Source organism: Venturia canescens, chromosome 10 (assembly GCF_019457755.1).
Source record: "Venturia canescens isolate UGA chromosome 10, ASM1945775v1, whole genome shotgun sequence".
Classification (NCBI taxonomy): Eukaryota; Metazoa; Arthropoda; class Insecta; order Hymenoptera; family Ichneumonidae; genus Venturia; species Venturia canescens.
In genome coordinates, this window is record NC_057430.1 from 7,593,190 (window position 1) to 7,816,902 (window position 223,713).

The 223,713-nt window shown below is 34.9% G+C and overlaps 16 protein-coding genes, 2 long non-coding RNA genes and 1 pseudogene across 34 annotated transcripts in view; 10 read left to right on the forward strand and 9 right to left on the reverse strand.

Moving 5' to 3' along the window:
* LOC122416815 (phosphatidylserine lipase ABHD16A) overlaps window positions 1–6,038 on the forward strand; it is a 6,324-nt gene extending 286 nt beyond the window's left edge. The window contains exons 2-9 of the mRNA XM_043429861.1: window positions 22–75; window positions 600–907; window positions 1,616–1,758; window positions 2,423–2,673; window positions 3,815–3,979; window positions 4,530–4,878; window positions 5,069–5,205; window positions 5,463–6,038. Of these exons, the coding sequence (XP_043285796.1) occupies window positions 22–75; window positions 600–907; window positions 1,616–1,758; window positions 2,423–2,673; window positions 3,815–3,979; window positions 4,530–4,878; window positions 5,069–5,205; window positions 5,463–5,579 (1,524 nt within the window). The 3' untranslated portion in view covers window positions 5,580–6,038. The remainder of the gene's footprint in view (window positions 1–21; window positions 76–599; window positions 908–1,615; window positions 1,759–2,422; window positions 2,674–3,814; window positions 3,980–4,529; window positions 4,879–5,068; window positions 5,206–5,462) is intronic.
* On the reverse strand, window positions 5,796–11,266 carry RanGAP (Ran GTPase activating protein). Its single transcript, XM_043429860.1, has 5 exons — window positions 10,900–11,266; window positions 9,792–10,208; window positions 7,918–8,735; window positions 6,991–7,218; window positions 5,796–6,315 (listed from the first exon to the last, which is right to left on the reverse strand). Exons 1-5 carry the CDS (start codon window positions 11,012–11,014, stop codon window positions 6,091–6,093), a joined length of 1,803 nt encoding a protein of 600 aa, XP_043285795.1. The 5' UTR covers window positions 11,015–11,266; the 3' UTR covers window positions 5,796–6,090.
* Window positions 11,267–24,023: 12,757 nt separating this feature from the next.
* Window positions 24,024–26,714, reverse strand: LOC122416764 (bifunctional 3'-phosphoadenosine 5'-phosphosulfate synthase-like; annotated as a pseudogene).
* A 1,735-nt stretch (window positions 26,715–28,449) lies between these two features.
* LOC122417545 (alpha-tubulin N-acetyltransferase-like) lies at window positions 28,450–53,669 on the reverse strand. Of its 3 annotated transcripts, none has more exons than XM_043431108.1 (8): window positions 53,301–53,669; window positions 52,356–52,970; window positions 45,725–45,874; window positions 38,282–38,453; window positions 36,991–37,132; window positions 36,278–36,480; window positions 31,136–31,182; window positions 28,450–30,198 (listed from the first exon to the last, which is right to left on the reverse strand). In XM_043431108.1, the coding sequence occupies exons 2-8, from the start codon at window positions 52,457–52,459 to the stop codon at window positions 29,580–29,582; spliced, it is 1,437 nt and encodes a 478-aa protein (XP_043287043.1). In that variant the 5' UTR covers window positions 52,460–52,970; window positions 53,301–53,669; the 3' UTR covers window positions 28,450–29,579. The 3 variants fall into 3 exon arrangements, with proteins under 3 accessions (XP_043287043.1, XP_043287041.1, XP_043287042.1); XM_043431106.1 differs by having other exon boundaries at window positions 52,356–52,972; window positions 53,296–53,669; XM_043431107.1 differs by having other exon boundaries at window positions 52,356–52,972; window positions 53,221–53,669.
* Window positions 53,670–57,556: 3,887 nt separating this feature from the next.
* Cyp4aa1 (Probable cytochrome P450 4aa1) lies at window positions 57,557–69,273 on the forward strand. Of its 2 annotated transcripts, XM_043431105.1 has the most exons (8): window positions 57,557–57,701; window positions 57,784–57,926; window positions 61,418–61,568; window positions 61,823–62,203; window positions 62,741–62,810; window positions 62,901–63,424; window positions 68,729–68,908; window positions 68,976–69,273. In XM_043431105.1, the coding sequence occupies exons 2-8, from the start codon at window positions 57,915–57,917 to the stop codon at window positions 69,164–69,166; spliced, it is 1,509 nt and encodes a 502-aa protein (XP_043287040.1). In that variant the 5' UTR covers window positions 57,557–57,701; window positions 57,784–57,914; the 3' UTR covers window positions 69,167–69,273. The 2 variants fall into 2 exon arrangements, with proteins under 2 accessions (XP_043287040.1, XP_043287039.1); XM_043431104.1 differs by lacking the exons at window positions 57,557–57,701; window positions 57,784–57,926 and adding an exon at window positions 58,033–58,280.
* A 5,538-nt stretch (window positions 69,274–74,811) lies between these two features.
* Window positions 74,812–76,799, forward strand: Pgls (6-phosphogluconolactonase). Its single transcript, XM_043430124.1, has 4 exons — window positions 74,812–75,144; window positions 75,562–75,762; window positions 75,915–76,198; window positions 76,276–76,799. The coding sequence occupies exons 1-4, from the start codon at window positions 75,021–75,023 to the stop codon at window positions 76,384–76,386; spliced, it is 720 nt and encodes a 239-aa protein (XP_043286059.1). The 5' UTR covers window positions 74,812–75,020; the 3' UTR covers window positions 76,387–76,799.
* SCaMC (Short Calcium-binding Mitochondrial Carrier) lies at window positions 76,524–116,526 on the reverse strand. Its single transcript, XM_043430115.1, has 9 exons — window positions 115,639–116,526; window positions 114,008–114,134; window positions 113,648–113,735; window positions 113,410–113,521; window positions 86,300–86,458; window positions 82,682–82,939; window positions 81,023–81,190; window positions 79,283–79,537; window positions 76,524–78,868 (listed from the first exon to the last, which is right to left on the reverse strand). The coding sequence occupies exons 1-9, from the start codon at window positions 115,828–115,830 to the stop codon at window positions 78,794–78,796; spliced, it is 1,434 nt and encodes a 477-aa protein (XP_043286050.1). The 5' UTR covers window positions 115,831–116,526; the 3' UTR covers window positions 76,524–78,793.
* On the forward strand, window positions 89,745–115,156 carry LOC122416952 (uncharacterized). Its single transcript, XR_006262196.1, has 2 exons — window positions 89,745–90,141; window positions 114,928–115,156. It is a non-coding gene; the product is annotated as an uncharacterized lncRNA (long non-coding RNA).
* Window positions 116,527–117,478: 952 nt separating the features above from the next.
* Window positions 117,479–121,422, forward strand: LOC122416948 (TD and POZ domain-containing protein 1-like). Of its 3 annotated transcripts, none has more exons than XM_043430116.1 (3): window positions 117,479–117,635; window positions 119,656–119,779; window positions 119,919–121,422. In XM_043430116.1, exon 3 carries the CDS (start codon window positions 119,919–119,921, stop codon window positions 120,957–120,959), a length of 1,041 nt encoding a protein of 346 aa, XP_043286051.1. In that variant the 5' UTR covers window positions 117,479–117,635; window positions 119,656–119,779; the 3' UTR covers window positions 120,960–121,422. The 3 variants fall into 3 exon arrangements, with proteins under 3 accessions (XP_043286051.1, XP_043286053.1, XP_043286052.1); XM_043430117.1 differs by having other exon boundaries at window positions 117,511–117,625; XM_043430118.1 differs by lacking the exon at window positions 119,656–119,779 and having other exon boundaries at window positions 117,501–117,635.
* Window positions 121,423–123,694: 2,272 nt separating this feature from the next.
* roq (roquin) lies at window positions 123,695–135,702 on the reverse strand. Of its 4 annotated transcripts, none has more exons than XM_043430104.1 (14): window positions 135,550–135,702; window positions 134,838–135,000; window positions 134,469–134,673; window positions 133,925–134,143; window positions 132,736–133,245; window positions 132,002–132,421; window positions 130,807–131,072; window positions 130,572–130,679; window positions 130,082–130,284; window positions 129,862–129,980; window positions 129,609–129,753; window positions 129,439–129,508; window positions 128,780–128,971; window positions 123,695–127,409 (listed from the first exon to the last, which is right to left on the reverse strand). In XM_043430104.1, the coding sequence occupies exons 2-14, from the start codon at window positions 134,997–134,999 to the stop codon at window positions 127,290–127,292; spliced, it is 2,739 nt and encodes a 912-aa protein (XP_043286039.1). In that variant the 5' UTR covers window position 135,000; window positions 135,550–135,702; the 3' UTR covers window positions 123,695–127,289. The 4 variants fall into 4 exon arrangements, with proteins under 4 accessions (XP_043286039.1, XP_043286042.1, XP_043286038.1 ...); XM_043430107.1 differs by having other exon boundaries at window positions 135,583–135,695; XM_043430103.1 differs by having other exon boundaries at window positions 135,535–135,673.
* On the forward strand, window positions 135,597–145,248 carry LOC122416944 (zinc finger protein 853-like). The gene is made up of 4 exons (XM_043430109.1): window positions 135,597–135,657; window positions 136,328–136,856; window positions 137,697–138,083; window positions 139,394–145,248. The coding sequence occupies exons 2-4, from the start codon at window positions 136,716–136,718 to the stop codon at window positions 141,092–141,094; spliced, it is 2,229 nt and encodes a 742-aa protein (XP_043286044.1). The 5' UTR covers window positions 135,597–135,657; window positions 136,328–136,715; the 3' UTR covers window positions 141,095–145,248.
* LOC122416946 (cytochrome b-c1 complex subunit 1, mitochondrial-like) lies at window positions 145,163–151,836 on the reverse strand. Its single transcript, XM_043430114.1, has 9 exons — window positions 151,680–151,836; window positions 151,377–151,613; window positions 150,919–151,090; window positions 150,628–150,784; window positions 149,328–149,536; window positions 148,754–148,897; window positions 145,972–146,114; window positions 145,635–145,838; window positions 145,163–145,435 (listed from the first exon to the last, which is right to left on the reverse strand). The coding sequence occupies exons 1-9, from the start codon at window positions 151,740–151,742 to the stop codon at window positions 145,295–145,297; spliced, it is 1,470 nt and encodes a 489-aa protein (XP_043286049.1). The 5' UTR covers window positions 151,743–151,836; the 3' UTR covers window positions 145,163–145,294.
* A 179-nt stretch (window positions 151,837–152,015) lies between these two features.
* LOC122416945 (uncharacterized) lies at window positions 152,016–158,128 on the reverse strand. 3 transcript variants are annotated; one of them, XM_043430112.1, is made up of 8 exons: window positions 157,627–158,128; window positions 156,322–156,534; window positions 155,572–155,827; window positions 155,009–155,131; window positions 154,758–154,919; window positions 153,878–154,075; window positions 153,378–153,583; window positions 152,016–152,908 (listed from the first exon to the last, which is right to left on the reverse strand). In XM_043430112.1, exons 2-8 carry the CDS (start codon window positions 156,519–156,521, stop codon window positions 152,743–152,745), a joined length of 1,311 nt encoding a protein of 436 aa, XP_043286047.1. In that variant the 5' UTR covers window positions 156,522–156,534; window positions 157,627–158,128; the 3' UTR covers window positions 152,016–152,742. The 3 variants fall into 3 exon arrangements, with proteins under 3 accessions (XP_043286047.1, XP_043286048.1, XP_043286045.1); XM_043430113.1 differs by lacking the exon at window positions 157,627–158,128 and adding an exon at window positions 157,088–157,279; XM_043430110.1 differs by lacking the exon at window positions 157,627–158,128 and adding an exon at window positions 156,769–157,020.
* Window positions 158,129–164,559: 6,431 nt separating this feature from the next.
* LOC122416765 (ninjurin-A-like) lies at window positions 164,560–171,339 on the forward strand. The gene is made up of 2 exons (XM_043429811.1): window positions 164,560–164,952; window positions 171,133–171,339. Exons 1-2 carry the CDS (start codon window positions 164,560–164,562, stop codon window positions 171,337–171,339), a joined length of 600 nt encoding a protein of 199 aa, XP_043285746.1.
* Window positions 171,340–171,388: 49 nt separating this feature from the next.
* Window positions 171,389–173,246, forward strand: LOC122416951 (uncharacterized). Of its 2 annotated transcripts, XR_006262195.1 has the most exons (5): window positions 171,389–171,980; window positions 172,088–172,158; window positions 172,381–172,403; window positions 172,725–172,815; window positions 173,056–173,246. It is a non-coding gene; the product is annotated as an uncharacterized lncRNA (long non-coding RNA). The 2 variants fall into 2 exon arrangements; XR_006262194.1 differs by lacking the exon at window positions 171,389–171,980 and having other exon boundaries at window positions 171,987–172,158.
* A 5,282-nt stretch (window positions 173,247–178,528) lies between these two features.
* Window positions 178,529–185,766, reverse strand: LOC122416949 (ninjurin-1-like). Of its 4 annotated transcripts, none has more exons than XM_043430122.1 (4): window positions 181,297–182,231; window positions 181,066–181,176; window positions 180,269–180,334; window positions 178,529–178,925 (listed from the first exon to the last, which is right to left on the reverse strand). In XM_043430122.1, the coding sequence occupies exons 1-4, from the start codon at window positions 181,786–181,788 to the stop codon at window positions 178,758–178,760; spliced, it is 837 nt and encodes a 278-aa protein (XP_043286057.1). In that variant the 5' UTR covers window positions 181,789–182,231; the 3' UTR covers window positions 178,529–178,757. The 4 variants fall into 4 exon arrangements, with proteins under 4 accessions (XP_043286057.1, XP_043286056.1, XP_043286058.1 ...); XM_043430121.1 differs by having other exon boundaries at window positions 178,808–179,577; window positions 181,297–182,241; XM_043430123.1 differs by lacking the exons at window positions 178,529–178,925; window positions 181,297–182,231 and adding exons at window positions 179,584–179,896; window positions 185,498–185,766.
* A 118-nt stretch (window positions 185,767–185,884) lies between these two features.
* LOC122416943 (LEM domain-containing inner nuclear membrane protein MAN1) lies at window positions 185,885–194,337 on the reverse strand. Its single transcript, XM_043430108.1, has 11 exons — window positions 193,647–194,337; window positions 191,740–192,425; window positions 191,395–191,494; window positions 190,951–191,162; window positions 189,846–190,057; window positions 189,510–189,638; window positions 189,153–189,282; window positions 188,533–188,806; window positions 188,213–188,434; window positions 187,854–188,038; window positions 185,885–187,190 (listed from the first exon to the last, which is right to left on the reverse strand). Exons 1-11 carry the CDS (start codon window positions 193,811–193,813, stop codon window positions 187,039–187,041), a joined length of 2,469 nt encoding a protein of 822 aa, XP_043286043.1. The 5' UTR covers window positions 193,814–194,337; the 3' UTR covers window positions 185,885–187,038.
* A 1,199-nt stretch (window positions 194,338–195,536) lies between these two features.
* On the forward strand, window positions 195,537–203,694 carry wts (serine/threonine-protein kinase warts). Of its 3 annotated transcripts, none has more exons than XM_043430508.1 (5): window positions 195,537–195,834; window positions 197,025–197,360; window positions 198,389–200,825; window positions 201,165–201,442; window positions 201,870–203,694. In XM_043430508.1, the coding sequence occupies exons 2-5, from the start codon at window positions 197,085–197,087 to the stop codon at window positions 202,299–202,301; spliced, it is 3,423 nt and encodes a 1,140-aa protein (XP_043286443.1). In that variant the 5' UTR covers window positions 195,537–195,834; window positions 197,025–197,084; the 3' UTR covers window positions 202,302–203,694. The 3 variants fall into 3 exon arrangements, with proteins under 3 accessions (XP_043286443.1, XP_043286444.1, XP_043286442.1); XM_043430509.1 differs by having other exon boundaries at window positions 195,537–195,786; XM_043430507.1 differs by having other exon boundaries at window positions 195,538–196,209.
* Window positions 203,695–212,947: 9,253 nt separating this feature from the next.
* On the forward strand, window positions 212,948–214,408 carry Mpc1 (mitochondrial pyruvate carrier). The gene is made up of 3 exons (XM_043429944.1): window positions 212,948–213,219; window positions 213,321–213,421; window positions 214,063–214,408. Exons 1-3 carry the CDS (start codon window positions 213,164–213,166, stop codon window positions 214,230–214,232), a joined length of 327 nt encoding a protein of 108 aa, XP_043285879.1. The 5' UTR covers window positions 212,948–213,163; the 3' UTR covers window positions 214,233–214,408.
* The last annotated feature ends 9,305 nt before the right edge of the window (window positions 214,409–223,713 follow it).

Below are 223,713 nucleotides of genomic sequence, written 5' to 3' on the forward strand. Positions count from 1 at the left end.
ACGATTCGTTTCGCTTTGCAGCTCACTTATAAACCGGGAAATTTGGAAAGATGGAGCGACAATTTGATCACGTCGGTAAGCCGTTTTTCAACCAGAAAAAAAAAATATCTCCTAAAATGTACCATGAATTAATTGATTAATAATTATTGAATATATAAGTTTGGATTCGGCGCCGCACCAATTTGAGTTGAATTAGGATTTTGCCGATTATTACGACGCTGAAGTTTGCAACGTTGGAGTTCAACGAAATGAACGAAAAAAAGATTTATAATTCATTATTTTTTTTATTTCACGAATTATTGATGTGGCTTGAAAAATTATGAATTGGAAATTCGGCAGGGACCAAAATTGAAGATTTACTGGAACTATTTGAGAGTTTTTTTAGATCATTTCGTTGGACTCCAACGTTGGAAACTTCAGCGTCATCGATTATTTTCAATTTTCGATCTCTAAGAGATTTGTCAAAACTGAAAAAAAAAACATTCTGAAAAACTAATGTCTAGTTTGGTTCAAACATAAATTGTAAAAACCTCCAACATTTCTTTAGTTTTTAACCTTACGCTCATATGAACTTTATTCGAAATTTTTTTTTTTCACAGCTTGCAGCAATTTGGTCGATCAGTTTTTATGTTTTTCCCTTCATCCTCGTTCACAGGCGAAGTTATTCGCTTGCCGAAAACGCTCAGTCGCTGGTTAAACTAGCTGCCAGTGCCGGTGCGATTTTAATCACTTCACTTGTCTTGCGTGGATACGCACGAGCCAATAATCCTAATTACGTTAGATTTATGCAGAGCATCGCCAATTTGAGTACAAAAGGAGAAACTGATAAAAGAAGGGAACTTCTGCGATATGATTTTGACTTTAAAGCCTGGCCAGTTGATTGGGAACACTCGGCTTCACCACCACGGTAAGCTCGCAATCTTAATATCACCAAACTACTTTTTTCCAGTTTCTCTGGTTTTTTCAAATAATCTTCAACACAAGCTTCGCCGATCCAATTTAAACATTGTCATTTTTCTGGTCACAGTAGTTAGAAAAATATTGTTAGTCACACAGAATCATGATTTCTACACAAAATTCGTTGGAACTTTTTCCTAAAACTTGTTGTCAGAAACCCTTGGGGGAAAGTCTACAAGTGTTTAAAAAGTCTTGCAAAATGGCAAAAACAAATTGAAACATCATGACATTTTTCTAAGGAAAATTTCAGATCAATTTTCGTATGGAGTCACAATTCATTGTATTTACCAGTTCCTTTTCTTTCTAGAAACGAGTTTGATCTTTTCTATTTTTGGAAGCACTTTATTTTTTTATCTTGCTCGCCCCTTACTTTCTACCATTGAAACCCATTTTTGGTGTTATACGTTTATAAAATAACTCGAGTAAAATTGAAAATCACATCACCTCTGGTATTTCAACTCGTACTTTTTTACTTTAATTACCACAAGAGTTATAGTTTACTGCTTAGTGACGAATCATGAAATTAATAATATACTCCATTATCATCAAATAGCTATTGTTTCTGTAAGTTTTGTATATCTAATGTGAAAAATTTTCAGATAAATTCATTGTTATTTGAGAAATTCTAGATGTCTAAGGAATATGTATGTTCGGACAGGAAGTTAGCCAGTCTAGATTGGACTTACAAGCGAGATGGGATAACGCTGCTCTTCTGCAAACTGATAGCTTACGCTATAGCTCATACCGTCGCTCTCAAGCTTATGTATCCTGGAAGCATGTCATCTCTCAACTGGGCAATGAGTAAATCCTTTTTGTTCTTATAAACAATTTTTGAAAAACGTACGAAATTCTTTGTTTTTTTTTTACCATGAAATCGATCGCATACAAATCGAAATGGAAATGAGGAATTGAATTGAGTATTCGAGCAAAAATGTAAACAAGAATGGAAAATGGGTCATTTCTGCTACAAGTGTGAGAGACATCGAATTACCATTCGCCGCGTTGACTATTCGATTGCGCGTAGAGTTGCTGCTATTTATGTGTAACTTATTAATTCGATTCTTTACACTTATCGCATAAATGGTTCTTCCATTACGTTGTCTCGAAAATGCGATTTGAGGTTCAACGACCCAATCAATATTGAACGACGAACTGCATAAAGCCCGAAAACATTCACACTTGCGTATATGAGAGTGCGGCAAAGCTCGTACACGCTTTTTTCTCCAATCTTTGGCGTCGAGCCACTACCACGACACTTGATAACGGTTGAGTCGAAGAATTGTACGAATTTTGATTCATTCACATTTGTTAGCCGTAAATATAGTCATTTTCGCTCTAGAGCGGAAGATTTATTGAGGAATCAACTATTCCCATGCTTCACATTGACTCATGCACACTTTCAAAATATTGTCAAAAGCTTAATGCAGCAAAAGCAAATTCATCACACGTCAACTTCTTTTTACAGGAACCACGCTACTCGATAGCAGGATAGGGCTGCTCGAAATGAATGGCAAACGTTACAAATTATTGTCATCAGACAAAAACGAAATCGACACGATGTTCATCGACGCTCGCAACAAATCAGGAAACGGCGACATTCTTGTTATTACTTGTGAGGGCAATTGCGGCTTTTATGAAATTGGAATTGTTTGGACACCCCTCCAAAAAGGGTATTCGGTACTTGGATGGAACCATCCTGGTTTTGGTGGAAGCACTGTGAGTTCTTCTCTGCGGTATTCCAATTTGTTCGGATTTGTGTGTGTGTGTGTGTGTGTGTTTTTTGTTTTATCAACTCAAGCATATGATAAAAAATGTATTTGTTAATTATGATTCAACTGAGAATTTATTCGAGAAGTATACATTAGAAGGTTTAGTTTAAAAGTAGTAAGAAAAGCTCAAAAAGAAAATTTGTCGAGCGTAAAAGCAATTTAGTAGTATAAATACGGATCAGTAGTATCTCACTACCGCGAATGTGAGAATAATAGCTGCAAATTTCGAAAGAGAAATTTTTTAACACCGTTTTATTGGTCACAAAAAAACACATTTCTGCTAGCGTTCTGCCGTAGAGTGAAGGTTTTTTTCGAATGAAGCCATGATTCGAAATATTCACCCTTTTTTATAATCGATCAAACTTCATCTAAAAATTTCGACTTCAAAAATAAGAGGTAGGGTTGTTAGGCGGCTGAGCCATACCTTTAGCATTTTAAAGGACGATTGTATTTTTTGTATTGAATACAAATGTTATACAGGACTTTGTAGAAAAACTACTGTTTTTGTAGATTCATATAATATCAAACGGATATCGAATGATTTTTATATGATTCAGTATCTTTATTATTCCATTTATTACGAAATTTCAGTAATTCTAAAATAGTATTTTATTTCAAGTAGTATTTACATGCATTTAAAAATTTGATTTGGAAAAAAAACAAAAGTCTGAATATTCGAGTACATAAGAGTGATCAATCTAGACGGTGATTGAAAAGTGACTAATAAAATATTTCGGATAAATATTCTTTCATCAAAAAGAATGAGGTTTGAGCGCGTATAAACGCGTTTATTCCATTGTGGTTATTTTGAACATGGTCATTTTCTATGCTAGTCATTTTTTTGCCGATTTTGGTTTCGAATATTATGCAGTTGACTAAATAGTGCAGACCGCTTTTTATGCATGAAAAACCGACATTTAATTATTCCAATCATTTTCTATAAAAAACTTTCTTTTGATCCTTCATATTTTGCGTTCTTCGCTGCTTTTCATTTAAGTAAGTTAATTTCGACTGTTGAAATGATGAACTTTTCGATTGGATATTCATCTATTGATTTACCGATTTTATTAATTCCATATATTTTTCAGGGTCAACCACTTCCGATGCAAGAACAAGCTGCGATTGATTGCGTTATAAATTTTGCAATAGAAAAGCTTAATTTTCCTGTGGAGAAAATAATACTTTATGGATGGAGCATTGGCGGATACACTGCGACCTGGGCAGCTGCTAATTATCCAGAAATTAAAAGCCTGGTAGTGGACAAAACAATAAAAAAAAACCTTTACAATGCTTTTCAACTTGTGTTGATGTCTTTTCGAATATCTGCCCGAGAATTTATTATAAAATTATTTTGATAGTGATCAATTAGTTGTTGAATTGTTCCATCCTAAATCTATTTGTTCGAAAAAATTCGGAATCGATGCGAAAACCGACATGGTCAATTTTAAATCATAAAATTGAGAAAAAAAATCCATATCTTCCCAACTATTTTGAAAAAAGTTTACCTTTCCGCATTCATTGCATGGTATCAATTGAAAGAAGGTGTAATACAATCAGTAATTAACTGTAGTATTTGTTGGGTTCATTAAAACAGGAAACCATTCCATCGTTCACGATTTTCGGTAAATATTTACAATACTTTTTAGCAAAAGTAAGTATTGTAAATATTTAGCCGATTTTCTACTTCAATAGATATTAGATACATAGATTAGGCAAACCTTTGGATGAATACATTTTTAGTATTTCGACCTTCTGAACTCTTACTACCATTGAAAATTCTAATTTTTTCTGAAATTTTGACAGGTTCTTGATGCGACCTTCGATGACGTTTTGCCACTTGCGATCGAGCGAATGCCAAAATGGATCGAATGTATTGTCAGAATCGCCGTGAGGGAACATCTGAATCTCAACATTGGCGAATTGTTGAATAAATATGACGGCCCAGTGTTAGTTGTAAGACGCACTGATGACGAAATAATGGCCGGTCCAAATTCTTCAATTCTCTCTAATCAAGGGAATCCGCTTGTCGTTAAATTATTGAAACGACGGTATCCCGAACTTTTTGTCGACTGTGACGAGTCTCATATTGCTCTCACGCAATTTCTTGCACAGCCTCACGATACGGAAAATTCCAGCGTTCTAGCGATTCCAAGTAAATAATTTTGTCCTTTTTATTATATTCTAATTATATCCAACTCCACGTGTGTACTATGTGTAATACTTCAAGTATTTTTACTTGAGAGTACTTAACAAATAATCTCGAAGTATTTTAATCATTTTGATTGGTGCTCTGTATTTTTGAATTCAGTTGTAACAAAATTCAATGTTATTGCTTTCTATAGGTCCTCTCGATGACGATTGTATTGAGGAATTGAAATTGGCTTTGGAAAACGCTACTACAGATAAGATTCCTTTGTATCCGTCACGCGTAGGTCTTAATTTAAACAATAGAAAAAAAATCAACCTTGTCAAATTCTTGGTGAGCTACTGCTGTTTTTTTCCTTGCAAATACATCTACATGTCAGAAGAATTTTTTTGATGAATTCGTATTGAATGAAAACTTTTGTAACCAGGGCAGATAAAAAAACTCTGGTCAAAAAAAATTATTATTTTATCAAAATGTTTTTGTCTTATATTTAAGTCCCGCAAAATGAAAATTTGAAATCGTATTTTATTATGAGGAAACCATTTGTTTCGAACATTGAATGTAAAAAAACTATTTTTTCATTTTTCTAGGTACGTAAATATATGGAGGATCAAGCATCTCAGCATTGTCAGCCCCTCGCCGCAGAATTATTTCACCACGGCTGGAATTTAAAATCTATATTAGAATTCCGACCTCAATCAACATAATGGAGCTCGAATAAATGATAAAAAAAAAACCAACATTAGGTGATAAAATGGAATATTTCTCGAAAGATTTCTTTTTTAAGAAAACAAATCTTGAGACGCGCGAAAAGGAAAAGATGGAGTTAAAGCTAACGAGGACACATCAGATCCTCGAGCCAAAATAAATAAATTATAAAAAAAAAGGAACACGACAGTTTAAAAAATAAATGTATGCGATCATTTTCGTTGGTAAAAGTATGTATTTTATATAATGCATAGCAAAAAAATAATCTTTCAATATCGCAACATACGCATACACATACACACACAAAAGAATGGACACCGTAGCTCTGAAATTTCAACAGAATTTATCCTTTTCGCGAAAATTGTAAATGGAACTTGTTGTTCATCCGAATTTTTTCAAATTTGACGTTGGGATCATAAATAAATATATATGTTTATGTACATATATTTGGAATGGAATCAGCCGATGTTTGGGGACACAAATATGGGGTACGAATATAATTTCGGCATGTTACGTATTTTGCATTCGATCGAGAACTGCTTTGAGTGAGTTTTTTGCCTCGAGATGTGGATCTACGAATTTGGTTGTTTTTCCTGGCTTTACTGGCTTGTCGATAAAGACCTTCAAAGTATTCTTTGTTTTCGTGGGGAAATAATCTTGTTGAGTAACTCGTTCCAAAGCCTTGAAGCACCCATCCAAGTTCCAGTCTATTTTATTCGCTCTCTTGTCCTCACTCTGAAATTCCAAACAATTTTGTTCATCACTACAAAATTATCAGATCTCACTAGAGGCATTTTTTCTGATAAAAATCAGTCGAGAATTTATAGGATGATAGGGTACTATGGCGTTAAATTTAAATAGGTGTTTGGATGTTTGCATTTATTTTAAAAAGCTGTAAGAAAAAATATAAGAAGCATCGTATATTTAGAGTAACGCCGTTATGTTTGAACAATAAGAAAAATAATAATTTTTTACTTTAGGCAGATATTTCTAAATATAAGATACGGCAGGGACTTGCCACTCTGCCAAATAGTATCAACCGAATAGATAATGGTAAGATTTTTGTGAAAAACATTCATCCGAAACGAGAAAAAATTTGGCATACGTATGTATTGATTGCGGATGCAGATAATTTTTTTTTTTAATTGAAACACAACATAGTAAACTTTTCAATTGATTAACCAAACGTTTAGAAAAATAAATAATGTGCTAAATAAAATTCTATTAAACAACTGAATAAATTATTTTAATTGATGTAAAAAATGTCCACCCATTGATTTTTATTTTACTCTCGATGAATAAATAAAATGATAAAATTCTATCCAGTATTGAAACACACGTACAACTTATCAGGGGAAACAATGATTTTTTCATGTTATTCGTATTCAAATTATAGAAGCATCGACTGACCTTCAAAAGCCCAAGATTAACAAGCAAAGTGTTGTCAATAGTGGAAGCTTGATTGGTTTTTGTAGCGTGCGCGAACAAATCGGCGTATAAAAGATCAGTCAATTTTTCGGCTTCGATTCTAACATCACCGTAACCACTGCCACAAAGAGCTGAGACTTTCATAACAACGCGTGATAATTCCTCGGTATACTTAGCGGCTTGTTGAGAATTATCGTCCTCAGAAATGCTCTGTAATAAATATAAATAATATTAACAAAAATGATCAATAGTTCACGAAATAGAGAAAAGATTCATTGTATAAAAGTAGCACATTTTTCCACACGTCAACGTTTTTTCAAAATTGACACACGTCAATTTTGATTCTTTTGATTTTGATTTGATGATGATGATTTTGATTGAATTGACGTCTCAACATCAATGACAGTTGAGAGTCAATAATTCTTCACAATCGAATGAAAAAATTTACAAGTAGCCATTACACTGCGATGCAGAAAAACAATATGTTGCTGCATCTTCAATTATAAACTAGCAGTGTAATGTTACCTTAAAACATTGATTGCTACCTAAACATCGACACCCGATTGAAATTTGGTTCAAAATTTTTTTAAATATATGTGAAACCCTAAAAAGACACAACCTCGTACATAATTGCGATAAAGAAACATCTTTTGTATTTCTGTACACAACTTGTGTAGTAGAGTAAAAGAAATCGTTAAAAAGAAGCCATTTCCTGTACCAACACGAACCAAAAATCGAACTTTCGAGGCAAATATCACAAATAGTTTTTTTTTTTGTCACTGTGAAAACATAATGCAAGCATGAGTAAAAATCATTTTGTAATTTGGTCCCGAATTCTTATAGGCGTTTTTAATAAATACCGATCGAAAAATTCTCCGTTTACCTGGTTAAAAAAAGTAGAAATTTTACCTTGACGTGTTCACGGAAAGCCTTGATTTTGTCACCTTGAATGAGAAGTAAATTTTCGCCAGTGGGTGCTTCGAGAAATTCAGCAGCATTTACTATTTTTTTCTGTACGCGTTCGACGATAACCGGCTCTTCGTCATCTGGCTCGTGTCCGTTGTTGGTATTATTACCGACTTCATTTTCGGATTGGGAATCAGTATTTTCTTCATCCTCATCCTCGGCATCTTCGTCATCGCTTTTGTCGTCTTCGTCAGCACTCTCATCTTCTTCCAAAGTGCCAAGAGCTTCGATTCTGTCGGAGCCCATGAGCAATTCTTTGAGGGTTTCAATTCCTTCGTTGCCGAAAGCATTCCCATCGAGTTGTAGACTCATGAGCTGCGTCTTTTCCGAAACTGCACGAGCCAGCGAATCAACCGCTGGAGTACGAATCTCGTTGTGCGAGAGAATCAATTCTGTGAGCGCTGTATGTGACCCGTCGATCCCAAGGGCATCGGCTAAAACCAGAGCTCCTTTTGTTTTTATTAAACAGTCACCAAGATTGAGACTCTCCAGATTTTGGAAATTTGACAACGCTACCGCCAAAGCCCGCGCTCCTTTTAAACCCACTGTATTGTCATTTAAATTCAATATTCTCAGTCTCGAATTTGCTGACAATCCGTTCGCCAAGGCAGCTATTCCAGCGTGATAAATTCCATTCTGTGGCATTACGACCTCTTCCAATGTTCCTAGCTTCATGAAAACTGAGGCAAGAGCTGTTGCACCTTCGTTCTCCAGACGGTTCCTACCCGCAATGAATACCTTAAGCGCCAAGGGTTTTGCTTCTGGAATTCATTTTTGAAAGTGAGTACTCTGATACGTCTCGTTAATATATTGTTTTTATTATTTTTACATTTTAACGAGTTGTTATTCGTTTGGATGTTTCTCTTTGTAGATTTGTTTTGTCCATAAATTATGTGCGTGCATGATAAGACCATTTCCATAACTAAATCTTACGTGACATTTTTTAATACAAATAAAATTAACGAGAGTAACCACGTGCGCGGAATAGAACATCCCAATAAAAATACAGTGACGTGCAAAAGTTGTGGGCCACTTTTCAATGGTAAGTTGATTGATAAGTGTCCTGAAACTTTGGCACGCCGCTATATAAGTTACTATAGCAACATGATTCCATAGCGCATTATTTGAATACTGTTGAAAACTATTTTCAACTGATAACTATTAAATTTATCAAAGTTTTTTCGAGCTTAATCCTTTCCAAGTCCTTCTAAACACTGGAAACTGAGGACCTCGATCCCAAAAATTAGACAATTTACATGTTTATTCACAGAGTGCATGAAGAAAAATCATGGACTCTATTGATCATTAATTGACAAAAATGAATCATTTTTCCTTAAAATAAGTAACACTGCGTAAGCGGTTCGCACATGCAACCAATAATTTTCCAAAATAATCAAGCTCGAGCGACATCACCCATTATGTAAATTTATTAAAAACAATGAGAAGTTGCTTTTTTTGAAATATATGGGAGTGTGGCAGGCTCACGCAAGCTTACTCATTCAAAGTATTGTCATTATGATTGTCTCTTGGTACAGTAATCCATCAGAAAAAAGTATCTGCTAGACATTTAAAGTTCATCCAGAATATTGAAATGTTAGAAACTAGAAGTTGACAAAGTCAGGTGCTATTTAGGGAATTAATTCATGACAACCCATGGGGATACATGCAAGAACAATAAAACAGTTATAAAATAAATAGAAACGAACTTGAGCCAGCAGACAACGGGCTGTCAATATTTGATCAAAATTTTTGATGCAGGATGTAGCTCATGAGAAAAGACGTTTATCATTTTCCAAAAAAAAAACCAATATCTTTACCTTTGGAACTTTTAGCATGACAATTGAGCAACGCCTCTGCAAGCATTTTCCCTCCTGATATTCCAAGTCCATTGTTGTTTAGTCGCAGTTCTTGGAGTGTGTAACATGTCGGTGAGCTAAGAAACGCAGCAAGACTCCGAACTCCTATTGGGCCAAAGGCATTGTCACTAAGATCGAGTTCAACCAGTCTTGTCCCAGCACTGCACAATCCATTGCCGAGAAACTCAAGAGCTTTTGGGATTTCAGTTTTCATACGACCAGTAAACATATCTTTCCAGAGGGCTCGTTTAAGATCTGTCCCATGAGTCTCAAGTGCTTTGGCAATCGCTTCTGCCGCTTCAATACCCAGTGTATTTCCCTCAAGATCCAGAAATGATAGATTCTGGCATTGCTCAATGGCTTCCACAATTGCTTTTGCTGTCAAAGTTTTTAAAACAGAATTTTCAAACGATATTGGAATGGAATCTTCAAGAAATATGAAAGAATCTTTAAAAACTATGAGCAATAAGTTAGGGAATAGATTCATCGCAGTTGAACATCTTCGACTGAAACTGCCAGCCTAAATGAGATAAATGACTGCTCGGCTTCCTGATACTTTGATCATGCAGAATGATGCAGTTTTTATGACTTCTGTTCATTTTTTTCAATGTTTATGCATTTATGTGCAAACATAACAAGATTTCTGCTTTTAGAACTCGTACTCCAAGCGTTGATGGATCAAAAATTCAGTCGAAACATTATGCGCTGTTTTGCTTAAGCAAAACTGCTTATTAGGCAGTTCAAAAAGGCATGAAATTAACCATTGAAAACGCAAAGATCGCATATACAAAAACAATAGAAAAAATAATAATTCTCAGGAGAAATCGGAATACAGTTCTGTCTCAAACACATACAGAGTTCATGCATAATCCGATGAAACCAGACGAATACGTGCACGGAAAAGAACTTAAAAAGTTGAAAAATTCATACAGATGAAACCAATGTCTAACCTCAACAGTAGGTAGGACTATATAGATTAAAAAAATCGCGCTTCGATAGATCAGGTTCCGATTTGAAGGTTAATTTATTACAATATTAGAAAATCTCATTGAAATGAGCAATTCCTTACCATCTTCCGCCTTATCTAATTTAAGAGATTTTCCAGCGAAAGAAACACCACTTTCTGCGTTTTTCGTGGTTGCTTCGTTCAGTGAATCGCCAATATCTTTGAAACTGAATGACATTTTTTAAACGAGTGCTTGTTATTTTTCAACTGACCAAAAATTTGTTTACGCACGTGCTTAAGGGATATTTACTATACAAATTAATAAGAAATGCTTATTCCCGATGGAGAAATTGGAAATTGTGAAGAGCAATTTTCGTCGTTAACACAAAAAATATCCAGAGTCCCTGTGGAGAATAACACGCGACGCAACTTTTTGAAACGGCCAAACAGCCAGCCAAACCGTAAAACCGGCGCCCGGCGCACGGGGGCACGGGCGCACGAGTCCCGCCTTTTTCTTTTGTATATCAATTCTACCAACTGTTAAACGTTTTTTGTGTAGTAAAAAAAAACTAGACGATATAGGGACCGTGCGTGAGCTATAGAGAGCAGCACTACAGTCGATGAGCGCGCTCTCTCGTGTCTGAATATGCAATTTTTCTGATGATATTTTGACTGTATATCATTGAAAATAATTAATTTTTCGGAAAAAAATAATGATTAAAGTAATCAAATACGGTTTTTGTCCGATCAACAATGATCGCATTCAAAATCAAAATGACGTAAAAGGAAAAAAACTGTTTGAATCGAATGACGTTTTAAATGTCGTCGAAACAGAAAGTTTAGTGGATGAGTTGACAGTGTTTAACCTTTTGATCCACTTGGTTCGTTTCTCACTTTTCCATGGAGAATGGACTGTGCCCTCTGGGAAATAATAAAATTTTACTGATAATTCAACGTCTCGGCGTCGAAATTGTGCATTAGAGCACTCTCTCGAATGCAACAATATTTTCTCGATCGAGACGTGATAAAAAATAATAATTTTATTTTGTTAAATAATGCGAAAAGTAATAATTCCCATATGCGCCTGTTTCAAATTTCATCTAAAAAGTTATGAAATTGGCCGCATAGTGACACTGTAGACGCTGCGCACGGTCCCTATTTACCTCCATAAACTTGGCCGAACGACTTGCGCTTTTCTAATTTTTTATTAATCATATCTTTAAGTGGTCGTTCAGTAGTCATCAGTACTGTAATTAAAAAGTTTAGTAGTAATTAATTATTTTATAATCGAATAAACAAAATTTGGGTGCAAGTTAGCCGAAATTTTTTTATTTTTTGTTCAAATCGATTAAATCAATGCCTAAATCAATAGAGAATCGTTGAGTGGTCACGAATAATCGAGTTGAATCGTTTAGTAGTCATTAGATTATTGAAAAACTCGAAAAATTTATTTCCCAATCACCGGCTACGTCTAGCCTATTGAAGTAGTTATCATCCAGCCGATTGTATTCTAATAAGTCTCAATGGAAAGAGAATTGTAAAGTGGTAACTAGTAGTATGCTTGAAATATTTAGTAGTAATTAATTACTTCATAATCGAATAAACAAAATTAAACAAAACTTGGGTGCAAGTTAGCCGAAATTTTTTTATTTTTTGTTCAAATCGATTAAATCAATGTCTAAATTAATAGAGAATCGTTGAGTGGTCACGAATAATCGAGTTGAATCGTTTAGTAGTCATTAGATTATTAAAAAACTTGAAAAATTTATTTCCCAATCACCGGCTACGTCTAGCCTATTGAAGTAGGTATCATCCAACCGATTGTATTCTAATAAGTCTCAATCGAAAGAGAATAGTCAAGTGGTAATTAGTAGTATGCTTGAAATCTTTAGTAGTAATTAATTACTTCATAATCGAATAAACAAAATTAAACAAAACTTGGGTGCAAGTTAGCCGAAATTTTTTTATTTTTTGTTCAAATCGATTAAATCAATGTCTAAATTAATAGAGAATCGTTGAGTGGTCACGAATAATCGAGTTGAATCGTTTAGTAGTCATTAGATTATTAAAAAACTTGAAAAATTTATTTCCCAATCACCGGCTACGTCTAGCCTATTGAAGTAGTTATTACCCAACCGATTATATTCTAATAAGTCTCAATCGAAAGAGAATTGTAAAGTGGTAATTAGTAGTATGCTTGAAATGTTTAGTGGTAATTAATTACTTCATAATCGAATAAACAAATTGTGGGTGCAAGTTAGCCGAAATTTTTCTATTCTTTGTTCAAATCGATTAAATCAATGGCTAAATCAATAGAGAATCGTTCAGTGGTCGCGAATAATCAAGTTGTATCGTTTAGTAGTCATTAAATTATCAAATAACTTTAAAGAACTATTTTTGGACAGTCAGCTATATATCTAGCCAGTCGATAATAGCAGAGTACGTCTGGATGGTCTGGATTCTAAGCCTCCCATTGGCCGATACGGAATCCAGAGGCCAGGTGAGACCGGCCATCTCCATTGAAGCCGCAAAGAAGGAAAGGAGAGAAGATGCAGAGTGAGCAGGTGAACAGCATGCGGTATGGTGAGCTCGGAGCATATTGAAGAAATTAAAGAAGTGTTTGGAAGCGAAAGGTAATAACCAAGTTAAAAAATATATATTTTTAGAGAATTACGTTGATTATTCTATTATTTTCACCTTTGCGGTGAGTGAAAGGGTTATTGAAAAACACAATTTTCAAACCACATACATACTCCGAAAATATAAATGGAGCATCGTCGTCATTTTGTTGACATTATTAAGCATAGGAATTAATATACCGATAAATATAGCTACGTTATACTTATTGAATGCAAAGACTAAAATAACAAATTTGATTCTGGGATTTTTTCATAAAAAGAATCGACTTCGTAACTTAAATTCTATTCATGCATACGAATATACTAATTATATTCGACTTTTCCTCTACTTGTGGTATCAATTTCAGAATGAACTTTATCAGTTATATGAAATAGTCGTTAGCTAATGTTTAATAAAAAAATTTTCTTGTAGTCTTTTGCAATCGAATACTTTTACGTTACACAGTATGAATCTTTAGTAATTAATTGCGACAAATACCCAATTAGAATGAAAAATTATAAAAAACCCTCGTAAAGGAAAAGATGTAAACACAGCGGCTCTCACTTTTTATTCATCTTTTGTTACACAGGTTAATTTGAAGATTTCTCCGATCAAGGGGTCCATTCTCTGACAATTCTGGTGAGTATTTACAGCGAGCGAATCCTAACCTCAAAATTTACAATAATTCGATCTCATTAAGTTATTTCATAATTGATGCACTTTGTAACTGATTGTGAATCTTTAGATAAGTTAAAAAATACATTTCAAATATATACTTCATAATTCGAAGTAGTTTCTAATTGAAATCTCTGCTTTCTCATTAAGGTTACAAAAAAGTAATGAAAAACAAATATGTATATCACTCGTTAGTTAAGGTCGATTTTGATGATAAAATTCAATATGAATTTAATGTTTCTATCTTTATGATTCACTGGTGTAGCGTGAAATAGGAAATTTTTCTGAATAAAATCCTTTGAAGATCTGTGATTGACGCTATTACTGGATTTCAATAAATATTCCAATTTGTTAATGGTGACTCTTTTGAAATTATTTTTCAGATCATCCATTTACACCTACTGAAAAAACTGGATCGATATTGTCAAATATGAATGAAAAGTTACAGTGCATGGAATCAACAATGGGCTCAACAAATCCAAAATCACACATGAAGACCAGTTATGCCGAATGGAATCAGTGGGATTTAAAATATCATACCCATGTTAGATACAAAGGTAAGAATAATTATTTCATGAACTTGCTGATTAATAATGGTCATCTTTAAGGAATAATGCTCCATTGAAATGCATACTACTTATTTATTTTTTAAATTATATCATCATTTTTGTTATGAACAAATAAGTTTTCAATATGGTAGAATTGGGATTAACGATGAAGTGTAATTTTGAATAAAGATAATATGCCGTTTTAAAAAAGAACGAATGATATAACTGATATCTCTTGGATGCTCAAATCCATTAGAGGCAGTTAAATTTCAGAATTACTTATGAATGATGCGTATTATGGTCTGGAATTATTTTATTATAACACCAAAGTCAAATATTTTGGTGAATAATGTACGTATAATTCAGCATCGCGGCATTTAACTGATGCTTGTTTTAATGCACAATAGAATGTATAAATTGTGACTATAGACCTTCTATAGACTTATAAACAGTAGAGCGCATGTCACTTTTTTCAGCTTTTTCAATCTGCTCTGGCGAGATATCTAATAGTTTTCGTTATTATTTAATCCTATTTTTTCAATAACTCACGTTTACCTAGATGAGAGTGATTTTTATGGAAGCTAAGCGTTATTTCAAGATAATGTGCAAAAGTTACACGAGCTAGCACAAAATTTTAGCTTTAGCTTGCTTATTAATCAAATATGAGCAATTTTAAAGATAAGCACACTAGTGGATTTTTCTGTTTTTTTTTTGGAAAATAAAAAAATATATAGAACATTTTGTCTCACATCTCCATCATACCGGTTGCATGCATTGAAATTTCACGCGTGTTGCAAGGTGTTATGTTTGCTTCATGAAAAAAAATGCTCAGAGTTTTTTGAGCAAGTATTCGAATTTTCGTAATTTGTCTTTTCATTAATAAATATTCTCATTTTGATGAAAAAAATAAAATACTTTTATAACGTTCGTTTGTGTAGTAGTGTATTAAGAATAGAAATAAAAAAAAAAGGTATAGCCACCAAAACAAACGTGGCCACAGCGTGAACCAGCAGTAGAGACATTGATAAACAATAAAGGCACAACGCTCCCGCGCTTTCGACTCCTTACAATGTATTGACTCGGTTGCAGCGCGAATCAGTAGTAGAGACATTTATGAACAATAGAGTCATAACTGTTGTGTTTTGATTCCTTACACTTACAATCAACTAAATTTTCGTTCATTTCGTGGATAATTATTATTCAAAGTGTATAACCCTTGTGAATTACTTGAAATTTTTTTTTTTTTTTCAAGACACATGTTTTCACACGGATGTTAAAAAACAATTTCACATTGTTACTTCGGATTGAGTCTGATGAACAATCGAAATGTAGCAACAGTTGTGAGTTGATCACCAATTCGGCATCTGGCATTAGTTTTTTGAGGTATGCGTGATTGAAATACATAAAATTGTAAAATCTATATGACGTCATAAATTTGTTCAATTTTATTCAGATATAATTTTTGATATTCAATTATTCATTCTTTTCTTGGAAGATTTGTGTTGCTTCATGGATATTAAAACGATTTCACGTCATTTTCCAAAATTGAGCTTGCAGCACATCCCAGCCACAACAATTGCAATCTGCCATTATTCGCTTTACATATGCAAGAACATAATTGAAAAAACTAACTTATCGATATTGCCTAATGAAAGCTTGTCTCTCTTGAATTGGAATCTATTTTCATTCTCAAGGTTTTTTTTCACATGAAGGTCAAAACATCTTGACATCTTTTTGCAATGTTAAGTCCGATGCGTGTCTCAACTATGGTGACGATTAAAAGTTGTTATCAAGAAAACGATTCGTACCATTGATTTGAGGTATCTGATATTTCAGTTTAACAAATTAACGTCACTTTTTAGAATTGAGCTTACAGCACATTCCAGCCCCAACCAATTACAGAGTGTTTTATCAAGCAGCTTTGAAATCTGACATTTTTCGCTTTGAATATGCAAGGACATAATAGAAAAAACTAACTTATCAATGTTGCCTAATGAAAGCTTGTCTCACTTGAACTGCAATCTATTTTCTTTCTCAGGTATTATTTCACATGGAGGTCAAAACACCTTGACGCATTTGTTCAAAGTCAGGTCCGTTGAGTGTCTCAACTGTGGTGACGATTAAAAGTTATCAAGAAAACGCTTTGCAATCTAACAACATTGACTTGAGGTAATTTTAGTTGAACAAATTAACCAATTATCATTGTGTCATTAAAATATTTTTGCTGATCTTCAAGTATATTGAATATTTTTCAAAATTAGTATAACAACATTGGGTCGCATTCCCACTTCTCAAAAAATGATTTTAAAAATAATTATTATTTGCTATTCATGATCGTTTTCATTTCAAATACTTAAACAGCATTTTGCAAATCGTATGGCAAAATTCTAAGTCATTAAAGTTTATAGCCTGCCAGCTGAAAAAAGTACTGCTTCTGCGATTGCTCATAATTGACTATTTGAAAACGAAATCACTGCAACTGGTTAGAGATATTTTACACATACGTTCCAAATGGTCATACTGATAAAATTTCAATTCTATATTCAAATTTATCTTAGTTTATAAAAGCTCTTATTTTAAATATGTATTCTACACGAAAAATCAGTTCATACCACAAACGATAAATAAACATCATGTACTTGAAAATTCATTAAAGATTTGAAAAGTATAACCAACGCAATAAAATGAAGCTTTATGACCACCAACTAAAAACTAATGCAATTTTTTTCGTTGAAAAAGTTTATGACAATTTTTAGGAAATTATAACTTTTTGTTCGAGGGAAGCACTTGCAAGGGTTACAATTCCTAAGTGTAACTGTTACGATTTTTTCCTATGATGTAATTATAAATTTTGCAGTTTCGTAAAGAGAAGAAATGAATATCATTGTAATTACATATGCAACTTAAACGTTGAACTTTTTGACTTTTCAGTTTCATGTGTTGAGAAATGAGTTTGTTCATTCGTAAGGTAATTAATAATATTGGTAATGTTTCGAAAATTGTTACAGATTATGGAACGATTATGGATCACTACCTCTAGACGCGGCTCATAAATGTCGTATCAACGATATATATATATATATACCTCGACACTGATGTTTTAAAATTGATCGAACCTTCTTGCCATTGACGTAAAGTATGTATTGAAAACAACAGATTAAATATTTTACTAGAAACTTAGAATAAGCTCACGACAGCGAAACCGTAAATGAAAATAAAAGGGGCTTTTTGGGGTACATTGATGTGTAAATCAATACATTTTTCAATGAGGCCCATCCGAAATGAAATGATTACTCTCTGTGTTAAGGCGTAAATCGTGTTGAACAGATTTCCACGAATTTGAAATTCTATAATTTCCACAACATAATTGTCAAAATTGAAATCAAATGATTACTCTATAAACACTTCAAAACAAAACAAAATAGAGAAAATTGCCGTAGATCGGATTATTTTCGACAACATTAACATCTGATTTATTCGTTTGAACGAAAAATTTGTTATCACCTCTATTTTTATTGTCGCAGGGAAATCATGCCTCGCCCTCCGAAAGTTGCTAAAGACGATGCTATAAACGTGGTTAAAAATTTCATCCAATATTTTACAACCGACCAGCTCCCAAAATATACTTCGCAAGTATGGAAGGATATGAGTGCAGAACTCAAAGGTGTATGGACTCCCCATGAAGTTTACACGGCCGTTCGAGAAGACCGACGAGAAATTTTGAGTACGGCGAGAGAAATAATGGGCATCATCGTCGTCAAAAATGATTCGAAAAAAATTGTTGAATCAGAATCAGATCGCGAAGAAGATTCAGTTGACTTGAATAATACTTGTTCAGCATCATTCAAAAAATTTGATCTATATCTAAATGAGGAAGATTGGGATGCAATTAAGCCACATGGGAAAGTTCAGTACAAGGGCCAAGCCAAATATATTTTAACCCCGTGGGTATGGTCGAATACAATAAGTACAGCTCTGTGGCAGCAGCTCAAGATTCCATGTGCTTTCTCGTTTAAACGAGCAGACGTTTCCTTGTCTTCCGACGAAAGTACCTTTACAATATCGATACCTGGATCGTGCCTAAGTAAAAGATGTGGTAATACCATCACTTTAACGGGCGAAAAACGTTCTGCTCAAGATGGTCTAACACTTTGTGTAGAAACTCATGACACTCGCGGAAAAATTCACGAAAATAAAAAAAGACCATTGAATGGAAAACGGAGAAGAGAAGTGCAACAGGAATTAAAAGCAGAAGGCTGCAAAAGATGGCAAAATAAACAAGCACGCCTACTCATGAACGAGGGTGACCCTGAACCTCCGATCCTCCCGAAACAAAGTACTCTGAGAAACGCGAATAAGGATAGAATCAACGCCGAGCTCAATGTGAAGCCAGAAGATGGAAGAGATCTTGTACGGACAATCGAAGATTTATCTCTAACAGAAGAATTCAAAGGGCTCATACACAATACCGGTTCGAAACCCTTTTACGTTTTTTACAGCTCGCCTGCCCAAATGCATGCATACAAAAAGTTTTGTCGTTTGAACCGAAAAAAAGCTACAATCATTCTAGATGCAACGGGAGGCATTGTAAAAAAATTGTTACGTTCTGATGATCAGTTCAGCGGGCATATATTTCTATATTCGATAGTCATAAATTTTGAAAATACGACATTGGCTGTCCATCAGATGTTGTCCGAAACGCATGAAACAGACATCATAATTTACTGGCTGCTGCAGTGGAATCGTAGAGGTGCCCCTGTACCGAATGAAACAATTACAGATTACTCCCGAGCTCTGATTGCTGCCTTGTGTCACGTGTATAATAATATCTCGATAAAGGTATATGTTGAAGTGTTGTTCACAATGGCTGCTAATCCCAACCAACCTCACTTCATCAAAATAGTAACGTTTATCAGAATCGACGTTGCACACTTGATTCACATGGTTTGTCGTTGGAAATGTTTCCAATCACTCCGGCAAAGGTGTATCAAAGAGTTTTTTGTTCGCTGTGTTTCCCTCATGATTGAGGCACAGTCGATTGCTGAATTTGGACAGGTTTTTTATCTCACATGTGTAGTAGGTCTCCAGCCATATGAAGATTCTGAAATCGATATTGACAGCATAGAAAACACTAAAAACGCCAGAGAAACATTGGAAACGTTCATTGCTGATCGTAAAATCGCGGTTGACTTTGAAGTCGCTGAAATGCAAAACGGAGACGAGGAAATCGAAAGCACGTTTTCTGATGGTTCCGGTCCAAGTGAAAAAATCGACGATCCAGACCACGTCAATGAATCGAATACTCTCGTGGAATGGTTGACGCAGCATTTGGAACGCGCAAAAATCATAACTCGTGAGGGGAAGAATCTGAACCCATTTTACTTACCCGATTTCATTGATCAACTATTTTTATTGGCAAAAGAATTTCCAGTATGGTCAAATGCGGCTATCCCGAACAACGTTGGACGAGCCAGCTCAGCGTATGCAGAAGGGCATTTCAACGATGTCAAAACAAGAGTTTTTAAAAATACATCTTTACCGATTCGAGCCGATAAATTTATCAAAATTCATCTTCGAGACATCATCGGCGAAACTCTGCTCTTCTCTTCGAAGCTTATTCACTTTGATCAAAAACAGCATCTTTCAGCTAATTTACAATTACAGAAGATGATTAATGTGGGAAATACTAATAGCGCTGAATCGACTTACAATCAACGAAAAAAAGAAAAAAGAATGATTTTGAACACGATCGATCCGGACTTGATGGCCCAAGAAAACTGGCGAGCAAAAGCCTCGAATGAAAATGTTGACAATCATATTTCGAGTGAGGATTCAGTTGACGACTGTACAGAGTCTTCAGAATTACCAATATTGGAGATTTCTCAAATTCTCTCTGTACTTGAAAACAGTGACATCAATCCTCCAGCAGAATTAACATCAAATTACAACACATCGATGTACAATGGGGAACTTTCTGATCATTCATACTGCAGAAATCCGGAATCAGAAATATCGCACGATGAAATAAATTCTATGGACAAGACGTGTGACATCGTAAGCGCATCGAAAACTACGATAGAAGACTCATTGTTGGAAACTGATTCCATTCCGCAAGCAAACGATCATGGTCAAACACCTCAAGTCGATCTGAATTATTGCACCAACGAAATACAATCGAAATCTGAATCAAGCAAATATTTCAAGCCGTATCCGGAAATTCGGCAAATGAATCTTCTTACTTCTACGACGAGAAAACCCGTTCTGTTACCGAACGGCTCGCTGAGTAAAACACCATTGACCATCAAAAGTAAAGAAGTTTTCATAAAATCAACATGTGCTTTCGATTCGCTCGTGCATGCTCTCATGATTGGTGCTCTGGATGACTGCAACTACGCAGCTATGATTGAAACTTGTACGAACGAAATATTGAGGTTTGCCCAGAAGCTAATGATCACAGGAGTCACGAAGGAAGTTCTTAAAGACAGAGGAGTGCTTCTGGATCTATTGGGATACTCGTGCAAGTCCGAAATTACTACAGAAAGACGAATCCTTTCGTATTCCATGGATGCTACAGACAGCATCTCAAATCTCGTGAAAAAAACTCTCGAGACATGTCCGAGTGTGTACGTGGAAGAGGATTGCTCCAAATGCGGTGTTCAAACTTCTTCATTGCCATTTCTGTCTCCGAATCATCGAAAAATTAGAAACAACATCGCAAATCTGCAGGATGCATTAGATTTTTTTCCGGAGATTTACAATGTCCATTGCAAGAGATGCGAAGGAGGGGCGACTTTACATAACAAGCTGAATTTTCATTTACTGATTGACATGGACATTCGTAGGATCACAGCTTCGGGCGTTTCCAAGGAAGGGCTGCGGTGCAAGTTAGCGAACGTTCCAACAACCCTATCTCTTCGAATCTCAAACGAATTACGAGTTATATATAGGTTAGTTCATTTGTCTTTCGATGTAAAAAAAAAAATAAATTATATATAAGATCCTATTATTACCAATTGTAGGTGTGTCGATATCGTGACAAAATATAAGACTAGGATTTTCATTTGAAAGGAAAAAAATTACCATAAAACACAGTTGCAATCTAGAACTTGAATCTTTAAAAATTTGTAATCCAAAATTGAATATGTATTTATTATTTGTTGCTAATCGATAAATACTCCTTTTCAGGCTAATCGCAGTAGTATCATTTTCTTCTAACCACTTCGTTGCACATTGTCGACGTGCGAGTGGGACGTGGCAACAATTTAACGATCTCGTTAAAGAAATAACAAACTCCAAAATGAATGAAGAAATTGAACCGCATCTAGCTGTTTACATAAAACAGCATTAACAGCAATCTATTTAAGGTGAGTTTTGATAGAAAAAAAATTACAGTTTTGTTAAATTCAAATCGTCTTTAAATGCTTGCTAATATTGTGCTGCGTCGTAGTTTTTTAAATGTCAAAAAAATATAGATTCTGTTTAAAGAGCTCTCAAATTCGATGTTCTCGAAATATACGGTAAATTTTTGCTCATTTTTCCACATTATTTTGCATTTGTTTGAATAAACTCAATCTCCACAACTGTATATCCTTGAAAAATCTCTACAACTGCCGTCTTTGAAAAATAGATGTTTCACAGTTGGCAGTTTTTGTTAATTACGAAAAAGTAGGGGAAAAAAAATTAAAAAATTGTCTCAAAACATAAAATATTGGTGATTTTCGTATTTTCCTCTTAAATATTTTTTCTTCTGTTATACAGTGTTCTTATTAAAACATGGAATCTGTAGGAAGGTACGGGGAGCTGGTTTCTTATGCTGTACGTTTTACTCTTTCTTTATCTGGACGTGACCGTCCCCCTCAGGATACATCGCTCCATTGACGACAACTCTGAAAAAGCAATGCAATTGCAGTTCAAACGAAGATAACTTCTAGAGTTCCAAGCACTTATATTGATATTCGCTGTCGTACTGCAACGAACGCTGCCTCATTTTTGAAAGAGCTTTTTTACGATACTTTTATCTTTCCGGTATCATTCTATCAAAGGCATCCTTTCAGCGAGTTTTTTTTTATAGTCAATCTATGTCAATTCCCTTATTTCCGCGATCGAATGAGTGCACATATATTGTGCATATGCAAAATTCTTCAGATCAGAATATACAGAACTATAGCAAGATGATTCTAGTAAAATTCAAGTTATACTGGTAATGCTATCACGTCCTGATCTCTGTGACTCGAGCGCCGAGGTAAATTTAGCGACTGCGTTGATAATGTACGATAATTAAATTTGTACTAGTTTTATTCGTGCTGTAAATGGTTAAAAAAAAAAAAGAAAAAAACATAAAACGAGGTTCGTAGCGAAAACCTCGTTCGAATTTCGAAAGAAGTGTAAGCATATAATTTGCTTATTGGAAAAATTTTTCCAAACAGTTTAAAAAGCAAATGAAAAAAAAAATCATCGTGAAACACTTTTTTTCATTGTTTACGAGGATCTATTGATATGACCACGCTTCAAACGTTATAACCTAAATCGACATGAGAACTTGAGATTCACTTCAATTCAAATTGGAATTTGTAAAGGTATAGATTTCTTACGAATTGTATGAATCTTTAGAGAGAAAACACCATCTTTATAACAATACTGAATATATATGTATGTATATATGTATATACTGAAGTTGATTTTTGCTTGAAATGATATTCGAAAAATATTTGGATTTAAAAAATACAAATTATTTTGTTTTTTCTTTCACACAATCGCAGGTACAAAATTTGTGTGCGGTTAGTAGACATTATTGAATATCGGTGAAAAAAAATTTATAAAGCATTCAATGTTTTCTTCGTGGTACAAAATAAAGCCTGAGCGAATTCACAAGAAAGAATATATGGAATAGCTCGAAAAATTACTGTGAAATAATATTCGCCAAAATTTCGATCCTGGTCGCACTCGAAACTTTGAAGACGAATACTTTCTACAGTAACTGTGTAAAAAAGGGTTTTTATCCAATTCTTTTTTCAATGTAATGTAACTTTAATACGATAATAAAAATATTTTAAATATCAAACAAGTTTACATTTTTTTCCTAATTTTTTAAAGAAAAGAATGAATGAAGGAAAAGAGTATTTTCCTTTTCAAGATTCACGTAATAACGATTCTCACCCTTCCAAGTTGTCATCCTTTGATGTTATATCAATTATTTCATTACTTTTCATTCTTAATTCGTGATATCACCTAGGAAAGTTATTTATAAAAGTCTTTAGATTGATTTATCTCAACAACGGTGGCTCTGAATAAAAATGCCCCAGGAGTTTTTACTGCAAAAACTCAGTGCATCATTTTTTCAAGATGTCAGTAAAATTTACACTCGTGGTTGACCTCCACAAATGATAAACGTAAAGGCTAAGCGAATCGTGTATGTAAGTTTGGTTTAATATTATAAGAGATAGACATATTTCTACACAGTACATTTATACTTTTTCTAATACTTTGATTTGAGTATGTGCATATATGAGAATTAAGCTATCTTTGTACAAGATACATTAGTCACGTGCTAGAGTATTTGCAAAAATCATAAATAACATATGAATATGATAAAATTTTTATCATAACATCATTAATCGTCATTAAACATCATTAATAACATTTTGCACATGTAATAACGATAAGAATAAAATATGGGGTAGAAGAATGTAAAATAGTTGATTGCGTGATAAACATATTCGACGAAGCAGCCACTCGTTGCTTCCTCGTTTTTATACAATTCAATAAATCATTTTTTCTTCTCCTGCGTCAATTTTTGTCCACATTCTGGTAATATTCTGCAAGGACCTGCCAAGCTTTGGGAGCCACAAAACCGTCCGGAGGAACTTCGCCGGACCTTGCCAAACCTAAAAAATGTTTTATTTTTTAGACATTTTAATGCAAACAATAAATATGATTGATTGTATCCGCTCTTTAAGAATGTTTTGATATTTCGAACAATTCTTCTCATTTTTCGTTTTTGTCTGCTTATCTAGTTGATTTCCAAAAGTTCAAACTCACCGCACATCCTCGTGCCAGATATGAAATCAAAATCTCGCCGACGCTCGAGCCCGAAAAACGATATTCGCTTGTTTTTTGTGTCATAGGATGCTACTTTGAATGGAATTATTTCTAGTGTTTAAATTCCACGAGCCATTGACAATACTCTTGCAGTGTGCGACGGATCGTACAGATTTCCATCGGGTGTCATATTATTATCGGGATGAGAAATTCCAGCCGAATCTCGATGAAAAAATGTGCTCCTGCGTTCATTCGAACTTTCGCGTGCCATTGAACCTGCGAATAGAGGTGAAAAATCTGTATTTAATTGAAATTTGATATTCTTTTGATTTTTTTACTACAATTTCGATATATTTTCTTCATTTTTTATCCATCAGATGAACATGGAATGGTTTTTTTTTTTCAATTTTACCTCCACAAGACCCGCGTACATTATTGGACTTGTAAAAATGGCCAAAAGTGTTGATTTGGCGTCCAATATTCTTTCTTCGAGAACAGCTTTATTGTGTTGACGAATTTTCGTCAGCAGAGGCAAGTCGTCGTCTTTTGTTCAACCACCGAGTGGATGCAAAAGCAAAATTGGGTTTTTGAAGCCACGATCGCTCAGCAAACGTTCTCGAGTATCCTTAATAATGAAAATAGTGACGGAACAAAAAATAATGTAATGAATATTCACACATTTATTAATGGTAATAATTTTTGTTCTATACGAGCTGCAGCGTTCCGAGAAAAATGTTGAATAAAATATCAAAATCAAAGATTCTTTTGAGTACAATTCTTGTTTAAAAATTCTTTTTTTCTCTCTTTATGGACTGTCGAAAAACATTTTGTGAAAAACGAAAATGATCGATAGATTTGAAAGTTAAAATTTTTCAGATTCTCGTTCAATTGTGCAGTTATGGAATACAATTGAAATGCTTGTAGCAACGTTACAAAATAATTTACTTGCGTTCATCAGCAAAACGTGTTCATTATGAATAGGATTTCTAAGCTGGAAGGCAAAGACCGCGTCGGCTTTCATTTCCTTGAATTTCAATCGCATTTGACGTATTTCGTTGGGAGTGAGTCTGTACTCGTCAACTTCATCGTGCCATTTGATTTTCTCGAGTACTTCGACGTCACCATCGACTAGCCAATCGCTAGATTTGCAGATAATTTTGACGTACGGATGCCGCTGATCGATTGTGTCAAATTGGCGAGCGCATCTTTCCTCTTTCCGATGATCGTAAAATTCTGGTTTTCTCAAAATAGCTAAAGATTTACCAGCGTATCAAAGGGTTATAGCAGAAAACTTTCCAAACAATTTTTATTCGCAGTGCTTATCGCCAATACTATTGGCACAGATTGGTTCACTTCTGTTCCTTTGTTGCTCAAATATCTCAAATGTTGAGTTCACAGGAATTGGTCTTCTCACATGAAAACAGTCAAGAGAGCTGCCCAACCTGAAAAAAAATTTCAAACCCCAAAAATCATTGAATTTTTGCTATTTTCGTTGCAAATAAACGTTTAGAATTTTGACTCAACAAAAATAATGAATTGAAGGAGAAATAAAAAGAACAAACCTTCTTTCAAAATTTGTAGCCATTGTACATTGGTTTTTGTAGTGCTCTATCAGATCGCTCAAACTATCAAATATCTCACCCCCACCAACGCCGTATTTCAGATGCTGAACTTACTGATCTTCCCACGTGCGATGAGATGGTCAATTGAGGAAATCGTCGTTTATGAAATATTCAAAACAGCGATAGAATGCTTTCGAACTTGAGATCATATAACATGAGTAACAAGATCATCAGTCCTGACCGATAAAACAACGTCTCCTGGTTAGCTCTTCGATTCGCACGAGAAACGATCCGTTTTTTCCTCGCTCGAACATCAAACTTTCGGCTTCTTAGGCGGATGAATGTCCATGGCACCACCTTTCGGTTGTTGGATCCGCACAATCAAGAGGATACTTTAATTCAATAACTTGACCGTTTTTTTATTCTCTCAATTGTCTACCATTTTCCATGTAAAACTGGGCGAGCTCCGAGAGTGTGGCAAATTTTTCACCTCCATAATAAAGATCGTAAAATAATCATCAGCGTTCTGAATCTTAATATGAGTCACTTCACTGTTTCACCTGTAAATAACGCGAATCTTATTATTTCACTTTTTTATTCACCCCAACAAACATATTATCCGTGCTTAAAATATTTTTCTTAACTAACGAACAGTGTAAAGTCACCGGGATTCAAAGAGCTTGGACGTCCCAGAAAGGAACTGTCGTAACCACGTGTTCCATCAAAAGTCGCCACGTTGGGATGAAACAATGTGTATGACTGGCTAAACTCCGCCGACTGGTCACAAATAGTTTTTCGCAGTTATTAAATAATCTATTGACTACTAAACATTACAACGCAATTATTTGTGACCACCTAACGATTCTACATCGATTTAGCTTCAGGTTTAAATGATTGAATGGAAAATGAAAATTGTTCGGCCAACTTTGCTTTAATTCTATTTATTTAATTAAGAATGAGGAGTGACCACTAAATATTTAAATTATGCCACTAATCACCACCTAAAGATTATCTTTAGTTTAAAATTAATTAGAATGCGATTGGTTAATTAAAAACTTATTTGCCCGGCTAAATCCCACCGACTGGTCGACTTTGTCCCTGCCAACTGGTCTCTAGTTTTTTCAAATTATCAAATAATTCAATGACTACTCAACGATAAAACTTGATTATTCATGACCACTGAACGATTTTCTATCAATTTAGCCATTGATTATAATCGATTTGAACAAAAAATAAAAAAATTTCGGCTAACTTGCACCCAAATTTTGTTTAATTTTGTTTATTCGATTATGAAGTAATTAATTACTACTAAACATTTCAAGCATACTACTAATTACCACTTGACAATTCTCTTTCGATTGAGATTTATTAGAATACAATCGGTTGGATGATACCTACTTCAATAGGCTAGACGTAGCCGGTGATTGGGAAATAAATTTTTCAAGTTTTTTAATAATCTAATGACTACTAAACGATTCAACTCGATTATTCGTGACCACTCAACGATTCTCTATTAATTTAGACATTGATTTAATCGATTTGAACAAAAAATAAAAAAATTTCGGCTAACTTGCACCCAAGTTTTGTTTAATTTTGTTTATTCGATTATGAAGTAATTAATTACTACTAAAGATTTCAAGCATACTACTAATTACCACTTTACAATTCTCTTTCGATTGAGACTTATTAGAATATAATCGGTTGGGTAATAACTACTTCAATAGGCTAGACGTAGCCGGTGATTGGGAAATAAATTTTTCGAGTTTTTCAATAATCTAATGACTACTAAACGATTCAACTCGATTATTCGTGACCACTCAACGATTCTCTATTGATTTAGGCATTGATTTAATCGATTTGAACAAAAAATAAAAAAATTTCGGCTAACTTGCACCCAAATTTTGTTTATGCGATTATAAAATAATTAATTACTACTAAACTTTTTAATTACAGTACTGATGACTACTAAACGACCACTTAAAGATATGATTAATAAAAAATTAGAAAAGCGCAAATCATTCGGCCAAGTTTATGGAGGTTCCCTATTTGTTCTTTTCCGAATTTGATTTTAGTACTAGGACTAGGCGCTAGGGGAGGCGATGGACGATTCTGCGTGCGTTGCCTGCCTGTACCAACAGCGGATTTATACAATAAAAAAAAAAAAGAATAAGTTTTAAACATTTATAATTTCGTTGTAATTTATGCAGTAATAGTCATTAATTAAGCGGCGGTTATCAAGAATGATTGGATTCATTTATTCATTCAACTTCGTACATATGCGATGTGTTTTTTCGAAAAAATGGCATTGGAATTTCTCGAAAAATGTCATTTACTCCAATTTCTAAAAAAATGTATTAAAGTTCGGACGATCTGATTTTAGTTCTGTACATTTAGCTGTCAATAGCTTTTCCGGCGTCGATTTGCATCCAATCAGCGAATTTTCATCGTGCCTTTTAAAATGTTTCTTGGGTGTTTCTCGTTAATTACGTGCATATTTCCAAATATAATATAACATAGCATATACAATCAGTATCTCATTGTGTGCGTTCCTGTACCATAATACATCAAAATTATCAATCAATTCTACATTAATCATATATAGAGCTATAGTGATCGACAGTAAATTTGGTGTACCATCTTTACTCGTCAAATGTTCATCGAACTACAGTGTGTATTACATATTATTTTATCAACTATATCAAAATGACGGAATTTTCATACACTTTCCACCTATTGTGACCAATTTCATGTGTGCTTTTTGTTTATGAATTGCCAGTTACAAAAATCACTGGAATTGGCAAAAAAATTTCACATTTCATACATTTGCTGAGTGAGTTTTGTTACTGTATAGATAATGGACAATTACATTTTGATCCCCTGATAATACCTATCAAATACAAGTTTCTCTTCAATTGACTCGACAATTAATTGAATTCGTAGAATTGAAACAATAATAAATCTAACAAAGTTCAACTGATTAATTGGGTGAACATAATAAATAAATAATCCACGTTGAATTAAAATTCAAAGCTAAACAATTCAATTCAGTTTCTATGTTCAATATAAATTACAACTAACCAAACAATGGTTATGAAATTAAATAAACGTAAATATGATGGAATGAAATTCAGATCAAACATATTCTATTCCTAATGGACATAAATCACAGAAAATTACTTCATTGAGGCATTGATGGAAATAATAAAACCTTATCTTATTCTGGGGTGACAATAATATTATATTTTCATCGTCAGTAATTACTAAAATTTTGGAAACACTCAAAAACAATATCATTGTGTAAAATCCAGAACAAAGAAAAAGATAAAAGTTGAGTATGAATGAATCCTACTGAATATTTTCTCTACCACAAGGGTGAATGATAGAATTTCAGATCCAAATGAGTAGATTGATTGCCCCCGACTTCTTGGGCGCAAGAAGGCGAAGCTTTGACGCCGCCAGAGCTCCCAGAAGTTGGAGTTTTCATGCTGTTTGGAGTGGAATGTTTATTGCCTGATGAAGTCAAAGGTTTTATATCCTCCGAAGTTGTGGTTTTTTCTGAATGAGGATCCTCTCGATGCGTTGAAGAAAATGGGGTTTGAGCTCGTTTAATATTTTCATGAGAAGCAGATTGCGGTGGTTTGACACTTTCGACAATGTTCACAGACTTCTCTACTTCTGGCTCAGCTTCCAAGCTCATCGCAGAAAAAGCTTGCGTTGTTTCATGATTCACGATTGGACCAAATGCTGCTGAAGTCGCTCGTTTTCCATCTGTTTCTGTTGTACCAATTCTAACAGATGCATTTCGGCTGCGAGCTTCATCCATCCTCATCCTCTCTGAAGGCACAGCGGATCTACTCTCTGGCACCACCGGTGTCTCGAACCCAGAAACACTCATTCGCTGCTTTTGGTCATCCCCTGAATACAGACTCAGCGAACGTGGACGCTCCAGTTTACTCGTTGCCCTTGCTCTTTCCATCTCTCTGTAAATTCAAGCTTTTTTGCTAGACCATATTCAGGACTCTGACTGCGAATTATTTTGATTCGTGGTCAGAACTTTTTGTGCTAAGCAGCAGGTTACCAACATTCAAGAAATATTTCGTTTCATTTGTAAGATGCAAATGATTTCTTTCTTTTAGCAACTCATTTGAATTCCAAATCGAACAAATTCGTTTATAAAATACGAGACATTCTCTCCTTTTTTCTACAAGTTTTGTATTTTCTTAAGAAAAAATTGTTTCTCTTTTTAGTGAAAATTGTTCGTACATTTTTTTTTTCACGGAGCGAAAATGTTTTATTTTCTTTAAAGTCATTTTTATATCTTATTCAATCATTTCATGCACCGTAACGTAAATAAAATATACTAACGAACGACATCACTTTTATTTTGGAAAAAGGATCCGGGTAAGAAACCATACGAGGAAAATCTTGGGAAAACGCATGAATTCAATGACAATCGATATAAAAAATGAATAATAACGCGTACTCTCAATTCGTGAGAAAAAAAATATTGTTATAGCCGATGATTTTAAAATTAGTATGCAGTAAGGAGAGGATTTCGAGGTGCTGATTGGTGAAAAATAAAAATAAAAACCATCGAAAACCATAAACGTAGTTTAATAAATATGTGTAACGACGGTACAAACATAAATTTGGTGACAAAAAATAAATAGATTTAATAATTAACGTTTAAAAAACGCGAGGCAAGGAACAAATAGTGGCATTGTGGCTGCCAAAAAGTACGTAGAAAATTGAATAAAAAAAGAAATAAATCTAAACCATCCAAAAAGGTGGTGAGTGCTTAAAAAGTCTAACATGATTATCGGCGACGTTCGAAAATAGTTTCTCAGCCTCTTATTGCGTGTGTAGTGTCACAGACACAGCTGGACGATTTATTTTTCCTTCTTTTTTTCTACTTACCCTGTACGCTCGGTCGTTTGACCAAGTACTGCGGAATTATGGATTATCTGAAATCAATATTTTCCCAAATTACTCATCAGTTCAGTGATTCTTCAAATTTAATTTTATACTCAAATTTTTTGTAATGGAGTTGCGAAATTCAAAAAATCCGATTTTCTACTATATTCAACCACTCAATTTATTCCATAAATTATGTGTAAAGTATCGTTTCTCTTTTTAATATCGTTTTTTCTTCTAGAGAGTTACAAAGTCGTGAAAAAACGTTTTTTTTTTATTACGGAATTCGAATTTCGGAACCACGAATATTCAGAAACTGTTTCCTGAACCAACGTTATTTGCTTGATATGTTTCACAATTATCTATAAATAATGTGATAATGATGGTACTCAAAAATTTCCATAACGTGGAATAAATAACAAATGATAGCAATGAGAGACTAAATAATGTGTAAAGGTAAAAAAGAAAGTAAAAATCGTTATTTTCTTGTTGAAAATTATTGTATGCTTTGTGCGTGATGAAAATTGGTTCTCGTAATGAATTTCGTAGCAAATGAACCTGCTGTGGCTCGATTGAAAGAAACAAAAGAACTGAACTATTCGCGTACAGTTATCCAATAGAGTCAATTAATTCACACAATTTATTGTAAAGATAGTTCAATTGAACGACGTTATTTGAAAAAATTCAAGTTACTTATTGTTAGCTCAGATGATTGCTTTAGCTTAGCGAATTCTTTGGGACACGATTATACAGAGTTCGAATAGGTCGCAATCGAAAGAAAAAAAAATAAAAAATACGTCAACTTATAATATTCTCTGAAATACTATAATTAATTGATTTTAAAGAAACAAATTTTGAAAATTTTCGGAAACGCTATCGCTCCGGTAAAGAGTCTCTGGCAGCAACTCGTCATAACATAAATGTACTTTTCTCAGAGTCGCTGCGGCGACTCTAGATGTTATTGATTAGGAAATTCCAAGCGAGTATTAGGCGTTTCATATTTGAAATGCCGAAAAGCGTAACTTGCACAGCTTTACGTGTGCTCTTATCAAAAAGACATTTTACGCGATAATTTCTAAAAATTTTCCAAGTTTTTTAAAAATTTTATTATTTTTACTATATAGAGTAGCCGAGAACAAGAGATTTCGTCGTCCCTCTTCGATGGTTGAAATAATGACTATTACGCTTGAAAAGGTGTTGTGCAAAACCGAGACCAATCTCCTTTTCGATTTTATCTTAAGGAGGGTGGCTACATTCGTCAAAATGATAAGAAATTGATGAAATTTGGTGATAATGTTCTTCAACATCAAGTGCGAAGACACAATTTTTTTCAAAATTTTCTTCTGCTTAGTTATCGAGTAATTACGCATTAAAGCAGATTTCTTATGCCCGGAATGTATTTGGAAACACGTGAACTTTAGTGATCAATTACTCGACAACTGTACAGAAGAAAAATCTTAAAAAATTTGTATTGTCAAATTTGGCACTAAAGAATATCTTCACCAAATTTTATAAAATTCTTATAATTTTGAAATTTTTAGTGTATTTAACATGGTTTAGCATGGCAACATTGTATCGTCGCTATCCACCCTCCTTAACTGCCCTTCTTATCATCTCCTCCCCTCCTTCCATTTTTCTTCCCCCTCGCCTTCTTTTCACACCTCAATCTTATCGAGATTTTCGGGGTGGGGATCAAATGTTGGAATGACTAAAATTTCGAACAGCTAAAATCTCGAATTTATAAACTTCGAATGATAATATGGAGACGGATAGATTCGACTAGAGCTTTGAATGCCGAAAATAAATAAAGGAGAAACTGCAAGGTTCGAAGAACGTTTACATCGAGAATAGAATGTAACAATCGCCCATAGGACGATGACTAAAATATCGATTTTTCGAAAATTCGACTATCACTCTTTCGATTCATAAATTACTACAATCAGCGATACTGTGAAAATTCACAATTTTAAAAATATAATAACGAAAGACCAAATATTACTGAGGTCGAAATACTGAAACACCAAAAAGTCGAACAGTCAAAATAGCGAAACGTTAGAAAGTCGATCGATCAAAATAAAGAAATGCAGTGGAGCTCCAAATACACGCGTCTCACTCCCTCACTTACTCAGACCGGTGATCTCCAATTTTAAACATCGCCATTTTGACTTTCGCCTTTTCGAGCTATCGCTATTCCGTATATCTAAGTTTTATAGGCTCGAAAAATTTACTTTCGATTTTTTGCTACTCTATATTCTGGTCTGTCTGTAAAACAATTACTCTCCATTTTGAATTCGAATATATGAACTTTTGACATTCGGATGGTCTGTTAAAATTGCATTCGAAATGAAAACTATTGAAATATATATTTTCGGGTAAATATGAATTCAAAGAAGGAATTTTTGATTAAACGCGCAATCTGCTGAATAGTCGATCGGGAATAAGAATTTCGAATAACTTATTTTTCTCCAAACTGATATCACAACTTTAAAAATTTCGAAATATCGACCGTTCTACAATTCAGTTATTCGACATATTGAACCCCACCCGATTTTCGTTATCCTAATAGTCAATTGTAATCATTAACCCAGTGAGGCCTTGCTTTAGTTCGGGAGTTTTTAGTTCACAAGTACAATGTAATATCGCCATTCACAATCGAGTTAAAAGCCTCGCACAGCTCCCTATTCATTAGGACTTGATTGTTTGTATGATTAAAATAATGATAATGCAAAACCTTCATATTTTAAGCAATGCCACCCTCAATTTTATTGCAGCTTGCAGACTGAACATGCCATCATCGGATCGAAGAGTAAACGAAATTAGTTTTACTAACATTTCATTATTTCATATAAAACAATGAGTATTCACTATCATAACCGAGTGAGGGCCAGCAAATACTCAGAAAAACTGTCTCCCTCTGAATCAGGGATCGATGTGCGAGCCCGTGAACGCAGCTTAGTGATCACCCATCCAAGTATTGACTTCGCCGGAAACTGTTCAACTCAAGGACGGGGTAACGTCAATTTGGTGAAAAAAATTTTAAGAATTTTTTTAGACGCCACAGATAATATACAAATTTTATTTATCGATTGTGACATCATAATACAATATATGAACAAGATTTCCTGAATTTTTAAAACTCGAATATCAATAATTAACTCGATGGTAGCAGAGGCACTTTGGAAAAAAATTGTCCACCAGTGAACAGTGTAAATCGAAATCTACTCGGTCGATCCGCTTGAAACTTCGCTTGGTACTTTCTTACACAATCGACCATACGAGAGCTTTTTTCCAATTTTTCATAATTATTCATTTTACAATAACAAATAGGCTCATTTATTAAGCAAAAATCAATGTTTTCATTTTTAAGTGTCACAAAAATGCAAAAAATCGAAAAAAAATCCTCTCGCAGATACCTGGTCAATAGGGTATTTTACACCATGTAAAAAAATATATAAAAATGCATGATTATGATAGATTTCGTAAAAAGTAAACGAGAAACGTCAATATTTATTCATAAAAATGCAATGTTAATTTTATAATTCTATTTTAAAAATCGTCTTTTTTCATCTGTTTTTCAAACTTCTAAAACGCCATCCGCCATATTGGATTCCAACGTGACGTCACTCCGATAGTAAACAATCTAGATTTATTGTGCACTCTGTGTTATTTTGAAATTTTACAAGTCATTATGCACGTTTGCGGGCTTCTATCATTCATTTGATTAAAATCGCATTATGGAAAACGGTTTTGTGAAAGCAGAAAGTATAAATCTACCAAAATGATAAATATGTTGATGGTGGCGATGAATCCACAATTTTTGTTGCATTTTTACACTTGTATTATTGCATTCAGACACGAGACACCAATGATATACCACTATAACTCATTATTTTCACAAATCTTATTACTTGGTCTTTCGCAATTGTATTGTTTACTAACGGAGTGACGTCACAAACCAAAACAACATGGCGGCTAGCGTTTCCGCGCGAAAATTGAAAATCATAAATAAAAAATAGTTTTCAAGACAGAGTTTTCGGTCTTATAAAATTGAAATAAAAATTCTACTGGCTTATTACGATCTCAGGATTATTTTAAAACAGTTTTCAAAAAAAGGTGTAATACCCTATTGTGTAAGGAAGTACCATGCTAAATTTCAAAAGGATCTGTCGAGTAGATTTCGATTTATACCGTTCACCGATGAACAACGTTTTTTCTGAAGTGCCTCTGAAGATTTGCTACCATCGAGTTAATTATCGATGGCTGGGTGTTGAAAATTCCGGAAATATCGTTCATATATTGTAATACGATGTCACAATCAATAAAATTGATTCGCGTGTAAAAAAATTCTTAAAATTGGGCTTTCTTCCACCGAATAGACGTTACCCTGCCCTTAAAAGTTCCTTGAAGCCATTCAGCAGCCAAAACACGCCCGCGGCGCTGTCCGTGCTTTCATTTTTCGTTATTCTTTACTGAGAATGCGAATCTAAGAATCGATTACTAACCGACCAATAATCGATTTTTCAAATCGATTCTCTTCCACTGATTAATTATATTATCCGAATCAATCTTTCAATTGTAAGATCGATTTTCATAATACTGTTCTATAAATTGATAAAAAAATTTTATAAAATACAATCCACATTCACACCTTTTCGTGAATTTCGACTATGAGTCGTCCAGTGAATTGAAGTGTCTAGCCAAATGGAAAAAGAGAAAGAAGAAGTTACATTGACACGATGCTTTTAACTTCCCTACCTCTATAGAAGAAGTTGGCTCGTTTTTCAATTTCTCTGTTTTTTTAAAATCATTGTCATTACTTATTATTTTTCATTGAAATTCACAGAATCGATTCTCAGTGGATCGATTTCTGGGTGCTCAATTTATCACGAAATTGATTTGTTCTGCCTCAATTCGATTCGATTCAATGAATCCACCTTTTTGAACGCAACCAGACATCCCCATTCTTTACATTTTAATTTATATTTGGGCTATGAAATTTGTTCAATCGATTGTAAACAAGTTTTCAAACACTAGCTTGACGAGAGTGGCGAATTACTAGCTTGAGAAACTGATCGAAAACAGAATATTGCAAAGAGATGATGAAATATTGGAAATTTTGATAAAAACTTGTCGAAAAGCACTCACGTTGGCCATAGAGCAAGGCGGTCGAGCCGCAGCATATCTTCCGTAAGCGCTACGAGATACGCCCGAAAATGGAGCACCATTGTTGCTGGAGGCGCTCTTGCAATTATTCATCCCAGAATTGTGATTGTTATTATTATTTCCTTGAGAATCGTCGTCGACCATTCCTCCCGGTCCATATCGACTGGACTTGGCGTCCTGGCACTCTAGAAGGGAGACAAAAAGAAACGTGAATTAATGCACAAATCATTGCAAAAGAATATTTTCAGTGTATATTTTCGGATATTCTGTTTCGGTGCTCGTTCCCCTCGAGAGTCTCTCTTTAGCGACGGAGATGTACGTTTGCATAATCCCGAGGATGGGAAAAAGAGAGAAAGAAAAAGAAGCAAACAGTTCTCAGGGAGGAGATGGCATTGACCGAGATCCGTAAAACTCGATTCGTGAGTTTCGACCTTCGATCGACTTGTAGGGCCGTCAGTCTCATTAATTCCTCATTCGTTCTTTCTTCTCCTTTTTTACGCTATCGATCGAGTCACCTTCCAACTACTTTTTTATCAATTTTGAAAAGCTTCGTGACAGAAGAAATACAGAGCGATATTCCTCATGGGAAATGATTTGTTTCGTTTATTTATGTCTTCAAAATGACTCACTTTTTTAGGGTTTCCTGTTTTTTTTACAGGAAAAATGATTTTTCAACGTTTTTTTCGTTTATTTACCATCGTCGAAGAATCCTTGAAATACGACGAACTTGTTGTTCTGCGGTATGACCCTGTCGAGGCCATAATGTTTTCGAAGGAACTGTAGAAATTTTTCCGACGGTCGATCTATGGCCAATTTCACCGGTTTGATTTTTTCCTCCTTCAAAAAAAAATCCAAATATTAACCCTACACCTCATGTGCCTTTTTTCATATCCTCAACCTCATGACCGGGGTTTGAACGCACCCCACTCTTTTTCTGCTTATAAATCCGGTCCTACGATGCTAAACTGACTTTATCCTACACCATTTTCTTCGTTTTTTTATAACGAAAAGAATGATGTACGATAAAACTAATTTCAATTGAATTTATATATAAAAAAATCCGTCGATAATCAGTCGATAATGTCGCTTGTTAGGACGGGAGCGTAGTTTGAAGTTCGTGTGGGGTGTGCTCACACCCCAGTCATGCGTTCTAGGGTTAACGTCATTTCCATAATTATAGTTATTTAAGGGAAAAACTCGTATTCGACTCGACCATTATCTTCGCTTTGTTTCTCCGTATACACGTTTTGTTTATTTTTTTCATTGGAAATACTCGCGTGCAAAGTCGACCAGCAGTTCAGTCAACCGTGCTCAAAGTTTCTTTTTCAACCCGCGCATAATTCCACACCCTCGCGATCTTGATCACCTTCTCGCGGGTCAACGTTATGGGAATTCTTACGAGCAAGCCGATAACGAAATCCCACAACGGCTATTTTTCTTCCATTTCCCCGAATTCCCCCGCACTCTTTTCTCTCGAAATAAAAACTCAAAATTATTCCACATGTTTTTCTACGTGAAAAATCGTTTTTAAGTAGTTTTTTTTAGTTTTATTAGTTCCCATTAAGATTTAAATATTTATGGCGGCGAATACTTGAATAAATTGGCTAAAAAATGAAATTGAAATTGTAACACACAAATCTGCGTAATCATTCTCCTCTTTTCTTTCAGATCTTTTTTTAGAAAAGGGAAGTAGACGTTTGCGGCTGCTGACTGGAAGAGTATCCACCACGTCTGTTCAATTTAAAATCGTGAACTTGTCCATTATCGCGAGTCATTAATCTCACTCACTCATAGCCAACGGAATTTCATCGTTAAAACGAACGCGAAACGTTCTCTTTTGAAATTCCTTCCGCAACTTTAAAATCCATAAAATTTTTCATCTGACAGTACACGACTGAATACGCGAACGTGCCGATGAACAATAATATGCGCGTATGGAAATAAACATGCGAATATAAGAGAAAATAATAATTGGGAAACTGTTACCGCGAGCATATGCTGATAAAGGACATTCCCAAGTCCCATACGCTGTCGCGACTCGTGGATGTAGAAGTCGAGGATACATCTCGGCTGGAGCTGATAGTGAAGCCCGTTCTCATCGAATATGAAAAGATTCTTTGAGCCTGTTTTCAAGAGTCCCACTACGGTGCCCAGACCACTGGTGAGAGAAAAAACATAAAAATAACATTGTTGAGAAACATACGCGTGACTCAATGTTGATGCCACTCGAGTGTCCAAATCGACACAAAAATAATGTGGGGAGAGGAGAGCAAGAGAGTGTTTATTAAGGAAGTTGAGGCTGTACAGTCATTTTTTTTATCCAAAAGTTATGACCTGTACCTTTCAAAAGTTAGGCCAGTTTACAGTTTGGCAATGTTGCATACACTTTAAAGAAAAGTTGGGGGAAAAAGACGAAAAACTGGTGAAAGCTCAGTCGAAAACACGAACGGTGACGATGATCCTAGCCTCAAAAAACTGCACGGGAAACAGATTATTATTAATATAATCTCAGCAAATCTCCTAATAATTTGAAAAAATTGACATTATTCAGCAAGCCTTGCTCATGTTGCCCAAAAAATTTCATATTTTTAGCATCATTTTTAACGGAGATATCACTGAACGTGTCTTGACTTCCATAAGATTACATGTTATTTGGCCCAAATTGTTATTGATTTTTCTCAGCAACTACGCTCCTAAATCTGAAAATTTAACTGATTTTTTTTTACACTTCACTTTATAAGATGCAATCGGTTTAAAAGCGATGACATCATTTTCATTCTAATGCCTCAACTTCCTTAAGGAAGTTCAAACGATATATCAATATAGGATATCATACGAAAAATACATTAGATTTTATTATTGCATGTTTACGAATTGAAAATTTGTGTGAACCTTGTTGAACAGCGCTTAAATATGTGTGAAAAATTTGGGGAGGTTTCATCGCCTGATATAATCGAGATATTCATTATTGAAAAATGACAGGTTAAACATGGGCAAGCATATGAAAGCTTTCAAAAAATTGCGAATCTCAACAAGAAATATCTCAATTTCCAGACCGTGAATCATCGGCATATTCTGCCAGAAGTTTAATACTGTCTTAAGGAGTTTCGATACCTGTTAACAAATGTTAAGAAATTGATAAAACTTGGTGATAATGTTCTTCAACATAACGTGCAAAAGCTCAATTTTTTTCGAAATTTTCTTCTACATAGTTATCGAGTAATCAAGCATTAAGGTATAACTGGATGGATAGCTCGACCAAAAATTATATCTGATTGGAATTTCCGTACTTCGTGATGCAATAAAAATCGTAAAAAATTCAACAACATTTGGAAAGCTATGAACAACAATTATCAATAATAATATTGCCCAAAAGTTAATAACAAATTGTTTAAACAATTAATTATTCAATAATTTTGCGGTGACCTATTGTTTTTTTTTACGAATCAAATGTGTGTATTTTTCCGAATGCTCATGAATTTTTTCAGAATTTTCGTGGATTTTTGGAATTTATTGAAAAAATTTTGAAAAATATTTTAAAAAATTTGAATTGCGGATATGTTTTAGAAGACATATTTACCAACAATTTTGAAAAGTCCCAAGGTTACTGGATCAAAAATGTAAAAATAGAGCCACTTAAAAAATTTAAAAAAAGGAATTTCAAAAATTCACGAAAATTCTGGAAAAAATCATGAGCATTTAGAAAAATGCGCACATTCGATTCGTAAAAAAAACAAGGGTTTACTATAAAACTGTTAAAAAATTACTTATTTAAACAATTTATTAATCACTTTTGGGCAATATTATTGTTGATAATTGTAGCTCATAACTTTCCAAATGTTGCTGAATTTTTTCAGATTTTTATTGCATCACGAAGTACGGAAATTCCGATCAGGTACAATTTATCGGCTGGGCCATCTATCCAGTAATACCTTAAAGCAAAGTTCTTATGCCCGGAATGTATACTTATATATATTGATACGCTATGCTTATACACGTGATCTTTCGAGTTCAGTTACTCGATAACGGTGTAGAAGAAAAATCTAAAAAAAAATATGGATTGTCGAATTTGGTACTAAAGAATATGTTCACCAAATTTTATAAAATTCTGAACTTTTTGAATTTTTTTATGTTCTTAACATGGCTTAGCATGACAACATTGTATCGACTGTACCGAAACTCCGAAAAATTTTGATTGTGCAAAGTTGGAAAATAATTTTTCCATAAAATACGCTTAAACTTCCTTAAAAATTGTGATTTTTTTTTCTTCATTCTTTCGATTCCACTTTTCCATTATACGTGAAAAGAAGTAAAAAATTAAGCTCCGACTTGAGACGATATTTCGTTGGCTACATTTAAAAACCATATTTTAAGGGCAAGCTTTTCAATCTTCTGAAATAAGTACAATCATTGTACATAGCCCGTTTCACCCCGGTCTGGGTGTGTGGATTTTTTAAGGTAGATCATGCGCGTAGGATCGTAATTTATGGGTGTCTAAATTGGCTCGATTTTTACTTCCTAATTGAAGATATTATCACTCTAAATTAATGTCAGAGTTATTAATTCGAAATTGTAAATAAATTTGTTCAAATTTTCTTCTGGCGAATGAAATAGCAAGCGGCATTTATTAAACGGGGATCCATCACTGACCGAACCCGAAATTTCACTCGTCCCTGGCGAAAATACTAGTTTTTTATGTCTGCTTTAGAGAACGCAAAGGGAAATGGATAAAGAAAAAAGTATTAAAAAAGACAGAAGGCTGCGACAGGAATGGCCCAAGTCAAGAAGAAATAAAATGCCGAAATACAAGTGCTCATTACCAATTTCGTTCAATCTTCAACGTAATATATCTTTATTACTAGTAAGACAATAGTCTCGAATTTTTTCCCAAACCTTATGACGCTGAAATTTCCAACGTTGGAGTCCAACGAAATGATCTAAAAAAACTCTCAAATAGTTCCAGTAAATCTCCAATTTTGCTCCCTGCCGAATTTCCAATTCGTAATTTTTCAAGCCACATCAACAATTCGTGAAATAAAAAAATAATGAATTATAAATATTTTTTTCGTTCATTTCGTTCAACTCCAACGTTGCAAACTTCAGCGTCGTCAAACCTTCATTATATACTTCATTGTTATTGGGTCCTTTTTCGTAAACTTCGTAAGAAGAGTTCATTCGTTATATGGAAAGCTAGCTAGCTTATATGGAAGCTTTAAACATGTTTATCTAGATAACCAATAAGACGAATCCTTTAACCCTTTGAGGGGCAGTGGTACATATGTGTACCACCCTTTTTCATGCAGTTTTTTTATTATCGCCGTTATATTTTGCAATACCTTTATACTGCTATGTTGTTTTTAGTAATTTAAAGGTTCAAGCTACAAGATACTCATGGAAAAAGTGTATATTTGTTTATTTATTATTATTATTATTATTATTATACATAATTGAAACCGCAAAAACTCGTTTTTTTTTCGAATTTTCGACAGGCTAGAATTAAAAAAAAATGTTCAAATTTTGAAAAATTGAATTCTAAAAAAAATGTATTATTTTTAAATTGTTTTCAAATATTACATTTGTTGTTTAGAAACAAATTTTCAAGCAAAATTCTTTTCCCGAGCAGTAGTTGCTAGTCGTAGTGCATATAAAAAATAGCAAAAAAATTGTTTCCTATCGCTAGGTACGTAATGCTATGAAAAGTTACGCGTTCGGAAGTGAAATTGGTAGAGCGTAAAAATAGGTAGGATTATTTTTCTTTTAAAAAAATTAATCAAAATTCTAAAAAATGTTTAAAAATTAAAAAAAAAATAATAAAAAAAAAGGAACTAGTTTTTCTCCACGTCCACGTCGTTAGTTCTGGATCATGCTGAGAGGGAGAAGAATATATTCACGAATTTTTAGTGTTTACAACACTCAATGAGATCTATGTATAATTTTATACTCATTGCGGTCACCATATTGGATCCGCCATCTTCAACTTTGGAATTCTGATGCCAGAATCATAATCAGCGATCCCAAAAACCTCTCCATACCAAATTTCGTGCAAATCGAATGAAAAAAAGCGAACTTAATTAAAAACAGTCGCCATGTTGGATCCGCCATCTTTAATTTTTCAATGCTAAGACCAAAGTCGTAATCAGCGATCCCAAAAACCTCTCCATACCAAATTTCGTGCAAATTAAATGAAAAAAAGCGAAATTAATCAAAAATAGTCGCCATTTCGGATCCGCCATCTTTAATTTCCCAATTTTTACGCCAGAATCAAAGGGTTAAAATTTGATATGCGTGTGTCAGTCGAGAACCTATTGAAACTCTGTGTAAATTCAAAGGCTTTTTTTAGAAAATCGTTTCGTGTATGAACTACCTTAAACGCATGTTACCAGTACTTGGTGAATACCAATTGTAGCAACTATGTAATTTAATGATGTAATTTTAATTTTTTTCGTTTATTCTCATTATTCAGTGACGTTAAATATTTCTTCTTTCATTAATATCCTAATATTTCTATTTTTTACGCTCGTCCAATTAATTCTCACAGTCTTAACGGTAAAATGTAAAATAAAAATGACCCGACTTTCGTATAGTTGAGCAGACGCGATTTTCAACATTCCTGTTGCATTTATTTAAAAACGACATTAGCAGCGTGTAACGACTGTCATAGCTACAAGACATGTAAAAAAAATAAATGAATAAAAAAATGAAAAAGAAGCTTATAAATAAAATTAGTAGAGGTCGTCGCCACAAAACATTTTTCAAAAGCAGGAGGTGTGCAACGAATTCTAGATTATTCGGCGGTGTACACAGCAATTCTGGAAGATCATCGGATCAATTGAAGAAAGAAAAAGTATCGAGACTTGGAGGATTTATTTTTGGAAGCGTATAGAGACAAAAAGACATTGAACTATTTGGAAAACTTCGTAATTCTTGAAACTGTCAACTTAATAGAAGGCACTGTTAATGGTGGTAGTTGTTGATGAGTTTGTACTTTTTTATACGAAACACAAACGAAGTTTATCGATACATTATGCGAGTAGCATTGAGAATGATAAATGTTTGAATCAGCCAACGAAGCCTATTGGAGCGTTTCTTCGCGTAGAGTATGACAGTCGATTTTTAATATCCGTGCTTAGTTTTAACTTTATAGGTTGCAACCCCCGCCCAGTGAAGTCGTGAGTGCATAATTCAAGCAATCGTGTGCAATCGAGGGTGAGAAAGTGGGTCGGTACGTAAGGCGAGCAATACGTGGCCACTTGCTCGAGGGAATAAACGAACAATCGAATACGTAATTCCGGTTTGCAAACCGGAAGCTCGTTCTTGGCCCAAAGTTTCAGCAAACATCGGCCCTTGGACGAATTCCAGCGAAAACGAATTTTCGTACCCAAATTTTTATTCGCACACCATTTTTTTCTAGTTCATTATTTTTTTTTTTTTTTTTTTTTTTTTATGTTCTGGACTGGCTCAGTTGGATAAAATTGTTTTTTTCATTCGTCTGGCTCAGTTGGGTTGTCAAGTTACGAGGCGACGTATGGTCTAGTCGAGACCCTCACGAGCTTGGATGCTCGTCATCGATCCAACGAGACTCGTAACACGTTTTTCTCACTCTGTAACCCTAAAAATAATTCTGACTGTAGAACCAACTGCATAAGTTACTTTTTATGTTACTGATCAAATGTTAATGCGCGTTTGGCACATTTTTCGAACGCTTCTATACCATCGCAATTTTCTTAATCGAGAGAGCCTTTTTTATGTACGTCAGCACTGTGAGAGTAGAACGCGGTGAAATACATTCGATCCGTACCATTGTTTCGACCAAAGTTTTTCTTTCACGGATCATATTTCGTGCACAAAACATCGCATATTATTTTTTCAAGTGCAATGGAAAAAATTTTTTTTTTTGATAAAAAGGTCCATTATTCAGTTGAATATGGAGGACTAAATGTTTTGCAATAACGAACAAATTTCTTTCATTTCTACAACTTTTCTGTTTATTAAGTAAAATGTACTGTTGAAATGACAAAACTATTGTCACTATTGCAAAATATTATTGCACTACTGAATTTTTCATTTGGAATACAATCGAAATTTCTATTTTTAAGCCAAGTTACAGAGATTGGAGTGATCATTTTGTGAAAAAAGTGTTATTAGAAAACCAGTTGTTGCGTCATCTGAAGAATAGTTTTCTATGATATAGAGACCCGTTTTTCACTCGAGATTTTTTATTTATAGCTTTGCTGTTAACAATTTTATGCAACAAATTGATGTTTTTTAATTTTTTGCTTATAAAATAGAAACTATCGGGGTGATCGCTGTGGTGTCAATGGAAAAATTGTAGAGAATTGAAATACAAAGAAAATGAGAGGTCAAACAACTCGATCGGACTATTAGTTCAGGAGAAAATCGCTGAAAACCAGCGAAAATGAAGCTTTTTCAAAAATTCGTAACTCCGTTATTTTTTGAGCTCCAGCGTAGATCCTCCGGCCAGTATTAATAATTAACACAAACTTTATTTGTGCGAAAAGCAGTCCGAGGCATAGTTTTCGATCTGTGTCCATTTGAATTTTTTACTATGCAATTTTCCAGCAGGCCTGGATGCGACAGGTGTCGTCCGATTTCAATTTACCAAAACGATTTCGAAAGAGAAATTCTTATGCTTCAAAACGTTAATCTTGGTTTTTTATTAAAACGTTGAAAAATATGCTAAAAATGAAGCTGAACAAATCCTGATTTTACAAATTGTAGTTATTGCAATTCTTTGAATAAGTTATTGAACCAAAGAATACATTTGTGAGAATGTTGGTATAGCATTGAATCACAACCAAAGCATTTATTGCTCTAAAAAAGAAAGAACGAACTTTGTCTAATATCGGCATTATGAACTTTCTCCAAGATGAAATTCGCTTGAAAAACGAAACTAAAAGAGCTCGAATCTAATTGGTGGTTGTCATTATGAATTAGGAACAACGAGCGTTCCTCTGAGGGAAGCGCCAGGGAAGATCGTTTCTCGAAAGTGTCGAGGCTCGAGGCTCGATTGTAAAAATTGATTTTTCAATTTTTTCTGCGGCTCATGCTCATCGTTACATTTAATGAGCGCTCTCGTGAGATTTAATTATAATCGTTATGGGGTTTTCCACACTGGGCGATTCAATGGGAAAGTGTAATGGCCGAAGTGAAACGCGCGTACTCGGTTACGCCTATTTCTCACGAAATAAGCTTAATCGTATCTCAGCCGATCTCACAGAAGCTTAAGCACCGTCTTTGTATTCCTCGAATACGAGGGTCGGCTTGAAAATCCAATTTCTCACGTCGCGCATCGATACCGAGAAAAAAAAACTTTGCGGAACGACCTCGGTGAACGATACGGTTGGACAAACGATGATAAATTCTGGAAAAATGGAGAAGAACAAGTGCGATGAGAAAATGAATAATTACTTGTTTCCTTGGCTGTCGACCAAGAGATAAACCAGGTGATCGGTATCCCGGAGTTTGTAAGCGCTCGTTATCGGCTTGCTGAGTCCTTGAGCGATCGCCGAGGCCTCGCCCATTTCGTCCAGTACTCGGGACAGCAATCTTTGGCATTCCCTGCAAAAGAGAGCATGCATGAGAGTACAAGAGTACGAATAAATAAAAGCCCCCGAAAGAATAAGCAGGAAAATATTAAATCGTTGACCTAAAAATTGCTTCGAATCTTTATTCATTGATTTTTCAAGAAAGGTAATAGAATCAGGTTGAAATGAGGGATGTGATGCCATTAAGGGAATTGCTACTGAATTTCTACGATCTCAGAGCACCGACGACGACGAAAATGCGATTTAATTTTTGTAATAAAAAAAAGGGGAAATGGAAAAATCTGGCTACCGGAATATCGCGGGTCACGCGACGTCCGCTCTGCTCAAGACTCTTGTATTTTGTCGTTTCGCCTTACTTTGCTTAATCGATTTCATCGTCAGACATAATTGAACGTTGCCCACGATTCGGAAAACGATTCCTCAATTTTCAACGCGACTCTGCTTCCTGTTTTATTCCCATAATCACTCTCATAGCATGCTTTTCGAAAATTAGTTAGTTAGTTTCTACAATGTTTTATTCATTTGCATCAGAAATCATTGATTTTTTCATTAAGGTCGATCCCCTACGACAGCCCCAACCAAAAGTTATGTACCGTCTGCATATTAAAAGGGTTGATAATTCGTTCGGATCGTAATCAATAACTTTGTAAAGACCCTACCTAACTATGCAAATGATATTTGTAATAGTACAAATATCATTTGCTGTCGTAAAATTTATTCTAAAAGTATTTTTGATCTGACATCGAGAGTAAATTTTTTGACGGAACTATCCGGACCAACACACAGAAAAGGTTGCCTATACAGACGACATTCGCTTGTTCGCTTGCAAAATATATCGTATGCAGCCTAAACCTTCGTACTTCTCGAGACTATATCTGTCAAACTAGATGGTCAATCACCTTGATTTTTTTTCACAGTATCTGTGATATCCTGCTCTAGATCCTCCTCGTTTTTTATAAACTTCCTAATTTTAGTACTAGCGGTAGAATTAATAATGTGCTGTTTGCATATGCATGGTCCATATGTTACGTGTTAATTGAGTCAACTTAAGGAGTTTCGGTACAGGTGATACAATGTTGCCACGCTAAACTATGCTAAAAACATAAAAAATTTCAAAAAGTTGAGAATTTTATAAATCTTGGTGAACATATTCTTTAGTGCCACATTTGACAATACAATTTTTTAAAGATTTTTCTTCTACACAGTTATCGAGTAATTGATCACTAAAGTTCACGTGTATAAGCATAGCGTTTCCATATATATAGGTATACATTCCGGGCATGAGAAATCTGCTTTAATGCGTAATTACTCGATAACTAAGTAGAAGAAAATTATGAAAAAATTTGTGTTTTCGCACTCGATGTTGAAGAACATTATCACCAAATTTCATCAATTTCTTAATATTTAGACTTCTGTACCGAAACTCCTTAAATTACATATATCTCGGGTTCGGGATGGCGAAACTTGTTAAAATTTTATAGAGGTGTTGTTCATATGTTAAACAATACGTATGCCAAATTTAAATAATTTCCTAATTTAACTGTCTCGTGGAGGAACCACCTTAATGATGGCAGAATAAATGGAGCTCTCTTGGTGCACGCATTTTGCTACTTCGTTCCGTTGTTTTTCAATTCGATTGTGCGCGACGAGTCGTCGGCGTCGTTTTCGGACGTGCGAATCCAAACATCCCAATTTTTAAAATCAAATCGTATAGTTGCAAGAACTTTCTGTGGAACTACAAAATTGGGTGGAGGTCAAAACAGCGAACGATCAAAATAGCGAACAGGCATTCTGTATATCTATATATGCATATATAGATATACTGAATGCCCTGTTCGCTATTTTGTCGTTCGTTGTTTTGACCCCCACCCCACAAAATTTGACCGGGACGAGGTTGCATTTTCTTATGGACTCTCATCTTGTCATACTTTTCATTTATATTTGTATTGCTCATGACCATCGTGCACTATTGCGTATTCCAATGGCGGAGGGGTCAAAGGGAACTGTCAAAAAACTGGTCGATACCGGCGGTTATATTTTTACTGAGTTTCCGTTGGTTGGGCCAAGTGGAAACTCATTTTATTTATATTTATATTCTTGATTAGATTCATATTTTTAGGTCAGCTACACTTGAAATTTTCGCAGAGACAAACAAGTTTTTCACTTTTTTTTCCCGCGAACAAGATGCTCAAAAAAAGTTTCCCAATTTGTTAAACTTTTTGTATTTTAAGTAAATTTTTTTTAACTTTTCTGTGCAAAACAAGTGCCACCGCTCATTTTCTATATTTCCAAATTACTTTGGATTGGTCATTTATTTTCTGTTCATCAATATTTTTATATAGAAACTGATGTTTTATGAAAAATGTCTCAAGTTTTAAATCGAATGGAACATTTTTTCCACATTTTCGTTTAGAACAAAATATCGGAGAAATGTAAAAGAAACGTTGAAGGATTTCGTTGAATGTTTGAATTCACGACCCCGCGTCAGCGTTATTCAAATCAGCAGTCTAGCTCTTCCTGCTAATCCAAATCCGTTATTCACGCAGTTCTCCCTACTTTTGTGAATAAATTTTAAACGATAATTATGGAAAATGGTAATAAAACTAAATAAAAAAGGGAGAAATAATGAAATTCGAGCAAAAAAAATTTGATTTAAAAATCAAAAATCAGATCTTCGATTCGATTCGATTAATCAAAAGTTCATAATATTTTTCAATTGGGAAAACCATTAATAAACAACGGGATACTTAAGAAAAAATTAAAATCGGTAATCATTCGAAAAATTTCAATTTAAAAAAAAAATCAGAAAACATTTAAAAAGCCATCAATATCTGTTATATTTTTCTAAACTACATTTGAAAACAAAGAAAATAGAACAAAATTTATGATTTGGCCAAACTATAAGCATTAAAAAATTTCGAAGTAGGTTAATCGGGATGAAATTCATTTCAATTTTTCCCTTTTAGACTGTACGCTTTTTTTTATGTACTTATAGATTCTGTAGTTAAAATTATTTAATAAACCATGTTTTTTTGGATATGAAAAAAATAATAGAAAATAATCAGAAAATATCCAGGACTGTCTTTAATTTTTTCTGTTTTTTTTTCGAAAAAATTGAAATGATTATTTGAAATAGAAAAAAAAATAGAAAGAGATTTTTATCATTCCACTTTGGAAATTTCAGAGAACTCGTAAAAAATGTCAAGGTTTCTTATGGAAAAAAGAAAAAAAAATAAAAAATGACGATCATCCAAAAATTTTTCTTTTTCATCTAAATTGTCAAAAAAAAACGTTAAAGATGGATTTGTATGAGCTTTTGATATTTTTTTCTCAAAAGTACGTTTCTCAAGTATGTTACATTGAACAAAAATAACGCCACTTTTTTTTCATTTATAACTATTTTTGGGTCGGGAAAAAAATTTAAAACGTTCTGAAAAATTTCTTTGACACAGTAGAAAAAAATAAAAAACGTTTCCGCGAATCGAAAGAGTCAACTTCAAAAGTGGTCAATTTGGTATGGAATGCCCCATATATACAAACGGAAAGATAAAAATGTAAACAAAAGGAATATTGCGAGAAAAATTTAAAAAAAGTGCTGGGAATTGAAATTTGCAAATTGCTTCCTCAAGATGGTCAAGATGAACGGTGCTCAAAGCTTACTCTATTTTTCATTTTGGCTTCCTCATAGAGGAAGCTTTAAGCATTGTTCTAGAAGCTTGAGAAAGCAGTTTGTTACTTTTCATTTTTTTTTTTAAATAAAATTTCAACTTATTTATCGACTTTTAACTATTCCAAATTAATTTCCAAAAATTAAGGCGGATTTTTCGAAAAACTCATATTTTCGTAAAATTCAAAAAATCATAAAATTTAAACCGCTCAACCGATATTTCCCAAATTCAATACCAACCTCCCTATTATTATAATCTATTTATAAAAAAAAAATTAGCAATAAATCTTAAAATTTCCGAAAGTTAGAGCGTCGACACCCTTTTTTTTAAAATTTCATAACGTCGTAGGATTCGTACTTTTTTTCAAATTCTGACAAAATTATCAGAGAATGAAGAGCTTGTTCAGATTAACATCTATGCAAAACGGTAGCCCTGTACCTCAAATCGTTTTCGAGTTACAAGCATTTGAATTTTGCACCGCCATACCATACACACACACACACATCCGGACATTTTTTCTACATATGAATTTTTGATGTTTTTGGACATTTTGAGCACATTGACATTGAAACCTGGAAAACAAAAAATTTCATCTTCACATAGTTTCCTTCTCCATGAGAAAGCAAAAAATAAAAAAGTTTCCGCCAAATCGAAAGGGCTTGGCTTCAAAAGTGGTCGATTTGGTCTGGAATGCCCCATATACACAAACGGAAATAAGATAAATATGTGAACAAAATGAAAATTGCGAGAAAAATAAATAAAAAAAAGAGAGAAGAAATTTGAAAAGAATCGTATCTTTTCGTTCGGAAACACAATATAAAATAAATTTAAATGAAAAAAAAAAAAAAAAAAAAAAAAAAACTTCCCGTAATTTCTGTAATACCGGCGTTTTGCCCCGATCTCCCCTACAGAAATAGAAATTCCATTAGAGTTTCGTTGCAATTAAGCATAATTATCGTTATTCGATATTTATTTAACACGAAGAACGAAATTGTAATGAGAAGGAAGCGCATATTACAGAGATGCATAAAAAGAAAGGCCTCAACATCGTTTCTCTTTCGTATATTCACGCTTGAGAAAGGATACAAGATCGGGACATAAATCTTTCTTGCACATCGTTCCGACCGAAAAGTACACATATACAGGAGCATTTCTATATTTTCTACGTCTATAGACATATAAATTTCTTTGTGGTTTGTCGACCGCGAGAAGACACCTGCGGAAGTTTAACCGCGCGAGTGTAGCAAAGTGTACAAAGTTTTGTGCCGAGGATAGATATAGAACAAGTCGCAAGACGAAACGCGGAGCAGCAGGAGGCTCGGAAAAGCACTCGAATAAAAAAAAATCTACGTTTACGTATACATGTATACGCGCACGGAAAGAGTTGCACGATCACGCTCCAGCGAACTCGAGAGACGTTCTTTTCGGTACTTATCCCGCTACCTCGCGCGTGTCAAGACGCAACAACCTGCACACCGAACCGGAAGACGGAATCTCTGCTACTCACCCAACCTCGCTACAATTACCGATTCGAATGCTACCTACATTTTTTATTATTTTTCTTCTTCCCAATTACTATTTTTTCGGTGCTTTCCTCGCTGATTCATCGCCCGCGGTTATTTTTACGAGAAACCTGCGACCCCGCGCGGCTTCCGCGATTGGCGCGTTCGAACTAAAAAGTATTGACACTTCAGAGACTCAAATACGACGCGGTTTTTGTCAAATCGTTTCGAGGCCACCGGAAGCGTAGAATCCCGTTTTTTCTCATTCCATCACCTTTTTCAACCGCTTTTATCATTTTTTATCCTGACATTGCTTTCCCCCTTTTGTTTCTAGCTGCTCTTTCCTTTTTTCGTCTGCTCGTTCACGTTTCTCATTTTTTTTTTGTTTCGTATTGTTTTGTTTTTTTCCTTTCGTTTTGTCTTCCATTCCTTTTTTCCTACCCACCAAGGCGACTCGACTCTCTCGTCCGCCCACCTCTTATGAATATATTTTGTACGATTCACGACGTCGTCAGATAAGAGTACCGAGAAAAGATGCTGCGTTTTTTCGTACCAATTACGAGGAACGAAGCTCTCGCGTCAAAATCAATCTCGGATCGTCATTAAACGCTTTTGTTCAGCTCACACGAGGAAAACGATTTTATGTACCGGCGAAAGTGCTGCTTCGCATTGATTAACGTCCTTTGGAAAAAATGTTACCGCGGAGTTTCGAGTAGCGAGCAGCAGTGAAAGTACGAAAGCAATTGCGGCAAACGCAAATTAGAGTTCGTTCCGTCTTTTTCTCCGTTTTTCCCCTCCTTCATTATGGTTCATTGTGTTTTTTGTGTTTAGGGCCCGCTTGTTTTGGGACTCTTCATTGTTTCCCATTGGGATTCGTCGTCTCAATGCTTTTCAATTCTTTCCCCACGATTTTTTTCGTTTCCTTTCAAATCATCGATTTGGATCGAATTTGGTCAATGTTTTCACTTTCTCGACCCGAATATCCGAGTAAAATTGATCCAAATAATTTTACTCGTCGAATTACAGTTTTCAACAATCCTGTTTGATTTTAGGTTATCGTTGAAACTGTGAAATTTTATTTTTTCAATATTTGAATGAATTTTTACTCGAAGAAAAAAAAACTCGCGAATTCGAACGAGCTTTTCGAGCACGATTGCACGATTCTTCGATTTGTTTTATCTCTTACATTCATCATCGCGAAATTAAACGATATCGAATAATGGGCCAACTGTATACGCAGAATGTTGATTCACAGAGGGGATAAAATGATTGAATTTGATGAATAATATGAAGGATACGAGGGATTGGCGGATTTTTCACTCACTTAAATTCAGTCCGATTGCCACGAAAGTCTTCGGGAACAAGAGTGTGGCTGATCTTGTTAATTTTCCTCGGCAGAAGCCGATTGACGTTGAATCTAAATTCCATCTCGGGAAAGTAGTGAAAAAATGGTCAAATCACAGAATAATAAAAGAGTCGTATATTCGTGAGCGGAAAATGAGAGATTTGAATAAAAATGCGTAGTCGATGTGGGAGCGTGCGTCGTTTACAGAAACACGCGACTTCGTGCCTTCGAGAATTTCACAAATGTTTTGACGTTTGAGGGGCAAAAGAACGAGAGCCTCAAATTGGCCACGAGTTTTGCGAACCGCTCGCCATTTGTTTCCCCCACTCAATTGTATGAACAAAGAAGAAAAATTAGTGGAAAAATAATACGTTCTTTCCGCGATGTTGCTCGTCGCTTCGAAGAATTACGGATAAACCGGACAGCTCGCGAGCTATCTCAGCACTGAGGAGTGAGGAGTCACAGCTCACAGCGTTTGTATACGAGAATCACGTGTACTCGACGTCCTCGTGACCCCCTCCACCTTTCTTGACTCTTACGGACACGCACACCTTCGTAACGCCTCCGTACGACGATACCTTCCGCCTTCGTTCTCTCTGCCAACACAATTACACCACATCAAACATTTGTAATCCTATTTCATGATTTTTTTATGATCTCTCTATTTTTCGTATATTCTTATTATCTGAGCGTCGGACGATTCGCAAACGAAAGTGTTATTAGCAACTGTCAAATCTCAAATCAATTTCACTTTATTCGATTGGGATGTTTTTTTTTTTTTTTAATTTTTTTTTAATTGTTTTTCGCGAGAGTTTTTTATTTGTTTTAATTCTCAAAACTTTACCACGATAAGTGAATTCGTTTCTTTCTGAATGGAAATATAATTTTTCTAATTTTTGCCCAGCTATATTTTCTTCACCTCACTTTGTCACTTTTTATAAAATTATTGTTGCGCAGGAATTCTCGTGGTTACGCAGCGCGATGAGCAATAATTTTTTTCACGCAGATGACGAGACTTTTGAGACGAGAAGGAAAGCCGAGATGCGAAACGCTGGACCAATCGATACGACCAGGATCTCGGCTTTTTGTTTTTTACGATAATTGCGCGTTTATGTAACCGCGATCGTAGCGGTTTTTTTCTTCCCGAAATTCCTCAGCATCCCCGATGATGCTTCAAGTATTCAATTCTTTTAAAGGGACCTGTTCATGGCACTCGGAGTGTCGCGTTTGTTTCAAGGGCGTTTAAGGGGCTGGGACAGGGCAACGACGAATTCTCGCGACTGCGCTCGGTGCAACCCTCCTCTCACGACTTTCCACAAACAACCCTTCGACGGCTTCCTACCCCTTCTCCTCGCCGCTTATCTTCGCTGCCAGAAACCAAACTTATCTTCACGAACACTTCACGAGCAATAGCGAGAAACTTTGTAATCCGCCGTCTCGATTTTTAACACAGAGGGCGGCAAATCCCGGATTTCTTCGACACGCGCCGGTAAAATAGAAATCGCAGCTTCAACACCGCTCACTCGTTACTATAATAATAATAAAAATATAGCACCTCGTAGAGTAAGCTTTGGGCATCGTGCATAATGACCGTCTTGAGGAAGCAATTTGCAAATGTTAATTTGCAGCATTTTTTTGTATACAAGGAAACAATGTATTTTCTCTAGCTTCTTTTACGAACTTTAATTTATCTCTTTGTTTAAATTCATACAAAAAAACTAAATGACGAGCCATCAGAAAAAACAGTTTGCAACTTTCAATTTTCATCGTTTTTTCTATTTACGTTGAAATTAAATAATGCCGACAACTTTGCTGGAAAGTATAGAGGAAGTACAGACTTATACACAATATCTTACAAAATTTCCAAAAATTGAAGCGGTTAGACGATTTTTTAAAAAACTCATTTTTTCGTAAAATTCAAAAAATTTAAATTATATAAAATTTAAACCGCTCAACCGATATTTCCCCAAATTTAATACCAACCTTTCTATTATGATAGTCTATTTATAAAAAAAAAAATTATTAATAAATCTCAGAATTTTCGAAAGTTAGAGGTCGACACCATTTTTATAAAAATTCTGTGCAAAACGGTAGCCCTGTATCTCAAATCGTTTTAGAGTTATAAGTGTTTGAATTTTGCAGTGCCATTAACATACACACACACACGCACGCACACATCCGGACATTTTTTCTAGATATGATTTTTTGATGTTTTTGGACATTTTGAGCACATTGACATTAAAACCTGGAAAAAAAATCATCGTCATATAGTTTTCTGTATGAGGAAGCAAAAAAGTAAAAAGAATAATTCAAAAACAGTAATTTTCTCAAAATTTCATATTGAAAAAAATTTTTTAGATAGTGCTCAAGCCACTTTTCGATATTTTCCTTTTTTTTTTTCAAAAATCACCAAGCAATAATTTTTTTTGCTCTTATAGCAGAAAGTGTTAGTGCTCCATGAAATCATAAAATCTAATAAAATTTTGTGACTCTCAAAAAAGTTTAAAGGTAGCCTCGCATAATTTATTTTTTTTTCTCTATATTTAGCTTTAAATTATGGGATTGAAAAACGCGTGGCTACAAATGGCAATTTTTGTCGTCCTTCCAAAAGAAGGAGCAAAAGTATTTTGCAAAAACAGTTTTCCAAAATTTAGTCGAACCCAAATTCTTGTACAATAGACCAATTTCGATCTTGGTAATTTAATTTTGTTTTATATCCTCAAAAATGACGAGACCAATTTTGAAAGTTTGATAAAAAATATTTTCGATTTTGCATTCATTAGTTTCTATTTTTCTCCAACAGAATGCGGTCAAAATATTATTCACCTATTTTTATAACGCATGAAGAAACTAGAAAATTCCCAAATTTTAACGTTTTCTGCTACGGTAAAATATCAGACTTCGAAATAAAGAATTCCAATTCGGCAAAACACAGCTTTATTCGGCATGTCATTTTTGTACGATGCCCTAGCAAATTTTCGTGCATAAAAAAATATATATTTAAGAAAAATACAGGAAAAGTGAAATCAATCGCTTGAGAAAACGCAAAAATATTTATTACAACATGTAATTTTGAAAAACTATGTTTTTATGAAGTACATTCACCCCTTCTTTTGGAAAGACGACAAAAATTGTCATTTTTAGTCACACGTTTTTTAATCTCATAATTTATAGCTAAATAGACAGGAAAAAAAGAAAAAATTTATGCAAAGGAGCCGTCAAATTTTTTTGAGAGTAACAAAATTTCATTAGATTTGTGATTCTACGGAGCACTCACACTTTCTACTATGAGAGCGAAAAAAAAGCTTTTGCTTCGCGATTTTTGAGAAAAAAAAACAGGGGAATATCGAAAAGTGGCTTGAGCATTGTCTGAATAATTTTTAAAAAATCTCAAATATTCGGAAAATTACTTTTTTTTGATGTACCAACGATTTCCGTTGGAGCGTCGAGAGAAAAAACATCAATTTTTTTGCATCACCTTACTATATTCTTTTAAAAAATCTTTTTGTCATTATTTTTTTTACTCGTTTTCAGTTTTTGTAAAAATTTCTTTCTCCATACTTTCGTAGAACGTACCGTGTGCTTGGTGATTTTCTTAAAGGAAGCAGTCAAGCAAATTAGCATTGGATTGAAATTGCAGTAAAAAAATGTGCAAATTTTCAAGAAATTTTTGCCCCAAAAAAAATTTTTTTTTCTTAAGGAGGGTGGATAGCGACGATTCAATGTTGCCATGTTAAACCATGTTAAATACATTAAAAATTTCAAAATGATAAAAATTTAATAAAATTTGATGAGCATATTCTTTAGTACCAAATTTGACAATACAATTTTTTTAAGATTTTTCTTCTGTACAGTTATCGAGTAATTAATCACTAGAGTCCACGTGTACAAGCATCGCGTTTCCATTATAAGTATACATTCCGTGCATAAGAAATCTGCATTAATGCATAATTACTCGATAACTATTAAGCAGAAGAAAATTTTGAAAAAAATTGTATTTTCGCACTTGATGTTGAACAACATTATCACCAAATTTGATCAATTTCTAATTATTTAGACTTTTGTACCCAACTTCCTTAATTCCAAAAAATTACCAGCCATTCCTTGGTTTTTGAGGGTAAGAAACTGACAAAACTTCTCAACTTCCTAAAAAGAGCAACATATCCTTAAGTATCTACCCCGGTTTGTCCCCAGAAAGAACGTGTTTGAATTCCAAGTGTGACGTTTCGGATTTTCCTCATTCACATCTCTCCAATCAGTTGAATGATTTGCAACTGCTACTGACGTACTGTCAAAAACTGTTCTCTGGACCCACTCGTCAGCGTAATGATTTAAAAATTTTTTTTCAATTTTTTCAATTTTTTTTTTAATTTTTTTCCAATTTTTTTTTTTTTTTTTTTTGCAAAAAACCACTCAAATTGCACTGAAAAAGCTCTTTGCTACCACTCGAAATTGGAATTATCATATCTATAACTGGCACACGATATTTCAGGTCGAACCAGCACGTAGAAAATAGGTGTCCAAGATTTTTCTACAGAACAACGTACAACAAGGAATTACTGCATTGACAATTTAGTATAAACGAATAGAAAACTGATTTTCGATACTTTTCTCCGCGGCAGCGTATTCTCTGTCACAAAGAGAAGTCCGGAAATAATGGCTCGAATGAAAAATGACGAACCGCATGAGAAGCGTAAATTTGAGCGAATCCGTGACTGATTTTCTTGCACTGGGAAATGAGCTTGTGCGTAATGATTATTCTGGTGATAATCGCTTGGGACAAGGATACAAATCATCCGAACCATCGTAGAATCTTGTTGCGGAATAAAAGGATCATTATTTGTAATGATGTTGATAATTATGTAGACAGAGGACGAAGTCTCGCAGCCCCCAGCAGGAAGAAACGAGGCTTTTCTCTTTTGAGTTGGGAGTCGTTGGTACGGGTGCTGCTGGGAACGTGATCGGTGTGTGAACGACCATTTAATCGGGGATCGATTATACAAATGGATTTTTCACCTGCAGACACAAATATATGCATTTGAAAATACATGGATAAGCGAGCTATTTAATGTGTGTTGTATTTATTTATATACAGCTAAGGCGAATGTATATAGACGTGGACTATATTTATAGTGTCCTGAGGAGGCGCGAAAGATTTTAGTATCCAACGTTCTCTCCTCGGAGAGCGAGCGTCTCGAGCTTCTGCAACTTATTTATGTGCTAAAATGAATAATAATATATCGGGAAGAAGAATAAAATAAAAAAAAAAAAAACAAAGAAAAAGGTAGTCGGTACGAAAGGGAAAAAATAGTGATAAAAATTCCGGTAACGTCATCCTCTTTTTCCATGTCATCGTGGTAAAGAAATAAAAATATGCGTTCGATATATAGTGATGCAATGATTGCAGATTCTGAGTGAACCTCGAGAAGTAAAGTACACAAAAAGGCTCATGCCGGACAAGTGGATCCGATCACGAGAACGCCGAGTTCGAGTCAAGAGAACGAGTCCCATTTACGTGGAACACCAAAGTGTCAAACGATGTTCCACGAGGTGCGGGGATCCTCGTGGAGGGAGAATTTTTCATATTCTTTTCTCGCTCTCCCGTTCCACTCTTTTCTCTCTCTCTCCTTCGATTTTCTTCTTTTTTTCTCCTTTTCCCCCGATCGCGCCTCCTTTTTTGCTATGCCTTCGAGAAAATCGTATATAAAAGCAAGTGGAAATACGAATCTCTTCTCTTTATTGAGAGCTTATTTGAGAAAATACGCACTTTCCGGAGACGAGCGCGCCAATTTAGTTCTCGTTTTTATTCACGCACACTTCTGTTACTTTGATCTTCGACACTGTATCGAGAATTTGATCAATCGATTCTGAAACTATCCTGACATGCTTAAAAGTATCCAAATCGTGAGTTTCGTTTTTTCTTCCATCGTATTTCCTATTTTACTGTACTCGTCTCATATAATTTATCCATTTTTTTACTTTTTTTTTTTTTTTTTTTTTAACCATTCATTCGTGCCAAATTTATCTCCTTGTCACGCGGGCTCTAATTTTCCATTCATTGTTTTTAACTCTTTTTTATATTTTCCAATTCGTTCGGAATTTTACTGTTTTTCATCCACCAACGAAGTCGCCTGACTTTCCACGTGTTAGTAGGCTCAATTCCAGCATGCCTGATAACTTATTCTATTAAAATTTCATTGCCACGGGAAGGGAACACTTCGTAACAACTCGCACTGCGTTACCCAGATTCCGCCCGAGACTACACACCTTCAACTACGAGATAAATTATTGCAATGTCATATTTTATAAAGAGATTGTTCGCTGTCATTTTTCATTATGCAAATACCAAAATTTCAAACTATATACTCGACTCTCCGGTGTCTCGAGTCAATATATGCGTTCGTGAATTGAATCTCTTCGATGAAAAACGTCACGTGAAACATCCGAAAAGCGTATTAAGGTAGATCATGCCCGAAATATCGTATTTTAAAGGTGTCTAAATTGGATCGATTAAAAATATAATCGCTTTAAGTTGATGACAGAGTTATTAATTCGAAATTGTAAGTAATTTTTTTCAACTTATCTTTTTTGGCTAGTGATACTACGAGTCATTTATTAAGGAGGGTGGATCGCGACGATACTACGTTGGCATGCTAAACCATGTTAAAAATATGAAGAATTTCAAAATTATAAGAATTTCATAAAATTTGGTAAATGTATTCTTCAAAAATATATAAGGCAATAGAAATTTTTTTAGATTTTTTTACCATATAGCTTCTCGTGCATACATCTCGTGCATAAGAACTTCGATTTAACGCTCAATTATTCGATAACCATGTGGTAAACAAAATTTGAAAAAAAATTGTATTTGTATACTTGATGCCAAAGAATGTCATCACCAAATTTGATCAAATTCTGATTATTTTGATTTCGTGATCCACCCTCCTTAATCAGAGATCCGTCATTTACTGAACCCGAAATTTCATTCGTCCCTGGCGAAAATACTGTAATTTTTTATGTCAAAAATCGCATTAGAGAGCGCAAAGGGAAATGGATCAAGGAAAAAGTGTTAATAAAGAGGCTGTGACAGGAATGGCCCAAGTTGAGAAGAAACAAAATGCCGAAATACAAGTGCTCATTACCAATTTCGTCCAATCTTCAAGAGGATGGATCAGTCGGTATATCGCAAGCATGAGTCCGAGAGAGATAGAAGCAAATTTCGAAATCGAAATTCTTTGACACAGTTTGACCGATTAAAAAAAGGCTCTGTCAGTCGATTTTTGCCATCGTTCTGCGTAGGCTGACAGAGCCTTTTTTAAATCGATCAAACTGTGTCGAAGAATTTCGATTTCGAAAATTCCAAGTGAGGTTAGTCGACTGATCCATACTCTTAAAGTAATAAATTTTATTACAATTTCGAATTTTTTCCAAATTATATATACTCAATTTTGATTGTGTGCTTTTTCATAAATTCGTAAGAAGCGCTCATTCGTAATATGGAAAGATAAACGATTTTTAACGCATGGTCCTTAAGGAGTTTCGGTACAAAAGTCTAAATATTAAGAAATTGATCAAATTTGGTGATAATGTTGTTCAACATCAAGTGCAAAAACAAAAATTCTTTCAAAATTTTCTTCTACTTAGTTATCGAGTAATTACGCATTAAAGCAGATTTCTTATGCCCGGAATGTATACCTATATATGTGGAAACGCTATGCTTATACACGTCAACTTTAGTGATCAATTACTCGATAATTGTGTAGAAGAAAAATCTTAAAAAATTTGTATTGCCAAATTTGGCACTAAAGAATATGTTCACCAAATTTTATAAAATTCTGAACTTTTTGAAATTTTTTATGTTTTTAGCATGGCAACATTGTATCGCCTGTACCGAAACTCCTTAAAACCCTCTGTATTTTTCTTCATATTTAAGGAGTTTCGGTACAGAAGTCTAAACATTAAGAAATTGATGAAATTTGGTGATAATGTTCTTTAACATCAAGTATGAAAACACAAATTTTTTCAAAATTTTCTTCTACTTAGTTATCGAGTAATTACGCATTAAAGCAGATTTCTTATGCCCGGAATGTATACCTATATATATGGAAACGCTATGCTTATACCCGTGAACTTTAGTGATCAATTACTCGATAACCGTGTAGAAGAAAAATCTTAAAAAATTTGTGTTGTCAAATTTGGCACCAAAGAATATGTTCACCAAATTTTATAAAATTCTGAAATTTTTGAATTTTTAAATTTTTTTAGCATGGATTAGCATGGCAACATCGTATCGCTTGTACCGAAACTCCTTAAACACGGTCAGTCGAGAACCCATTGAAGCTCTGTGTAAATTTCAAGACCTTCTTGAGAAAATCGTTTGGTGCATGAACTACCTTAATTTCATGATTTACAATGAATCTCGTATCTTTATTGCTACAATCTTTAGACGCAAGGTGTAACTATTTTTCATTACGTACGAATGGAATACAACTCATTGCACAACCAATAAGTTAACTGGGACACTTAATTATTTTTTTATTTCTCGTATTCAATGTGCAGCATGAGAAAATTCGTAAAAGTTGACGCGACGGAATAAGTCTCGAGACATTTGTATTCACTTTAAAAGCCACAAACGTGAAAACCACTCGTTATTCGTCACCTCGCGGTTTGGTATTGATGAAAATCGATCATGCTGGTCGCTCTGCTCGCAAGATCGGCTGAAAGACTCGATGACCTTGGCTTAAGGGCTTTTCCTCTCTCGCGTTTGACACGCGTAACGCGGTTCCTCGATTATCGCTTCGTTCACTTAACGCGCTCTTGATAAATTGTTCTAATTCAATTTTGAAGCTGCTCGAGGACATTTCAATATCGACGATGCGGAAACAATCACGGGACTCGAGGATCTCTTTTGTGTATCACGAAAAATACATTTTTTTCCCTCTCCTTTACAAAGGAAGCAGAACATTTTTCTGCAATTTCCGTTCAAGGAAAACACAATTTTGAACTTTTCTTTTATTTACTCTGTTTGCTTCTATTTGCAGTGGATTTTTTTACTCGTTATCAGTATTTTCGGAATTTATCTTCTGTACAATTTGCGAGACCGTCTGAAAATTCTGCGCTTCATTCTTTCCCTCGATGGCCCGCCAGCCATTCCAATTTTGGGCAACGCAGCATTCGTCTACGATGAAGATGGTGCGAATATTTTCCAGCTCATCACCATTCGTTGAATTCATTGAGAAAGATAAAAACTGATTAATTTTATCCAAAGGTTTTTTTTTTTTTTACAAATTTATGACAAATCTTTCGTTAAATTTATAATTCTATTCAAAGTAACTGTTCAATTACTTTATTGGCACACCATTGTGAAATGCGAAAACGGCTCCATCAACGTTTTTTAAGGACTAAAGCGACTATTGACTAATTTATTGCTTCTCTATTTGGTCCAGTTCTTCGGAAAATGTCTCACGACGCTTACGAGTTATACGGGCCGGTATTCCGAATTTGGTTGACCCTTTTACCGTGCGTTGTGCTTCTCGAGCCAAAAGATATACAGCAAGTCCTCGGGAACAGCAAAAATACCGGTAAAATAATGTTCTACAAAATGCTCGACAACTTCCTCGGCAAAGGGCTGATCACGAGCAACGTCGAGACGTGGACGAAGCACCGTAAGATTCTACAGCCAGCTTTTCATCGGCAGAATCTTGAAAAATTCGTCGAAAGTTTCACCCGCTGTTCGGAGCGTTTGGCGAACAAAATTTCACCTCTTGGTCAACGCGATATCAATGTTACGTCTTTTGTCAACGATTCTGTCTACGAAATACTCAATGGTGAGCTGCGTCAAAGTGCTTCGAGTTTCAAAAATCAGATTTTTATTTTTTTTCAAACCGTGCTGGCATTAAAATTCTACCGAGAAAACATCAATCATTTTTATCCATTGTTGTAATTTTATTTACCAACAGCTCGTTGAGATTTTTTGGTAGAGGAAATTCGGGCAAAAACGAGCTGTGTAAGGAAATATTGTACTTTTCGGAAGTTTCAATTTTCAGTTGCTTTGTCTACTACTTGCTCTCAAATGTGCTGAAAAAAGTGTGAAAGTATAAAGAAAGAAAGGAAATTTTTTTTAAAGAATCCCATTTTTTATCATCTTTGGAAAAATATTAAAAATTGAATAAAATGAAAAGGAAAATTCCTCAATTTTCGACCTGAAGCATAAAACACATAACGAACAATTTGTGATTCATTTTTTTAAAGAAAAATAATGTTAGGAAATTGAAGAGGTGGTTCTAATAATTTGATAAAGGTTCGCGATGAATCGATGCTTTTTTCCTCCTGATTTATGAAAGAATTTTACAACGCATTTTCAGAGACCGTTTTGGGTGTGAGGATTGGCAAGGAGAATGGAATAACGAACACAGAAGAATTGCCGTTCAGGAAGTATTGAAAAAAACATTAGATCGATGGAAGTTAATATTTTAGTCGTTCGACGAAATGACAGAAAATATTTATTTATTTTTGTTTATCCAGGGGCAAAGTTTTGGTTCCATATCGTTTGATGAAGCCATGGCTATTGATAGATTGGATTTACAGATTTACGAGGAGCGGGAAAAACGAGGAAAAGCATCGAAACGATTTGGCGAACGCCTGTAGAAAAATAGTGATGGAAAAGCGTGAGAAAATGGGGCGGGGCGGAGGAAAATTTGGTGAAGATACTCTGATGGATTTCATGATGGAAAAGAGCGAAGCGAGCGGCTGCTTAACGGACGAAGAAATAGTCAACGAGTGCTGCACTTTCATGCTCGCCGGACAAGATTCCGTTGGCACTGCCACCGCCATAACGCTCTTTCTACTCGCCAATAATTCAGTGTGGCTCGACAAATGTGTCAACGAGATTGACCACATTTTTGGCAAACTTCCCGACGAATCTTCCTCCCCCAAAATCGAAGATTTTCGAGAGATGAAATATTTGGATTGGTGCATCAAAGAGACTCTCAGATTGTATCCAAGCGTTCCTCTCTTCGCGAGAACCCTCGGCGAGGACCTCACGATCGGTATTAAAAAAAAAAAAAAAAAAAAAAAAACAAATTTATTTAAACAATATATGTCATTCACAATCTTTCTTTCGAGTGATCGTAGGGCCATTTCAAATTTATAAATAGTACATTGTGTACCAAAAGGAACTAAAGTCGAACTTTTTACCATTTCCAAGATCAAATTTTTCGCATCCGAAGTGCTTTTTTGATAGTTCCATAAGGCGCCTGAAGTAGGCGCTTTCGGAGCTATCGAAAAGAACTCCTCGGAGTTAAAAGTTTTGAAATGAAGTCTCATTAAAGACTTAAGGAGGGTGGCTAGCAACGATACAATGTTGCCATGCTAAACCATGTTAAATACATTAAAAATTTCAAAATGATAAGAATTTAATAAAATTTAGTGAACATATTCTTTAGTGCCAAATTTGACAATACAAATTTTTTAAGATTTTTCTTCTGTACAGTTATCGAGTAATTAATCACTAGAGTTCACGTGTATAAGCATTGCATTTCCATATATATAGGTATACATTCCGGGCATAAGAAATCTGCTTTAATGCGTAATTACTCGATAACTAAGCAGAAGAAAATTTTGAAAAAAATTGTGTCTTCGCACTTGATGTTGAAGAACATTATCACCAAATTTGATCAATTTCTTATCATTTTGACGAACGTAGCCATCCTCCTTAAAGGTAGTTCTGAACTTTTGTTGAAATCTTAAGGAAGTTGAGGCATTAGAATGAAAATGATGTCATCGCTTTTAAACCGAGTGCATCTTATAAAGTGAAGTGTAAAAAAATCAGTTAAATTTTCAGACAATTTAAGAGCGTTGTTGCTGAGAAAAATCAATAACAATTTGAGCCAAATAACATGTAATCTTATGAAAGTCAAGACACATTCAGTGATATCTCCGTTAAAAATGATGCTAAAAATATGAAATTTTTTGGGCAACATGAACGAGGCTTGCTGAATAATGTCAATTTTTTTCAGATTTATTAGGAGATTTGCTGAGATTATATTAATAATAATCTGTTTCCCGTGCAGTTTTTTGAGGCTAGGATCGTCACCGTTCGTGTTTTCGACTGAGCTTTCACCAGTTTTTCGTCTTTTTTCCCCCAACTTTTCTTTAAAGTGTATGCAACATTGCCGAACTGTAAACTGGCCTAACTTTTGAAAGGTACAGGTCATAACTTTTGGATAAAAAAAATGACTGTACAGCCTCAACTTCCTTAAGAACCGGCTGGAATTTAAATATCGTGTAATAATAGCCTTCATGGAATGACTGTTCGAATTTCAAATCGATTCACCATTTAGTTTTCGAGATATTCGCCATTAAAAATAAGTCATTTTGTACGCAATGCCTTTACCTAACACGTCACTGGATAGCACTTTGTTTACATTTTTTATTACCAACGCTAAACGGATCTTACGACTTTAAAGTAAAACCAGTCGTGTATTCAGTACTATTGTGGGATTAATATTCCAAATAATGGGAATTTTTGACCATCTAGTTTCGGAGATATCGACTGATGAACTGTGTTAATTTTACGAGACGCTGAACGGGCGTACGCGATCAGCTGTGACGACGTATACGGTGCAGCAAACTGATGAGTGCAATACAAAACAACACGAAAGCTTTTTTCTCAAATGTTTGACTACTTTTATCGATTGAATTGCCATTTGAACACTTTTTAAATTCTTTCGCAACGAATAAATAAGATTTCGGGAAACACTGACATTTTGACGCTCGTCGCTGTTGGCTATGGTAATATCGGAGAATGATGGCGTTTTGTTGCCGCGATTACAGCGCCACTTTCTATATGTGAAGAGAACTTATTCGTGCAAGAGACTTGATTGTGTAGGACAGGCAGAGTGTACAAGCTTTGACAAAACCGTGTAGCCGGCAGCACCAGCTACATGCAGAACTACCTTAATCATTTGAAAAATGAGTTATTCTTCACATTATTTCCTCGGCCGATAATAATGATTTTGGCCTGGGTCCGGGCGACCCAGTATAGTTGTAACCCAGAGTCAAAGGCCCATGACAGATTCATTCAAAACAACGGCAATTTTCATGAACCAAAAATATCGAAGAAATTCCACTACCATCAAGTTTTATTTTATTCCTATCAAAAACACTGATCAAGTAAAATGTTTTTTTTTTCGTCAGGCACCGACAGAGAATATTGAAAGATAAACGAAATTAAAAATGCTGAAAATTAAAATTAGATGCTCAAAGTTTACTCTAGGAGATGCTATATTTTTCATTTTGGCTTCCTCATAGAGTAAGCTTTCAGCATTGTTATAAAAGCTTGAGAGAACAATTTGTTACTTTTTTAGGCTTATATACTGCTCCTAAAACTGAATGACAAACCATCAGAAAAAACAGGGTTACGTGACAAAAGGTCCCAGGACAAAATATCCGGGTCAAAATATCCCGGTCAAAATATCCTGAGACACAATATCCCCGGGACGAAATATCCCAAGACACAATATCCGGGAGTCAAAATATCCCCGGAACATCAAGGTATTGTATCATGAGACACAATACCCTCCATAATTTGCGGGCACGCAGGGAAGTAGAACACACACACACACACACACACACACACACACACACACACGCACGCACGCACGCACGCACGCACGCACGCACGCACGCACGCACGCACGCACGCACGCACGCACGCACGCACGCACGCACGCACGCACGCACGCACGCACGGAGGGTTCAATATCCAAGAAATTCGGTGTTACAAGTGTAGGATATTTCCAAATCGAGAATATTACGTCATTAGGATATTTTGACTCCTGGATATTTTGTCCCAGTATATTTTATACCAATTTATTTTGACCCGAGGATTATTTATTATGTCTCAGGATATTTTATACCAGGATATTTTGACCCGAGGATATTTTTCCTTAGGATATTTTGGCACGGGATATTTTGTCTCAGGGTCTTTTGACCTGTCACCAAAAATTAAAGCGGTTAGACGATTTCTCGAAAAACTCATATTTTCATAAAATTCCGAAAATCATAAAATTTAAACCGCTCAACCGATATTTCCCAAATTCAATACCAACCTTTCTATTATGATAGTCTATTTATAAAAAAAAAAATTATTAATAAATCTTAAAATTTTCGAAAGTTAGAGCGTCAACACCTTTTTTATGAAAATTTCAAAACGTCGTAGGATTCGTATTTTTTTACAAATTCCGAAAAAATTATCAGAGAATGAAGAGCTTGTATAGATTAACATCTGTGATATTTTTTCTAGATATGATGTTTCGATGTTTTGCGACATTTTGAGCATATTGACATTGAAAACTGGGAAAAACAATTTCATCATCACATAGCTTCCTCTATGAGGAAGCGAAATGTAAAAATAATTTCCATTCGAAAAAAAAAGCTTCGATTATAAAGAAAAATCGAGATTCAAAAATCAATAAAAAATTTGGGCGATAATAATTTACACAAAAATCAGTTCAATTAATATCACTCAAACGATTTCACTCTTCCGCGTTGAAGATTTTGATTACGATTATGCCGAGCGTTTGGACACTGAAACCCTTCAATGAAAATCATGCTTCCAAGCGTAGAAATGGGACTAAAATAATTGGCTTGTAGGTTTCAGAGAACTTGAATTCCTTGCAATTATTATTAAATAATTTTGCCCCAAATGATTCCCAGCACTCAACCTTTTGTGTCGTACATTCTGCAAGCACACACACACACACACACACGATCATTCGTGTGCATATAGATTTCAAATCTTCTCCAAGGAAAACATAAACGATCGTTTCGTTTTCTTAGCACGCAATCAACGTTTTTACATGCCACGTGGAATATTTTTTTCTGTCATTGTTTCTCTTAATCTTTTGGAAATTCAGCACATACCTCATTCAATTCAAGGAGCGATTCTAAAGTTTCATTCAACGATTTCAGGTGTCGTTACATGGATAAGAAATTTACTTATTGAAGTCTTAATCGCGGGGTTTAGCAAAAATTCTGTGAAGCCATGCCAATTGATCGACTAATAACTTTTCAACCGTCCATCTAAAATTTATAAAATTTTGCTGGAACTTTATTCTCTATGTAATGATCTGTTGCTTGCAAAGTTTCATTGAAACCTTTATATTTTTATGTATACAACGATGATTTAGGCGATACTAAAGAAAGTCAAAAGAAAACCATCCCAAAAAGTCGTCAAATTTCGCGAGTATTTTTTCTCCGTAACATTTCGTTGCGTTTCAATGAAATCCTCCTTTTGCTTCCTCATAGAGGAAGCTATGTGATGATGAAAATTTTTTTTTCCAGTTTTCAATGTCAATGTGCTCAATATGTCCCAAAAAATCGAAAAATTATATGTAGAAAAAATGTCCGGATGTGTGCGCGCGTGCGTGCGTGAGGGCGTGTATGTGTGTAATGGCACTGTAAAATTAAAACGCTTATAACTCGGAAACGGTTTGAGATGCAGGGCTACCGTTTTGCACAGATGCTAATTTATACAAATTCTCTGATAATTTTGTCAGAATTTGAAAAAAAATACGAATCCTACGACGTTTTGAAATTTTCATAAAAAGGGTGTCGACGCTCTAACTTTCAAAAATTTTAAGATTTATTAATAATTTTTTTTATAAATAGATTATCATAATAGGAAGGTTGGTATTGAATTTGGGGAATATCGGTTGAACGGTTTAAATTTTATGATTTTTTGAATTTTACGAAAATATGAGTTTTTCAAAAAATCGTCTAACCACTTGAATTTTTGGAAATTTTGTAAGATATTGTGTATAAGTCTGTACTTTATACTTACCAGCAAAGTTGTCGGATATATTTAATTTCAATGTAAATAGAAAAACGATGAAAATTGAAAGCTGCAAACTATTTTTTCTGATGGCTCGTCATTTAGTTTTTTTTATGAATTTAAACAAAGAGATAAATTAAAGTTCGTAAAAATGTAGCACCTCATAGAGTAAGCTTTGAGCATCGTGCATCTTGAGCACCGTGCATCTTTACCATCTTGAGGAAACAATTTGCAAATTTTAAATTGCAGCATTTTTTTATTCAATGAACAAAACCCCTTAAAAAAAAGCGACTTAGCGAAGCCGAGAAATTTTCAAAAACAGTGGGACCCTCGCTGAAATGAGTCAATAAATGCACCGTAATCCTTGATATTAGAATTTCCAGCCGAACTTTTTTTCGAATGCAACGAAACAAAAAAAAAAGAAAATAATGTTCAAAATTTCTTGTGTGCTGTTGAATTTTGTTCAAATGACAAGATATATAAATGTTGGATCGAAAACATAAATTTCTATCAACAGGAAAACACGTTTTGCCGGCCGGTTGCGGAGTAATAATCATGCCATACAGCACTCATAGATTGGCGCATCATTTTTCGGATCCTCACGCCTTCAAGCCGGAACGCTTCAACCCCGAAAACTCGGCAAATCGTCATCCGTATGCTTACGTCCCGTTCAGCGCGGGCCCACGCAATTGTATAGGTAAATAACTCACTTAACGAATCATCGATTCAAGAGAAACACGCATTTTCACTCGATTTTACCGCAGGCAACAAATTCGCAATCTTGGAGATAAAATCAATGATAAGCATGCTTTTGAGGAAATTCGTGCTCGCACCCGTCCCTGGGAAAGACCAAATTCAGCCCAAATTTCGACTGACTGTAAGAGCCAAAGGTGGACTTTGGATTCGAATAACTCCACGGAATGATCGAACTGCTGGTGCGCGAACGAACGATTGATTTTTCAACGGCTATTTTTGTCGCGATTTAAAACTGTAAATATATGATTTTGTATAAACATTAGCTAGTCGCTAGTCTCATTTGAAATAAAATATCATTTCTCCGGATCAACACCTACCGTATTTACGTACAATCGTGTGACGACTTGGTCGAGCTCACGTGACCAACTCAAAATGAGCGGTGGCGCCTGTGGCGCCTAGCGTAGTAAAGTATAACTATATGTACACTCCCGTCCAAAAGTTTGGGTTCACCGGTAGAAATTTTTACCGACACTAAAAGTTCGATAGCTCAAAAAGGGAATGAAATTTCATAAACGTCATTTTGAAGGCGATAAATTAAGCTGCAATTTGCCGTCTCTTTAATTTGTTTACGATTTTTTTTAGCTGCCACGCGCTTTAGAACAGTGCTCTTTTTTGACAAATTTTTGCGGCCTTCGTAAAAACCGACTGCCAATGTAGTAGAAATTTTTTTAGCTACTTTTCTCCATGAGAGCTTTGTAGGGAATATAAAAAGCTTCATTTTTGTTTTTTAAAAAATATCATACGATTTTTTTCGCACGGTTATCTTAATTTTAACTAAAAATGAGGAGTTTCAGAAATTGTGGCGTACTTCGAAAACTTTGGGAGTTTCGAGGAAATGTCCAGAGGGTAAAAAATTGTGTCGGTTTATAATAAACCCGTTCTAATTATTTTAGATTTATTTATCTAATTTTTTTTATTTTTTATTATGGCTTGATCCAAACTCGTCCAAGCGTCTTCAAGCTTTCGCCACAAATCGCTGGCAGAAGAAGGACAGGTTGTTCTAACGTTCCGATCAGGCTCCTCCTACAAAAGCTCGATCGGATTCAAGTTAGGATGAGATCGTGCTGGCTAAGCCGTATTTTAAGGTGATGGAGCAATCGCTATCTCGCCACCGTGAGTGCGAGAGAGATAGCTGCAATTTTCGAAATTGAATATGTTCGACACGGTTCGATCAATAAAAAAAAGCCCCTGTCAGCGTATTTTTGCCATCTTTCCGCGTCCGCTGACAGATGGCAAAAATACGGTGACAAGGGCTTTTTTTTATTGATCAAACCTGTCAGCGTATTTTTGCCATCTTTCCGCATCCGCTGACAGAGCCTTTTTTTGATTAGTCAAACGACAGCGGAGAATTTTCATTTCGAAAATTCGAGGTGAGGTTAGGTAACTGATCCTTTACCTTAAGGTGATCTATCACTTGCGCGAATGCGAGAGAGATAACTGCAAAATGGTTGCACGGTTTACTCGGACACCCTTGATTTTTTGAGAAAAATAAAGGTTACACCTTGTTCTCTAATAAAATGAGAATAGCGTGTAACTCATATTTTCTTTCAAATATCAACCTACTCGGAATAAAACGTGCAGCAGAATTTTTACCGACTGAACAAGTGACAGAGCACCTTAAGATAACTCCTGTACTGCATGCTAGTCAAATGAGTGCTAAATTTTCAAAACGCTTTTAGACCAAGTTCGACGTACCGATTAAACTTATTGTTAATAGATATGTATGCAAGCATATTATATTAACGTGAAAAAATATTTTAAATGATAGTTTTGCAAAACTATCAACTGACAGATGCAAATTTCCATGATGACACATTTTCACAGGTATTTTTCAAAGAATCATCTGTATTTTTTAACCGATTTTATTGCACCAAGTCTCATTTTGTTCCTCAGCTGATCCTCTACGAATTCGCCACGTAGATTTTCCTTATTTAAAGTCATTCCTTCAGAAATTATGAATGAAAAAGTTTTTCACTTAATGAACAATTAGCTGAAACAGTGAAACGATCAAGTTTAAAAAAACAACTACACGGTGGATTCACAGAGGACCAGTTGACGAAAAAAATGAGACTTGTTGCAATAAAATCGATCAAAAAATGCAGAAACTCTTTGAAAAATACCAGTGAAAATGTGTCATCATGAAAATTTGCATTTATCAGTTGATGGTTTTACAAAACTATCCTTTTTTATATTTTTACATTTTAATGAGATATGCTGTAATACAAATCCACTAAGAATACATTTAATCGGTAGGTTTGTTTAAAATCGTTTTGAAAATTTAGCACTCATTTGACTAGCATGCAGTACAGGAGTTACCTTAACGTGTGATTTATCGTTCAGTCGGTAAAAATTTTGCTGCACGTTTTATTCCGAGTAGGTTGATATTTGAAAGAAAATATGAGTTACACGCTATTCTCATTTTATTAGAGAACAAGGTGTAACGTTTATTTTTCTCAAAAAATCAAGAATGTCCGAGTAAAACGTGTAACCATTTTGCAGCTATCTCGCTCGCACTCACGCAAGCACCACGCAAGTGATAGATTAACTTAAGGAAGTTGAGGCTGTACAGTCATTTTTTTTACCCAAAAGTTATGACATGTACCTTTCAAAAGTTAGGCCAGTTTACAGTTTGACAATATGTTGCATACACTGTGCATACACTTTAAAGAAGAGTTGGGGGAAAAAAAGACGAAAAACTGGTGAAAGCTCAGTCGAAAACACGGACGCGATGACGATCCTAGCCTCAAAATACTGCACGGTAAACAGGTTATTATTAATATAATCTCAGCAAATCTCCTAATAAATCTGAAAAAATTGACATTATTCAGCAAGCCTTGCTCATGTTGCCCAAAAAATTTCATATTTTTAGCATCATTTTTAACGGAGATATCACTGAATGTGTCTTGACTTCCATAAGGTGATTCAAAAAAATCGACTATTTTTATTTCTTCAAAGCCCGGGTTTCAATTATTGCAGTGAGGTGAAAAAAGATGCCTGACAAAATTTGAGCTCTTAAAAAAATTTTTTAGAGGTCGCTCATCGCGATTTTCTATTGTCCATTTAAATAACACAGGGAAGACGTTACTAGCTGTTTTTGAATTTTATTCCTCGGCAACGGGTGAGGGTACGACAACGCCCAAGATGGTTTTTTTTAGGGATTTGAACGCTCTATAAAAAAAGTCTCTTGGCGTTTTACGCTAAACTTACACCTACAAAAGTTATTCAATGTCAAAATTGGCTTTGAAGAAAATTTCGACATTTTTTCACTTTTCCGGCGAAACTATTGACCTTGTCACAAAACGCTGTGGAAACTTTTTCGGAAATCATGTGATTTAGTATAATATCGTGTTCTTAGTTTATTAAAAAATTGAATAATTTATAATACTACATTACGAGGTTATTCTTAGAGGAAACTGCAATTTCCGTCGAGTGAATCGTTATATTAACAAAAAAAGTTCCAAGTTTCATTGTGTCATTAGATAATGCCTCAGAAAGAAATTGTTGGTGAAAATTCCAAAATGCATCGCATTTCTCCACCTTCCATTTATAATTTCTTTTGGGGCATTAATTTTTTTTTCCTGAGGAATATAAATTCAGATTAACGTCTAATATTAATTGAGTGGAAATGATGTTTGGAATAATGGATAGCTCTACAGTAAGGGTAACATCCTATGATACCGGCAGAACGGAAAAGGAGGTTACCCTTACTGTAGGGCTATGATCCATTATTCCAAACATCATTTCCACTCAATTTTTGCAACTCAATTACATTAGACGCATCAATTTATACTTAATTCGAATAACTTTGAATCTGTATTTATATTGCATTCCCAAAAAAAAAAATATTAATGCCCCAAAAGAAATTATAAATGGAAGGTGGAAAAATCCGATGCATTTTGGAATTTTCATCAACAAATAAGCATTACCTAATGACTCGATGAAACTTGGAACTTTTTTTGTTAATATAACAATTCACTCGACGGAAATTGCAGTTTTTCTCTAAGAATAACCTCGTAATGTAGTATTATTATAAATTATTCAAATTTATAATAATAATCTAACGATATTATATACTAAATCACATGATTTCCGAAAAAGTTTCCACAGCGTTTTGTGACAGGGTCGATAGTTTCGCCGGAAAAGTGAAAAAATGTCGAAATTTTCTTCAAAGCCAATTTTGACATTGAATAACTTTTGTAGGTGTAAGTTTAGCGTAAAACGCCAAGAGACTTTTTTTATAGAGCGTTCAAATCCCTAAAAAAAACCACCTTGGGCGTTGTCGTACCCTCATCCGTTGCCGAGGAATAAAATTCAAAAGCAGCTAGTAACGTCTTCCCCGTGTTATTTAAATGGACAATAGAAAATCGCGATGAACGACCTCTAAGAAATTTTTTTAAGGGCTCAAATTTTGTCAGGCATCTTTTTTCACCTCACTGCAATAATTGAAACCCGGGCTTTGAAGAAATAAAAATAATCGATTTTTTTGAACCACCCTATTATACATGTTATTTGGCCCAAATTGATATTGATTTTTCTCAGCAACGACGCTCCTAAACTGTCTGGAAATTTAACTGATTTTTTTTTATACTTCACTTTATAAGATGCAATCGGTTTAAAAGCGATGACATCATTTTCATTCTAATGCCTCAACTTCCTTAACGATTGTTCCATGTTCCACGATTGTTTATGAAAAATAGAGATAATACGTTACATTTTTCGAGAAGTATGCTTAATTAACGATGTCAAAAAGCAAATCGCAGTTTAACGATGTCAAATCTAAAAAAAAGTACCTCGCTTGTTTTGAATAAATTCGACAAAAAAAAATTGAAAAAATGTCAGTGAACTCAAAATTATAAATTGAAACTTTCTTCCCTCTTAAAATTTTATCCGAAGCCCCATATTTCTCGAGTTACTATCAGTCAAAACCTGACCAAAAAGATAAAAAAAAAATTTTAGATAACTCTAAAATAATTAGAACAGATTTATTATAAACCGACACAATTTTTTACCCTCTTCACATTTCCTCGAAACCCCCAAAGTTTTCGAAGTACGCCACAATTTCTGAAACTCCTCATTTTTAGTTCAAATTAAGGGTGAATGATACAAAAGTCGAAATAATTAGAAATTGATGAAATTTGGTGATAATGTTCTTCAACATCAAGTGCGAAAACACAAATTTTTTCAAAATTTTCTTCTGTTTAGTTATCGAGTAATTACGCATTAAAGCAGATTTCTTATGCCTGGAATGTATACTTATATATATGGAAACGCTATGCTTATACACGTGAACTTTAGTGTTCAATTACTCGATAACTGTACAGAAGAAAAATCTTAAAAAATTTGTATTGTCAAATTTGGCACTAAAGAATATGTTCACCAAATTTTATAAAATTCTGATCATTTTGAATTTTTTTATGTTTTTAGCATGGTTTAGCATGGCAACATTGTATCGCCTGTGCAATATATCCTTAAGCTAACCGTGCGAAAAAAAATCGTATAATATTTTTTAAAAAACAAAATGAAGCTTTTTCTATTCCCTACAAAGCTGTCATGGAGAAAAGTAGCGAAAAAAAAATATGGCTGTTGCATAGAGCCAACAAAAGGTGATTGTTTTTATATATTATGAAAAGTTTTATAATTATTGATCAAAAATCAAAAATCAATCAACAGTTTGAAAAATAATAAGAACTCATCATTGAATATATGCATCCGAAAATGAAGGAAATTCCTGCATATTCTGTCATCTTCGTAGTAGAAGAGACAGCAGCACGATTTCCCCCACTCTTGGTGAGGAATTCCTTCCTTCAATGTTCAGTATTTCATGGCCAAGAACGATGATCGACTCCGCATCGTCCCATATATACGCGCGTACGTATCAAGTACGTATGTTGGTGTAGTGATATCGTTCGGCGTCGTACATCACGAACGCGAACTGCGTACAAAGTCCCCTTTGTCATTGACACGTGCATTTAATTAAATATATTAAAAAAACGTACAGTTCCATATCTATATATGATTACGTACGCGGAATCGAGATCGATTATTTTGTAAAAATGAGTGCAGAGATTTTAGTAGAGCCGGATGTGAGTGGTGTTGTTAAAAAATTGGCAAGTGTTGTCGAGGAAAGTGCTAATGAGGCGATAGAACGCTATGGAATCTTCAAAATTGGTTTGTCAGGTTGTGTTCGATTGTTTTTATTTTTCATTATTCTTTAGATGCAAGGAAAAACTGCTATTTTTTTGTTAAACAAAACAAATCGATTCCGTTCCGCTGGTCGTCGGATTATTCAGATTTTTTCGCCAATTAGAAATCTATTTTCTTTTAAAATCCTATTTTTACAACATTCGTTCATTAGATGTTAATTTACTTTGGAGCTCATGAAGAAAATTATGTTAATTGTTTTTCTTATCGTGTGTGAATGTCATGAATTTTTGTGCTATGGTTCTGTTGGCATTGGAAAAATCACTTTGCATTAAAAAATAATAATATATTTAGTTACAAAAAGGAAGTATAATATTTTTGGTTCAAATGCATGTACGATTTTTAAGTCTAGCTGAAAATTGCAACGAGTGATAACAATTTATGAATTCATAGGTGGTTCTTTAGTTCAATTTCTTTGCGAAGGACTACCGACGCTAAAGACTGACTGGACGAAATGGCGTTTTTTTTTCTGTGACGAAAGAATTGTTCCTTTCGACAGTCAAGATTCAACTTTCGGGGTCTACCGAGCTAACCTGATTGGAAAAATTCCGATTGAAGAGAATCAATTTGTTACCATTGACTCGGAGCTTCCTGGTATTTTCAAAACTTTACAATCGGATTGTAGTAATAATAATGATTGACAGCATAAAAGTTTCAGTGTTTATCGTATAACTAAGAACTATATTAAGAAATGTAATAATAATTATGGTTTCCAAAATCCGAATAAACAATCAAAATGATTTCAGCCGATGAGGCGGCCAAAGATTACATCAAAAAAATGTCTGCATATTTTGCACCGCACAGTCTGCCAAGGTTTGATGTTTTGTTACTGGGAATGGGACCGGATGGTCATACTTGTTCATTATTTCCTGGACACAAACTTTTGGATGAGAGCCTTTCATGGGTTTGTCCAATAAATGATTCTCCGAAGCCTCCACCTTCAAGAATCACCTTGACCTTTCCTGTCATCAATAATGCAGTAAAGTGCGTTTTTGCCATTTCTGGAGCTGGGAAAGCCGAAATGGTTAAGGTATTTAGCCATTCGATCATCGAATGTTCTGTATTGACTATGAAACAAGCGCAGTAAGAGTAAACAAACAATTGCAGCGCATCTGGGAATTGGAAGAAAAATTACCAGCATCTATGGTGCGACCCACAGACGGGAGGTTAATTGTGATATTGGACGAAGGTGCAGCTGGAAAATTGTCCCATCGTTGAAGATTTTTTTTCGTACAAAAACATTATCCCCGTTAAAAAATATTTTTTTATTATAAAGAATCTAGTTTCATAATTTGCTATGATAATTATAAATTAAATTAAAAGAAAAAATATATTGGAAATGATAATATCACGAATTGATGTTTGAATATTGAAATGTTTTTTTATTGGATCCGGGAAATGGAGAATACAGTTTTTCACGATCACGGAATGTATTTACACATTTGAATAAGTTTGTTAAATTTCCAAGTTAATGATTATAATTTCAAGTCGAAATTGGAGGGATAGCGCTAATTTATGATCTTGAGCCGCTAAATTGGGAGAACATGCAGCTCTTTTGACAAAAAAAAACATAGATAATCGGGAGATGAGATATTATTGATTAGAAAGATTAAATTCTGTATGGAAATCGACTAAGTTTCCCAATCATTGCAATTTGTCCTTATTTCTAGAAATCACAGACACTATTTGAATACAGAATAAAAATAGAACAATAAGTTATACGAATTATCAAGCATTTTTCAGAATTTACGAACGTGGGAAAATAAAAATAGATTATCGCTGTATGACGAAGAATGATTTTACATCCCATTGCAAGTAAATTGGGATCGTTGAGGGACGAGGATGAATCGATAAGCACAGATAGGTGGCAAAACGAGACGGAGAGAGAAAGAGAGAAGATACGGTAATTATTGCATTCGGATGGATTTTTTCGAAAAATCCTTCTCACCCGTACAATAGATTCAATTTTATTATCATAAAAACATTGAAGTACGTTCTGCTTTGCAGAGAAACTCTGTTTAAACATTACCATTTCTCATTACTGATTCGTAGCAAACAACAAAAAATTTCCTCTCTAAATCCAGCATCGAGAAAAAATAATAGATTAGTCCCGATGAAAAAAAATATTGTCTATATCATCGCAATAAATTAAACTCATTCACAAATTAAATCTACTCATTCATTCATGGGCGCGGCATGAAAAAAAAAGAAATTCACTGGTTGTCAAAGCGTTTCTTTCTTTTCTCCATCGGTAGTCATGTTTTATCAGTCCTATACAGTTTAAAAATATCTTTTGTAGTATATAAACGTATTAGACTCGCGTAAAAAATTCTTCCGAGTCCAATTGGAGTGAATATTGAAAGAGAAGGAAAATATAAATATATTTTTTATGTTTCGACAATAATTGATTCCTTTTACTCGATCATTTTTGTTTTCCCCCTTTTCATTCAGTACCAATTTGACTCGATCGCACATTATCATTTTACTAAACAGGACCATGCACTTTATAAATTATTTTTCCTACGGTCGAATTGGATACTTTTTTTTTTTTTTAATACAATACAAAAGTCCGTGCGTCCACAGATTTTTGCAATCCATAGATTGGGAATGAAGTTTCAAACGCTTTCGATTCTTCCTCTCTCTTTTTTTGACTGTATTTGTTTCGTCGTCGAAACGACGGGAGTTAACACGACGAAGCTTGAGAAACACAGGATCATTAATCGAAAAAATTATGAGGACGTGTGTCTTACTTTTCAACCAAAAAATTCCAAATCAGTACAATTTGATTTATATTCCTGATGTTTGATATTTTTTTCATTCGTTTTTCGTATCTAGCTGCATTGATCAATAAATATACTGATAGTGACGTTTCATCGTTGATTCAACACTGAATATATACATGTTTAAAGAAGAAAATTTGATAGAAAAATTTCTAATAAAAACGGGCGGAAAAAGTCGCACAAAAAACGTCCGTCTCGAAAATCGTTTCAACACAAAAAAAACCTTACAATCATACTTATCACAGTGTAAGTATGTAAAACATGCCCCTCTGGCCTTGCCTGATTTCATCGTTTTGATACACACTCCTCTAGTACTTTCATGTATGAAACATTTTGTTAGTCTCTATTTAAGGAGTAAATCAATATTTTTTCGTTGACTACGATCAGTCGCATATTCAGTCAAGGCGTCCCGGGACTCGTTCCATTACTTCCTAATATTAAATCGTGAATTAAGAAACTCCTTAAATTTTTCCCCAATTTTGTTCTGTGTTTCCTTGAAGCTTCGTCAATCGGAGCTCCATGAATCCCGAAGGCTTTTTTGGGTCTAGCTCTCTCCTCAGTTTAGCGGATAAATAGCGATGCTCTTTTAAGTATTCGGAGCGTAGAAAGCTCAGCAATAAATAAAAATTGCATTTACCATAGTGGCTTCGAAAAAACGGAAAATATAAAAGAAACGTAAAAAAAAAAACGAGATTCACCCTCGCGTTTCTCGTCTTTTTTCTCGTTTCTCTTATTCTTTTTCGTTTATTCGTTTAGGCTCGCAATTTTCATAACTTCTTATCCAATATGGTTTACAATAATAATTTAATTAAATTAATTGCTTTTTTTCCTAGTCGATATTTTCATCACGTCATGTTGACTCCTAACGCTTGTCGGAAGTGCTCGTATACTACGTAACTTATCGACACGGCTGGCGCAACCTGTAAATAGAGAATCAGTCATTTAGTTCATTTTTTTTCAATTTATTTTTCGTCTGCACCGAATTTTAAATACAGAACGGGAAATTATCAATCTTTGGTCGTGAATTTGATGTAAATAAATAAAAGTCATAAGCGTCGATAAAAAGTCTCAAACAGAAAATATAATTCGAGTCCGTGAAAATTGAAAACAAAAAGGATCGTTGGATTTACCAATGCCCATTTATAATAATCTATAATTATCCATTTAAAACTTAAAAAAGCACGATTGCTGAGCACACAAAAACTGACATTTAAAAAAATTTTTAGTACCTTTTTTAAATATTGTAATATAATATGTACTACTTTCAGTTTTATTCATATTTCGACAACTTCGGAATATTAAAAATGAAAATAAATATGCAATGAATGAATTACCTTTAGGAAATTAGGTGTTAAGCCTCGATACAAGCCTCGGATTCCTTCCCTGTGCAATATATCCTGAAAAACACCGACCATCGTATTGGGCAGTTTACCGGGGGATATTTGAGCCTGCAATCGCGTTCTGACTAGAGCTAATGGATACGAGCACACTTGGCCCGCTGTGCTCGATGCTGTTCCACACAACAAAAGCACCCAAAATGCCGGTTGCTCGTTTTCCGTATGCGAACGTAAATATCTATTCTTCAGCGTCTGTAACAAACATGTTTTTCTAATGATTTTTTCGTTTTCTATTTGATTGTAATTTATTTTTTTTTTTTTACAAAAGTTATTCGTGTTTTTATTAAATTAGTGGAACGAAAATAAAATAACAATAAAAGGAAATAGCTGACGTTTGAATTACCGTTTCATTAAGTACAAAGATTTTTAAACATGACCCAAAACAACGTAATAATTGTTTCTTGATTTTCAGATGAAAAGTAATATGAAACAATGAAAAAATACCCTGACCTTCGAAATAAAAAAAAAAATGCTGCAAATTAAAATTTGCAAATCGCTTCCTCAAGATGGTAAAGATGCACGATGCTCAAAGCTTACTCTATGAGGTGCTATATTTTTCATTTTGGCTTCCTCATAGAGTAAGCTTTGAGCATCGTGCATCTTGACCATCTTGAGGAAGCAATTTGCAGCATTTTTTTTGTATACAAGGAAATAATGTATTTTCTCTAGCTTCTTTTAGGAACTTTAATTTATCTCTTTGTTTAAAACCATAAAAAACAATTGAATGACGAGTCATCAGAAAAAACAGTTTGCAACTTTCAATTTTCATCGTTTTTCTATTTACATTGAAATTAAATAATTCCGACAACTTTGCTGAAAAGTATAGAGGAAGTACAGACTTATACACAATATCTTATAAAATTTTCAAAAATTGAAAAGGGGTTAGATGATTTTTTGAATAACTCATATTTTCGTAAAATTCAAAATATCATAAAATTTAAACCGCTCAACCGATATTCCCCAAATTCAATACCAACCTTCCTATCATAATAGTCTATTTATAGAAAAAAAATTATTAATAAATCTCTAAATTATCGAAAGTTAGAGCATCGACACCATTTTTATGAAAATTTCAAAACGTCGTCATATTCGTATTTTTTTTTAAATTCTGATAAAATTATCAGAGAATGAAAAGCTTGTATAGATTAACATCTGTGCAAAACGCTAGCCCTGTATCTCAAACCGTTTCCGAGTTATAAACGTTTTGAGCACATTGACATGAAAAACTGGAAAAAAAAAAATTTCATCGTCAAAGCTTCCTCTATGAGGAAGCAAAAATGGGTGAAATACTAGTTCATTATTAGTGCGCCCGAAAATAAAAATAAATATATCCAACAGATATTCGATGCGAAGAATTGAATGATTTCATGGAATTTTCATGTCGTGTACATGTAAATTGGACGTACAATTGTGATTGTGAGATCTAGCTCGGTCTTGTCGAATGCTAAGAAATATTGTGTGAGCGAACGTGTTCATCGAGCTAGACTTGAGGGGAGGATTACTTGTAAATATTTCGCATATGTTTATTCATATTTCGAGTATTCAGAATGAAAGAGGATGCCTGGTGGATCCTTTTAATAAACATGAATCCATAAATTTACTTCTATAAAAAGATGTCAATTTTTCGTTAAACATTATCAACTTTTGCCTGTTTTATTTATAGGAGAGAATAGTTACCTCGTACACAGCCAAATCGATACCAGCATAAGGAAGAATTCCAATGAGATTAGGAATGTAGCCTCGATAAAAATTCTTAAGACCTCCCTGATTGTAAATCTTTGCAGCAGCGTCTAAAATACCCGTAAATTCTCCCGTTTTACGTAACGCCAATCGTGTTTTCAGTACCTGTAAGATTTAAAAAAATTGAATTACTCCTTATTACGAAATGGATAATAGAATTTTGCTATTTTGCTTGATGTCGAGCCAAATAGAAACGAGAAATGTTAAAGTCTTTCTAAGTATTTTCATAGCATTTTACAAAAATAAATTCACAGTTAGAAAGCACAAAATATATTTTTGTAAAGCTCAGAGAAATAACAAAAATGAAAAAAAAAAATCGCAATATAATGTCGAATTTCAAATCAGATTGAATCGTTGGGAACTTATTTGAAAGTTAAGGAGAAAAACCAGTGTAGATTTTTCGAGAAATATACTTCCAATCCTCTAAAATATACGGCAGAATGATTTACACCTTAAAAAAAATGATCAAAAATCCAGGCCTTTCCGCGAGTGCGTCGGCCAACCACTTTTCAAAACTTTAAACGTGTTTTTCTCGAAACTCGAATTTCCAAAACACCACGCAGCATAACTTCAACAATTTAGATTCTTTTCATTTGAATTTCTAACAATAGCTAAAAAATAACCTAAAATTATCGACATTTAATTTGACTCCTTTTCCCTGTAAAAAATTGATATTGATTCAAACACTTGTCAAGAATAGAAAAAGGAGATTTTCAAAATTCCCTCCGTACTTTCCTAGTATGAATATTCAGATTTTTTTTCTCCATTTCCGATAAAAAATTGCACCCGTTACACTGCATGCCGCAGAGAGCCTCGAATTCAACGAGCTTCGAGGGAATGGCTCCATGACACCCCATTTTTGAATCATAATTTCATATCGTACTGTTGAATATAAGCTTGATAGCTCTCCCAAATATTATTTTATTCTTTCCTTTCTTTCCACACGAAAAAAAATATTTCAAACATCGGCATTTTTGGAGGCCGTTACAGTGGTTTTATCCCTTAATAGAAAAAACGAAAGGAAAATTAGTGTGATACAGGAAATTTTTCACACTATCGCTTTTTTTTTAAGGATATTTGGTACAGGCGATACAATGTTGCCATGCTAAACCATGCTAAAAACATAAAAAATTTCAAAATGATAAGAATTTTATAAAATTTGGTGAACATATTCTTTAGTGACAAATTAGACAATACAAATTTTTAAAGATTTTTCTTCTGTACAGTTATCGAGTAATTGATCACTAAAGTTCATGTTTACAAGCATAACGTTTCCATATATATAGGTATACATTCCGGGCATAAGAAATCTGCTTTAATGCGTAATTACTCGATAACTAAGCAGAAGAAAATTTTGAAAAAAATTGCGTTTACGCACTTGATGTTGAAGAACATTATCACCAAATTTGATCAATTTCTAATTATTTAGACTTTTGTACCAAACATCCTTAACAAAAAGAGAAAACATTTTTCGAGGATTACTAGACATGACGAATTCATAAAATTAACCGATAAGAAAAACGACTATATGTGGTAAAAAATTCCAATTTGCACCGTTGGTAAAAATGAGAAAAAATTGAATTGTTAAAAGTTTACCTCCAGGGGATAGATGGCCGATTGACTGATGCCACCGGCAAGAGATCCCGCGATAAATCTCTCGTCTATCCGGAGCTCGCGGGAATCCGTGCCTTTAATGGCCCTTTTAACTTGCTCGTAGGCCATAAATTTCAAGGCCGTTTCCGGGCCAATTTTAAGTACATTTATACCGTTACCACGCCAGAGGCTCATTATTCCACCTTCGCGTAGCATGTACCTGAAGCAACTTGTGATGTTGCACTGACGAGTTCCATGAACCTGGTGGAGAATGAAAAGGGAATTAAAATACCGAATTGAATATTTGTCAAGAAAAGAGAAAAATTTTTAAGTGTAATCTATTTGTCTACGAACAACGCATTGTTATACGAATAATTGGTATCTTAAACTAGTTGCTCGTGTCCTGGACCAGGCTGAGGTCATGAACGTTTTGATAAATTGTATAAAATATAGAAGTAAATAAAGTGAAGACGAACTGATAACAGAATAGGGTATTACACGTTTTTTTGAAAACTGTTTTAAAATAATCCTGTGATCGTAATAAACCAGTAGAATTTTTATTTCAATTTTATAAGACCGAAAACTGTCTTGAAAACTATTTTTTATTTATGATTTTCAATTTTCGCGCGGAAACGCTAGCCGCCATGTTTTTTCGGTTTGTGCCGTCACTCTGTTAGTAAACAATACAATTGCGAAAGACCAAGTAATAAGATTTGTAAAAATAATGAGTTATAGTGGTATATCATTGATGTCTCGTGCCTGAATGCAATAATACAAGTGTAAAAATGCCACAAAAATTGTGGATTCATCGCCACCATCAACATATTTATCATTTTGGTAGATTTATACTTTCTGCTTTCACAAAACCGTTTTCCATAATGCGATTTTAATCAAATGAATGATAAAAGTCCACAAACGTGCATAATAACTTGTAAAATTTCAAAATAACACAGAGCGCACAATAAGAATCTAGATTGTTTACTATCGGAGTGACGTCACGTTGAAATCCAATATGGCGGATGGCGTTTTCGACATTTGAAAAACAGTTGAAAAAAGACGATTTTTAAAATTGAATTATAAAATTTACATTGCATTTTTATGAATAAATATTGACGTTTCTCGTTTACTTTTTACGAAATCTATCATAATCATGCATTTTTATATATTTTTTTACATGGTGTAAAATACCCTATTCTTTCGTTATTTGAATTTAAGTAAATTTACGTCACCACTGTGTCGATCCATTCTTCGACGACTCTCACACTTACTTAGTAAAAGGTTTAGATAATTGCTTTATTCAAACTGCCTCAATTTCATTCCACTGTCTATAATAATCTCTCTAATAATCCAATGCAGAGTGTTTTTCATTATTATAATTTTTTTTTCACCTATGATAATAATAAGAAAACTTCAAAAGCAGTACATATTATACAGTGCATGAAACGAGATGCGTTATTGAGGTGTGTGGTGAAAAACTTGGGAGCTAAATATGCATTAGGTTGATGCTTTTTTTCTCGGAGCTCCAATGAAAATCGTTAGTATATCAAAAAAAAAAAAATTATAATTTTCTCAATATTTCAGATTGAAAAAGAAATGTTTAGATAGCGTTGGAGCCACTTTTCGATATTTTCCTGTTTTTCTCCAAAATCGCGAAGCAAAAATTTTTTTTGTTCTCGTAGCAGAAAGTGTTAGTGCTCCATGGAATAATAAATCTAATAAAATTTTGTCGCTCACAAAAAAATTTAAAGGCTACCACACATAATTTATTTCTTTTTTTCTATATATTTAGCTAGATTGAAAAACGTGTAGCTACAAATGGCAATTTTTGTCGTCCTTCCAAAGGAAGGGATGAAAGTATTTTGCAAAAATTTGTCGAATCCAAATTCTTTATTTCAAAGTCTAGTATTTTACTGCAGAAGACGTTATAATTTGGAGATTTTCTAGTTTTCCCATTTGTTAGAAAAATTAGTAAAATATTTTCATTGAATTCCGATGGAAAATAAATGTAGTAAATGTTCCGATGAATGCGAAATCGCAAAAATTTTTAGCTCCAAACTGTTTGTTTACAATCAAACTATTTGAGTTTGTACTACAGTATGGCAACTTTGTACAATAGACCAATTTCGATCTTGTTAATTTAATTTTGTGTTATATCCTCAAAAATGACGAGACCAATTTTGAAAGTTTGATAACAAATATTTGCGATTTTGCATTCATTAGTTTCCATTTTTTTCCAACAGAATTTGGTCAAAATTCTTTACTAATTATTTTAACGCATGAGGAAACTAGAAAATTCCCAAATTTTAACGTTTTCTGCGGTGAAATATCAGACTTTAAAATAAAGAATTCGAATTCGGCAAAATACAGCTTTATTTGGCACGTTGTCATTTTTGTACGATGTCCTAGCAAATTTTCGTGCATACAAATATTTATCTCTATGAAAAATACAGGAAAATTGAAATCAATCGTTTGAGAAAACGCAAAAATCATCGTTATAACATGTAATTTTGAAAAACTATGTTTTCCCAAAGTACATTCACCCCTTCTTTAGGAAGGACGACAAAAATTGTCATTTGTAGCCACACGTTTTTGAATCTCATAATTAATATAGCTAAATCAGGGTGTCTAATTTTGACCAGAACAGAAATTTCATGACTTTTAAGGCTTTTTAAGTCAAGGAACAGGAATTTTTCATGACTTTTCTTATGGTTCTGATACTTTTTATTCATCTTTTAATTATAAAAAAATTCAATAAAAATAACAAAGAAATGATATTTTATTTTAAAATAAAGAATCTTTTTTTTCTTACAAACTATTCATTTGATATTCGGTTTATATCGATGATGAGTATTGACGAACCAGACATTGTCGCCACCCCGCGAATTTTGAAATCATGTTGAAGAAAACCAAAAAATCGACAATGACAATGAGCGTTGCAGAGATCTTAAAAAATCAGGTTGTTTGGTAATTTTTCATGACATTTAATGATTTTTTCAGGTCCGAGTGTAATTTCATGACATTTAAGAATTTTCATGACTTTTCAGGTCGTTAGACACCCTGTAAATATACAGAAAAAAAGAAATAAATTATGCGAGGTAGCTTTTAAATATTTTCGAGAGCGACAAAATTTTATTAGATTTATGATTCCACGGAGCACTTGCTGCTATGAGAGCATTAAAAAAATGTTTGCTTAGCGATTTTTAAGAAAAAAAAAACAAGAAAATATCGAAAAATGGCTTGAACATTATCTAAACATTTTTTTAAAAAACTGAAATTTTGGGAAAATTACTTTTCATGTACTAACGATTTCCGTTGGAGCTCCGAGAAAAAAATATCGATTTTTTTGCATCATCCTAATATGTAAACATGATTATCGTGTTTCTTATTAATGATAATTAACAGCGGAACACAGTTATCTCCTTGGTACACAGTTGAACGAAACGAGCCAAAAAATCCAATAAAAAAATCTTTCGTGCATCGAATCAAATTTGGTTTCGTCCTCGATATAAAATTGCATTTCGTGACATGATGCTTATCAGTGCATGCATTAAAATCAAATTCTTTTAAATAATCTAAAGAATTTTCGATAACGATGATAACCGAATGTTTGAACTTTTTTACCTGGAGATAAACTTTGATTCTGTCCAATGGTGCCGTGCACGTGCGAGAAACAGCACCAGCGATTCCACCGGCGAGTAAATGCCGCCACCACATCCCCGATACCATTTCACTGTTTGTGAAATCATCGGGCACTCCCATGTCCTCCCCAATGTCCATGTACTAAAATGACAATTTTCAATGTTTACACATTAACGACAATATTTCATTCCCTGCATTAAAAAACGTAAAGCGAATTATAATAATTAACCAAAAATAAATTCATCCTTTTCTTCAGGAATAACGTCAGAGTTTCATTGACTCTGACCCCAATAATTGTTCTCCCCTTAATTTTTCAGGATAGCAAAAAAAACTGTGCGAAAATATAAAAATGACTGGAATTTTGTGATGAAAAATCAACAGCGCGTCAATTAGAAATATCGCACACAAAAAGAGTATAAAAATTCTCATAATTGTAAATTTTCGTACGAAATAATAACTCAGTAATTTCTCGTACCCGGGGGAAATTAGAGCCAGCATTTTGGACTTGAAACTCATCGCAGTACATCGCGTTAATGAAGTACATTTTGAGGTTACGACGCGTAACCATCTCCACGTGCGTCCTCCTGTCAAAGTTATATTTCTTGCCGCCATATTGAGTCGACTAACTTTTTTTTCTCTTCTTTTATCTAACTTTTGTTTCAGCATATCGTTTGACTCGTAATGCAACAAAAACATGAGTGGCAAGAAGCTTCACCCTTCGCGTTCATCATTGTTCGGATTATTATGATTATTAACGATAACCACTCGGGGTGCTGCGAAATTTAATGATTTATGAAAAAATCTTTTAGGGCTCCATATTGGGACTGTGCGGACTCGCGATTGTTGAAATTCATGTATGTAGAAAATAATGCAACCTGGTTCGGTAAAAATAAACGAAGAATAAAGTTCATACGATGAAAAGAACGAGAGACAATCGTGTGAAACCGTATGAGAGTTGATTAATTAGTTTTAGGACATGATTGATTTCTCAGGGGAGCAGGGAAAGCAGGGCGATCCACCAATGGGTGTTTATTTTCCAACGTAGATGTACTTAACTTGACGTAAATCTCGAGGAAAACATCGCTGTCGATGTTGTCAAGGCTATCCATGCTGAGGCAATCGGATTTGCAGGCGAAGACTAATTTTCGGAAGTATTTTTAGAGCAACTTTGTACTTTTGGTGATTCGTAGATATTTTTGCGTTTTTTCGGTTTCCCGTGAGCATAAAACGAAGCATTTGATTTAGAAAAAATTCTTTAGTTTTTTTAGCAACGACGATCGAAAGGTACGTCGAGAGTGTTTCGAGAGACGAGAAATAAGACTGACGATGATTGGAGGACACAGAGAATAGAAGGCTTTTCCGCCTGCCGATAATTCGAACGACGTTTGTACTCTCCGGTCGTCGGCAGTTTGCCAAAACATCGTTTGGTACGCTGCCCAATGTCAGTTCTAAATATTTTATTTTCTTCTCTCTCTCCCCTCCAGGAAAAACTCGCGCGCGGCAGCTGCTTCGTTTTTATCGTGGTAAGAATTCGCAGCGCTCTCTCGCGGCATCTTTAGAAAGTTCGCCCAAAATTCGCAACGGTCAAAAACCCCGGTTGTCGTTATCGAGTCTAATAAATATTTGTTATTTGTCACTGTTCACGCGGAAAACGTCTCGACGAACTCAAGATTTTCACAACACTTTTACTTTCTGCGACAATGCAGAACCAGCAACGAACTCGAGCTCGCATTTTGATCGATATCGTCTCAACATGCCGCAAGTGTTCCCTTTCAGATAACAATTTCCTCGTCAGTTATCAAATATCAATTTACACTTCAATGGACACATATTTACGCGCATCCAAGTGTGGCAGTGGAATATCGTTCCGAGTGTCCTCAAATTTTCACTTTCAAATGCCCTTTTTCTTTTGTAGCCTAACGATTAACATTTCTGGACGTACTTCAGGTCACAAAAAAAGCTATCGGACCGAGAAGTTTGAATTTTCTGTGTCTCCAATTATCTTGAGACTCGAATATCATCCATCGAGTAAAAACCGTTATCAGAACTGAATTTGAAAAAAACTGAACTACGCTCGAACCACGTCAGAGGCTAGACGCACGGCGTGGCAGTCAAAAAAGTATCTCCGTTTGGTCTCCAGGCTGACGACAAGGAATTAGCATTTCTGTTTGGAAAAATCCTCGCTAAAACGTTTTCAACGTCTGCAACTCGGATATTAATAGTTTTTTTTTCGGTAGTGCAATTTCCGAAAATATTCTAGATATTTTATCAGCCACTGTGTCTCAGGTTTCGGACGCCATTGTGAGTTTTTGTGCTCAATGAATTTAGAGTGTACTTATTTTCAGAAGGATTATTTTAACATTGTGGAATCGGATTTCGAGTAGTAAAAAAATGCAAACGCAGATAAATTGTTTCCACATTTCCGCATGAAACAATCCTTCCAAGTATTTCAGCGGCAAACTTGTAACGCTTGCAACGTTGCCATTCTGTTTACATAACCTAAAGAGCGTTTCGAAAATTGGCGAATTCGATTTGAATAACGGAATAGTAAATGAGGAATATCATTTTCGAGATTGTTTGAGAAAAAGCCAAAGGCCTGACGAAACATGGTTAGATAATCCAGAGCGATGACGTTTTCGAGCAAACGAAAAAGACGCGTGCGTATCTTGCACGTAAATCGAGTTACGAAGAATTAATAAAGCATAGAAACGAAAACAAATTCTCATTGTGTCTGAGCGATCACGAATGAATGGTGAATCAGCATCTAGCAGGAAAACACGCAATTACTAATTAAGATAGATAACGACACAAAATTCCGATGGCAGCTTGTACTTTGAGATTTGACGCTTACGAGCGAGAAACGTCTGGCAGTCTGGCAGATTTTTACACGATTGGAAAGACGGGAGGGGGAGGGGCGGAAGTGATCGCAGCGCTGCACACGACGAATCGTAGGCGAACTTTCTTGCGCTCGAGTTGGTGCCATTTTAAAATAAAAATTCAAACACACGATTGCGAAAGTAGATTTGTAAACCAATTGTTTATTTTTTCATTCGAGAAAGTCGAAAATGAATCGTGCCAGGGAATACAAAGGGAAAACTGTCACCAATTTTAGTACAAAATTCCTAAAAGTAAATTTCCACAACACCAATGAAAAGTGAAGAAAAAATGACGCTCACCCTCTGAAGGAGTTCATGATAAACTTGTAAAAAATCGGTGCAGACTTGACAGCCATTGTCAACGCGCTCTTGTTCCATCATGACGGATTTCGACGTTTTAAACATTCACGAACCACCGTAAACGATTCCTCAAAACTTGAGACAAACAATTGAAAGGGGAAGTAACCGATGATTTGGATTTTTATAAAATTATTGACGCTCGCTTTTCGAGATTTTTTTTCATCGCAACGTGCTGCACGAGAGAGCTCGTCGGTCAGGTGCCGATTCCCGAACACTGAAGTCACTCGTTTCGCTTTCACACACCAGTACACGCGACATCCCCACTTCGGTGTGCCTCCACTCTCGGTCACGGGACGAAAACGTAAATGGAGATAGGCTAAGATTCGCCGGAGACACGGGGAACCCCGCCACGCTCATCTCCGACGTCATATACAGTATAACGGACGCACACACGACGTTTTCAACAGCGAGTGCGGTTTTTATCTTTTTACTTTCCCCCTAACCGGTGGATTACGCATTCATACGCAATGTTTTTGGGACTTCAAACATTTCGTTGACTAATTTATGTAGGGAAATTTCCTGATTGAAAAACACAGAATTTTGTGTTCGATTAGTCATTGTGGGAAAACTTCATGGTCCAGTTTTTAGGTAAGTGGAAAAAGTAGAAGAACGAATGGGCGACGTCTCGTCTAGAGTCGCGGTAGCGACTCGGAGACAAGTTCATTTATGTTATGACGAGTCTTTACAGAAGCAATAGTGTTTCTCAGCTGTTTTCGATAACTTTCGAAATTTATTTATTTAAGAAGATGGATCAGTCGGTATATCGCAACCGTGAGTGCGAGAGAGATAGCTGCAAATTTCGAAATCGAAATTCTTTGACACAGTTTGACCGATTAAAAAAAGGCTCTGTCAGTCGATTTTTGCCATCGTCCTGCGTAGGCTGATAGAGCTTTTTTTTAATCGGTCAAACTGTATCAAAGAATTTCGATTTCGAAAATTTCAAGTGAGGTTAGTCGACTGATCCATGCTCTTAAGGGTGTATGATACAAAAGTCGAAATAATTAGAAATTGATCAAATTTGGTGATAATGATCTTCAACATCAAGTGCGAAAACACAATTTTTTTCAAAATTTTCTTCTGTTTAGTTATCAAGTAATTACGCATTAAAGCAGATTTCTTATGCCCGGAATGTATACCTATATATATGGAAACGCTATGCTTATACACGTGAACTTTAGTGATCAATTACTCGATAACTGTACAGAAGAAAAATCTTAAAAAATTTGTATTGTCAAATTTGGCACTAAAGAATATGTTCACCAAATTTTATAAAATTCTGATCATTTTGAATTTTTTTATGTTTTTAGCATGGTTTAGCATGGCAACATTGTATCGCCTGTGCAATATATCCTTAAGAGTATGGATCAGTCGACTAACCTCACTTGAAATTTTCGAAATCGAAATTCTTTGACACAGTTTGACCGCTCAGCAATGATTCACCATCATCGCAAATCTATTTATTGAATAAAGAACAAAAACCTATTGCATCAATTCTATCAAAAATAATATTCAATACATAAACAGGAAATTTAAAAAAAAATGAAAATGGGATTTAGAGGATGTTGAGAGACATTTCCAAGACATGCAGGTCTCCCAACATTCCCGAAATTCCGATTCGGCTGTCACAATTACCCTTCCACGAATTCTTCCAAATCGAAAAAACGAAGTCCTGAGAAAATTGTTTTATTCCAATTTTTTTTCCCATTAAATTTTATTTCCTATCAATGTTTTTCAAGTTTTTCATTTCTATTAAACTGTGCGATTCCTCGTTTGGGGGTTCATGTTTTTAAACTTTCAAAGCTTAAAGACTTTCAAGATTTTTTGTTTCTGACCTGAAAAGATTCATCAATTGACCGATAATCATGTTATGATGATCGGAGGTTTGACTAGTGACGGGGTTTGTTTCATATGGTTACTTTTCTATTCCGTTCCATAAACAGCAACGATCGTTTATTTCCTCATCGGTGTTTACTTATCGCGATAACTATCTACCGGAGACGCATTGACGTCATTATTTTCTTGACCCTGTAAACTGTCTTATCTCTGTATTAAACGACAAACTTGTAGACGAGCCTCCCGGAAAGATGTTGGTTCTTTCTCAGTGTCAGTGTTTCCAAGTTTAAATTCCAAGGTTGTTCAATGTCTAGCTCATTTACTCGTGGAAATTCTTCAGTGCTTTTTGGTATGACATAGGTTCTGTATTATCTTTCTGGTGGATTCAGCGACGCTAAGTTAGATTGAGACGAAAGAAAGTTGTCCTAAAAAATTCGGTTAAATTAGAAAGAGCGAGGAGCTTGTAAATATCGGGGTTTAAGGCGATCCATCAGTTGCGTAAGTGCGAGAGATGGCTCTAAAGTAATTGCACGATTTATTCGGACATCCTTGATTTTTTGGAAAAAATAAGAGTTACACCTTGTTCTCCGATAAAATGAGAATAGCCTGTAGCCTGCAACTCATATTTACTTTGAAATATCAAACCACTCGGTTTTTTGCCAACCAAACAATTGATGGGTGACCTTAAGGATGTATAAGCACTAGGCTTCATTTCAGATGGCACTCTAATTTTTTTTGTATATTATAGTCCAAGTTTAAAACTCAATCTCTGTGAAATTTCAAGGTCTCTTAACGACTGTTTAATCGAAATTTTTTTAGTCAAAAAACACAGTTTTACGTGTCATATATAGCCACAATGACTTCGAAGCCTGTATAACTCAAAATTCCATGTATTTTTATATCAGATGTTGATCATAAAAAACATCTATTATATGCATTGAACCCTGAGGATTTTAACAGTTCGTTAAAAAAAGGGGATCAACGGACATCTGAATTAGAAATATAAAGTTAAGGCCTTAGGCCACTCTAGAGGCCGAAAAAAATAGGCTTTTTGTTATTAACAATTATCTGACAATTCTTCAGTTCTCAAGTTTCTCAAGATCTTCACTTTCCACTTTAGAAGGGCGCCATTTGGCCAAAAATCAATATATCGCAAAAATCCTACGTACTTCCATAGACAATGTATTTTTCAAGATATTTTGAAAATTTCAAGTTAATCGGTTGAAAATTGCCTGAGTTATGAGTCCGGCCAACTTGAAAAGTTGAGCCATCGCAAAAACGCTGCACAGCCGCCATTTTGCACTAAATCGTTTCAAAAAAATTATTGTAAGCAGTCACTGATATGAATAATAAAATCACGTTTCTGTTATCTCGATTTAATTTGTAGTATTTCTGAAAAAAAATTCCCAAAAAGCCTATTTTTTTCGGCCTCTATAGAGTGGCCTAAGGCCTTAAAGACGATAAATGCTCACGAAACCTCAGGATTTCATAACCCCGTGAAGTTGTGGCAACGTCGCATAATCTATAAATGTAAACATCTGCACAATGCTCTATGGAACTTTTTTGTCGTTATGTTAAATTCTAACCCCAGCTGTCAACTGACTATGTCCGATGTTGTCAGACGTAAACTTTTCACACTGCACTACCGAGTCGTGTTAAGGAAGTTGAAGCGATATATGTAGGACATCATACGAAAAATACATTAGATTTTATTATTCCAAATTAATGAATTGAAAATTTACGTGAATCTTCTTGAATAGCGCTTAAGAATGTGTGAAAAACTTGGAGGTTTCATCGCCTACTAATCGAGATATTCATTGTTGAAAATGACAAGGTTTCTTATGGAAGCTTTCAAAAAATTGCAAACTTCAACAATAAATATCTCAATTTCACGACGGTGAATCATCGGCATATCCCGCCAGAAGTTTAATACTGTCTTAAGCTTTCTGTTTAAAAAATTTTAATGTGCAAAGTTGGAAAATAGTTTTAACATAAGATACGCTTCAAACTCCTTAATAACTCTGCATTAAATCCTTTTCGTAATGAAATGAATTTAAATATTATTTACCATCAAAAAATCATTACAAAATTTCTTAGTAATATTGTGCTATATATGATTGCCCGTGGTAATATCTTTGAAAAAAGATGGTTAAAGACTGTCCATTGACCTTTTTCTGGTTTTTAGACGAAAACTGGTATAACCGAATTTTAAATTGAAGAACAAACACATTCGATGCTATGAAAATTTTCGAGGTTACGGATTGACAAAAAACCAGTTTTGTATGCCAATTTTAGTGAAAGTTATTAAAAATTCAAATTTGTATAAGAAACGCGATAGCGATTCAATGCGACATATCTAAAGAAAAAGCCAAAGAAATGCGATTGAATTAGATGGGGAAAATTCCAAAAATCGGCACATTTAATCATTTTCATTCAAACTTGACGACTTCCTCCCCTCCACCGTCCCTTGAATTTGAGTTGCTTTCCCTCCTTTTCATAACTATGTTTACACTGTTTGTACCAATTTTATAAAAAATTTAGATCAAGGAATGATTTTGGTAGCGTTGAGTTAAGAAATCGAATTATCAACTGTACCGAAAGAGAATGAATTACAAAATGAATTCATTGGTTTTTTAAATACTGAGGATATCTTAAAAGTGGACGAAGTGCAAGGAATTTACAAATTTTTTTAAAATACGTGTGAAATACTTCGCCGAGTGCCGAAAAATGCAAAAACCTCAAAAATTCCCGTTGATGAAAAAAGGTTGGGACAAGTACATTGACGGTCTCTTGTTTCTTGATCATATCACGAAAAATGTGAAAAACTTCCATAAAAAAATGATGAAATAATGTCATAATTCGCAACAATTCGAAAAAACTTTCACAACTCATGAAAAAACATTATATTAAAAAAATACAAATCTGTAATTATTTTGTTAAGTGAAAAAAAAAAAATCAAATAAAACGTGAGAAATAAAAAACCGAAAAATCGCGCTTGACAACATTTTGGAAACCGATGCCTCGTTCTTATCTTATTATAGCAATTACATAAATTGAAAAAAATCTCCATTCAAGTTACGTGCAGCATTATTTTTCGTTTGTTTGGCCGAGTGCCGAAAAATGAAAATTGGTGAGATGTCGTAACGGCGAGTGGAATGCAACGAGGTTTAGAAACTTTCGCACTATCGCGTGAAACCGAATCGAAATATAGATTCGAGGGGAGAATTTCTAGGTTCGCCAAATGAATCATCTATGGTGTAGTTTGCAGAATAATGAACGCCAAACCGTTGCACACAGCCTGCCAAACGTCTCAAGACTAAAGAAAAAATAACAAGATAGAGCGAAAGAATGAGAGAGAGGAGAGAACGAACATATTCCGAGAACGTGTGACGTCACGTCTATCCGTATGAGCTGATGAAACGAACGAGAAGAATTTCAACATAATAATGTGCTGGAAACGTGCCGTTTTATCATGCGAATGCAGTAGAGCGGCTTCAATTATCAATTGACACGAAAATGGCGGCAAGCCTGATGACTTATCGGTGCGTTTACAGGGTACGAAAATTTACAAATAATTTTACCAAGCCAATTTGAATTAGCATTTAGGGGGTGGTTTTGAATGGAACAACTTTAATAGAAGATCGATTGATGCAAGTTGAACATTGCTAGAGCTTTTCAGCTCGTAACATCATCGTTTATAGGTTCGCCACTCGCGAGATTATTGCTTTTGATTATACGAGGCTTACTTTCAGAAAGTTTATTAATTATTCTTTGATTCGAGGCTTCCTCAAGTCAAAAAAAATATACGTTATTCTATTACCGTTGGAAAAAATAATTTCCGTTTTTTCAATTATTATCAAAATGAATTCCAAAATATAAATGTTGTAAATTGAAAAATTATTATCAGATATTAACTCTGGAATGAGTCTAAATTTTACACTCTAAAAATGATTGTTTTTATTCGTTGAGCAAATTACAACGAGTGTTCTCGCTCATTCGGACAATTCAGTGCTGTGTTTAAATTCCAAAGTGAAATCATTTTCGAATTAAGATTAGAGCTGTTTTTCGTATGCAAATTACCAATAAAGGTCGTCCCCTCGATGACCGAAACTGGATCAGGTCAGTTATGGTTAAAAACCAGGTTCTCATACTTTATTCCCGACCCATCAGCTCTCGTGCAGATTTAACAAGTTCCCGAGCGTGTGAATGTAAATTTTCTTCGCGTGATCCAGTCGAATCTGGAGACAAGCGCAACACGCTTTTTTCTCTTTTACGTTTTTTTCTTTCTCTTTCCGAAATATTCCGCATTTTCGAATGCGTCACACCTTTGTGGCTCAATTGTATATTTTTTGCTCTTCTTGTTTACAAACTCGTATCAGCAGGAAAAGGGGATCCGCATTTGTGTGACGTAAGCGCTGAAATATTTCCGCTCGAAAGTGTCACGGTATACGAACACATGTAATTTGCCCAATTGATCCATACAATTGAACAAATACGTGATCGTTTTTTTTCGTGATTAGGCTCCCTGTGAGGGAGACACTTTTTCCAATGAGAATAATGAAATAAAAATAAAAGAGAGCGATAAGAATTTCGTAACGGATTTCAAGTTTATATCATGTTTGGTTAACAAACTGCAAGGATTTATAAATCCGTTTGTTTTATTCGGCTTATTTTGAGCTCCGTCTGGCACTTTTAATTATCCGTTATCAGAGGACAGATGGACACAGTTTTGATTAATAATGTCCAGTATTTTTCTTTTCTCGATCGAACAGTGGAGCCATGACTCGAAGAGAAAATACTATTTTTCAAGATGAATCTCATTAAGTGGGCCTTTTACTTCCTTGGGAAATAATTTTACTAATTTTTTCGATTATTTTAAGTCGTCAAGCCATGGCACGGAATTTTCGAACTTTGACATCACTCGATTCCGTTTATTAAAAACACAAAACAATATTTCAACAAGTGTTTGTCGCTCATTAATTCAAACTATTTTTCTCATTATTAAAGCGATTCACAAGGCAATTCGCCTTACTGTACCCCCACAACCTGGTACATTTTGTAGTTCACATCAAAGTATAAACCCTCACAAAAAATTTGCTGCCCATTCGCATATTTAAGGGGTGAAATGAATTCTTAAAAATTAGTGGTTTTCTCGTTTTTCACTTATATCTTCGAAAATAAAATATATACGATAAAAGTTTAAACGGCAAATTTATACATTTTTCAGTGCTCTGCAATAATATGTATCCGAAAACTGTATAGCTCTTTTTATTCATTTTATTTTAATAAAAAAACGTGTGTTTTTGTACATTTTTCTTCATCTTATCGTCAAATAAGTTTTTATTTTACCTGAAAATAAAGCAAAATTAAAAAATTTGTCAAACAAAAAATGTTTACGTACACAAACAAGTTTAGTATATCCAGGTATGACGTCCTACCCTCGTCTTAAGGAGTTTCGATAAAGAAGTCTAAATATTAAGAAATTTATCAAATTTGGTGACAATTTTCTTCAACATCAAGTGCGAAAACACAAATTTTTTCAAAATTTTCTTCTACCTAGTTATCGAGTAATTACGCATTAAAGCAGATTTCTTATGCCCGGAATGTATACCTATATATATGGAAACGTTATGCTTGTAAACGTGAACTTTAGTGATCAATTACTCGATAACTGTACAGAAGAAAAATCTTAAAAAATTTGTATTGTCAAATTTAACTCTAAAGAATATGTTCACCAAATTTTATAAAATTCTGAACTTTTTGAAATTTTTCATGTTGTTAGCATGGTTTAGCATGGCAACATTTTATCGCCTGTACCGAAACTCCTTAAGGAGGGTGGATCGCGACGATACAATGTTACCATGCTAAACCATGTTAAAAATATAAAAAATTTCAAAATCATAAGAATTTCATAAAATTTGGTAAATGTATTTTTTTTAAAATACATAAGACAATATACATTTTCTAAGATTTTTTTATCACATAGTTCTCGAGTAATTGAACACTAAAGTTCACGTATATAAGCATAGAGTTTACATATATACAGATATACATCTCGTGCATAAGAACTTCGATTTAACGTTCAATTATTCGATAATCATGTAGTCAAAAAAATTGAAAAAAATAGATTTGTATACTTGATGCTAAAGGATGTTGTCACCAAATTTTATCAAATTCTGATTATTTTGATTTCGTGATCCACCCTCCTTAAAATACTCATAAAGCATTTATTTCTAGTTTAGTTTTGTGCACTTATTGTCGTACGAGCGAATAACTATCAGATGATTTTTTCCATTTTCTATAAAACTTTATTCAATATGCAAATCTCTATTTCATTTACTGGGAGCCTTGAATTTATGTATGATAGTTATTAAGGTATTCCTTTCATAAACCCGAAATCCCTACAAAAAATTGATTTTAATTTACAGTAAAGTGCAACTGCATCCAAATAGATTGGCGAAATTTCAGGTGAGGTTATCGATCATTTAATGAAGAATTAAAATGTTAAAAATCATAAAATTTCTACGGGAGCTTATGGAGAATCCGTCATCACCACATTTCTATTCAATAATTCGTACACTGAATAACTCCAAATTCCTGATACAAACTGTCTCAAGAATAAAAAAAAATGTAAGGAATCCATAGCAACGATAAAAATAAAGCGTTATCGAATGTTTAAAAAAGATATCAACGATAGAAGTTGGAAAAATGGTAGAAGCAGAAGCTTTTCCCATATAACAGCGACTTCTCAGAGGTTAGGAATTAGTCCAAATTTCGAGTGCCCTAGTTTGCGACACCAAAAAATACGGCCCTGCGAAAGGAATACCTTAAGATGCTAGTACTCATGACAAGCATAATGGAGATACTCCTCAAAGAAATATTTGAGACCCAAAAATTTTGCACCATGTTATAACAGCTAAATCACCACAAATGTGACATCATGGTTCCGAATTATCCCCAAAACCAAACGTCACAGGATATTTTATGAAGCCTCATAGTTTGATAAAGACATGTTATAAGTTAAAATCTATAAAATTTTTTGGGTTTGAAATAATTCACTCTCCTTAAGGTGGTTGCGCTCACAGGGCGGATCGAGACCGTTAAGTGGCTATCATATAAGTGCCCAAAAAATACAAGTAGAATATCCTAATTGTTGGTTTTGGTGTCGTCGAATAGACCAGGGTGAGGGGAACCAGTGAAAGTGTTATCTCTGAAAGATATAAGCTAATTGCATTGTTTTCTTTGATTTATATTCCCGCAATAAAAGTGAGGTTAAGAAATGGTCAAGGGTGTTAATACGCGCCAAGGCGCTGCTAGCGCTAGTGGCGGTAAAATTACCAACCATCTGATAAAAAGTGCCACGACAACAATAGATAAAGCAGATCAGTCGTTGAGAGTGAAAGCCACGGCAATAACCTCAAAATGTCCAACGAACAACGCAGATAGAGAGAATGGGAATGCGAATCCACAAAACTCTACCGAAATGGGGGAAGTGTTACGTTTATTGCATAATCTCACAATTGACGTCCAAGAAATTAAACAGGATTACAATGCATTCAAAGAAACACTGGATGGAGTCTTTGCGAGCAATGAATTGTGTAGAACAAAATTAACGCAATTAGAAGATGAGAATGAAATACTAAAGGATAGACTTTCCCAGCTGGAGAGACGGGAGGAACTCAGAGATAAACAAATCAGAAAAAATAATGTGGTTATCAGAGGGCTGGAGATCGTAGGAGATTCGCCTGAAAATACAGTGAAGGATTTTCTTAGTGCTGAAATGGACATGAGAGATTGTGTAAAAGAAGTGACTCCCATAAGAAAAGCAGGAAAAATTATAATGCTAGCAGTGAAAATGAGTAATTCGGAGGCGAAAAAGCATTTGATGATGAAGAAAAAGAACGTCAACCTCCAAAATATCACCGTAAAGCATGATTCAACATTTGCCGAAAGAGAAATGCAGAGAGAAATCCATAGAATCGCGAAGAAGGAAGAGTCAAAAGGACATGCCATAAAAATTGGGTTCGGAAGACTGTGGATCAACGACACGGCTTACATTTGGCAAGAAGGCGTGGGGTTAACGGAGAATTTTCGTCGGAATCAAGCGGATAACCCATAAGCGATACGTTAAGTTCAAAAACAAGTTCAAAAACAAGCCGAATGTAAAAAAATCACAATGGATTGAAGACGCAGTAGAGGCATCGAATATCACAAATGTCGAGGAAAATATTAATACTCAAAATTTCGTTAAGCAGAGCATCATCTTCTGGAATGTACATGGGATACAAAATTTTGTTGATACTATTACAAATCCATCCGAGGTAATTTGGCAAGAGTCGGCAATAATTTGTTTAAATGAAACGTGGAGCACAGAGGACAAACTGAGGTTACCAAAGGTAATGGATAATTTTGAACTTATCACAAGCAAGGCTACTCGAGACCATGCAGTAGGTAGGGCAAGTGGAGGTTCATGCATGCTAATTAATAAAGAGCAAGTGCCATTTTTCACCATAATTGACACAAGTGATATCTGGATTGCGGGGTTATTCAATATAGGGAATCACAAAGTGCTATTGCTAAACGTATACCTGAGGAATAATTTTTATGTGGATAGGCTGCGAATGTTAACAGATTTTATTTACGAGCTCTATGAAAGATACGATACAGCCATTATAATAGGAGGAGATTTCAATGGTCGGATTGGTGATCTCAACCAACTAGATGAAGCAATTATTGAGGGCACAAGTTTCTCACATGCGAGAAAAGCAATTGATACGCAAATAAACAGAAATGGTTCATTGTTGCTAAACGAATTCGAGGCACTTGGTTTATTCGTCTTAAATGGACGATCACAATCAGATGAAGAGGGGGGTTTAACATTTTTCGGAAAAAGTAACACTACAATTGATTACGTCTGGACGAATATTGCAGCATCGTATATCTGCAATGACTTTACAATATTGAATGAGGGAACATCGGATCATTTGCCAGTAAAAGTAGACCTAGATACTACTGTGCAATGCCAGATAAATGAAGAATCCGAGAATAAATTGCGTGTACCGATATTGAAATGGGATCAAACAAAGCACGAAGAGTATTGGAATGAAATGAACTCCATAACGGCAGCAGAAGAATGCGACTTAGACGTAGATGCAGCGAGTAAAAATCTTATGGACATAATTTGGGCAGTCGCTTATAAGCTAGACATGATTATTGTAACTAAAAATACGTACAATAATAAAAAGAAACCGTGGTTTGATAGGGGTTGCGTAGAAGCAAAAAAAGCAAAAAGCAGAACATATCGTAGATGGGTAAAAAATAGAGAACTTGATTGGGAAAAAAAGTATGTAATAGCAAAAAATGTCTACACCAAGCTGATCAAACTGAAAAAGAAAAATCATATGCTACAAATCCAGTATGAACTCTCAAACTCAAAAGACGCAAGAACTTTTTGGACTACATATAGGAAACTAAAAAGAAAAACATACAAACAATGTCCTATTGCGATAGAAATATGGGAAAATTTTTACAAACAGCTGATGCCACCAAGAGAGGCGGTAGAAAGATTATATGTAGGGCAAGTGAACACGTCGTTGGATGAGGACTTTTCGGTCGAAGAAATTAGGAGTATCCTCAGGAGAACTAAATCAAACAAAGCACCGGGTCCGGATGGGGTCTCGTCGGAGTTTTTGCAAGCACTTCCACCTAATTGGCTAAATAATGTAACAGCACTATTTAATAGAGTCTTTTCTACAGGTCTAGTACCGACAAATTGGAGCAAGTCCGAAATAATACTCTTCTATAAAAAAGGAGATGCGGACGACCCGCTTAACTACAGGGGCATTGCTCTCGCCAACACAATCTCCAAATTATTTACAATGCTTATCGCTAAAAGATTGCAAGATTGGTCTGAAATGTATAATATATTACCAGAAGCACAGGCGGGCTTTCGAAAAAATAGATCTTGCGAAGATAATATATTCACACTAAATGCAAAAATTGGCTTAGCACTATCGCACCCTAAAGGCAAACTATTTGCAGTGTTCGTGGACTTCCGGCGTGCTTTCGACTCAGTTAGGCATGGTATACTATGGGACAAACTCTATAAAGTAGGAGTAAGCACCAAAATAATTAAAGTGCTACAGAATTTGTACAACAAGGCCACGTTTAAAATAAGAGTAAATCAATTCGAAAAAACAGACGATATAGATATCACGCAGGGTGTTTTGCAGGGCGACCCGGCGAGCCCAATCCTTTTTTCTCTACTATTGGCAGATATTTGCGAGTTCTTTATAAACAACGGACATACACGCATTGTAGAAAAAATGGAAATCTTGCTCTTTGCTGATGATCTCATTCTTCTGGCCAGCGACGTAATTGAACTGCAAAACAAACTCAGCACACTAGAGCTTTATTGTCACGTAAATCAACTGGAAGTCAATACGAATAAAACAAAAGTAATGGTCTTTCAAAAAGCAGGTAGATGCAAAAAAATCAAATCAATAAAATATAAGGATGCACCACTTGAAATCGTAAAAGAATACGTATACCTTGGAGTACCTTTTGCTAGATCTGGACTCTTTAATTTAGCGTGTAAACACTTTGTCTCAAAGGCGAAAATTGCGTTGGGTACTATCTGGGGTCCTATGTTAGTTGCTAAAGTAAATGATTGGAATGCAAGGGTCAAGCTATTGGACGCAGTAGTTAAATCGACCCTCCTATATTCTGCGAATGTTTGGGGACTGCGCCATTTAGATGAAATAGATAAAATACAACTCCGCTTCTACAAAAGCGTGCTTGCAGTCCCGGAGTGCACACCAAATTACATGATTAGACTGGAAACAGGCTTGTCTGTGACTGCAATCCAAGTAATCAAAAAAACATTGTCGTACGTTAAAAAACTCTTGGAAATGGGTCCTACTCGCTATCCAAAAATTGCTTTTGACCAGCTTGTAGCACTAGATACGGCAAATAACGGCCAAACTAAATACAATTGGTACTCTAACTTGAAAGAAGCCTTGAACAAAATAGGTACCGCGGATATCTTAGACAATATTTCACCAAGCACCATAAATACGCAAATTAAACCATTACTGGCAAATATCAAGGACAAGCAATTCAGAACAGATGTAATCCGATCCCTGCTGTCAAGGTATAGCCCATTGTACAAAAATGTGAAACAGTTGAACGAACTGAAATGTGAAGAGTATCTTAAGGCATCAATGCCGTTAACACTCATAAGGTTGGCAGCGCAACTCCGCCTAGCAGGACGTGACCTTTTAATGATCCGTTTCAAAAAAGTAGGTTACAAAATTGACGGTAACCTTACTTGCTCTTTATGTAACAGATTTCAATATGAGACTATTGAGCACATTTTGTGCGATTGCCCGATTTATGCACCATTAAGAGAAAAATATCTTCCTATTGCACATCCAATAATAGCATTGGATAACCTTGATGAATCTTCCACGAAAAATCTTGCATTTTTTATACTCGAAGTTTGTAAAATTCGGGCTTTTATGATAGGAAACGGATAAACCAAAATACGGAGCTAGTCATACCGATGACATATGAAGTTTAAAACTACGATGTATGTAAAATTACATAAACATGCGTTTAATCATATAGTAAAGAAATAGTAATCAGAGGTATAAGCTCTAGATAATATGCAAATGTACGAATAAGAGATAAGTTTTTTGTTAAAATAGCGCTGTATCGGACGCACAATTAGATGTTTAAGCACACCGTGATACGGAAATCCTTAGGATACCAAATATTTTTGTAAACATAATGTATTACCACTTAAAACGTTCTCCTTTGTAAAAGGCGCAAGCCTATGTGCAAATAAATATTACTACTACTACTACTACTACACTCTCCTTAATGAGCATCTGAGACGGGAAAAAACCAATGTAGATTGATGTGATTGAATTTTGAATCGGAATAATAAGGTTTCATTTAGAGAAAGATGTACAAAAAAGCACGTTTTTTTATGAAAATAAAATAAATTAAAAAAGCTATACTATTTCCGATTACACATTATTGCTGAGCACTGAAAAATGAATAAATTTACCATTCAAACTTTTATCGTATCTATTTTAGTTTCGAAGATATAAGTGAAAAACGAGAAAACCACTAATTTTTAGGAATTTATTTCACCCCTTAAATACGCGAATGTGCGGCAAATTTTTTGTGAGGGTTTATACTTTGATGTGAACTACAAAATGTAATTTTTCCGACGCGGTTGTGGGAGGACACTGAGGTGACTTTCCTTATTAGGAAAATTGATGCCTCGGTGAGCGTGGTTACTTTGTGAATAATATCTAAAATCTCAACATTGAAAAGTTTTTCTTTATTTTTTTCATTTCAATTTTTCTCTCCAATTGGTTCTTGTTGCGAGTCAACCCGCTCACGCGATCCTTAGATAACGTAATTTTATCGATTGAAATTTGATTATGTACTTGGAATTCTTTTATTATTTGAAGTCAGAAATTCGTAAGTCACACCGATTTATATTGGACATACGCCCGATTTCTGAATAGTATTCACAATAAGCTCGTGTAGAACGTACGTATATACGAACGTTTCTTGGTTACACTGAAAAATTATCATTTTGATTTTTTTTTCATTCCAAGATAAGAAAACAAATGTAAATTTACCAGTGCAGCAGCGGATTTTTCAGACTCAGCATGACTACTCGTTTTTACTTTTTTACAGACTGCTCCATTTTTCGATAATGTATTTGAAAAAATGGTAGTGTACCAATTTTAGTTTACGATTCAGGATTTGTCAATCAATTTCAATTGATCGGCAAATGTTAAAATAACTTATAAAGTAATTCAATTTAACTGGAATAAATATTGTCATTTGGCTAATTCGTACATGAGTAGATGAAAAAACTCTGATTTTGAAGGAAGCTCCAAACGAATAGACTCTTTGTGTTCCTGTACAAGATTGTGGAAGTTGCGAAAAATTTGATTCTTCAATTTCCATCGATAAAAAGTTCAATTCCATCTGAATGATTTGTTTTTTTTTTGTTCAGTGATAAGCTACGTCAATGAATAATTGTGTTTCGATTCATTGATCAACTGACGGTGAACGATCGAGATTTATCGATCGATAAGAAAATATTGATAAAGAGCATGACGAATTTTTCGGGCACGAAAATTACATAGAATGTTTGTTTAATCCATTTCTTGGTGGTGTTGAAAATACGTGGCGAGAGTAGAAAGAAAAGAGAAATCGTAGCCTCGTAGTCTCGTCATGATGGAGAGTTACAGACTCTCGAATATTCGTGTTTATCGCAACAACTTTGTGGAACACGTTGCAACGGAGATTGTTCTACTTCGGGCGATTCGACACAACGCTTGTGACCTCGATCACGAATTCTCGCACGGAATTCCTAGTGACCAAGAGTTTTTTCATTTATTTAACAGTTTCATTAGTACCGACTACGTTCCGAAATAATTTTTTTTCCCCCATTTTTGTCATTAAAATAATTTTCTTCCAAAGTTTGTCATTTGCCAAGCATTAAATGCAGATTTTTTACAAATTAAATAATAGTACTTCGACACAATTTTCAAGCATCGTCCGACAGTTCATAATTGAACTACCAAAAAAATTAACTTCGTGCAGGCATAACGAGAAAATAATTACGAGCTCGAATCCTCATGAGCTCAATTCACGCGAACTTTGCAAGTGCAACTTCAAAAAAATGACGGAATATTAAAAAAAAAAAAAAAAAAAAAAAAAACGAGCAAATCAAGGTCCTTTTCTGGAATAATTTGATGACGTTAACGCTACAGTTAATTAAGTAGGTCAAAACCCAAATGAATTCAAATAAATTAAAAGTCGATTTAAGAAACAAAGTGAACCGAAAACAAGCAAGGTGTCGTTAAAATGTGATTCAATAGGCGCCTACAAAAAAATGACTGCAGCAAACAAATCATAAGCGTGTGTCGAAAGTCCTTGATTAATTAAGATCTACCACTGTTCAAGCGTGTCAGCACAGAATCAGCGATGCTCTAAGAGCTTATCGCGGACACACACTTTGTTTCGTAGTCCGGGAGACTCGATTATGTCACGATTCATAGTGGGTGGTTCAGCCGGTCGGTCGATACGTCCTTGAAGGACACGCTCGATATCCCGTAACCCAGTTGCAAAGTTTTTCATCCGTTATTTTCGCCACGTTTTTCTCTTCTGTCTTGCCTACTTGTTCAGCGTTCTCGTTTTTTTTTTTTTGCTTTTTCTCTCCCCGCTTCGGTGTGGTGCATTGTACAGTGTATCATATTCCCATGCATTCGTGATTGATGATGGCGAAATTGATGGCGTTGGCGATTCTCGAGTGCTCAATGGATTCGTTTTTCTCTATCGATCTCCCGTTTCATTAGTGTTTTTTTTAAACAAAGTACAACGACTTGAAGAAGTCGCTTACTTGCCCCGCGATTGACGTCCATCGAAAGATCCTTCGAGGAGTTCGTCCTCGTCTCCCTTTCTACGGGCTGCTGCTTCCGGTTTGGCAAACTCGTTATTTCCATGATGAATATTGAAAGTCCAGCTCGTCGATGATTTCATCGTCGCGCTGGCCGGTGGAGCTGAATGACTCGTAGCTACAACGAGACAATGCGTGAGAAAAAACCTTTCAAAACCGTCGAAAAATCCAGAAGACCTTAATTATTCGGAAACTCGAAAGAAACTCTGGCCAACTTCGAAACTAGCTCATCGAGCCTGACCTTCCCGCAATGGATCTCGGTAAGGCCTGAAAAAATTCGCGCCAATTCCGCTGCCGAAGCCACCAAAGTGATTCGGAACCACATAGGAAATTGGGACTTGAAAAAAATCACCGTGCTTATCGCTCCACGTCTCGAAGAACACGATCGCCGAACTCCTGTATGAATATAAAAAAAGGGTGCGTCAGCGCAGTCAGGTCTGAGAGGCCGGACGGAAGCATTGCGCATGTGTTCCTCAACGACTGACGCGTTCGCGAAACTACGGTATATAGAGCTGCACCGTATGTGGGAGAACAGCTGGGAAACAAGGTCATGATTCTTAGTCATGATTCACGAGAGGCAGGGAGAGAGAGAGAGAGAGAAAACGACGTCACGATTCTCCGGATTAACCGGCGAGCCCTCGGCGATCGACGAATCAGAGATGCAGCTTTTTTAACCTCATCCAATTGAATAATATCGTCTCCTCTGTGCACTCCTGATTATTATGTACGTATGTTGCATTCCAGGCCAAATCGACCACTTTTGAGCTCGACCCCTTTCGATTTAGGGGAAACGTTTTTATCGTTTTCTACTGTACCTACCAAAGAAATTTTTCAGAATTTTTTTAAGGTATTACTGGATGGATGGCCCAGACGATAAATTGTACCTAATCGGAATTTCCGTACTTCGTGATGCAATAAAAATCTGAAAAAATTCAGCAACATTTGGAAAATTATGAACTAGAATCATCAATAATAATATTGCCCAAAAGTTATTAATAAATTGTTTGAATAAATAATTTTTCAACAATTTTACAGTAAACCCTTGTTTTTTTTTTACGAATCGAATGTGCGCATTTTCCTGAATGCTCATGATTTTTTTCCGAATTTTCGTGGATTTTTGAAATTCCCTTTTTTAAATTTTTTAAGTGGCTCTATTTGTACATTTTTGGTCCAGTAACCTTGAGACTTTTCAAAGCTGATGATAAATATGTCTTCTAAAACATATCCAAAATTCAAATTTTTCAAAATTTTTTCAAGAAATTTCAAAAATCCACGAAAATTCTGAAAAAATTCATGAGCATTCGGAAAAACACACACATTTGATTCGTAAAAAAAACAATAGGTCACCGCAAAATTATTGAATAACTAATTGTTTAAACAATTTTTTATTAACTTTTGGGCAATATTATTATTGATAATTGTTGTTCATAGCTTTCCAAATGTTGTAGAATTTTTTCAGATTTTTATTGCATCACGAAGTACGGAAATTCCAATCAGATATAATTTTTGGTCGAGCTATCCATCCAGTTATACCTTAATGTTTTTTCCCCGACTCAAAAATAGTTATGAATTTTTCAAAAAGATGGCGTTATTTTTGTACAAAGTGACATAACGCTTTCGAAAATTGACTTATTGGGACGTTTTTTTTTCAAATTTTGTCTTCGAATGTACTTTTCGGAAAAAAATATCAAAAGGTCACAAATCCATCTTTTCAAGGTCTTTTTGAAGAATGAAAATAAAAAACGAAAATTTTGGGATGAGTGCCATTTTTATTTTTGCTTCCTTTTCTCTATGAGACACTTTGACATTCTCTACGAGTTCTCTGAAATTTTCAGAGTCGGATCTTCTCGCTTTCTATTCTTTTATTCCATTACGAAACAACATTTTTTTTCAATTCAGCTTATTACTAGTTACACCACTTCGAAAATCTTCTAGGATGTACCAAGAACCTTAAAAGTTGAAAAAGAATGGTAACTATAAAAATGAAAATCGGTAATCATTAGAAAAATTTCAATTTTTTTCGAAAAAATTAAAGACAGCCCTGAATATTTTGTGATTTTTGTTTGATACTCAAAAAAAAACATAGTTCATTAACGAAGTTGATCTGGTGATCGAATTAACAATGAAATTTCGACAAAAAAAAATTTAATACAGTAATGAATAATAAAAAAAATTGTCCTGACCAAATTTCAAGGTCCGAGGATACTTTGTACGTGAGAAAAAAATTAAAATGGGTTTTCTAAATTATTACGAGTTTCAGTGATTTTCCCGTCTTTATATATGAATTCTGCAGTCATTGACAAACAATTTTTGCAGAAACTTCCATAAGTGATAGAAAAATATCTGAATATGTTTACAGCTTCGTAAAATCCATTCGATACTTATAAAGTTCGCAATTAATGATTTTTTTCTCGAAAAATGGTGATCATTGGAAGGTTAACCCATATGTTACTTTTACGATGGCAAAGTTGCAACCGCGTGCTTTTTGAAACCGGACACTACGTTTTTTTTTATCCATGCAACTCGCACTAAGGACTTGCAATGAAATATGAAGGACGGGTGAGAAAATATTGATGCAATTGAGAAAAACTTGTTTTTTCGACGTTTCTGCCATGTTTTAATTTTGCCAAAGGTTTTAACACTGATTATGACATGAATGCGCGTGAAAAATACTGTCAATAACAGTACAGGTTACGAGGTCGTGGCGTTGCCAAAACTCACTGAATCGACTACGCTAGTCGCAATCATTTTTCATTCGACTTATTCGGTACCAGATGAACTTCCTTGAATAAATTTAATTACAGATTCTATGAGTACATAAAAGAAAAAAGCATAGAGTGTAAAAGAGAACAATTGAAATGAATTTCATTACGGTTAATCTACTTCTAAATTTGTAAAACCTTATAGTTGGATCGAAAATTGGCCAAATCATAATTTTTTTTTCCATTTTCTTGGTTTTCAAATGTAGTTTAGAAAAATACAAAAAATTAATATCTTTTGTTGGGCGGTCTTTAGTTTTTTCTGATTTTTTTTTTTTATTTCAATTTTCCCAATGATTATCGATTTTTATTTTTATAATTATCATTGTTTTTCAACTTTTGAGGTTCTCGGTACATCCTAGAAGATTTTCAAAAAGATGTCATTAGCAATAAGTTGAATTGAAAAAAAATTGTTGTTTCGTAATGGAATAAAAGAATAGAAAGCGAGAAGATCCCACTCTGAAAATTTCAGAGAACTCGTAGAAAATATCGAAGTTTCTTATGGAAAAATGAAAAAAAAATAAAATAAAATAAAATAAACAATGGCAATCATCCCAAAATTTTCGTTTTCTATCTTCATTCTCAAAGAAAAACATTGAAGATGGATTTGTATGACCTTTTGATATTTTTTTCTGAAAAGTTCATTCGAAAATAAAACTTAAAAAAAACGTCCCAATAAGTCAATTTTCGAAAACGTTATGTCGCTTTGTAAAAAAAAATAATGGCATTTTTCTTTTAAATTCATAAGTATTTTTGAGTCGGGAAAAAAATTTGAAAAAATTCTGAAAAATTTCTTTGGTAGGTACAGTAGAAAAAGATAAAAAAGTTTCCGTCAAATCGAAAGGGGTCGGGTTCAAAAGTGGCTGGTTTGGCCTGGAATGCCCCATATGTTTATGCCTCACGTGTAATACGATTGATAATACGTTCATTTTGCATGGAAGTTTCCATGGAAAATGCTGACTCTTTCCGACTGGTAGGAATTTTTAACGAATGTGTCACAGCAAATTGTAGACTTTGTATTTTTTTTTCAGATTTCTTTTTTACTTTTCGTGATTAAAGTATGATTGCAGATCACGAAACAAGTGTTTACTATTTGTTTTCATTTTTTCACCAAAGTTTTATATTCTAAGACACCAAACGACTTTTACACTTTACTCGTTATCGAGAATGAAAAAAGCACAAGATTTTCAATACAGAACATAATTGACAGATAAAAAGCACTCAATTTTGGTCGGTGATAAATTGATTTCTTAGACTTGGTTTTGCTAGCTTAACAAGGTAAAAAGAATTGGTAAGTTTATTACGGATTTCTAAATGTTTTTTTTTTTTTAATTTTCCTACGTTAATTCAATTGGAACGTTTTTTTAAGTCGAATGCAAAAAAGAATTAGCAAATCAATTCTGATGGCAGACGTATTTTTAGCAATGGAAAAATGTGATTTTTTTTTTTAAGCAATTGAACGTGAGTATTTTTTACGAATCAAAATTTGTTTTTCGTCGTTTTTGTTTACTGCGTTGAACTCTTTGTCAATCCAGAGCAGGGGTTAAGATGATGGATCAGTCGGTAATCACACCTCGAATTTTTGAAATTGAAACTCTTTGACATCGTTCGTCCGATTAAAATAATAAAAATGTCATCGTACGTAGCACGATCGCAAAAATCCGATGAATAAAACGGTAGATTTGTTCGATGTTTTTGATGCTGAGGAAACAAGATACAAGAAACAGCTCTGGCGCTTCAGAGCTGATGTTGAATTTCTTCATGTAGGATATTTCGTCAAAAATTAGGCAAATGTATAACAACTTCACATATTTCTCGATGGAAAATATGGTAGGATGAGAATTTTTCAATTTTGCAACTGGATACGAATCTACAGAGTTCACTTATGTGATATTTTTTCAAACTATATCAACGTTTATATTTTCTAATGATTTTAGAAAAAGATTCCAACATATTTGTTTGAAATCAACTCGATGCGAATTCCGAATACAATTCAGTGCTTTCAGTGGAATCGGTTCAGTCCCAAAAGATATACTAAAATGACATCAATTTTTAAGCACATTTTTTTTATTAGAATTTTCAAAGCACTGAAATTTTATGGAACAGAATTATTAAGCGCGATCTCCATTCGCGATTGCTCTCCGCGACGTGAAAAAGATATTTTTCCCCATAAATCAAGGATTCCAAGGATACAGGGAAAACTTTTAGAACTTTCCATTTCAAAAAATACGATACTTTGTTGGAAGCTCTAAATTACAAAAAATATTCCAACCTTATATTGTTTATTAACCTTCAAGGGACTGGTCTAATCGAAATATCAATCGCTAGTTTGGTCGGACACTCCACTTGAAAAATGCATCGATATTATGCACGAATTTCGTGTAAAAAAGATCGATTTCAACGTAAAAGTCCCCGTCCTTAAAAAGTTGAAAAATATCTTTCAATTTTAGAACTCGATATTTGAGAAATTTTTTCTTCCATCAATGAAAAAAAAAACCGAAAATACAGATGTGGGTCCACTCTTCCTACATATATTTATGAAATTGTGGTATAGACGGGCGTGAAGTAGCCACGAATGTAAAATTGAACGAACCGAAATTATTTTAGGAGTATTTTCCTAAATTGTACTCTTTTTTATTCATTTCCTTTTTGTGTTTGGAGATTGAGTTTGCTATTTCACCCGTAGTACTGTATTTGGGTGTGCTTAATTTCTGGGTGTGTGTGCACGCTACTGAAAACAATTGAAGGATTAGTCTGTGCACGTCAAAATTGTAGACCATTTTCGAACGACATTAGTTTGAATAATTAGTTTGAAATCTCTAATTATTAAAATGTCTTGTAATTTATCCCTGTTTTTCTACTGGATAAGATTTTTCTTTGACGGAAACATGAAAGAAAATCGAATTTTTCGAATTTTTAAGGCGCGCACGGGGTTGAATAATTTTTTTTCCATTTCAGTTATAAATCGTTATAAACGTCGTTATAGCCAGGATCAACAACTTTTATAATCAAAATATTCTCCGTGGCTACTTTTATAACGATGAAAACCTGATCAACCACTGGAATACCACGGCTTTAAATAATTCGTCGATGTTAATTGTATTTTATGAAATTCTCTCGTCCCACGTATAGTAGAAGTGAAATTACCTCAACTGCAAAATGAATAACTTTGGATAATTCGTGCGACTGAATATCTGGAAAAGGGTCACAAGTAATAGACTGATGAATAAAAAAATCGTTCAAAACTCGTTCTTGTAGCCGAGTTTCCTGTCTACTTTCCACGATTAAAACCGCACCCGAAAGCAATTAAAGCTTCATGATTCAATGCCACAGCTGCCGTTATCGGTGGTTCTCGATAACTCTTAAACTCGACGTATCGCTGCAAAAATTATATAATGAAATGTACTCGAAGGTACTCATTATAAACTCTTTCTTCAGTCAAAGAAATAACGTAATTGAAAGAAAATTAAGAATTATGTGTATCGAGCCTAAAATTGTTCCCTCGAGGTTCGTACAATGCCAGGAAACTAACGTAAGATGAGGGATTGAGGGCTTGCATTCATCTAGAAATGCAGAACAATAAATTAGTGCAATAAACTGGTGGAGTCTGGAAAAACTCATTTGCTGGAGCAATTTCTAGTTTATTTGATAAAACGTATCGTTATCAATGAAACTGAAAACTTTCGTTGGAGAAAATTTAAAAATATCAATTGAGCTATTATTGCTACTTCTGTGAAATGTTTTGTTGGAAGGCCTATCCAGGGCGAGTACTACCATTTCGATTGTACGCATCAACCCTGCTATGAAACAAGTTTTTTAATTAGTTAGACAAAAAGCAAATTTTTGTCAAAACCGGATTTTTTTTATTTTTATTTTTCGCAAAATGCTTCGCACTGTTCAGATTTTGCTCAACACACTTCTTTCCTTTTCTCATTTACGAGGAAAAATTGTGTCAAAAAATAATTGAAAAAAAGACAATTTCATAAAGTTCTTTTATACCAATTTCCAGAAAAATCGGTCATCTAATTTGAGAGACAGACTGATTACCATTTTTATGGCAGCATTCTGAAATAGAATGATTCTCCGATCTGTGCGCACCTTTCAATTTGACATAAACATTTTTTTTCCACTCTGCAAGACATGAACATTTTTTTTAAATTACTTATAATTCTCACAAATTTATAGAAATACTATATAGAATGAAAATATGTGTAAGAACTTGATCAATTTGAGCTGAAACTCCTGGATATAGTGGCTCATAACTATAAATCGGTTGTGTGAAACTTTTTTCATAGTGGGGATTATAGCCAAGGTTTTTCTTCTACACCTTTCAAAAAATTCGATAGAACGTCAAATCGGTAAGTCATAATTAGCAAGTTTGATTTCGGTGATATTCATTGAATTAGCTCTATCATTCATAGAAAATATTATATAATATAAATCCATAATTGATTCAACATATTTTATGTATTGCAGTAACTGTTATCTAATAAATGATTTTCTCTCCGAGTACACTGAATAAATATCGTGCTGAGTACAGGAAGAGAAAAAGTGCAGTCGCTCATAATTCTATTATTCTTGGCAAACGCTTCGTGTTAAAAAAAAAAAGGAAAAAACTCTCCCTCTGGCTTGATCTCTCTTATCATGCCCTATTTAGTGGAGTTTCACATCTCTATACCATAGAAAAAATGTCCTTACTAGGGGTGCTGAAGCTCTTCAACGCCTTTTGAATTTTAATTTTTTTCTTCTTTCTCTTTCTCTATAGTGACTCACCGTCGAATGACGCCAGTAAAGAATGAGCTCGTGGATATTTGTACTAGGAGCGTACAAGAGAAAATCTCGCCATTCGTTGAAACTAATGTTGAGACTGCCATCTTGATCCATTCTGGAATATTCAAAAGAGAATGAAATAATTGACATTTTTCGTCAGTTATATTGTACTGCCATCAATATTTTGACGTTTTACAATTTTTATTTTTCCTTTTAAAAATTATTAATATGATATTTTTACCGTTGGAGTAATTTTTTTGCCTCTTCCTTACTCATTTCTATGCCCAAATCCTTGAAAGCTCGTATCAGCTCCTCCAAATCGATTTTACCTGAAATAAAAACACACGCGGTATTAGCTTTATCAACTTGTTTATTGCCAACTAATGAATATACCAATCCAAGGTAAATATAACAGTAGAAAAAGTTTTGTTTCGCTGTATTAGAGAAAAAAATTGATTTTAGCTACAGTGGGGAATTAATAAATTTATAAAAGTTCATTAATGGGGAAAAAATGGACAGATTAGTTATGCATTTAAATTGATGGAAGGAAAACGAATTCTATTGACAATGAAGTTGAAGTAAAAATAATTAGTTATCTCACCATCTCGATTTTTGTCAAGATCTGAGAATTGCAGTCTGAGATTCTTTTCGTGTTCCCGTACATAATGTATGAATTCTGCAAGGCTGATGTCACCGCTCTTACTCTTATCCGACTGTGCCAAGAATTTCTGCCATGGAAAATGTAAAGTGATTAAGAATTTGCGTTTATGGCGTCTTGTTAACTGAGAAAAAAAAATATTAAAACACAGAAATAGCAGTGAATGCATTTGAATATAGAAAATAAAAATATTGTGCGCCCCTTGAGGTATTTTGAACCCAAGCCACAAGACATTAGCCATGAGTTTGATAAGAACTGTTTTTATGTACAAGAAAAAATGTTCTATGTGGAAGGAAAAAACACTATTAAAAAAGTCAATTCCAAATTTTGTTGGATTCCATTCATTCAAACTGGGTACAGTAGAACAGTTTATGATGTTGAAGTTTGCAACGTTAGAGTCCAACGAAGTGATTTAAAAAAACTCGAATTATTCCAGCAAATCTCCAATTTTGTTCCCTATCGAATTTGCAATTCGTAGTTTTTCAACCCATACACCAATGATTCGTGAAATAAAAAATTGGTGAACTACAAATTTCTTTTACATTCATTTTGTTGAACTTCAACGTTACGAATTTCAGCATTGTGGACAATTAAAGGTCCGAGCAATCTGAACGAGTTGTAATCGGTGATTATCTGTTTAGGAACATTTGTTGTGAGCTATTTTTCAAAAACTATTTGCGAATTGACTGAACCTAAAAGATTGAGTTTATAAAGCAAAGTAAGAAATATATATGTGTAAATAATTTGTTAAATGTGCAAAATAAATTTATATTGCCATCATCCGTATCGACACACCAGATCATTTTCTATGATTGATGCATACTTGGCATTGATCTAATTTTGTTCTTTTCCTCTTTTTTCAGACCCTTTACTCTATCGTCATTGAGACAGAAATCAACCTTGGTGAAACCCTACAAATGGTCATGTGAATCCTCTAGAGATCAGGGATTTACTAGAATTTTACCCATTTATCAATAATATTTAGAACGAAAGAAATTTGATGGAGGAATTTACTTCTCCAGCCATCAAAGTAATTTTGAAACGTTGTAAAAATTTCACATCATTTTTAGGAAATAAATAATTTACTTGTGACTCGTGATTTATTTATTACTTGCAACTGAAAAATTGTATAAACTTCAGTTCAAGTACAACGAATAAATAGTTTCCTGTCATATTTCCCATAAGACTTTTTTAGAATGTATACATTTTTCAAAACAATCGATGAACATTCGACAAGTGTATAACCGTTTGCGGAAAAAACAAACAAATATCCGCGCGATTAAAGAATTTTGACATAATTAAAATTGTTGAGGAAAAAATGGAACTGATAGCTCGCAAAAAATAAAGGTAAAGAGCGATGGAAAAAAAACTTTCAATGCAGATACATATACGAAAAATTCGTTGTAGAACAATAGGAAAATATGGAACGCGCAGATCAGGTGTAATGAAAAAAAAAATCATGATGCTCAAAAAAGTTCTTATGAGTACTATAAGAGTGAACAGGAACTATTGCAACAGAATTTATAGAAAGGGTCAAGTCACGAGACAGGTAATAGACGAAAGATGAAAGTTACCTCGGCATAACGTTTATGAACGCCGACCTCGTGTAGGGCTTTAGAAAGATCGTGAACGTCGATTCTTCCATTGCCGTCGAGGTCGAGTTGCTGGAATATTTTCGAGAGCCGCTCCTCGTCCTGGGCCGGTAACTCGTGGAGGTAGTGGGCGGGTACTACCCCGCCAACCATGCCTCCACGACTTGCGGGCATAATTACGATTCCCGGACAAGGGAGCTTAGAGAAAAAATGAAGCTCTGTTTGCAAGAGCAAAACTTATTGAAGAGCACCAAAAAATACTACAACAAAATTTTAACGAAAAGGAAAATCTCACTCCCGGAAAAAAAATACGGCAATATAAACGTCAAAATACCGGCTTTTCGAACGCTTGCTTTAATTCAAATAGCAGAATTCGTCAGTCACTTATTTTCGACACTGAACAGCGAAACCGCACACGCGAAGTCGAGTTTTCTTCTCGTGAGACTTTCGCAACACGCTTGTAATGTAATCGGCAAGAAAACTATATTCCTGGACACATACACGCACATACACGTGTATATGAGCGACACGCGCACACGTACGCGTGTCGCGTCACATCGTAATTTTGAGACAGAAAAATGGAATTTTGGAAGTAAGCATGGAAGAAAAATAAATAAAACTAAAGATAGTGATTTTAGTTATTTGGTTACGAGGAACCGCACGGAATACGTATGTCACGGAGATACGAATTTTCTTCCTGTCGATTGTGCCCAAAAAGGATGTTCTGAATGTTCTGATCCTGGAACCAATGGTCGTCTATGGCCCAACGCGACGACCGACACGACGCGCGCCACTGTGTGCGACAGCGATGACACGGACACGCAGCAGACGCGTTTCTCCACTGCGTTCTCTGTTCTCTGCTTCGCCCCGCGTTTTTTTTCTTCCCCCCTTTGGACACTGCGGATCGACGGTAATGCGACTCCGTGGTAAATAGGGTACAAACATTACTTCTATGTATCAATAATCCAGGCTATATAACCTTTATATACACCGGAAAGAGAAAAGAAGGAGAGAGACAGAGAAATTACATAGAACATTTGCGCCAACGTGGTCAAGCCACGACGATCCATATATGAATTACTCTTCCTCTTTCACGCCTTTTTTTTCTCCGTCACCAATTATTGATATGGATTGTTGAGTCTAGGGAGGGCTTCGAATGTGGCCTCGCATAATAATAAACTTCGCTCTCTATCATATCATCATATATTAAATTCCACACGTAAAACATAAACGCTCCGTTTTTATTTTGTGCCTGTTCCGCGCTGAAAAGGTACGTACAGCGCCATCTAACGGAATTGTATGGAGTACCAGTAAACTTTTGTGAAACTCCTCTTTTGATAAAATTCTAACATGAAAACGATTTATGGTATAACTTGACAGTTTTGTTTTGCTATTTTCGCCAAATCATCGATTATAAAAAATAAAAGTATCATACTTTTAGATGCCCTCTGACGAGATTGGTTTTTATTGCACAAGATAACAGTGCAAGTGTTTTATCATTCGAACGTAAAAATTCGATAGTCGCAAGTTTGATTCACCACCCAATACAACAGTCTGGGATTCCCGGAAAATAGACGATTGTGGTCGGTTTTCAAGAAAATCACTTCGTCATTATAACTGTTAACAACAAAACTTGAAATGAAACATAAATTTCCGAGCTGTTTCAGTAAAATTTGTAATTCAAATACTGTAAGAAAGTTACAAGGTCTTCTCTTTATTAACAAAGCTTAATTCGACAAACTGAACGACTGTGATTTTTCCCGCTCAAAACGTCCCATGTGATTCAAGGAAGTTCAACAAAGTTGGGAGGAGAGAGGAGAGTCCCTTTTTTTCTATAACGGTGGTTCTTTGTTCCCCCTCCCTAAATTTCCATCCCTTTGTCGTCGCCCATCATTTCTCACAAAGTATTCATCATTCCAAGAAGCGAGTTCAGACGTAATTCGTTGACTGAACATAAAGACGTAAAAAAGTTCGTTTGCGTAAGTTTTATTCTAGAGATATTTTTTTTGTATTTCAAGAATTGTTTCGTGTACGGTGTACTGTAAATATAATTGCATGAGGGAAACATTTATGAACGCTGACAGAATCGACATGGGTGCGGCAAAATAGTTTCGAGAATTTAGTGGTCATATAAAAATCGAAAAAAATACTTTCCAATTTTCTCTATGCAGAGTCCCAACTTGTCACCGGGCAATTGGACCCCGCATTGTTCGCGTACATCCATACATATACGGGAACAATAAAGAATTGCTGGGTGAACGAGTCGGGACCCTACCTATTCCTGATATCGTGTTTAATGAAAAATGATATTCCTGAATTTGAAAACTTGCATAAATAAGGAATTCATTCGTCGAATACCTGCTCGGTAGATCCGGTCAATGTATACACTAAATTTTTTGTGATGCCATAAAAGAAACGTCCGTAAAAATATAGCATGCCCCGACACTGCAGACATTCTTTCAATGAATTTAACGATTAATATTCGAGGCAAAAAGGAATTTATAGTATTGAAAAAATATCAAAGAATTATGTAATTGAATAAACTGTGTTCAAAATAAATAAGACTGGGATCATGTATGTATCAGAATTTATTTGGAGATATATCATATACTAGTTGAAATAAAGATCTCAGTATTTCCCCCGAAATTCTCCATGTCTGTACAAAAGATCAGGATTTTCTGAGGTCCTGAAGAACAGATTCTTGGCAATGTTCAAAGCTCCGTGGAATCGCTATATTTACTGCAATGTTATATACATTTGTGTTCAGTAATGAAGTATACTCGCTGACGAAGCAATGTTTGCAGGACAAAACAGAAACTTAACTATGTTTTTCAAGAAAAATATAAAGTTGATATTCTTTCTATTGATATCAATGTAATCAAGAAATTTATTAGTTACATATACACAGGAGTAGTGAGAAAAGTAGGCAATGATCATTGAAGAAAGGATAATGCTTGTTAACGAATGTTGAATCAGTGATCTTGAAGAATTATGCAACGATTAAAGAATCTTTGTGCTACCCAGATTATAACATGTTTCGATCAGAGATAAGCACTGTTGCATCAAACTAAAACAAAATTCTCTTTTATTTCTTTAGGATAAAGCCAGTACAAGAGCATAAAAGTGAATCGATTGTTCATAAATTTGAGAGTCTCTCTCAAAGGATTTATCAAAAAATTGAAACTAATTCCTTGCACAAACAAGGAAATTTTGCTATGAATTTTATTTATTTCATGTTCAACATTAAAATTTTGTGTTAATTTTGTGGCATTGAATACTTTTGTGTTTTGAATCATTTCTTTTCAATATGAGCTTCATTCCCAATAAGCATACTTTCAAAACTTTTCATTAACATTCACAACGGCAAAAGTTGTAAATGATAATTAGTTATGGAATTTTCATATGAATATATTCAAATTTTCTGATGTATAAATATTTGAATTTGCTTTTCTTTTTTGCTTTTGTTAAAATTAAAATCTCAATTATTTAACACATATTGAGAATCACGAAAAGCTACACCTACCTATTGAAAACGAGCTTCTATTTGGTTACATAAATTATAAAAAAAGAAACGCCTTTATAAACTTGGTCACTACAAATCTTTATTATCATTTACTGATATTCGTTTTTCCAACGCACACATTTTATGTAAAGTCGATTGTACCTTGAGCATATTTAAAATTTGGGAAAGAAGAGAAAGCATCATCCTCTTTTTAAGAAGATAATCAAAATACTTTCCATTACTTGCTCAGAAATCAATTCATGTAATGACTCCACGATTCTGCAACTTGTTTAGATGTCTTCAAGTTTTTACATATAGAAATGAAGGAATACTTTCAAAAATTGTTTGAAAGCAAGCATTTGTGTTTGGGTTTATTTATAATCTTACGAAAACTATGACCTTACATGTAATAAAACACAAAATACACATTCTTTTATCTTTCCTGATACTATTTTTATTTAAAGTTTACTTTATCTTTACGTTGACCTTATCGACAGGGTATTACATTTTATACTGGATGGAGTGAATTTCTCATCATAAAACTGTATGAGCATCATAATACAACAAAACAAGAAAGAAGTATATTGAAGAAAAGACTATAATTTCAGAAACTTTTTCAAGGTATGCATTGCATGAGACACTATTTTAATATACAGAGACGCGGTAGTGTCTTTTGATGTACGAGGCTTTTAATCTTGACATTTCGCGTTTATTTCATTAATTATGAATATCACTAAAAATTAGTTCCAACTTTGTGCAGATGAGCAATGACTGGGAAGACTTTCCAATCAAACAGCTAGTACATGAGGGTATGAAGATGGCTGGATTTCACATAATAAAGACAAAATATCATTGGGAAATTTACAAAGAGGGTCCTTGCGATGGCGTGTATCAACAAGAATTTATATCCACCACGTTTCCAATTGAAAACAAAACTGAGTCCATGTACTGTAGGATGTTCTTTCCTGTACAAGAAGATCCATCACCATTGACAATGACATTTTTAAACACTGAACAAGTGATGGCAATTCATTTATCTGTATACGGGCCTAGTATGAGTAGTTATATCGAGAAGTACCCAAGAGCATATAAATGTTCATTTGCCCGACCATTTCCAGTCGTTCACACTGTCGATAAGGTTGTCTTCCCTACTAAACAAGTCCCTCTACGATTTTCACTACTCGTTCTCTTCGGGATCGTAAAATGTGGCGGGAACGATAATCCCCCCTTCAAAATTTTTGATGAAATTGCTTATCAAACTCCGCAAAAAAACGTTTTAAAAAACTTCAAAACTATGTTTGACAACAAGAGTCTTTGTGACGTTACCTTCGTATTGGGTGATCAAGAAATGTCTGCCCACAAAACTGTGCTCGCTGCGCAGAGTAAAGTTTTCGAAGCCATGTTTTCAAATGAGATGGTAGAAAAAGAAGAAAGCAAAGTTGTTATTGTTGACACAGAGATGAAGGTTTTCGAGAAATTTCTCAATTACTTCTATACTGAAGACGTATCTGATTTGGCAGAAGTAGTTGATGGGATGATCATACTGGCTGATAAGTATCAGGTTGATGACCTCAAAGCATTGTGTGAGAATCATATGGTGAAAAATCTTTCCGTATTGAGCGTTGTAAAGTATTTATTCATTGCAGATAAATTTTACTGCGCTGAGTTGAAACAAAAATGTATTGAACTTCTTCAAAAAAGTTGGGTAGGAACACTGACCGAGGAAAGTATAGAAGTACTGAAAAATATGGGACAGATACTGTCAAAAAAAAATGACCCCAAAATTGAATCACCTTCGTAAAAGTCTTGATCTATTTGAGTCTCCGATTTGCTACTGACAATCTACAAAAAAATAGATTGACCTAAATTATAGTTGTAAAGCCAGAACGGAGAAAATAATCGCGCAGATTTCAAAAGAAGCAATTTTCTCACGCATTGTTTATCATTTATCATTTTCCCTGTATTGAATATGTTATTTAGCTCTTAATCACTTCCCTTTTTAAAATATCGATAAAACCTACGAATGGATCATACAAATATCGTTTGATTTTTATTTTATTGAATAATTCAAATGCATGTGATTCAATAATTAGTATACGTATATTATAATCATTATTATGATTGTTATAACGTTACCTTGGTAAGGATCGGAATCTACTTCCATAATGAGAACCGAATTGTCGAAGTTGAACGTACATTAGTTAAGTAATACAAAAACAATTTGTATTCTTAATAAGATTTTTAATAAAAATACATCTTATATATACATGTGTAGGCATTACATGCACCTTTTATCCATTTGGCTTTTATAAAATCTCGCATGTAAAACCTACAAACCTTCTAGTTGCCAGTATAAATCGCTAATGAATATTTCAGAAAACTTTGGAATCATGGGTGGTTGTGAAATTCTACGTAGTATAATAAAAAATGTGACAATTCTCAATTTTTAAATTAACTGAGGATTCAACAATAGGCACAGCGTAAGATATGTGGATGACAGAAAAAGAATAAGCATGATAAAATTCAGTTCGAAGCAACGATTTTTTGGAAATTGCACAATGATCTATGAATCTGAGAAATCGAAATAAATACGAGAACCTAGATTTAACTTGCGAAATAGTCTTATAATATGTAATGATTGGTGTTGAATATTATAAGAATCTAAACACAAACTTTCATCGCGACGTCGTCGAAAACTCGATGTTTACAAAAAATTTGCTCACTTGGTAATGACAATTTTTTTTTTTTTTTTTTTTTTTTCAAAACGCGAGATCAATCACGTTTAGTAGACTTCTTAGGATTATTGAAGGTGCTTTTTTTCGTTTCAATGTCAAATTTATAATTTACAGCGAATTGCAAAATCGAGTTTGATCACAAGAACTGTAAAAACGGATCAGAATGTTCCGGTGTACAGCGACAGCAACGAGATCTACACTTCAGGAATGGTTCCGGAATAAGCAAACTTATCGTCAGGTTATGAACGATCATTTTAAATGATGTCCTACAAAATTTGACCGAAATCAATTGACTTATTTCCAAAATATCACCGAAAAATGGTTTTTGCTTCAAGGACTGATGACTTGGCCTGCAAATACCGCTTAAAACACATCAGGATGATTTTTTTCATGGCAAAGAGCATTATTTCTAATGCATATTCGGTATAAGTGCGCTAATTTATTACAAATATGAAATTTTCGACGACAATGTGATAATGAGTTTCGCACTTTTTGCCAAATTTTTTTAGTGAGTTTTTCAATTCGCTATCAATGGAAGCTAGACTAGGCTCACTCACAAACTAACCAAATTTGCTAAAAACACTGTCTTGCTGTTTCCGGATCGGTTGATTTGCTCAGGAGATCGGGACTCTTCAAAAATTCTTTCAATTTTTTTTGTATACACTTCGTTGTACATGTTTCTGGTAAATGATCATGAAAGCAAACTGTATGAAAGTATTGGAGTAGCGTAACATGTGAAATCTACCGCTCCCCGTGGAAGTACACGTAAAACGGTGTAATCCTTGGTTTCCAACAGCTTCGAGATCATTTTTAAATTTTTCACGTATAATTGAGTAATGTCCCAAATAAGTTTTCATGAATTTATCAAAAAGTTACGTCAATATATCACAATTCCATATTAAATTGTTTGTTGAAGCAATCAATTGTCCAATAGGGTGAAGAAAATTTGCTGAACGTATTTTTTACGTCGAATTGTACGACCAGGCATCGGTCGAAAAAAGTACAATCCGCTAGGGTATAATAATACAATATACAATAAATAAATAAAACAAAAACAATAAAATAATAAAAATAATAACAAGAAATATCTTATTGCTCATAATTTCTGAAACGAAAATCGAGATGATTCGTGTTGGTTTCGGTTCTTCAAAAAAAATTATGGGCACTAAGCAATAATAATACGTAAGTACACGTCCAACAAACCTTATGACAAGTTCAGGACGAATGATTCCTCTACATAATGTGATTGCAATATATTGCCATAACCACATAACCTTTGATATCATAAATGGCCGTGCCAAAAATGCTCACCGATCCCTGACATTTTTATTTAAATTTCTAAGTACCAAAGAATATTTGGAACTATCTTCTGTTTATTATACAACTGTGAAATTAGTAGGTTCATTTTCGCACGATGTAAAAATATACTAGTCAAGTCCTTAAAGTTCTACACGTTTCACCAAAACTCAAATTTTCCTTGATATCTGATATATCCAAACGACGTTCGAAGAATTTATTTCTGGTTTCACACGCGGAACCAGCGTGTAAAAGCGTAAAAACATAATAAACATAATTTCAAGCCGAGAAACGCGCTAGCGGTTCGACGCCTTCAAAGAAAAAGAAACAGCCAACACGAGCCCTGCCGCACTTTTATATACGCGAATGTGCCGGTTTTATGACGTCACAGACTTTTAACAAAATACCTTGCAAGGAACCTTATGGAATAGTGAATTTTTTAACTAATGTAATGTTGTCATGCTACCACATCCAAAACAGAGTAGGAAAAAAGTACGAGGAACACTTGTGTAGAATTGTTATATTGAGTATATAAATATATTACACCTTGTTTCACAGTACACTTGTTGCAAAATACATAGAATTTCATTTCGAGAAAAAAACATTATGTATATATATATATATATATATACGCACATATACATATATATAATATCGTCAAAACTTGAAGCACGAGATCTCCACCTTCGCAATGTTTTGTATGTAGAACGAATGTGTATGTTTGCGATGCTTAATATCGTTTACAATTTTAGGCATGAATTTTTGTGCGCATCTTATGAATTGCGTTCAACTAAACGAGTAATTTCATTGAATAATTCCGATTTAAGGATCGTCCATGTCAGAGGGGTAACCAGAAAACTTATTTGAATCTTTGTATTTAAATGTCAACGCAGTATCGAATGAAATTTTTCATTAATTCACGAATTTTCTCTTTTTTTTTCTCTCGAGGCTTTAGTGATTTTGCGAAGTAGGCACATCGATAGAAACAGTTATACAAAAAGCTATATTTACATACATTAAAGATGACTCGAGAATAGGAGCGATTACGATGATTTTATTTTTTCGTTCGCATTCTCAAATATCGACCTTCCATATATTTTTCATTATTTTTTTATCTCACGGAATATATGTTTGTCAACAGATTTGTGAGCTATTGAAAGTCCAAGTGTACTGGCTATTTATTCATTATATACGGATATGTATATAATTACAATTTTTCATATATTTTGGTTTTCATAGTTATTTTTAATTCTCATTTATCTTTATCTTTCATGGTAAATATGTTCAAACAAAGAACTTCAATCATTGAGATTGTATGTGTATTTCCATAACGACATGTTTAACATGCAATTAATCTGAAGCTACGAACAGAGTTTTGTTGCGCTTGTTTGTTTCCCCCTTACTTACTCACTTACACAGCCCTTCGTCCCTCTTTCGCAAGTTCGTTTCTATTATCATCCTCTTTCATGCGTTTTCGCCTGAAATTTTATTTTAGATTTTTCTTTTCATGTATTTATTTTCTAACAAACCGTACCCTCTCCCTCGTGTATAGGCCGAAGAACCTTTTTCTTTTTCTTTTTTACATGGCCTCAGCGACAATAATGCGAGTCCACACTCCAATAGAGACTCCAGCGCGAGGGACACGATATAAATAAATAACTCGACCAATCAATATCCATAACGCAATTAATAATATTTAAAACACAATAAGAATAATAATTATTACTCGTACGTGATTCCTCTGCATTGAAAAAAATTCGTTGAAATTGAAAAAGGGAGAGAGACAGATAACGAATTTTGCGAATATATATTTTTTATCTAACAGCAAATTTGATGAGGTTCAAATTCATTTTGTTTTTTATTTATTTATTTATATTTTTGAGAGAAAGAGAAAGAGAGTTTACACCACATTGAAAATAACGTAACGAATAATTTAAATTGCACCGTTTTGAGATTGAGCATGACGAGCCAATCGAGACGAAAAAATAATCAATTTTTCCCAATGACTTTTACAAATTTCTTCCAATTGGGTTCTGTCTTACAGTAGCTTTAAAATTTACAAAAATAATTTTTTCTCCAGAAACTTATTCCGCCTCGGGACGCGAAATACGTTCGAGAAAATTAAAATTGAACTTTTAAAAGCTGAATGCAAATTAGTATTTTCGTCACTCTTTTCAGGTTTCCACTTTCCTTATTTTTTTACAATTATTATTATTTCATTACTACTTCGGTATTTACGATGAATTCACTGAATTCGGCATTAGTAAAACCGTTTTTTTTTAATCTCGACTCATCTATAACTGCATATGTATTTATTTATATCCAATTAGGTAAGTCGTGAATGTAAGATAATCCAGTTTTAACATTCAAGAGTAAAGATTACGCAATTAACATGGACCATTTTTATACATCAATTACATTAGTATTACAATTATCTATAAATAGATATATATGCATTATAGTTGTTGATTCGTTTTGAAATTTTTATGCACGAAAACAAGATCCATTCTCAGAGTTATCAAAAAATAATATTTCATACCCTGAAGAAATTTCATACTCCGTGTCGAAAAATCGTTCATTTTTGTTTTGTTCTTTTTTGCCTCCTTGTAAAAGTCTACACATCGTCAATTCCAATAAAACTGGAATTCAGTTATTTTCTGATTTCATATATAATCATGTGTGTGTGTGTGTGTGTGTGTTTGCGCGCGCGCGCGCGCGTGTGTGTGTACATATATATTATTTTCATAAAAATAGAGAAGCAAAACCCAGAGGCAACTGCAATACATTTATTATCAATATTTTTTTTGCATTGTACCACTAAACGACAGCAAAGTACCAAAACCAAACCAAATTTTTTCACAATTTTTCCATTAATTTTTTTTTCTATTTTTAGTGGGTTATTTTATGGGTATCCACTATTTTGTTTTTATTCTCGAGATGAAGAATTATTCAATGTACGACAATTTTCAATGAATAAGTGTGATAGAATTGAAAATTCCCATGAAAATTCGTGTTTTTTGGTTTCATCTAAGACTTTCACATTCATGATAGTTAGCAGTCTTGAATATTTAGAATTATATATTCTGCGGTTTGAATAAAATTCAGGAGAGATGCATGCTCTGTCGGATGTGGTTTTTTTTTGTTCTTTTTGAGGAGAAATAATTCAATATAAACCAATTTATCGTAAAGTTTGATGGAACTTATTGATTACCCGCTAAGCTAAATTTTTGGGATTTAAGTAACGCATTAGTCCCAAATTCTGAATGCAAGGATATGCGAATTTACGATTTGCCTCGGACTTTCCTTTCCCCTCGATGTGCAAATATACAAATAAATATCATCTACGCTCGTCATGTTTATAAAACACTGACCATCGATTCTCTGTTAAATTTTAACAAATTTGCATCAACATTTCTGCTTCTTCCTGTTCGATCGGTATTTTTCTTTTTGTTCGCGGATTTTTTTTTTCAGTGAAAAACAGAAAAAATTGATAAAACAAAGATAAGCAATGAAAAATGTTAATTTAAATAAAACTGAAGAAGAAAGAAGATTGGCTGTCGATCGCGAGAATCGTCAGGAAGTGAATTTGAGCTATTAGCGCGAAGATCAACAACCTTTATATAATAAAGTTACAACAAATTCGACGATTCGAAGAATTTCGATTAATCATAAAAACAAAATATCTCCTCCTCGAATTGAAAAAATCGCGAATTTTAGTTTAAAGGGAAAAACTGGACATTGCACCGACAACAGTATTGGGCGAAGAATGGAGTAGATAAAAATAGTAGTTTACATATCACATTGTGTTCGTAACCGTGAGAGGAAATTTCGCATAAAAATGGCCTCTAACGTCTAAGTACTATTAAATCTGGGGTTGAAGAAGCAACGCGGTCCGCGAAAACAGTTCCCCTTTCCTCTTTTTTCCTGGTCTCCGGACACCCGAGAATTTTATATTTTTTGCAACGGTTTGTGAAAAAGTTGCATTTATCGTTCTCGTCGTGAATTCAGGAGTCCAAATTTTGACGTTTTAAAGCAAACCCATATCTCGACTGCGGTGAATCGAGACGCGCAAGTTTTACCGTTCATTGATCCGGAGACTATCATTTCTTCGTGGTATCTTCCTCATTCGACCAACGCTTTTCTTGCTCCTGTAGCTCGAAGTCCCAACGAAGCTCCAATTCTCGCATGTCGTTCGCTATGCCAGCTTCATAAGTGTCTTCCTGGAGTTTCGAAATACGTCGATGATAGATCATGCAATAATTATGAAAAAGTAAGCATTAGTAGAATCATGTTTTAATGCGATGAAAGACAGAAAAACTGTCTTTCACTCGATGACTGATGTACGAGCTGGTGCATGGCTGAGCAGTCCTTACCCGAGGCTATTGACGAAGCCATAAACCAACTACAAATTCTATTGATTATGTATTGATTATGTATGTGTGCAAAAGAAATATTGAACTAATTCTGGGGGTGGGGATCAAATGTTGGAATGACTAAAATTTCGAACAGCTAAAATTTCGAGTTTATAAACTTCGAATGATAATATGGAGAGAGATAGATTCGACTAGAGTTTTGAATGCCGAAAATAAATAAAGCAGAAACTGCAAGGTTCGAAGTACGTTTACATCGAAAATAGAATGTAACAATCGCCCCCATAGGACGATGACTAAAATATCGATTTTACGAAAATTCGACTATAACTCTTTCGATTCATAAATTACTACGGTCAGCGATACTGTGAAAATTCACAATTTTGAAAATATAATAACGAAAGACCAAATATAACTGAGGTTGAAATACTGAAACACCAAAAAGTCGAACAGTCAAAATAGCGAAACATTAGAAAGTCGATCAATCAAAATAAAGAAATGCAGTGGAGCTCCAAATACACGCATCTCACTCACTCACTTACTCAGACCGGTGATCTCCAATTTTAAACATCGCCATTTTGACTTTCGCCTTTTCGAGCTATCCCTATTCTGCATATCTAAGTTTTATAGGCTCGAAAAATTCACTTTCGATTTTTTGCTACTCTATATTCTGGTCTGTCTGTAAAACAATTACTCCCCATTTTGAATTCGAAAATATGAACTTTTGACATTCGGATGGTCTGTTAAAATTGCATTCGAAATGAAAACTATTGAAATATATATTTTCGGGTAAATACGAATTCAAAGAAGAAATTTTTGATTAAACACGCAATCTACTGAATAGTCAATCGGGAATAAGAATTTCGAATTACTTATTTTTCTCCAAACTGATATCACAATTTTAAAAATTTCGAAATATCGACCGTTCTACAATTCAGTTATTCGACATATTGAACCCCACCCAAGACACAATTCGTCAAAAAAGCGATTCAATATCTCATTTCGTTATTTAAAAATTCAAATTTCCATCCGAGATAGAGGAAGGTTGCTTCTATTCGAAACGACCGTTTGTTTTTTGAAATCGCCTTTAGTTCCTTGTTTACAAGCAATAGTTTGAAAAGTAGGTCAACCAGCCCCTGTCTCTCCAACTCTGGAGGGACGGTTTGCAGGAACAGAAAAAAGCATTACAAGTATTATAATTTTTTCAAATCCATACTCACTTCTTCGCTTTTGTAGTCTTTGTTCATGCTGCTAGACATTAAATTATTAGGGGTTTGTTGAATCCAGGATACTCCGCCGTAAGGACTCCAATTACGAACGTCCTTTTCTTTTTCTCTAATGCCCGACTCAATCATTTGTAATTCTTGAGCTAATCTCTCGCCCTCGGTCAATGCTGCACCTTGAGTTGCCAGCTAATCAATGATCAATAAAATGTAAATATTTTTGTCATTCTTCTTTTATACCGGACGCATAAAATGTATTTATATTTAACTGAAAAATATAAATTCAACGACATATCGATAAAAACAGTAATAAATCTATGAAATTTCAAAAATGCAACACTTTACTTCGATTTTATAGAATTTTAAAAAATTCTGAATAGATAATGAAACTAGCAGAGTAATGAAAATCTCATACTGATCATCTATTCATGTCTGGTAAACGAAATATCTACATTCGTGAAATTATTATTCTCAAACCATGATGACAAAATCAAATCAATTTATAATCAATAATCAATAATCAATAAACCTGATCCGGTATTCGATATGTCTGATGCTGAAATAACAATATACATACGATTTTGATACATTCATACTAAATCAGCTCATATTTTTAAAATAAGAAATATTCGAAAAATTTATGCATCGAGTTTCACCTTAAGATCGTTGATTTTTTTCTCCAAATGTTTAAGCTGTTGCTTGACTTTTTGCGACTCGAGGATCAAGCTGCAACAAATTGTTAATGTTGAAATGAAATGATAGCAATAATAACAATATTTCATTGTAAATTGAATTAGCAATTATTGAAATTAAAAAGTTTAATTACTCCTTGGACATGCATTCTTGTCGAGCAAGTTGAACATGCGGGGACGTTTCTGAGATATTGCAATGGCCCAGTGCTATATAAGCGTCTCCAATTCCATGGTTCGGGACAGTTTGAACTTCGCCATTGGCATTTATAGTTGCAAATGCTGAAAGTAAATGTAACATTTTGATATTCATCGAAGATACAAATGTTAATCAGTGTAGATTTTGAGGGCGATAGGATTTCAAACAATTTGGGTATTTCTATTACTCACGTTGGTGTCCGTAGTACCATGGAGCGATAGGACTTGATGTCGGAATTGGTCTCAACGTTTGAAGCGACGGAGCCATTGCGTCGCCATAAATTGCTGATCCTTGAATTCCGTTATTTGGCCTGATGTGAAACGAAAAATCGCAGTTTTCAATTTTACTAACTAATGTTATTAACGCATAATTGTTACGTAGATTTTTGAAACAGAAAAATTTTATCATTACCTCATTAACGTTTTGGACACTCTGGATATAGGTCCATATTTACTGGCCGGTGGGGCTTCGAAAGGAACAAATTCGTCGTCAAAGAGCATTGCGTCCGAACGACGATAATTCGTTCCATAATTTATGTGACTTCCTTGCGCCATTTGTGGATTGTTGGTCCAAATTGAATAGTTTGGATTTTGATTGCTTTGAATATCGTAATTCTACAGAATGCACAAACAAATTGTTCATTGCTTCTTAAATTATATTATTATAGTTTATGCAAATAAATTAAAGTTAACCATGCAAATCCGTTATGGAAGTCAGTAGGCTGGCAATTCGACAGTAACGAAGTGTTTGTTTTTCATTAATTTTTTAATAATTGAATATTTTTCTAAAGCACTGATAGTTTTACTAGTTTTCAATTAAATTAATATTAATATTTTAACATTTGATCTAGTTCATGTCAGTGATAATATCACTAGTAATTTTTTTTCCAATTTTCGAATACCATTTTCATCTGCTGAGGCGAAGGTTTTCCTACAATGTTCTCCAGCTGAGCTATTATTTCCATTCTCCTCTGAAGCAACAACGCGAGAGTTTTTGCAACTGTTCTCTGCTGCAAAAAAAAAAAGAAGCAAATACATCAACTTAGGAGTTCTCTCTACTTTTTGATAAAGCCGGTCTATTTATCAATGAGTATTTTATACATTCTTTTTTGACCAATCGAAATTCAGTGCAACTACCTTTTTGCCATTATTTGGCAATCCATTTTTGGCGACGGGAGGGATTTGAGAGGGGTCCCATACATGGAGATTTGGATTGGCAAAATCCAACGGTCCCCCGCCATGCATAATATAATGGGAGCATTGGAGATCCACGTTCTTCGGCGGTATTCCATGCCCGAGCGTTTGTGACGATGGTAGTGCGTAATTCGTCATCGATTCGACTAAATTCTCGTTGTTCACGTTTGGATGTTGTGATTGCTCGATCTTTCCAGTTGGAATAAAAACTGCAAACCAAAGAACGCTATGAATAAACTAATTAAAAATGACAAAATAAAATAACTTAATTTCCTGTCACGATAAATCGCACAATCATAGTATGGACGTATATTTATTTTTTTAAATAAAGTACTTCAAGAATTATTTTCATATACTTGAGAAATAATTGCTGGTCGCGTAAGAGAAACCATTTACGATAGTGCATGTAATCCAGATTAATTGAGATTAAAGTTCTGACGCTAGCATGCAATAGCGAAAAAATAATAATTTATTGTAATCTCTTTTTCTTGTGAAAATTTTCAGAATTGTTTTTGTGGTATCAGTGTGTTTTGCAGTCAGTTTGCAGGATTGATTTAGACAGATTTTTTTTTTTTTTTTTTTTAATAGATTATTTCGTTCTTTCAACTGCCAAGAGGCTCGAGATAACGTTAAATATGTTTATATTCATATCAGAGTAAAATACAACATTTACGGTTTTCATCTAATTTACTGAAAATTGTCGGGTAATACTCCTGTGCATGATTTTTTAGACCTTCGTATATTTTAGTCAAATGAATTTTGTCAAACAACGAAAATTTCTTGTAGCATTAGCATTTGAATATGCAATAGTTAATTAACATAGTTTGATGTGCTTCGATAATGGTTATTTTTTGGTTAGTTTTTCATTCCGTGATAAAAATATTTTTAAACAGATTTACAGTAGCAAAAAATGCTCGTCACAACGCCTTCGTTCAAACAATAGGATTAAAAATAAATCGTACTTTCAATTAAATGAAATGATTTTCCATGAAACGATTAATTGTATGACTAACGTTTGATTTTGAGACTTCAGAAATGAACTCAGCCTTTTTGAGTATACAGCATTGCGAATGTTTACTCAGTTGGCTTAAAATATAAGTACTTTATTCAACAGAAATAAATTCATACAAATACATACTTTCGCGTTGATTATTGTCGTGTCTCTTTCCACTCGAATAGTTGATGTCTTCGCAGTGTTTGAATCCCTTGGAGCTCGGAGGAACAACAACGATCGATTTTTCATTTTTTGTTTCAGGATTCAAAGGCATGGGAAACTGAGGGGGTCTCAAGTTCAATTTCCTACTTTTCGATCTGTATTTATCAAGTTCGAGGTCGCTGTGGGCGAAGGTGCAATTGGTCGCTCTCGGACACGAGCCTCGTAGCGCCAAGTCACGACACATGCTAACTTTGTATTTCGGTTGACCCGGTCCCGCGGCATGAACGCCTTCCTGGCATTTCCTGTTTCCATGCTGTTGAATGTACTCCACAAGTGCAGTTACGACTGTTTTCACAGCCTCTAATGCGATTCGACAATCTTGCCAGGACGGTGGCTCCGTTTCTAAATATTGAGTGGAAAAAACAAGCGGATTCTTTAAATAAAAAATTAATACTTTTAGCCTCGAATTATTTTGCCCTCCCATATTAAATTCGTCTAGCTCTACTTCAATTTCAATATTATTATATATTGTTTCTTCCCCAATGAGTGCCAATTCTTAAAATAATATTCGCCATCTTCGCCATTTTTTCGTTAAACCCGATTTATGGACACAATTCGAGAACACAAAATGTCAAACGAAACGTTATTAATCTTTTGTCAATTTCTATCCAATCATCAAACACGTTGGAATTTTTTGAATTGATTTGAATGAATACCTGGACTGGGATCAATAGCGGCGAGTAATTCAAGTTGCGGTCTTAAGCTGCTTAGTTGCCCAGGGTCGGGTGTACGTTGCAGAGCGATGACGAGTTCCTGAACGCTTTGAGCGAAAGACTGGGGTGTTTGAAGTTTATCAATGATGCTTTGCATGTGCGACTTGTGGCCAGTATCACCGTACAAAAGAGCGGACCATTGATCAGGAGCGATTCGTAGACCAGCTTCAGTTGCAATTTGAACGATTTGAGCATCATGCTCTCGTCTTAACGCTTCGTACGTTCGAAATTCTTCTTTCAATTGCATCAACGATGAATCCCCCTCACGTTTCGAAACTTTGAAACAGCTCGCTCTATACAACAATTGAACAACGTGACCGATGCTCGTTTTCGAGGCCTGGGTAAAGTGAGGCTCCAAACGTTGCACAACGAACATTACAAGCACTTTCCTCGACAACGCCGAACCGTCTTCCAACGCTAGTAAGACGAGTCTCAGAACTTCCTCTTGCATTGCTAAGGCATAAATATTTGTTTCATTATTTGCGTGATTTTTTTTTCCCTATCAATCCTTCAATTTTTTTAAAATGATGTTGATGCAGCTCATTCGCTATAATTCTTGAAGCATTGCCAAACGACAATTATACTACTGTTAATTGTTTACAAGCTTCTTATATTTCAATTTTTCACTTTCGAATAGCTAAATAAAAATGGTACTACAAAATATTAAGAATGTCTCATCGTTGATACGCGGTTTCTGGTCGATATTATTGAATTTCGTTTTTTGTCTCGGATCTGACATCGTTCGGACATCAATTTTGTTTAGGAAATTATCGTTACGAACCATTTTCCCAAGTTGTTTGCTGTACTAATAAAATCGTTAGAGAAACCAAACTATGATCGTTGCATTGCTGTTACAATCTATTTGTGCCTCTAGTGGAATTTATATTTTTTTTTTAAAACATTCCTCCGCTCGCAGTTCATAGCTGATCGAAAAAATGTTCGATTAGTAAGTGAAAATATATCATAAACTCATGTATTTAAAGTAATTTTTTTCTTTCAATTTGATTTTGTATGTATTTATTATCTTTCTCATGGGTGAAATTGATATTGGCATCAATGATATTTTGTAGATTAAATGTTATGAATATTCATAAGTCGTTCAGATTTTTAAATATTCTGATGATTTCGTCACCTGGTCCGAGGAATTGACAGCCTCGTGCACGAACAGCAGCCCACAAATTAGCACTCAGTTGTTGAGGATTTTGATGCTGAAGTATCAATTCGGTAACTGAACGTTCGCCCAAACTTCGAGCTGCTCGTACAGCACGAGCACGACCTTCGGTTTCAACCAGTTGACATCCTATCAAAGTGACTAACTTTCGTTGCATCGGTCGTGACACCAAACTCAATCCTATGATTCAATTCGAAATTTAAATAAATCATTCATTCAAACCACTATGAAGATATCGCATTTTTCAACAATAAAGAATAAAAGTGCCTGAGAAACTTCTGGATCAACCGGATAGACATTTTTTGTCATCAATATCATACATTTTGAAAAGCATTTCAGATGTTCAGTGATTTTCAAAAACCATGGTGAAGAAACATGTAATCACTCGTACAATATTCGTAACAGTTTTGGTTTTTCCTGATCGACTCACATTCACACTCGCGTCAATATGAAATTCGATGTACGTCCAAAGTTCGAAGTTTGAACAATCTGATTTTTTTTTTACCTGTGCCATTGGTGGGAGCTGCCTGACATGGCTTAAGATACAGGGCAAGTTCTTCAATGCAATGCTTAGCCGCCAAATAATCTGCTTGATCCTCGCTGGGCAAGAGTTTCTGATAATTTCCAACATTTTTTGACACCGTATGACCAACCAGTTGCAGCAGAGCTTCGTTCAATGGAAGCCGCTCAATTTCAGTATTAATTGCACTCTAAAAATAAATGTAAGAATTTAAAAAGGTCAAAAATTAACAGCTTCAAATTTATTATTTCAACGCGAGATAAACTTAAATGAACTTGTCACATTCATTTTTTGAGGACATTATAAAAGCCTACTTCTTCTTAACTCAACGATTGACTGTGAGATAAAACCTACCTGGTCGAATGGGCATTGTTTTCGGTGCAAATTTGCCAAGCAAGTGCAACATATTGTGTGACCACATCCTAGGGATATCGGCCCACGTACTGTGACATCAAAGTCGTGACAACAAATTGGACAAGAGAGAAATTCAGTCCACTGAGGTGCCTGAATCGGCATTCTGAAAAAATAAAAGATTTTCCAAAAGTATTATTGTTCAGACAACTTGATCATTTGATAGAAAAAGGCAAGTTATAGATTCATTTTGACATTATTATCCCTTAGCTGAGAGCATTCTATCATTGCCAGTTTTTGTATTAATATTAATACGAGGTAAAAAATTGATGTTTCATTGGAATATTTTCAAACTTTCTAAATAAGGACAATGACGTGTTATGAAAATTTCCAGTTCCATTCTCATTTCTTGGTGTATTATTGACAGGCAATTACCATGATGTTCAAAGTTTTGTTGAAATGGAATTCATCTACGAATTATTAGTGAGATCGAATGTTTTAAAATATGAAACTGAAAGAATGGGTTTTTTCATAGAAACGTTCATCCCAAATACGCAAATTCTGACGTCTGTTTCTTTCAATGTATTGACAGTGAAAAACACTTTTTTTTCTTCGAGAAAAACATTCGTACAAGGTGGAATTCGCATTAGTTTCATGCACACCAGATTTAAAACAGGGCGTGTATCTTCAAGAGACTCACTTGCCTTGGTATTACCTTCACAAAACATCACAACAATTAATAAATTACTTCGATTCGTGATTCTGCCATCAAATAGTGAACGGTATTGCGAACGACGTACATTCGGTTTCAATGAGTAATGAGGTAATTCCTCTTTCTCTCTCCCACATTCTTCTTCCCTCTTATTTTCTTTCTTTCTCTTTCTCTTTACCTTTTTTACGTCTAGAACTGCGAAAGTAGCACAGACCGGGAATCCGATGACATGTAAAAGTAGCTAGCTAGGGAAACTCTACTCCTCCTCCAGCGACTAAAAAGTCCCTATATTTCTACCGGAAGTGTAAAAGCCGCGTAAAATCAGTTCATAGACAAAATAGAATTAGTTATTATATTATTTTTTCTTTCACTCTCTAATAAGTTGAAATTTATAAAAAGAACTGAGACGATCATTAATGGCTAAATATTTTTTTCACCAAATTAAAAACATTAAAATTTTTTTGAGCGTGATGATCATATGTGTTATATATATATATATATATATTCTCAACACACGTGATCAGGCAGTGGTCTAAAATTTATTTCATCGTTCAAATTAAAAAAAAAATATATGATCTCTGTTTCAATCTCGATAATGTAAAATAAAACGGTTATGAATTTCATTTTTATTACAAATTCAAATTAGAAGGAAAGAGGAAAAACACCTGACTGCATGATCAAAACGCTGCCTGTTTGATCGATGGACCATGAATGCAAATGAAATTTCCTGATAACGTTTTTCTGTTAGACGCTCTAACCGAATGAACTAATTTCCAATTAGGATTGGTCGAATTTAGGGTGAAAGACGAGGAAGCAGCGAGCGTATTGTTCTGCGAAGGGAAGCCGGCCTCGGAAGAGGATCCCTTCTATAGTTTCCATATGTGCAGTATATTAGGATATACAAAATGGCCGAGTGTCCAACTTTTCCGTGAACGTCTTGTGCTGATGTCAACAAATGTCATCTGTCTTCAACGAATTTAAAACAGAATGTCGCGTATGAATGGAGTTGACTAAGCAGTGATACAAACGATGATTGAAGCGTGATCGTTTCTCGTAACGTTTTTTTCGCGCCTTTGAAGGAAAAAAATCGCTTTGTTGTTTTTTGTTTTTTTTTCTTTGGGCCGCCTGGCGTTTTGTCGCGCAAGATTTTCGGCGGGAATAACACGGCTATGTCAGGATATCGGCGAGTAAATTACTACGAGCTGTGTCGATTGTGCACCAACAGCGAAGGCAACAGAATTCATATATTTCGGGATGATGGACGTCGAAGACAACTTCAAACGAAAATTGAGTCGTATCTACCAATTCAGGTAATCGATCAGATTTCTCCGGAAAATATCATTTCTCTTCCGCACTCAAGTATTTCATAAATGTGCCGTAAGTTCAGATCACTCTCGTCAAATTTTCCATATTTTTTTTCCACTTGACAAAATACTCTAAAACACGTTTTCCTTTTTCCCTTTGTTATCCAGACCTAAACCTGTGAAATTCCTTGAAATACACCAGCTCCATCCGCATCTGTATCTTTCAACTCAAAAATAAGATTACCGCTTTTACTCCTGATCTCTTATCAACAACTGATTCAGCGACAAGCCAGTTTAGAAAAAAACTTCAATGATGCAACACACCGTCCTCAATAAATTCTTGCTCCATGATGTTACACGACCCCCTGGGGATCGCAAGTAAGAGCTCGGACTCTGCTAGTATTCATCCATATAATTCTTGCTCTCCATTTGTACACAGTGCGTCCATGAGATTTAGCCTTTTCAGTAAGAATTCTTCAATTTCATTTGAACCTGCATGTTTTAAAGAAATTTCTATAATCGTGTTAACGCTACGAATGTACACATTTTTTTGTTGTCTACCCATACATACTGGGACAGTGAGAACTTACTAGTTTGGGAATATTCTAGTTCCTGTAACAACTGGATATATTTATTATTCATTGTTTCAAATTGGAAGCTGAATAAAAATTGTCTTTTTAGTTTTTTGAGACTCTCAGAGCCAAGAGTATATGGAATTGATGATTCGTCAAATTTTGATATTTTATTAGGACGAGGGTTCTCATAATCCTAATATTTTGCAACAGTCCTCTATCGACTGAGATGTATAAAATGTTTTTTTTTTCTTTTTTTTTTGAATGTTTGAAGATTCATGAGGAAGATTCGTTGCCAAAAGTGGTGTGCCATGATTGTGTCAGGAAACTGGAGACATACATAGAGTTCAGAGAAACTGTTGTCAGTGCCGAAAGTATGCTGGAGTCATATTTTACCTCGCTGCGCTTTTCTGATGATTTTCTGAAAGAAGGAAAAGTTTATGTTAAAAGTACGGAAAAAGAGAGACCAACAACACCTCAAGATGATCCTCTGAAGTCCATAGAAAAATTACCCAGTAGCGGCGAAACACAGATTATCACTGCCGTACCTACGCAGACTCAGCATCAACAACCTGTTGTTGTTGGCAACGTCAATGCCTCAAACATTCAAATAATTAGTGGCGTACAGGCCAGGGTTCAGCAATATAAATGTGCCATGCAGGTTTGTATTTTTCAACTATTTAGCAGTTATTTATCCGGTACCTAGAGAGTTAGAAATAAAACTATTGAGACTGACATAGTGAGCTCAGTGAGTTTTACAACACCATCACAGTATAATCCATAAAGCTAACTTCCAAACAATCTTTGACCAAACAAAACTTTGAGATAAATTATTCTAAACTGTATCAAAATTGACAGGATTTCAAGAAGCTGTACAAACATTTGTCACATTGCTTTTTCTTTTATCAAATGTGGAAGAATCTTGTGAAAGTGCGTTTCAATCCTCACAAATCTCATATATACAGATGGAAAAAACCCTGGAACCCAAGAGGGTCCTTGTTGATTTATGAAACTGTTTTTATTCATTTTTCACAAACAAAGTATCCCTGAGGTCTTGGAAATTTAAGAGGTGACTTTGTAGATATTGATAATCTTGTTCAAATTTTTTTATCAATATCTGTTCATTCTTGAGCTAGACAAACTTTTTTGAGTTGGGGATAGAAAAAATCTATGGAAACAAGTTTGAAGCTTTTGGGTGGAGGCTGTATAGTATTTAAGTGTATTACAAATGTTTGCAATCATCACGATTTGCATTATCAAGGCAGCGATAATGACATAGGACAATGATCATGCAAGGCTTGAAACTACAACCTATTTATCAAGTTATTCATCAAGTAAACTTTTCAAAGAATATGCGTCAGTTAGATATTGTTGTACAATAATGTAATTACTGTAAAGATATTACAACTCATGGAATCTTAAAAATTCATTTCAATACCTTTCAGGAATGTTCAATATAGAGTTTAGAAATTCTAAAATAATTACGTTTGTTATCTAGTACTCATTTCCCATTTAGTACTCATGTCAAAGTTTTCTTTATATTGCTGGAATTTCAAAGTCATTGATCAACATTCTTGCAGTTTTCTTCCTCTTGCTTACCTTTGTAAATGACGATTTAGAAAAAAAATCGAAACTTACAATGAGTTAAGTAACCTAGCAAAGTTTTTTTAAAAATGACAGGAATTTTGATCGATTCGTTTAAAATGTGTTTTGATCGTAAAAATCGTAAAGTCGTAAGTCGTAAAAAATTTGCCCTGAAGATGCCTAGATACCCTAAAGGTTAAAACCACAAATAAGAATTTGATGAATCACAAGTGGTCGTGTACGATAGACGTGAGGTAATCGAAAATTTCACCAGTATTTGCTACCCTCGAGAGGATCCTTTACTTATTCAAATTGAGAAATAAGAAATCTGTCGAGCTGTCGAGTCAAGTTAGTGTTCAAATAAAGCCAATTTTTTCAAATACTTAGATGCAACCAGGAGGCGTAGCATCAGCTGTAGTAGAAGCAACAGCGGAGACACACTACAGCTACCAGCAACAGACGTCACAGCAAGTATCTCCGCAGGATAATTCAGCTCATGGTCAAACACGGTTGAATGATTCTCAGCAGCAGCAGCAGCAGCAGCAGCAACAGAGCCAAGGTCAAATGCATCAAGTGCAAAATCAAATTCAGAGCCAAAGTCAAATGAATCAGCAGATACAGAGTGCGAGGCAGGTCCCAACTCAGCAGGTGATTCAACAGTCGCAGATCGTTCAGCAGGGGAATCAAGGCACGGTTGTGAGTCAGCAAGGTCAGGCACAACAGCTGAACCAACAAATTCAGCAGCTGCACAGACAGCAACGAGAATTCGACAAGCAGCAGCGACAGCAATTACAACAAATCGAAAAGCAGCAGGTTCAGTTGACGCCCCAGGAACAACACCAGCAACAACAGCAGCATCAACAGCAGCAGGCTAATCAACAAATAATGCAGCACCAAAACAATAACGTTCTGCTGAAGAGCGAGGTCGTGACTGATCAAAGTCAACAAATAACACTGAAAGTCGAGGCCGAATCGCAAAACATAGGATCACCTTCGGAAACTGTGCAAACTTACACGACAGTTCAGGCGTCGCCAGAAGTATTTCTTAGTCTTGGCCTGACACCACAGGCGACCCAACGCGATGACGTCAAAGATTTTAAAGACTACATAAAAACGAATTCGTCCGAGGACGCGATAACGAGAAATTCGATAGGACAAATATCGGAATTTCTACGTATACGTTCATGTCCGGATCCTACCCCTCTCATCACCGTTAATCCAGCGGCTATCTGTCAAACGAGCAGAGGGGAGGTTTGCGCCGATTGTGGCAAAAGTTTCGAAACTTTGAACGAGCTTAACGGGCACCAATGCCCTTCGTCGCCGATGATCAGCGACGTTTCCGACATGAAAGAGGAGACGGCCCCCAGCAATGGGAACTGTTTCAGCTGCGACATTTGCGGCAAGCCGTTCAAACGAAAAGAACACTTGTTCCAACACCGTAAATTACATACCGGCGAACGTCCTTACGTCTGTACCACTTGCACCAAAGCTTTCAGCCGCAAAGAACATTTGGTCCGACATTCGGTCTCCCACACTGGCCAAAAGATGCACGAATGCGAAATGTGCGGTAAGAGCTTCTCCCGCAAGGACAATCTCCACAAACACCGAAAAACTCACGGGGTTTCCGGGCCCTATATCTGCGAGACCTGCGGAAAATCTTTCGTCGTTAAGCATTACTATCTCATGCACCTTACTACCCACGCACCTAGCATCATGGACGGGGCCGGAGTTCAGGATCCTCTGCCTTACAAATGCGATCTTTGCCATAAAGCTTTTTCCGTCAAACAATATTTGACAACTCACAAGTTGCGCCATAGATCGAAACCTAATTCGGCCAATTCAAACACCCAGCAACAGCAGCAGCAGCAGCAGCAACAACAACAGCAGCAACAACAACAACAACAACAGCAACAACAACAACAAGGGACAAATGCAACTGAAACCGCGGAAGCTCCGACTCCCGGAAACACTCAAACCAACATTGAATCTCCGGTCGTCGAGATACAAAGCGTGATCGAAAGAAACGATCAAAATCACGCCTCCTTTGAGAACAATCAGTACCACGGGAACGTGCAACAGTTTCAATGAGATAAGGGGAAGCGCGTCTATTATGTTCTCTTACCCAACGGCAACAATCACAAGATCGTCGTTGTATGAGAACCACGAAAAAGAATTCTTTTTTTGTTTTATTACGTTTTCACCTATTCATGGACGCGCTTATCACTGTGGGTGCAATTCTGTTTCTTTTTCTGTTTTCCACCCCCAATGGAAATCTTACCCCCCCCCCCCCCCCCCTCCCCTTTCAGTTTTGTACTTTGATACGAAACTTAATGGAAGCGCCGCGATTTACCTAGCGATCTGTCGACGTACCCGAATTTGCGTAGACCGTTTGAAAAAATGATGTCTGGGGGTAGAGATCATTTTGCAGAAAATGAGGAAAATACAGAAACTCGTGATCCACGTGTTCAATGTGGAATCGCTAGAGACTGAAAACATACAAAATATGATGTAAATATATTTTAAGAGAAGAGAAATTCAAAAAAAACGAAGTATTGTCTTGGCAAAATTCCAAGTCGTTTAAAAATGACGGAAAAATATCTAGCAAAAACCGAGCTTCAAATTGATGGAAAAAATGGTGGTGAAAACTTCGAGTCGGATTAAATTGCACACAAAGGAAAGAAGAAAGGAGAAAAATAACGTACTACTAGTTACTGTTATATTGCAGATAGAATATATGTAACGGGATCTCTGAGTCGCGTTATTGACTATTTTTTCAAAAAATTCCACTAGAAAAATATTTTATATCATTACTCGAGTATCGTTAATTTTTTCCTTTTCGTCGACGTTTTGTTCTAATTTTCAAATCTGCGAACGCTACGTTCGTTGAATATTGAAAGAAAATATTTTCTTTTTTGTTAAAGTAGTTCGGCCGTTCTATGACTAGTCAAGTAAGCAACTACTTTATGTTGATTAAATTGAAGTCTAAATTATTAATAAAATTAATAAACAATTACATTGTGAATATTTTTATCACAAGAATGGAATAAAATGCTTTAAAAGTATCATAAAAGATAAAATTTATGCTTAAACTTGGCTAAATAATGATTGAGCCCGACACTTTAAATACACGTAGCCTAGAGAACATTTTTTTTGTGTGAAAGAAAGTTTATATCTGTGTAATGGCATCGAAAAAAAAATTGGTCAATTTGTTACAAAAAGCGAAACTTCTAGACGAATCAAAGCACGCGAGCCAGTCTCAAAAATAAATTTGGTGAAATTTCCGCGATTTCCGACTTTGCCCAAAGTTCAATCAGCTATTACCAGCAGTCCAACGTAATGACTGACATCCGCTCTTGACACGTCAAAAACTTAAGTTTTTTCATGTTTTTTTTTCTTAAAAACCCGGTAAGGTAATGCTTTTTTTTAAAAAAAACGGAATCTGTGATTTTTCTTCACGACAGAAACTTTTTCGGAGCTCGAATACCGTACAACTTTTTCACAATTAATATATATAATATTATTGTGAGTTCTCCCGTAAGGTATCATGTTAAGAACTCAAAATTGTGAATGAAATGATTCAAAATTTGGCCCCGGAACTGTGCTTACCGTTATCAGGGGACCTTAAACTTTCATTTATCGCAAAAAAGTGGACCTCCACCGTACTTTTACGAACGGCCGAACTACTTTAAGAGCCACGGAATTGAAGCATCGCTGTTCTATTTTTCCGTTTGATTTCAAATCTAACGTCAATATTTTTAGAATCTTTTTCTATCTACCGAAAAGTTTTCTCCATTCGTATTCGATTTGGAAGATGCAAAACGATAAAATTGTCGAGAAATTCAAATGAAAAATTCTCGAACAATTGGTCGTCGGTATAAACGAGTTTGATTATTATTCGATTGAATAATCGTGTAATTGTAAAGCATATTTTATTTTATTTTTTCAAGGTAAAAAATCTTGCTAATATTTGGTTTAAAATAACCAGATTTCGTCAAGAATCATAACAATTGATCGATGAGAAAGACATCGAAAAAAATCTACTGTAAATAGGCGACTGACACAAAAGAAAAACAGATTGGTCATAATGTGAAGCCTGTTGAACGGATACAACATTATTTTATGTGTAACAAAGAATTTTTATCGCAAATGAAATCTTCACACGTAAAGAATGAAGTTTCTTCGAAAATTTATTTTCGTTTCATTGTAGCATCGGTACAATGTTCCAAAACTGGTACAGTACGAAACGTTAAATTCACGTACGATTCATTTGAGAGTCAATTGGCCAATTCCGTGGCTCTCTGATAAAAAAAATAAAAATAAAAGTATCAAAAAGAAAAACAGGATAATGTCCAAAAACAATTATTGTGCTAGATTCGTAAACCTTTTATCGATATAATTCTTACATTTAAACGTACATGTGTGTATATAAATGTATAATGAATAGAAAGAATACGGGAGAGAAGAAATAGCGTGTGAAGAATGTGAGAAGGAGAGAAGTAGAAATTTTGAGACCAAAGAATATATTGTGTATAAATTCTATGTGTAATAATTGCAACTTAAGTCAACCTAGATATTTGGTGTAAGTGCGGGAATATTCAAGACTTTATACACACAGAAAACATACGGGGCATTCCACGTCAAATCAGCGACTTCAAAACTTTTGGTTTTGAGCATCCTTGGATGCCGATCGTAAATCGTTTATTTTGTAGTGCCTCTTTAACCCAAAAGGATTGCAACAACGATCTCGCCAGATCAGAACTGTCCCATCGATAGTTTCCATCTCATCAATGGTTTATGACTACTTTCTCTATTAAACTTTTTGAACTGCTATTCGACACTTCGCTTGTAGTCAAATAGGATCTATAATTCAAAATGGTATTGCACGTACGAAACATCACTTTTGGTTGAATGTCCAGGCCTAAAACTAAGATTTTATTGGTGAATTTTTTTTTCAAAATTACGAAAAAAAATATAACCAAATGAGATCCCATAACGCAACTAGTCTTAAAAATCGTTGGATTAGTTGAAGTTTTTTTGAGAATTTTTTGAAAAAAATTGAAACTGTCTTATTGCCTGAAATTAATGGTTTTTTGCTTAAAACTGCGACAAATTGATTAAAAACTACACCAATGATTTTTTTTTTAATATCTTCGAAAAGAACACTCAACTTTAAAAAAAAAAGTTCAATTCGGCCCATTTTTCGGAAAGTTATAGGGAAAAGAAAAAAAATCTCTATTTTTTTCCAAAAATCATAACTTATTATCCAATCGACTAAAAATTATAGAAAAAATCAAGAGAGCTCCTTTCAATGGTTATAACAACCTGAAAAATTTTGAACCAAATCAAAAATCCAAAAGTTATGAAGTGGCTGATTTGACGTGGAATGCCCCATACATAACATGTGTATTTATGCATAAACAGAAATGCGTACATATTGATTGAGGTATATGGAATATTTCACATTATTGTGACATTCCTAAATTATGGTTCCTCTATTCGAAGGATTTTTTGATGTATCACTCCTGAAGAAAGAAAGCAAATGTATTTTCGGATTTTTCGATTTTCGTAGTTCTCTGGAGTTTGACTTTTTGCTTGGCAGAGAATGAAACAATTTTCTTTCTATGGTAAACTTTTGTTTTAAGACAAGTGAGGAAAAGAGAGTTTGTTGTACCAGACTCTCATATCCGAAGGTTGGCATTTTTAATTCATTGCTGATGCTCATTTGGAGATAAGTTGATAGAATGTTTCAAAAATTCTTGTCAAGTCGACTCGCGCCATTTTGCGAAAAAAATCCGTTCACTTAAAATTTGCGCTCAACAATTTTGCACATGCACCCATAGTTTTAGAAAAAATTCATTTTTTTCGAGACTCAATAACTGTGTAAACCTGCTGTGAATGAAAAAGTGGAAAATTCACTTTAATATGAAAATCGATGAAAAGGCCACATAGAAAAATCCTAAAATACGTGCCCGTTTCTTATGTGAAAAAATGTTGTCAAAAATCCTCATGAATCAAGAGAGGTCTGGGATTTGGAATGCAACAGTTTTGTAAAATGTCCCATATATTTATATGCCCCATATATAAATATATAAATAGAGAATTTAGAGTGCCATTTTGACCAAAACCGATGCATTTAAACAATAAGATTATTCAAAATATTATTCTCGATCATTTATTCAATGGCATCGCGATCATCTATCACTATCGACGAATGAATATCAATAAAACTGAATTAATAATAACGCTGGTTATAGTTATAATTATTTTGGTTATAAGCGCGGCGACAATTCAATAACGTATCCGATACATGGACGATCGAATATGATTGTAATCCAAGAGATTTTCCACTGGACCAACCGCCACGACCACCGGGCATTGATCATATATGTATTTGTTCGCAACTTCTCGTAACTTATCGGCAGTTACGCTCTGAAATAGAAAAATTGAATAAGCAATGGTTTTATTTGAGCGATACATTTTTTTGAATGCTGCTCGAAGATCAACTTAATTTTTCGTTCGTCGAAAAATTGCTTTCAAAACGTACGTTAAGTTTTTCCTTTATCATTTTTTTTTCTCAATGAGATCCGGTAATTTTTAACTTTAATTCGAATAAAACTCGAAAACTGACCTCGTATCTCGCTATTCTGTGATTGAAAGGTTCGTAACATCCACGGCGATAGAGACAAATTGCAATATCGTAGAAACGATCGACGGAATCGTTGACTCTGACAAGTTCACGCATTCTGCACTGATTCACTGCACGAGCGACTTCGCGACTCGTTATTTCCATACACAGCCGCATCCACTCGTTCTGCACCATCCACATCATGTCCTAAAATTTTGACAAAAGTCCCAGCTACATGGATCATGATTTGGTCATTTAGCTATTTTTTTTATGGAAACCATCGAAAACGCAGAGTTAACCAAATTATTTATAAATTCAATTTATTATTCGACGATGTTACTTCTAATTGCATTTTTCCACAGGAGAAAAAGCAGCCCCAGAGTCCAGTATTCGCCCATCCAATGTTGAAAGATTTATACATGTGACACATGTCAGTTCCGAAAGCGCATTCCGCAAGACGCGGCGAATTATTTTTACCGCCTCCTAAAATGAGGTTTTCATTTTTTATAATCCTCCATCTTCTCAGCTCGAAATTCATGCTATATATGCTTATTAAGATGATGCATCAGTCGGTAATCACAACAGTGAGTGCGAGAGAGATAGCTGCAAATTTTGAAAAGGAAATTTTTCCACATCGTTCGTCTGATCGAAAAAATAAAAATGTCATCGGATTTTTGCGATCGTGCTGCGTACGATGACATTTTTATTATTTTAATCAGACGAACGATGTCAAAGAGTTTCAATTTCAAAAATTCGAGGTGTGATTACCGACTGATCCATCATCTTAATCTCCAAACTCATTAGTACGAACTCGATTAAATTGAAATCCTTTCACCCTTTGAACTATGGCACGACTCATACAGCCCAAAAAAATCCTGTTGCTCGTTTTATTCGAAGAGACTCGATATTTTAATAAAATGTGGGTTACTCTTTTCGTTAGAGAAGAAGGTGTAACTTTTATTTTTCTCAAAATGTGAAGGATGCCTGAGTAAACCGTGTATCTATTTTTCGATTAACCCTGTTTTTCTCTCGCAATTAAGGTATTACTGGATGGATAGCCCAGCCGATAAATTGTACCTAATCGGAATTTCCGTACTTCGTGAAGCAATAAAAATCTGAAAAAATTCAGCAACATTTGGAAAGTTATGAACTACAATTATCAACAATAATATTGCGCAAAAGTTATTAATAAATTGTTTAAATAAATAATTTTTTAACAATTTTATAGTAAACCCTTGTTTTTTTTTACGAATCGAATGTGCGCATTTTTCTGAATGCTCATAATTTTTTTCAGAATTTTCGTGGATTTTTGAAATTCCCTTTTTTAAATTTTTTAAGTGGCTCTATTTGTACATTTTTGATCCAGTAACCATGAGACTTTTCAAAACTGATGCTAAATATGTCTTCTAAAACATATCCAAAATTCAAATTTTTTAAAATGTTTTTCAAAATTTTTTCAAGAAACTTCAAAAATCCACAAAAATTCGGAAAAAATTCATGAGCATTCGGAAAAATACACACATTTGATTCGTAAAAAAAAACAATAGGTCACCGCAAAATTATTGAATAATTAATTGTTCAAACAATTTGTTATTAACTTTTGGGCAATATTATTATTGATAATTGTTGTTCATAGCTTTGCAAATGTTTTTGAATTTTTTCAGATTTTTATTATTGCATCACGAAGTACGGAAATTTCAATCAGATATAATTTTTGGTCCAGTTATCCATCCAGTTATACCTTAAGCAAGATACTACCACGGTACTCCTATAACTGGTAGGCCACCTTTTAATTATGAAGCTGTTTCAAGAGCTAATATCGGATTTTTGAGGTCAAAATTTCTCTTAGGAGATCATAAATATCCAAAAATGAAATTAGAAACATCAATTATTTCTTCATTGCACGAATGGGGTATATAAGAAAATAGCCAGAATTCGTATTTTTTCGAGAAAATAAAATTTCCTTGAATCTGCTGTGCAAATCGGAATGGAAATTCTTTTACAGACTTCAAAAATAGTTGTAGAATTCTTTCGGGATCTTTCGAAAATGCAATAATTTCAGAAATAATGTAAGCTAATTTTTTTTCACTGAAACCTTTCGTTTGGGGATTTTTTTTTCATTCGACTTTGAAGAAAGTGTTTTGTTATTTGTCAATTCAAGATTATCGTGTGAGAAAAGCAAACCAAGCACAAGCATAGAAAAATAAATGACCAACGAAATTGAAAAAATCGTACGTGCCATTGAATTGTTGAATTTTAGCATTGGCTACTGCGAAAAGAAGAATTTATTCTTTCCCAAATGGATCATAAAGTCTGAGAAAAGTTTCTATTGGGCGTGTTACAATCAGAACTTAAGCAGACAAGTAAAATTCTAATCAAGTCCCAAAAGGCACTTTTTCCCCCTTCATTCGATGTAAATCGGACATGAAAAGACCCAGTTGGGATTTTAATTAGGTCTCACTTGTCGCCTCAAGCTTTGAGTTCTAGTTCGAATTTTTTTGGAACTTATTAAACCCTCGATTATCCTACTGCACTGAACAGCAATGTGATCGACAAAAATTTTAGTATCGATTGAAACTATCAAAAGAAGATATAACAAGTTTACAGCATGAACTTTTGTTGAACTGGGAAGTTTTTGCTATTATTTATCAAGAAAATCTGAGAGTGTAATCGTTTATCCGAATCCAACTATACTTTCTACGTTGGAGTTTACCAATCTGAGCTTCCTCATTTTCCATGGTGGGTTGCAATATTATGGAGCTTATAATCACTGAATTAATTCCCAAAAAATCTTGGAATACCAAATCTTGTTATGTGGCCTACCATTTTAAATATCGAAATATCAAATTTAATTACGTAATCAGCAAACCTCTGAAACTTTCCAATACAGAATTTCACAAATATTAAAGTTTTTTACATTACGTGTAGCCACGTTCAGAGTCTTAAACATGAACCCTAGAAACTTCAGGGTGCCAAAAAATACCTGTCTTTTCCACACAGTGAATATACGACTCAATAAATTGGACAAAAAATTCCAATGATTTGTAATCGCCTCGAAAATATGATTTTCTCTGTCTGAGTGTTGTGTTCGCAAATTTATGTTCAACGTAAATGATTCTTGCCAAATGTCAAGTCCCAGAATCCGACGATTTCTTTAGCAACCGTAAGCGTACAATGATCCTCACAATCCAAGTGTCCTGGTCCTTCAACCGCAACTGCCACATGACCAAGAGATACATCATCGTCACGGAATCGGAGATCGCTACCTATTTTTTTTTTTTTTTTTTTTTTTTATAAACAGTTCAACAGAAACAAAAATTAATTAGTCGCTTCGGTATTATAATTCTAGAGACATCATTGGTATCATTAAGTTCAGGGAATTCAAATGTCTATAGATAATAATACTCGTTAAAAATTGTCTTTTCAGATAAATTTCATCTGACTTTTGTAGCATTGAGTACCAGAGCTTGAACTATCAGTTACAATTCATTATCGTGATCCAATCGTTCTATTGGATTTTGAAATTAGTCAAAATTGTTTCGTCTTGATGAATATGAAGCCGGCATTCTATATTTGCCTAGGCAAATGTTAACACCAGCACCGAAGCAGTTTTGGCGTTGTTTAGAGAGAAAGCAGAGCGTTCAATTCGTTATTTTTTTGCCTTGTTTGAGGAATGAATTTTTTTCTCGAATTTACCGGTGTACCGGAAACAGGGTGAACATAGATAATCCTTTGGAGTGCATTGACCTTCGATCGGACAGTTATCTTGACTCGTGCCCACGAAATATTCACTGGCTAAATTCTGAATGTCCGTAAAAGACGTTCCACCCGTCGAAATCATTGTCATTAAACTTGGCTGGAAGAGACGCGTCCGAAAACTCTCAATCGTATCTACCGTCATGTTCCTGGATATTATTTCATTCAGTCAGACCTTTCTTTAGCCAAAGAACAAAATGCTGAAAATTAAAATTTGCAAATTGCTTCCTCAAGATGGTCAAGATGCACGATGCTCAAAGCTTACTCTATGAGGTATGCTATATTTTTCATTTTGGCTTCCTCATAGAGGAAGCTTTGAGCATCGTGCATCTTGACCGTCTTGAGGAAGCAATGTGCAAATTTTTATTTGCAGCATTTTTTTTGTATACAAGGAAATAATGTATTTTTTCTACCTTCTTTTACGAACTTTAATTTATCTCTTTGTTTAAATTCATAAAAAAGAAAACTAAATGACGAGCCATCAGAAAAAACAGTTTGCAACTTTCAATTTTCATCGTTTTTCTATTTACATTGAAATTAAATAATTCCGACAACTTTGCTGGAAAGTATAGAGGAAGTACAGACTTGTACACAATATCTTACAAAATTTCCAAAAATTGAAGCCGGTTAGACGATTTTTTGAAAAACTCATTTTTTCGTATAATTCCAAAAATCATAAAATTTAAACCGCTCAACCGATATTCCCCAAATTCAATACCAACCTTCCTATTATGATGGTCTATTTATAAAAAAAAAAATTATTAATAAATCTTAAAATTTTCGAAAGTTAGAGCGTCGACACCCTTTTTATGAAAATTTCAAAACGTCGTAGGATTCGTAATTTTTTACAAATTCTGACAAAATTATCCAAGAATGAAGAGCTTGTATAGATTAACATCTGTGCAAAATGGTAGCCCTGTATCTCAAACCGTTTCCGAGTTATAAGCGTTTTAATTTTGCAGTGCCATACACACGCACGCACGTACACACGCACGCACACATCCGGACATTTCTTCTAGATATGAATTTTCAATGTTTTGGGACATTTTGAGAACATTGACATTGAAAACTGGAAAAACAAAATTTTCATCACATAGCTTCCTCTATGAGGAAGCAAAAATAGAATATTCTATTGTTTTATATATTTTGACTCATCGTGTTGTATTTATTTGTAACGAATATTTAATACTCTCCATGTCCATTGTTTATTACTACATATTTTTATATTTTTTGGACTCACTCAATCACACAAGTTTCAGGATAAACACTTTTCCCAAGCTCAGTGCCCTGATACGCCAACGTCGGAAGATAATCCATGACAACCCTCTCATAATCTGTTTCCATTTCGCAAAGTTCTCGCAATAAAATACATCGTTCGGCAACAACGTCTTCGTCACCTGTGAAAAAAACTATTCGATGTATTGAAATTATACTAAAAATTATTTAATTTTTGTTTTTTTTTTATCTAGCCCAATTGAAACGAAGCTTCGTTCGGTTAACTATTTCAACGGAATTCGAAATTTCAACTTACACGTAATTCCGTTGAGGATTACGTCGACCATTAATTCTACAATTACCGCGACATCGTGCGAAGGTATCGTTCCATAAAAAAGAAACATATCGCGCATTGCTAATGCACTCAATTTAGCTCCAGTTCGATCGAGAATCTCCGCAATTTCTTCTCGAGTTCGGCATCGAGTTCGCTGTGTAATCATTAGCGAAGACGTTGATAAATATTTCAAGCCTAGTGCTAATACAATAATTGCTTTGACAATTCGGTGATTTTTCAACTCAGTGATTTTTCGAAAAAAATAGGGGTTTCCATTATCGTCAATCAATCCTTTATCGGAAGTCTGGATGAGTATTTTTTGTGATGAAATTTTGTAGAGCGTTTACGTTTTATGTATCATAAAACGTTGAAAAACTGTCACATATGAAGAGGCAGTACTGAATATACGAAATTTGAGCGTTGCTGAGTTTAAAACTCACTCTAAATAACAAATGTTCCATGAACAACGAAGCACCGCGTTCATCCGGTCGTTCGTGCATCGATCCGGCTGGAACGAGGAACCCTACGGTAGTTACGCAAGAATCCTTGCACTCGCAAATTAATCTCATCCCATTTTTCAGGTCGACAAATTCCAACGGACTTTCCGGAACGTCCAAGTGTCCTTTGAGACTCGATTCAGAATGTCCATTTCGCCATGATACTTTGAAACTGCTCGCCTACAAGAAAGCAAATTTTTCAATATCATCGTTCATATCGCTTTTTTCATAACAAGACGCACGTACCTGAAGTTTTTTGGGTTTTAATAATCCTCTTAATAAAGTTGACGTTCTTCTGAGCCACTGCATGATTCAATGTCGGTTATTTGACATCGTAAAAAAAATGACAATCGCTTTTCACGTGAATCTTTTGAATGTGTTTTTTTTCTGATGCATATATCTAAAGCAATAAAATATTATTCAAGATCTGAAAAACTGATCCACTTACAAATAAATGCTTCCTTTTTGTTCAAGCATTTCCATAGAGTTATAGAAGGTGATAAAAAATTTAATGATTCGAGCTAGCGTTGAAAAGAAAAACGGAAGAATCGTAGAATTAGAGGATAGTAAACATGTAATCTCTTATCATCGACAGTCTCGTTTCTTTGCAATACAATTCCTTATACATTTGAAACATTGAATAGCGTATCACGAAGTTAAATTAATAGCAATAATAATACAATTAGTGTCAAAATTCGTCGTATATCAGTGACTCAACCTTGGGAGTAGTCTCAAGCATGACAGAGCCCGGAAGAACGCAATCAGAATTCGAACAGAAAAAATCTAAGACTAAAGTTCGTACGCTTGGAATATTATCTCGAAGGACGAAAGAAAAAATGAACTTTTCATGATTATGTGAATCGACACAATTTTTTTCGTAAAAATTTATACTAAAGTCTCACGTACACTATGTGCTAAATTTTTCGTTGTCAAAGCATAAATTAGAGCATTACTCATAGAACATTTATATAAAATCCGAGAGATTTTAATTATATTAACAACTCGATTTCGCCATCGAAATAAATGGCGACGGAATATTTTGCACTCAACTGATAAAAAAAAACATATATAAAATTATAAAAAAAGAAAAAAATTAACGAGTCTTCTCGCAACGACTTAAATACCGTCAATCATTCACGATATTCAACCCTAAATGGCTCGCAATTTCTTGGGCTCCTCGAGAATGATTTTAAGGTTGTACATCGTCTGCATAAAAATTAACAAAGTTTCATCGAATCTCCTTACATTGCAGTTTGTTCCGGAGGTTTAATATTTGTTTGCATTTTTATTAGCGTATTTTTTAAAATTATCACTCCTCGTTGAACGAGGATATAATGGTGACGTTAGGCCTTGCATTTTTGAAAGTCAAAATTCCTTCCTTCGTCACCGCGGTCCCAGTCACGTCCAAAAGTTCGAGGCTATTCGCGTTCACAGCCAAATATACGAGACTTTGATTTGTCACTCGTGAATAATTCCTGCAATAATGCATCATTTCCATTACTCCAATTTGATATTTGATTTTCAAAAAAATGCGTATCGCTCATTTTCTCGTATAAAATAATATATTAATCATTTATTTTCATTCTAATTTCATGCATCCAATCTAGTATGAACAAATTTTAATGCGATATCGTGAATTCAAGTCAACGTATGTTTATTTTCGTTGATACAAAATTTGTGAGTGGAAGAGTTAAACGTCCGAATAAATTTCTCAAGAACTCTTCATTATTTACGCAATCTTAAGCAATAATGGAAAAAGAAGGAATTTCATTTTATTTATATTGTTGCTTATCCCGGTGGATTTCAATAACCATACGTTGACAAATTGTACAGTTATAAGGTATAGAAATTTTTGAATTTGTTATATTAGATGGGAAGACAATAAAATTTTTTATAAAAATATGACTCCGAAATGAGTGAGAATCGATGAAAATTTTGTCTCACCTCACAACAAGGGTTTTGAGGTTTGGATGCATGGAGATCCATCCAGCCTCCTCGAACAAACCATCCTGCTGATATTCGACAGCATCCCTCACAGGATGGAATATGACACGTCGGTTACCTGAACTTGGTCCAAGGGCGCAGACCGCTCTGTCAGATATTAGACAACGTTCCAAGTCGTCAAATTGCAATTCATCTTCTACTACATACTAAAAGAACGTTGGATTGATCAGTATTACACCAATTTGAAAATTCAACAGTATTTGAGCCAATCATTCATCAATTAAAAAGAAAGAAGGTATTATTTAAGGAATTTTTTAGCTTTTGCAAATTATTTCCCAATTCCAGATTCATTCAATTTTTAGTAAATGATATATTTTTATTGAACCAATAATCAAAAAAATGTGATAGTTGATGAGCCAGGAAATAGCTTACTGAATAAAAAAATCACAAAGATGAGTTGAAACCATTTTTCTCATTCGTACAAGTTGATCAGCATTTACCTGTACAAGATTGGGGTCTTCATAAACTGGTTCACCATCGAAATTATTATGATCCCCTTCGTGAATGCGATTATGACGGCGTATCCGCCGGCGTATCAATTTTGAAGGACATTCAAGGTAGATATGAGTCAGGGTTACTGTACTACTAAAGCAACAAATCTCGCTGTCCCCTAATAAGGTGTCTCGTAAATCTAATATCTGTTTTAAAGAAAGTATCGATCAATTTTCCAATTATTAATATATTGCAGAATATGAAGCACACAGTGTTTGATGACAGGACTAAAAATATGTAAATTCTTCAATCATATTCATCGTTGACAATTTTGAATATCACTTTTCGCGATTTTCAATATATATGGAGCATTCCATGTCACTTCAGCCAGTAAAAAAAAGAAAAAATTCCACAAACAGTTTTGAGAAATAAAGTTAATTTATTCGATTGAAAAATATTCACCGAGTGTGAAAATTTTTGAAACATTTTCTGACATTTTCTTTTCTCGTTGATTGAAAAAATACCAAAAATTCGTTTTTCGTATACACAATTCGGAGAAATTTAAAAAAATAAAATAACAATTGTCTTTTCTCGAGGAAAAATATATTTTTCAATATTTCTCCCTGAAACGGACGTTCAACTTGTTTAATAAAATCTAAATTTATTTTTTTCGGAAAGACCATAAAAAAACGCACATTTTCGTTTTTTACATATGTAAATACGTCAAATTCTGCCAAAAATACAATCATGTGAATGAAAAAATGTTGAAAAATGGTAATCGACGAGAAAAAATGTCGGAAAATCTTTTAAAAATTTCAACACTCTATGAATATTTTTCACTCAACTCAATTGCTATGAAATTTTGTTCAGATTGAATTTGTTGATTACCTCGAGAGTTCTGAAGCCAAATCTTGTAGCCAAACTCGCGTAAGCGACGCACTCTGAAAGACCTTCACAAGAGTCCAACCTGAGTTCTTTGAGATTCGGAATTTTACTAAGTACCAACAGCGAATGTGACGTCACCCATGCACAGCGACTCAGAATTAAACACTACAACAATGAATTACAATTGTAATTCGCAATAAAATGTTGGTTCCTTGTTCATATTGGAACTGTTATTGTTCTCATTTTGTTCTCACAGTAAGACTTTCCATGTGAATATTTATTTTAAAGAGGTAGGTCCTATTCGACGTGATATTGTAAAGATCGCATCCTTTCAACGAGAATTTCTCGATCCTTTCTGGAAAACTGCATATTTGTATCTGCCAACAGGAGATCAGTGTTAGAAAAATCTTTTCCCAGCTAATTATTGCAATCCAATTATTATTTCTTTCACTACCATTCGTCCCACTGTTTTTCGTAAAATTAAGTTTTCTTGTGATTTTAATGATCACCATACCGCCGATTATGCGTAACTTTCGTTTGCTTAATTCAAGCCTACAAAATTTTCTGAACACTTGATCCATTTATTCCATACATCTTTGGATATTTTCCCCAATTATATTTCCACAAATATAGATGAATACCCGAATTCACTTTATCGAAGTTTATTGACTTTATTATATTAAAATATTATATGACCCTATCCAATTATAATTTCTGTTAGTAAATTTTCCTTCTGTAATTTATGAGATTTATCTTCAATTGGATAGCCTATAATTACTCAATAACGATGCACAAAAAACCAGTTAATCAGTTTTACCTCTTGAGTATTGATCCTGCAATCCTCGATGATCAATTCTTTGAGATTCGAGCAAACTTTGTTAACTTTTTTAAGAAAATCTAGGCCAAACTCTGTTTTTGTTTCGAGATCGCCTCGTACCGCAATTTGCGTTGTTGAATGTTGAAGGAACTTGATATATTTGTCTAAATCTTGCGTAGCCAATGTTGCGTGACGACAATCTATGATTCTCCATAATGTTCGGTCATGACAGACTCTGTCAAGCCTTTTGCAGCACCTGGAAAAGAATTCCTCAATCTAATTGATACCAATGGTTAAATCAAAGCCACATTAGTTTCTAACTTATCGTTATTCAATGTTTAAAACCACGCATGAACATACTTCAACTAAAATGAATGGGATACTTATTGAAATTAGTGGAACCACTAAAAATATTGATTAAAATCGTGTAAAATATAAATTGAATCTTCGGTACCACTTTTTTTGGTCCTTGTACAGTTTCGTTACAGTATCGTAGTAGGGAAAACGTGACTGTGACTATTCTGACAAGAGATGTCACATCCATATAAATCGATAATATTATTAATATCCATAATAAATCAAACTAATTTTTTGACAAATAAGAATGTACTAATGTTATACTCAAATCAAAGTCAATTATGATTTTTTATTCCTAGCAATGGTCCATCGAACGATTGAAAGTATATTTGAGAAGAAAAAAAATTTGAAAATGTGAATTCTCAATGTACAATGGTTTTTCAGAAAACTTACAGACTCAGCGCCATCAAGTCTTGTGGATAGAGATATTCCATAATATGAAGGAGGACATCATCCGAAAAGTCAAGAAGATTACCCTTCGATGATCCGGAATTGACATTGCAATCTTCTTCGTCTTTCTCTACCTTTGTTCTTTTGTATTCTTTGCTTCCGGATGGCTCAGGGGAAAGCGATTTGCTTCGTTTTGTACTCATTTTAGACCTGCACCTGCGAAAGAATTGTACTAAACGTACAAACTTGTTTTCTGGTTTTTGTATTCAATCAATATCTATTTGTTATTTTGATTGTAAAACTATGTTTTATTTGATCATTAAAACTTGTTATCGTGTTATTTTAATTGATATTTTTACAATATTCATTTGATTATGATCATTAATTGAAGAGCTTCCACAGCTGAATTTGAAATTGCAATAATTATAATTGGTCAGAAGAAACTATTACATTCTACAATTGTTTGTCACTCTGTTCTGTAAGACGGCAGAAATTCTTGCCCAAATTTCTTCAGTTGCAAGATTCATTTTAAAAAATTGAATGATTGGACAAAAGATCGCAAAGAGGATGTTTTCCTGTCGTATCCTTAACAGAACTGTCATATAAAAACTGTTTTGGAAACTCCACAATTCTAAATTTGAACGCGACGTTTGTGAAGTCGGAAGATTTTTTGGCCAAATCCCAACAAAATCTGCGCGAATTTAGTCGAGGAGTTTTGTGTTTTGGCAAGTTTGTTTCTTTGTTCGGTGGCATTTCGTATATTGTGTACCGTAAAAAAGAAAAATCTCAGCTCTAGATTTTACGTTAATTTCACGCTCGTTCTATTGTTTTCTACATGTTTTTTTTGTTTATTAGTGAAACCTCGCTCAATAGATTGAGGGATGAAACGTCGTCTGTTTTCTACTAAAGTTCAAATCTATTATTAATTCGGATTAATCAGTGCAACAAATAAGTGAAACTTTAACAATGATATTTGAGTAGTTTGACATGTTTACAGATGGGGGGAGCATTATTTTTGGTTGAGCACAGTGACGTTGATATATTGAACGCGCGTCAAAATATCAAAAACAAGGCAATGACGAGATCAAAACAATGTTTTTTATGAGTTTTTTTTATAAATTTTTCGATATGTTGGAAAACTCATTCGAGTTTTTCTACTTTATATTTCTTTCTACATTTATTCGGCTCAATACTTTTGGAGATGTGCACATACATATGTATACATATAGGAAGAATAAATGTTTAACCTCTAACATAAACACAGTGGCATCATAGTTGAAAGACTCTTGTACTTCCGGTTATTCTTACCTTGTTTTCTCACGACTCGAGGAAAATCCTAGTGGATCTTGAATGAAGTATAATTACGCAAGCAAAATATAGTATCAACGCTGGGCAAATTTAGATTAGAACACACACACACACACACAAGTTCCCTTCCCACGTATATGAACCGTGCTCTTATATTCGGTGGTCAGCAGCCATGTTACCGAGGCCATTCGCATCGCGCAACGAAGCACTGAGAAAGACGACAATAAAATTCCTCAGACGATTATCCATCGACAATTATTATTCTCTTGCTTGCACGACTTGAGACTCAACCATTATTTTCAGAATTTATTAATTTTGATATAAAAATAAGAGGAAAAGTCAAATTATAAATCCAAACGCGTTATAACATAACGAGTAAAAAAAGCATATAATAGCCGCGTTCTCGTCTGATTAAAATCAATCAAGTTTGAAACTCGCAATCATGAATCGTTCTCTCGATGCATTAAAATCGTACAAATTAAAGTATTGTTTTAGTACAGTTTTTAGATCAAAGCATCATGATTTCCGGGCAATTGGAAACTTCATTCTTTTTGCGCGCCGTTCCACGTTCGGCTGGTGTCGCGGCCGGCTGGTTGATGCGTCCGCGATGATCCCTTCCCCTTCTCCATTATAGTTTGTATTTGATACGTCAGATGGCGCTGTAAACACGCTCAGTAGGTAACAGCATTTTTTCGATTTTTTTTTCGTTCATGCTTCCGATCGTCTTGAAGAAAATGCTCATGAAAAAATTCGAAATTGATACAATTGATAGAGGGAGTCCATATATTTATGAATATTCATAAATTTGTTTTCCATGGTAACAGAATAATTTTCATCGAACCAATTTTACACAACTACAGTTAGAACTCACATTCGAAGATCAATTTTCTGAATTGGCGGTCAATTGTTTTAAAGATTTTGTCTTATTTGCTCTAATATTGTAGAATATGATATTTTTAATTTGCATCGGAAATATATCTCCTTGAAATAACGTACATGAAATTGTTTCATTTTTATTGATAAAAAGTTAGAGAAATTTCTCGAGTTATGAATGCGTTTTGAATCACAACTATATACATTTAGGGTGATGCAAAAAAATCAATATTTTTTTTTCTCGGAGCTTCAACGGAAATTGTTAGCACATCAAAAAAAGTAAATTTCCCAAAATGTCAGATAAAAAAAAAACTTTAGATGGTGCTCAAACCACTTTTCGATATTTTCCTGTTTTTTTTTTTTTAAATCACGAAGCAAATTTTTTTTTTTGCTCTCCTAGCAGAAAGTGTTAGAATCATAAATCTAATAAAATTTTCTCACTCTCGAAAACATTTAAAGGCTACCTCACATAATTTATTTCTTTTCTTTCTGTATATTATTAGCTATAAATTATGAGATTAAAAAATGTGTGACTAAAAATGGCAATTTTGACGTCCTTCCAAAAGAAATGGTAAATGTACTTTACAAAAACATACTTTTTCAAAGTGACATGTTATGATAAACGTTTTTGCATTTTCTCAAGCGATTGATTTCAATTTTCTTGTATTTCTCATGCAGATATATATTTTTATGCGCGAAAACTTGCTAGAGTATCGTACAAAAACGACAACATGCCAAAGAAAGCTGTTTTTTGTTGAATTTGAATTCTCTATTTCAAAATCTGAAGACGTTAAAATTTGGGAATTTTACAGTTTCCTCATACGTTATCAATATTAATAAAATATTTTGATCGAATTCTGTTGGAAAAAAACGGAGAGCAATGAATACAAAATCGCAAATATTTTTCATCAAATTTCCAAAATCGGTCTCGTAATTTTTGCGGATAAAAAAAAAAAATAAATTAACAAGATCAAAATAGGTCTATTGTACAAAATTTCCATACTGTACAAACTCAAATAATTTGATTGTAAGAAAACAGTGCGGAATAAAAATTTTTTGTATTTTTGCATTCATTAGCCTACATTTTCAATCAGAATTCAGTCAAAATATTTTACTAATTTTTCTAATAAATGGGAAAACTAGAAAATTCCCAAATTATGACGTCTTCTGCGGTGAAAAAGAGTATTTGAATTCGACGAAATTTTGAAAAACTGTTTTTCCAAATTACTTGCATCTCCTCTTCTTATTGAAGGAAGACAAGAATATTTATTTGCAGCCACACGTTTTTTAATCTCACAATTTATAACTAAATATACAAAAAAAAAAGAAATAAATTATGCAAGGTAGCCTTTAAATTTCCTTGAGAGTGACAAAATTTTATTAAACTTATGATTCCATGGAGCACTAAAGCATTCTGCTATGAGAGCAAAAAAGAACATTTTTGCTTCGCGATTTTCAAGAAACAACAGGAAAATATCGAAAAGTGGCTTGAGCATAACCTAAAAATTTTTTTTTCAAGTCTGAACCTTTGGGAAAATTACTTTTTATGAAGTACTAACGATATCCATTGAAACTCCAAGGAGAAAATATCAATTTTTTTGCACCACCCTAACCTTCTCGAACCCGACGTTACATGACAGAAATTTCTGCAGAAAACTTTCCCTTTTTTTGAGAAAGTTCTTCAAGAAATTCTAATGAAAACAATTGAAATTTATGAAACAAAGGGATTGGGAAACCATAGAATCAGAATGTTGGAGCGTAAGATTTTTTGTGTATAGATATAACTTTTATTATTGAAAAATATGGAGCGATCACCGCAAAACATTTTTTTTATCCCACGCAGGCTGGCTGTATCTGGTTCATATTTCACTATTTTGTGCAATAAAAATCTTATTCTAACTTTTTGAAAAATATATTTATATTATTTATTTATTGAAAAACATTTATTATCGAATTATGAAAATTCGTTTGAAAAGAGCTTTAACCGCTTGTTCTCCTTTTAATTTACTGTCCAGGACTCAATGCAAAATCACAGTGAATAAACGGAAACATGGTTTTTGTTAGTTGAGGAACGCTTCGTGGAGGAAGTAAGATCAATTTTTCGTCACATTCGCAACATGAAAAAATAGCGAGACCGAACAAAGTGTCAACGAATCCAGAAACAAATTCTTATTCGAATATCCAATCGATGTGATCCGATCGATATGATGAAATTTCTTATTTTTTTTCAACAAAATCTCCACTAGTATTTCGATGTATTCTGTACAGTTTTGAGCCTTCCGAAAAAATCTTTTTTTCGAATCGAAATAATGTTGCGAGCAGAGGATTTTTTTCCTGCTGGCATTCATGTTCCGGAGATCATTGGGTTCGAGCTTACGTTAGTCTACATTTGAAATTCATTCGGTTTTTGAAACCCACGAATGAGAGAATGGCTACCGCTCGGTCGGATTAGCAGGAATTTCAAATTTTTCGCCACAACAGTTCGATGGATCACAAAATCTCATGTCAGCGGGTGTTTGTCATCGATCTGCTGCGTCCTCTCACGCAGGACTTCGTAATCACTCGTGGAGTGTTGAAGGATCCGAATTTTGAAAACCTGTCGTAAGATTAAATGACTCGTGCATATTCATACAATTTTTAATGATAAAAAGTTTTGAATAAATTGATGAACACGATGCTTTGTATAAAAAGGAACCAATGTGGTTGCAACAGGTTCAAGTAGCAACGGAAAGGATCCTCGATGGATCGGCAAGTCACTGAAAAAGATCCCAAAAAAAAATACAAATGGGACTCGAGACTTGGGACTCGAATGGACCGAGTTAGACCCAAATTAAGTGCTTGACCTCTGGAGGACGGGAAAGTCAATCTATCAGCTCCGCCTGTGATATGCACTTTGTATACACTGACGAAAAAGTTTTTCTAATTATTAGTGATTTTTCAGAATGCTGTATCACAGTGAAAAATGGTCCTATCGAGATTTAAAAAAAGGCATTTTGAAGCTTAACGTTTCTAGTTTCAAGATCTCGCCGCAAAAAATGACGTGGAGCTATTCGTTCTGCGCAATTTCGAGAAGTAGTGTGAGAAAAAAATTTTGAAAATTTTTATGCTTCTTATTCAAGTCCACGGGCTTGGAATTTTTTTTTCAACTAAGCCATGGTATGAATCGGATAGCTTGTTTTTTCAGCTTCAATTTGCTTTTTTTGAAACCTCGGTACGACCATTTTTTGCTGAAATGTTGAACTTTAATTGAAAAGGCCTCTTTTGTCTTTGATCGATGATATTTCGAGAACAGAAAATTTAAGGGGCGTTCTGAAAACTGTAATGAATTTTCCACCCTGGCCGTGCATTCCATGAAACGAACAAAAAATGAATTAACAATAACAGAATATCATCTATATTGTGCCCTAACATGAAGAATTTGATTTTCCAATATCCTATAAAATTTTTTCAAGTTCACAGTGCACAAAAATTAGTCAAATCAAACCATAAGTAACAGTATGAATGCTGTTGAAAAATTGGAGACAAGTACATTTATGTTTTATGTCACCTGGACAGTAGTTCAGTGAAACCCTATATATGTGACACTCGTGTAGTTCAAAACACAAATGCACGATGATTTATAAGAAGTTGTTCGATCTATTCTCTCGAAACTTGCTTTAAATGAATAATTCATTACTGAAGGTTATAAAAAAAATCATTCAAAACGTAATGAATAAAAAAAATGAATCTGCTAAATCTTGATAATGAGTAGTATATAGCTAGGCCGCTTCCGCCCAATGTAGGAATCTACCTTACCGACCGCCAGTAAAAAAGGATGACAACTCTAACCCAAACAAACCCAAACAGGTCATCGAACTGAGACCAAACCCAAACACACTTCAAAGCTCGCGGGCTGGATATTTCGTGCAAATGCCGATAGATGGCGATTCGAGTAGCGGAGATCTCGTGTGTGAAGCCTCGGCTGGTCGGGCATATAAGGCGGCGAGCAGGGCTTGGATTTCAGAGAAATTCCGGACTTTACAATGGTAAGCCTATCCCGAAATATTCTCACATATACCTTTTTTACAACCTTTCATCTTTGCAGATGTACAACAACGTTTCCCTATGTGGAGGCCCATGAATACGACCTCCGCTTCCAGCGGCGAATCCTCGACCTCCCACTATCAGCCTTTGCGGGGGTGGAGAAGCCGGGTCGGGGCTGTGCAGGGACCGGAGTCGGAAGCTGTGCGGGAGAAAGCGGCGGATGCAGTGGTGGTAGAGAGGAAGAGATTTATCCTTGAAGACGACCTCTTCCTCTGTACTGATGAGGATGACGGTCCCCCTCGCCCTGCAAAGGTGAAGCAGCCTTCAGGGGATGTTAAAAGACGAACAATTTTGTTTCCACCCCTGAAGGCTGCTCCATCACGGAGGAAAGGGAAGTCAGTCTTCGCGTTTTCTCGTTAGCCTGGCCCTTGGGTACGCTAACCTTCCCCTTCCTCCGTGATGGAGCAGCCTTCAGGGGTGGGATCAAAATTGTTCGTCTTTTAACATCCCCTGAAGGCTGCTTCACCTTTGCAGGGCGAGGGGGACCGTCATCCTCATCAGTAGAGAGGAAGAGGTCGTCGAGGATAGATCTCTTCCTCTCTACCACCCCTACATCCGCCGCTTTCTCCCGCACAGCTTCCGACTCCGGTCCCTGCACAGCCCGCCCCGGCTTCCCACCCCCGCAAAGGCTGATAGTGGGAGGTCCAGGATTCACCGCTGGAAGCGGGGGTGTCGTATTCATGGGCATAGGCAAACGTTGTTGTACATCTGCAATGATGAAAGGTTGTAAAAACGGTATATGCGTGAGAATATTTCGGAGACTTACCATTGTAAAGTCCGGAAATTCTCTGAAATCCAAATCCAAGCGAGAACTCCGCTACTCGAATCGCCTTCTATCGACGAAATATCCAGCCCGCGAGCTTAGAAGTGTGTTTGGGTTTGGTCTCAGTTCGATTACCTGTTTGGGTTTGTTTGGGTTAGAGTTGTCATCCTTTTTACCGACGGTCGGTAAGGTAGATTCCTACATGGGGCGGAAGCGGCCTCATTATCATAAGATTTAGCAGATTCATTTTTTTTATTCATTACAGATAACCAGCGTTCGGTATGTTTGGAATGATTTTTTTTATAACCTTCAGTAATGAATTATTCATTTGAAGCAAGTTTCGAAAGAATAGATCGAACAACTTCTTACAAATCATCGTGCATTTGTGTTTTGAACTACACGAGTGTCACATAGGGTTTCACTGAGACTACTGTCCAGGTGACATAAAACACAAATGTACTTGTCTCCAATTTTTTAACAGCATTCGTACTTATTATTTTAGAGGGGAGCTCATGACATCATACTTGTGAAGAAAAAGGCCCATTTTGGAGTTTAATTTGTGATTAAGGTCTCCATTCAAGTCCGGCAAGTCCCAATTGAAACTTTTTGCTTATTCTTTTCGCAGAAACTCACACTGATCCGTTAGGAAAGAAGCGAAAAACAGTTTTTTCCACGAAATAAAATAATAAAGACGCACTCATCATATCGCCCGGTTTAGTCCATCGATTCCCGATCTTGATCCCTCCTTAGAAACTTAAAAAAGTACAAACATCTCGTGGGCGATAAAAATAAAAGATTTTCGAGGTTCATTCGAATAACATGTGACCTCAGACGTTTCCTAACGGAAGCCCGACATAATTGCGGTTTCTTTGTTTTTTCCCATACGCGCTCGGGGATTCACGATAAAATTTATCGCCAAGTATGTGACGAACGAGAATGCAGTGGGCAAAGTCACGAATCATTCGAACAAACATTCCAGTTGTTGACGAACTCTCCGGAATGACATTACAGTACTTTGCAATCGAAATTATAGAACCTCGACGAAGAGTCACAAGCGCACTTGAACGTGAATCGGAGCATTCCGTGCCCGGGTACTTTTGCGTAAACTAGTCAGTGATCACGAGTGACTCAATAATTAAAAAAAAAAAAACATTTTTGACAACGAGCTTCTCCAGCAGGGAGATCGTCGGTTCGTGGCTCATATTTTTCGCAGAATGATACCAACGAAAGTGACCCCGACGACGTCGGCGCAGCCCGGAGATGCCACTGAAATGGTTCAAGTGGAGCTGAACCGAGTTGTGTCGAACGATTCGAACTACGCGGCTCCAGAAAACTCGATCGATCTCGTCGACGAGGAAGTTGGTCCGATTGAGGATCGAATGGTAAAGGAAACCGTCGTTACGATCGACACTACGGACAAAAGGAGTCACCGAGTTGCAAGAGCGCAGCATACTTATGCCGCGAAGAAAACGGTTGCACAGGGAATGATGGACGTTGCTCTCATAACCGCGAATGCCAATCAGCTGCGATATCTCGTCGAGTATCAACGGAATAGTCCAACTTTTTTCGTCAACGTTTTTCTCATTGTTGTCAGCCTCTTACTCCAGGTACATCAATTTTTTTCTTGTTTTTTCTCAATTGTTCTTGGCAAACGCATGCAGAAAACTACTTTTCGAAAAGCTCCATTGGGACATCAAAAAGTTTTGTTGCAAAAGTATCGAGAGTGACAGCGTCAAATACCGAGTACAAATGTCGTTGTTATTCGAAAGTTCGTTCAATCGAAAAATCGAAAAGACTTCAACTTTCAACTTTGAAACAGGTTAATTAACATTTTTTTCGAAAACCGAGATCATACCTTAACGAAGCAGGGATTTTTCAGAGGTTTTCAGTACAATTATCCTCGCATTTCCGGCTGTCAAGGATGCGAAAGTCGTTCAAAGTTACTCTGGGAAAATAATCTTCAGTCTTATTAATTAGTAAGCAAATAGTCGAAACTTGATTTGTAAAAAAATCTATCGTCATCAACGATCACGTGGTTTGAGTAAAGCGTCCATGCTGATGAGTTGAGAGAAAGAAAAGTTTCTTTGGTTCACAGCTGGAGTTCGAAATAATTGTGTAAAAATTTGCTGTACCAGCAAACTTCAACTAAGTTGTTTTATTATTATATGTAAAAGATTTGATCATTTGCATTTCCACGAATATCTTTTCGGAGAGGACACGTGTTCAGGGAAGCATTGAACGCAGCAGCTTCCTTTGCTTCCTCATAGACGAAGCTATGTGACGATGAACATTTTTTTTCCAGTTTTCAATGTCAATGTGCTCAAAATGTTCAAAAACATCAAAAAATCATATCTAGAAAAAATGTCCGCATGTGTGTGTGTGTGTGTGTGTGTGCGCGCGCGCGGTTATGGCACTGTAAAATTCAAACTCTTATAACTCAAAATCGATTTGAGATACAGGGTTACCGTTTTGCGCAGATGTTAATCTGAACAAGCTCTTCATTATCCTACGACGTTTTGAAATTTTAAAAAAAGGGTGTCGACGCTCTAATTTCCGGAAATTTTAAGATTTATTTTACCAATTTTTTTTTTTTATAAATAGAATATAATAGAAAGGTTGGTATTGAATTTGGGAAATATCGGTCGAGCGGTTTCAATTTTATGATTTTTGAAATTTTACGAAAATATGAGTTTTTCGAAAAATCCGCTTTAATTTTTGGAAAAGTTAAAAGTCGATAAATAAGTTGAAATTTTATTTAAAAAAAAAATTAAAAGTAACAAATTGCTTTCTCAAACTTTTAGAACAATGCTTAAAGCTTCCTCTATGAGGAAGCCAAAATGAAAAATATTGCACCTCATAGAGTAAGCTTTATTGAGCATCGTGCATCTTGACCATCTTGAGGAAGCAATTGGCAAATTTCAATTTCCAGCATTTTTTTATCTCGTGGGATTTTAAAGCTGTTACATTAAGGGATAAGACCACTGTTAAAACTGTGAGAAAAAGCCAGTGGATTCTCGACGATTTTGTTCAACGACGAAAGATTATTATCGAAAAATATTTGAAAATGCAGCGATACGCCGTGCAATCGCCCATCCAGAATAAAAATAAAAACATTTTACTGCGATACTCATTGCTGTCACGTAGGACATTTTGAATCCAGTCGTTACTGTGTTATTGGCGAGTATCGAAAGAAATTCAATTTTCTGTATAGACAAAAAGAGGTGTGTTGATAAGACATTTTGCAATGAATTTATCGGAATCGAACTTTCCCTGGAAACGTTATTTTCGAGATGTTGTCAAAGATTCAAATATGAAAATAATGAAGATTGTTAGATCCAACATGATTCTGAAAATGTACGAGTTTAGAGATAACACAGAGAGCTTTAAATTTCAATGGAAATTTTTCATCCTCGAAGGTTCTAATCATATTTTAGGCTAACGAAAAAAATCGATTTTTCGTAAATTCCACGCAGTGGTTTCTTCATAAAAAAAATATTGTTCATCGAACAAAATCCATCAAGTTGGAAAAAATGCAATGTTTAACTACATTTTTTTCAAATAACAAATAATTCAGTTGATTCCAGAAAAGAACCGTTGAACCCGCTACATTTTCGTCCAATCAAATGACGAATATTGTTTGATCAACAATTAGAACACGATTTTTTTTTATAATGGACGATCTCAAAAATAATGGAGAAGCGCTATTCAGATTTCGCGATTACGAATCACCTGCACGATCACTCATCAGACGGAAGAAAAACTTTGTATCATATCTCGAATGATTCTGTATTTTTCGAAATCCCTTAAAACCTAAAACTCGAAAGAGCGGAAATTAAGGAAAACCTGCGGATTTTGAGTCCTTGTTCTCTCTTTGTTCTCACTGACCGCTGCTGTGCTCAATACTTTTCACTGAATTGTACTGAAAACTTCTATTTACTACATTCGAAATTCCATTTAAAGTTTCGTGTTAAAAATGGAACAAAACAAATGATATAGCAAATACACAACAATTTGATTTCGAAGGTCTTGAAAGTGTTTCCATTCTTGAGTTTATTAATTCTTTGCAAATAGAGAAGTATCTCATCGAAGTTTTCCAAAAATCATTATACGTCATGCCATTTTGAAGCCGACGTTTTAAACTTCATATATCGATTCATTTTTGGAACGGTGCGATTCAAAAACATCTCTATGTTAGGGTGATGCAAAAAAAAATCAATTTTTTTTCGAAGCTCCAACGAAAATCATTAGTACATCAAAAAAAGGTAATTTTCCCAAAATTGCAGATTGAAAAAAAAATTTTAGATAGCGCCCAAGCCACTTTTCGATATTTTCCTTTTTTTTCAGGAATATCGCGAAACAAAATTTTGTTTTGCTCCCATAGCAGAAAGTATTAGTGCTCCATGGAATCATAAATCTAGTATAAAATTTTATAATGCAAATAAATTTAAAAGCTACCTCACATAATTGATTTCTTTTATTCTGCATATTTAGCTATAAATTATGAGATTAAAAAACGTGTAGGAAATAATTTCTCCCCTCAAATATACGAATGAGCAGCTTATACGATAAAGTGACTCTTCTTGTTAGTCGAGACCCGACCAAAAAGATGGAAAAAAAATTCTCAACAAAAAAATCTAAAATAATTACAAACAAGTTTATTATAAATCAGCACAACTTTTTCCCCCTTGACATTTCTTCTGAACCCGCAAAGTTATCGAAATACGTCACAATATCTGAAACTCCTTGTTTTTAGCTAAAATTAGAATAACCTTGCGAAAAAAAATCGTACGGTATTTTAAAGACACAAAAATAAAGCTTTTTTTTATCCCCTTTAAAGCTGTTATGGAGAAAAGTAGAGAAAAAAAATCAGTCTTCTTCAATATGACGTTTATTAAATTCGATTCCGTTGATCTTGACCGAGCTTCACTTGACCGATCAAACTTTTAGTGTGGGTAGAAATTTCGACGAGTGAACCCGACCAAACTTTTGGACGGGAGTGTACATGAAAAGTTTAGAGAAAAAAAAATTTCAAATTTTCCCATGTTTCTCATTTTGTCTTGGTTTCCTTTATGATCCGATTGTAGTAGAGCGAAATTCACAATTATGACAGAGTCTCTTTTCTAACTGGTGAGTAATCTCAAAAAACATTTTTTCAAATGCCCTTTAACTGGGCAGGGGGGGGGGGAAATTATATCGTCTTCAGAAATACGAATTTTTGAAACCGGAAGAAAACATGAATCATTTCTATCGAGCAGTAAGACAAGTTTGAAGCTTTTTCACACGACTGCATTACTCGATCGAGTATGCTCGAGTTTTGACTCAGCTAAATCCGGAGATAAGCTTCATAGACCAGTGGTTGAAAAAAGAAAAATGGTTATTTTTAGAATCACAAGAGTTTGCGAAAACGTAGAACCGTGAAATTTTTTACAAGGAGCATTGTGTTAAGACCATTCGTATTGAAATTCTTGATCTGTCGTTGTTTTCCAATTCCCCATCTCTTTACTCTTGCCTGTATGACCATAGCCATGCCTGCAGGATCCACCCTTCTTATTCATTTTTCACCGTTGAACAAACAAAATTTTACAGCGTATCCGTCAATATAACGCTCGAGAAACAATTCTGGATTTCTTAATTATTTATCATTTCATTGAAATGGTTGAAATTTTTTTTCCATGCAAAGTTAGAAGTTTATTTTTGTTTTTGCATGAATTGATTTTTTTTTTTTTATTTTAATCAATCTAATTTCATCAAAATTTGAAAAAAATTGATGAGACTTTTTCATTAAAAAATTCAATCGAATATTTCAACCTTTCTTTTACATTTTTGAATAAATCAAGTAGTAGAAATTTCGTAAAACTACGAACACGTGGTTTCGTAAAAAGGTTCGTCATAATCGATCCAACGGTTGTTAATCAAAAAGCAAGCGCAAACGCTTTTGGCAAATGTCGAAAAATGAGTATACATAAATAAAACGGCAATTATTTTTCCTCATACTTTTCGATAACAAATCTGATGTAAAAAGTTGACGGGATTCATCGACAAACTGGCAAAATATTAATTTTTTTTCGACGCCTTTCGCAGTGATGAGAAAGTTCCGATTATCGTGCAACGACACGGCGAAAAAATTTAATGAATCCGTTCAAGTATCTTGCACAATATTAATTTCGAGATCAATTCGATTTAGTACCAATGTAAAAAAATGCTGAAAATTAAAATTTGCAAATTGCTTCCTCAAGATGCAAGGTGCTCAAGATGCACGATGCTCAAAGCTTACTCGATGAGGTGCAATATTTTTCATTTTGGCTTCCTCATAGAGGAAACTTTCAGCATTGTTCTAAAAGCTTGAGAAAACGATTTGTTACTTTTTTAGGCATATATACTGCTCCTAAAACTGAATGACGAGCCATCAGAAAAAACAGTTTGCAACTTTCAATTTTCATCGTTTTCCTATTTACATTTAAATTGATTAATTCCGACAACTTTGCTGAAAAGTATAGAGGAAATGCAGACTTATACACAATATATTACAAAATTTCCAAAAATTAAAGCGGTTAGACGATTTTTCGAAAAACTCATATTTTCGTAAAATTTCAAAAATCATAAAATTTAAACCGCTCAATCGATATTTCCCAAATTCAATACCAACCTTCCTATTATGATATTCCATTTATAAAAAAAAAAATCAGTAATAAATCTTAAAATTTTCGGAAGTTAGAGCGTCGATACCGTTTTTTTGAAAATTTCAAAACGTCGTAGCATTCGTATTTTTTTTACGAATTCTAACAAATTTACCAGAGAATGAAGAGCTTGTATAGATTAAGGATATTTGGTACAGGCTTACGATGACTACGTTTACACGGCCCTCTTATTCCGGTTTTGTATATCCAGACGGGTATATTTATATATAAAGACAGATATGCATTTTGTAAATCTTTATTGATATAACTAAACCGGAATAAGAGCGCTGTGTAAACGTAATCAATGTTGCCATGCTAAATCATGCTAAAAACATAAAAAATTTCAATATGATCAGAAATTTATAAAATTTGGTGAACATATTCTTTAGTGACAAATTTGACAATACAAAATTTTTAAGATTTTTTTTCTGTACAGTTATCGAGTATTTGATCACTAAAGTTCACGTGTACAAGCATAGCGTTTGGTATACATTCCGGGAATAAGAAATCTGCTTTAATGCGTAATAATTAAGCAGAAGAAAATTTTGAAAAAAATTCTGTTTTCGAACTTGAAGAATTTTATCACCAAATTTGATCAATTTCTAATTATTTAGACTTTTGTACCAAACATCGTTAACATCTGTGAAAAACGGTAGCCCTGTATCTCAATTTGTTTTCGAGTTATAAGTTGAATTTTGCAGTGCCACGACACACACACACACACACGCACGCATGCACGCACGCACGCACGCACACACACACACACACACACACACACACACACACACACACACACACACACACACACACACACACACACACACACACACACACACACACACACACACACACACACACACACACACACACACACACACACACACACACACACACACACACACACACACACACACACACACACACACATCCGGACATTTTTTCTAGATATGATTTTTTGATGTTTTGGGACATTTTGAGCACACTGACATTGAAAACTGGAAAAAAAATGTTCATGATCACACAGTTTCCTCCATATGTGGAAGCAAAAGAACTGAATCGAATATAATTTGAGAACGCGCACTATTTCCAAGTAAACGATTCGTTTTTCAGATCGCAGTGGGCGTGAGTCTGATATTCAAGGGTCGTTACGACATCCGGGGAAAGGGAAAATCGCCGCAGGCATTGAAAATCAATAATTACGTGGTAGTAGCTGTCTTTTTGATAACAATAATAAACGTGTTCGTCGCTTCGTTCAGCGTGTCTTCCTCGCCCGTGAGTTTACGGCCAGCGTCGTCGGTGCAACGACTTCCGCCGTGAGCCGGAAGCGCCTTCAAAAACCTGCTGCGTCCCGCTCTCCGTTTATTCGAATCCCCGAGTAGAACACATTGCTCAATAAATCATAATATTTGTCCCATCGAAAAAGTGGCATTCAATTTTTCTTTAATTCATCTGTAAATTAAATAATTCCGCTCGCTCCTATTATAAAAAGTTCAAACAAATAAACAAAGACAATTCGGCGCGACCGTGTGAATGGATGGAGCGAAATATTTATATCTGTTATTGAGACGAGAGTGCATCGGTATTGGTTGAAATAAAAGGTGGGGGGGAAATGGCACAAGCTCTGTAAATAGTGCACGGACCGGGGACGATGCGAAAGATCAATGCGTACACCTAATTTAATGCTCAATGCAATATCGCCATCTTTTTTATACTTTTTTTCTTCATTTTTTTTCTTCCGCTGCGCGTATCGAGCCAATTTAATATCGCTGTTGGACAAGGACGAGAATATATACATTGAATATCCAAAGGTATATTGGAATACATCGTCGGTATATTAGGAGCGATGGTGCAACGGAGCGGCGGGTCTGCGGAGGGGCGGAACGCCGAGCGGCGGGGGGGATGAGAAAGCTCACCGCGAACGTCGTCGTCGTCGTCGTTCGCACGACGTCGAAACAAATGTAAGTTAGCGCATTTGTCTTCGCGCAGTGCGGAGAATCGTCACAGACGTCAAAAAAGTTCGTTATATACAAATTCTGTTATTGTTTTTATTTGCTTGTATCAACAGAATAAAATAAGAAGAGTGGAAACATTCGCAGGACTTGAAATCTCGAGGAGCAATGGGTAAAGGAGGAAAAGGTAAAGAGTGTGCTCTCTCTCTTTTTCTCGTAAACAAATAATGAAATGCCTCTTATTTTGTGTTCGCTATTGACGCTTACGTTTCGTAAACGTAACCTTGGTGCTTGACCTTGACTTACCAAAAATACACGTTGCACGTATTTGCGTAACGAACGAGCGATTCGTATCGACCATAACCCAAGTTCTGTCAACTCAGATTTTTGTCCTGTTGGGTTGTTTTAGGTGGCGGTGGAAAGGGTGGAGATGTGAGTTTATTGATTTAATTTTTCGTCAATTATGTACCTACCCCAGGCTCGTGCGTATGCCTCGAAGTATATTTTTCACTGCGCTCTGCTCGCACGCCCGGGTCTCTGTTGACCCGAGCCCCATTCGCGAAGGTTATGTTTTTCGAATAATTCGTCGCATACTCTCGTTCCTCGGGTCTCTCGAGACACAAACGTGTGTACACCTGGCTTCTAACGGGGGCGCAGGATCACAAAATATTATTCACTTTTAACGATGATGTAACTTGTATCGAGGTGTGGAGGGCGGATAATGAAATGGATGATTTTACGATTGTTCGGTAGAAGAAAGCTGCACCCGCGAGCGGCGGAGCATCCGGTGGAAAAGCCGCGGACGCTAAGGGCGACGCGAACAAAAACAAAGGCGGCAAAAAGGGTAATGAGCTTGAATAATCTCTCGCGCGATCAATATTTTTTTCAATTTCGGTGACGATTCCAGTAGTGCGTTTCGAAGACGGATGGATTTGTAGGGCATTTGCTGTTAAAAGAAGATAGAATCGAGAATCTTGCGCGGGGATAAGAAATTGAGAATCGATAGTGTACATTTTTCAGATTTTTCTTCGAATCCACGCTTTTTTCGTAAGCCAACCGATTTACGTGACTTTTTTTGTTACAGGTGGGAAAAAATAATGTTCTTTGCGTACGAAGGGAAGCGATTTATCACGAAGCGTATTCGGACCACTTCTACCTCGATAATTCCCCTCGCCCCGGCCCCTCAAAACCCTCAAATTTGTGATTCATTAAATTACTCGCTCGAAATGCTCGCATTGTTTATCAACTTCGTTGAATAAAGAATATTGAATTTCATTTTTATAGGATTTTTCGTAATTTCCGACTGCTTTTGCTTTATGAGCGCGCTCGTTTGCACCATGCATTTTCAACTTATTTCAGAAGCGAGTCATAAAAGACACTTCTGTCGTAAGCAGCACAATCCTGCTTGTTTAAAAAAATCGTTTCCGCAATACAAGCTTGGTGGCAGTATCTTTAAAATTGACTTCTTTTTTACAAAAATCACCATTTTTTTTTGAGGCACAAAGATTAAGGATGTAAAAGCGATTCGTGCTAGTCAATGAACAGTCTTTGACCATATTTTTTTAAAGAAATTACCACGAGCAATCGTATATAGCACAATATTATTAAGAAATCTTGTAATGATTTTTTAATGGTAAATAATATTTAAGGAGGGTGGCTAGCGACGATACAATGTTGCCATGCTAAACCATGTTAAATACATTAAAAATTTCAAAATTATGAGAATTTAATAAAATTTGGTGAACATATTCTTTAGTGCCAAATTTGACAATACAAAAATTTTTAAGATTTTTCTTCTGTACAGTTATCGAGTAATTGATCACTAAAGTTCACGTGTATAAGCATAGCTTTTTCTTATACATAGGTATACATTCCAGGCATAAAAAATCTGCTTTAATCCGTAATTACTCGATAACTAAGCAGAAGAAAATTTTGAAAAAAATTGTGTCTTCGCACTTGATGTTGAACATTATCACCAAATTTGATCAATTTCTTATCATTTTGACGAATGTAGCCACCCTCCTTAAGATGATGGATCAGTCGGTAATCACACCTCGAATTTTTCAAATTGAAACTCTTTGACATCGTTCGTCCGATTAAAATAATAAAAATGTCATCGTACACAGCACGATTGCAAAAATCCGATGATATTTTTATTTTTTCAATCAGACGAACGATGTGGAAAAATTTCCTTTTCAAAATTTGCAGCTATCTCTCTCACACTCACGGTTGTGATTATCGACTGATCCATCATCTTAAGTTCATTTCATTACGAAAAGGATTTTGTGCAGAGTTATTAACACGACTCGGTAGTACAGTGTGAAATGTTTACGTCTGACAACATCGGACGTAGTCAGTTGACAGCTGAGGTTAGAGTTTACCATAACGACAAAAAAGTTCCATAAAGCATTGTACAAATGTTTACATTTATAGGTTGTTCGAGGTTGACACAACTTCACAGGGTTACGAAATCCTGAGATTCCGTGAGCATTTGTCGTCTTTAACTTTATATTTTTAATTCAGATGTCCATTGACCCCTTTTTTTAACGAACCGTTAAAATCCTCAGGGTTCAATGCATATAATAGACGTTTTTTATTACTAACATCCGATATAAAAATATATCAAATTTTGAGTTATACAGACTTCGAAGTCATTGTGGCTATATATGACACGTAAAATTGTGTTCTTTTGACTAATAATATTTCGATTAAACAGTCGTTAAGAGACCTTGAGATTTCACAGAGATTAAGTTTTAAGCTTGGACGATAATATACAAAAAAATTAGAGTGCCGTCTGAAATGGAGCCTTAGTGTTTATACATTCCAAAGTAAATGAAACTTATGGACTTCGCAGGATTCCACAATTTTCTGTCCATTCAATGACTGAGCTGACATATTTTGACACCGATGGAGTCTGAAAACGATGAGTCTTTGCTTCGAATTTCAATTTTTTTTTTTCAAATATATGTCTATTGGGGTGATGCAAAAAAAATCGATATTTTTTTTCTCGGAGCTCCAACGGAAATCGTTAGTACATCAAAAAAAGTAATTTTCCCAAAATTTCAGATTGAAAAAAATTATTTAGATATAGTGCTCAAGCCACTTTTCGATATTTTCCTGTTTTTTCTCAAAAATCGTGAAGCAGAAATTTTTTTTTTGCTCTCATAGCAGAAAGTGTTAGTGCTCCATGGAATCATAAATTTAATAAAATTTTGTTACTCTCAAGGAAATTTAAAGACTACCTCGCATAATTTTTTTTCTGTATATTTAGCTATAAATTATGAGATTAAAAAACGTGTAGCTACAAATGGCAATTTTTGTCGTCCTTACAAAAGAATGAAGATAATCCTTCATTCTTTTCGGGTCTTTGGTCATCCTCATTGAAATATAATGGTATTAAATATTTTCACATAACGTTGATCTTTTTTCGTTGTTTTTTTTTTCACTTCGAAATAAAATAAATAGCATAAATTGAACTCGTAGTGACTTGGTAATATAAAGTGGATACGTTTGACACTATCAGCTGATCAGTCATAAGTATTTAAAGGTTAAAGCACTGTAGATTTTTCGAAAAATCAATTCCGTTTTATTACCTTAAAATATACTTTAAACCCTCTCCAATATGAGGTGAAAACTTTTATACGTGAAAAAAAAATTTCATTGTACTTTTGAGCTCCTCCCCGAGCCAGTATCCGATTTCCACCTTCGACCACGTTCCTAAACTTTTTTCTAAGTACAATTTTTCAAAATGACAATAAATTAAATAGAACATTTCAAAGTGCAACACTTTCGGATTTTAATATAAGTTAATTAAATTTTTTTTTATCCACATGAATTATGTTTTGTCGTAAATTAAATCTTATCATTGAAACACTTGTCAATAGCACAAAAGGAATATTGTCAAAATTCTGTACGTACTAGCTACAAGTGTCTGGATTAAGTATTTTTTTTTTCTAGTTCAACAATTGTCCTTTTTACACTCCGTGCCGCAGGACGCCTCGAAATTAACGAGCCTTACGGAAATGACTCTGGTGTCGCGATTTTAAAATATTTTTCAATCATAATTTTTTATTGTACATTTATATATTTATATAATCACTCTTCAGAATACTATTTTTCTATTACTTTGTTTTACATCCCAATTTTTTTTTTATATATACTATCATGTCATGCAACGTTTAAACAGTCGATTTCACTATTGTAGAATTAATGCCTGCTTCCTAAAACAAATAAATTTTTGTTCTTTTCTTAATTGAGAATCAATTGTCATGTAAATCGTATCAAAGTCTTAGGTAAGTATTTGAAAACTGTTTCTCTATTCCTTTAGACATAATATTGTAGAGAATTAAGGTAGATCATCATGCCCGTAGGACCATATTTTATGGGTGTTTAAATCGGGTCGATTTTTACTTCCTAATTAAAGATATTATCACTCTAAATAAGGAGGAAACACTTCTTTGTTTGACACGTGGTAAATAATAGTATAAAAGGTAACAAATGATAAATATCACAAGCTAAAAATTTTTCTGCATGTGCAAGAAGGTCTATTGAAACGCGGTGAATTAAAAAAAAAATCAAAAGTGTCCAAGTTTGAAAAAAAAATATTTTTGGTGAAAAACTGAAAAAAAAGTATGAAAATTCATTTTGTAATTTGTTTTGCATCTATTTCAGAAAACTACAACTCGAGACGAAAAAAATGACCTACTATTTTATTTCGATATCTCTATTATTGAAAAAGTTATAGGCGTTTACTAAAAAATTGTACGAAATTTTGAAAAATCTATTGTGATCAGATGGGTTGAAGAAAAAGTCTAAAAAAATTAGGAATGACTTCTTTCAGTAGATACAAAATAATAGAAAATTTTCAGCAAAATCAAAAATGGTCAGGGTCACGAATTAGTCGGTTTGGTATGGAATAACCCATATGTAAACTCTATGCTTATACATGTGAACTTTGGTGTTCAATTACTCGAGAGCTATGTGGTAGAAAAATCTAAAAAAATGTATGATGTCATATATATTTTTAAAGAATACATTTATCAAATTTTATTAAATTCTTATCATTTTAAAATTCTTCATATTTTTAAGGTTGATCCTCTGCGACAGCCCCAACCAAAAGTTATGTACTGTCTGCATATTAAAAGGCTTGATAATTTGTTCGGATCGTAATCAATAACTTTGTAAAGACCCTATATACGTACTCGGTGCCAGCAGATATAGTACAAATATCATTTGCTTTTGTAAAATTTATTCTAAAAGTATTTTTGATCCGACATCGTGAGTAAATTTTTTGACGGAACTATCCAGGTTACGCTTCAACACACAGAAAAGGTTGTCTATACAGACGACATTCGCTGGTTCGCTTGCAAAATATATCGTACGCAGCCTAAACCTTCGTACCTCTCGAGGCTATATCTGTCAAACTAAATGGTCAATCACCTTGATTTTTTTTCACAATATCTGTGATATCCTGCTCTAGCTCCTCCTCGTTTTTTATAAACTTCCTAATTTTAGTACTAGCGGTAGAATTAATAATGCGCCGTTTGCCTATGCATGGTCCATATGTTACGTGTTAATTGAGTCAACTTCAATTACATATATCTCGGGTTCGGGATGGTGAAACTTGTTAAAATTTTATAGAGGTGTTGTTCATATGTTAAACAATACGTTTGCCAAATTTAAATAATTTCCTAATTTAACTGTCTCGTGGAGGAACCACCTTAACATGGCTTAGCATGACAACATTGTATCGTCGCGATCCACCCTCCTTAACGTAATTTATCTTTATTACTAGTAAGACAATCGTCTCGAATTTTTTCTCAAACCTTCATTATATACTTCATTGTTATTGTGTACATTTTTCGTAAACTTCGTAAGAAGCATTTATTCGTTATATGGAAAGGTGAATGATTTTTTACGCATAATTCCTATACCCCGGTGCGTTTTTCTCCATATTTAACCCTTTGAGTGCACACTCAAAGGGTTAATCCGCGTCATCCATATGCTTATGGGGTCAAAACGACCCAGTGTGCACTTAAAGGGTTAAACACGTTTATCTAAATAAAACGAACCCTTCAAACTTTGATATGCGTGTCAATCGATTACCCATTGAAACTCTGTGTAAATTTAAGAGCGTTCTTAAGAAAATCGTTTCGTGCATGAACTACCTTAAAATATATATGAATTGATGTACGAAGTTTGTTCAGAGCGAAATGAAAGGAGGAATTTCAATTGTTTTATGAAAAGAGAGAGAAAAAGAAAAGAGAACACAGAGTCCTGACAGAAACGCGCATGTCAAAACATCATTTCCTGTATCACGATTCAAAATGTTCTTGTTTTTAATAAAATACATTCGATCGACATTCTTTACTCCAATTTATTACCCTACAATGTGAATAGGAAATTATTAAATTTTCCTGTATCAGAGTCGTCTAAAAACTGAACCGGGTCTCCATCGTCTTATCTTTTCAAAAAAGATTTCGAAAGAAACTATTTTTCCGCAGGTGGGTCTCCGACTGAAAGGGTTTAATAATAAATGAAAGCTGAAGGAATCGTCGTTCAATCGTCAACCATATAATCAGATTTATTAAATATCCAAGTACAAAGTTCCAAAAGTCACACTCATTATTACTATAGTTATAATCACTTATTTGAGCAAAGCCTTATACAACTAACCGTAAAAGCAAACGCTCTCTCTGACGTGAGATCGCAAAAATGTAAAAACGTTCTCTCGAGTCTTTGAAGCAACGATTTTCAAATCACATCCGCTATAAGTTTAGGATCAAACTAATGGTCATCGCGCAACGCGAAAGACGCTACGATTATATTTATGATTACGGTTAGTAACATTATTGCGAGGCTTATGTCGTTCCATAATCGGGCCCTCGACTGGTCCGCCAGCCTGTTCAGATTGAATACCGAACCCAGAACGATTAGGATCATACCCTGGACGATCTTTAAATCATACCAAAATGACACACATGCAAACAAAAGTAACCAAAAAATGTATGATCTTAAAATAAATGAGTGAATAACACAAAACGATTTGTTCAAAAGAAATAATAGAAAAATCTGATTAAAAAATAAATACTGAATCGAAGAGAAACGATGGGCAAATATGAAAACGATTGATTAAAAATAAATAACAGAAAAATGTCCATCAAGACAAGTGCGCTAATAAATAAAACGTGAAACCGCGTAAGTGAGCTATAGGAATCGAAATCTTACGATAAACGACTTCAGCCCCATTGGCGCACAGTTTTTGATATAGCCGAACAAACCGGAAATGACTAGAACAGAGAAGAGATTGTCGAGTCGGACGTGACGTTGAAATTCGACTTTTTTTCACTCAATAAATATTGACAAAAATACTCTTTGGGTGTGAATCAAGAAAATGTTTTGATCATCAAACATTTTTTGCAGGTTCCGGGAATTCGGTAGGTTTGTAACTAAAATCAATGTTGAATCCCGCGATGATAATGTTAATTAGACTAATTAAGAAAATGGCTATTAATATAATATCGTTCATAATGATGGCTGCTCGTTGATCGCGACGACGATTGATGTCCAAACTACCCAGGATTATGAACAAAATACCGACCAGTACCTAAACAATCATTGTTTGCCCGGTATGAAAAAATTTAGAGGCTCAAAGAGAAAGCGAATTGATCCAAAATTTCGTGCGCAGGTAATCGCGGTAATAAATCAATGAAACGATAAAATTACAATTCACTCGCGGCGTACGATTGGACCACGTGGGATCCGATCGGGTCGAAGACCGTTATAATAATATTTATTAAGAATACAGTGAAGCTGAGAGCGACTCGCGCTGTACCGATCCAATCAATCGACGCGGAGTATCTCACATCCTCCATTTTTCGATCCCTCATGAAATTCAGTGACAGAGATAATAGGCCGGAAATTATCTACGCACAAGTTGAAATTTTTTTTTTTTTTTTTTTTCCATCAATAAGCCTGCGAAACTCAAAGTGGACCAATTGGCGTGGAATTATTTCGTCGTGCGCGTGTGCTACGGCCCTCTAAAACTGCAGTGTGCTCGAGTGCCGAAAACGTCATTCCTCTGTTTTTTTATTTTTTATTTTTTTATTATTTCTTTGTTTGATTATTATTTTTTTTTGCGAATCTATAAAGCACTGAAAATTGTGAAAATTATGGAAAATTATGGAAAATCAAGGGTTCTACGGATTCCTACGGTGCTGCGCACACTTCTGTAAGCGAATTGCTGCTTTCGAATATTTATTTTTTTATTATTTTGATATAGAAATAGAAAATCGTACCTGCAAGGCTATCGACAAGCAGACCAGAGTTAGAGTGAAGATGTAAAATTGGTACGCTTCTCCGACCTGCGAAATTGAAATCTCATTGAATTCCCTAAACAAATTATCGACGAAGTTTATTAATTAATTAGAAATATTTCGACGAGCAAATTGCATTCGCGGGTAGCAAATTCAGAAATCGAATCCAGGAAACCCGCGTTGAGTAGGGTGGTTAAAAAAAAAAAAAAAAAATCCCCAAAGTCGCAAGCAACTTGTTAGTACACTAATGTATATGTAAATTTGGGAGAAATTGTGAGGAAATAATGTTTTCATGATACGCTAACATATCAACCTGCGAAACGAAGCGAATCGAGACCTTTGAAAAAAAAACTTTAGAAAAACCATTGCGACGACCTCTGAATGCTGTTCCTCCAAGCTCAAATTTTAAGAGAGTCAACTCTTGATTGAGAGCTAACTTTTGTCGTTGCAAGATCAAACACTCAATCTTTTTTTTATCGTGGTTTTTCACTAAGAAAAAAAAATTTAACGTCGTTGGCGCCACCTCTAAAAAATTTTTTAGACGGTTCAAATTTTGAGAGAATTATTTTTTCATTTTGTATTAACATAATCACTTGCGACTTTGAGGAAAAAAAATATTTTTTTTTAATCATCGCAGTGTTGAGTCAAAAAATGTCGTTTTCCTCGTTGCATTTCTCAGATTTCGGTCACCAAAATCGGACATATTTTTGTTTGGAAATATGACCTCATTGACGTGAGGACATGAGAAGAGATGGATTTTTTACGAAAACACTACTTACCACGAGCAAGTTTTTCAGCTGCGTCGCGTTCGCAGCGAGCAACGCGACATCGAGCATTCCCTGTGCGATCGTCTTTTTCGTCGCGTAAACATTGATGTTTTCTGGTTTTCGCTGGAATGAAAAAAAAAACAAACATTCGGTTAATCTCAGAATCGGTGAACAACCAAGGAATTTTCAGGAACACGGAACCGAGCGATGGCGATGCTACCGTCAAATACGAATTTTTCTAACCCACAGATTTGGAAATTCCGAGTTTGAAACGAAACCATGAAAGTGTTTCTTTTCCGAGTAGTAGTACTTCGCTCGATCGTTTTGCGATTCACATTCCTCAAGGTCTCCATTATTATTCCCCCGTTTTTTCCCCTCATCGCCTCGATCATTAGCCCCACTTTCTTCATCATTTCGTAGCCCATTCGCCGAATGATTTCTTCCACGTTCAGCAACAGATTCGAAACTCGGTGCCATCGGTTTTTCACAAGTTTCCATTTCTCGGGTCCCGTCATGATTGTCGTTCGAGAATTCTACGGGCTGCTTGAGAAATCCCGGCACCTCATTATTCAGAAATTTTTCATCTCCGTCCTCAGAATTACCCGGGGCATGTTCGCTACCCCCTTCACTGGCCTGTCTGATACGAGGTGCCAGGGGTTTTCGATAAACCACAGAAACGTCGGATATTTCATTGGTATCCTGGTGGAAGCTCGCGCGATCCGAGACTCTGGCCATTTCGGAGAATCGAACAAATATCACGATTGAGATTTTTCAAAGGCACTGCGGTTTTTATTCGTTACGGAATGAAAAGGAGAGACAAAGATTCTCCAAATATATTTATACACTCGCAAGCGAATCCGGACTAAGAAAAAAATCGCAAACATTGAAATAAATAACTCGTTTTAATCTGTGCAGAAGGGGAACACGAGATATATCGAAGATTATCACACGTAGATCGTGACGAACAGGTTTTTTTATTCCTTCGTGACAAAGATTGGAGGCTTATCTCAAGCGATTGGTCACCAATCTTTTGTTTTCCCTCTTCGATGACTGCGGGGCCATGCGTCTACGCGTCAGTTACTTGGCGAGACAATTTTTTTCCTGTTACTCAAAATCTATTTGTTTACTTGGTCGCGAGGTTACTCGTTCGACGAGGTCCTTCCGAAAACTACTTCCAAAATTATCAAAACGAGATTTACAAAAGAAACTCGTTCTTTCGAGCAAGTCCTGGCGTCAGCTCGGTCTTTTGTTCAAGAAAATCTTTTTATTTAAATGTAAATGTGTTATCGATACTTCCGAGAATTAACCAGTTGCAACAATACGCGCGATGAACCATTCGGAATGAAATTGAGAACTTTGATGTTATTTCAAGGGTTTAGCAAGCTTCATTGTCTTTTTTCATAAAAAGGGTGTCGGCGCTCTAACTTTCGAAAATTTAGAGATTTATTAATAATTTTTTTTTTTATAAATAGACTATCATAATAAGAAGGTTGGTATTGAATTTAGGGAATATCGGTTGAGCGGTTCAAATCTTATGAGATTTTGAATTTTATGAAAATATGAATTTTTCAAAAAATCGTCCAACCGCTTCAATTTTTGGAAATTTTGTAAGATATTATGTATAAGTCTGTACTTTCTCTATACTTTCCAGCACAGTTGTCGGAATGTTCTTTGATTTCAATGTAAATAGAGAAATGATGAAAATTGAAAGTTGCAAACTGTTTTTTCTGATGGCTCGTCATTTAGTTTTTTTTTTTTTATGAATTTAAACAAAGAGATAAATTAAAGTTCGTAAAAGAAGGTAAAGAAAATACATTATTTCCTTGTATAAAAAAAAAAATGCTGCAAATTGCTTCCTCAAGATAGTCAAGATGCACGATGCTTCCTCTATGAGGAAACCAAAATGAAAAATATAGCACCTCATAAAGTAAGCTTTGAGCATCGTGCATCTTAACCATCTTGAGGAAGCAATTTGCAAATTTTAATTTGCAGCATTTTTTTTTGTCTTTTCCAGTCTCCAACTATAAGCTGCCATTGTTTTGGCATTCAATAGTTTTTTGGTGTTTTCTTTTCTTTTCGTTTAGAGGGTAAATCCATTGATTTACTTTACTCTATTTTTCACTTTTGTTTTTAAATACACCATACTTATATGCATAGATACATTCATTCGTACACATATACAATTTGCGCTACAAACGCATGTTATGTAGCGTGGAACCTCCGTCGTAGATCCACCGGTTTGAACTTTTTGAGCCTTCGAGTGATATTTTTTCTGTTGAAGAAGTTTTGCGCTAGTTCGTTTGGGGCATTGTCATTTGAAAAAGTTTTCTGAAAGCCATATTTCTTGTTTTCTGAAGCCTGACTAAAAATTTTCTCGTTTAATGTTTTTTACTTTCAGATATTCAGTGGCATCGTTTTTCGTCAGGGGAAAGCTGTTTGTCGTTCTAGATAATATTGCGAAAAATTTTCACCGACGAATAGTGCAGCTTCAAAATACCTTGACAACTATCCTCTTGTGATAAATGACCGTCGAATAAATATTCTGATATCGTATAAAAAATGGAATTTGAATGTAAGATAAACCGCCGGCTGAAATTTTACGGATGTCGATTGAATTTTTCAAATCGCTTTATTCGGCTTCATTGAGGATTTTTTTTCAAAATTTGTAACTCTTTTGTACCCGCTCCACATTTCTCAAATTTACCATTTCCTCGAGATTTTATTTTCTCATTGAATTTCCCAAAAAAATGCCATTCTTCTTGCTGAGATGTTGAGGTTTTTGTGAAAAATTACGAGATAAAAAATATAGTGGCATTTGGGAACGCGGAGATTTAGGATGAATCGTCGAATCGCTGGTCTCTTAGATTTTTTATTCGATTTTTTCGTTTAGTAATTTCTGCTCAACATCCCTCTATTTGTCCCATCAACTAACCTTTTAAGGACGAGGATTTTTACGTTGAAATCGACCTTTTTTTACACGAAATTTGTGCATAATATCGGAGAATTTCTCAAGCAGAGTGCCCGACCAAACTGGTGGTCGATATTTCGACCAGACCCTTCCTTTAAGGAGGTCGGATCGCGACGATACAATGTTGCCGTGCTAAACCATGTTGAAAATATTAAAAATTTCAAAATGATAAGAATTTCATAAAATTTGGTAAATGTATTCTTTAAAAATATATACGACAATGTACATTTTTTTAGATTTTTCTACTACATAGCTCTCGAGTAAAATTGAACTCTAAAGTTCACGTGTATAAGCATAGAGTTTACATATATACAGTTATACATCTCGTGCATAAGAACTTCGATTTTTATTCGATAACCATGAGGTAAATGATTTTGAAACAAAATTGCATTTGTATACTTGATGCCAAAGAATGTTATCACCAAATTTTATCACATTCTGATTATTTTGATTTCGTGATCCAACCTCCTTTAAGGTTAATCGATAATATTTGGAAAACACAATATTTCCAGGCGAGGTCCAAAATAGGAACAGTATTACGTAATACATAAATTTGAACACTAAATTTTCAGTCAGTGCACGATCAAACGATAGTGAATTCCGAATTCTGTTAATTTATAACAAAACAGAGATTATCGTTTCTCGAGCGTGCGATATATAATGAAACAAATTAGGAGAAATCGGCCAATCTCGGACTGCCCACTTCATCTTAATTGACTAGCTTTTTAATACTTGGCGTCAAGGCTCTACCGCGTCTTTTTGGATATTTCGTGCGAACAAACGATTACCATACAAAAATATTTGGTTACGTGGATTCGCATATAAATGTATTACATCATGTGTCGTGTAGTGCGATAATATACTGTAAAGGTGCAACGAATATAACGCTGGAGTTTGTAACGCTGGAGTCCAACGGAATGAAGGAAAAAAATATTTGTAATTCGTGATTTTAGCATTTCACGAATCATTGATGTGGTTTGAAAAAGGACGAATTGCAAATTCGGCAGGGAATAAAATTGGAAATTTACTGGAATTATTTGACAGTCTTTTTAGATAATTTCGTTGGACTCCAACGTTGTAAACTTCAGCGTCATTCGATCGAATTATCAAGAGATATCGGAGACGAGCTATTTCGAGCGTGGACAACGTCGATAGAATAACGTGCGCACCCACTTTGTTGAAGCACAGTGAAAACCTATCGAACGTTTCTTTTTCATTTCAGAAGTTGTCAGCATTGTTTCCAATAAAAATGCGTCTCTTTCAGTTTTGGAAATGAAATTGCGGAGTTTCTCAATGTCAAATTGTTGATGGGAGTTCGTGAAATTCATGAAATGTCAAGGGGACAAACATCGCATCGAATGAGAAAACTTGATCTGAGATAATTGGGTTCCTCTCGATGCGACGACCTTCGTTCGTTGATCGACCACAATTCTCACAGGAATTCTTCAATAAGATGGTGTAACAAAATGAACTTGCCTGATTCGTCATACCGTTCTCGGAAAAAATTGGTGCTATTGAAATTCCCGCCATGATTTTCACTTCACCGAATAGCTCGTTGGTATTTCGCACGATCTCGCCGAACCATTTGAAAATCACGTTTTTTTTGTGACGTCAGATTCAAGCAATCGCAAGTTTTTTTTAATATCGCTGATCGCATTCCAAAAACGAAATAAAAAAAAACGAAAAAATGCGCATCAGGAGCAGCACGAAATGAGCGTCGCGAAAATTTCTCTCTCTCCCTCTCTTTGTATTGTTGACACCGAGGAATATCCATGGCAACGCTGATCGCGGCTGAACGTGACTGACAGGTGGTGGCGCGGGGCGAGACCTGAAAATGAAAATTCAATAAACAAAAAGACGCAGTTAAATCCTCCGATTCGTTTTTATTTCTTTCGATAATGCAACATTTTTGGTTTTTTTTTGTTTTGTTATTTTTTACTATACGATGGATAGGTGCGTTTGGTACGCGAAATATAAAATTAAAAAATATCGTGTATACCTAACATGAGTGCAAGTTGCGAGAAGAGGTGAATTAGTCCCTCCCTCCCTCTCATCATCATTCTATATCTCATTTTTTCTCCCTCTCTTAAAGGGCGATATTTCGTTTTTCTTCCGATCGTCACGACGCAGGAAAATGGCACGTGATTAATGGATTGGAAATAGTCGTAGATTCAAATAACCAACAAATGAATCAACAGTTTACAAAGCATTTCAAGTCTTTTGATTAAAAATTTTTTAAATAAGAATAAACATTTTATGATAATAGCGTGGGATCCTGTGTTTTTATAATTTTTTTTTTTTTTTTTTTTTTTTTTTTTTTCGAGAACGACGAAACGGATAATATAATTGTATTAAATATTTAGAACGTTCGATAACTCGGCACGGTGCGGTACACTTGTTATTATCTAAGCTCAACTTCTATGCGTTTCTTTTTTAGCGATCCATAAAAAATCTTCATCATTTACATGGATCGAATAGTAACGCAATTGATAATTAATCAGAGATATAATAAGAGAAAAGAAAAAAAAAGTGTAATCTGTACATTGTAGGACGAAAGCCTTTCGACGTCGATTCACGGGATTAATGGCAAAATTGCTTTTTCCCTACCATAAGTGACGTTATATTGAAAAACGATAATAATGAAAAGTCAATGAAAGAAATTCTCAAACTCTGGAGTAATTAAATCGGTCTTCTGTTCAAAAATAATTATTATAAATTTTTTTTTTTTTTAAACCGTAACTTGTATTAGAGTGAGAATATACCCGCGTTGAAGAAGAAAAAGCGTTAATTTTCTACTGTACATTTTTGCGTCTCGTAGTTCATCTGTGAATTTCACTCTCTTTTCGTACGCATCGTTTTTATTCTGTATCGTCGAGACTTGTGGGCGGTTTCCTCTCATATTATTATTATTATTATTAAAAATTCGTTTTTATCTTTGCAAGCTTTTCTTTTTTGAACGTTTTATCGCATTTTTTCTTTAGTCCCTGTCAGTAAAAACCTGATCGATTCACGAGTCGTTAATTCGCTTCGAGAGACGTTAGCCTAGGCTGCGCTTGCATAGAGAGTCGTTCGTTGTTGCTCGGCTTCACGGGAGTTGTACAACGTGCTGCGTCCGGGAAACGTTCGTGATATCTTTGCAATCGCAAATATTTCACGGTCACCAATTTACCTACAATATTAAAATGTCATTATTTTTTATGCACACCCCCATGTCAATTGAATATACTTTTGAATACTCGAAAATTACAGTTGTGCTTAATTGTACTTTCTTTTGAACCTCTGACAAAAAGTTTTTATACACCAAATATATTTATATATATCCAATAAAAGGACTTGTCATTCATTTGAAGAGACTTCCGATCGCTTATGCAATCGAAAAATTTGACGGTACAATTCGACGAGCTGCTGCGCATGCCATCTCTATAAATTGGCTTTTTGAAAAAATCGATTCGAATAATTTTGAAAGACATTTTTTACTTTCAAATATCTTTTCCTTTTTTATATTTCTCAATCAATGGTAACACACTTGTTAAAGAAATCATTCTAAGAGAAAAACTTGTAGGTTTTTTCTCTCAAATTTCGAATTGAAACAAAATTCATTTTTTTTGCTTAATAGACTCTGGGGTAGTTCCTAGAAATTATTTATAAATTCATCTATCGACGGTGACACTAGCAGCAAAAAAAATTTTTTCGGAAAATCGATTATTCGAACCTCCTTGAATTCGAGTTCTTCAAATAAAAAACAAAACTCAATCTGCATCTATGGCCAAGAGAGTTTTTTGTTTCAACAAGGCTTCAGTTTCACTAAATTCGAAAAATTAATCACTCGTACCATCAAACCAGCAGCCATGAAGAGATCGACAAGCCTTTCCAGCGTCCTCTTGAGAAAGGCACTTCATATAGACGCACCCTTCGCGACTGCCACGATCCACTCGGATATGTAAAATTTTAACAGCTTCGCCGCATTTTTCAAGAATCGCGTCCTGTACTTTGGTTTCCCAATTCTCCTCAAATTCACTGAAAACAAATGAGTTTATCCATTACTGTCATAGAGTGTTTTTCGTTATGATCTAGACCTGCTTAACTATTATTATTGAGTAGTATGGAAAAAATATTGGAAATGTCAATTCGGTCAGTTTATTGCGAAAAAAAAAGCCTAAGAGAAAGATTTTCTATAATTCGAATACTTACACATCTGGATCGAACATGTGACGAATTTTGAGACACGGTGTTGGAGACCAAGTGAGACTATTTACCGAACCCTCGATCATCTCGAACGCTTGACCTTGCCATACTTTCGATTTTTTACTTGCCATGGAACTTTGGGAATTCGATGTGTTCATAGTGTTGTTGGGTAACCATCGCCAGACGTGAAATTCTTCACCAGCGACTTGCTGCACTTCGCGTCGTATTCTAATAAAGTAAACGAACAGAGTTGATGGAATTCATGTTTTTGGTGATCTGATATTTTCTGTAAGATTTATGATGCGACCTATATTAATTGTTCTTACCGTGACTCGTTCTCATCAAGAAATTTGACAGCTTTTTCCCACAATGCAGCCATTTTTTTGCGATCTTTTGGTGGTATGAGATTATCACGAACGTGATTAATTGCGAGATAACTTTCTTGCGTACCACCAGGGCTCGAGGTGCACGCATTCTGATGATGCATCTCGACCATACTTATAATTTTGCTCACTAGCCGAAAAATTTCTCTTTCCGCGCTTTTTTTGTACTGGAGATACCAAAGAACGATTTTTCGACCACCCAAAGAGAGTGCAATTCCTACGAAAGAACAGAGAAAAAATATTGAGGAGCAGATAGATTTTTGCATGTTCATTTTCTGTCAAAATTTTGAGTTCTATGCGATATAAAATTTTGTTTTTATCGATGAAAAAAATTCGACGTACACGTGATGCGTGTGCGTTGTTTTTTTCGTCAATTTGACTACAAAATTTAGAGCATGCAAGGCATTTTTTTCTTCCCGTACACAAAATTGCCACTTTCATTTCCCCAAGCCATGCATATCTTTTCATGCATGATTTTCTCGGGTTTTTGTTCGATTGGCTTTGTCTTTTTCATTACTCGGATCAGTCATATTCGCCCAATAAGGATTCAGTGATTAATTTACCGATGACGATGATGAGTATCGTCGAGAATACCATAAATAGTTTTTGCTTTATCAAACACTTCATCGGCAAATCTGGACTCGATATTATCATACCGAGCTTACTGTCCAGTCGGATCTGAAATACTTTTTCCTGTGGAGAAAATAAAAAAATATGTTATGAAATCGCTGAAGATTTTATTAAACGTCAAGAATGTTCACACACAAAACGTGAATTTGACTAGTATTTGAATTAAAAAAGAAATAAACTAGCATTTCGCTGTAGTTTCTCATTTCATCTTGGTCCACAAACTTGTACACTGTGTTTTAAATACGTCCTAATGGATACCAATTGCGTTGTGAATTTGTAAGAAAACTCACCATAGAATCCAAAACTTGATAAGGATGACCATTTTCGTCCCCAATCTCGATGAGTGAGATACCCCATTTCGGATTCCCAAAAATGAGCAATTGAGCGTTATGAAGGTCACTCGTTATCTCCAATTTAGTCTGTAAGGCGAAATTCGAGACTGTTATTAATAGTTAAAAAAATGAAATTACAATTCATTGTTTTCGAAAACTATTGACTGAAAAAATGAATTCATTTGGTTTTTATCGTAGCTTGAAATTGAAAACAAAATCACAATGGCTAAAATAAATACTGAGGTAATGGAATAATCGATTTTGAAAAAATTGATTATCCGTTAATGATCATACCGCTTTGTCATTTCTGAACAAATGAATGATTTCGTTGTCGGTCAAATATGGTAATTCTCCAGTGTCTTCGCAGACTGAATTAACGGCTTTTCTCATCAAAATCGGTCTCAGTTTTTGCAGCAGTTGTATGACATTTTCTAGATTTTCCTTCAGCAGGCAATTAACCCCAGGTTTGTCGTGGTCCGACATAAGACACAGTGGAACGTTGCTATCTATAAATTTTACGGGGAACAAAACAAAAAGCAAAAAAAATAGATTTCATTGAAAAATATAGAATTTTCAATAACAATGACTAAATTGAAAAACAGTCAACGAAAGCTGACAACAAATAAAATACGAATTGCCAGAAAAGAAATGAAAATAAAAAAATAAATCACCTGATTGGTCAAAATAGTTAAAATTAATTTTACAAACAATATTGAAAAAGAAGAAAAATGAACAGTTTAAAAGATGGGAAAAGGAAATAAAACGTACCGATTGGAATCACCAAAAAAGTAACAGCACCATTTATTTCACGCGAAAAAACTTACAGATATACGAACATGGTTTGTGTTTAATTTACACTTGTTTGCATCAAGAAAATATTAAAGCGTGATTTTGCACGAAAAAATATGTTCACGTTTCGTCGGGTATAAAATATCAATAAGAAAAAAATCAATCAATACTATTACCAAAAACACTAAACACTCTGCGATGTGTTTTGTTAGTTATGAGAGAAAATATTTCGAGCGTACGCCCGATATAGTTATCTGTAAGACAAAACTGATGTTTCTTTTTGATTCAACGTACGCTCGCGTAATTTCTTTGCGAAAAAATATGGTACATAAAACGATCAAATGTGACAACCACCAAAATCTCGAATACGTACTTCTCGTACCAAGCATTTTCAATATAACGTTAATATGAAATCGATGCTCATATTTCATACTTGAAAATATTAATATAATTGATTTAGTAATATTGAGTACAATATTAATTTATAATATAGTTCATTATGAATTAATATTCGTGTAACAATAGCAATAATAAAATCAAATATGATAATATCAATATCTTATGTACGTATAAGTTGATATATAATATCGTTATATGTCGGAATACCTACCCGTTGGAAGTGCCGGAAAATTGTCGGTTTTCCCTCCGAGTCCAAGATACATTACGGCCAAAACGCCGAAAAATGTTGCAAGTACGATCAACAAAACCATCGATATCAGATTGTGATTGTTTCGTACATCCTCTTTGCCATTCGCAGACAGTTTGAAGAATCGATTTACGGTATCGCAAGGACGATCGTTCGACGGGCCCACAAAGCGAGAACTGAAAATTCAACAAAATCATATCTCAGTGAAAAAATCAAAATGGAAAACCATTAAAGTCTTAACACGAGGTTTTTATAGTCCCAATATTTATTTTTTATCTGATAGTTTATCTATATAGTTTGATATGCAAAGATAATTTTTTTTTTTTAGGTTTGTTATTGCGTGCTGCAATTTCAAAACTAGTGTGTAGCGAGACAACAAAGATGCGACTGATGTTGAATAAACTTTACCTCGTGCTTGGAACAGAGTACGTAGACCTTAGTGTGGAAAAATGTCCGTTCGTATCGCCATCCTTTGTTTCCGGTACGCCTGAAGGGCGCAAAATGGAACCTAAATAGTTAAGCGATTGAGGAATTAGAATTTGAATTGCTTGGAATATTAAAAACTGCGGTAAACCAGTTTGAATGAATGCACTAAATGGGTTGAAATTAATGCAAACTGAAAAAATTACTTTGAATAGCAAACGTTGATATAACATCGAAAAACAAATCACATTTAGGAAAACAATAATTAAAAGTTTTGTCTCAAATGAATGAGTTAAAACGAATGAAAAATCACTTTTTCGGGGTACAAACTTTTCAAAGTTGATCTGCTGGGCGAGGGTAAATTCATGCTTGATCTCGAGCTCAATCTTCTCGTAAAATCGGACAAGAAAGGTGTCTCAAAATTGGCCAGTAGATTATCGGTTGCGAGATCGTTCTTCTTGTACGTTGTTTCCTCTCTGACAGGAAGAATGGGTGATATATCGGGTTTGAACGGTGGCACCGCAGGGTATTTTTTACTTTTAGAGGTGGCCAAATTTTTGTTCCCCACTTCGGTGGACTTTTGTTCAGCCTCGGCAGAGCTGCGATCCTGATTTTTTGTGTTGTACCATTTATTGGAATAATAATTTTGGGTAGTGTCGTCATTGAGATCGGAATCTGAACCGGTTTCTAGGCCGTCAGTGCCGCTGCTTGTTTTGTAAGTTTTGCTCGTGATTTTCTTTGTCACGCTCTTTGTTATGGATCTCGTTGACGAGGAGCTGGATGGCGTCTCATCTTGAGACTCTGCAATCTCTTTGCTCTCTGTATTTCTGGAGGCTTGAGTTTTCCTTTTGTTGGGACTTCTTGGCACAACTGCTGCTCCCGTAGCGCTCGCCAATGATGGTGATGATGGTGGCATTGGATTTGCCATTGTTTGACGCCGGGCACTAGTCGCTACAGTTTTTTTCTTTTTGTTAGCATTTAGGACTGTGTCATCGTCAGTTTCGTCACTGCTGTACCTGAAATAGAATAAAATAACTCATTTTACATCACTTTGATAACAATATAAATTAAGATATGGGTAGTAGGATATGGGATAAAAATAGGATATCAATAAGGTTTTCATAATAATAGGCAAAACAATACCAAGATGACAAAAATGTTCTGAATGTCATTGAATATTGACAAAAACAGTTTAAAGCATGAACCGTTTTGCCATTCCTTTCTAATCTTCTTTCAATTGTTATTACATAATACAATAAATATCTACAATATTCGTTAATTTATTGTTGGGCAAACAAGTCAATCGGAAGCTCGACTTGTATTTTTTTAATACCCAGGATATAGGTCAAGTCGATATCAACTTCATGATTTATTCAAGTTTTGTAATTGATTTTGCTCAACTCATCAGCACATGATATTTAACTTTTTCCAATTGAAGAATTATCTTCAGGTAAACTATTAATCTTGTGGTTAGTAAAAAATTAAATTCATGATTTTCATAAACATGTTTGATATTGCAAAAACACTGTGCATCTACTTTTTAGTTATATCCTTCACACTCACACAACAAAAAATTTCTTTCCTTACATTAAGTTAAAGATGAACGTATAGAAAATATCATGTTATATACCGAAAATACACTACAAAAATCTTAATATGCTTTACTCAGTAATTTGTTAATTTTTTTTTTTTTTTTTTCAATTAATCAACATGTCTAAAACACTGAATAATGAATATAACGATATTAATTTATGAAAATTGATTGTGTAAAATTTCACGACTGAACCAATCAATTTGTATATAGAATGACGAACACTATCATGGAAAATTTGGAATGTTCATCAACATCTATTGGTCCAGAATCGAGGGTGTATATGAGAATTCTAAAACATTACAGAATAAAAATGATAAGAATGACAATGAAGCGAAAATATTCAATAAGTAAATAGAAAATCGAAGTTGTGTAGATCAACAAGTTGAACCAAACTTTTGGAGGAAAAAAATCAAATTGTTATCGGTTAGGTGAAATATCAACAAAGTATCAACATGGAATAGTGTATTTTGGGCAGACAATAGCAGGAAGAGGAAAAAAGGGATGTTTCTAAAATAAAAGTGATAACAGCCGGAAAAATGTATAACTGTCGCCGAGTGTCGCGTTGAACAGAGGCCCGGCAAAGAAAGTAGAAGGGCAAGGAAGGGGAGTACGGTGGCATGGAGGAGAGGGGTAAGAGCGTTACCTGGCGGCGAGTGAGTGTCTGGATCCCGCGCCGCCCCGTGAATCCATAAGATTTTTTAGCTTCTTGGCAAGAATTTTCCTGGTGGTTTGGGTTACCGGACCAACGGGATAACCGTATTCGGCGAGTTTTGTGCGAAGCTCAGAATCGGTTAGCGAGTCCACCGACATTTTGCGCGCTTTTGAGAAAAACGAACGAAAAGAAAAATACAAAAATGAAACGCACGAAATAAGAACTCGAAAGATCGCCGAACGATGTAATCTGCCTGCGGCGCGTACGATGAATAAGAGACACCGGTCGAACGATTCCGCCGCTCTCGGAAACTCGAGACAAACGTGCGTAAAAAAAAACGAAAAAATAGAACAAAAAAACCTTCACAGAGGCCCACGCGATTTTACGATTACGTAGGACGCTTTTACGCGAGAACGCAACGTATATTTTCGCTCGTTTTTCTTCTTTTTTATGCTTCTTCCACAACTCCGTCTCTGTTTTTCTGACTCCCTCTCTCCCTCTTTCTCTCTCTCACACACAAGCACACTCACTATATTCAACACACGCACTCCCGCGCTCGTTTTTTCTTTCCGTCGTTTCTTGATGATCGTTTCTCGGCGAAGCTTGCGACTTTGCGCTTCACTCGCGTCTCCCCGTGCAACGTCGCGACATGGTGCGAATTGTGAACCCGCTTTCCGCTTTTCCCCCAACGCTCCCCTCCACAGGCAACGTTCCTTGTCAGCAGTGCCGCCAACTAGTGCCTTGAAACAACTGCGGTGACTACGGTCTCTCCTTTTTGCCCTCGTTCGTTTGGAACTTTGGAACATTACTTTTCTCATTTCGATTTTCATTTATTTTTCCATAGGTTTTTACTTTTTCGCTCAAATATATGGAGTAGAATTAAAACCTCAGTTATGTTTTACAATCTTTTATGCCTCTGTTAAAAGTCAAATTTCCACTAAATTCCTTAATCATTTCATCAATAAAAAAATGAAACATGACATACTTTATAAGCTCTTTCATATGTTTTGTTCATAACAATATCCTACATCCAAGAGCGTGGTCGTAAATACTTTGTTTATTTTTTAATCGTTTCCGCGAAAAATAAGGAAAACGACCAGTCATTTAACCTGCGTCATTTGACGGACTTGTTATTAACCATTGATGCAGTAGCACTTCGTTATGTTCATCGATCGATCAAAAAAATGTATTATCATTGGAAGAAATCTTTTGAGATCTATTTCTAGATAACCAAAATACGAGCAGATGAGTACCTCGTATTTGGCATGTACTCATAACACATCGATATCCAGCACAGAGACGTATGTATAGATGATATGTTTACTGGTTTTATATGCAATAACGTGCGTAATTTGAACAAAAAAGACCTTACATTAATTGCTTTTTGCGGTACTTTTCCTCTGATCGGTAAAATGGAGAACTGCAGAAAAACGCTTCAATTTAAATTGAAAAAATTCGCATCTATTCCTATAATTAGCGACTTGAGATTGCGGAGACTTTGTTTTTTGAGTAATAAATTATCATAAGTACTCTTGAGAAAAATTGGCGGGATTTATAGTGTTTATGAGAACGTATGAAAAAAGTGCAACCCTCTTTTACCAACAACCCTTCCCCTTCAAGGTTTTCCGCGCCCCGCGAAATGTCCAGTGTATAACATATGATTTGTGAAAAAATAATAAATCAATGACAAGATTCTGGAGATCGAATACGTTTCTTAAATTTGTAATGTTAAACAACGAATGTAGGAATCATCCAAGGGGTTCCAGGAGCCAGTGTCGGGAGAGTGAAATCGAAAATGTGGGATAACTTTTCACATTATCGACAAGATACTTTCGGTGGATGCCGTAAATTATGAAAAAGATAGCGCGTGTATGTACCCTCGTGTGCATTTGTATATGTGTGTGTGTGTGTGCGCGCGCGCGTGCGTGTGTGTGTGTCAAGTCGGCGGAGGAATGTGGCACTTCAAAATGGCTGCCAGTTACTTTAGTAATTTACGGGTGTATCTTTCTTTGTTGTCGATGACTGAATTCGCCAACGTATTTTAATTCTACAGTCGTTAATCGACGAAAAGGTTTTTCGTCGATTTACATTAGTTCGTCGGGGTTTCGTGAATTTGAGGAATTTGGTGAAGGTGCGCGAATGAGTGCGCCGTTTATACCCGAGAACGTAATATGCTCGGGTACGACATACTCGCATTCCCGTCCTCCTCTTTCTATTCCTTCTTCCTCTACTTCTTCCTCTCTTTCTCGTCATCCTCGTCGTTTTAATTATTCGCGATCATCTACCTTTATTTATTCCATTTAAATAATCACCAACAATAAAAATAAACAAACAAGAGGAAAAACATAGAAAAAATTGTTCGCGTCCAGTCCCGACAATGTTTCCATTTTTGTGCACATTAAAAACTTTCCTAATTCAGTGTCTCCACTCGTGCATAGGTTAGATCGAGTTTTCCCTCAGGACGATACATTATCTTGTACTTTCGTTTCTTTATTTGTTTTTTTTTTGGTCGCTTGTGTTCGCCTCGTATCGAGGACCCGTCCGATTTTTTTTCGTAAGTATTCCTTCGTTTCTTGTACCCCAATTACATTGCCCTTCATTCGGTGCAAAATACATTGAAATGAAAAAAGAAAATGTCCTCCTTTCGATGACGGATCTTTCGGAAATCTCGAATTCGTCAATCTCCATACGATCCACTAACTAATCTCCATTGATAAAGATCCAGTTTCCGGACTTTCGGTACTGTTGGTCCAATCGAATATTTTTTATGGACAACTAGAGTGGAAGCAGAAAAGAACGTTCAGAGTCTTCTGCAACTATATCACGAATTTCTAGATGTTATTTTTTAGGAATATTTTTCATCAATCATGCATTTCGTTGTGAAAAAGTTATGAACATAGTTTTGAGCAGTTTCTCAATATGTGAATAAAGTGCTTTATTTTCAAATATATAATAAAATTTAAACAAAAACACCTATTATGATATTGGAAGAAAAAAATTGGAAGCTGTAATCTTTGTGGAAGCACAGAAGCCCAGAAGGGATTGAAATAACTTCAAAATAACAAGACTGAAAAAAAAATATCTGTGACAGTAATAACTAAATTATGACAGTGAGTTAGCGAGAGGAAAATAAATACAATGGACCAACATCAACAAAACTAGAAGAATGTCAGTTAATTCATAGAATCTACATAATTACTGTAATAGAAAATGCATTGTAAAAAATAAAACAACTTGCTGGTAAAATTAAAGGAAATATTTGTGAATTAGATATATGCTTGAAACAAAAAAGCATATGAATTAAGAGGAATTGCTGAGGAAGCATTGAAGAAGACATAAACAAATTGTTCTATTAATTATTTGTTGCAGGCTTTATATATGACAGAATCAGATTGGAGTTAGGTCCCAGAGGGCCTAGCATGGGCCACTATGAATCCACCCGCGGTCAAGTCAGGCAGTCGCGGCTCTGGATACCACCAAAAGGCACTAGCTGAAATTCGCAATTCTCTGCTCCCTTTTGCTAATATCGGAGGTAACAGCGAAGTTGGTTCCAGTGCTGCGAGTACAATATCGACTTTGTCGACCACAAGTGGGGTCAGTTCTGCTTCCAGCCACAGCGGAATTTCGCATACATCTGGAAGTCTTACCGACAAACCTGAACAACGTCAGGCCATCTCTCAACTTCTAGCCATGGGCTACTCCGAAGTAATAACCATTTTCACACTCTTCTACCATGTTATCCAATATTTCCTAATTACCTTCCAATTTTTTTAGAAATTGAAATTGTCCAGCTTAGCAAGTATTCACATCAGGTTATTCGATGAATCTTTTGGATTTCTAATATTTGAGAAAAAAACACTGTTCAAATTACTAGTTCTATATAGTTCTGACTTTTGTACTGAACGAATTGTGAAATTAATACCTTTGTGTTTGATTTACTTATGTATTGATACGTTTGATTTTGTATTACATATTCTCCAGAAAAAGTCTTTGATGCATTACACACTCGAGTAAAATCAAACTAATATTCATGGTGATGAAATAACTCTGGCCACCTTGAATATTTTTGATTCTATAGAATTTGTGAAAATAACTTCGGAATTCGGACACGTTTGCTTGAAAAATATGATCAATCGTTCTCGATGACCCTTGGAGAATCGTGTAATATTTCAAAAACACTATTCTCTTTGTCTAAAGATTTCCACGGTAGCAAGGGCTATTAAAGTATTTTATATTCTTTCTCAAAGTTGTTTTATTGGAATTCTTTTTTTTTTCCATAACCCATTTCATTCGGGTATTTCCAAAGAGTAACAGTGCAAAAATATCTCTAGCCACTAAAAATAATTGAGGAAAGAGCTCGTGGCACTTGACATTGGAAATTTCAGTTCGATCGATTTATGTAGACATTGAAAATAACAATTCGTTTGAATTTAATGATATGTTCGTTTGTCAGATCTTATGCTGAACTATGCTGTGTTTGCAATATGATTGTAGCAAGCAGATGTTTACTCAATTTTGCAAACGTGCCATGGTCTATTACGATAGGTCATATTCCAACGACACATAAATAATTGAAAAGTATATTGTAAAATATGCTACCCTATCTTATCGCAAATCTTTTATTTAATACATCGAAGATTGAAAAATATACTTTTCATTGGAATCAACTTATAAAGATGGTACATAAGCCCCCTATGAAAACTCACTGAAAAAAATGATTTTTGCCAAAACAGGACATAAGTTTTCGAGCCCTGAAGTTGGCAGGATGGCGAGTGGAAGCGGCGTTGGAGTTCCTGAAACAGGCGCAGGGTGAATCGTTGAACGGCCTCAGTAAGCTGAACACAAAGTTGATAAGAAAGCCGAGTTTAGAGCGTGAGCTAAGTTTGCAGCGTGGTAGTCCGGCTTTGGATAGCGGTGCGGGTAGTTCGCGTTCGGACAGCCCGCGACAGGCGGAATTGTCGCCGCATCCGCAGCTAAGCCGTCAATACTCTCCGAGTAGTTTTGAACGGGAGCCACCGCCGCCACCGCCGCCGCGTTGCAGTTCGACACCACCACCGCCGCCGCCGCCTCATGGTCCGTACACGCAGTCGAACGTCCCGACGAACATGCAACAAATGTTGAAGAGAATGTCACCGGCTCCGGTGGTGCCGACGAGGCCGCCGGCAGCTGCGCCGGGATCGGGTTCCTCGTCGTCCTCGGCGAATCCACCTCAGCGAGGCACGAGTCCTGTTGCCTCGTCGAACGGCGGAGTCCCGACTTCGAATTCTCGTCAACCAATGATCGTACAAAACGGACCGCAAGTGCAACAACAATTGACGCAACAGATTCAAGCGTTGAGTATCTATCAGACGAGCAACGGAACGGGAAGTGGGCAAGTCGAGCCCCCGCCGCCTTATCCAATAGTGCCTTCGTCCTCGCCGCAAGGACCGATCCAGCCGCCCTCGTACAGCGCATCGATGCAAAACCGGCAATCACCTACGCAATCGAGCGCGGATTATCGAAAAAGTCCATCGTCGGGGATTTACTCGGGGCCAACATCGGCCGGCTCACCGAGTCCGATAACCGTTTCAACGGTCGCCCCGTCGAGCGGTCAAAGTTCCATGGCGAGGCCGACACCTCTGCAAGCATGGGGGGCACGACAAGCCAAGACTCAACCACCAATAATAATGCAATCTGTTAAAAGTACGCAGGTCCAAAAACCCGTACTGCAAACAGCGATCGCGCCCACCTCGCCGCAACCGATCTCTTCGGGTAGCGCCTCGACGCCACCGCCTCCACCTCCCTCCTATGCATCCTCCATACAACAGAAACAAGCACAGCAACAGCAGCAAGCTCAGCAACAACAGCAAGTTCAGCAACAACAGCAGCAGCAGCAGCAACAACAACAACAACAACAACAGCAGCAGCAGCAACAACAACAACAACAACAGCAGCAGCAGCAGCAACAACAACAGCAGATGCAACAACAGTCGCAACAACCACCACCTCCGGCTTATCCACCGGTAAATAACGTTGGCTCGAATACGGGTTCTGCTGGCATTGGTGTCCCGACTACCGAGCCACCCAGTTACGCGACAACGATGCAAGCTCTCGCGGCTCAACGCAGCATGCACCATCCTCTACCGCCCCCACCACCCTACGCGACTCCGACGGACGATGCAAACGGTATTACGACGGTCGAGTGTCTCGCGAGCGGACCACGCTCATCACCCGTGGCGCATCATCCGCCTTTAGCCCGTAAGTACTCACCAGCCGATCAACTACCCGGTGAAACTCCACCGTTACCGCCCACCGCTTCGACTTCGGTAAGCTCTAGAAATAATAACAATCACGGTACGATGAGCGGCCACGAAAATTCCGGAAACAAACCCGGACCATCTCTGTACAAAATAAAACATCAGTCACCGATTCCCGAGCGCAAACACATGAGCAAGGAAAAAGAGGAAGAACGCCGCGATTGCAAAGTACGGAATTATTCGCCTCAGGCATTCAAATTCTTCATGGAACAACACGTCGAAAATGTTCTCAAATCTCACAAACAGCGGTTGTACAGGCGATTGCAATTGGAGACCGAAATGGCAAAGATCGGACTTAGCGCCGAAGCACAATGCCAAATGCGTAAAATGCTATCTCAAAAGGAATCTAATTATATCCGACTGAAACGCGCGAAAATGGATCGGTCGATGTTTACCAAAATAAAAATGATCGGAGTCGGAGCTTTTGGGGAAGTGACCCTTGTACGTAAATTAGACACTAATCAATTTTACGCGATGAAAACGTTACGGAAAGCCGATGTGCTCAATAGGAATCAAGTTGCCCATGTCAAGGCTGAACGCGATATACTCGCTGAAGCCGACAACGAGTGGGTCGTTAAACTCTATTATTCCTTCCAAGACAAAGACAACTTGTACTTCGTCATGGATTACATACCGGGTGGCGATCTCATGTCGTTGCTTATCAAATTCGAAGTTTTCGAGGAACCTCTCGCCAGGTTTTACATCGCCGAATTAACCTGCGCCGTCGAGAGTGTACACAAAATGGGCTTTATACATCGCGACATCAAACCTGACAATATTCTCATCGATCGCGACGGTCATATCAAACTCACCGACTTTGGGCTGTGCACCGGATTTCGTTGGACACACAATTCCAAGTATTACCAACAAAATGGTGAGTTTCGATCATTCATCATTTTCAAAACATATTTTCCCAATTCTCAAACTCCCTAATAGCAAAAAAAAAAAAACAACAGCAAATCCGTACTGTGATTGTACAATTTTCGTGAGCGTAACGTCATTTTTGTGTTTCGTATGGTAAACTGTTACAACGACGGATAGCAATGAAACAGTTTTTTTTACAAATACCAAGCTGAGAGATAATGTTCAAAGATCGAAAACAACATTCTTAATTTTTAAACAAATGTATTGTACCCAGAAAAAAAAGTATCGTGAAATGTTAAAAAAAAAAAATATGCTCGTTATAAGTTCACGTTGAAAATAATATTTGCAGGCCATGGTAAGCAAGATTCGATGGACCCATCGGACGACTGGAACAACGAGTGTCGATGTATACAATTGAAGCCGTTGGAACGTCGACGGCATCGGGAACATCAACGTTGTTTGGCACACTCGCTAGTCGGTACACCGAATTACATCGCTCCGGAAGTCCTCCAACGTACCGGTTATACCCAGCTTTGCGACTGGTGGAGCGTCGGTGTCATACTGTACGAGATGTTGGTTGGTTCACCGCCCTTCAACGCCAAAACACCCGCCGAAACGCAGTACAAGGTATTCTTCAAATTAGTCTATGCATGCAATAATATTTTTTTCTGCGCTCACGTAATAATGGTTACCCGTATTCTATTTTATTTTATATTAATTTTTTTTCCTGGAGGTCCGTATTTTTTCTGTATTTGAGGTCGAGGCGATACCGTGTCTCTCGATTTTTTTTTCAATAAAAAGGTAAATAAAAAAGGTGATGATTGACAACTTCCAAAAATTTCGCGAATGATAAAAGGCATTTTGCCAATTGAAAACTGAACGTGATATCACGAGTTTTGTTGTTGTCAGGTTTTACTGAAGGATCGCTTCTGCTGTAAATCGGAATTTTATTGATGTAGAAAAAAAATCCTCCGTTGTATTTAGAGAATAATATTAATGAAAGAAGAAAAAATATGAGTGACGTAAATAACGAAATATCTGTAAACCACAACAGGTGATAAATTGGGAGACGACGCTAAACATACCGAAGCAAGCGAACCTCTCGCCGGAAGGAAAAGATCTGATATTGAAATTATGCGTCGGTTCGGATCGCCGATTGGGTAAGAACGCTGACGAGGTGAAGTCGCATCCGTTTTTTGGTAACGTTGATTTCGATAAGGGTCTGCGTCGTCAGGTAGCCCCGCACATACCCTGTATTAAATATCCAACGGACACGAGTAATTTCGATCCGGTAGACCCGGACAAATTGCACAACTCACAAAAATCCGACAGCAGCAAATCGGACGAACTGTTAGACAATGGTAAACCGTTTCACGGTTTCTTCGAATTTACGTTTCGCCGGTTTTTTGACGATGGTGGTGGCCCAGCTTATCCTAGTCGAATAAGCCTCGATGACAATGACAATCAAGGTCCCGTCTACGTATGACATTAGGCCATATTATTAACCGGCTTTAGGCCCTTAACCCTTTGTATTATGGGACAAATATTAGATCGTTTGAAATGTGACTCGAGCACGCGTTGATTATTCCTTCGGTATCCAACAAAAACGATCGTTCCCGCCTATTAAATACGATAATTTCATGGAGAACGATCGATATTTCGATTATTTATTTAATCATGAATCATTAATTCATAATAATTTCATCAATATTGATCAGATCGCGGTTACGCTACTGATCTCGGTTGACGGAGTTGACAATTATTCAATCAAGATAAATCGAAGTACGATATATCGATACTAATCGGATTACGATTAACTACCGAAGTAGGGTGTATCAATGCTGATTTAATTGCGTACCATTATTTTATCGAGATTGAATGAAATTGACAATTACGTTATCAAGACCAATCGAAGTACGATTATTTAATCGAGATTCTTATCATTACTGTAATGATTTATAAATTACCATTATTTATTCAACATTTATCGATTTTAACCAAAATATCGTGCTCGATCTTCGGTCGGACAATTCCGACTTTGGAACAACCGAAATACGAGATGATCCTTGGTTTTATTATTCTTCAAAAAACCCAACGATTATCAAGTATTTTATTCAACTTGCTGAATATTCAGTCAATTCGTGAGACAAGCATTGTTCGGATTTTAAAAAAACCAATCAAAAAGACCCAGTGTTTTCCGAAGACTAGATAAACATTTAAGAGTGGCCGATAAATCGTGCATTAATTGCGAAAAAGTGATTTGAATAGCTTCAGGGCCGTCCCAAGTCAACGCAAGTCCAAAAACATTTTGCAAAAAAACTAGAAGCACACGCAGACGTAAAACTTGCGGTGCAAAAACACTGAAAGAAAAAAAGAAAGCAAAAACATAGGTCTAGGATATTTTAATATTTAAGTGTTATTTTCAATGGAATTGGACTCGAAGTGAAAGAAATTGCAGACGAGAGATGATACGCTGATTTGCCAATGGGTTGAACTCAAGTGATCATTTAGTTTCTATTATTTTTTTTTCTCCTATGGTAATTAAAAATGGGAATTGGCTTGCACTATTATTAGCTATCCTATATGATGATGATGATAATAATGACTATCGGTATCAATATCAATCTTGAAAGTACACACTTTTAATATTTGTTGAATGAAAAGTACTAACCCTGTACACCTGCAATATGTTTTTCGAAGTACCTGCCTCCAAGGTTTGTTTTTCGATTTGTGTTTATAGGGTGCGCAAAGTGAATTATTTCTCAACGATTCGTTTTTTATCTCACTTTATTGCACCAACTTACGAGAAGTTGTCTTTTCACCTTTTAAGGAAATTGAGGCTGTACAGTCATGTTTTTATCCAAAAGTTATTACCTATACCTTTCAAAAGTTAGGCCAGTTTACAGTTTGACAATGTTGCATACACTTTAAAGAAAAGTTGAGGGAAAAAGACGAAAACTGGTGAAAGCTCAGTCGAAAATACGAACGGTGACGATCCTAGCCTCTAAAAACTGCACGGGAAACAGATTATTATTAAGGAGTTTCGGTACAGAAGTCTAAATATTAAGAAATTGATCAAAATTGATAAATTTTCTTAAATTAAAGCAGATTTCTTATGCCTGGAATGTATACCTATGAATAGGGAAAAGCTATGCTTACACACGTGAACTTTAGTGATCAATTACTCGATAGCTGTGTAGAAGAAAAATCTTAAAAAATTTGTATTGTCAAATTTGGCACTAAAGAATATGTTCACCGAATTTTATAAAATTCTGAACTTTTTGAAATTTTTCATGTTTTTAGCATGGTTTAGCATGGCAACATTGTATCGTCTGTACCGAAACTCTTTAATATAATCTTAGCAAATCTCCTAATAAATCTGAAAAAATTGACATTATTCAGCAAGCCTTGCTCATGTTGCCCAAAATATTTCATATTTTTAGCAACATTTTTAACGGAGATATCACTGAATGTGTCTTGACTTCCATAAGATTACATGTTATTTGGGCCAAATTGTTATTGATTTTTCTCAGCAACGACGCTCCTAAACTGTCTGAAAATTTAACTGATTTTTTTTACACTTCACTTTATAAGATGCAGTCAGTTTAAAAGCGATGACATCATTTTCATTCTAACACGCCTCAACTTCCTTAAACGCATAAATGTGTGTTCACCCGTGGCCGTGCAAATATGCGTCGATTCGTGCTGTAGCTTCGCGATATAATCCGTGGCTTTTTATATTGGTTGGATAAAATTTCGTTCCCGAATTTAATGTTGCAGTTGTTTGGGTTAAATATTTCTGGGCTCATTAAGCAAGGTCTATTTGCATGTAACTGTTGGGCCTCCGTCGGTCTAACAATTTTACGATGTCTACGAAACGAAAAGGAAATCGTTCTCTTGAAGACTACACTCTTGGACGCTCTGCCGGTTACGCGAGTTCATGAAAAATAGTTTCGAAACGCGTCTGACTCATGAACACTTGATATTTCAGGAAAAAGAAAATTGAATACTGAAAATTACCGATAAATCACATTGAACGCGTCCTAAAGACTCTCAAAAAACTAAGCTTTCAAGTTCAAGCTTGATATCGGCTTGAAGTTTAGTTGACTCGAAGTGTACTTTGATGATTCATAACAATAATCATTATTATCTATAAATATATGCTAATAATAGAAGAAATTTTGGGCGGATGTGTTTTAAACTTCAAAATTTGAATCCAATTCAAATTTGATGTCTTTTGTATGGAATCTGCAAAAAATTTATATACACATTGTATATACAAAGCTGTAAAATCTATTGCAAATCTTCATTAAATATATAGCAATATTTATATGAATTGAACATTATTAATATTTTCACATATTAATAATATATAAACGAACATATTTATTGGAGAAAAGTAACGAAAAATTCGAAAAAAAGCAATGGACATTGAATGATCACGTATATATATGTGTAGTTGGGTGATGCAAAAAAAACCGATATTTTTTTTCTCGGAGCTCCAACGGAAATCGTCGGATTAAAAAAAAAAAAAAAAAAAAAAATTAGGTAGTGCTCAAGCCACTTTTTGATATTTTTTTCTGTTGTTTCTCGAAAATCGCGAAGCAAAATTTTTTTTTTCGCTCTCGTAGCGAAAGTGTTAATGTTCCATGGATTCATAAATCTAATAAAATGTCGTCACTCTCAAAGAAACTCAAAGGCTACCTCGCATAATTTATTTCTTTTTGTATATTTAACTATAAATTATGAGATTAAAAAACGTGTGGCTACAAATAACTATTGTTGTCGAAAACTATTTGAGTTTTTACAGAATGGGAATTTTGTACAATAGACCTATTTCGATCTTGTTAATTAAATTTTTTTTTTATCCCCAAAAATTACGAGACCGATCTTGAAAGTTTGATGAAAAATATATGCTATTTTGCGTACATTAGTCTCCATTTTTTTCCAACAGAATTCGGTCCAAATATTTTACTAATTTTTATAACGCATGAGGAAACTAGAAAATTACCAAATATCAACATCTTCTGCGGTGTCGTATCAGACTACGAAATGACGAATTTGAATTCGGCAAAACACAGCTTTATTCGACATGTAATTTTTGTACGATGCCCTAGTAAGTTTTTGTGCATAAAAATTTATATCTGTATGAAAAATACAGGAAATGTGAAATTAGTCGGTTGAGAAAACGCAAAAATGTTTGTTATAACATGTAATTTTGAAAAACTATGTTTTTTCAAAGAACATTCACTCCTTCTTTTTGAAGGACGACAAGAATAATTGTTCTTAGCTATACGGTTTTTAATCTCATAGTTTATAGCTAAATGTACAGAAAAAAAGAATCAAGGCAGCCTTTAATTGTTTTGAGATAGGCGAAATTTTATCAGATTTGAGATTCCATGGGGCACTGACGTTTTCTGCTATGAGAGCAATAAAAAATTTCTACTTCCCGATTTTTAAGAGAAAACAGGAAAATATCGAAAAGTGGTTTGAGCACTATCTAAAATATATTTTTTTTTTTAATCTGAAATTTTGAGAAAATTACTTTTTTTTATGTAGCAACGATTTCCGTGGGAGCTCTGAGAACAAAAATATCGATTTTTTTTGCATCATCCTAATGTGTAGCTTGCCATTTGTAATTGAATCGAATACAAGTTGGGCCTTCTTCCCTTTGCTCCCTCATCTCGCGACGTTTAAACGTTTTTATATAGAATGGTTTCAGCAAGTACTGTGATATTGCAGATAATTTAGATTAATGATGTGGCTTATATATATATATATTATTGTATTACATCGGCCTTATTTAAACATTTTCTTTTATATCGAATGATAGCTCTATTAATTATTATTATTATTATCATTATTATTAATATTATTATTTTTATTCTTATATACTATGATCACTGTATAGAATTCATTTCTCTTCGTCATATTTCGTTATGAAATCGATTCAATAATGTGTTCAATGCGCGCACCCGAACTGCATAAAATTTATTCGTATCTCTTTCTACCTGCGTTTGGAGAAAAGAAAATTCAATGTTTTTTCGTCATCTTTTTTGTACTTTTTAAAACCGATGTAAAAACGATAAAAATCTCATTTTTCAAGTATATTTATATTCCATTTAGCTGCAAAGGAGACGTAAAGTTGTCGCGATCGCGATCTAACGACGATAAATGTGCCTTTTGAAACGATTTAGTCTTTGAATAACTAATCGGTATTTTTTGAGGATAAAACATTTGATAAATTCCCGTTTTTAACGCCATTTAGTGCTGTCAAATCGTCCGAGTTTTCCCTATGTATCTGAATACTCCATATTTCTACGCGCGCACACTACCATATTTAAACGAAACTCGGACAGTATAACAAAGCATAGTAATGTATGTACTATGTACAAAGTAAACGGAAATAATATGCAACTACGAATAACGAAACGGTAGTACGTTATTGCAGTAGAAGGAAAAGGAACGCGTGCTATTAAAACTGAAAACGAATAGATTTCAAGGCGTTTACTCAACACGTACGAGCGAAAAAAGTAAAAAAAATGCGCTGTTTGGAAGATTATCTTACGTGTGATTTTAAGGTGAAATGTTCTGCATCCCCGACGAAAATATGTCCGAATGAAACGTCACTGGTAAAGTGGCGTTGAACTTAGAGTTTGGCGGATAATTATGCCTCGCCAGGGGTGCTAGAGTCGACCGAAAGCATAGACGAGTCGTGACGACGGATCGTAAGGCTGAAACTATTGCTCGATTGCTCCCTTTCGTTGTACGTTTTTCTATACTCTACTTTTCACGACTAAGTGGTTGTAAAAATTGAAAGTCGCGTCGGCTTTCGAGCAAGCAAAAAAGAGTTACGCTAAATGAGAGGATTCATATATTTTTGAATGAAAAATTTATTATTGTATGCCTTGTCAAAATACCAAAGTGATTTGAAGGAACTTTGATCGATCGATGTGCTATTTTTTGAGATAATTTCTATGATACGGATGTCGGGATTTAGTCGCGAGGTAACGACAGGCTCGCGAATTGCTTTTCTGTACTCTCTTTGATCGTCGCTGCTTCACACGAAGTGTTCTCCAACCGATAGGTATCAATGTAAAACCAAGTTTACGATGTGAATTTATAAAAGTGAAACGGTTGGCGATAGAGCGAAAGACCTTGAGACTGATTTTTTACGGCATAACATTTATTCTGATAAATGTTTCCACCATGCTTTTATATTTTTAGTAACCAGACCTCGGAACGGAACGATTAATGTCGATGAACATTAGATGCTTGAAAAGCATTTTTTATTATTTTCTAATGTACTCTCAGACTTGAGAGAAAAAGCTTTCTCGTAGGACAATTGATGCTGTGAGGATTTGATCCCACGGACTCTTGCGCGATCGCCGACCGCTTCAACAATGTTCGCGAACATAGAATATCTTACAAGTTTAGTAGTTACTGACTCGGACCGCAATCGTAAATTCGAGCTCTCTCTGCGTTGCATTCTGTAGATGAAAGATCCAATTTATAATAAAATTCCCAATCGATTCAGACTCGCCCGAGAAAGCGTGATGCATATCGATTTGTTCGCAAGTAGAGTTTTCGTTGTTGTTTCTTTAATTGAAACCTCGTGACTTTATTGAAAAGTTACTATACAGACGCTGCACGAGTGTCATAAGGCGTGTGACCTCAAACCTCTTCCTAACGCGAATGATGCGGAAAATAACGCGACGAGCGTATAAAAAGTTGATCTTCCTTCCTCTCCGAGCCCACAGGATGTACGTAAACGATTTAGTTTGCGTGGCACAGTTTAACGCGCATCTTAAAAAATGCTCGTGTAAATTCATCGAGTAGTTTAATTCGAAGCAGCATGACAGAGTAGATGATGAAGCTCGTGCGTGTGTTATACACCCTGCTGAGCGGTATGAATCTTATATATGTACGAGTGCGTGTATGTGTGTATACGAAAAATAAAAGCAACATATTTAAAAATGGAAGCCCGCATGATCTCGTCGCGGGGTGTTCTGCCCGTATCGGTACTCGTTTGAATGAAAATTGTTACGAGTACAAAACGAGAGATCGTATCTACTTAATTTAACGCAAAAGAATAACGTCAGACGCCCCGAATTAACAAAACCTGGCGAATATGATGAAAGAAGAAAACAAAAATACGGTTTATCAACTATTATAATAACACGTATCGCATTGTAATGAGAAAGAAGAAAAAAAAAACAAACAGATCTGTCTACTGGAATTGTTCAAACGAATTATCGATCTACCTGTACATTTTGTAATAATCGTCAATTTCCCTACACCCATCCACCTTCCGTCCCTCATTTTCCTCGTCAGCCTCCATTCCCAAATTGTCCCATTGTAATTATTATAGTACACTATAGATATATAATGCGAAGAGATAAGGTATAATATATATAGTTTTATAAGGCGTTATAATATATGAACCTTTTATGTAAATATTTTCGAATGAGTGTTCTAAATTAAAATTATATCTATGCTCGTGCTGCTTATAATTTTATATGTTTCCATTGTCCCAATACCGAACGATCTACTCTTCATTTATTTCATAAAATTACATTTTCATCTTCGGAACTTAGTTAGTAGAATATAAAGGTAAGAGGAGGATGGTGATTACGATTTGAAAGGTTCGATGGGAATGGCTATAACACATCCCCGGTCGATCGAATCTGTCTCAAAATGTGAGACTGGAAATGTTCGAATACATAGAAGCATAATCACTATTTTTTATAAAGGAGGAGATAACGAAGCAGAGCTGAAAATTCTAGAGGAATATATTATCCAGTATACGTATTGGATTACAGTATTGAATCCGAATATCACTACTTAATTATTATGAGATAATTTCTATGAGAATGACGTGATCTTCAAAAAAATTTCTGTAATGTATTATGATAAATCTAACAGTTTCTCTGAAAAAGTGGCAAAAATGAAAAATCTACTATCGATTCAACTTTGACAGTGAATAACGGTCGAAAGAGGAGATTTATCACAAAATGATGAGAGACGGTTTTTTATATAGCATTCGATTTCCTACAAAAACCTGTTTTGGGAATCGTCCCACATTGACCCGTCGGCGAGTTGCAAAATTCTAAAGTCGCCAGTGATGTGTTCCCCGGGTTATTTAAATGGAAAACAGAGAATCGTGATGAGCGACCTCTAAAAAATATTTTAAAGAGCTGAAATATGGACAGGGGTCATATTTTATGAAACAGCTGGAACTATTGAAGGATGTTTATTGAGGAGAAAAGAAAAGAAAATTTTGTGACACACCCTAATATTTATATCTTTTATCGTAAAATTACTATGCTTCATTCTTTTTCCTATTTACACAGAGCTCTCTGGAATACGAATGAAGAAAAAGTTCGATTTTTGGGAAATGTTATGCTTCTTGAAATTGGTGCCTAAATCCTCTGGAGACAGATTTTTAAAAAATTATTTTCACATTCCATTACGTTATTTCGTTGCTTCTTACAACTGGCCAAATAGATATAACGTTACGATACCATTCTGAGAAATTTCAGGTGACGAATTTTGCACATACAACTTGCAAGGAAAACTTGCACAGCAATAATTTGAACTCTAAGGAACGCGCACGGGGTTGACGAAATTCTTTCAATAGATATATTTCGTGATCTTTGCAACCGTACTTTCAACTTCAAATTATTTTTTTTCTAAAGCTCTTACAATAAAAAAAATGCGGAAAATTAAAATTTGCACATTGCTCCCTCAAGATGGTCAAGATGCACGATGCTCAAAGCTTACTCGATGAGGTGCTATATTTTTCATTTTGGCTTCCTCATAGAGGAAACTTTCAGCATTGTTCTAAAAGCTTGAGAAAACGATTTGTTACTTTTTTAGGGATATATACTGCTTCTAAAACTGAATGACGAGCCATCAGAAAACAGTTTGCAACTTTCAATTTTCATCGTTTTCCTATTTACATTTAAATTGAATAATTCCGACAACTTCGCTGGAAAGTATAGAGGAAGTACAGACTTATACACAATATCTTACAAAATTTCCAAAAATTAAAGCGGTTAGACGATTTCTCGAAAAACTCATATTTTCGTATAATTCCAAAAATCATAAAATTTAAACCGCTCGACCGATATTTCCCAAATTCAATACCAACCTTCCTATTATGATAATCTATTTATAAAAATAAAATCAGTAATAAATTTTAAAAATTTCGGAAGTTAGAGCGTCGACACCCTTTTTTTGAAAATTTCAAAACGTCGTAGGGTTCGTATTTTTTTTTTTTCAAATTCTTATAAAAATTATCAGAGAACGAAGAGCTTGTTCAGATTAACATCTATGCAAAACGGTAGCCCTGTATCTCAAATCGTTTTCAAGTTATAAGCGTTTGAATTTTGAAGTGCTATAACACACACACACACACATCCGGACATTTTTTCTGGATATGATTTTTTGATGTTTTGGGACATTTTGAGCACATTGACATTGAAAACTGGAAAAAAAAAATTTCATCATCACATAGCTTCCTCTATGAGGAAGCAAAAAGCAAACGAACCTCAACAGACCCAAACAAAACCCAAACGAGGCAGTATTACGAGCCCTAAGTTTCGACCATGCACTCTTTATATTGGCCCAGTGTAAATCTTTTTTGAGAGGATTTGTGCCTGTTAAGCTGCTATTTTTTTCTCAAACTTCGGCAAATGTCCCCTCCAAAACTCGGCTCGATTTTTCTAAATCAAAACGTGAGCAAGTACAATACATTTTTTTATGTAAAGAAACGTCATTTTTACGTTTTTCTGAAACTTGTTTTTTTTATAAATTTTTTTATTCAATCTGCATCGAAAGTAATTATCTCACACAACGTCTCTTCGTTATCAAAAATGACTAAAATGGTGCGTAAATTAAACTTCATTATTACATACGGAAAACATTTTTTATGGTAAAAAGAAGATTGCGGTTAGAGTTATTCCGCTGTAGGGTTTATGAAAAAAACTATAGATGGGCGGTCTAGAGTTAAAAAAATATCAATCAACGATTTGGAATACAAATCTACATGAATAAGATCTAGATGAATATTTAAAAAATAAAGAATTTTAAAGAAACTTAAAATGACTGAAATAAAACGCGATGAAAAACCGACGATATGATGAGGATTTTACTACGACAAAATATAACATTGAAAATAATTTCTTTTTAGATCGAGATTTCTTTTTGGATTCATTTTATCCATGTCGAAACTTTCTGTTTACACCGATTTTTTCTGTGTTCTGTAATTCATCGACACTACATATTTTCATTGAATGAACTTTTTTTTACATTATGTTTTACGTACCGCAAACTATATAACGATCCGTGCTTTACTTTGTTTACTTTTGTTTGTTTATTGGGTCTAATGTTAATTCGAGCTCATATCATTTCATATGAATTCGGATTTTTTGATGGATTTTTAAAGGGCGATCTATTACAAAACTGCTTAATCGTCAGTGGAGCTTGATCCGAAATTTATCTCAGACTCGGACTACAAAGAATTCATATTTCCATTTTTCCACTTTCAGTTCACTACTGTCACTAGTTGCGAGTATACGCGAAAGCAAAGCAAAAGTACAGATGGAACTCGGTGACGATAAGTGGCGCTGCTGCGTCTGTGACACTGAAAGTAGTACTAAAACAAAATAATGGTTGGCTCGATCGGTATGTGAGATGCTAAACATTTTATCAATATATATTCGCAAAGAGGATTGAAGTACGAATCTTTGAAAGATTGAAAAAATTGGTTCGTACTTTTTAGACCAAGCGTGCAAGCATTTTGAAATATTTTGCCTAGAAATACGTGGTACAAAAATAATGCAGCACGTTTTTCTGGTAGTTCACAATGTAACGAGTACATGGAATTTTTAATCATAGAGAATCAAGATTTTGAATATAGCCATATTAGGCATGAAATTGATGACTTTGAAAATGATTTTCGATTGAACGCGTCCTTGGTGGTGGTTAAATAGGTCATAGGTCATAGTTGGGGGCATACGAACTACTTATGTGCCGTTGATGTATATAGTAGGCTAGTAGGAGGCGCGCTCGAAGCTGGCTAGCCTGCCTAGGTCGATTACCTTGTACGCGTAGCGGCAGCACTTGCTTCATATTTCAGAGAGAAAAAAAACACGGCCAATCCTATTTTTTGCTCGATCAGCTGTTCGAGGACGATCGTGAGGTCGCAGACGACGCGATCTTTCCCCTCGCGAGTAAACAATCGTGTTAATCGTAATTGTTGCAAAGTAAACGCTTCAAGAACCTTTTTACTTCAAGAAGACTTTACCAACTTTGCAACAGTTGCGGCACAATAGAACAATCAAAATGAGTAAACTTTTGAAAAAATTCGCCACCAAAGAGACACGAGATTATTTCTTCAGGTGAGTCAAAGTTCGTGATCTTTCCTTACGCCTCAAAAATTTCCACTATTAGAATTTTCATAAGTCGAAAACATTTGTTCTTTTTTAATTCCGTTCCTCAGTACCCACTTTTGGGGACCAATTGCGAATTGGGGAATACCCATAGCTGCGATAGCCGATATCAACAGAGATCCAAAGTTCATCAGTGGCAAAATGACGCTGGGTAAGTACGATTTTTGACCGACAAAATGTTTTGAAGAAGTACTTCTTCAGTTTAGTAACTCTAAAAACGAAAGACTCATATTTTGAAGTAGTCTATTGAAAAAAAAAAGAAATGGCTTCAATAAAAGTTAACGAAAAAATTGACACGTTCAATGTGTAACCTCTTTGTAGGAAATTATTTGATCAAAAAACGAATGACAATTTCAGTAAAACTACGAAAAAATTTAGTAATTACGAATTTGGGAAGTGTTTTGTTAAACTTTTTATCCAGGCGTTTTTTTTTATGATTGAAACAAAAAAGCTACTCAAAATTTGTCTTTATTTGCAAATTGACAATGAAGTAATCAATAGTGTCCTTGAATATTCGTTCAATTTTCATAATATCAAAATACCAAACAGGATATACTTAGTGAATGGCACGTCGATTGTTTAAAATCATCTGACAAATAATATGCCTAATGAAAAAATAGTAAAAAAAAAATCAACTCACTAAACATTTAATAGATTAACAAGAAGTCAATGAATAAAAGAAAACGAGTAGAAAAACCGTTCAGTTTTACACAATGAAAATTTTAATTATTTGAATTTAAATGATAAAAATCTATTGTTTCAAACTCAAATATTACCTTATTTGTGTTTCAGCTCTTTGCCTTTATTCTGCAATGTTTATGCGCTTCTCCCTGAAAGTCCAGCCTCGAAATTTGCTCCTGTTTGGTTGTCACTTCGTTAACGAGGGTGCGCAACTTACACAAGGCTACAGATTCATCGATTACCATTATCTGGGCAACAAGAAGACAGAAGAAAAAGACTAGAAGAAGGTCTATACTTTGTACTAGAAAAATGTGTTCCATGGGTTATGGAAGACTCGCCATAATTTTATTGGGTGGTCGCATCTCAACGAGCTAGCATATTGCATATGCTTTCAAACTCGTTTGTTGACAATAGATAGGAAATATTGAATTTATTACATGAACTGTTATTCCATGAAGTACTTTGTTTTCTCTTGCCCCTCTGAGCCCTTTTTGTGCCAAAGATCTGTACAGAGTTATTTATTTTGTGTCATTGCATGTATGTTGTAAATATAAATTCTTCTTTCATTTATCCCTGAAAAATTATACAAATATATAATTATTATTGAATAATAATTATATTTGCTTTTGTGTAGAATCATTGGAAAGACCGCTGCATCTCTTTTGATTGAAATATTCTCACTTTTGAATTTTTTAAACTTTTAATAATTTTTTTCGAATTTTTTCAAATAATTTTTTTCGCCGAAATTCGAGTTCCATAAATTGAGTTTGGTTGCCACTTTATTAGAGAGTTTAATTATATATTGAATTTTCTTTTTTATTATCCGCTTTGATGATCTCGTGACACTCGGAGATTTTTGCGCAGACTCACCCTTTCGTATATTTCCATGAGAACAAAAGGAAATTTTACAAAATTTTCCATTCATTTTTTAATCGAATTTCTATTGACTTTCGCTATCAAAATTTTAAAACTTCCCGCTCGAAAATCGATACGCAAGCGCAGTATCGTTAGACGCGGTCAGCCAGGCAAGTAATAACCTCACTTACAATTAGAAATAATTGAATATATTGAATATATGAGGGATTCTCTGTTGAACCGGCCACTTTATTTTCGATCATCTCACTGATTATATCAAAGTACTACTAAAAAGCACTCTATGTGAATTTTTTCAGATTTTTAAATTCATAATTTCAGAAAATATCGTTTTTTCTCGGAAACTTGAAGTAACTGAAAAAAAATGAATCCACATAAAAGTTGTAGTTTCGTGTTATCTTTCGAGCGGATGACTCGAAATATTTTTAACGGCAGTCTGGTATAACGATGTCTTTTTACGAAAAAAGGGGAGAATTTTTTTTTATTCAGAAACAGCCATTTTTTTTGGCTGAAAAAATTACAAAGTTTTCCAATATGTCTGACGATATCGCAAAAAAATCACCAGAGTGGCACGGATCGAGGTTCTAGGGTAAAAAAAATGAATTTTTTTTTTATTCAAAAATAGCCAGTCTTTTTTATTGAAAAAATTACAGAGTCTTTTAGTATGTTTGACGAACTCGCAAAAAAATTGCCAGAGTGGTACGGATCGAGGTACCGGTATGAAAAAAATAATTTGCGTAATTTCATTTTTTTTACCCTAGAACCTCGATCCGTGCCACTCTGGCGATTTTTTCGCAATATCGTCAGACATATTGGAAAACTCTGTAATTTTGCCAGCCAAAAAAAATTGGCTGTTTCTGAATAAAAAAATTATTTCTCCCTTTTTTTCGTAAAAAATCATCGTTACCAGAACGTAAAAATTATTTCGAGTCGTCCGCTCGAAAGCTAACACGAAACTACAACTTTTATGTGGAATCATTTTTTTTTCATTTACTTCAAATTTCCGAGATATATTCATTTGAAAAAAAAAACGGTATTTTCTGAAATTATGAATTTAAAAATCTGAAAAAATTCACATAAAGTACTTTTTAGTAGTACTTTGATAAAATCAGTTATGGGGTAGATCTGAGATGGTCGAAAAAAAAGTGGCCGGTTCGACAGAGAATCCCTCATATATGGGCAGTTCCATTACTTTTCAACGGAAGCGTATACGCGCTTAGATCAGTGATTTCGATGCTGATTTTTCCCTTGAAAGTACATGAGAAAAAAAAGATGATTTTGAAAATTTGAGCTGCACTTGATCAAACCTGCGGCCGGTGAATAATTTGTAAAAATTTCAAAACCGTCAATTTTCTAGTCATTTTCAAAAATATATATCTTAGCTTAAAGATTTCGTTCAAATGGCATTCTTACAACCTCTATTTTCAAGAAAAACATTAATATCAGCAATATAACCATAACCAATTGAATAACAGGTGATATTTTTTATAGGGGTTTTATAGGGCTGTCGATATATGGGGTATTCCATATCAAGTGGACCACCCCAATTTTATTGAGAACTCTTTTTAGAAAGCAGAATATTTGAGAGGTTTTCGTTTTTCCTATCTACGGACTACAAAAGAATTGGCTTATTGGCAAATCAGTATGTACACACTGTTTTGTATGTTTTTGTGGAAAAAGCTTCTGATTTTTTTTTAATCCTTGTAATTTTGGGAATAATGGACTGAATTTTTTTTTTTCAGAAATCTTGGGTTCTTATTGTACTTTTCGAAAAAAAGCATGAAAAAATAGATGATGTGTCCATCTTCTTGATTGTTCCTCAGTGGGAAGCAAGAAACTTTCGATTTCAATGGGAGGGATATTTCTAATTTTTTTCAAAAAATCTTCTAAGAAACTTTGACCAATTTAACTATTTTTGAGACTAGTTTTATGGTGGCAAAATTATTCTTCATATTTTTTCTTTTTTATACAAATTTTGTTTTTTTTCATCGAGTATTCAATATTTTATTTTAATGAAAAATATATGTCGATCCAGACAAATTTTTTTCAGAAACTGTAGAAAAAATTACAAATGGTTGGAACGTTGTTTTAACAATCAAAAACTGATAAGATCAAGGTGACGGAAAGAGTTAATCATAATAACGTCGACAGTTTTTTTCCGTAAAAACTTACGACAGAGTGTGTACATACTGATTTGCCATCACGACAATTTTTTTGTAGTTTGTAGACAGGCAAAACAAAACCCTCTAAAATTTCGGCTATCTAAAAAGGGTCTCTCTCAATGAAAAAAAAATAATATTTTTTAGTTTTGTCGAATGAAGTCGTTTTATTAGAAAGTATGTGCAAAAACCGAAATTTTGTTTATATATTTTTCACAGAGAATCGAGAAAAAAACAGAATAACAAAAACTGTGGGTAAAATTGAGCAGTTAAAAATGTGAAATTATTTTTAGATGTTTCTGACGCTTCAAGTGACACAGCGAAAATTTATAAAGTCATTTTGAGATTGTAAAAAATTGGGGACGTCCACTTGATGTGGAATACCCCATACATTCCTTACTTTCCCTCAATTGCCTCGATTTCATTATTATCGAGCGACCCTAAACCGATCGATTTTTAAAAAATCGCTATTTTCAGATAGCTTGCTTCCGACAGGGATTTTTGTAACGGTTCAAGTACAATTCCAAAGTTGACATTTTAAGGGCTTTCTCGGGTCATAACAAAGCAACTTTCTTGCAAATATCACGCAAATCAAAGTTCTAAGAAAAAAAGTCACAGCAATCTAAAAATATCGATCAGATTAGGGTGGCCCTATGATAATGAAATCGAGGCAATTGAAGGAAAGTTGGGCATATATCAAGAGAATACACCCCCACAAAAAATATCAGCTGCTATTCAATCCTATTTATTTTGAAACTGTAGATTTGATAGCATTTGAAAAACAGGTAAAATTTTGCTTGCCCAGCGGTTTAGTTGAAAGCTTTCTTTTTCTTCAAATTACAGGATTCACAGAGAAGAATTCCATTTGAACGGAATATCTAAGTAACAACATAGAAGCTGAGGTACAATTTTTTGGCAATAATTAAAAAATTGTTCTGAATAAATTACAAAAAATTTTCCAGCGGCCAGGTTTGATCAAATCGGGCTCGAATTTTCAAAAACATCTTCTTTTTTGATGTACTTTCAAGGGAAAAATCAGAATCAAGATCGCTGACTGAAGCGCGCACACTTTCGTTGAAAAGTAATGAATCTGTCTATGTATTAGGGTGGGTCGAAAAAATCGACTTTGTTTTTTTGGATGAGACACAGAAAAGATAAGACCTAAGTTAGAAGCTGTTATTCTATCGAAATGGGCTCAAATTTTTATGACTATTCTCCAAATTCATGAATTACATGGATAAATTTAAAATAGTTATAAAAAAACTTAAAATGTTTACGCATTGGGATTCGAATTCGAATACATGCTAAACGGTTAGAGTAATCGATTAAAGCGAAGAGACCTTTTTTGTAGAACGTTTATTTCCTAAGATACGGAAATATGCCTTACTCACTTGACAATAATGATTTCTCAGTAAGTAACCAAGCTAAAAATAAAAAAAAAAAAATTCAATAAATTCTTCACCCTTTAACCCCGAAAATCCTGTAAATGGTTAGGTTAGTGAGAAAAGTGTAGGAGGCCTTTTTTGTAGAGCGTTCAATTTCCTACAAAAATATGTACGGAGGATTGGCTTAACAATCGATTAAAGATCAGATATGGTCATTTTTATATGAGACTGAAATGAAATTGGAAAACCGTGATGCAGAGGATCTTCCCCTGAATATTAAGAGCTCATTTTTGGTGAGTACATTCTAGAGGTGTCTAGGAACTACTTTTTCTGTGTCTCATCAAAAAAAAAAAACAAAGTCGATTTTTTTGACCCACCATACTATATATAAAAAAAATTTCGACATCGGAAGCGCATTCATCTCATTATTTTATGGCAGGCCTTTCATTTTATTCATTGAACCAATCTATATAAATGACGACCGCTTCACCTTCCCAAGAGAGGGGAAAACGGTCAATCTCGAGTACAGATACGCTGCCCGTCGTGACTTGCTTCGTCAAATTTTTTTTTTTTTTAATATCAGGCGTAGAGACGCTGCCTCGTCTCTAGATATTGAATTTTTCACCGCATGAAGAATAATGGTAGACCTTATGAGTATAAATCAATCAGACCCTAATCTGCACATCCCGAATTTTCCAAGTTGAAACTTATTTTTATTTTTATTTTTTTATTAACAATATGTACAGCTATAAACTTTTATATAATAAAACTAAATAATTTTGCTTAGAGTTTTAAAAGGGTGGTTTAGAACAGGCATCCAATGATGCTTTATCCTCTGGTTCTTGATTTTATTGCCGTTGTGCTTCTTTCATTGAAAGCGTTCACGTAGGTCGATGGGCTTGAATTTTTTGAGTCTCCTGGCTACTATGTTCCGAATAAGAATATTTGGTACAGGCTTACAATGTTGCCATGCTAAACCATGCTAAAAACAAAAAATTTCAAAATGATCAGAACTTAATAAAATTTGGTGAACATATTCTTTAGTGCCAAATTTGACAATACAAATTTTTTAAGATTTTTCTTCTGTACAGTTATCGAGTAATTGATCACTAAAGTTCACGTGTATAAGCATAGCGTTTCCATATATATATAGGTATGCATTCCGGGCATAAGAAATCTGCTTTAATGCGTAATTACTCGATAACTAAGCAGAAGAAAATTTTGAAAAAAATTGTGTTTTCGCACTTGATGTTGAAGAACATTATCACCAAATTTGATCAATTTTTAATTATTTAGACTTTTATACCATACATCGTTAAGGAGGCTTGATGCCAGTTTGTTGGAATATACCAGGGGGCGTTGATTATTAACCGAAGTGTTTTTGACTGGAATCTCTGAAGGATTTCGATGTTCCCCATAGCGGGTGGGGATCAAATGTTGGAATGACTAAAATTTCGAACAGCTAAAATCTCGAGTTTATAAACTTCGAATGATAATATGGAGACGGATAGATTCGACTACAGCTTTGAATGCCGAAAATAAATAAAGCAGAAACTGCAAGGTTCGAAGCACCTTTACATCGAAAATAGAATGTAACAATCGCCCATAGGACGATGACTAAAATATCGATTTTTCGAAAATTCGACCATCACTCTTTCGATTCATAAATTACTATAGTCAGCGATACTGTGAAAATTCACAATTTTGAAAATATAATAACGAAATACCAACTATTACTGAGGTTGAAATACTGAAATACCAAAAAGTCGAACAGTCAAAATAGCGAAACGTTAGAAAGTCGATCGATCAAAATAAAGAAATGCAATGGAGCTCCAAATACACTCGTCTCACTCACTCACTTGCTCAGACCGGTGATCTCCAATTATAAACATCGCCATTTTGACTTTCGTCTTTTCGAGCTATCGCTATTCTGTATATTTAAGTTTTATAGGCTCGAAAAATTCACTTTCGATTTTTTGCTACTCTATATTCTGGTCAGTCTGTAAAATAACTATTCTCCATTTTGAATTCGAAAATATGAACTTTTGACATTCGGATGGTCTGTTAAAATTGCTTTCGAAATGAAAACTATTGAAATATATATTTTCGGGTAAATACGAATTCAAATAAGGAATTTTTGATGAAACACGCAATCTGGTGAATAGTCGATCGGGAATAAGAATTTCGAATTACTTATTTTTCTTCAAACTGATATCACAACTTTTAAAATTCCGAAATATCGTCCGTGCTACAATTCAGTTATTCGACATATTGAATCCCCCCCCCCCCCCCCCCCCCATAGCTGAATTCCATAAGTCCATACTGGTTTTAAAGTGGCTTCGTAAAGTAGCAGTTCGTTGGAATCAGTTAGTTGCGTTTTTTTGCCAATGAGCCAGTACATTTTGTGTAGCTTTATGTTCAGTTCAGTCCTTTTTGCCTTGATATGCTTTGTTCATATTAGTCTGCGATCCAAATGCATACCGAGGTATTTTACTTCATTGACAGTTGGTAGTGTTTGACCACGCAGTTTGACACCAGAGCAGTTACTTTTCTTCATTCTGAAGGTGATATGAACTGATTTTGTTTCACTGCTCTTTATAAAGTTGAAATTTATGGATGCAGAATGATTGTAATAATCCGCTGATACAGAATAAATTAATGAGTTATCCATATACCAACAGTGCTCATTTATATTATAAGGTAAATAGTTATCTCATCAACTACGAAGTGTCCCCCCCCCTCCCCCCTCCTCGCCCCTGTGGTCAACAGGGAGATATACCAGCAGCAGAAAATTCTAAAATCAAAACTTTTCCACACAATTTGCCCTGATGTAACAAAGAAGCATTGATCTATTTTTGCCATTATTCGACGCGTCCTGACTAACCTTACTTGTATTTCGAACGTATCGACGGCGAAAGAACACTTAATTTTCGATGATTCAAAGCGAGTAGAGTGACTGATCTGGGTAGAGAATTTGATATATATTTTTCTTTAACGTTATGCGATACTGAAATTTTTTTCCGAATTCTCTATGTCGTTGTTCTACTTCAATATCCACGACGCCACCACAAAATCCCGGCGTAAAGTTGGCATGTCGACACGATTGTTGGCTAAATTACCGTTCATTTTTTCTTCAAATTCACGGGACGTGGTTCGTTAAGGAAGTTCACGCGAATCTAATGGTAATCGAAAATTCCAAGTTTAAGAGTCGAAATTTGGAAATATGCTAGAAATATACAGCGTGCACGTTTTCCCGGAATCATTTTAGAATCCACCGTCTAGTTGTCGAGAAAACAATTAACGAATATCACATTTTCTGAAGAGTTATTGGAATCTGACGTGGAGGCGTAGCCTAAATTTAATATGGCGCAGACGGGGGTGCAATCGCCGTGTTAAGTCCGTGTGTGGTGCAGGCTCTTAGTGTAAATATAGCATTAGTTATAAATATTCAGGATAGATAACGCTAGTTTTAACAATAAGTGCGATATTTGCTGATGGTCCGGTCCAAATTGTAGTCATCGAAACATCTTTTTTTCTTTTTTGCTTCCTCATCGAGGAAGCTTTGTGACGATGAAAAATTTTTTTTTCCAGTTTTCAATGTCAATGTGCTCAAAATGTTCCAAAACATCGAAAAATCATATCTAGAAAAAATGTCCGGATGTGTGTGTGTGTGTGTGTGTGTGTGTGTGTGTGTGTGTGTGTGTGTGTATGTTATGGCACTGCAAAATTCAAACGCTTATAACTCGGAAACGGTTTGAGATATAGGGCTACCGTTTTACACAGATGTTAATCTATACAAGCTCTTCACTCTCTGATAATTTTGTCAGAATTTGTGAAAAATTACGAATCTGACGACGTTTTGAAATTTTCATAAAAAGGGTGTCGACGCTCTAACTTTCGAAAATTTAGAGATTTATTAATAATTTTTTTTTTTATAAATAGACTATCATAATAGGAAGGTTGGTATTGAATTTGGGGAATATCGGTTGAGTGGTTCAAATTTTATGACATTTTGAATTTTACGAAAATATGAATTTTTCAAAAAATCGTTCAACCGCTTCAATTTTTGGAAATCTTGTAAGATATTATGTATAAGTCTGTACTTCCTCTATACTTTTCAGCAAAGTTGTCAGAATTATTTAATTTCAGTGTAAATAGAAAAACAATGAAAATTGAAAGTTGCAAACTGTTTTTTCTGATGGCTCGTCATTCAGTTGTTTTTTATGGATTTAAACAAAGAGATAAATTAAAGTTCGTAAAAGAAGGCAGAGAAAATAATGTATTTACATTATTTCCTTGTATACAAAAAAAATGCTGCAAATTGAAATTTGCAAATTGCTTCCTCAAGATGATCAAGATGCACGGTGCTCAAGATGCACGATGCTCAAAGCTTCCTCTATGAGGAAGCCAAAATGATAAATATAGCACCTCATAGAGGAAACTTTGAGCATCGTGCATCTTCAGCACCGTGCATCTTGATCATCTTGAGGAAGCAATTTCAATTTCCAGCATTTTTTCTCTTTTTGTTATTTTTTGTTTCGCGAGGTGTAAACGCAACTACTTCCATTTTTTGTTTAATTTTGCGCAAAAACACTAAAATGCACCCCGGTTATAGTTTGAAAATTCAACATCAGATAAATTTTGACATATCCCAATTCGACCTTCCTCTGCATGCGACCATTTGGATTTAATGAAATAGGATCCTCCCAACTTTAAAGATCTAAAAACGAGAATAAGAAAATAGAATGTTTTTAGATATCAATGATGTCTTGAGAAACCCTTTTTACCGGTGAAAATCACTTGGGAATGGATAAATAAAGACACTTATTTGAGGTTATAACGAGTAATAACGACACAAACGGTCGAATCTTTGACAACACCATGAGCCAGCTGGATTAAAATATAGATATGCATACGCATATAAATAGAAAATGGCTGTTGTAATATTTTGCTTGACCCGCATTATATTAAAAATCTATCAATCTCAATAATCAAGTTACATTTTCAATAAATTTTAATCGTTTCTTCGATCATAGAAAAAGTAAAAAAGCTCACTTGCCTTTTTGAATGACAAGTATCGCATGATCTTCCTTAAAATTTGGCGGGAAATCTCGAATAAATAAAAGTTTATAGCAGACGCAGTAATCGAGTTGAGTTTATGCGAAATTAAGGAGCAATAACCAAAAGCAGCCACCATGTGGGTGGGTGCGATCGTCATACTTCAATATCGCGTGCATTAGCAACGACTAATTTTTGTTTTTACAACAAGTCACGCTCGTGGCTGTTAATGGCCCGTCACCCACGTATATCGCTTCGAGGTGATACTTGAAATAAAAGTTTGTTTA

What these genes read in the sequence shown, in the direction of transcription:
- RanGAP (XM_043429860.1), bottom strand. Translation starts at nt 11,014, where the DNA reads ATGTCATTCAGTTTCAAAGATATTGGCGATTCACTGAACGAAGCAACC. An exon ending in TCATGCTAAAAGTTCCAAAG is followed by an intron (nt 8,736 to 9,791) that starts GTAAAGATATTG and finishes AATGAATTCCAG; the next exon opens with AAGCAAAACCCTTGGCGCTT. An exon ending in CTTTCCGTGAACACGTCAAG is followed by an intron (nt 7,219 to 7,917) that starts GTAAAATTTCTA and finishes TATTTATTACAG; the next exon opens with AGCATTTCTGAGGACGATAA.
- LOC122417545 (XM_043431108.1), bottom strand. Translation starts at nt 52,459, where the DNA reads ATGGAATTTAGATTCAACGTCAATCGGCTTCTGCCGAGGAAAATTAAC. An exon ending in GGCAATCGGACTGAATTTAA is followed by an intron (nt 45,875 to 52,355) that starts GTGAGTGAAAAA and finishes TCTCTTTTGCAG; the next exon opens with GGAATGCCAAAGATTGCTGT. An exon ending in CGCCTTGCTCTATGGCCAAC is followed by an intron (nt 31,183 to 36,277) that starts GTGAGTGCTTTT and finishes TATTGATTTCAG; the next exon opens with ATAATCCATAATTCCGCAGT.
- Cyp4aa1 (XM_043431104.1), top strand. Translation starts at nt 58,260, where the DNA reads ATGCTTAAAAGTATCCAAATC. An exon ending in TGCTTAAAAGTATCCAAATC is followed by an intron (nt 58,281 to 61,417) that starts GTGAGTTTCGTT and finishes TTCTATTTGCAG; the next exon opens with TGGATTTTTTTACTCGTTAT. An exon ending in TGTCTACGAAATACTCAATG is followed by an intron (nt 62,204 to 62,740) that starts GTGAGCTGCGTC and finishes ACGCATTTTCAG; the next exon opens with AGACCGTTTTGGGTGTGAGG.
- Pgls (XM_043430124.1), top strand. Translation starts at nt 75,021, where the DNA reads ATGAGTGCAGAGATTTTAGTAGAGCCGGATGTGAGTGGTGTTGTTAAA. An exon ending in CATTGACTCGGAGCTTCCTG is followed by an intron (nt 75,763 to 75,914) that starts GTATTTTCAAAA and finishes AAATGATTTCAG; the next exon opens with CCGATGAGGCGGCCAAAGAT. An exon ending in GGAAAGCCGAAATGGTTAAG is followed by an intron (nt 76,199 to 76,275) that starts GTATTTAGCCAT and finishes AAACAATTGCAG; the next exon opens with CGCATCTGGGAATTGGAAGA.
- SCaMC (XM_043430115.1), bottom strand. Translation starts at nt 115,830, where the DNA reads ATGCCCGCAAGTCGTGGAGGCATGGTTGGCGGGGTAGTACCCGCCCAC. An exon ending in TCTTGACAAAAATCGAGATG is followed by an intron (nt 113,736 to 114,007) that starts GTGAGATAACTA and finishes TTTTTATTTCAG; the next exon opens with GTAAAATCGATTTGGAGGAG. An exon ending in TAACACCTAATTTCCTAAAG is followed by an intron (nt 78,869 to 79,282) that starts GTAATTCATTCA and finishes CTCTATTTACAG; the next exon opens with GTTGCGCCAGCCGTGTCGAT.
- LOC122416948 (XM_043430116.1), top strand. Translation starts at nt 119,919, where the DNA reads ATGAGCAATGACTGGGAAGACTTTCCAATCAAACAGCTAGTACATGAG.
- roq (XM_043430104.1), bottom strand. Translation starts at nt 134,999, where the DNA reads ATGCCGATTCAGGCACCTCAGTGGACTGAATTTCTCTCTTGTCCAATT. An exon ending in AACAATGCCCATTCGACCAG is followed by an intron (nt 134,674 to 134,837) that starts GTAGGTTTTATC and finishes ATTTATTTTTAG; the next exon opens with AGTGCAATTAATACTGAAAT. An exon ending in CTGTCAATTCCTCGGACCAG is followed by an intron (nt 133,246 to 133,924) that starts GTGACGAAATCA and finishes TTTATGCCTTAG; the next exon opens with CAATGCAAGAGGAAGTTCTG.
- LOC122416944 (XM_043430109.1), top strand. Translation starts at nt 136,716, where the DNA reads ATGTCAGGATATCGGCGAGTAAATTACTACGAGCTGTGTCGATTGTGC. An exon ending in AGTCGTATCTACCAATTCAG is followed by an intron (nt 136,857 to 137,696) that starts GTAATCGATCAG and finishes GAATGTTTGAAG; the next exon opens with ATTCATGAGGAAGATTCGTT. An exon ending in AATATAAATGTGCCATGCAG is followed by an intron (nt 138,084 to 139,393) that starts GTTTGTATTTTT and finishes TCAAATACTTAG; the next exon opens with ATGCAACCAGGAGGCGTAGC.
- LOC122416946 (XM_043430114.1), bottom strand. Translation starts at nt 151,742, where the DNA reads ATGCAGTGGCTCAGAAGAACGTCAACTTTATTAAGAGGATTATTAAAA. An exon ending in TGGAACATTTGTTATTTAGA is followed by an intron (nt 151,091 to 151,376) that starts GTGAGTTTTAAA and finishes ATGATTACACAG; the next exon opens with CGAACTCGATGCCGAACTCG. An exon ending in ATTCTGGGACTTGACATTTG is followed by an intron (nt 146,115 to 148,753) that starts GCAAGAATCATT and finishes ACCTCATTTTAG; the next exon opens with GAGGCGGTAAAAATAATTCG.
- LOC122416945 (XM_043430110.1), bottom strand. Translation starts at nt 156,920, where the DNA reads ATGACAGTTCTGTTAAGGATACGACAGGAAAACATCCTCTTTGCGATC. An exon ending in TTCACATGGAAAGTCTTACT is followed by an intron (nt 154,920 to 155,008) that starts GTGAGAACAAAA and finishes TCATTGTTGTAG; the next exon opens with TGTTTAATTCTGAGTCGCTG. An exon ending in CTCAAAACCCTTGTTGTGAG is followed by an intron (nt 152,909 to 153,377) that starts GTGAGACAAAAT and finishes GCATTATTGCAG; the next exon opens with GAATTATTCACGAGTGACAA.
- LOC122416765 (XM_043429811.1), top strand. Translation starts at nt 164,560, where the DNA reads ATGATACCAACGAAAGTGACCCCGACGACGTCGGCGCAGCCCGGAGAT. An exon ending in TTGTCAGCCTCTTACTCCAG is followed by an intron (nt 164,953 to 171,132) that starts GTACATCAATTT and finishes TTCGTTTTTCAG; the next exon opens with ATCGCAGTGGGCGTGAGTCT.
- LOC122416949 (XM_043430119.1), bottom strand. Translation starts at nt 181,788, where the DNA reads ATGGCCAGAGTCTCGGATCGCGCGAGCTTCCACCAGGATACCAATGAA. An exon ending in AGCTGAAAAACTTGCTCGTG is followed by an intron (nt 180,335 to 181,065) that starts GTAAGTAGTGTT and finishes TCAATTTCGCAG; the next exon opens with GTCGGAGAAGCGTACCAATT. An exon ending in GCTTGTCGATAGCCTTGCAG is followed by an intron (nt 179,897 to 180,268) that starts GTACGATTTTCT and finishes ACTTGTGCGTAG; the next exon opens with ATAATTTCCGGCCTATTATC.
- LOC122416943 (XM_043430108.1), bottom strand. Translation starts at nt 193,813, where the DNA reads ATGTCGGTGGACTCGCTAACCGATTCTGAGCTTCGCACAAAACTCGCC. An exon ending in TGTTCAGAAATGACAAAGCG is followed by an intron (nt 189,639 to 189,845) that starts GTATGATCATTA and finishes TTCGCCTTACAG; the next exon opens with ACTAAATTGGAGATAACGAG. An exon ending in TCATGGCTGCTGGTTTGATG is followed by an intron (nt 187,191 to 187,853) that starts GTACGAGTGATT and finishes TTAATATTGTAG; the next exon opens with GTAAATTGGTGACCGTGAAA.
- wts (XM_043430508.1), top strand. Translation starts at nt 197,085, where the DNA reads ATGAATCCACCCGCGGTCAAGTCAGGCAGTCGCGGCTCTGGATACCAC. An exon ending in CAAGTATTACCAACAAAATG is followed by an intron (nt 200,826 to 201,164) that starts GTGAGTTTCGAT and finishes TAATATTTGCAG; the next exon opens with GCCATGGTAAGCAAGATTCG. An exon ending in CCGCCGAAACGCAGTACAAG is followed by an intron (nt 201,443 to 201,869) that starts GTATTCTTCAAA and finishes AAACCACAACAG; the next exon opens with GTGATAAATTGGGAGACGAC.
- Mpc1 (XM_043429944.1), top strand. Translation starts at nt 213,164, where the DNA reads ATGAGTAAACTTTTGAAAAAATTCGCCACCAAAGAGACACGAGATTAT. An exon ending in ACACGAGATTATTTCTTCAG is followed by an intron (nt 213,220 to 213,320) that starts GTGAGTCAAAGT and finishes TCCGTTCCTCAG; the next exon opens with TACCCACTTTTGGGGACCAA. An exon ending in CAGTGGCAAAATGACGCTGG is followed by an intron (nt 213,422 to 214,062) that starts GTAAGTACGATT and finishes TTTGTGTTTCAG; the next exon opens with CTCTTTGCCTTTATTCTGCA.